This window comes from Diadema antillarum, unplaced genomic scaffold (assembly GCF_040938485.1).
Source record: "Diadema antillarum isolate AM-2024a unplaced genomic scaffold, OU_Dant_1.0 seq00000766_RagTag, whole genome shotgun sequence".
NCBI lineage: Eukaryota > Metazoa > Echinodermata > Echinoidea > Diadematoida > Diadematidae > Diadema > Diadema antillarum.
In genome coordinates, this window is record NW_027271656.1 from 706,132 (window position 1) to 961,675 (window position 255,544).

At 37.8% G+C, this 255,544-nt stretch overlaps 6 protein-coding genes across 9 annotated transcripts; 2 read left to right on the forward strand and 4 right to left on the reverse strand.

Annotated features, from left to right (window-relative positions):
• Positions 1–368: 368 nt before the first annotated feature.
• Positions 369–20,297, forward strand: LOC139738728 (uncharacterized). Its single transcript, XM_071649365.1, has 4 exons — positions 369–791; positions 11,935–12,241; positions 12,293–12,421; positions 17,769–20,297. Exons 1-4 carry the CDS (start codon positions 759–761, stop codon positions 19,157–19,159), a joined length of 1,860 nt encoding a protein of 619 aa, XP_071505466.1. The 5' UTR covers positions 369–758; the 3' UTR covers positions 19,160–20,297.
• Positions 20,298–61,497: 41,200 nt separating this feature from the next.
• On the forward strand, positions 61,498–87,877 carry LOC139738729 (MSL complex subunit 3-like). The gene is made up of 12 exons (XM_071649366.1): positions 61,498–61,617; positions 68,640–68,722; positions 70,563–70,658; positions 72,895–72,971; positions 74,790–74,839; positions 75,581–75,694; positions 76,281–76,477; positions 78,179–78,340; positions 79,901–80,092; positions 80,585–81,153; positions 85,140–85,224; positions 86,589–87,877. The coding sequence occupies exons 1-12, from the start codon at positions 61,513–61,515 to the stop codon at positions 86,707–86,709; spliced, it is 1,851 nt and encodes a 616-aa protein (XP_071505467.1). The 5' UTR covers positions 61,498–61,512; the 3' UTR covers positions 86,710–87,877.
• An 8,890-nt stretch (positions 87,878–96,767) lies between these two features.
• LOC139738730 (peroxisome proliferator-activated receptor alpha-like) lies at positions 96,768–152,247 on the reverse strand. 4 transcript variants are annotated; one of them, XM_071649369.1, is made up of 9 exons: positions 152,072–152,247; positions 141,324–141,901; positions 137,093–137,152; positions 118,573–118,679; positions 116,266–116,416; positions 110,818–111,029; positions 109,570–109,722; positions 100,496–100,730; positions 96,768–98,845 (listed from the first exon to the last, which is right to left on the reverse strand). In XM_071649369.1, exons 3-9 carry the CDS (start codon positions 137,097–137,099, stop codon positions 98,595–98,597), a joined length of 1,116 nt encoding a protein of 371 aa, XP_071505470.1. In that variant the 5' UTR covers positions 137,100–137,152; positions 141,324–141,901; positions 152,072–152,247; the 3' UTR covers positions 96,768–98,594. The 4 variants fall into 4 exon arrangements, with proteins under 4 accessions (XP_071505470.1, XP_071505471.1, XP_071505472.1 ...); XM_071649370.1 differs by lacking the exon at positions 152,072–152,247 and adding an exon at positions 144,214–144,239; XM_071649371.1 differs by lacking the exon at positions 118,573–118,679.
• Positions 152,248–156,540: 4,293 nt separating this feature from the next.
• On the reverse strand, positions 156,541–163,469 carry LOC139738740 (general transcription factor IIF subunit 2-like). Its single transcript, XM_071649379.1, has 7 exons — positions 163,374–163,469; positions 162,320–162,393; positions 161,389–161,543; positions 160,725–160,806; positions 159,057–159,156; positions 158,081–158,224; positions 156,541–157,151 (listed from the first exon to the last, which is right to left on the reverse strand). The coding sequence occupies exons 1-7, from the start codon at positions 163,431–163,433 to the stop codon at positions 157,023–157,025; spliced, it is 744 nt and encodes a 247-aa protein (XP_071505480.1). The 5' UTR covers positions 163,434–163,469; the 3' UTR covers positions 156,541–157,022.
• Positions 163,470–174,807: 11,338 nt separating this feature from the next.
• LOC139738721 (tRNA (34-2'-O)-methyltransferase regulator WDR6-like) lies at positions 174,808–201,993 on the reverse strand. The gene is made up of 25 exons (XM_071649358.1): positions 201,918–201,993; positions 200,049–200,150; positions 199,613–199,688; positions 198,997–199,269; positions 198,065–198,212; positions 196,981–197,187; positions 196,124–196,186; positions 195,440–195,487; positions 194,745–194,811; positions 193,910–194,069; positions 191,969–192,120; positions 191,349–191,464; positions 190,703–190,860; positions 190,034–190,217; positions 189,324–189,401; positions 187,596–187,784; positions 186,493–186,553; positions 185,885–185,950; positions 184,233–184,444; positions 181,764–182,017; positions 178,672–179,660; positions 177,980–178,045; positions 177,243–177,349; positions 176,126–176,193; positions 174,808–174,934 (listed from the first exon to the last, which is right to left on the reverse strand). The coding sequence occupies exons 1-25, from the start codon at positions 201,991–201,993 to the stop codon at positions 174,808–174,810; spliced, it is 4,047 nt and encodes a 1,348-aa protein (XP_071505459.1).
• Positions 201,994–240,656: 38,663 nt separating this feature from the next.
• Positions 240,657–248,791, reverse strand: LOC139738732 (CCA tRNA nucleotidyltransferase 1, mitochondrial-like). The gene is made up of 6 exons (XM_071649373.1): positions 248,600–248,791; positions 247,925–248,192; positions 245,314–245,440; positions 244,777–244,970; positions 243,905–244,146; positions 240,657–241,031 (listed from the first exon to the last, which is right to left on the reverse strand). The coding sequence occupies exons 1-6, from the start codon at positions 248,756–248,758 to the stop codon at positions 240,756–240,758; spliced, it is 1,266 nt and encodes a 421-aa protein (XP_071505474.1). The 5' UTR covers positions 248,759–248,791; the 3' UTR covers positions 240,657–240,755.
• Between the last annotated feature and the right edge of the window lie 6,753 nt (positions 248,792–255,544).

The window sequence follows — 255,544 nt, forward strand, 5'->3', positions numbered from 1 at the left end:
AAAAAAAAAAAGATCACGGGTGCGTTTTTGTATTATTTCTGCATTCACCATAATCAAATGGATATATATAGACGTGTGTTTTTGGTTAAATCGAATGACATCATGATAAGAGAATAAACAAAGTAAAAGTATCTATAGCAAACAGTAACATCAAATGAAGACAACCTATATTTCGGGCCAGTTAGATTTGTCATAACGAATATTCAATAATGATACCAGAAAGTGTTATAGGGTCCTCTGCCTAAAGAATCAAAAAAAAGAGAGAAAACTTTCGAAACTAGTGATGTTTGGTGACACTATGTTCTGCGATATGTGTTCTTTCCAATGAAAAACATCACGTACGAGCTAGCATATGCGCGGTGTGAAACTTTTGATCAGTCATACGATACGATACGTGTTTTAGTTTTCATGTCAAAAACGCACCATAACTGATTTTGCGGAACTTCTCCATTTATACTGTCAGGCCCCACCCCACCTGAGATAAGCGAGGACATACACACACAGAGCAAATCGGCGGTGATGGGTCGCTGCGGTTTGTTTGGTAACTGTACAAAGTGGCTGCAAGCTGGATTTTAACACCGTGCAGTGACTGTCGATGTCTCGCGCCGTTGCCGACGGTGGGAACACCATATGCGATCACGCGTGCATGCAGTGTGGTAGGAGTGTGATTATCGGAGTTTCCTCTTCCTCGTTCTAGTTGGATATAGCACGTTTATGAACTTAAAGTAAGCCTAGCTGGGCTAGGCTTCACAAAAATCATGCACAGCGGGACGCTTTGGAGACATCAGAAGGTAAGCTACTGCAGGTTCTGATTTGTCGTAGTTTGTTTTTGTTTTGTTTATAAAGAAAACTTCTTTCTGTTCACCAAATGCTTCCACTTTTCGGGCACTGTTTCGTCAAGTGGTGTCTGCCCTTACACAGAGACACACGCACATCGGTAATCGTTTCCGGGTTGGCCATGTTGCCAACCAGCTAGCCAGGTAGCGTGTGACTGCAGGTAGGCTGCGATCACTTTTGATCTTCTAAACTTTGACTTTATTTTTCAGAATTTGGGAGAAAAAAAAAACACAGAAGAAAAAAACAGCTGTCAGTTCATGTCATAAACCGGTCTCTGTATGATTTGCGTGTCTGTGAGATTAATTACTGCACACTGATAATGTATTGTTGTCAAGTAAATGATAATACTGGCCATGTCATCAAATGAATTAAATTATTTACTGTTAGGGAAACTGAGGGAAAACAGCTGTGTAAGTTTGTGTTCATGTTATCACCTGGCTTAAAAAAGGTTAGTAATTTGTCTCTTGTTCAAGTAAACTGGTGCAAAGTAACAAAACTTCACTGTTTATGTGTAAAATTTTATATCATGTGGCTTTCGGATAGTAACGTGCAACAGGTGTTCCAGGCAGGTGTTGAACAATTATATTCAGGTACATGTTTGACACCTGTTGCTGCATAATAGTATACATACTATATGAAATGTACAGCCTTGACACAATTTTTGTGTACATGTGCAAGTAAAATGTATGCGTAAAAACTTATCAAGATTATAGAGAGGGCTGCTTTGATGATAATTAAGTCAAATCAAGAATTTTGTAGGCCTACTCATAGCAGATATATAATGTATATGACCAAATATATTGTATGTGATGAGTGTTGACTTGTTAACCCATTGAGGACGAGTCCCGAGTATACTCGGGCAGCTGTCTATGGGAAATGCTTGTTGTAGCAAAATCAAACTGTCCTCAACGGGTTAAAAGTCCCAAAATATTACCAGATCTTGATAGTTTAATAAATGATACTATGCACAAAAGCATTACAAAATGATGAAAAAACAGTGAAAAGGCCTACATAATATTTCTTTTAAATTTATATGTGGCTTCATTTTGCTATCTCAAGTGAGCCTCACTGGATGTGCTGTACATCTAGGTTTATTAGCATGCCCGTGAAGTGTCTGTACAATTTTGTACATCGCATGTAAGTTTGACTTTCCAGTATTATGATTTTTAATCCAAAAGTATATTGTAGAGCGCATTTCTGTTTGTCAAGTACATTTAAATTTTTTTGTGTGTGAAAAATGTGAATGGTTGAATCTATTTTTTTCCTTTTGTACATTTTTGATGATCTTGTCTTGTGATTCTGTATCATCTACCATTGTTTGTTATTATGTGTTTCTTTTTTTTTCCGGGGGGGGGGGGGGGGGGGGTGGGTGTTGATGTACTGGCCTTACATGATCACTGCATGTGAAAACACCATCTGTTTCAAATGACTATTTTCCTTCTCTTTTTTTTGTGGCTAAGTTAGCTTGTCAAAATGGCCACTGCATCTGAAAAGTAGAATTTACTACATATTTCAGTATTCCTGGCAAGCCATCTCTCATTTTATTTTTAATATGATTATAAATCTTTCCTCTAAGTTTGGAGACTAAAGGTAGTAATTGTAAAAGTTGAAAAGTGCCAGTAAAATTTCAATAATCGCAAAAAATTAATTTACTCCAGGAGAAGTAATAGTTATGTTGTCAGATTTATTGTTTCTATATAAATGCCTTCATTATACATCTAAATAATATCTTTGTGATTGCTCCCAATGAAATGGTGAGAATTCCCAGTAATAGTGCCACAGATATTGTATTTTACAGCTGCAGGGTGTACAGTAGTTTGCATCCATATATTTAACGGGGAAATCCATTCCATTGGTAAGTTAGTCTGATCAGAAGTACAATAGTAAAATATTACGAGTTCAACGGTATAATTTTGATCGAAATCGGATGAAAAATATGGAAGTTGTGACATTTTGAAGTTTCTCTATTTTTGGGGGAAACAGTTCTTGAACAGTCAATATGAATATGCAAATGGCAAAGTGAGCATGTCATCCCCTCACAACTTACCTTACCATATATATAGTTAAGTACATAAAATTTTGAAATTTTCACTTTTTCATTCAAACGCAATTATGCCCGGGCTCATATCCTGATATATCTAACTGATCACTATTCTCAAGTTATTCAACCAGAAATAACATCATGCTTCAGACTTTGATGACAGAAATATTGAATTTTCCTCATTTTTTTTTTTTAACGTACAATCAATGGACAATTGTGAGGGTATGACATGTTAGCTCACTCATTTGCATATTCATATCCAGTGTATACAAGAACTGTTTTGCAAAAAGTAGCAAAACTTCAAAATGTCATAACTTCCCTATTTTTTCATCCGATTTCAGTCAAATTTTTACCATTGAAATTGTAAGATTTTACTCTTTTTTTTTTACTCTTTAACTTATATTTGGACTGGATTTCCCCTTTAAAAGAAAAAAAATCTGATCATCAGAATAATTTTGCAAGAGTACTTGCACGTATAATGTAAAAGAATAATGTATACAAATGGGCGCATATTTGACTAACGTAAAGGAATGGTGTTTTTTCTTAACACCTTTTGTATAATTTTACCAACTGTGTGCATTGTTACTCATCGGAAGAACTCAGAAAATCTGTAGGCCTATGTCAAAGGGACTGTATAGTAGTAGGATTTAGCTTTGAATGTTGTGCGAGATATTTAGAAACCACTCTATGAAATAATATTAGTAATGATAATAATAATAATGATAATAATAATAATTTTTAATAATGATGATAATGATAATAAATAACACTTATATAGCGCTAAATGCAGATGTTTCTTAGTGCATTAATACAGAAAAAATATTAAATCAAAATACATCATTATGTACATATAATATAACAGCAGCAACATAGATTATGACTGAGTAAATAGTATTCAGCATTGATTTAAACTCATCAACATTTTCAGCATTTCGGATATAAATAGTGAGTTTGTTCCAAAGAGATGGAGGAATAACAGAAAAAGCCCTATCACCATAACGGGTACAGCTAATTATGTTGAAATGATAAAGGGCATGCAATTCTAAGGGGAAATGAAATTTTATTTGATGAAAATCGGTTTTGAAATGACTTGGATATATCCAAAAATAAGATAAAACAAAGAGATCCTAATAAAAGTTGTGGCGTGTCGCATTTTATTAGGATGGTTTGGGTTTGTTTTTTTTTTGAATATCTCATCTGAATCCATTTCAAGACCAATTTTCATCAAATATCTGTAAACTGTGAATTCCTATCAATTGCATGTTCTTTCATATTTCATGAGAGGTTTCTCATTATCTTACAAAAGCATGCATGTACACACAAAAAAGTTGGAAACCTGCATCCCTACATCTAAACCAAAACCAACCATCCCTTTAAAACAAGGTTGAATAGAACACAAGAGTCCTTACAAAGTTAAATGTCCGATACTTGCAGTCCTGAGAGAGAGGCAAGATGCAAAAATCTTTTAAACTCTGTCAGTGTTTTCAGTACCTGGCCAAACTCTGTGAGAAGATATGAAATATTCATGTAGACCTGCTTGTCAATATGGTACTTTTCAAAATTTAAAGGGGATAGCTAGTAACCGATCAGTGGGAATCAGTGGGAATGCTACGGGGATGATTGTTCCAATCCTTGTGGGATTCATTTAAGAGTACATTATGTATCTATTGTTGTGTGAAAATTATTTGCTTGAGAACGGTCTCATATTCAAGTAATGTGCAGATTATTGCCCCGTCAGTGACCAAGCACGCTAACCTGGAAACATTAAACTGCACATTACTTGAATATGAGACCATTCTGAAGCAAATAATTTTCACACAACAATATAATGTATTCTTAAATGAATCCCACAAGGATTGGAACAATCATCCTCCAGCATTCCCACTGATCAGTTACTAGCCATACCCTTTAACATAATTGTTCGGGTGAGTCAGGTGCAAGTTTCTGCTCTGTAGAATTTGTGAATAGCACAAAGCTCACAGGACAAAGTCATGTTTGTTTTGGATCATAGCTAATCAGTTATGTTATAGAGAATGGGTAATTATCAGTAAAATCGGGCTGTGTACTTGTTTGTGTACCAGACACATGGTACTTTACACGAGATCGTAATGTTTTTATATCCTTAATATCATACTCTGCTCATAAACTTCATGGACAGGTAAGCATGACCACCCAGTCAACCATTTTGTCTAGCTTCATGTATACTTAGAGAAGAAATCCACCCAAAAAGTAAATAAACTTCAAAAGAAAGAGAAAAATATTCCCGATACAAAAATGACAAAAATCAGAAAGAAATAAGGAAGATGTGACATTTAGAAATTTCACATTTTTTCGGCAAACATTTCTTGACCAGTCCTGATGAATATTCAATGAGCAAGTTGACAATGTCATGCTCTCAAAATTTCTTATTTATTTCATGTACACAAATGACAAAACTCTCATATTTCAGCTCTGTCAGTATAAAACTTGCCTTAAAACCACCCAAAATAAAAAAGAGCGAATGTTAACTCTGATGTATCTTGGTATGAGAACATGCTTTTGCAGCGTATTTGTATTTGATTAGCTAAATTTTTTTTCTTCCAGATTTCATATGTATGAAAAATTGTGAGGGTGTGACATAAATCTGCTCATTTGAATATTCATAAGGACTGGTCAAGAAATGTTTTCTGAAAAAAAAATGTGAAAATTCAAAATGTCATTATCTCTTCCTTATCATCCGATTTTTGTCATTTTTGTATCGTTTTGCAGGAAATATTTTTCCCTTTCTTTTGAAGTTTATTAATTTTTGGGGGTATGAGATTCTGAATCTCCACACTTTCCACAGGGCCTATCAGCTCCCAATTATAGGACATGATAATGACAATAATATCAAAAATGATAACACAAACTATAGATTGCGCATACATAATGTTCAAAGCTTAAAGGTCCAGTTTACTTTTGGGAACTGTGATTTAAAATTTTTTTCAAGATATGACATTAAATGCATATGGTCTTGTTTCAGATCAATGGTGTAACTTTGAAAATGACTACTTTATGAACTCTAAAAAATAAGTACAAAGTCGTGTTCCCTTTTCCTTTGGTGTTTTGAAAGGGCACTAAAAGTGCTACCTCCCGTAGCATAACAAACTTATGTGGTCAATTCATCTCCTTGCCAGGGAGGCATACGTGGTCCAAAAAGTGCCATTCTTCAGGGACAAATTTTACAAGGTTTTAGGGTAATCAATATTATGTTATGAAGCTTTCCAAAATTAAAATCTTATTATTGCTGTTGTAGAAGAAGAGGAGTCATACTAAATACCTATCACCATTGGAACACTACAACATCTCATATGTGTATGTGACACTACCTTTAAAGGGGTGTTTCGGACGTGACATTTTCCGTTAACAAATTAGGGTCTAGTAGAATTAGTGCTTGGAATAAGTAAATTAAAAAAGAGAGCATCAAATCATTATTTAAGGCATGGCCAATGATGTGTAGATTTACATGTGTAGCAGTATGAAGGCATCACCCATGCTTGAATAGAAAACATTCAAAAATACATTTTTGTTAACAATTTTCCGTTAACTTTTTGTCACGTCCGAAACAAATTTCAAATTGAGATAATCAATACAAAAAAATATAACTAAACAGTTTTCACCATTTCTAAATCACCACTGCTACTCTCATAAGAGTCTGTGAATATTAGAAAAGTATTCGTTTTTTAATAAAAATTTTCTGGGAATTTTACGTTTTCCGTTAACACATGTCACGTCCGAAACACCATGTCACATCCGAACATACACATGATAACTTTCAAGTCAGGTTCTCCACTAACAGACTTACCAGGTAAATAGTTGCTTGTCTGACTTTCATAACAACACACTGGTTAAATGTATGCATGAATTATGTCAGCTCAGGTTCATTTGTACATTTTGGAGTAATAAATGTAAACAAAGGGTGTTTCGGATGTGACGTGTGAACAACCTATTTAGACAAATGGACCAGACACAGCAATATACATTTGTTCACTCATTCTTCTTGTATCATTATCATTTACAGGGTACAAGATGTAGAATGAACTACAACTAACATTATTTAATGGCACCTACTTGCCCAGAGACACAAGTATGCCTAATTTTAACCTAGGATTGGGATAACTGAGTGTCTTTCATTTCCTCATCCACAGAGGGAAAATGGGGAGTAGGGTTTCAAAATATGTGTAATATCTTCAGTATGTAACTCATATTTGATATCTCTTACATAGTCTCTCTGCAGTTTATTTAAATTCTTGGTAGTTTGAAAAGCAACAGATGTTTGCATTATAGTAAACACTGTTTCGGACGTGACACATTAAGTGTTAACATTACTTTTTACTTGAATTCTATACAATTTTGCTCACATCCATTTGTGTTTTAAGTTAGTTTCATTGAAATACCAATGCAAGACAAACTATTTGGAAAAAAATTAACTTACCATTACTTATTTTTCTTTCTTTGTCACCTTTATTTGTCAAGATTATTTGATTCATGTACAATTGTATGGACATGGATATTGCATAATGCTCTCATTGGACATTCACACGTTATATTTCTGTACAATGCATTGCACAGCGACTCATAAAGCGTGCTGCAGCAGTACATGTATGTTATTAAATTAGTGTCATGCTAAAGTGCTGTGAATATTGAATCAGTTTCATTAATAATTCATTGATATTTCGTTACATCAACTCCTGTAAACACACAAACTGTAGTACTGAGAATACTGTGAAAATCAAAATGTCAGATTTCTCTCCCTACTTGTACAGTGTATGAGTAGGGTCAATCCTGATTTCAGATAAACTGCACCCCATTAATAAACATTTTTGTTAGGAATTATCACTTGATCTGGAAATGTAACTATCTAGACAAGTTACCCTAAGTAGTCAACTATCCCCCCCCCCCCCCCCCTCCCCATGAAGTTCCACCTTAGTGCACTGCGCAGTTGAACTGGGATATTATTAAAGATGTATGAAACTAGAGTGTAAATACGAATAACTGGGAGAAGGCTATGAGCAGTAAGATACTGTTACAACTCCCCTTCTAAATTCTACAAGGGTCATTCTTTTGTGCATCTCAGTCTGCTCTACCAAAATATGACAAGTCAAGTTTTACAGGTTGTGCATATGGACATATAATATATGGAGAACAATCAAACTCCAAATTGAATTGAAGAGATGTAAACTTGAAATCACATCATATACCATCCACTCCCAACCCGAAGCAGATTTAGCGTTAGAATAGCCGATAAAAATGAATTTTTAAAGGACATGTGTTTTATACACATTGTAAGAACTGTACTTGTGGGTACATCCCCAAGTGAGCTAGATACATGTACATAAGATGTCCCAACACATACAGTAAAGGACATTGTATCATAGACAGACAGGGTAGTGCAATATATTTGAACAAGCAATGCACTTGTAAATAGATAAATTTAAGTAAATGAAAATATAAAATGAGACTTGAATTAATGATTACATAGACACATACAAAAAACAAACAAACAAACTGGCAACTAAAAGTGGTATAAGGGGATGATCTTGCCTGCTAAAGTACCCTTTGAATATATCTAATCTTGATGGCATATATATATGTGTATGCATAATGTTATCTAACTTGTGTTCCTACAGTCACAAATACCATGGTAGTCAGGATATTTAGCATTTTATTACAAATAACATTTTTTTTTACTTGTTTCTGATGGTACAGTGCAGGACCAATTGATTCCAGCACAGTTCTACACAATTTCGAGGCCATGATTTGATCTTTGTCACAGGTATCAAAAATACAAATAACAGCATTCCTCACTTTGAATATGCATAAATTCACAGGTTAATTGAGCATGTTTGCATGTGCAGGAGTTAACTGGACAGATGTTCTATAAAGGTAACTACTGTAGTAATCTATCTAGCTAGTAACCAATTTCAGCAGACAAGTGAGCTCTACTTCAATCGAAGGATGTGTTTGAATTCACCAGGAGAATGTTGTTGCAATTTATCAAATGCATATATCATTATATGCACTGATTCTTGAATACACCTTGTATTTGTGTAAGAAATCATAAATAGGAGATTACAAATCCTAGTGATGCCATGACTTGGTTGTTATGTACAAAGCACAGGTCACTCACTAGGACATAGTAAAACCACCTGAACATCCTGTATTCTTCATGACTCTTGAAAACTTGTACTAAACAATCTGGGTTGATTGAGTTTTTGGCAGCATAGAATGCACATGAATCTACAAGCTCTTTATTTCACTCTGTGTCATGTAAACTTTTAAGAGTCAAGTCCGAAACAACATTATGGATTTTACTGATCTATAAAGCTTTATAGTGGTCTTCAATCATTATTCCTGACTTGTAAAACTAACCTTTTTCAAATGTGTGTAGGTGACATGAATCACTAAATCTTTCTGTGTCTCAATATTGCCTGTATCCAACTTGTGTAATGGCAGGCTTCTTGATAACTAAATACTTTGCATAAATTGGCTATTACAGCTTTTTCCAAGAAGTTAATAGGACATTTGGTAATAAATTTGCTTTTCCTCACCACTTTAATGTGGCAGGCAAGCTTAAGGGATACAGTGCGTTTCTTTGCCAGGACAATAGTTAAGGCTTCGTGAAAGGCTTTGTATCAAACATTAGATACACAAATTTGTGTAAACATTGTGTGTCACGTCCGAAACGAATGTCCTGCATGTATACTATTAATATGTTGAATGCATTTTAACAGAGTAATTATGCATAAACTGTGGTTTGGCCACCATTAAGATTTGAATTCTAATGAAATTGATTTTGTTATTCACCTTAAAATGAGTTAAATTGTATGTTAACTACTGTGTCACGTCCGAAACAATAGCCTTTTGTTAACAGTCACGTCCGAAACACCTGAGTCAGAAAAATATCACCACAAGTTAAAATGACCGAAATCTGGTGATACCTATATCATTGTGTTACTTCCTAATTATGTTTTGTATACACCATCAGTGATTCATTTTCTCTCATTTTTAATAAAGAAATTCAAAAAAGAAATGGTCATTTTGTAAAAAATGACATATTTTGAGTTTTCCTCCTCAAATATGAAAAAATTACATCTCCTTATCAAAAAATATTGCCTAAAATTTGGAGTGTATATTGGAAGCATGAAATATTGATAATGATGGAAAGAGAAGTTGAATATTTTTATGCTTCTATGTCAAAAAATGGAAAAATGAATTTTTCATAAAATTAGCCCCATGCTTCAGTTTGCCTCCCCGTAATTTCCTTTTCATTGATATGGGAGCTCTGAAACATTTTTTCCCATTAAATACCAACCCTAAGTGAAATGTCCAGCAACATTTCAAAGCATGAAAAGCATTTCTAAATTTTAGCCATTTTGTCAATCAGTTACACCATTGATCTGAAACAAGACCATATATGTGTACAAAGTTGTAGGTCTGTTGTGCCACAAAACATTCTATCATATAACATTTTTGCGATAAAGCCTGAATTATAAGGAAATATCTGTATTTTCCTCAATAAACCATAACTGTAGACGGACTAGTCTGGAAACATTTTTATTATAACTATTTTTCATATTTTGTACATTTAACAATACTTCACATCGATTAAAATACTGGTTCAAATTTTTACACTGGTTGTTTCTATCCCTAACTCACATTTTAGAACTATTTTGAAGCGCTAATGCTGGGTTTTCGTTTACTCTGCAAATGGTAAATTATGCCTTTAAGTTTCTATGCTGATTGAAAAGAGTGCAGATACAGAAAGAAAGGAAAAATAGACATAAGGGGCAAGAAGAGACAAAGTGAGATTGAAAGTGGCAAAACATCATTTTTAAGTCTAATCCATTGATTAAGGAAATACATTTTCAAAAGATTTTTAAGAATCATGATACAGTGCCTGTCAACCTGTTTGAGATTCTTCAGTGATTTGCAATGTATTCCATAACTATGCAGCTGGAAAGATCTTGCACCGTAAAAAGATTTTGATAATGTGGGGGTGGCTAAAAAAAACAAGAAAACGAAAGAATTGACCAAGAATGAAGGTTTCTTGCTATACAATATTTTGTTAGTAGCTGTTATAAACAAGCAGGATGTACTTCTTGTGAGCACATGAACACCAGAGGGTTAAAGTCTTGGTGTAGATTGGCTGCTCAATCACAAACCAGTCTAATTGCTGCAAGACTGAATTTTATTTGCTTATAAAGTCCAGCGCGAGTAACCATCCTAGCCACAGAGTTCAGTGTTCGTTCTTAAGTGTCATCATTAGAAAAACCATACATGATGCTGAACTTCAAAGTCATGTTGAGACACTATGCGAGCATGTCTTCTTTTGTGGACTCTTTAAAAAGGGATGAGTTTATTGCAGGGTGCTACCTAACTTTTTTTTTTTACCACCTGCCTAGTCAGGTGAGCAGATTTTCAAACTGATGCAGAACACTTCTGCTTGCCACAACATGAATTTTACTACCCCGAAAGAAAGTCCAAAAATATTAGAAAATGATATAAAAAATCACTTGTAAGTCAAGGGCTTGACAAAACACTTGAAATCAATCGGACAAACAGCTCACATTGGTTCACAAGCGTAAACAGATTGGAATAACAAACTTTATTTCCTTGAGTGTTGGTGTTGCATTGCATCGGGGCTTCACATTAAGTGTTGGAAAGTTGCTGAAATGAAATTAAAGTGTGTTGCATCACTAAACAGTCGTTATCTTTGAGCTTCTGTTTGGTTAACTTCATTTCATGGTTATGAAGGGGGAAAAGTGAAAAAAAAAAGGTGGCTTCAAAACTGTTTTGCTTGCCCAATTCGGGCAAGCATTTTTTTCCTCATTCCAAAATACTTGCCCAAAGATTTTCACTTGCCCCTCGCAATCAGACAAGTGTTTACTGTATGTGGCACCTTGGAATTGTCCTAACTGCATGCAGAGCAGGTGGGTTGATGACAAACCAATTAATTATCCATCCATTATGTCCATGAAGTCTGTTATCACAAGTTACATTTTGTATTGTTATGTGTGCTTTATGATCAAATGCAGCAAGCCATGGGCATGAAGAAATGGGTGAAGAACAGTGCCTCCCTGTCCATGGCCACTCAGTTCCAACCTGCCACCCTCACCCTGATTGATAAAGACAAGAAGGCCCAGTGCATCAAGGTCAGCAACACCTGCCGCATCGAGGCCATGCAGGCCCAGTACAAGAACCGCGACCACGCCTTTGAAATCGTGTGCGTCGAGGAGAAGCAGCACTTCCTTGCCGCGGAGACGTCAGAGGATTTGAACAAGTGGCTGATCAGGCTCCATGACGCTGCCGGACTGAGGAAGGACCACTTGTTTGGAGACTCTGGTGCCGGATGCGGAGGGGGAGGAGGAGTTTGTGTCAGTGGAAGTGGTGGAGGAGGAGGAGGAGGGGGAGGAGGAGGTGGAGGAGGAGGAGGAGGTCCGCCAAGCTTTGAGAATTTTGGACATCCATCTATGGATGGAGAGAATGAATTGCAGGACAACCTTCTGTATGATTCGTATGATAGTGAGTATGATATCAGATGATGTTTTTTCTTTTCAGTTTTGATATCTTAAAAAAGATAATATCACTTCATACTCTTTCAATGCCTCAGCCCTGAACAGTTTCTGAAGGCGTTACTTTCAGGTTATCCGTCTGTCTCCACATTCTTCTGTCTAAATATATTCAGGTTACATTATCTTTTATGAAAAAAAAAAAGACTCACTTAGATCCTGTTTACAGTGCAGTGCTGGGCCGAGCCCAGCCTCAATTGCGGTACTCGGCCCCGCAATTTTGTCCGTTTACAGTGCCGGGCTCGTCCCGGACTTTTAATTTAAACCTTTTAATTATTTTGTCGTAGTGGCGTTCTGCTTGTAAACAAACACTATTATTGGGAGGTCGGCGGTTGCAATGTGGTATAGTCTGGTTTCCAGACCCTTTGCCAGCTGGACTCCACGGCAACAAAGGCAAAGACCTCTGCAGGACAAAACCGCCTTAAACTATACTAGTTTTTGACGTTGAGGGCATTAATATCCTGAATAGCGAAATAATAGGGGCAGAGGGTCTGGAAGCCAGACTAAATTTGGTACCACATTTGGCCCAGTTTGCATTTACAGTGAGAAAAGGCCAGGTTCGGCCGCGGCTGGGCCTACCTCCAGAGCCTGGCCAAATGTGCGGCCGATTTTGGTACTGCATTTGGCCTTTTGTGCCTTTGCAGTGAAATGAAGGCCAGGCTCCGCCGCAGCCGAGCCCAGCCTTTTCACTCACTGTAAATGGGGTCATAGACACTTTTAATTCCACTGTCTTTGCGTACTGTTCACCAGATATTGCCGAGCTCTAGCTGAAATAGCTGCAACACATTGTGATGATAATGTAGATGTTACTAATCAAATTAATGATTCTTGTGTCAAATTTTTTTTATTGCAACTGATTGACTATCTGCCCTTCATCCATGTACAGTAAAATAAACACAAATTATTAAGGGGCAAGTCCAAGCTATTTTGCACCAGTAACGCGTGGGACATCACAAGAAGATTTAGCCCTAAACTTCATATGTTAGGCTGCTTTTGATAGCTAGTAGGTATCTTCGTTCAAAACTATAGAAATAATAAGAATCACGTGTTCAGTATTTCGTTTTTATGCAAATTTATTCTCCAGTAACGCGTGGGACCAGAAAGATTGTCCTTTTTTTCTTCTTTTACTTTTTATTTCAATTATTGTGAAAATACTTGGTTTAATATAAAATCATTACAAACATCTTGTTCTACAACAATAACTGTACCTGATACAAAATATTTCAGAAAAAATCGTGAAACTGTTTTCTCTCAAGGTCAATTATAGAAAGATAGGTATAGTAACGCGTGGGACAAGTAACGTGTGGGACATTTTTGTCACTATGAATATTGTGATGTGAATTGCACATTTACTCCAAGAAACTTTAATATGTGGTACCAATTATCTAAATAGATACTTAGATATCTAATAAATTCTTGCAAATTTCAATGATTTAGACCCACCAGAACAATAGATAAAATAAGAAATATGAAATACCTGTGTTATCCTTTTTTTGACATTTGACTTTGAATGTGACCTTGGAAATAGCATGTAATGATATTTTGTGAATTATTTATCCAAAGTGGAACTTTTCACCAAATTTCAAGTCAGAATTCAGAAAATTACAAAAAATCCCTCAATAATGTACACATTTCCCATAGAAGACTGAGATTTAGTACACTTCCGCTGACTTGTACACAAATCGTCCCACACGTTACTAAATTTAATTAAAAATTGCAAGTATGAGATTTCTGACTTTTTATCTCTTAGATATGATTTTTAGGTCCATTGTGAATTTGGTCTTTTGAAAGTTTCAAGTCAAGTAAATCATTAACTTTTATGCAAATGAGAAATAGTGACCTAAAAAAGTAACACGTGGGACATGCTGATTTTGGCCCATCCCTCATTTGCATATTTAATCCGTTGAGAAACTGAAAATCACAGTCATGATAACTTGTTATTTAGACTTAAGGTCACCATACTTATTTTCATAAAAACTTGTAAAAATTAAAAGATATATTTCAAAATGCAGAATTTTTTAGTGTCCCACGTGTTACTCTAAATGCTGGTTATGTGCAAGGATTTTTACTTTTTCTTTTTGAAATTAATGTATTTTAACCTCATATCTTTAAAATGATACCAAGTTTATGTAGATTGACCCATTTTGAATTTTCAGTCTTGTGTGATCAAATAGCTTGCCCTAAGTGTTCTAGTGATATCCGTAACAATCATGCACATTATACTTAATACTCAAGTTGGACTCAAACCAATGGACCTCCTTAGCAGTGGAAAGGTTCAAATGTATCCACTAGACTACTAAGCTTTCGTGCAGCGGGTACTGCATATTCATTCAAATTCATATTTCTTGCAAGCATCGAGTTGTTTTTCTTTGCAACTGATTGGCAAATTGTCTTTTTTTTGACACATTATGTCAACACTGATTATTCTGTGTTGTATAGTTGTATCCATGATAATGAGCATACATACTTGGATTGGATATTAAAATGTAAATTATGATGAACTAATGATTGTGTTAGTAAAATTCTTGGAATTTTGTTCTCATGACAATCTGCCTTATAAGTATACAGGCCTATATCTGAGTAATTGCAACTGATTTTACTTTGGGAATTAGACCAAATAACCATAAATAGGGTTCTTCACACACAAAACGAATACAGGACAAAATGTCCTGTATGTAGCTGTCCCTTATCTAACGTATCGTATCTTTCTTTAATTAGAGCCTGTAATTACAGCTTTTCCCCTTATGACATGAAACTTTGATAAACTTAAGTGTGTTATGACTTTTTTCACATTAAGTTACAAGTAGTTTCATATTGTAAGATACTTTCAGAGGATTTTCATGTTGAAAAAATATGTTCCTCTTTTTTTTCTGGTCCCAGACATAACAGCACATATTTTCTCTTTTAAAATATTGTGGTCAAGGTCATTTTCACCATTTTTTACATGATTATTCTTCTCCTAGATATATCAATCACTGTGATGATGGTCAATGTAATCACTTACACTATTATTCAAGTCATGAAATCCTCTAAAATGTCCAATACATAACACATACATCATCTTGGACTTGGCCCCTGTATGTCCCATATCTTGTTACAAGATAGAGATTAAATCAAAGAAAACTGCAGTGGATTTTCTGTTTAAAAATATGGGCCACGTATGCTAATGGTGGCACTTTAGAATAAGAAGCTGATTAGCTTTTAGGCAAAGTCCTTCACAGCCAACAGTCAGAAGTACTCTTGTACAACTACTTGAGATACAATGTAAGGTGAGAATTATTCAGTGGTAGTGTAATGTAATAGGAAGGGGAGAAATGAATGAGCGTGGTAATTATTCACAGGAAATGACAGAGAGTCACTGCACTCTTACCTTTGCCATTAAGTACTGTAATGCAAGATATATTTTGGGCATGAAATTTTTGCAAATTTAAGCCGACGGCTTTTTATTGGCGTGAAATTTTTGCAAATAATACAGATCGTCCAATTAAAAAAAAGAAATGGGTTGGTGTGCAGCCGTGTCTAAAGACTAGCTGATGTTGTCTCTAAAAATGCACAGGTCTTCACGCTAAGAGGAATAATATATCCAACAAGAGGAATTGTAGAAGGTTGACTGAAGTGCAGAATGCGTTTTCACTGTTGTGCAGAATGCTGACTTCCTGATTTCAATATCATTTTCCAGTTACTGTGTATGACTCATTTATTTTGAATTAGTTGTGACTTTGTTATTTTGTTGCAGGGCCCCCAAGAATAACAGTGTATAAACCACTTTATGGGGCTGCCCTGTGTAAAGAATACTGATTAAGTTTACAAATAAATTAATAGATACAAGTACAGTGCACTCCCGTTACAATGAACACGGTTATAACGAAATTTCGTTATAACGAAGTAAAACTTCTGGTCCCAAAATTATCGCCATTAAAGTCTATGGTACAAAATTCGCTTATAACGAACACGATTATAGCGAAATTTTCGTTATAACGAAGTCTTTTTCGAGCACCACTGACAAAGAAAAACAAAAGAAATGTGCTCCGTTATAAAGAAATGCTGATCGCTTTCGAAAATACGTAGCAGAACAAGGCATTTACAACGTCTCTGCATGGGCGAAAGCGTCACATCACTGTGTGTTCGCTTGGTGTGTCACATAGAGTTTCCGAGGGGAACTTGCGTTATTGTAATACAATAATCTGAAATTGATATAACTATTTGTTTCAATGTTCACATAGCTTTCCAGTGTATGACGAGTATTCAACAGACAGAATATCATATATGCGTGGCTTCCTTGTTTTCGTTATGATATTGTATTTGTTCGGTTATAACGAAATTTCGTTATAACGAAAGAAAACTGCCGGTCCCGAGCATTTCGTTATAAAGGGAGTGCACTGTATATTATTAATTTCCTGTGTACAAATAGATAAGTTTCCACTTTTTTTCCTTTTTTTTTTTTGAAGCATGGTTACATACACACGTGTGTGGTTTTGACCAACATCATTCTTATGTGAAATGACATGTAAAACTTTGCAATTCCATGCCTTTTATAGTTTTTCTATATAACTTCTCGCCTGTTTGAGGAATTTTACTCCATCTTAATAGTTAGGTCAACATAATTGTAGACTGGTATTTCCCGTTAAAGATACATGTGCATTAAATCTTGATGAGATCCCATTGTTGCTTTGATTTATTGTGATTCCATGTCATCTTATTTATAATGCAACATACAGTTGAAAGTGACCAGAAGTGTTGATAGCTTGTATTTTACAATGCATGAGCTGTCCAATTATATTTTTTTCACATTCATGACTTCTCACTGTTGTCTATTGGGATTTATTTTTTACCAAAGAGATTTAATATCACTTTAAGGAATGAAATAAATTAGTGAAAATTCAAGTACATGATGACCATTTTTAATGAAGCCTATTCAATGTCAGTTCAATTTGGCATGCCCCCATCAAACCACAGTCTTCAATATGACTGTGCCCCTCATTGTATTGTTGTTATAATTGTGTAAGTGTAGCTTATATTTCTTTTTTCTGTAGGATTCAATCAAGGAAGTAGGGACATTTGGTTGGCTATCATCTTGAGAGCCTTATTCAGAAAATATCTTTAAAGAGATTTTCTAAGTGTCCTTTCCTTGATAGCCAAAAAAAAATATTTAAAAAAAAAAAACTCTTTTCTGTTTGTATGGATATGGATATACCATTAAGGATGGGTTAATCACAAATAGAAACTTATTAGTATTAATTTACACTAAGAATATAGTAGACTAACCTCTTTTTATCATTTTCATATGTCTCATCCCATAGATAAGACATTTCCGGTGAGCATTCGATCAAACGCCTTCACAGAATCCCTCAACCTTCACGGAACCTACACGCTGCAGCTGGACTCCATGAAAATCTCTTTGATTGACATCAACACGGCAAAGATTCTTTTCTCCTGGCCCTACAGATACCTCAGGAGGTATGGGCGGGAAAAGAACTCCTTCTCGATGGAGGTTGGCAGGCGTTGCCTATCCGGTGAGGGTCTGATTCGGTTCATCGTTGAGGATGGGAACCAGGTATTTAGTGCCATCCAGTCGTATGTTTCAGCTATGACGGGGAGGACTGGTGGGGTTACCCCAACGTCAGCTCCACAAGCACCCCCAACATTCAATGCCAACTTGAGTCCAGTGAGCGAGACCAGTCAAAAACCTGTTCCATCCAAGCCGTCTAGACCAAGTGCAGGTGTAAAGGTCTTACCCGCCCCCTTACCCCGAGGTAGGACAAATTCTGCAGGAGCCCGAAACAATCCCCCCAAGCCTGCTAACCTTCCTCAGTTGAGTTCTCGGGGGGCGCAGTCCGTAGATGACATTACCAGCGGTGTTTCCGCCAGGCACAATCCTCCAGACCAATTTTACTCTGCGGTGTCTGATGAGGCTCTTGATAGATCAAAGCTACCCTCACCGAAAGCTCAGAGAGCGCAGAAAACCGATTTTGAGCCTGAGATGCACTATGATATTGCCAGTGATCCACCCCCAAAACAGTGGCCACAGGTGTCAAGAAAAGACAAAAGTGCCAATAGCAAGAATGTGGCACCAAAGCCAAAGCCCAATCCACGTACACTGAGTGCAACCTACACCAATGTTGATAAATCAGGACGCAAAGGTGAGAATGTACTAAACGATGCTGCCCCCTCATCAACAGACAAAAGTGGTGTCGGTGATGACCCTGGTGTCTATTCCTGTCTCGAGCAGCCACCAGGATCTATTATTGGGGCGTCGGGTGGAGATGGGTTTCAAGTCCATGCCGAAACTGATGACAGTGATCACATATATGATCATTTAGCCCGCGGGAAGGTTAATGATGTGGTGCCCACTCCTCGCCTTCCCCCATCCAGTACCAAGCAGGGCGTGTCCGGTGGAGGGAAGGGGCACCCCATGGAGGGAAGTGACATGATCTATGATCACCTCGACAGGGGCCAGGCATCAACTTCTGCACCAAGTAACAACGGAGCTGCTGGTGTGGCGCTGGAAGATGCGTATGACACCCTCAGCCTCGATTCTGCGCAACCAAGTCCTCTACCCGCAGATGCTACATCCTATCTGGTCAGCTCCTATCCCTCGTCAACAGTACCGGAGGAATCGGAATATGCTGAGGCAAATGCTAATAAATATTACTATGATGAAAATCCTTATGAGGTGCCCGAGGATCAGTGAGGTCCTAGGAGATTCGTTCTTCCTGTTCCTTTTATGACTTCTATACATTCAATCGGTATTATATATTTGTATCATACCAGAAAAGTTGTACATTGAAACAGATGTGATCATGATATGCATCAGAGAATGAGCCTGTCATATTTCATGGCAGTAACCACAATATTTACTCAGTTAGCCGCTAGTATCGGCCTACTGCCTTTGTCATTGCTTTGCCATGAGAAGTGGAATAATTATCACAAGCGTCATACTAACTGCTAAAGCTTCTGCTTTCTTGTAAGAAGGAAAAGATGAGGTAATGTGTAATAATGGCACAAGGTAATTAATGCTTTGCTATTTTCCACCATTACCACATTATGTCTGCAGGTACAGACTAACACTGTACAGCATTCTTTTACTTCCCGTCTTGTCATGAAGATATAATGTATACATAAAAAACAACAGTAACTCATGTAGTCGTACTTATTTATCCGTGTTAAGCTGCGCAGTAATGTTTGGTCTTACATTTGTTTAATAACCCTCTTCATTTTGTCACTTGTTTTGAAGTGGTGATCATATACAGTATTGTACTAACAGTGGCAGCTCATATCTTTTGTAGGATATGCAAGTCATTTGACATGATCTTCATCTTCTGGCGAAAGTAAGTTGTATTTTTATTGCTATAGGAATGATATTTAAAGTTTACAGGTTTATTCCATGACCATAATCTTGTTTTATCTAAGGGATTAAGCCTCATGTATGTGAATATAATCAATAGATTCCACAGAAAGGTGAGAGACGAGATTGGTGTTATGGCTGCCCTATTAATGCTCTCAAGTGAAAATAAGACCTCCATACATTTGTACCATAATGGGACATCGCTTATTTCCGTGTTTACCGCATATTTTTAAGTACCATTTTGCTGCCAAGGAGGAACCAAAAATATCATTCTAAATGTGTGTATTTTTATTTTTATTCTTTTTTTATTTGATATTCAGGTTGGTGCAATCACATCTCGCATCCCTTCTCAATCAATATATGAGTGAACTCTGGAGAAGTGGTATGTCTGATTGTAAACAAGTATGTCAGTATGTCAGTCTGCATGTTAATGCATGGATGCCGAGTATGTCCCTGTAAATCTGAAACTACAATGTGGCATGGAATGTGGTCTTGCTGTGTGAGAAGCTTGCTTTCACAACACAAAAAAAAAAAAAAGAGGTCAGACTTTTGCCTGTTAGAGCTTCAAAAAGCTTGCTTTCGTGTACTGGTTAGCATCCAATGACAAACTTCTACCAGATCGAAATGCAACTCTTTATTTTGTTTCATGTCTGTTCTATCATGCTTCTTATGTTTTTCCTTGTGCATAAAGGGATAAAAGAAAGACAAACTTGGTTGTTAATGCAACATCAAGAATGGTTTGTGAGATGGCTGCCATATGTATGTTTATTTTTGGCTGGTAGAATCATGCTGATTTTGTGTGATCCATGCAGTGTCTATACATAAGCCTCGGCAAGATTTACTTGTTTTACTGTGCTCATCTTTATGTCAAACTTACAAAAGATCTTCAAAATTGGCAAAAGATTGGTGGATGGCAAAATGACACACAACCATTTTCTTGTAGAAATCTGACGACAGTCAAGCAGAAGTTAGGGGTCAAGATGTAATTCTGACATTTGATTAGTTCCAAAATAACCCAGTGAATATGCCCATGGAATAATGCACTGATTGGTCAAAAGTGTGCAATATGCAGATTAGGTTTTTGTATGGTGTATATAAGAAGGGCCTATAGTACGTTGATCTAATTAAAGAATTCACTATTAACCCATTGAGGACGAGTCCCGAGTATACTCTGGCAGGTGTCTATGGGAAATGCGTGTTGTAGCAAAATCAAACCGTCCTAAACGAGTTAAGCTTGTGACGTGAGTTTATCAAGCTTGATTTGGGAGCAGAGGAGGGCAGAGCAACTGACAAATGTAATTTTTAGAGATTATAGTCCATGTCCATGGTGAATGGTCAAGTTCAAGTTTGGAATTTCATAATATATTCATCTGTAATATCTTTTAGGGCGTATTTTCAACCAATGTACTTTGATATATAGCTTGGCAAAGCAGTTGCGGGATATGCGTGTTGGAGAACTTCTCTAGTGTCTGGTTACCATGGTGACATTATCTAATCTTTTAGCCTTTATGGCTCCAGTAGTGTGTGACATCATATCATATTATGTGGTATGGATATTTGATGCAGATGATAATCCATCAAGTACATTAAATCGATGCAAAGGTCTAGGTGCATAGTGTGAAGTCAACTCTTTATATTCCATTGGTATTGCAGCAACTCATTACCTAATATCATTTCTTCTAACTCTGTATACATTAAATACAGCATTGTAGAGATTAATGTAGCCCTGCAGTAGTGTGTAGAGAATAAGAGATATATGCTCTGCCATTTAGATCACCTAAAGTGGTAGCTTGCAGCAATGCATGGTTCAAAAATACAGCTTGGTTTGCAAGGAAATACTACTTGATGTCTTATGGTAGAGTTTGAATTTGTCATTCGTTAAGGCCGGACAATGTAAACATCATTCTTATATTTATGATTATCATGGCTGCCTGGGTGCAGAATAGATGTACACTTCCCCACCTATCATAATTATGTGAAGTGCCGCTGGTACTGTACTCGCTGATTTGAAATACAGAGAAAGAGCTATGCATTGTGGCACATGGCAGTATTCTTCTAGAAAAGCTAGATGATGACAAAATAATAGCAATAGTGAAAAAGCTTAATTTTCCTAAACTGAAAAATGTTTGGGCAAAATTTTGAGATGGCATAACAATGCCAAATTCAGATGATGCTTACATATAGCAAGCAAAGCTCAACTCAGAAAAAAAAATGCAGTTTTTAAGAGCATGCATTGTTGCTTGTGGTGCAATTACAGTACACATGTTTGTTGCATTTTGTATCACATAGCAACTCAACCACACAGATGAGACTGGATTTTTTGTACATAAGAATTCTCCTCCTAAGGGAAGCAAGATACAAGTGGAAATCTATTTCCCCATCCCTACTACACCCTGAAATTCCCAGATACTCGGCACTGGACCCCACAGTTTTCCATAGTTTTCCCATGATTTATAAAATGAAGGATTAAAGGCATTTTTTACCATTTGCAGATGAAACAAAAACCCAGCATTAGTGCTTCAAAATAGTTAAAAAATGTGAGTCAGGGATAGAAACAACCAATGTATAAGTGTTGATCAGTATAAACAATGTTAATATTGTTAAATATATAGAATGTGAACAATAGTTATGATAAAATTGTGTCTAGACTAAACCGTCAACAGTTACGGTTCACTGAGAATAAAGGGGTATCTCCTTATATTTTAGTGTTGTTGGGTTTTTTTTGTGCAAATTTTGTATATGTTCGGATGTTTTGTAATCCAACTGACATACACATACAAACACCTCAAATGTGATAACTCTTTTAATAAAATCACTGCTCCCAATGGTAAATAATACCTTTTATGAGACGGACATGCTTTGGTGATGAGAGAATTTCAGAGGTTCTAGACACAGATTGTTTACACACGTGGAGCATGTCTCATACTGAAGGCAACTCCTTATATAATGAAGTCCTAGTGACCGGCAGTTTTCTTTCATTATATTGAAATTTCATTATAGCCAAACAAATTAAATAGATGAAGATGTGTAAAAGATTATTTTGGGACCTGAACTTTTACTTTGTTGCATTCAAAATTTCATTGTAACCCTGATTGTTATAACAGGAGTGCATTGTACATTCTACACCGTAGTTTTGTAGACATCAATGCGGCAAACGTACATTGTAGTTGATGATGACTTTGCGCATACTGAGTACATGTACTGGATGCATGTTTCCCAGACTTTGCAATTTGCATATCTTGAATGAATATATGCATTCAGTGTTACTATTTCATGAATTATGCAGTGTTGTCATAAATCTTTTGCATGGATGCCGAGTACACCCATTTATGGCAGTATGCAGTGGAAGAGGTCTCTGCTTTTTGATGGGGGCTTGTATTCACTGTGAGATGATTGGCTATGAGGGGCTTGAACATTGATGTAAAGCGGGTGTCATTGCCGCATTCTTTTTGCTTTGCATCTGTGGATTTACAGACATCACATGTTGATGATAATTATGATATTGCGATACACTGTACATGTACCTGCTACATGACCTAAAGGGATGGTACAGTATTGGTGGAGATGAGAATTGGGCTTTTAACTTTTTGTGAGATACCAAGAAACCACTTATGAAATAGTACTTATGAAATAGTACAGAGCATACCATTCTAACAGGAATTCAAAGTTTATTAGGTGAAAATCGGTTTTGGAATTGCTGAGACATCCAAAAACAGAGTAAAACAAAGCAATCCTAACAAAAGGTGGGTCCCACTTTTTATTACGAATACTCTTTTTTTAAATATCTCAGCCATTTTAAAACCGATTTTCATCAAATAAACATTGAATCCCTCTTTGAATTGCATGCTCTTTCATATTTCATGAGAGGTTTTTCATTATCTCACCAAAAGTATTAGAAACCTTAAGTTAGGTCTCAACAAAAACTATGATGATCCCTTTATAGGGTCAACATGTTTTACTACTAATCTACTGCCCTCCACACAGACAAGAAGTATATTGTAGTTATTGTCCCATCATGCTTGTTGTGAGATGCCTTCCCCCTGCACAAAAACTTGCATGGTGAGCACTGCATGTAAATGTTTCGTTGCAAAGGGGATTTGTATTTTGCACTAAATTGTGCTAAGAAAAGAAAAAAAAAGTATGTATCATGCTTTGCTTGCCCTGCCTCCCCATTTGTAATCTGTAGTGATCATACTTGTCCATTTCATTCAATTAAGTGGGTGGCAAAGCAAAGGAAATGTGGAATATTATTTGCAATTTCTGCCAATGCATTAATGGGCGCTTTCTTCAGGTTTAGATTCATTCTTAACCATTAACATGCAATGTGTACTTATCTGCTTAATCATTAAGCAGGATTTTTATCTCTTTTTTTTTTTTTTTTTTTTTGGGGGGGGGGGGGTGAAAATGACTTACATTACACATTTGTTACATTGTTTTGTAAAATTCGTCATCGAGGTATTACACTTAAAATGAATGCTGTTATGCTGTTCATTTATCCGTTTTGATTGATTGGTGTATTTTAATGTTTGGCTGTTGATAAAGCTGTATTGGAGATGGTTAATCCAGTACAGTATATGTTGTGGAAAAGGAGATTTCAAATAATCATGTTGTAATTAAAATATTTTTATAATCATAAATTGTCCTGATGTTGTTTGTCATTACAAGAATGCCTTATTCTTATCCAGCATTCACAAACATTGCCCCCAAAAAATGTAAATGTGAACATACTTCTTTTTTTTACTGGCTGAAGAGCTCCCAAAGTCACTCGGAATAGTTTTTGAATTTGCAGGCAAACTTATCAACCTATACAGTTAGATTCAAGAAGCATTTATGATTACCACTAATCGTTATGTTGAATGACAGTTAAGAGTCTCTCTCTTCCTTCTCTCTCTGTTTACACACACACACACACACACACACACACATATACACACACACACACACATATATAATATATATATATATATATATATATATATATATTATATATATATATATATATATATATATATATATATATATATATGAGTGCAAATCAAATTGCTTTAGATGTGCATGAATATGTAGATATATGTTTATCTGCATATATACATATGCATACATATAGCTACAGTTGTATATATCTCTCCTCTCCCTGTCTCTCCCTCTCTATAGATATAATAGTAGAGAGAGAGAGAGAGAGAGAGAGAGAGGGAGAGATAAATATTACATGCATAATTTTATACTTGTGAGAGGCCTTTCTTCTTTGGTCTATGAAATACATGTACACCCGAAGCCCTATGTGATATATGCTTTTGACAAATTCCAAGAATAACAATTCCTTTTTGCATTTGTGTACCCCAAATTTAAGAGTCGCAAACAAGAAGAGTATATATGACCTGTAGCAAACTGTTATTATTGTTCAAGTGAGTTGTTTGTTTGTTTGCTTGTCTTTTGCAAACCTTACCATGAACCTACTGTTTTCACTGTACCGTCTTGAAATGTACCCTTTATACTAAAGTGAAAATGAACACTGATTCAATTCTGAAACCAGAACCTTAGAAATAAAGCTATCTTGAAATGGTCAACTGCGCCAATTGTGCACATAAATGATAAATCCATACACAAAATATTCTCTACATAACGGACAGAATCATCACAATATTATATGGACCCATATGTACAAGTTATGTCTGTGATGCCCAGTTCATACATGAAAAACGCAATCCATCGACACAACTGCCAAAGATTCTCTTTATTTGTTTATTTATTTATTTATCTAATTGTTTATTTATTCATTTATTTAATTAATTGTTTATTTATTTATTTATTTATTTATCTATTTATTTATTTATTCCTTTTTGTCTCATGCTCATCAAAGGTCAAAGGTGTATTTTTCAGGGGAGGAAAATGTCAATGATTCGCTAATCATATCAGATAAGTATTTAAAATCATTTGGAATGCAGACTTATAATTGACATGCATCTTCATTCTAAACACAAATGAGGATTCTGTACATAATGATTTGAAAATACTAATTAAAAACACATCTGAAATGCCATATTAACAGCAATGAAACGGACATTACGAAAACTAAAAATGTAAGTGTATGGAAAGCAGTCAATTATTAAAACTACCAGAAGGGGAAAAAAAAAAAGATTTGTACTACGTGCATGGACTCAAACAGGACATATAATCTCCCTCTCTGAAAAGGAATATTCAAACAAGGAAATAAACCTACTAAATTGAAATCATTCTAGTTTTCATGGATTATATTTCTTTGCGTTTATTTCTGTACGCGATGCCTGGAGAGGGATGGCATAAAAAATGTACCCGCTTCCTTGTGTCTATTATATTAACCATACGTTAATTAGTCTATTCATGCCATACGCAGGTACCTTTTCCATATGGTTCCAATTTGAAACAACAACAACAGAAACAACCAGAACACGAACACACACACACACACACACACACACACACACACACACACACACACACACACATACACATACACATACACAACCTACTTTCGGTTTCTCAATTTAGAAACATTTTTACAGTACATGTATACTACTGTATTGGTACACTATGATATACTTAGAGCATGTATTAGTTTACGTATTATATTGCTAACACAACAACAGGAGAACCTCTGGTTATAGATCTCGTAATTTGTTTAAATTCTCTGGCACTGATCGTTGTTTGTTTTTATTTGTTTGTTTTTTCTATTTTGTTTGAAATTCCTTTAGATTTGGAAAGAGTAAAGAAAACAGCGAAAGGAAGCGATTTCATGCATGAGGCTATGATGACAAGAGATCATTACATCGCAACAGACGATTGCTGACAGAAATATTAAAAAAAAAATATGTTGAGGGCTTATTATAACCTCTTTGTCAGTAAACAAGGATATTAACGTGCTTGCTTGGAAAACAGTCATATTTTGGTCGTGGATATACACGAAGAAAGTGAGTTCGTTGTGATCAACAGTACGTAAATCTGCGCCACTGAAGCCTTAAGACGAGTAAAAAGAGTGGGAAAAGAGCCTGAAAATGAACCATGAATGTATACATTGGAGATTGAAAATGTAGTTTTTGGACTTCAGGTGCGTGTAGCGTATGTGTGCATATAACTTGTCAAAAATAGCGCGTACATACTATAAGGTCCACTTTCTCCAACGCAGATTTAAAATTTTGCCAAATTGTTCATTTTCTATTTCATTCCGCATTCTAAAGAATTGAGAAAAATTAGTTTCGGATACTGTAACTACAGTGCAATCACACGAGCTATCCTGATGTATGTGGATGAGAACTATGTTCCTCTGTAAACGACAATATTTTTTAAAGAGAAATATAGTGGGGTTATGGGAATGTTTGGGAATGCATTTTTTTTTTACTTTTGTCATTTTCCTCCAGTGCTGATGGTTAATGCAGATTACCATTAATTTTTTTCCTATGCGGTACACTGTATACCTTGCACTAGTTACCCCAGTAAACTGTAGTGGAGCGTAGCATATCCCGAAGGTGAATTTCAGCTGTCTTTGAATACCTTTTGAAGTAATTACAATACATGAATGTGTGATTGAATTCATCAAAAATTCATGTAATTATTTTTACCTTTTCAGATAAGTGTGGTGGCTAAATTACCAATGCAATAACATTGCGATTTCTCTTGTTAATTGTATCAATTCCGTTGACAAAACAGTGATTGCGGAGTCACACAATGTTTATAGTGTTATGTGAGCAGTGTCTGCACACCTATACCTCATGTTTAAGATAGTCACTTATCTCTCACCTGTTAATTAATATGCAAATTCCACTAAAACAACATTGCTAATGTTAAAATTACATTAAAATCATTGGGTTTTTTAAGAGGAATCTCCTTTCTTTTCTTGTTTCACAGCATACTATAATTATGTTGTATTAACGATCAATTACCTATAGTTTTGTTTATTGGATTTCGCCATCGTTGATGTTGAAACATGGTACTTTCGTTCACGATCATTATATTTATGATTATGCGAGCAGGTATAATAGGCTAATGATAAGCCCACACCTGGTGATTAAATGCACGACATAGCGTTTATCATTACAAGAAACAAATTGAGTCTGTTAGTCTCACTATAGATGTATCTGTTCGTTGTCTTGAGCGGTCATCGTGTCATTAGTTGCGCTATCATATTTGTAGTCTATAAGATAATATCAGGGGGAATATAGCACAATTGTCCCAAACAATTTGGAACTAATCTATGCAAGTCTCCTTGGAGTATCATCGTTGTCGCAGAGCTATACTCCGGCGTTAGATTGCGGGGGAGGTGCATGTTTGCTGCCCATATCAAACAGGGAAGTGCGATTCTCCATGTGACAACCATATAACCCAACTGTGTGCCATGCTTCTCTGATTACAAGTGCATGCGCAGTGTAAGTACATCCTCATTCTTTAAAACGTTTTTTAGATTCTCCGAAGTTTATAGAAGGAAATGATATGTTGTGCACGCTCCAATTATCTCTAGTTTGTGCTGACGTATATTATGTGTGGCTTGGAGATTTGAAATATTGATTCTAGCCAGAGGATGTCTTATGCTTTATTGTTTTAAGAATTGAGAGGTTTTGTATTGGCACATGATGTCAGCAGTACAGCAAACTGAACTGCAAGACGCATTTCAAAGAAATCATACTTTAGCATGCACGAAGAAATGGAGAGACATTGAATCGTAAAATATTTTGTGATGTCGAAATTTTGTTAACTTTATACTAGACTGAATTACTGCGGAAGTTATAACACGTAAATATTATTGGAGACATCGCATTTCTTTCTCTCTCTCTCTCTCGCGAAATGATTTTATTCGTAAGATCATAAAAATGAGCATTTTACTAAAACACACAAAATTCAATGTCCATTAGGTGCACTTTGCAGGAGGAAGTATACAACAATCATTTAATTTTTCATCGACAACAGTAAAATCACCAGTTTTATTGTTATTGAATGACAATCAGGCCTTGTCATGCAACAGATGCCTACTTCCAACAATTAAGATGACAAATGTTAACTATATATATACATAAACGTATATATATATATATATATATATATATATGTATATATATATATATATATATATATATATATATATATATATGTATATATATACATGTTTTATGTTTATGTTTTTATTTTCTTGTATTACAGTGCACTCCCGTTATAACACACACGGCTATAACGAAATTCCGGCTACAACGAAATAAAGATCCAGGTCGCAAAATTATCGGCTCTATGTTTGTTTTGTTTTTTTTTATTGTTTATTTGTTCGGTTATAACGCAATTTCGATATAACGAAAGAAAGCTGCCGGTCCTGATCGAGGACTTCGTTATATAGCGGGAGTCCACTGTATGTGCAGGAGAGTGCAACGTGTGATTACACATAGTATAGATCTTAACCCGAAGTCACGTATAATAATATGTCTCTCAAATTTATCAAATTCCAAACTTAAGCTCATTACCTGCAGTTACCAGCAGAAGCTGCGCAACGCATTCAAAGCTGTTTGAAAACGTCTCCAAGAACCACCTTTCTAAATAGTGAAGTTGTTGTTTTGATATGTTTGTGTTGGTTTGAGTTCTTTTCATGATACTGTCTATTGAAATCGAGTGCCTGTACAGGCATCTAGCATAAAATGATGTTTGCATGGATTCATTTTGTTATCTTTTTTCGAAAAAAAAAATCATGATGCGTTGCTGTGATTGAGGACTATAAAATTGCAGATTAATACCTTATAAATTAAAACAGATATAACAATCGATGTGTTCATTTTTTCATCACGTATGCTACTTTGTGTAAGCACACACCCCGTGCACATTTAAAAAAAAGCGCCACACATCATATTATTACATTAGTTCCTAAAATGTGAACTACTGTGTCATAATGTTTCAACTCTGTCGAGGCTTGTCCCCAAGAGCAAAATTCTGAGCCCCTTCAGATTTTCTAGCAGAAGTACTTCAACGCTGAAGTTCCACAGATAAGGAGCGTTTGTTTCACTTACACAACATTTCATTTATTCTTTATGCACTTACGCTTTTTAAAGCACTGGGTATGTGTGCATGCGTACGCATGATTAATATCACCCAATTGTATGGAAGGTTTGATCAAACTACTTTGATGTATTTGGTCTTTCTGAGAGGCATACGATGCACGATGGAATGCATACATTCAGATGATAATTATGATCTCTGTCAAGTTTATATATTATGTTATCGAAAAGCATAATCATGTTGTCATCCCTTTATATTCAGGGATGGCCTCGTTTTCTGGATGAACTGGAGTACCTGTTGGTGGCGTCGGGAAATGAAATGAAAGGATCATGAGAGGTTTGTAGGTTATTGATGCTGTCTTTTCTCCTGCTGGAATAGACTTTTTTCTATCCTCTCTGCTTCGGGGTCAGTGTTTAGAGATCCCCTCATGGCGGCCGCCTCCACGACAGCGTAACCGGTGACGATTTGCTCTCCTATTTCTGATCTTGGCACGGACACTACAGCTCACTTGACTTTCCATGCCAATGTATACATAGGTGTTGGTATCGTGGTTGCCATGGTGTGGTTTCTGTTTCCCGAGACATGAAGAGCGTTCGCCAGCTGCCAGAATTAGCTCATCAAAGAGAGGTCTCCAACGAAAGATCCTTCGACAATCAGCGCCCGGCGGACCTCAACATTGGACGTTTTTGAGCACGTCAATTCACAAATTTTTCTTACATTGCGTACAAAATGAGGTGCCCATGGTGCTGCAAGACGGGGTTAAGTGGTTTATTGCTGGTCTGTTGACGAGGAGAGAAGGAACCATACGTTATAATAAAATGTATCTCCGCCTGATCGCACTAACATGTGGTTCCTAGCTACGATCTATAGGTATTGAGATTAGATGGATACCTTTGATTTGATACATGCAGTTTTGAAAATGTTCTTCTTATATTGTAGGATATAGTATCCCGCAGGTAATTGACATTACGACTGTGCTGCATTTTCTCTCTTGTTTGCTAACTTGGGAAAAAACAAGATGTACGTTTTTATAGTTTTGGGCGCATTATTTTGTCAAAATCTGAAACGGAGAAGGATATTTTTGATTCGTGCATGATGGTATTGTACATGTGGTAAGGGTCTGTTTTTTGTTTTGTTTTGTTTTGTTTTTTAGTGTTGCCTGATTGTTCAAAATTCAGGCATGTGGACAGCTGAAAATTATACGAGTAACAATGATATACAATGTTATTAGGTTTCTTCCTATCAAGAAATCATATCTTCAGTAAATTGTATCTATTTCGTGTATCAAAGCCTTGTCATTTTCGAACATCAAAGTATGAGCTTCAATGAAATAATTCCTTTAACTTTTGCATTGCCAAAGTTCATCTGAGCATGAGATGATTTGAAAAATAATGATTTTCCCGTTATAGAGCGTATCCATTGCACAGTGACCGTTTAGCATGGACATAAGCGGCAGAAACACATTTGAGTGAGCGGAAACAAATATTGTTATCGTTATTTAGTTCGTAGATATCAATCTAATCGGAAATTATACATCATTGTCATATGATTACATAATTATTACAATATTACCATCTTCACTACTGTTAACGGTGTCATTTTTCTTGGTTGTATCACCACAACTGCATGACCGTTGTTGAATGTGAAGAATCAAGTGGCAATATTCAAATCAATGATTCTTACGGCTACTTGTTTTTATTGCAAATGATCGACAAATTGCCCTTCATCGGCGTAATACATATCTGTTTTTGAGTGTTTTGAGTAATAGTCACGATACATTGAGTGTCTTGAGTAATAGCGCCATGATGAATATCATGGACGTACATTGGGTATTACATGCCATTATGATTTTGTTATGGCTATCAACTACTCAAACCACTAAATTGTGTGTATTTGACGTGTGGATAAGTTACAACCAAGTATCAATATAGTCTTTACGAACCTGTTTAGTCGCTGTTGCTGTTACTGTGTGTGCAAAATTTAAAGCTCAAGAAATAATCATGATTTCATAATTTCCATGCCCTTGATGGCATTGCGATATAGCATATAGAACGCGTGTAGAATGGAGTAGATTTATAGGAAGGGTGTTCTAGTGTGCGTAGAGTCAACAGCTGCGAAGTAGCACTTTTCTTTTTATTCGTAGGTATAATTCCCGCATATAAAAGACATGGATGGTGATGATTTGCCTTGAGAATTTGAGCCGCTGTATATGTGCCACTTATCAATATACCTTTGAATGAGATATTCGCTTTCCGATATGTCAATGTTCTCTGCTCATAGACACCAACAGACATTTTTTCTTCCGATTGCATGCGTACAATAATGTGGTATAATAGAGACCAGGGCGGTAATTTGGTTCAGTCGGTAGCGCGTCTGCCTCCAGATCCGAAGGACCCGGGTTCGATTCCCGAGTCTAACAAAGCAATGTTGTGTGTAATCATACTGTCCCCTCAGAATTAGCAAGAGGAAAAACACTTTGTCCCTCGGATAGGGCATAAAATGGAACTTTCGTGTGCAACAGAGTCACAACTCATGCAGGTAAAGGATCCCGTTTCATTCATTCATGGTAGAAAGCAGGGTGCAAAACCCGGTGAAGTGGTCCCGCCTGTCCCGCCTCACAGCCAACTGGACCGCATGGAAGACCAGATAGTGCAGTGAATATGGGCTATCCGGCCATCTTCTCAGATAAAAAAGAAAAATGAAACAAACAGCAAACAAACCCCTTCTCCAAAGATAAACCAAAATCAAAATGTTCAAATACTTCTTGCATATTCAAAAATAGTCCAGCTGTGTCTCAACGTCTGCACTTTCATTACGTATGATAACTACACAGGTGTTATTCGTACATGTCATGTCATCTCCATTATTATCTTTGCCGAGGTTTCACACACTCGAGAGTATACAGTTTATGGCTCTATACAATTATCATGACAAGAATAGATCTTTGATTCTTGTGAATTAGAGGACAATGCGCATCCATACGTAATATTTATGATCAGTGGTATTAGATTACGAGGGTCATTAATCATCTAGTTATTGTTTTTTTTTTCTTTAAGTTCCCAAAAGATCCGAGGAAAAAACCTTTACGTTCAGGGTATCTTGACTTTCCATCCGTTCTGCGTGCGATGACGTACGCACATTGTCTGCAGTTTTTAGAAAGAAAAGCAAGTAGAAATGATCCGGACCCAAATTAGTGCACAGTCATAACGGTGAAATAACAAAATTCGAAGGTTTCTTTGCATTATGTATCATATTTACGTAAAAACTTGCAATCTGAGACAGAACGCAAGATGACAGCCACAGTATTATGTGTTGATAGTTCTATTATAGGGGATGAACATAGCTATTCATTGTCATGAACACTAATTTGTAACAATGAAAATAAAGAAAGGAGAGGGGAAATTGTATTCCGATAAATCTGTTATATTTGATGCAGCAAGCAGCGTTTAGAAAAAAAAAGAAATACAGCAACCTATCACCAGTGATGATATAATGCTCCCATTACATAATCACTGCATCCGTACCTGTATTTGCATTTTGAACTCGTTATGAATTAGATTCTAGATATGTGCTCGTATACTTGTGTATCTATATGCTATTTTTTCACTCAGTTCTTATTCTTTGGGTTCTTGTTTTTTTCCTTTTTCTTTTTCTTCTCTTCTATTTCTTCTTCCCTTTGTTTCTTGATATTTTAGCTTTCATATAGTTTCGTCATTATTACTTTGTGTCCTATCTCCATTGATTGCATAAAAAATTTACATTGGTATTTTTTCCTGGAACCTGCGTTTATAAGCTTTGCTTTTGCGGTTCCATCATACTTCAAAAGTTATAGGGAATTGTCTTATGTACGTTATGTATGTTGACACACTTTCTGTTCATGACCCGATTTATATCATATTTTGTATCTTGCTTGGTTTGCATTCTTTTTTTTCTTTTTTTGATGTATCTCGATGTCAAGTGAAATATGAAAATAAACGTGCTGGAACTGTTCACTGTGTCTCGAGTGTAAGACCAGTGCAGTTCCAGTTATTCAATTCAATTCAATCAGGCCACAAATTTTAGGAAGAAATAACATGCCAACCTTCTTGATAAGTGCAACAATTTCATCTGTGCTATACCGTAGATCACTTGCCAACATTAAGTAGGAGTGTTATAATGGAAATGGGAATCCTGTTGTAAAGCGCTGAAATATATTATTGTTTAAGTGTTATTTTGGAAATCAAGTATTAACGTTCATGCATTTATATATGAGTGGTACTGACGGAATAGCAGCACCATGCATGAAGGAGGGTGACAATTTAAAACCTTGTTCTATATGGAGATGTATATAGGCCTTGCCTCACTGACCTTCATAGTGTCTATTATATATACCAAAAACCTTGTCGCTATTAGCACCTTTAAAGTGAAACACATTAATGATAAAGAGGAAGACATTAATGTAAGAAGTATTCCTTGTATAATGATAACGAAGAATCAATGATTGCATCGTTCGTGTTAAGAACATGAGCTGTGGAAAAAACAACAACCTTGTTTTACTCTGTGTTTTGTATCGAATCAGGGATATCAAAACGTGAAGTAGGAATATAAGTGCACTCTTTCTGATGAAGACGTTGACACATTCTTGTTTTATCTAGCTGAGCATGAGTAGAAAGGGGAGTGTTATGGGCTGGATGTGTGAAAACGTTTTAAACAATCGTGACACTCGTTGCTTGAAAGGCTCGTCGTCTTGTGCATTGTTGATGCTACTGTGCAATATAGCGTTATTCTCAGCCATAAGTGACATTAGAAGCCCTGTTACTCATCTAGGGTTTCTCCTATACGTCACAGATAAGAAATGAACAGTGCTGTGTCTGTTAGACTTTAAACAGCATCTATCTGAGTACCATTAGAGCAGCGAGAGATTGCATTCGCCTATTTGCCTCGTTAAAAGAGACAAAATGAATATTAAGCGCAACTTTTGATTGAATACCTTAGATATCAAAGGTAATTGAATACCTTAGATAATGCAATGCATTTATAGTTCCCCTTTTCTACTCTTAGCCCTTTATGTTACCACGGCAATCTTATTAAATACAAATAATAATCGTATTTGATAATTATATGGTATTGTATGGTGCATCTAAAGTCTATCAACACATCTTTGCCTTGCTATTTCTTGCTATATGTTTTGTGTTGTTTAAGATAAAATTTACTATACCTTGTAATGATAATAAAAATATCAGAAATGTAGCAGTGTTAACGGTTAAAAATGTTCTCGATATTGCAACTTCCATTTTTATAAATCATTAACTCTCAAAAGCATTTAATTTAATTCCTAGTGCTTCACAACATTTGAAGGATAAAAGAAATACAGTAAAAAATGAGGGATGCTTAAATTCAGTCGAACATTAAAAGACACAATCATCTCTATGCAATAATTGAAACAAGATTTTTGTGATGTTAAATGGCAGTAGATTTTTTTTAATAATTTATAATGCGTTACATTTCCAATCTGAATCTATGTAAGGTAAATCCTACATGTACTATTTATGAAATATATTCTGATTATACTGTTGAAATATGATATCTAGAAGGCTGAAAAAAAATGTTATTTGTGTTCTAATTTTCATGACATCTCTAATCTCCCATCTTGGTCCAGTGATTTACACCCCAAGTATATAGGTCAACCTGTTAAAGGGATCCTGAATTCTTTACTGGAGAGATAATAGTTATGTGCTATCAATAGTCGATTAAAAAACAACAACATAGAAACAAACATCGGAGCGAATAGCTTGGGCGACCCTATCTTTGGATTCATATGACTTGTAATGAGAGAAATGAATTTCGTGAGATAAACCTATAAATCGGTACACAGCGTAATAGTACTGATTCATGAGGTGATGAGGTGTGGTTTCATGATAAATCATAATTAGTGGTTATCTTCTAATTTTAAGTTAGGCTAAATAAGGATTACTATGTCATGATCTGCGTCACTAGAGAATGTTAGCGATTGGGATATCTCAATATTTTTGAGAGAGTCTTCTGTTCGAAAAAGTTCTCGCCCATGATTATCCTCGACAACACACAGAAGAAAAATGAAGTCGTGTAGTTGCTCATAATTATCTCCTTGACAAAATGGGAATCATAGAAGGCGAAATGGGATTATTCAAACGTAGGCGGACGAAGGCTGCGTGTGAAGAAAAAAAAATCCGCACAGTTTTAGGAAATTAGCTCGTAATTATTCTTTGGTTTTGTTTTCCTTGTGCACAATATGACTCATTTGATACGCAGTGTACGGTGTTTTGCATGTTTTGCTTCCACGTTTATAATATTGGATGTGTACCTTCATCTTTGTTGACAAAAGGGATATAATAGAAGGAAATCACAACACACGTACACACACACGCACACACACACACACACACACACACACACACACACACATATGTTTTCATATGTCACAAGAGACGATGAAACATAAACCGTGGAGAAATATTATATTCTGAATGTTTGCCCCTCCCCCCCCCCCCCGAAAAAAAAAAAAATGTCTGTAGCGTACCCGAAATCTGAAGCATTTCTCCACGATTTATATTTCATACTCCCTGAATTGTGATTTCTGTCCACAAAAAAACTTAGGCGCAGAACACACACACACACACACACATGCACACACACACACACACACACGCACACACACACACACACACACACACACATATATACATATATATATATATATATATATATATATATATATATACATATTTCTATAATACAATATATATCGCTACAATTGAATCATTAGCATTTAGCAAAGTAGACAGGCAGAATAGTCCCCACAAGACAGGCATCTGCAAACAATACACGTATGATACGATGAGGGGCTGGAAACAAAAACAAAACAAACTGTGTCACAATCATTTTTTTAATCTTTCTCATGAAATTGATAAAATTTTGGAGTGGATATCCCTTTTAAAACACTATTCCTCTGTTCCCATGCCACATGTACTTTAGGGAGCATCGTGTTCATTACCTATTTTCTTTGTTTGTAAAGTAAATTATCGTATGCTGTCGTTATTGGAAAGATGGTCAATGTCGGTTTAGTGACACTGTTCACTGCTGTATGCCTAACTTTTTCGATACGTGATTGTTAAGATGTATATGCACTCTATGAAGGTGATGGATTCGTGTAAAAAAAAAAGGTACGGAAATCGCTGCAACATGTCACACCACCGAAGCAGACAAAAGCATGCAAAGTAGAGCTTTTAATGTTCTCATTATATATAATTACAGCCAACAGTTACGCAATCTGTTCTGCAGCTCAATAAATCTCATGAATCTCAATAAAACGTGATGATGAAATGTACATTTTTGTCAATGTCATATTTATGGTATATGACAAGAAGGACCGAAGGGGACAAAAATTAATGAGAGAGATGAAGAAAGAGAGAGAGAGAGAGAGAGAGAGAGAGAGGGCCATTGTAAATGAGTATAGCCGGCGCGAGTAAATTAGCAGAAGAAAGGTTCTTTTTTATATTAATGCATCTAGAAATAATGTGTATATAGCAACCACACACATACTTTTCCTACAATGATACTGATATATATATATTCATTTATTTGTTTATACACTCAGCAAAAAAAGAAAGTAAACTTTTTCGAGGTCATATTTTTCATAGATTTTTATGAAAATCAATGTATTATATACCATATTAAAGGTAATTTAATTGCCTATTAAGCTAATAGGTTAATTAGAAAGAAAACTTTACGCATGAGTAAGCACATTCGATTTTGTCCTCCAAGGCACAAAATTAAATATTGCAAAAATTGACAAGTTCTCTTTTATTTGCAAATGCCTTTCACGATAACATTGACAACAAAAGACCAGTTTAACACAATGAGAGACATGAATGAAATAGGAAAAATAAGTTTTTGTTCTCTTTATCTCTGTATAACCTCTAAGAAAACAAAGTGGGAAACTAAGGGGGAAAAACAAAAATTTTCTGTTAAGTCAAACTTCAAATGACAAAGGGAATAATAAGCATAAAGATGGTTAAATGAGCAGAATTTCTTTATTTATTTATTTCAATCTAGTGATTTAAGAATCCATGTGACAATTTCAAGAACCGAACATTATTTACAATTTCCAAATTAGAAAAAAAGCCCTCAAATTTCTACCATTTTTGTTAATTATTACTTCTTCTCTCATTTCATTTGAATTTAGATTTGACATAATATGCTTTATTTTCCCCCTTTATTTTTAGTCTTCATTCATCTTTTGGTCTTTAAAGAGATCATAGAGATCAAAGGTTTATTTTTGCAACTTAATTCATGTTTCTTTTTGTGTGAAACTTGTTGTTTGTTCTTATTGTTCTATGGAAGAGCACATACGCATGAATGGCAAATTGTTCAGTTTTGCAATTTTTACTTTTGTGCCCGGAAAGAGAAAAACAATGGTGTTCACTCATGCGTAAAATTTCCCTTTTTGATGATCTACCAGGTTGATAGCCAATTAAATTACCTTCAATATGGTTTATAATACACTAGCTTTCAGCCAAATGTTCTATGAGAAATCTAAACTTGAAAAAGCGTTTACTTTTTTTTTTTGCTGAGTGTACATGATCTTGTCTTTCCAAAATGGATAAAAGTCGAATTGGAACATGTACCGCTTCGTATTTTCTTCATGAAAATAGCTAAACTATTGAAATGAGATATATATATATATATATATATATATATATATATATATATAATATTTCATTATGTACTTATAAAACCAACCCATGATCTGATAACTCTATCCAGCCAAATTCGGCCTCGATCAACTAAAGCAACTAAGTAGGCCTTGGATTACAGGCATGCGTTCAGGAAAAAAACGATTCTGAAGTCCACTGAGTGAATACTGTAAGTAAGAAGACTTTATACGTAGTAAACACAGTCTTGCAATAATACACTTCGAGATGTGCAGGCAAAGATTCATGAAATTTATCACTCATGTAATACTATGTTTGCGAAATGTCAGAATTAATAAATTGGTGGATACGGATTTAGTGAATAAATGAGGTCTTTATTCTTGAATTTGACTTTCTTACGCCATGTCATAATTCATGACCATAATATATCTGATAAGTATATGATTCAAGAGAAGTCAAGTATGACGCAACCCAATGCTAGTATGTGCATGTCATTTTTTTAACGATTTGTCAAACGCAATACTTTAATAGTGCATATATATATATATATATATATATTTAGCCAAAATTAAAACAAAAAATACTTAGCGTTCAAATTTGTTATGGCGTGGTATTAACGTCGACATTGATATTTGAATTGTTCCATTTCCACATCTAGATGAGAACAAATCAAGGGGGAGAGACTTCATCAGCCATACTCAAAAGTACCCTCGGATTTAATTTCTAAATATTTTGAGAAAGACTCTACGGACCTATCAACACATTTGAACCTTCTAAATTTCATGAATGTATTCAGATGATGTGTTATCATTTCAAACAGGTTAAAGATGGTTTCGTCTCAGAAACTATATCTGCAAACCACAACAGAAGGATACGCACGTGTATATAATCGTCACCACCAGTTGAATTTATTTGTTAAGATAAAATTATGTTAAGAATAAGACACAATCCTAGTCGATAACAAAGAGCCGAAAACATGTAGAACAGTTACGACATGATGGAACCATAATCATATCGACAATCCTTCGTAACCATGATTTCATCAGGATTTACCAAGGTTATGAAACACAGTTGTCTTCGAAAGTATGGACATCGACATAGAATGGAACAAAATTATGTATAGATATCAAATCTCATTTACAGCTGTGATTCAGAGTTGTCGATATACAGAGCACATTCAAATGTACTAATAAAAGATGCGGACAAAACCACACAGGCAAAACATAGATATGACATTGCACTGTGCATATCTCAAATGCCTATAAACCATAATATATATCACTGTAACGTACGATAACTTAGTTCACTATTTTGTGAGCTAAAGTAGAGCCTACACACCTTCAAACAATCACTTACAGCAAAAGTCGGCATTGCTTACGATGTGCAAAGCATGAGAGATAGAGATGCCATTCATTTGCCTGCAGATTTAGTAGAATTCATATAAGGACAGCGATCTACAGATTCAACATTATCGTTTTGCACGTAGACATGTCATTCATCGCGAGGTTCCCAGATTTGTAATTGTTTGTCTATGTCCAATGTGTACGACAGAAATGCTTTATTAATAGAAACAGATACATCAACTTCCACTATGATTACCAACCGAAAGGTATCATCAAACAATGGTATGATGAACTCAATGTTCTGCATGCCAGACAAAGCCGGAACCCATGCATGCTTAAGTTTCACTTTCCGACAGAGTACTTCACCAAATATCGCATAAAGAGCTATAGCGAGACAGGCAGTTAGCCCATTGCCAAAGGTGTCAATCTTTTGTTTGTTTTCTATGTTGTTGCTACTTTTATTCGTGTGACAACTTTCTACCGAATAATCAAATCTAAGTATAAATGTGACATGCTTTAACTATAGTCCAACATTAATTGTATTTGGCGAACAATGTTTGGGGGGAAAATCGTTTCTCAATAGTTGTCGAAATAGCATGCGCTTCATTTATAACTATCCTTAAAAAGAATAAATGGGTTTGTGCAAATGAATAATAATCAACAACATACTGTTAATGCCACCTATTTTCACCGTACAAGATTGCCAACAAAGAACACACGCTCACATGGTATACCTGCTAAATCAAAAAATGTATGCAAATGAACTGTGCGAATTAAGTCATATCACAGCCTTCTTTTTGTTGCTCTTTTTTAACTTGAAATTAAATTGAATTACTGAAACTGCACCGGTCTTATACTCGAGACTCATTGGACAGTTCCAGAACGTGTATTCCATATTTCACTTCACGTTGATGTAATACATATACTAAACAAAAAAGGCAAACAAACAAGATACAAAATGTATATACAGTGGATTATAACTAGAAAGTGTGTCAGCGTACGATATATACATAAAAGACTATTCCCAATAAGATGTGAATTTAGAAATATGAAGGAACAGCAAAAGCATAGCTTCTAACGGCAGGTTCCAGGAAACATACACCAATATGAATACGTCTCGCAATGGAGATAGGACACAAAGTATGTACTGATGACATAATTACATAAATGCTAATATAGCAAGAGAGGGCAAAAGAAGTATAGAAGAAAAAAAAGACAACGAAAAATATCAAACTAAAACCTTGCCATCATTTAAGCTTTAGTTCAGTTCAGTTCAGTTTATGCTTTAAGGTGGAGGATGATCTTCTATCAAGTTATCATATTTTGCCTTCATAAGGAATCATAGGATGGATGTATCACTACTGAAAAAAAGAAACACAAACAAACGTACATACATACATACATATCCTTCAACTGAAATGCTGTACAGACCGGATATTTCATAACAATTAGCTATGCGTACACAGTTGAGCGGGAATGTAGATGAAGAATCTATAGTGGTTACAGGGCATAACGATATAGGGTAACGATGAAGTGACCACTTATAAAGCCTTTAGAAATGGATTGATTTTGTTTTTATATTTACATAAGGGACTCACACATTACAGGCGCTGCTTTGTGGTAGGTGCCTCCATTTTTCGTTTAACATGTCTGAAACCTAATTTAATTGTCATGACAAGCATTTGTTTTTAAAAGAATGATAACTGCCATTTGATTACACTGTGTCGTTGTCTCATTGTACCTTGTTGATTAAGTTTGTCTTCTGTTGAAACACGAAATGGAATTTAAATTGAATTTCACCGAAATAAGGAACACAACGACTTTATATACTTAAGAGCATTATGATTTGATGCAGTGTGAATGTTATGCGAGAAGTATGAAGTCAATCGTCTGAAAAAGAAAGAGGAAAAAAATCTCAACATTAACCACCTGGTTCGAACTTCATGTTTTGTTTTGTTTTATCCCTTGTTGTGAGTGAGTATTGGTGCTTCTTAAGGTATATTTACATTTGGTTTTAAACGGGTGCATCATCGGGAGATTATGAAGAAATCTCATATACGCCGGTGATGACAAAAGAAGCATCTTGCATTTTAATTTGTCTCTTTAATAATGAATGTCTTGCAGTGACGAAAGAAATAGAACCCCCCCCCCCCCCTCCTTCCCACCATCTCCCCTCTCGGCACCGCCCATTAAGACCAACTTTTGTTTACAGTACTGTATATTGCTTTGCTGAGATTATTGTTACCTGATTTAGACTTGGGAAAACGCCATGGTCTGTACTAGCTGAAGTAGCACACAAGGTTGAATGTATGCCTGATCTAGATTATCAGTGACTCACGTGTATCTTGAACTGAGTCTGTTGAACATCTCTTCATTGGCATATGACAAAATATTCTATCAATGCATACACACACCTATGGAAATGAAAATAAATTTGAACTTGAACTTGAACTTGGACACTCTGAAAAGATGTTGATGTTTTGAAGACATTAATGTTCCATTTTAATTTCATCACCGATGAGAGAACTCCGTTGTGTCTATATTTAAATAGAATTTTTGTTCTATCATATACTTACATGATGGGATCTATGAGCACAACGTTGGTCTGGTTTTAGTGTAACTGAGGAATGTGGTGTATCTTTTGAAGCAATTTTGAAGTGTTTGCATAGTTGTAAATGTGGGGTTAATGTATTACAATGTATGTCGTTATGGTGCATATGTTATCGTATGTTAATATGAATCAGTTTCATTCTCATTTTGTCTGTGGTGTACCTGTGATGTATTTAATGTTTATTTTGTTGTGATATCCAATGTACAAAGAATTTCCAGAATGGACAATAAAGTAATCAATCAATCAATTAATCAATCAATCTGCTAGCACCGAAGCCATACTAAATGGCAGTGAGGCAAAATGAGTCAGACGATTACCCGGCATCCATTCATAGTTTCAGGGGCTGGACTCCGATGGATGGCTGTTCCTCTTCCGCAGCCTCGGGGAGCAGTCGTAGAATTTGCCCTGTAGCCTCGGTGAGTGCGAACTCTTCTGCAGGCCTCGCCGAGCCTCTGCTGTCGTGTCGAGGCGCCGTGAGACCAAGAGCCGGTAAGGATCGCTGGTGGCTATAGTCTTCCTCCGTAAAGTACTGTCTGGAATGGCATCATTGCTCCGCTCGCTGTATTGATTTTTTTAGGGGGTAAAGAAGGGTAATCTTCCATTCATGCAATTCCTACGTATTCGTATGAATTACGTCTAATTTTTAAGTTTCCATGAATAAAATCGTGGGTGAGGGAAAAACCCATTACACGTTTATTCCTGTTGCTCAGGGTAAGCGTGGGAAGTGCAAAATCTACATCCGTAACATTGAAATAAAAAATGACAGTGGGGTATATTGCAGACACACTTGCCTCATTGCCTTATTTTACCGCCCTTTTCTTCTCCATTTCAAACCATAGGTAACAGGAATCTGTAATTAAAATCTTGATCACTTAGTCTCGTATTCAGTATCACCATATCTGCCCACACAGGAGGACTTGCTTACGGATAAAAGGATTTTACCAAAGAATTCCCTTACTTGATAGAAGAACAAAAACAAAATGACAAGGTGCGGTAACATGGAGGCATTGTACATACTTGATTCTAGTTTCGACCATTGGGCAGCTCTCAAACCGTGGGCGGTAAGAAAAAAATGGTTTTCCTTCAGCTTCCGGTGGGCAGCCGCCAATGGGCATTGTCTCCGCGGAGGACTGGGCGGTTAACTCCTTCGGCTCAACGCCGTTTGATTCGACATGGTTATAGTCCAGTGGCCAAGACGGGTAGAGACTGAATTTCAGGGCGGGCTGTCTTTCCGGTAGTCGTGGCGATTGGTAGATGGCAGATTCACTGTTGATAAGCCGAACTCGAGGCTTTCGTAAGGGTCTAGAATAGCAGAGAACGAGCTAGGAAGTGAGCCAGAGATCAATGTATCATTCAAGGCGAATGACAGCTTTTACAATTTTGACGCAAAATATTTCAAATTTTGCTGCGTGACAACCGAACATGTCGAAGGCATCGAGAGTCAGATTATTCGAAATGAAAGTAACAACAATGTATTCGCAAACACATCTCCTTCCTTTTCCGCTTGACATTTTCATTTTCACATTTCTGTATTTCCTCTTTCATAACTGCAAAATTACTGCATATTACCTGCAATTGATACTGATATATATGTACTTACCTGAAATAATTTTGTATTGTATACTTATGTATATTTTGATTGATTGTCATTTTGTGTGTTTGAAACTGAATTTGTGGAAATAAATTTGAATTGAATTGATACTACTCTTATACACGAGTTCAGAAGCGATTTTTTTTAATGGTGAAAGTGTGTATGTGTGTGTGTGTGTGTGTGTGTGTGTGCGTGTGTGTGTTCGTGTTGGCGTGTGTGTGAGTGAGTTTTTTTTTCCTTTACTATTATTTTCTATCCCTCCCGGACCTGATTGTATTTGTTTTCTGGGTTTTTTTTTTTTTGTTTTTTTCATTGGCTTGTGTACCACCCGCTCTCCTGTACGCTCTAATGGACTTATATGATCGTGTGTTTTATGTTTCCCTTTTGTTACCGTGTTTGTAACTTTGTGTGTGTGTTTTTTTTTACTCAAATTGTATTTTGTACGTGATGCAGGGCCCCTTGGCCCGAGTGAGCTGAAAGGGCTACCCTGCTAAAAGAAAACCGAATACATAAACGAATGAATAAATGAATAACTAATAAATGAATAAATAAATAAATGAATAAATAAATAAATGCATAGATGAATGAATGAATAAATAGATAAATTTAAAGTAAATGAATGAATGAATAAATAAATTAATTAATTAATTAATTAATAAATTAATTAACTAATTGATAAGTGTACACGAAATATTTAAGGCTGAAATGGGTTCCATTGTATATTTACCCAAAATAGCTTCTTTCCATACTCCTAGCCGCGATACTGACGTCACTGGTGGCTCTTTGCGCTACCCTCAGTATGGGCATGAACTGGTAGCTGCCATGCTGGTCATCCCGCTCCTTGGCGTCTGCGATGTTCGAAACCGACGACGCACTCCATTTCATATTATTTCTTTCCGGGTCTCCGCGGCAACCGAAGTGGATATTTGCCAGCGAGGCCGAGATGGAGCCAGACCCGTAGTGGGATGGTTCGTTGGAAGAACACTTGACGGGTAGCCCACAGTGACGTTTCTCCGTCATATGACCAGCGACAGAGTAGGCGGACGAGAGTGCTAGAAAAGGGAGGTTACCAACACGTTCGTTATTTGAAGATGCTTTTTAGCATGTCTCCTCCATTTCCTGCAACTTTAGTTTTGATTCAATATTCTCTTGCTTTTTTTTTCATGCGTATCATTGTTAACTTCACGTATTTTTCTTTGTTACGACATTGTATTGATGTTGTGTTATTTTGTGTATGAAAACGTTGTTGGAAATGAAATAAATGAAAGATGGTTTTACCAAAATTGAATAAAAATGAACTGTCGTACTGGTATAGTACACACAGGATGATGTGAGATATTATGCATACTGAGTACGTGATTTATATGGCTACTTAGACCTAGAAAATTCTATACAGATCGATTCCCGGGCTGGGTGTATGTAGGCCTATTGTTTCTCATTTTCTCATAACACTTATCTCACTCAAATATGTCTAGTTCCATAATTAAATAAACGTGATCTGATTACATTTGTTTTGCTTTGTTTGTTTGTTTGTTTGTTTGGTTGGTTGGTTGGTTTGTTTTTGTTTTTTTCGCACCTCACGTTCAGCGAGGCTGAACCGGAAAATTATCATGTTTTGTAAACAAGCTCCGTCTTTTCAGTGGGTCCCTCCGTTTTTCGCCTTGTGTACGTTGTATATTCCACTCTATTTCAATTTACTTCAGGCATTGCAATGTATCTTTACTGTAAGTATAATAAGGACTGCTTTACTTTGTTAAACTCACTTTGTTTGTTCTTTTATATGATTCCTATCACTGAAGAAAGAGTGATGTATGTCCTGTTATTTTTTATTGTCGAAAAACGGAATAAATTTGAATTGAATTGAATTGAATTGAATTCGTTTTCAGAGTTTGGAATATTTCTTGTGCACCGTCTCGCGGAGATGCCTGAAAGCACGTATCAAAGCGTCGTGTTTACTGAGGTAATCGTAAATTTGATTCAGTTTCTTTCCATCTCTGTTCTTATTTCGTGATTCATTAAATACTTAATCAAATACATGTACGTTGAAGACTTTCGGTTCTAAATACGACAATAACATAACTATCAAAATGACCTTTTTACCTTCTTGCTCAGCAAGTCCGTGCTCATATGTGTCGTGTGAGTCGTCACGATTCATGTACACGCCCTGAAGAATTCTGTGTTTGGACAAGGAAAACAATGGTATTGTTAAGGAAGCAGTGGTAACTAAGTTCATCTATGATTACTTTTTACTAGTGTTCTGTACAAATAACAATAATAGCAACAACAACCATACACCAACACACATACACACACGTTGAAATGTCCAGTTCACCAAAGCCCATAGCTTTGATTAATTGTCATAAGCGCAGGACATCGCATAATATGTGGCTTCGTGGGTAAAACGCACATGAAAAATAATATACCGGTCAAGGAGTATCTCTTTGATACCGGTACACCATATCGATAGGTTTCATTAATCAAATTTCAGACAACCGTCACACTTCTTCTACTGATGTAGTTTTATTAACGAGACCCACAACCTACAGTATACACAACTATATCATATCCCATTCAATCGCATGCTTTACTGCTGACATTGCTTATTATGTACACGATGTCTCTCTAAAGCTGGATCCAGAGCTATAACATATTATATCATATTTAATGTTTACGGGAATAGACATCAGTGGTATGGCCACTAGAATTTGATGTCCGCGGTCGGGTCATCAAATTTTCAAAAAAAGGCTTTCTTCTTTTGGTCCGATCGAGCAACTCAGATTCGAAATGGATAGATAATGTTTTCTTCTTCATATACTTCCTTTCTTCTGTTCTTGTGCCAATACATTTAGTTATACGGCTATCAAAATTTAAAACTTGATTTTAATATCTCGAACGGGCCACTACGAAAAAAAAAAAGGAGGCTAGTATCGAGCTCTGCTGAATCATATAGATATTTTTGCTGTTAACGCCCCACATTCAGTAAGTCATGTAGGATATACAGTTAAAGCGCCTTAGCGGCCACCTGTCTAGAGCGGCTACTGAAAAATTCCCCCGTGAGAAAAGCCCTGTTAAAGACCCTGTGTATAGCGGCCACCTGTCTAACGCGGCCGCTATTATAGACAGGTTTGACTGTATACTAACGCTGCTACGTCAGCATCTCTGAAGGCCTTTGCGAAAGGGTTGTTCTGAATCTTTAGCTGGGTGATCTTGTCGTTCTGATATGCAGTTACAGCAATGAAGGACGTCTCCGGAAACGAGATGTAATACGTCTCGCTATTTCTGCGCAGGTCGTCGCGGCACTCTCGCTCTTCCGTCGTCGGGGGCGTCGTTTCCTTTCCTGCTCGGATGCCAAATCGCATCGCTCCATTATCATTTCCTGCCGCTGATGCTGCTGCGTCCGAAGAAGCCACGGTGGTGGTCGCCTCTATCTCCCTCTGAGGTGGTAGGACTGAGTTACGGCAGGCCATCGGAGAACTGAATGGCTTCATGGCGTGGGAGGCTGGATCGTGATGACCTTCCCCTACGATCGGCTGTGACGGGGATGACGCGGAGAGCCGCTCGATGATGAGCTTCGGCGTGTACTTGTGCATGGAGTGAAGAACAATTTGCTGCAGAGAGAAAAAGTCGTTATCTCATATCATGTCACCGATTATAAAAAGTGAATGAAAAGAAACAACAACCCAAAGACCAAAACGGAGCAACACACATTTTTTTTTTCAAGTTCAATTTCAATCTATTTTCATACTTCTTAATGAATTGCATGACATATAAGAAAATGAAATGTAACATGCAAGTAGGACATACAAGAAGGCATTAGAAGATAGCAATGAATATAATTAACGTTGAAATGTAAGTAGAATATGCTAGAGAGATATGATAAAACCTACTTGCAAGCAGCTAGTTAAGAATAGGTCCCAAAAGAACCTTATTTGACAATGACTTGATCTAAGTCCCTGTCTCCACAACTGTGTAAAAGTAATCTCCTTTTAGCTACAACATTTGGCAAAACGCTGCCCCTTGATGTAAAAAAAAAAAAATCAGAATCTATTAATTGATTGCTATTTTCGGATAATATATACTAAATAATATATTCTAACGAAGAAACCGTGACGTGTTTATTAGATATTGAATTGTTGTACGAGATTAATCAAAGTATAATCCAAGACCCCTACATTTTTGGCTTTGGTGTCCTTGTTGTTGGTGATCTTAAGCTTTGAGAAGCTGATGATATTCCGCTGCCAGAAGGAGCCAACGTTTGGTGAGTCCGGATGCTCAGATGGCTCGTTAGCAAGTTCGGGATCAGCCTTTCCCACGGGTAACCACGTGGAATTGATGAACTTGTACCGATTTCTGTAACCAGTTGACAGCAGAGAGAGAAAGAAAGGAATGATTCAAAAGACAGCAACAAGGAAAAATTTGAGCTACATGATTCTACTTAATTACTATCATTGATATTGCTTCCGTGTCTATTGCAAGCAAATGAAGAAGATAATGAAACGGGGTGTATACCAGCCGAAGTCTGCATCACCCGTTCCTTTTCATGTGTGCTTGTCAGATTAGTCAGCTAAACTCGCTTTGCCTCCGTGGTTCAAACCTCTATGAAAGCAGGGCACAAAACTCGACCTCCTTTCTATATGTTAATTTGTATTATTCAACATGATATTGAGAATGGAAATTGATAAATTGAAAAGTACATGTACTTGTATCAGACTATTCGACTAGTTTGTCACCAGTCAGAGGCGGTTATGATATATATCTTTTTCACCCAATCCAATGCATATGGCAAAACAACAACAATAACATGCTAGGAGCTGAATGTCTGTATTTTGCTTTTCTGAGAATGAAAGCAAAAGTGTTTTGATGGTGATTATAGATAATTTGTTTGTACAATTTAATGATGTTTTATACACCTCAGCGGTTTACAGGGGCGGATCCAGGAATTCTGTAACGGAGGGGGAGGGGCGCAACTAATATTTCTGGTGCCACTTCCGGGTTTCGTTTCATTTTTTTCTTTTTATTTCTTTTGCTTTTAACGAAAAATAAAGGGGGCTTGCGACGGTTGCGCCCCCCTCTGGATCCGCCACTGGTTTATCAAAAAGATGGTTGGTCCTATGATTTCTTTTTCCATTTTAATGACGATTTACAGTCTGACAAAGGAACGGAAACAAGGATCAATTTCCTGCTAGCTATCAAAACGATTCCTTTCGGTACTTCTGAGTTGCCTTATAGGAATCGGCATGACACTGACATGGACGTTCCTATATCTTTTATATCAAAGTGGGAGTATATAGAATACACTATATCCTATAACTCTGCTCACATCGTTACAAAATGTACAATCAATTCACTGGTGGGTATTTTTATACTCCCCTGTAGGAAAGTGGCAGTGCTGAGTGAGAAGGAACGTGGGGAAGATAAAAACAGATAGACAGATAGAAACATGATGACAAGACAGATTGATAAATTACAGAAGGAATTAGGTATAGATGGTAACTTTACCGGTCATCCGATGTAATCGTTACGGAAATTCTGTAGAATGCCTCTGGATCAAGTCCGTTCACAGTTACTGCGAAGCATGGAAACATCCTCCTGAAAAAAAAAAAAACAACAGACAAACATACCATTGATAAATCATTCACAGAGAAATGCGAATAAAGGGAATGAACTTCAAGATTTGTCATTACTCAAACATTACACCTGTATGGTCTGACTTACACTTTATACATTGTATGCATACATATGAAATATGATTAGCCCGAGGAGGATTGGTATCCGGAATAGTAATTCATTGCTTGAGGTCTACACGAAACGACCATGTACGACAGCTATTATACAAGACTAAGTTTTATTGAGTAAACTTATGCCGTACTAGTATTCATGGCATTGATTTCAATTGATTTGCAAATATCTGTTGATTATCATAATATAGCATGATCGTATATGATTTTAAGCAATTCTGGTGACGTCGTACCCGTTCAAAAGACCACAAATCACTTTATGGATACTTGATACAACAGTATACACTTCCAATGATTTCAGTGCAGACCTAAATCAAATTTACATGAGTTTTCCCGTTGAATACTGTCAGAAATGTAAAACTCACTTTAACATGTGCAATACACACACACACACACACACACACACACACACACACACTCACACACACACACGCCCACACACACACACATACACATACACATACACATACACATATACATACACATACACTCAAATCGTGTTAACTTGCTGTTGCTAGCTATCTTGCTAATTATCATTGTTACCTAGAGTCACTCATTGACTCGTCGTCATCTCAGAAATTACTTTGAAATAATCACTAAAAGCGTCGCAACCGAGGAACTAAAAGCTATAGAGTACTGTGACCTTGTGAATGTAAGTAAACATTTGTTATATCTGACTGTCAGATTTGACATTGGAGGAAATAATCTATACGTAATTCCAAATGTAAAGTATATAATTTCAGTTCAGTTCAGTTCAGTTCAGTTTTTATTTCTGCATTTCAAAATCAATACAAATCAACAAATCAACAAAATACTTACATAGTCATTTACACAGCTAATATTCGTAACGTTTGGATCTTACATACATTTTCTTTTTTTTTTTCAAGAACGAATATCATATATGAAAGGAAGCAATAGGAAATGATAAAAATGAAATGCAGGGGACCATCATCATAAGCTAAGCTTGACGAGGATGATGGCCCCAGTGCGGTGTGCATTGTGTTGGGATGAATCTTGGTTTGTACGTTGAGTGTCATTTTGTGTATCAGTGTGATGAGGTGAATGTTACTTCAGTTATGGCCGTGAACTCATTGTTTAGGGTGTTTGTTGACCAGGTGGTATGAATATTTATGTGTCAGAAGTATACTGGATTATGAGGGTGTTTTTTAGTTCTCGTTTGAAAATGTTCACCGCCGATAATACACCGCCGGCGCCACGTTTCAAAAGTGTGTGTGTGTGGGGGGGGGGGGGGGTAATTCTGGGTTTCATGAGCTAACAAGAAAAAAAAATCCACTCCTGGGTTTCTTCAGCTGGCAAGCAAAAAAAAAAAAAAAAAAAAAAAGGCGCAAAAAAAAGCCTTACCGCCTCAACGTTTCTATTTCTTTCTATATAGGCCCTAGTGCCACTTACGCAATTCCGGGGTGAAAAAAGTGGGGCCCACGGTCATGACACCTTATGTATGCCTTTGTATGGTGCAAAAAAAAAAATGGTGCTCGCCCCCTCCCCCTCCACCCCCACCCCCACCCCCTACCCCCCACCCCCGGTTCCGCCGGTCCTATTTAATATATACACCTTACGCAGTTTTTTGCAACTGATTGACAAAACATCTCGACGGAAGAATTTCATGAATTTGAATACTTACGCAGTTTGTTCCTAAACATTCTCCAAAATGCGTGCACGTACAAACAAATATATATGTCTTCCTATATGAACATGAATGATAGATTGTGTGAACTTTGCCAGAGCGCGGGAAATGTTATCTCTTTTTTAAAGATATACTTAGAAACCACTGTATGAAATGTTAAAGAGCATACAGTTCTAAGAGGAATTCAAAACTTATTTGATGAAAATCGGTTTTGAAATGGCTGACATATCAAAAAAAAAGGTAAAACAAAGCAATCGTAATAAAAGGCGGGTCCCGCCTTTTATTGGGATCGCTTTGTTTTGGGTATCTCAGCCATTTCTCTACGTGAAACGAGACACCTGACCTCAGAGTACTGGGTAAAAGTAAAGGCTGCGGGTGGTAAGCAAAGGACAGTGACAACACGATTACAGTTCGTTATTCCGAATCTTCGTTATCCCAGAGGTTCGTTATTCCGAAAACAAAATAATGTTCGTTATTCCAAAATTGGAACATGAATGTTACATTCCGAAGGTTCTTTGATGTAAATAATGAAATAAGGTTCATTATTTCGAAAGTTCGTTCATCCAAAAACGAAATATAGTTAGTAATTGCGAAGGCTTCGATAAAATACGTTTATTTTTAAAACATATATTTATACACATGTTCGAATAAACGAAGCTTCATTTTCGGTTTAACGAATCCTCGGAATAATGAGCCCTATGTCATTTAAATTTTCAAAGACAACGAAAGACTACAATTAGGTTCTTATAAGAACGCGCTGGAATGAGTTAGCAGCTATTGTCAAAGAGTTTCCAATACTCATATTCTAGCCTAAATATGAAATGTTTTGCATCCAAAGCGCAACTGATTTGATTTTGATTTGATTTGATTTATTCTCTATATGCCATATTTTCAAGTATATCAATTTTCTGTAATTTCATCAAAATCATACAAAATAACGGTAATATGACTATTTTCACAATTGTCATCAATTATACAATACGTCTGTAATATAATTACATGAGTAACATCTTATTTTGAACGATTGCCAAGAATAATCACACAGCTTGACTGTTTGGCAACCGGTAGCTAATATCATTACGACGAAAACAAAAAACAAAACAAAGCAAAACAAGGGAATTCAACAACTCGTGCATGGAATAAGGGTTAGGGAATTGAATAATCGTAGTAATTTGCCCAATGTTTTGTAGTGTTGTCCATTTTCATTTGCTGCTTAGTGTGTATTTCTTAACCTGTACAGTTTCCCTCGGTAAATGTATTTTCGTTTTGCTGGCAACTTACGCCCTATATATTCATTCGTAAGGGAATCGACCTCGATAGGCCTCATATGGCCTTTTCTGATTCCCTTATATTCTTTGTATGTTTCTTCTGTTTTCCTTGTAAACGGGATGTATTGTGTAGGTGAACTTGCGTATACTTCTTAACATGTGAAATAAACGAATTGAATTGAAAAAAAATCACGTAAACGAACCTTAGGAATTAAGAACGTTGTTTCATTTTAGGAATTGCGAACCTGCGGAATAAGGAACTTTATTTCATTGCAGGAGTCATTATACAATGTACAATCATTGAAGGAACGAATCTTCGAAAAAAAATATTCCTCTTTTTCTTTAAACAATAATCTTCGCTTACCTCCCAGATCTGTTAATGATCATTTCTGTTTCGTATTCGCTGAATTTTCTCCACATGGCCGAGTTCGCTAACGATACTGATATTCCGTGAACGTTTACCGTGACCGGAGGTTCGTTGTCCATATCTCTTTCTCCAAAGAGTACGGACAGGTCGCTGCTCGTTCGATAAAAATTCAGGTTGCTATCACTCGACGTCGGTGTGCCGCCATAGATGTGGTCATTGCCTATGTCGAAATCGCTGGTTACCCTTCTCATGCCGGAGCCGTCAAAGTTGACGTCGCTCATCGAATTCGCAGAAAACGTCGACGAAGACGAATAGATTGACGATGTCGATGATTTAAGCCCGTCACGTCGCCATGACAACCTTGGCGAATTCAAATGGTTGAAGGTATCATCGATATTGCAACTCGGAGGTCCCGCACAAGGAGAGCACAGCATGTTTAAACCTTCGTTGTTCTTTTCTTCGTCAGTCTGATCACATTTCTTGAACAGAGAGCTTGCAAAGAGCGTTTGGTTATCCGAAAGTACATGTCTTGCAGATTTCTGCTGACATATTCTTTCATGGATATCTTGAGTTCGCTGGCCACTTGCCATCGCCCGAAGAGTGTCTTTGTTCCCAAAGCCATTTTGAAAACGGGATAGATATTGGGAGCCGATATCTGGCGGATCAATGTGATAAATGAACGCCCTGAAATCTTCGCTATCACCAGAAATTGCATTGCCTGACAGCAAGGATTCTATGGAAAACGCCTTCGATCGACTTGACATAGACATTTTGGTAGTTTTTGTTCTTTATTTTTTATTCTGTTGTTGTTGTAAAGAAAGTAGATTGTATTCCAGAACAGTCTTGATCTCACACCAGTAGCCCAGATGAATGAGGAGCTAGTTAGGTAGCAGTGGTGTATCCCTGTAGCCGAGTGGAAGACAAACAAGCGATTCAGATTCCAGCTCTGAAGACTTCTGCGCATGTACGTGAGAGTGAATCCCAAGAAACAAATTAGAATAAAGCTGACCTATGCTCGAGGAAGACTTACAAAATCGTTTTTTGTGTTGTTGTTGTTGTTGTTGTTGTTGCTGTTGTTGTTTTGATTCAAGAGCAACAGTATTGCTCATCAGTGGTGTATTGTTGAATCGCAACATTTCACCTCCTCCCTGCTTGCTAATTGCTTATTTTCATTTCAAGTAATTCAAATTGATTTCTTCATTTCATTTAATTTGTTGTGTTTTGCAACTTTTTTCATGAACACAAATTTTATAACGAAAAACATATTCAAGATATGAAAATAAGGGTACATTTTGATATTGTGGTATATTATGACATACATTGGCACAAGCTTGTCAAAATCAAGCAGTAATATACAGTGTGTTTTCCAATGCGCTGCACTATTGTATCTTTTCCCTTCTGTTCACGTGTTTAGGTTCTTATTTCTATCTCTATAACCGTCCTTACTTGTGTCTAAGCCCATAATACAGGACACAGTTAGATGCTCTTACTGATAACACTGAAAAAACAAAACTCTTGATACAACGTCCCATTGACTTGGATTGTGTTGATTGTTGAAATTTACCAAGTAACCTACTGCACTAAAATATCTGACTGCCAACTGTATACTCCAATCCCATTATGATGTATGTACAGGAAGCTATGTAAAGCTCAGCTGCAGCTCCAATTGTACGAAGTACATTTGATTATCAAATGTATTTTGATGATAGTTCAGCTGGTTTGAAGTTCATATCACGAAAGGTTAGAGAGTTGTTGATTGTTTAGGAGCGAAGCATAGCATGAGCAGAAAACCTAGTGATTTACAAAAACACGCGGTGCACACACACGTATACCCGTCTACACACACACACACACGCACACACATATATATATATATATATATATATATATATATATATATATATATGTATGTACTAGGTGTTACAAAAAATATTTCCCACTTTTGATCCTTAATAGTTCAAAAACTATATATCAGATAACACTGACATTGATATGAGCAATAGCTGAATAGTGTACAATTTTGTTTTAGGCAATTTTAAAATGGCAGCATAACTCAGTTTCATTAAATTAAACATTATTTTTTTCAGTAAGATTTCATATTTTGCTCTATTTTCAACCCTCTGTACAAAACTTTTACTTTTCACAGAAGTCAATTGGTGTGTATGGGAGTGTGTAGTTGACACCCAGACAATGATCCTGGACAATGACCAGGATTGGAATGCTCCATTTTTATTCATGAGGAATTCCACTATCACAACTAGTCTTTATTCATTCTGAAATGTGGTGTATGCAAGCACAAGGAAACATGTGCTTACTTTTTTTAATGTGCATGCATTTCACCCTTTGCTAGGAATTTAGACTAGCGGTGCCCCAGGGCAATCCATCATGAACAATTAATAAAGCATTAATGTGACTTGGAGCAGAGCTCTGAACAGGTGATATCAAGAGGTCCATTGTTCATGGTCATTGTAAGTACACACTCACATACACATCATTAGTTCCTGTGTAAAGTTCAGGTTTTGTACAGAGGGTTAAAATTTGACCCAAATCGGGTCTTACTTTGAAATTAATCATGAATTTCATGAAACTGATATAGGTTTTCATATTCAAATCACCTCCAACTAAATTGTACACTATTCAGCTATTACTCACATCAATGACAGTTTTATCTGATATACAGTTTTTGAGCTATTAAGCATCAAAAGTGGAAAATGTTTTTTGTAACACCTAGTATGTATGTATATATATCGATAGATAGATAAATAGATGAATATGTCTATAAATAGATAGATAGATATACTATTACTCTGGATCCAACTTTAGGGAGACAGTGTGTGGAAAACGTGTGCAACGCGATGTCAGCAATAAAGCATGGATTGAATCGACTACCAGTACTTAAGGTAAAATGTCTCCCTAATGTGGTGATTAGATATATATCGATATCCAAAGTTGTAAGTGACACCCAAAGATCTATAATACATATAATTATATACGCACACGTTCTGATTTTTTTTTGTAATAATTTGTAGACCTATTCACATCAGAAGGCAATAATTATCGATATCAGGAACCTTTGAGATCATTGGACTTAGCTGCGAACGAAGTAAAGCAAAATAAGGCATCATTTGTCGGCCGCACAACCCAAAGAAAATTAACTTTTTTTTTAGAGGAAATCGAAATCGAAACACATGCATGTTATATCAAGTCAAAACAGACTTGGCGTATCCAAGTTAAGTATTGGAAGTCGTATCAGTTTCATTTTGTTCTTTTTTTAGCTCTCTAAAATTTATATGAATTTATCCCCGAAGAAGTAAGAGTAAAAGTAGAAACTTCTAATCTTATAAAAGTGAAGGAAAGGGAAAAGGCAGAGGAACTGGAATCGATTTACTTTAATTAAATTTGAATTTGAATTTGAATTTGAATTTGAATTTGAGGATGCACAGAACCGACGGTCTGAATTCAAGCTCCCCTCCGAAGGACGAGGTAATGAGTATGATGTGCCTGCTTAGGGGCACAACCACTGTATAGCCATGGGGCTCGAACCAGTAGAGATCTTGTGATGACAGTGTCTGGTCTTATATTCACTCAGCCACCACAGTTGTTATTCTTCAAGATCATTTCTTTGTTTTGTATTGTTTCGACAGTTCCTTTTTTCGCTCCACAAAGTCTGATGAGATGATATAACTGATCGAAGTCAAGGGAGAGTAAATGCTAAGTTTGAGCATGTAGGGTTTAACCTTTAGGAATATATCAATCCCCCTCCTCCTCCTCCTCCCCCATCTACACAACACCTAATCACACGCTATTGTCCGTTGTGTCAATTTGCGGGGAAAGAGCGTTGAGAAAGACGGCTTCTTTTCACACGTTCCAGCCATACGTGCGTGTGATGACGAACGGCGCTGCGTCAAATCAACACAATCCAGAAGCCATCTCGGCGCCGGGTGTCGGTCGGTGAGCGTGGATGCACCTCTGATTAACGTGTACCCCGCCTCCAGGTTCGTCGCGATTGGAGCATTCTGACTTCACATCGTTTTTTTTTTTTGATTGATTACGAAATGTAAGCAAGGTATATGGGAAGATTATCACAGTTGTTATCTTTTTTTCGCCACACTCGAGGATAGGCAACAACAAATCACTATCAAATTTTACCCACGGCAAAACTCTCTCTGACGGATCAACTTCTGCAAACTGGTTTCTACTTGCTTGCTACTTTTCCACTGCGGAGACAGCAGTGACAATTAGGATAAGAAGAAATAACAATTTCCTCCAGACCTGCCCCTGCTCTCTCACTTCCATCTCTACATCCCCTCATCTCCTCCAAAAACCACCAAGGGGATACCTATCGGAACGATGAAATCATAATATCTAAAAGCTAATTTGATATAATGTCATCGTCTTTGGAATTTAAACGAATTTATTTTCTATGTTTTCAAATTACTAACATTCACAGAATAAATGTGGTGCAAAGATGTGTAACTTCACGCCAGGGGTCAAGAAATGTGAATGAGCAGCCTTTCAACGTACTTTACCAAAATTTACCTTGGTTGTGCCATTGGAATGGGGTTTACGAGATGCATGGGAGTGGGGGTAGCAGATTATATTAGTTTTGACATGTTTGAGACATTTTTTAATCAATAAAATTGCCTTATTACCATCTTATGATTATGTATTTAAGGTTATCTCACAAGGAATGTATTTGTTTTTATGTTGTGATCAATATGGGGCTTTCGGGCATTGTTTCGCCGCCCATTTATCCAGTGTGAAGATGGAAATTCTGGCCCCCTATGACCGGCATCCCAGTAAGTGGTTCATCTTTGAATCTGTAGTAGTTCATACGTGGCAATGTTAGCACCAGTTCTGTAACTCAAATTCTTAACGAGTTGTTTTAAGCACAAAATTCTCATTAAGGAATCTCTTTTTTTTTCCAGATCGCAACAGCAAGCATCACACTTTATTACCTTAAAACATCTGACAGTGGTTCTATTCCCGACTGAAAGCATCCGCACAAAATGTAACATGAAATAATAATAAGAAGAAGAACGAATAAAAAAAGGAAATGTAATAAACGCAAAGCGTTACACAAGTTAGAGTATGGTAAAGAACATATTATAGTATATTGGAACTAATTGTGCCTTCACTTATGAATTACACCCGTGTTGTGTAGCAGCTTTTCGGGATAGGCTACTCGAGTAATCGCTTTGGTGTTTGAGCTCCACTGTGAAAAGTCACACCTTGATATAGAAATACTTAGCTTTTTTCAGTTCCTCCGCTTAAAACTCATCAACACTGCTCAGGAAGTGGTTAGACGCGGCTTGGCCATCAGAACTGATTACGGCCGCCATTTCACACGCGAGAGAGAGAAAGAGAAAGAGAGGGAGAGGGGGGGGGGGATGATGATGATGAAGATGAGAGATGTAATGTCACGCTCCTTGTTCTTGTATATCCGTGAAGCTCCATGGTTTATCCTCTGCTCTTCACTCATATAACGCATATAGTATACGGTGGATCTTCAGATCACAACGAAGCCATTCAATTCGCAGCCAGAGAACGTCGACAAGTTTCTCATGCGATCGCGCTGCAGTAATAGTTTTAATTCATTTCTTTTCGGATTGCAATGCGACATTGTTTTATACAGCCCATGTATGTTTCCCTGCACTGCTTTTTGTTATTAAACATATTAGTAATATGGAAACCATTGAGTTATGCACAGTCTAAGGAAAAGCGCATTGTGGTGTATCATAACAGAACTTTGGTAAAGATTGACAGATGATGCCACCGGCAGAGTCTTGATTAGAATTTCATTGTTGCCTTTTTAGTGGGCATATCCAAATAATCTGTATAAAATTGTATAAAATGTATAAATTTAGTAATAATTTATTATCTCCCATTTTTACTGGGACGTCCCTAAAAAAAAACTCCTTCCACAGATACCCATCCACTCGTCATTCTAATGAATTTCATTTACCTTTAATGAATTTCATTTACCTTCATTAGGACTATATCTACTCAATCTAAATTTTCTTTTGTTGGACCAAAATTTTGGAATAGCTTTAGTGATATTTTAGAGAGTTGAATTAATAATCCCTGATGATGCATTGGAGAAGATTTATTGAAAAAGTATAGGAAGAGAATCTCACAAAAAATGTCATTTTATGACGAGTGTATGCATTCCCGTGACTCATTAATGACATACTTTGTTAAGTTTAACATTATTCATTTTCCCCTGTCAGATATCAGTGCATGCAATCTCATCCGCTTCAGTATATATTTTGCAAAAGGGCTATAATACAAAAAGGGAATGGCGACAGTCAAAGAACGGAACCATGTATAGAAGGACTCGAGGGAGAATGATTCATTATGCCTTCTCGAGCTCTCGCTATTGGTGACAACTGCTCCTGTCTTGTCTCAAAGGACTTATAGGATTAGGTTGGTCTTTATAGGGTTGGTTGGATGTGAGGATTAGGATTAGGGTTAGGTTATGCTTGTAGGTAGAATTTTTGTTTGGTCTAGCGTGTAGAATGATATATCATGGGAGCAATATTGTCGCAAGAGTTAAATGTCATGGAAACCTCGATCGCTATTATCTCGCCATTGTCACATTTTCTTGCACATTTTCCTGTTGTTTGCCCATTTCCTGGCAAGACGTTTGCACAGCGGTTGTTCCACACGGTCTCTTGTTCATAATGAGAGCGATACACCTCTACCAATTTCTCATATACGCGGCGTGAATCTGAAAATTGAATTTGAACCGGAGCGAATGTACGGATAAGAGTACAAAAAGTTTAGAAACAATGTAAATAGCACTATGACACACCGTAAAAGTAGGTATTATAAAACAGATGTTAAGAAATATTCCAAGAAACCAAATCAAATATGGAAATATTTGCGTCATCTGTTAATCAAGTAAATCAGTTTCATCACCTGTTATCACGACTAATCGCGATCAGTTATGCTCTCAGTGATGATTATGAATATGTCATAGCAGGAGCTTATAATAATTACACTATTGAATCTATTCTTACAACCTATATTGATCCAAAAGTATGTTATTTGGTTAGGAACGCAATTGTTTAGTAAATCATCATTTCATTTGTGAAGTGGAGATTATGTCTGTAAATTATTGATTTGTGAACTTAATAGATGCTTCAAAAGCCGCAGGAACAGATGGTATCAGTGCACGTCTTTTTAAAGAATTTGTACACAGGTGTATACAGGTTATAAAGCGTCTGATTGTTTGCCGATCGTTCAGCACCGGAATTTACACTGATGATTGAGAGCATGCTAAGATCTTTCCTTGGTTAAAAAAAAGACTGTATCGCTTCTTCTTATTGTAAGTAAACTTATTGAAAAGGCTATACACATATTTGCATAGGGTTCAGTTTAGGTTTGGACCCGGTCATTCGACTGCAGACACACTTGGTGCTCTTGCATCAACAAGTGTTGTCTGGTATTGTCTTCATCTTCAGGAGACTTAGAGTACATTTGACGCTGTTGACCCGAATGTAGGTTCCCTTTATTAGCAAAACTAAAATGGGTAAATTGGAATCAGAGGGCTTCCATATTAGGCCTATAATGGTTTAAGCCATGTCTTAAAGATAGAAAGCTATACAAAATGTGTAGGACCTATGTCATAGTGAGAGAAACCGAATCTTCTATGAGGTCAACCTCAATTAAAGTGCCTCGTATAAACAGGGCTCCATATTGGAGTCACTTTTGTTCTTGTTATAATCATGTTATCATTTTACTAGTTTTAACAGTAAAGTATGGAAGTACAAGTATAGGCCCTTATGTACGCTGACGATAAACACACAAAAAAAAAAGTCGCACAATGACGGGACATTAAGATCGAAGGCGAAATACAGTGTCCTGCGTCTAAATTACAACAGTGTTTGCTGGAACTGACTTTGATGAAACTCTTACGGTAAAAATTGAAGAAAAAAAAAACACATTACATATATTATTACATATATTATTACATATATTACATATATCATTAGCTGTATGTTACGATTGTTTGGTCGTACGGTTCATACGATTAGTTAACCTTGCTTGCCAATTTGTATATCACTGTATATATGTTTAGTAGGTATAGACTATTTTGGATATATAGGCCTACATCATTGTAATATATCACAAACATGTATTCTTTGATATTGTTATAACCATATCTTGTATTTATGTGTTGTACTCTCATACCCCGGAATGGGGTCGGAAGAGTCGAATAAAATCTTTGAAATCTTTGAAATATAGGCCTACTTCACACATGGAGGCTTTCGATTCTGGGACCCCCCTGCTTGTGGCATGCTGGGCGAAATTCTTTCGGACGAGTTCTTGGCCGACAGGAATAACCATGCTCAGCATTGCACTCTTGCATGCTTTGACCTTTGTATTATTGTTTGGATAACACGGCGTCGGGGCGCGTGTGTGTAATAAGCACACGCTACTTTTATACAGAAAACATGATCGCGACGAGAGGACTGAAACCTGCCGTTTTTGGTGTGGGAGAAAGAGTTCTTTGTTTCGAACCCGATCCGACGAAGGTCAGGGTTTTATATGACTCGAAAGTAAGTATACAGAGAAAGTAAAACAATGTTCGGGAAGGAAGGGAAACTTCTGAAATTCCATGAGATATCCTTGTGCATTATTCAATGGTTGAGGCGCGTGAGAAGTTTACGTTGTCCCACATCTTGATATTTGTGTGTGGTTGTCAGTTTCCGCAGTGTAGGTGGTATAGGTCTAATATTTAAAAAGTAAGGCAGAGTAAATACTAACATCTAACAGTCTCAATTTGGAGTTCCGTAAGGAGTTTCCCATTTTTCTTGGTAATTTTATTAAATTTACACACTCCTAGTCCTATGGTAACTGCTCTTTAAGCTTTTCAATCTCAGCTCACCTGAGTGACGCCACTATTCATGCTATTAACTCGCCATCAATCGCCTCATTCAAAAAGGCCATTGATAGAACTTTCTAATCACCCCTGCGCCCTCTCTCATCCGATGCGTTATGCCCAGTAGGGCCCTGCATCGTAAACATCCAGATCCAGATCCAGCCCTATCATATACTATATAGAGACAGTAACTGCGTCAGTAAGCGACCGTGCAGCTGTTCGCGGCAGGTACAACATACACGGTAATATACAGCTAAACACAGCATTGCACTGTTACATGCACACTACACATATACTAACACACTAACAATCAACAAAAACCAACCGATAAAATGGGCACGATCTCTGACGAAAGTGAAATTTTCTCACCTAAATGACAACATATCGCATCCAAAATAAAATTTTCGGTACTTCTTAACATACCAATTAAGAAATAATGGTCAAAAAAACTTGATTTTTTGTCGTTTTCCCGATGCTCATGGATTTTGAAAACATATCCTCACATAAAATAGAACTTTCGCGAGCCGATGTGGGCCGCCATTTTTGTTCGGAAAGTGGATGTTACCATCGAAAAAATTCAGAAAAACACGAGAAAGACATCAACAACACCGCCAGAATTGCGATCTTGTTTGCGGCCAATGCATGTGCGCCCGCTATTTTCATGTGCTTTCGCAATGGGAATTGGCGCTTACGCAATGTTCGCGAGACATGTGAAGGCGTTCAGCTAAAGATCGCGGAGCACGCGCGTATTGCATAGGGATTGTACATCGTGCCGCAAGCAGAAATACTACGTCGCATATCGCCCTTATCAGCGAAAATTGTGCCGGGTTTTGCCCTGGTAAATCATGAAAACTGCGTTGGTCAATGATAAATTTCTTTCATGAAAACAATTTTGTTAATGAATAATCTTGTCTATGATATATGAAATGGTTGAATTTATGAAAATAATTTGCCTGATTTGTTTACAAGTTGGAAAAACCCTTAACAATGCTTAAACTGCCGCAAACGGGATATTTTACTCTAGATTTAATTTGATACAATTCTACAAACCTGAATTTGCTGAAAGGCCGGCCATAGATTCAAACACAAGCCTTAACCACATGAGTTTATAAATACATCATCGGCCAATGCATGTAAGTTTATGTCACATTTGATCTTCCATCTCTGATATGGTTTAACATATATGCAAACAGAAGGAAACTAACCAGAAATGAATGTGATTTATTAATCGAAAAATGAGCAAAGAAAATGGGATTCCAGCATTAGTAGCTAGTAATAGTACAATTGACAGCATTCGAACCCGAGACCTCCTGGATAAGGCCAAGTAAAAAAAAGAAAGTAGTTTCTCGTCCGGGTTTTTTGAGATCAGTGATGAGGGAGGTCCTTACTATTTACTATTTTACTATCTTTTAAAAAATGAAATATATTTTCTCGTCCGGGTTGGTTGACGCAAGTGATGAGGGAGGTCCTTACTATTTACTATTTTTTCAAACGAAGTAGTTTCTTGTCCAGATGGCAAAGCATTTAACATTTTACACACAGCAAACATCCTTCACAATCATCGCTACGTTTAATCACATGGCACTTTCGATTGAAAAATACTGGTCGACTTGGAAAAAAGGCTATCGTATATGCATGACACTTACCATACCACGGTGAGCTGAGGTGCCGCCGAGACGTACTGGTAACTATGTACGTAGACCTACGTAATTTTCAGTGTAAACCATCGCAGTCGGTACGGAGGATTTTCTGAGTTCGCAGCGGGACAACCGCCGGATAAAAAATAGTAAATAACAAAAAATTGATGCGGCAATCAAAAAGGGGTGCGGGCGGGGATGAGAAACAACAGTTTTTGATATTCTTAAAGCCAATTTAAAAAAAAAATCCGATACCAAAAAAAAGCATGCGGCGGCCAAAATAGACGCGCGCGAGGACGAGCAACTACTATCTTTTTTTACTTGGCCTAATACACGCACAAAACATGGGAATGAATTATGCATGGCTGCCCAGCCTCCCAGCCCACAGCCCAGCCTAGCCAGGCAAGGTATTAATTTGCAAGTTTACTACATGGCAGTGTATACAGCCACACACTTGTATGGTTGTAAAGCAAGCCACCCATGATTCGACCATACAGTACATTCAACTGTTTGTATGTATACAACGGCTGTCCAAAATTTGGCTGCAGGCTACATAAATTCAATATGCTCTGTGTTTGGTCAAATAGTGGCACCGCAGGTCGAACCTGCCTTGGACGGGTTGTGTTTTTGTTGTTGTTGTTGCTAGTTTGTTGTTGTTGTCATTGTTGTTGTTTTTTGTAATACACTGTACAGAACTCCCAACCTTTCTGACTGAAAATATGGATAATTTGGCTCAAAAGTCGTAAAGAAAGTAGAATGACATTTTTGTTTTCTTTAACAAGTACATTTACAGTTTGGCAGGGCTCCACCACACTACTAGACCTAACCCATTTTTTTTTTCTATTGGACAAACCTGTCCTTGCCGGATGAGTAGATACCCAGTTTGTTTGTTTTTTCATTTTCTACTTAGAATGATTGTGAACATGGCACTTCTTATAAATCCATGAATAGAAGATTCCTGAAATGAAGAATTTAACAAACTGTGTATTGTTGTTATTCTGCCACTTGTTTGTCACATATAGCACATGATCAAACTTAGTAAAAATGCATAATTTATTTCATTTCAAAGATAACAAAAAATTAACAAGGGTATGAATAGTTTTGAGGACAACTGTAATTTTGTTGTTGTTGTTGGATCATACATTTGTATAATACAAAATTGTACAGTGCATGTGACATTTTCAAAAGGCATTTTGGTGTGACTTAGGTTGGGTTACTTTTGATTGTATCATCAACTGCACCACTGCAAGCATTGATAGTGCAGCTTCTCTTGAAGAGTTTGAATACTGTAGAGGAAGTTGAGACTTTCATGTACACTTGTAAGCTGGTTCAATTGAATGAGACTTATCAACAGAACATCCCACAAATGAATTATCTGACGCTTTCGTATAAACCCATCCCACAGAGGAACCTGGCGGCCTGCGTATTAAGTGAATGGGCATTTCAGAATTCAGTATGGAACAGGTTAACTAGCAGGATCCCATCCTGGATACCAAACACAAATATGAGATGAAATGATTTCATACGGTGTACTCTTCTTAATTTGGCATCAACACTTCAGCTTTTCCATGTCTTTTCGAGCATTCTGACTTGTTTTCAGTTGTACTTAAAATATGGTTTGGCCTTAAATGATGACCCTTCACTCTCGCCACCGCCTTGCACATTGTGTACTTTTTCACAAAATCCAACATCACCTGGTTGTCCTGTCCTTTCCACCTGATATCATCCCGGTTAACTACAACATAGGTAGGCAAGATCACCAACTCAAATACACAGTTTATAGGTCCACCATTGACTCCCACAAGTATTCATTCTACCCGAGACCATGAAATCGCCTGCTGGGACCGGTAGTAACCACTGCCGACCCAACATTATTCCAAGGAGCTGCTTTACCCATCTTCAGAACAATGCAGCTTCCTGCTGGATCTGCCACCATGTTGGAGGATCCACGCTGTTTTTACTTGCACTGAGCACTCATACATGTACTCACATTTTATTGTATGATAGTAAGACTTTAAAGATAGTAAGATTTTAAGGTGAGAACAGTAATATCCTCTATGGTACCCTAGCATGATGTCACGTTTAATACAAATGATGAGCGCTTACAATGCTTACCAGATTATATACTGGTACTACAGTTTCATTCCCACTGGATTTTATGGCTGTTTAGTCAGAGGTTGATCAGCAAGTCTTTTTCAAACCAAAAGTATTTTCTTTCTGCAACAGTTTGAATTTCCCAATCTTTAAGGGGCATAATCATTTCCTGTCTAGACACAAAACTTTATACACCGTACATTGTTTATTTACAAGGTTTTTATTGTGTGAATTTTGCAAATCGCATGGTAATCACAAATTTAACAACAACATGCTTTTTTTATGTCTGAACCAGATGTGAAGGGCATATGCACACATACATGTCTGCATCAATTACTGTGTTCCTTGATGATGAATTTAATACTCATGAAATTGTTGGGCAGTCCTGATTTGCGAAAAAATTCAACTCACTTTGAATGTATTGCATACATGTACAATTGTACAGTACTTGATGATATCACAGTGACCATTACACTTGTTCTAGTGTATTTGTACTGTACGTGTACAAAAGAGTTTGCTCCTTGGTACAACTGTGATCAAGTCTGGAGTTTGGGCTGTAAAAATTGGAATAGATGTGACATTGAGTGATGCTATGCATACATGTAGTGTTAACAAAATACAATTATTTGAGGATATCAGTACAAGATTTTTTGTCCCCGCCGAACGAGTTCGAGCAGGGGACTATGAAACGGGCTCCGTACGTGTGTGTGTCCGTGTGTCCGTGTGTGCGTCCGTGTGTGATCAAAATCTTCAATTTGCTACTTCTCTGTCATTTATGAGCCAATTTTGATTCTGTTTGCTTTATATGATAGCACTACATGAGAGCTTTGAAACTTCTATACAGAATTTCAGTTGTGACCTTTGACCTTGACCTTTGACCTATATTGTACATTTTGCTACAAAATGCTACTCCTTCGCCATTTCTATCCCGATTTAGATTCCGTTTGCTTTAGGTGATGGCACTAGTTGAGGGCTTCAAAACTTTTACACAGAATTTTGACCTTTGACTTCTTTGACCTTTGACCTTGATTTTTTGACCTGTATTGTACATTTTGCTACAAAATGCTACTCCTTCGCCATTTCTAACCGGATTTCGATTCCGTTTGCTTTATGTGATGGCACTAGTTGAGGGCTTCAAAACTTCTACACAGAATTTTGACCTTTGACTTCTTTGACCTTTGACCTTGATTTTTTACCTATATTGTACATTTTGCTACAAAATGCTACTGCTTCGCCATTTCTAACCCGATTTCGATTCCATTTGCATTATGTGATGGCACTAGGTGAGGGCTTCAAAATTTGTACACAGAATTTCGACCTTTGACTTCTTTGACCTTTGACCTTGATTTTTGACCTATATTGTACATTTTGCTACAAAATGCGACTCCTTCGCCATTTCTAACCCGATTTCGATTCCGTTTGCTTTATGTGATGGCACTAGGTGAGGGCTTCAAAACTTCTACACAGAATTTTGACCTTTGACTTCTTTGACCTTTGACCTTGATTTTTGACCTATATTGTACAATGGCTACAAAATGCTACTCCTTCGCCATTTCTAACCCGATTTCGATTCTGTTTGCTTTATGTGATGGCACTAGGTAAGGGCTTCAAAACTTGTACACAGAATTTTGACCTTTGACTTCTTTGACCTTTGACTTTGATTTTTGACCTGTATTGTACATTTTGCTACAAAATGCTACTTCCGGCGGGGACATATATTACACATCGCGTAATTTCTACTTTTCCTTGTTGAAAAATGAGAACATTTTTTTTTCATTTATTTTGGTCCAGAGATATTCTGATTGGACCATCAAACTTTCAGTGCTAATGATTTCACTTGTCAAATCAAGCCATTAAAAAAAGAAAAGGTTAGTGTGCAGTTGTGTGTATACACCTGTAGTTGACCATACCTGGCTACAGATATTAGAAGCAAGGGTGTATTTAACAACAGATGGACTGTCATTTTGTACATGAGAAGTCTCCATCTGCAATATGCTTATCGTCAAATCAGCATGCAAGATCCCTGCTTTGATGCGAATGAGGACCACTTAACCCGTTGTAGATGAGTCCTGAGAATACTCAGGCAGGTGTCTATGGGAAAATGTGTTTATAGTAAAATCAGTCCATCCTCAACGGGTTTTAAAAACCATTTAGAAAGATGCATTGTGCTCGCAAGGTTATTTGGGTGGTAACAGAGATAATGCTATGTTAGACGCACAGTTATAAGCTTTTTTGTGGCTAAGGAGTAAAAATAACAACATAAATGAAAAGTTGTCACACCTAGAGTTACTGTCAATGGTGTTCATTATAGGTTCTCCCATTAGATATTGGGGGGGGGGGGGGGAAGGGGAGTGCCAGAGAAGTCACAAGTGGTTAAATTTGTTTTCATGAAGTACAGCAGTGGACAGAGAAATATGTGCATGCGCATCACATTCATGTCAGGATCAAAATTGATATTTTTATGTGTTTTCAAATTCATGAATAGCACCCCACTAATGAAATTTGCAAAAATAAAACCCATTAATTTGAAATACGCATTTGGTGTTTACTGTACTCTATAGTGTTTTGGTTGGTTTTGCTTATAATGTGTCAAGTCCCTCCTGCACTGTATGTGGTATGCTGTTTGAATATCAAAACTTTACAGGCAGATAAAAAGATTCATTTAACTGCATTTTTCTACTTGCCCGTGTCCCTATATCATCAAGCCCCCTCTTCTGAAGAAGTTACCGTTTCTTCCACTTGCTTTTGTTGTGCATTTCAGTCGGGGGGGGGGGGGGGGGGGGGGGGGCAATGAATTGATGCTTATGAGTCTAATTGGTAGAATCACATTGGGTATCCTCACTAGATATTCTAAGTGTGAATTAAGTTTTTACTACATGCACTGTGTAATTTAAAAGTTAGTAACCTGTGGAATCATAAATTGTAAGCATACACAGTAAGAGTTGCACCATCATATTTCTCCCCACAGATCCTGAAGGTGGATTGGACTCGTGATGAAGGGGGAAAAAGAGTTCCGGAGTACTTGGTCCATTTTAATGGCTGGAATCATAGGTGAGATACATCATAATTTCAGTAAATATGACATTTGGTATATTTAGTATGCATCGTGCTTTGAAACCAAAAGGCCAAATCTGTATTGTACCCTTTGACTTGGTGTACACAGTAAAGTAGCCTTTCCATAGGAAAAGCACAGTGCATATACAGGCTGATGTCATGGCCAACATAACAGAACAAGCCCACAAATAAAATCAATCTATTTATCAAAGAAACCTTTGATGAAGGAAAATACATTTTTTATTAATAATATAGAATGCTTGAAATTTATCACAAGCTACTACCTGGTATTTAAAGAACCAGTACCCAACCCTGCTTCTCCACACTATGAAAGCAAATGAAGCAAGATATCAATCTTTAGGAGCAGAGGATACAAAGTTGTTCAAATTGCACAGGTGGCTCTGGGCCACGAGTTTGTGCATTTGAGTTTAGTAGTGTGTGTTAAAAGCCATGAGAGGTAAAGAATTTATAGGCATCTGAATCGTTTGTTAAAGGCCACTGAAGAGGTATTTTATTTCAGCTCAATTTTGCTATGTGCTATGGAGAGGCACCAGGGGAAGTCACATTCTTTTTGTAAAATGAGACTTTATGACAAGTTTATGGGCTCAAATGTACAAGAATACCACCCAATGTTCATGGGGGATAATAGATTGAGTGCAATCAAGCAGAAAGGTACATTTCGTCCTAATTTTTTTTTTTTTAATCAAATTTGGATGTAAGATAAGGAAGTACGGGTATGGAATACAAATGCATGCATGTACATGTTTCACAAGATGGTGCTGTTGGTAGCAAGCATAATATCACCACTGACATAGGCCAATAGTGTTACTGAATCTCAAGTCTACTGGTGGTTTGGATACAAGATAGTGTACTGTATGATTATGTTTCGCATTGATGATTTAGTAACTACAACATCATTTCCCTCGATGCTGTGCAATAATTGTTCATGTACAGTTGTATGATCTACAGGTTTGATTACATTTTAACATTTTCAGTGTGAATTGAAAGTGATATAAGGTTGTTTCCAGTTCTGGAGGGTACTGAAAAGCGAAAGTGTATACCATCCATCCATAATACAGTATACAAATACATGTACATACCATGCATATTATATACAGATACAGATCAGGGATTCCAGTGGATAATAATTGATGGATTATAATTACAGTGTACGTACTGTATGTGCTTATATATATGTACACTGTATGGTATGTCTATCAATGTTTAGAATACAAAATGTATGTGCAGTTGGTGGTCAAGGGAAGGTTTTAACATTTATAAATGCATGGTACTATGACATTGAATGCCAAGAATGGATAGTGGACTTGGGGCCAGTAGTAAGCCGACCAGGAGGGCATTTCTGTTTGTGCAAGAAAGTTGTTAGTATTATCCTTATGAATGCAACCAGCCTCCTTTTCTTTCAGATTATCCAAGTATTCTGCCTGTAAACAATTCTGGCCCTTTTATCATGAGTTTGATACACTGTGTACAATTTACTTTTGATACATTGCGCAGGGCTGCACGCTAACCCATTTTTCTACTGGTCCGACCTGTCTGTCGGACTAGTAGGTACCCAATTTTTATGTGTTTTACTGGTCCATTCCTGAAAAAGTTACTGGTCTGACAGTGATTTTTACTGGTCAAGGACTGTCGAACCTGTGCCAGTGTGCAGCATTGCATTACCCTCATTCCACCCATCTTCCCCCCACCCCCCCAAAAAAACAAAAACAAAAAGACACAACAATTTGATTGGAATGTTTCCATGTGAGTGCTCGTGGACACATGCATAAAATGCTTGTAAACACACGTATGTAAATCTTGTCTGTCCTATCTGCAGCTGGGACCGATGGGCTCCAGAAAACTTCATCCTCAAATACACAGATGATAACCTGGAGCTGCAGGAGAAGTTGCAGAAGGAGGCAGAGGAGAAGATGTGAGTAATAGTGACAGAACGCCTTTTGTTGCATATTTTGGTCACATGTTGGTCGCGCCAGTGTCACAGTGAAAGTGCATTTCTGTTAATTGTGCAGAGAAATGTCCCTTTTTGATTTCATTGCAGGTCTTTTTGTATTTAGAACACCTTCTTTGTTACCTCCGCCAAGGAGGTTTATACATGTATGTTTTTACCGAAGTTGGTTTGTTTTGTTTTGTTTGTTTGTTTGTCAGTGTGCAAAATAACTCATAAAGTTCTGAACAGAGTGGGATTTAAAAAAAAAAAGAAACACTTACAGGAAAAGGTGATAATGACACAAGGAACAGATCACTAAATTTTGATTGTGATCCAGGAATTTTTATGAAGTTTTGATGGATTTTGTCCAAATGGCGGCCCAAATTGATTGTTAATTTTCATCTTCTTCTTGAAAACCACATGACCACTATTCACCAAACTTGGCAGGTAGCATCCCCAGGGGGATAGAATCTCAGTTTGTCCAAATGGGCACCATGCCCCACCTGGGAGGCACCCAGGGGGCCTATTTGAATCCCCCCAAAAATTCAGGAATCTTTAAAATCTCTAGAATCAGAAGTGATAGAGCTAATAGTACGTTGATGATGGCTGTGGTTTCAAGTTTGTTCATGGTGGAATCAGGGGAGCCCTCTACCACCCCCTCCACTTGAGAAAACTTTGGCAGGGTTTCACATCCTGTGAAGGCATAAGAAACAGAATCTCTGATGATTCTTGACGGCCAAGTGTTGCACTTACGTCAGAAGTAGAGATGCAATTTAGAGTTTCCACATTTCTGAGCTGCCGCTCAACAGCTTCACTCTGCTAAAACGCAGCTCAATCTGAATCTACCGCTTGACCCACGACCTTGCAGAAGCCCTAGAAGACAGCATTAGCTGTGTGCAATGTGATCGTGGAACATGCTTCCTCGCGATGACAGGGAGCAAATTGATGGCCGTGTCCCACGCAAGTACACAGAGAACAACAAATGTACATGTCACTATCAAGAGGCTACAAGAGGCTACATGGCTGATCTCAGTATTCCAAGGGTTGTTTACTTGATCATCAACAGCATGAAATTGAAACAACCAATTCCGTTGACGAAGCAGCAGTATGGCAGGAAGTGTCATCAAAATCGTTGAAGAGTTTGCTCTTGTTTGAGTGACGAGCGTTTGTGAAACAACCTACACTATTACAAATTCTCTAGTATTTGTGTAGTTTAAATGACTCCCTTCTATACTCAGTCATGTATGTTGATTGAGTAACATGTGCTAGGCATACTAAATTTGAAATGTCTAATCTTCATGTGCAGTTTACAGTATCAGTGAAATTAGGAAATAGTGTGAACAAATTTGCAAAGTTGGGCTGGTAGTATTATAGAGTCGCAAGTTCATACAGTACATGTAGATTTAATATGATTTTGCTTTTAAAAACTTATTCGAAACAGTTTAGGAAGAATATGATGAATTTCTTTGATAAGATTAAGAGTTAATATTTTTGCATGTTGTCAAATTTTTGAATAGCACCTAACTCGTGAAATTTGCAAAATCAAAAAACAGAAATATAAAACCCAGCAAAATACATGGCATACATGTACAATGTACATTATGTGTAAACATGTTCCTCAAATGTGTGTACTGCACAGCTTTGCCCACTTCTGCATGTACTTCTGTGCATCAAACATGCCATGTTTAGCATACTGTATGTGTCAAATTACATTCTATTGCATTTACGGCATATTTGGGCCTTTAGCATGGAAGAGTTACTCTTCTTGTTTGACATGCTGGGCGAGGATTTCTGCGGGATCAAAAGCTCAAATGTCGGAATTTTTTTTTTTTTTTTAAAGAAAGTGAAAGTAAGCAAAGCATCAGAAATGAGAAAGGAAGTGTCATTTGAAGCATTTTTGTTTTTGTTTTGTTTTTTCCTGGCTGCTTTCCCAATCTGAAATGGCTATCAGGGAAGAGTAATTGATTTTATGAAATTGGGGTCTGTTTCATGAAAGTCTCATAAGAGACTTTTTGCTCATAAGACACACTTGTGACTTGTTGTGAGAGACTTCATGAAATGGATTTTACTTCTCTCCATGCAGTGTAGCTACATACACGTATGAGCGATTTTGGCTATTCTGAGATTTATGTAAAGACTTTGATGCGATGACTTTGTGAAATGGACCCCTGGTACCATTATATGTTTGCGCTCCTTTGTTTATTTACTTGTGTATCAACAGGAGAAAGAAAAGGAGAAAAAGAACGTGGTCAGAGATCTTGGAGGAAGCCAAGCTAAAGAGGGAGAAACTAGCCAAAGGTATTCACCGAAATGTTTCTTTACTTTACCCTTTATGTTGAGAGGGATGGAAACTACAACAGCTCAGAGATTTTCTTTTGTTTCTTTACATCCTACCTGTCGCCATGTTAAACATGTTGGATACAGATATGTGATGAATTTTTAACTGACATCAAGATAGCATCAAAAGAACAGGGTGTGACCGGGTATTTAAGCTCGTTAACGCTGCGAAGATGATCAAGCGTGTGACTTGTCATATGCATTCAACTACAGAATACTAGCCACTTGACGGAGTAGCCATATGATGTAAATTTGATTTCGTATGTGAACAATTTTCTGACACAATCAGTTGCCGACATATCATGTTCGTGCATTAGCACTAAAATTGCGTAAGAGTGCAGGATCATTAAAAGCCATTGAGTAGATAATTGGTGTAGGTAAAACAGGTGGAATTAGTTGTATAATTACAGGCAATCTGACGTGTATTACATTCTTCAGGCTTAATAGGGAAGCCTAAAGGCATGTGTTTGTATCATCTGTTCAAACAAATCTATTTTATCAGTGATGATATCACCATTATTATCAAGCCGCCACATCAAAGGCAACCATAGGTGTTGTGTTTTCATTAATTCTGCATCCCTTTTCGGCATGTATGGAAAACAAAACACTCCATGGAGATTTTTTTTTTTTTTTGTATCTGGCCAAGGTATACCAGTATGAGATGTTCATGCAGTGGCGGGTCCAGAGGGGGGCGCACGGGGCACGTGCCTCCTCTTTATTTGTTGATGAAACAAAAGAAATAAAAAGAAAAAAAAATGGATAAAACCCGGAAGTACCACCAGAAATATTTACAGAATTCCTGGATCCGCCCCTGTTATGTGCTGATCGTGAAATCATGGGCAAAATCCCTCCGGTCCATTGGTGAAGGTCATGGCTCAAACTGGCCTTTTCAGTTGAAACTGTCATTTTATCACATAATTTCCATTGCTGAAATATTTTGGAAGGGTTGCAATGAAGTAGACTACTACATACATTAAATTTTAGTGGTGAAATTTCAATTTTAAAGGTCACTGTACTTTAGAAAAAAGAGGTTTTTCCAAAAACTCGGCAAGACTGTCCAGTGAAGATGTAAAATGATTGACAGGGTTGTAGTACTGTGAAAGTGAATGTGAGTTATTTTTTCGCGCTTTGCCAGGTAAGATTAATTTCGCATGTTTTTAATGCCGCGGAATTAGGATATTAATGACGAACACATGGCGTGTAAGAATATTCCGGTCCTTTTATTTTCGCGCTAGCTTCTGGATTCACAAAATCGCAAAAGTTTTACACTTTTTACAGTAAGTTGCAATTATTTGCATGATCATAATAGTGCAGATGGGTCTTAGGTCACTGTGCTTTGATCAAAAAAATAACATTCTCCCCCATAACTTTCGGGATGTCCAGTAGCAATATTTGACAAAAAGGATTGGAAATGAATATACAATTAGTTGGCTGAACTATCAGAGGAAAAGTGCAAAGGTCACGAGATTAGCCACTTGAGATTTTTTTTTTTCTCTCTATGGCCTTACTGTGGCATAAGTCCCTGGGTAATATCTTTTTGTGTAATGGATAAAAACACTTTTGGAACACCACATTTTCTTGTTGCAGAGATGAGTAAAGGTCAATACATAGTCATTGGGCAAGTTCAGTGAAATTCATCACCAGAAAGGCCTTTATATTCATTTACTTCTGGAAAATATAGTGATTTCATGAGAAGTATAGATGTCCCAGTGGACTACTGTATGCGCATTAGAAGAATTGTCTTACCTAGTTTAAATATGATGCTTTGTCTCTATTCAGAAAACAATGCAAGCTCTACAGAAGGAAGCTATGATGATAATTCAGTAAGTGTTACTATCCTTATCAACCCTTAGAAACCTAATTCTATATTATTTTTCTACAAAGTGCAGTATAAAGAGACCATCCAATGGATTTACCTTATGTGCCTTTCAATTTTTCTTCAAAATTTTCATGTACTTGTGGAAAAAAATCTGGACTCATTCATCATCTTCAGTGATTTCAACAACTAGATGATTATGACAATAAGTTTAAGAACATTTTGGCAATGGTTCCCAAGCCCCATGTATGTGTGAACTTTCCCCATTATCCGTACACCTGTCAAGTTCTGGCAGCCTTCGCTTTCATAAGTATTCTGTAATCTGTGGATTTGATTTCTTGATCTTTCAGATTCTTTCAGATGAAATCTAACGTTTGGTATTTATTGAGGTAAGACGGGCAAAATAATGAGAAAAAGGAATTTGAAGGTTAGTCGTCAAAGTAGAAGGTCAAGATTTATCAACTTCATCTTCTAAGCCCAGGTTAATTGTGACAGTAAATAATGGTAGAAGCTGGGGGCATTCTATTTCTTCTGGTCATCCTCAAGAGGGTTTTAAGATTGTTGCAAAATTATGATCAGATTGAGGCAGAATTTGTTACTTTCTACACTCATACTTCAAAAATGTTTCAAGGTTTTCATTGTATGTACCAGCAATGATATTGGGAAAAGAATGGCGAGATTAATACTTTGTTGTTGTATGATTATATCGCTAAATTTACTGTGCTTGTTCATGCTTGATAAATCATCTTGTCAGAGTGATAGTGATGACGAGAGCGATGAGGAAGCCGTGGAGGTACCCATCACCTTTCCTGAGGCCTTGTACGCCAAGCTGGAGGATGACTGCTACTTCATCACTACCAAGCAGATGGTAAGCGTGATGATTGTTGGGGCCCTGTGTCATGGTGGACGAAACTCCCGACTCCAAATGGGAGGACCCGAGTTCGTTTCCTCGCCCAGTGCTTATTAAATCCCTGGACAAGATATTTTTTACTCACAATGTCTCTCTTGACTCAAGTGTATAAATAGGTACCTTGCAATGCTAGGGTAATGATAATGGCAGGGCCCTCTGGTAGGGTAGTGGTAACACTACCTTGGATATAGAAGACCTTCTTATTATCATTATCATCATGAGAAGTTTATTACTGCATAATGAATGCACTTATGTCTGAGTCTGGTCCCTCTTCTCCTATGTTCCTGTGTTTGTATTCGTTGAATTGTATTTTCTGCACTTTGTATTCTCAAATCGTTGTCCATTTCATAGTATCTTTCCTTAATATAGGAGAATCAAGTTTCCTTTTCATTTTTCATTCTGTCACTTTCTTCTTCTTTTTTTTTCATCATCAGCCAAACTGGGTTTTCTTCTCGTTTCCCCGCCTACTTTGTTTACCAGTGTACAGTCGCCAATAGCAGCTCTTACATCTTTTACTCTTTTTTTTCTGCCTCCCGTTGTGTAGCTGGTTCAGCTGCCCCCTGAAAATACTGCCCTTGCTGTTATGGAGACCTACCTGCGTGACTTTGCGTACCGCTGCCAGGCACACAACGTGCGGGTCCACGTCAGGCAGCAAGGCACAGCCGGCATGCCGGGGAGCCTGGCCTCGGCGAACACGAACAACGGGGACAGCATCACTCCTCCTCCCCTCCCTCAGTACAAGTAGGCTATCATCCAGCAATAGGGAGCTTTAGATTTTCACGATGGGGATGTTCAGAGGAAAAAAAACATGTTCTGAGCATGCACAAAAACGTGCGTCAAGTCGATCTACAGTAAAACATGATATATTCGCGGCATGAATTTTTCGCGAATTGGAACCGACAGCCTTTTTCGTGGCATGAAATTTTCGCGAAGTGCCACTGGCGTTCAATGCATATAGTGTAAACAAGGACTTTCGCGTGCATTTTAATTTCGCGAATCTTGGCGCTCGCGAAATTTGCGAAATTAAAGTGCACGCGAAAATTCCTCGTTTTACAGTATTTATAGCTTGCGTTGTCTGAGTTTTTCACTACGCGTTTTGTGCTATTTTTACGTCTGCTCAATTCACAATGTAGAGAGCTACTTCATGCACCGATCATATGGGGGCGCCATTTTATTTTTTATATGTTGCGTCCCAGCATAATCTAAAGCTACTTTTCAGCACGACGCAAGGGGAGAGGAAAACGTCCAACGCACTCGTCTCAAACATCTGTGCCGCAAATCTAAAGCTCCCTAATATGCTGCTCTTATGGCCATAGCTAAATGTCTCCTTGGTTTTTATCGTACAACACAAGCAGCTTAAAAATCAGAGTCACTCAAAAATGAGTGATAGAGAAAGAGGTGGTAGTCTTCATTCAAGCCAGCTTGGTGCTTGAAAGGCATAATTTATCAGTTGCAGATGAAACAAAAACCCAGCATCAATGCTTTGAAATAGTTCTAAAATGTGAGTTAGGGATAGAAACTACCAATGTAAAAATTTGAACCGGTATAATCGATGTTAAGTATTCTCATATATACAAAATGTGAACAATAGTTATAATAAAAATGTTTCCAGACTAAACTGTCTACAGTTATGGTTTAATGAGAAAAATTGTGATATCTCCTCATATTTTAGGCTTTATTGCAAAAATTTTATATGGTAGGATGTTTTGTGATACAACTGACCTACACGTATGCATCAAATGTGGTATCTTGATCATTTTTATATCACTGCTCCCAAAGGTCAACTGGACCTTTAATGGAGGTTACTCATTTGCAGCTTTGTGGGTTTAATTTGTTTCACCACACTCACATTGTGGTAATCATGGAATGTTTGATTAATGGGACTTGTGTTGCAAAGGATGACTTGAATTTGCTTACCTAAGTGCATTTGTAGAGTTACACAAACAAAACAAAGGAGATCTGAGAAACCTGCTGAGAGAGCATGAACTCAAATATTGCCCTTTACAGTATGCCAGCACACGATCAAGACATGTTTTGTTTGCTTGTTCTTATTCGATGGTTAAGAGATTGCTACAAGACTTGTGATTTTTCTCCTTAAATGTTGTAGTTCAAGTGTTCATACAAACGTTAAGCAGATGTTGCATGTAAAAGTGCTACATGCATGTACTTAGAAATTTTCATTACAATGCCACATTATTCTATAGCAGTTATCTTAATATCATCTAGTCATTTTTTTTGAGTTATCAGGGCCCTGTTTTATGAAGAGTTAAAATTGATTATATAGTTGATTTCAACTGTAAGTCTGTGGCAGCCTGTGTGGTAAGGAAATTTAAAATCGAGTTTATCTTTTGATAAAACGGGGCCCTGGTGTCTTACAGTTGCAGTCTTGATTTCACAACGTTCATCTTTGCTTTTTCCCCCCATCTTTTTTCCAACTGCCAGTGTTGACTTGTGTCGAGAAGTGATGGATGGCATCAGGATCTTGTTTGATTTCCTGCTACCAACCAACCTCCTGTACGACTGTGAGAGAGCACAGCACAGGCAGCTCTACGCACAGCGACAAATCTCCAGCAACAGCCCCAAGGAGGGACCCAAGACAAAACTGTATGCTATTCTGGCATGTGCAATTGTCTACAAAATTATTCATATGTACCTCTCAATTTCAAATAATATATTTGTGGTGGCAGTCATGCATCGCTTTGATACCTTATATTGTCATACTAAAAATGGTTACATTTCCAATTCCATTTCATTAGATTAGATCTCATTAGGTTAATGATCTATGACTACTGAGAAGATGGCTGGATAGCCCATATTCAGCTGCAATAGCTGGTCTTCCATGGGGTCCAGTTGAATGTAAGGCGGGACAGCCTCACCGGGTTAAACACCCTAACCTGCTCTTTGCGATGAATAAATGAAGCAGGATCTTTTACGTGCATGAGTTGTGACTCTCTTACATACGGGACCTCTATTTTTGTCAAGCCCACCGGAGGTAAGGGGAGACTAAGGGATCGCCTGCGGCGTCTGTCCGTCCGTCGTCCGTCCGTCCGTCCGTCCGTCCGTCCGTCCGTAGTCTGTCCGTAACGCTATAAAAACTTAAATCACTCTGTACTCTGGGCTTCAATTTGAATCAAACTTGGAGGGAAGAGTGGTCATACAAAGTTTTACCTTTTACCAAGTATGAAGGTCACCTCAAGGTTAAAGGTCACAGGCAGGGGTCAATGAACTTTTAGGGCCCAATGTTAAGTTTTTAGGGCACATTTCGATTATGGGCCATAACTTTTGATCTGTAAGTGTATTTGTGACCAAACTTGAATGGTAGATGTACCTTGGGGAGTTTATGGTCACCACAAGGTCAAAGGTCACAGGCAGGGGTCAATGAACTTTTAGGGCCCAATGTCAAGTTTTTAGGGCGCGTTTCAATTATGGGTCATAACTTTTGATCCGTAAGTCTATTTGTAACCAAACTTGGATGGTTGATGTACCTTGGGGAGTTGATGGTCACCACAAGGTCAAAGGTCACAGACAGGGGTCAATGAACTTTTAGGGCCCAATGTTAAGTTTTTAGGGCGCGTTTCGATTATGGACCCTAACTTTTGATCCATAAGTCTATTTGTGACCAAACTTGGATGGTAGATGGTACCTTGGAGAGTTGATGGTCACCACAAGGTCAAAGGTCACAGGCAGGGGTCAATGAACTTTTAGGGCCCAATGTACTGTGCATTTAATTATGACTCCTAACTTTTGATCCATAGGTCCATTTGTGAACAAAATTAAAAAAAAGGTGTTGTACGTTTGTGGGCGAGACACATTACGGCACTTGCTTTGTATGTCCTATCTGAGGGACAGAGTGTTTTGCCTCTTGCTAGAGGGGGACGGTGTGATTACACACATCATTGCTCAGTGGGACTTAGGGATCGAAGCGGGGTCCTTTGCATTGTGAGGCAGACGTGCTACCAACTGAACTAATTCACCGCCCTGATTATGATAGCTCTTAATTTTTTTTTTCCCCCTGGTACCTTGTGCTTCATGATCACCAAAGTTTTGTTATTTGTATGAACCTACTTTTTGCATGCTAATAAAAAAAGAAGAAGAAAGACTTGAGATGCAGGTGATGTTCTTCCAAACTCTATAATAACAACAGATTTCACTTCTGTCCCCCAGAACTGTCAATGGCAGTGTGAAGACCACGAGAAGGCGGAGTCTGTCGCCTAGCAAAGAGACTCCGCCCATCCTGGAGCCCCAGACACCGGGTCCTAACGACCCCCCTCCCATTCTGAAACCAGAGCCTTTGATGGAGGAGAAAGAAGAAAAGGAGGAGAGAGAGCCAGCCCCCGCCAAGAGAGTCACCAGGAGGTAAGAGTGCTCACCTGTCAGACAGGAGCCCCAGTTAAAGATGCAGCAAAAGTCAATAAGAGGAAGTTATCCCGTATCACTTTCACTGCATAATCAGAACTACCACATGCCTCGTCTTATTTTAGCTGAAACACTTCCATAGCCCCCTTTTCTTGTTTAAATGTGGTAACTATTAAGACAGGGTAGAGGAAAAATAAAAAGCCATGAAGGGATAGAATTGACGAGAACCTTTAGATAACAAGATTGTTAGCAGAGCAATCCTGAATTTTCCTGTGATGTTGGAAAAATATATTTTGTATATTTCAGTCATTGTAGAGGGTTTCAAAACAAAAAGAATTTAGAAGTTTGAACAGAAGCACTAAAAGCTTTGACATTCAAACACACCACCATGAAGTGAATTTCATTAATTTAAAGTGTGGTTAGAGACAGTCTCTGCATTATTACATTTACACCTTGATATCTACCCGGTATGTCTTTGTGATGATACCATAGATCATCAACAAGTAACTACAATCAGCCCACACCGACCCCAGCTACGAGAGAGTTGCGCTCATCTGATAACAGTCGACGGAGGAGCACCGACGCCAAGCCTGTCTCCGCACACAAGCGTGAAGACACCGACGCCAAAGAAACAGTCAACCATCAGCTCCCGATCAGGAATGTCCGGCATTCAGCCCGCCTCGCGTCCCATTCCTCGTCCTCCTCCGCATCCTCCCCACCCATCATCCCAAACATGGACAGCATCCCGTCGCTGGAGGCTTCCACCGTGGCGTCGGAGCCCACCCTGCCCGTGGCGGGGTCGTCGCCGACGAGGGCCGCCCTTAGCAACGGGGACGCCGACCGTGCGGTGAAGCCCAGGGACAAGGCTTCGTCCGCCGCGGACGTGGGCAAGATTCCGCAGATGTCGGACGTGAGCATCAAGCAGGAGGAGGGAACGACAGATGACAGGGTCTTCAGCATTGAGAAGAATTGTTGGAAGTTGCTCCCAGATAATGCTAACTACAACGGAGCCGAGCCTCCCTGTAGAGTCTATGGGGCTCAACACCTGCTCCGACTGTTTGGTGAGTTATGATAATTACTAATCATGATAATTTATGGGACTTAAAGACCCGGTATTGTGGGGATACCGTGGAGTGGGAAGGCTCCCCCAACTTGGATATTTTCGGGAATCCCCGTAACAAATTGTGTATGGCTTTATAACTGATCTCTGTGTAAGTTTACGCACAGTCGAGATTCTTCAGAGTCAACTGTTACTGATGAATACATGCTTCCATGGCCATATCCGCTGACAAGTGGCTGATGGACACTATTCCTGGTTTTCATCTGTGCACCGGTGGACAGCATATGAAGATTCATTCAGTTGAACCACCCATGAATGCGCAGGCTACAGGGTCTGTAAAATGTGCCAAATCCACTCTGCACAATGCTCAAATGGTAGTAAACAAAGAACAAATTAAGGTCCATACAAAATTGACACAATCGCTTAAAAAGTATAGCATACATTTTGAGGTGGTTCTTAAAGGAATCAGGTAATTCACATTTCTTTATATCTTCAGGAAGGTTGTTCATAAGGAAGGCCTGGCACACAGGCTCCTTGCAAAGGCTCAAGAATTGGATGAGTCTAATTTCTTAGCAGGTACACAAAAACTTGCCACAGAAATTTTTTGAGAAGCTAAAGCTTGAATGCATTGAAAACAAGCAACAAAATATAAAAAACGTATGATTTTTTAATTATCAGTGAGCAAGGTTCGAGGTCATAACAGGACAGGACAGATCTGTGAGGGATTTTATGACACCACCACGAAGTGTTGTCAAAGGCATTATGTTTTCAAGTTTCCTAATCAAACCTGGACTAGATTGACTGTCATTGTGCCTTGGAGGTCTATGAGTTATTTGCATCATGTGATAGACCATGGCATGAAGGCTGTATTATGCAGCATTTGCCCTTGCATATTTCACAACCCTGTTGAGCATACGTTTAAGATTGTTTAAAGGGATGATATAGTATTGGTTGAGGTGAGGATTCAGCCTTTAACTTTTTGCAAGATGCTTTGAAACCACTGTATGAAATGCTGGAGAGCATACAATTCTGAATGGAATTCAAAGTTCATTTGATGAAAATCAGTTTTGAAATGGCTGAGATATCCTGGACAAAGTAAAACAAAGCGATCCTTATAAAAGGTGGGTCCCACCTTTTATTAGGATCGCTTTGCTTTGGATATCTCAGGTTTTTCGTTATCTCACAAAATCATCATCATAAAAAGGTTGAAAACCTGTAGCCCCATCTCAGCCAAAACTGCACCATCCCTTGAGCAATGTATATGAAAGTTTTTATCATCTATCATTCACAACAAGACTTGCAAGTTTGATTTAACAAAGGTAGTTTAAGGCTAGTTTTGATGTGGATTGTGCAAATTTTGAATGTGTAAATGCATAGCAATAATGAAAGCACACATGTTGCATTATCCATGGGCTAAACTTACAATTAATGTTCAAAAAACTAATTATATCGCTGGTGGGGCGACAAGACCTCGTATCTACAAAATGTCAAATGTTCAGGAGAGCCAAAAAACATGGCGGCCATAGCACTATAGCCAATGGGATAGCCTTTCCTTACATGTAGACATGCCGTGGTGGCTTCATTTTTGGAGCCAGACAGTTGATATTTGGACAGGACATCACTGAACCCATTATTTGACTATTGATCCAAAAAAGTCATTTTCACCAAAATTGCAGATACAAGGTCTTGTCACCCCAGCGACGATATGTTATTTACCAAGAGAAAATGTTATACTGAAAAATTTTCTGTCAATATCTGTACCTCTCAGGTAAAATGTGTGTCGGCTTTGAAGTTTTTAGGATTCGTACTTGATGAGTATGTTACCTGGAATGCTCATGTAGATAACCTTTGTAATGTGTTGGCACAGAATATTGGTGTTATGTGTAGATTAAAGTCAATGCCTAAAGCATTTTTGAAAATGACTTGTAATTCAATTGTTTTACCACATTTGTCGTACGGGATTATAATTTGGGGCAATGCATCAAAAACCCAGTTGAATAGAGTTTGTGTCTTACAAAAACGTGCAATACGTATTGTACACCATGCTTCATATCTTGCCCATTCAAAACCAATCTTTCATTTGTTTAAGATGCTACAATTTTATGATATTTATCTTTTACAGTTGATTATTTGTATGTACTTATGTTACAAAAAGTTACTTCCAGAATCCCTTTTAGATTATTTTTCGCTGAACAGCACTATATAATTAGGCAAAAAAAAAAAAATGTTGTATTGGCGTAACATGAGATTTTCAAATAGGGTCGGGCGGGCGGATTTTTTTTTTTTTTTTGCTGCCTGTATTTTACGTGTAAAACTCATATTTAACAAAACACCATTTGATAGAGAGGGTCTGTTGCATCCAAAGTTTGTTATATCACCGGTTTAAAAGCCATCACGACATACCGGTCAGAATACGAAGGAACAAATTCCTGGGTTAAATCACCCGGCGCCGCTGACAAATCGATTCTCCGAATAATATTAAATAAAATCTTTGAACCGGACTTGCCGGTCGCCGACACGCTGTACTGCGCGGCCATTTTCCGACACCAGCTGTTGTTGTTGTTGTTGTTGTTGTTGTTTTTGATAATTTGCAAACCCGTATCGCGCCCTCTCTCGGTAAAAACGATGTATTTCCTTTTTTTTTTCTTTTTTTGAAAAGTTCAGGGTCGGGTTTTTTTTTAGGGTCGGGCGGGTGACGCCAATACAACAATTTTTTTTTTTGGCCTTACGGAACAAGAAATTCTGCGAACTATCATCTATATCACGTGCGCACCTCATTTTTTTAACATTCAGTTCTATATCAGGGCCCTCATACATGGTATTCTATTCCTAGAAAAATTAAAGCATCAAAATTTATAAATAATTTCAAAATTAAATATAAACAATTTTTATTGGAAGATTACAAACATAGCTAATTCAAGGCGTATTTTTACTTTTGTTGTTGCTGTTTTCTGTGTTGTTATCGTCCATACCTCCGTCGTTTTGTTTTGTAATGATTGCATTGTTTTGACTTGTTCTGTTTTGTCAACTTAGCTGACATTTTTTTTTTAGATCTGTCAAAGGTATGTATGTTACAGTACAATGGGTCAGTTACTCATAAGAGCTTTTTCCTTTCTTGCTGCTTCCCCCACCAATGGCATTGTCTTTGTATGTAGTCATACCGCCACATTATTTCTAATTGTATGTTGTATGTCCTATGAATTTTTCTTTTTTTGTATCTCATTTTGTACTTTCATGTTTTATTGTATGCTCTGTATATTTTTAATGCTTGGTGCAAAATAAATTAAACTGAAACTGAAACTAAATTTGAACTATGGGCTTGATAAATTTTACCTTCATGAATGCGCACCACAGAGTCTGTCTGCAACCAGCACTACATACATGCTGAAAATTTATGTGGAATTCTGCTTTGCGGTTATTGTTGATTATAAGAGAGAGAACTTTTAAGCCAAATTATTATCATTTTTTTTTAAAAGATTCAATTAAAGAAATAGGTGCAAAAAGGTTTCATTCATATTCTCTTAATAAAGATAAGAATTGTACAGTTGAAGAATGATATTAAGTAGAAGAGGTGATTATATTGTGCCCTTCCAATTCTCCCATTGGTTTATGTGTGAATACATGTATTATGACAATTGAATCGCATTGCCATCAAATGAGCAGGTAGCAGTAATTTTTCAGTTTGTGCTTGAAATCTTCACTAGTGCTGTATATTTAGTGCCCAAGAATGACATGATGTGGCAGGCATTTCTTCATTTTTTTGAGTCGTCTTTAAAACAGGAAATGGCAGATTTGTATTTTTAGCAAGTTAATGTTAACAGATACATGTCTGTTACACATTTTACAGCAGTGTAGGCGTTTCATATTTCAGCTTGTTACAAAACGTGCTGGAATCTCAAAACGTGTTTCATTTTTTTTTTTTAAGTGAAGAGGTGGAGAATTCTCGTTAATTTGTATTTTTTCTATCTCCCGTCTTCCCAACCACAGTGAAGCTGCCGGAAATGCTTGGTCGCATGGAGCTCCCTCCCAAGAAGCTGAAGCCCCTCGTCAAGCATATCGAGATGTTTCTCAGGTAAAGAGATGGAAAGGTCAACATCTCTCACCTAGGTCACTAATACTGTACGCATTGCAAGAAAAGCGAAAAACAAAAACACAGTTGAGAAGAACTGCGTCATAGGAGTTAGTATAGTGATTCACTTTGGTTTTTCTATTCTAACCTGAACTTACTCATTGCACTGTCCCGTAGCATGGCTTCAGCACCTCAAGGACCCAAACAGACTGAGAAAAATTAGTCTGAAAAATACTGTGGGGCAGTTGACTCAATAACTTAAAGGCAAAGTGTGAAGAAGAACAATTTGGGTGTGTGCCCTTTAACTCTTTATGTGCCACGTTCGCACGCCCGACTCGGTCGACGGCGTGCCAACTTCGCATATTCTGCTCAAATGCACAAACCCGCCCAAACCAATCGATAAATCACCAAATGTCATACTACAATGAAAGTGTTTCTCGCGATTCTGTTCCTCTCACACATAGCTTGCATTTTATGTGGTGATTGACTAGCAAGCGGTGTTCCCCATTGGATTTGCATATAAATTCTAAGTTTCTGTCACTGTTTTGTGTGCAAAAGTCATGTCTTTACAGAAATGTAGCTACTGGGCATTTGAAAGAAAAAGAATCATAGATTTGTCATACAATTTAGATCAAAGCAAAGCTTGGCATTTCCTCTCCGACTTTGCTCACTGCATATCCAATTCAACTGAAATTTATAAAAGTTTTACATATTTAAAAAACAGAATGTTTTCTCAAAGCATGACTATGTTGGTGTCTCAGAATAATGTGGCACACAGGGTTTTTCCACCATGGTACATAAAGAGTTAATAGCTTGGTTGACTCTTTTTGTTGTTGTTATTATTGGGTTGTTTTTTTTTTGCAGCTGTATTGAAGATAAAAACATTCTTGGGTCAGTAACATCTGCATTTATCCACATGTAAAATAATTCTTTTTAGATCAGTCAAATATTCATTTACCCACATGTATGAATGTACAGTGTGCCTGGCATACAGTTAAACCTCCCAACCACTTGTCTATTAGTGGCCACCTGCTGTGTGCAGCCATTAAAAAATCCCCCCCCCCCCCCCCCCCCTCGAGAAAAGCCATTCTAAAGACCCTTTGCATAGTAGTTACCTGTCAAACAGGGTCAGCGGCTGGTTAGGTTTAGGTTTTAGGTCAGATTTAGTTAGGTTCAGGATTTAGGATTAGGGTTAGGGTCAGGGAAAGGGTCTGGGGTAATTGCTCAAGGGGTAATTGCCCTAGACCCTTTTTTTTTCCCCAGTCAGGGAACATTGTTTGCTTGCAATATGTCACAGTCTGGTAGAATGTGTGGGTGATTGTAAAGTTACATGTACCATGTCGTCATCACCTCTCATCTATCTACAGGTGGTTGTCTGCTACTGATCAGCTGCTGGAGTACTTCCCCGACAAGGCCTACATCAACGCCGCCGACATCAAGACGGACATCGAGACAAGCAGAGGGAGGCGCTCCCTCGTCCCCAAGTGAACAGCGGAGAGAGACATAAACACCGGCGGTGTTTGACCATCAACTAACTGACCGATGGACTGGCCTTTGCGTTATCTGAATGGATCCCTGGGAGTGTCTACTTCACATTGGTCTCTTTTTCAAATGAATCGGTCAATAGGTTGCAGGGAAATGTAAGAGTCCGTAGAGGATTGTGTATACCTTGCGTCAATGCAAGAGTGATTTGACACCGAGCGTTTCTTGTTGATTCGTCTTAGCCGGTAGTGTGAGATGATACAAGTTTAGGTTTGGACCGTGGCATTGCATTTTGATCCATTCCTTTCCCTACTGCTAAAAAATGAATGAATAACAAAAAATTCAAAAGAATAAAAGATGAAACAAACAGGGGATTGAACAAGATTAGGAATGATAAATCATTGTATTCCAGGGTAATCATGGAGTGGCATAATGTACCTGATGCATGGACAAATTAGTTTGTAAAGACTGCATATAGAATTGAAATGCATGTCACATATAAAGTGTTGCAGTTTTCCTAGTGCAAATTCAATGTTGCTCATTTCTTTGGTACACTTTGACTGTGTATGAGCATGGAAAGGTAGGAGGGGTTTGCTTTATGGTGAACCATCATTCGTTGATGGTGCGGTCGAGGAAGTGGGGGCGCGATTTGCTGCATAACTTCATCTGCACCATACAGATTGGCATGCTTGCATACGCACCCGTGAGAACCCCACCCAAGTCATGGTTGTGTTCTCAAAGCTATCGCCCACATGGCAGGCAAGAGCCTTCATACAGTGGAACCTCGTTACAAAGAGTTTGAATGTAACAAAATCCTTGTATCACATTTGATTTTGCAGGTCTCAACTGTTTTTTGTGTTTCCCTTTTTTTTTTAACACTGTACATGGATATAATGAGAAACTTAACACAACGAGGCAGTTGTCATGGTTTCATGTTTTCGTAAAGGGATGGTATAGTACTGTATACGCCATGTATTTAGCGAGTCTAAATTGTCGCGAATCAGGACTTCTGACGATTTCATGAGTGGTTAAATTCGCGATCGCGGAGTAATGTACTGAATGGAAAAATGTATGCATGTATATCACATTCATATTGGGGATCAGAGTCATTATTTTCGCACGTCTTTAATTTCGCAAATAGCATCTGACTCGCGAAAATGAAAGCCTCATGAAATATTCGGCATGTACAGTAATATTGGTTGAGGTGAGGATTCAGCTTTCAACTTTTTGTGAGAGAATTAAAAACCACTTCATGAACTGTTAAAGAGCATACATTTTTAAGAGTAATTCAAAGTTTATTTGATGAAAATCTGGTTTGAAAGGGCTGAGATACCAACCCCCCCCCCCCAAAACCCAAGTGATCCTAAGAAAAGATGAGTCCCACCTTTTGTTAGGATTGCTTTGTTTTAGATATCTTAGCCATTTCAAAGCCAATTTTCATCAAATAAACTTTGAATTCCTCTTAGAATTTTATATTCTTTCATGTTTCATGAGAGGTTTCTCATTATCTCAACAACAAAAAAAAAATAACATGAAATGAAAAAAAAACTGGAAGCCTGAAGCCCCATCTCGGCGGAAACTGCACCATCCCTTTAATATTAGGCTCCCCCCTGAAGGGTAATGCTGAACACAATACTGAACTGGGTTTTGTGCATGGTTTGTAAATTGTGTTGGTGGCAATTAGTCTCGAATTTACGAACTCATTAGAAAAATTTGTGCTGTCGTGGGTGCATTTTTGTAGGTCTTCTGCAAACAACTATTTTCCAAGTATTTTCCATAGTGTCGAGCAGTCAATATGATAACGTTCAGATTTAGCTTGAAGGTTTAGCCTTAAGTTTATTAATGATGATGGTAGAATTTCACTCTGAATTCCCACTTTCTTTTGAAAATGGTCTTCCAATCTCTGTAATGGCTAAATTTGCATTTTCAGCTTATTCAAAGAGTGTAGTACACTGAACCACTCATTATTGAGGAAAAAAAGTTCTGCATGCTTTGAGTTATGTTGTCAATATAGGAGAGTAATATCCAGACCCCAAGGTAATTAGCTTTGCACGCGTAAAATTATACAGCACAATTGTTGTAGGATAGTTCGTTCGCTACAAGGACTGTGCTTGTATCAGAATTGCAAAACTGCACTGTCAAAGTGGGAGTTCTACAAAATTAATCCCTTTCATGCCATTTGATCTTTCTTTCAATTTCCTTTAAAGTTTGTTGTGGCGTATTTTTTATTTTATTTTATTATCATAATTTTTTTTTTTTTTTTTTGCTGGGCGTTATTATTATTATTTTTTTTTTTCCACGGGGGGGGGGGGGGGGAGGTTGTGGCATGGATTTTTTTCCTCTTATTTTGAAACGTAATATCCGTTTTGTATGTTGCAGGTGCTTTTTTTTTATATAAATTAGCGATACGGAAGGGAATTAGGTAATCTGACGTCCTTACTCAAACAAACTTCAGTTGCTTTTTTTTGGGTAAAATACCATGTTTCTGATGATTGCTCAATACTGGATGAATACAGTGTGTGGCCCCTATGTGTATGTGTATTGAATAAATCACTACCCAATTATAAAAAGTATTGGTAGTTGACAGAACCATCACTGCTTGTACATGACATTTTGAACATTTCACAATTATCTCTTTTTTCAGGTTCAAAGTGCAACCTTATGTCCTGAAAAAAAAAGAACCCACCCTTCTTTTTTTTTCTTATAATCAATATCATCATTTCTGTTTTTTGTTATGTTTTTTGTGCTTCTCGATGTGAAAGATGAAATTACTTGTTGTTTTATTACGACATCACGTCGCTGATGTGCACTGCAATGTTCATCATGTTCGATTAGCTACATTTACAAGGAATTAATTTCCAGGTTTATATCGGGTTTGCATTATTAAAGAAGGCAAATCAAGAAAAAACAAAAACAAGACAATTAAGAATTGGAACAGTACACTCATCTTGTGTACATGTGTGTGTTTTATTTTTCTTGGGTATGGGGAGTGAGAGAATGAAAACAAAAAAGAACACACACTGTAGCTGTGGACAGCTTGTCACAGCTCTGGACAGTGCAAATTTTGGTGGGATTTCATGAATCCGAATTAGTCATGGTATTTTTGGAGTAATTTCCACGACTCATCCCATGTTAGGGATTGTGGCTTGTTTATGTCTGTTTTATCCGGGAGTTTGTCGGTGGTGCTAAGCTGGGTCTGCGAGGGTTGTAGATCAAGATATTGCACCACGTAGTCACAAGTACATTCCTTCTATTTGTACTTGCCGTTTGTAATGTTCTGTGAATAAAGTCGAAGAGTTTGTTTTTTGTACAATTGGTGACTTTTTTCCTGTATTTTGTTTGTCAAGTAGTTTCTCAAGTCATGCCTCCATACAAAAAAAAACAACAACAACAAACAACAACAAAACACAGCCCAAAGTAGGTATATTATATAAAGAATTATTTTCTGTCTTCAAAATGCTGTCACAACAACAGTTTGATCGTGAACATACTGTTTGTGAAACCCTTGGTGATGTTACAGGCGATTCCCGTTATAACAAAGTACTTGGGACACGGACTGGAAGTTTCCTTCTGTTTTATTGAAATTTTGTTATAATGAAGTCCTTGGGACCCGCCGTTTTCTTTTGTTATCTGAACATTTCGTTAGAGCCGAACAAATCAAATGTATAAAGACGTATATTTGATAATTTTGGGACCTGAATTTTCACTTTGTTGTCGAAAAATTCATTTTGACTGTGATCATTTTAACAGGAATGCACCGTATTCATCTCTATCCCGAGCTTGGTTCTGTGTTTTCTTTGAAACCAAAGGAACAATGTGTCGCCCATGTATGCCTTATTGAATGAGGTGCTGTTAGACTCTCAGATGGGCAGTGATCAGTAAGGTTCCACACGTAGCATGGTTCAGTGTCATAATATATTGGTGATATCTGCTGTGTGTTACAGCATTCACTGCAAAGAATGTAAAGTGGTATCAATTACTGTACAATGATGTGTGGTAGCCACCGTTTTCCAGTTATTGGGTACCTTTGAGCATGTGGGTTTCCTTCGTTTTCACCATCAATCATAGCACAGCAAGCGGCTCACACATGAAATCTGATAGCAAGAAAGGACAAAGCTTGCACTTTTACGACTTTATCACACATGTACTTTATATACGAAATTAGAACTTTACCTCAGCGTTGGTTCCGAGTATATATATACACAATTCATTTTCCCCTGTAGCTTCTAAACGGGGTTAATCATGGAAGTCATTTGGCATTTTATTTGATTTCTTTCCAAAGAATCAGCAATCTCAATGCAATTATGAGGCACCAGTACAACCACTGAGCTTGAAAATACTGATTTCACACTCTCCACACATACACAATGTAGGATGCACACATACATTTGTACCAGAAACACAGTACACAAAATCACACAGACACGTCTAATAATAGTACGTCTTTGTACGCACTTCTTTGGTTCTAATTCACGTGTACCCTCATCATCACAATGAGGGCATTAATACATATTCACCACATACATCAATGCCATAATGTACATCATTACAAATATCCAATTCCCTTCAAGTTTTTCCACAATATCGCGAGAACATATTCAAAAAATAAAAAAAGGGAAAAAATATATCGTCGCTGGGGTGACAAAACCTCGTATCTCAAAAATGTCAAATGTTCAGGAGAGCCAAAAAACATGGCGACCAAACCACTATAGTGAATGGGAAAGCCTTTCCTTTGACATGTCATGGTGGCTTCATTTTTGGAGTAAGACAGTTGGGATTTGGCCAAGACATCACTTGACCCATTATTTGACCATTAAGCTAAAAAAAAAAAAAAATTGACATTTTTGAGATACGAGGTCTTGTCACCCCAGCAACGATATATTATTAGATACATGTACATGTATATCAGTAACAGACTTTGCCACAAGCCCTTAAGAGGAAAAAAAAATGTATATATATCTATATATACATTTTTTCCTTCTATTCTCCTGTATATTAAGGGGATCCTTTTGTTCATCAGCCTAGGGGTGATTAAAGGAAATGCGCTAACAGGTAGCAGAAGTACAGACGTATGCTGCCGGTATTGGTAACTTGCAAATGAGTTTGGGAGGCACAACTGTGCCAGCACTCCAAATTGTATCTGTTTCTTCTTGTATATGATAGAAGACTAAAACAAAACAAAACAAAAACAAAAACAATAAAACAATTAATATTTAGGATTCTTTCTAGCCATTAATACTCCATGTCCTGGTTTTGCATTGTGTTCAATGTACATGATGGAAGGTTCACATGAGAGTCATTTCATTAGCACATGTGAAACGTGATTAGAAACAAAAGTATAATGAACTTCATGGATCCAACAGAATATTCTAACAGACTTTTGAGTAAAAACTGTATAGATAAAGTGATATCCTCGCAATATTCACACACTCGACATCCAACGCAATGGTAGCCAATTTTTATTCTGTAATCTTCCCTGATTTTTGATGGTTGCTTAATTATATTATCATCATCATCATCATCATCATCATCATCATCATCATCATCATCATCATCAGGGCTATTGATAAGGCAATTTCACATTTTCCTTGTTTCTGCCAATCTAATTTTAATATGTAAAAATTTGACTGTGACCTTTCATCCATGATGGATCTTCAAAAAAGGTAGAAAAGGCCTGGTCAGTTCAGATTGCACAAAGCATCACGAAATATCATCAAAAGTTGTCACTTTTCAGAAATTTAAAGGGCTAAATGTGTAAGCCTGAATCAGTTGCACTTTTTCACAAAAGGCTTGAGGTTTAGCACCAAAATACTTTCACTTTATTAATATTCTTAGAATTTATTTTAAATATAATTTTGTTTTTTTATTTGTTTGTTTTGACGACCAGTCAGGTTTGCTTAATTAATCTATGCCACTTTGTGAGAGTCAAATCTTTTGAGACAAGTAAAAGTTCCCATGGAGGCAATATTTCACTTGCATGATGCAAAATACACTTCTGTTTTTTTTTTAAGATAATAGATGCAGGACTCCACAAAGGGTTCTGAGTGTTCAATTCAATTATCTTTTCCCACTCAATTTTTTAATCAACAAGCATACTAAGAAATGTATTTATTGAACAATTGACTGTCAAACAACTTGAAACAAAGAAGATATGAAATGCCACACCCCCCCCCCCCCCCCCCCCCCCCCCCCAGCAGAGGCATAGTTTGCACTATTACTCACATCAAGTACCAAGCACACAGCAACACATCAAGTTTGTGAGCAACAAGCACGGCTAACCTTTGAACTGCGTAAACAGACCAAATACTGTGTGGCTTTCGGCTGTGTCAACTACTGTGCGGAGTACATAAAGTGAAAAGTGGAAGAGATGTTTAACTATGGCTTTACGTCAGCAGAACACCTGCACACACCACTGATATCTATAGGAAACATTTCCAATAGAGATCACTGGCACGGAGCGAATATCCTGGCGCAATGTATGACTTGCATGGACATTCTACACTGTTGATCTCTACAGCTTGAAGCGGTCATATCACAACCCTAATCATAAAGCTCACTTCTGATTACAATTATTATTTACTCCCTTGCACACATTGTTGGCATGACTGGCAAATATGAAGATCAATCAAACAAAAGGCATGAGTGAAGCCTTTGGGCGAAGGCAGTCTCGACTGCATCTCGTTCTCAGCCAACGAGTGCTCTTAGGGCACGTTGGAGATTAGGATATCAGAAGAACACAGCACTTGAGAGATATAACTGGAGAGTAGACTTGGCTTTGATGATTATTTATTTACTTTTCAGTCAATTTTGTTGTTTTTGATTTATCTGAGCATGATCACTGATTGCCCTGGTTCCAGTCTGTCTGCTGAACTTTGAATCTAAATCTCTGTGCCCTCCTGTGTGCTACGCTCACACTTTTCTGTGCCAGACATACATGTAGGTCAATGTAACTTCCACCAAATTATTCTACCATTTACTACCATGCAAACACATTATTAGCCATCATAAGCAGATTTCTTCTTCTTCTTTTTTTTCTTTTTTTTGGACAGCAGGAAGCAATGAAGGCTGTAGGAAATTGAGTTGTGCAAGGGATGTGTGGAAAGAAGAAATTATACACGTTTTATCTGGTCCATTTCAACAGTTCTTATTTCACCATGCCCTAAGAATACCACTATTGAAGGTGCATTGTGTCATTCACCCCTGCAGTGTTACACTTTGATATCTCTGATCATCAGTCCAGCACATGTAGCTTAAGACTGGTATCATGAACATCACAGATGACCAGTAAATGTTATGACTATACCTTACCCTCTTTTAAAAAACCAAGGGCTTTCTCGCATGATTCTTTTAACTCTTGGTAAAAGTGATTTGTCATTGCTCAGTGGTACAAGAATCACAGAGCTCTTTGAACAGGACTCTCATATTGACAGTAGCCATCGCAGGCCACAAGCTGTTCTAGCCCGAGATAATGACAGGTGTCCTATACTACAGAGAGTACACAAATGTGGATTAGAAGATATCAATCAATCAATTATTCATATCAATTGTTAACCGTCCACAAAATTTGAATCATACTATACGAAATTCATCTGACCCGGTCGACACAAAAAAATTACTCATGCAAAATATATCTGCTTTTACAGTATATTCACTGTATTCAACATGACATAATTATTGTAATCCATGAGATGATTTAACATGTCATTAATTTGGGAAAAGAGAATCAACTTGGGACACTCAACTTGCAACAAAGTCCACTGGAAACATATGGTACATACAGTACATTGACATAACAAAATTTACAGAAATTGATGGATCACAATTTGAATTAATCACCTAAGGACATCCAAGTACAACTCTTAAAGACAGTCACTAGTCAGAGAGAGGCGCAAATTTTGTGATTTTTTTTTTCCTCTCAGTCATTTGAAATGGGGAAAAAAAAATCCTTGCAAAAAATATGCAAGTAATTGGAATTTATGCACAATAGCAGCAACATTTTGAAAATGAACCCCTTTGGCACATAAAGTGATAATACTGTGATCTTTCCTTATTAAAAATAAACCAAAAAAAAAAGTAAAAAACTACAGAAAACCTCACAAGCAGATAAGTTCAAGACCTTTTCAACAAGCTTGGCAAGTTTCTTATCATTTTGTCTGGTGTCTTAACCATCAAGGATCAAGAAATCATATGTGACCTGCCACAACAAAAGGATCTGAAAATCGGGGGAGGACGATTTTCTGAAAATGACATGATATTATTCCCTTACTCTTCTTCTTTAATTTCATATATAACACGACTCATAAAAGTACTCGACTGTGGAGATATAGATGATTTTATTAGTGCACGTCGAATGGTTTAGGAAATTAGAGTTTCGAGAAAACTGCCTTCAAAGTTTTCCATTCAACGCTTTCATGATCAAGGGGAGGCAAGACAGTTTTCACCTCTTGACAATAAAAGGTATGCTCCTAGCAACCTCCGCGATGTTCATTCAAGCGCTCCTAGCAACCTCCGCGATGTTCATTCAAGCTTAGCGCTAGCGGTCTACGCCCGAGCAATCAGTAACCAGGATGCCACACACTGACCAATATGATCACTCCCTCGTTGCTAGGGGCAGAGTCTATCTGCAGCGCTAAATCCAAATCCTCGGACACATTTCTGTTCCGTTGAAAGTCGGAGAAGACATTAATTTCTTGCCTTTTCTTTGATCATTTAGCATCGAAATTTCGGCAGATGACAGACAATACATTAGACTACAAAATTATGCCAAAAACAGAAATCTGATTGTTTTGACCGGTTTTGATGATATGACTTCAAACTCGATTTTCACAGCTCAGCCGTCAGCGACTTTAGGATCCTTTTGTTGTGGCGGGTCACACATATATATAGTAACTAATTGGAAATAATATGTGTAGCTGGTTTGTTTCGGAATATTTACTCAATTTATCATTTGTGTTTGTATGTGCGTGTGTATGTGTGAAGGTGTAATAGTGTAGCTATAACATCTCGTTGTCTGAGAATGTGAAAACACGAGACTAGTAAATACAGTGATATCTCGCCATTTGGTACATGCACACTGTAGCTTCCATAATAAGTTTGATAAGAAAATGATGTGATACGAGACAATAAATTACTGCTGAATTTATTGCTTTATAAAGTACGAACTTTTCTCATGACGAAAAATATAAAAACAATCAAATCATGGAGAATTGTAATGAAAATGATATTTAACAAATCATTCTGTAGTAAATAGCAAACATGATTTGAAAGTATATTTTGGCAAAAAAACATAAAATTACACCAAATATTAATCTAGGCAACATAAAAAGTACTTTCTTTAGCTATGATACATATATACACAGATACTGAAATTAGTATGAACATAAATAAAAACATATGCAGCCTCTACAAAATGTACAAGTTCTCAGAAAATCTGCCAAGACCTCCTGAGTTGTAAAAGCACAAAAGAAACAACAACAAAAATGTTTTATCTTGAGCTGAACAAAATAGAGATTTCCTTAGTAATAAACTCATACTGGTAAGCCCTTGTCTCACCATCTTAATTATCAAATAATTTCCACATCTGTTAATAACATTCTGCCCCTTAACTTAACCTCTTCAGGACTGGGCCAGACCACTTGTACAAAGCACAACCCAAAGCATTTACAGTGGTGGTTTGGAAAATGAAACAGAAAGCGCAGTGGGTTAGCAACATTTTAACCTATATCCATAAGTACGATAGTACTGAGTAGTCCAGTGCTGTAGGAAAGTTGTATGTTACCCCCATCTGACAAATGGCAATGGGCATTTGACTGCTTAATAATCAATGTGACTGGCAGTCAAAACTACACACTAATCATCACATTTCATACATGCATATTCAAAGAAGCACTTAAGACGTCAAGTGCCATAAGTAGGTCTGCAGCCCCTCCCCCCCCCCCACCCACCCCCCCAAAAAAAAAACCAGAAAGAAAAAATCAGTGACTTCATATCATGTTACAAAATATACAGTAAAAAAAAATAATAAGGCAGAGAGTAGATGCAGTGCACTGTGGGTGGTATTCTGAAGAAAAATAAACAGGGCTGAAAAACTTTGGAATCTTGGGCCAAAGTTCTCTATTCAAAGTAAGAATACAGACAATGGAAATCGAACCTAAGGCTACAAATGGCCTACTTTTTTTTTATAAAGTGCACTTTCAAGGCGAATATCTCTATAAATACTTGTTCCAAAAATACTCAACAGCAGTGTGCAAACCATGATTGTTGTCAAAAATAGGGCTGCTTCATCGATAGTTGACTGAAAAGAAAAAAGAAGCCTATGCAGTCGTTAATACTTAACTCTTTATGTGCCACTGTGTAAACTTCCTGTGTGCCACATTATTCTGAGACTGCAAAGTCGGCATGAGGTGGGAAAAGATTCAATTTTTCATCCCCAGGTAATATTTATATATCTTCGCTTTGCTGGACATGCAATGAGCAAAGTTGTACAGAAAATTTCAAGTGTTGCTCAGGGGGGCAGTTCATGAAGCGTTTGGTCGGATATTTTTTCTGACAAACTGTTACAAGCTACTGAAATCCTTGCATCAGTTTGGCTGAGAGCAAATTTGTCTGACAACTTTGTCGGACAGAATGCTTCATGAAATGCCCCCCTGATGTAAATTTTATGACAAATCTATGATTATATTTCTTTCAAATGACTAGAAGCTACATTATTGTCCAGCTATGACTTTTACACACAAAACAGTGACAGAAACTTAAATTTACTTGAAAAATTCAACAGGGAACACCGCTTGATATTCAGTCACAACACAATGCAAGATATACCTGACAGGAATGGGATCGAAAGTGAAACTTTATTTGTACTGTGGCATTTGGCGATTTATTGATCGGTTTGGGCGGGTTTGTGCGGTTGAGCAAAATATGTGAGTCTGGCATGCCATGGACTGAGTCGGGTGTGTGAACGTGGCACATAAAGAGTTAAAGGCCTTTAGATAAAGTGTATGTGTGTGAGCGTGAGTGTGTGCATGTGCATGCAAGCATGTGCATGCAAGCATGTGTGTGCACATGTATGTGTGTGTGTGTGTGTATTAAAATAATTATAATCTGCCATGAACACACAATAAAAACACATATGATCAGCGCAGACACAGAGTACAAGATCTCTTGATATGCTTCTCTATACTGTAAAAGTGGACATTTTCGCGTGACTAATTTTTCGCGCTCGGCCGGATAAGAAGAGTTTCGCGTGTTTTTAATTCCGCGGTATCAAGACATCAACTACAGGAACATATGGCAAGCAGAAATATTCGCGTGCTTTTATTTTCGTGCTAGTTTCTGATTGCGCGAAATGCGCGAAAATTTCAACACCGCGAAAATTTCCACTTTTACAGTAACTCAAAGTGATACTCACTAAACTTTACTGGCTAAATGAGTTCAGAACAAGAGGCCATATTTTCTTTTTACAACTAACTGTTGGAAGGTAATTGTGCGGTCATATTTAGGATTAAAAAATGAAAAAGATTTCACATGAAAGAGGAAGAACTTGACTCTGGTAGAGGGTGTGTGATAGGCTAGTCCCAGTCTTAGTAGCTGAACAAGACTTGCTTCACAGAAACAGCACGGCCGGCCAGTGCTAGCACTTTGTCTGAATAAGAAGAGGAAGATTCGGGAGGAGTGTGAATGCACGGATCTTCAGAATACCACCCCCTGGCACTGACATAGGGTCTAGACAAAAACAAGGTTACACAAGAGGTATCAGCCCAGTGGACATCTGTACATCACAGTCCTATGAAGAGTGTAATCCTTTAAAAACACTTCAGCTCCAGAACACAGGTGTCATGATGACATCGAGTACCCTTGGACAGAGGGGGGCAGCTCTGCCCCCCATGCCCTGTTCAGTAGAGTCCAAATATCTCCTTGATGAGGGGAGGAGGTCCAGAGTAGGAGGGGTCATCCATTAACATGAGCTGCTGGACCTGCTTGATGTGGTCCAGGACCAGTTGCCGTAGGTCCACGAGGAGGGAGAGGAGGCGGGGAAGCAGGAGGCGGTGGTTGCTATGGTTGGTCCTCAGCTCCATCTGGATCGCCTCCAGGATCTGTTCCTGGAACCTCTCCACCTGGTCCCTTTCAATCAGCTCGTCTCGGTCTGAAGGGCGAAAAAAAAAGTGAAGTCACAAGATTGACGAGTGTTACGGATCACCATCACTTTGTGGGGTCTACGAGTCTACTCTCGGTTTAACAAAGAAATAGACAAAACCAATCCTGCTAAGTTACGCCATTTACGACTGAAACGATGCCACACTCTGAACAAAACATCTAGTTCTTGAAATCCTCTCTTTCACAGTACAATCATCTTTTAATACCTGCTTTAGGATTTCCCTTTCACAGATCACTAGATTTGTCTTCATGAATGCACCAGGTATGTAACTGGTCTGCAATAATAAATCATTGTCTCCTAGATGATTGCTAATAATTATCTTCAGGTAGGATTCACATGAGTGTCCATGTGACAAGCATTCCACTAAGAAGAGTATCCTTCATGAAAGGGCATGGATGACCTTTAACACTTATTCCTGGTGTAATTTAGAATGAAGTGGCAGTATTAAAGTACAGTGTATATATATATATATATATATATATATATATATATATATATATATATATATATATATATACACAGTACTAATCCCCCTCAACTTAGGGCCCTTAACATCTAACCATGGCACAGCTGTGTTGTTCAATGAAATGCTGTGATTAAAAGAAAACAACATTTCTGGCATAATCTAGAATAAAGAGGGGCAAAGTATTTCACATACATGACATCGACCGACTCAACATAAAGTCATTCATACCCCAAACATTACTCATCTATGACGTCACTGACATGCCATGGCAATTATCTATATCAACAAAATTTGGAATATGTTTGGGCATTGCACAAGCATTACCTCATACGGCTTGAATTTGTGCCCTTTGTAACCTGAACATATAATATGTACTAGTTCATGATGTAAATGAAATGCCATACAGATGGCAACTATCTTCACTGACATAATTTGGGGTGTTAGAAATAGATTTAAGTATTTAACAAACATTTTTTCAACCTGCTTCACTTAGGGTCCATCATATCTTGGACATTACTCATTCATGATGTCAATGAAATGCCATGGCAACTAACTACACTGACCAAAAAAAAAATAGGTCTTGGTATCTCAAAAGCATGAAATTAACCTGCTTGACCCACAGTCCTTCATAACATAAACATTACTTGCAATATTACGTCCATTGACATTTCAGAAGAATCAATGTCATAAAAGAAATTGATTTACCTCCATCGTAGATATTCAACCACTGAAAGTTTACTAAATGACACTTTTAACTCACTTTTCTCCCAAAACAACAAATAGGTATAATGATGACAAACTTTTAAGATGCTTGAGATTGAGTACCAGAGAGTCTTTTGCTTTCTAATTTAATACATTTTTGTGTGTCTCTGGCTATATGCAGACACACGCAATGATGTACATGTACATGCATCTGCAAATGTTATCCAATATAGATTACTACTGGGATGAACAAATCATGGATAGGTATTAAACATATGAACATCTTCATCTCATAGGGCATGGTAAGCATTCAAATGTACACTTGAAATAGGCCCAATCTATCAGATGGGAAGGCTGGTCACTGGTATCTATGCCAAAGATATATTGTGAATCAATTATGTGTCCATCGCAGCAAAGTATTAAAAATGAAACAGAATGCAGGGACTACAATAGGTAGCCTCGGGACTTACCGGGTGATGAGAGGGCTAACACACAGAACAGAGCCAGCTCCTTGTCCGTTAGGTTCAGCTTCTTCATCTTCTCAAAGAATTTGAATTTGCCGTCGAAGAAGGTGATGTCCAGCTGCTCCAGCATCTTTTTGGTGAAGAAGACGCCGTCCGTCGGGAACCAGAGTCCGTCGGACGCAAACCGGGACGACGTGGCTATCATGGCGACCTCGAATGCTGCGTGTTTTAGGAGGCACACCTGGGACAAGGATGAGGGAGAGGAGCCATTAGAAATAATAATAATGTTGTTTAGCAATGAAAATATGGCCTTTAATGCCACTTGGTAGGACTTGAGCTTGGGACCTCCACTTCAAAATCAAGGGCCTTGTCCACTGCACCATAGTGCCCAATATCTGTATTATACAGACATGATGTCATGTAGCAGTAGACTTTCATTACTCAAGCTCTTACCCTGTTTCCCAACCCTCCCCCTCCACCCCCCCCCCAAAAAAAGAAGAACAAAAACTAACAAACATGAAATGCAAAATTAGTAACTAGTAACAGAGAATTCATCATTCATTAATCACTGAATCCTCTAGAGGGTATTAGGAAGTAATATCTTATTAGATGAAGATAACATACTAACATCTAATATGTTGATGCAAGTCACTCTGCATCTGACCTGTATACTGTGGTTGCATACACGAATGCCAAAAATCTAAAAAGGTAACTTGCATTTCATCACTGGAATTCCAAACACTATAGACCAATTCTGTGAGGCGGCTTGTGTATTATCAGCATGGGCAGCGCCATTACTGCGGTGTCCCGGCCGACCCCCCCTCCCACTCCCCCACCCCTCTCCCTACATTAGCACGCGCACGGAATGAAAAACTGATGCATGTTTGCTTTAGCCAATAGGCGTCTCGTACTGAGTGCCTGAACGCTTGCTTAGTGCGCGAACCTTTGTAACAAGTGTGCGTACTCCTGCTACAAGTGCGCAATAAACATGTTGCCCGGGGGGTGGGGGAGGGGGGGGGGGGGATAGGCTGGGACACCACAATTTGAGCTAATGGCTGCCCCCAGTGCCACAAATTGTCTGCTGCCCTCAACAAACCCAAATCAGTCTATAGGACAAGAAAGAGCTAAAGACATATCAAGCATGCACACACACACACACAAACATTAAAAGAAACCTGAGATCTTTGCTGTTCAAGTGAAATACATCTTATAGGCTAATGACACCATCATTGTAAGTCAAATTTATCCACAGGCCTTTGGCTCAGAAGCTCTTGATATCATGTTTTGCTCCCGGGGGAAAAAATTGGATGGCTCAATTACAGTAAAATGGAATGTGCACCTTCAAGTTTCGATAGAATACAAAACACCAAAAGCAAAGTAACGTAATTTAGATTCAATACGGGGTGCGTTTATCAACTCTTTCTTGGCTGAAACAGGTTTTCCAAACGGCTTCCAGGGAATTTTTACGAGATGATAAACGCAAAGCTGTTTTGACTATGGGGTTCAGAAAGCCTTTTTGAAAGCCGCAAATTTGTGCTTTCAGAAACAGGTTTCCAGAAACCTGTTTCTAGAAGCCTTTTGAAGCAAGATAAACGCAAAGCTGTTTTGAAACGGCTTTGTACTGCAGTTACAGTATATGACCCCTTCACCTCGGGTTAAATTATTGCGCAATGCAGCTGCGAAGTGACAAGGCCAGTTTTCGTGTTCGCGATGAGTTGGTAAATGCAACTATTTCGGAAGCCATTTCTAAAGGGCTTTGGAAACGGCTTTTGAAAGCTGTTTCAAACAGGGGAAAGATGATAAACGCAGCCCTAGACAATGTACCCAAGACCCTTGCAAGAAAAAGATTATAAGGAGGCAGATCTGACATCCATTTGGAAAGAAGTGAAACCTACTGTAGAAGCGCAATGCCTCTAGCAGTCTCAATGGGGAGGAACACACAATGGCAAGCATGAGACAGTTTAATTGTAAAGAACTTGCAAAAACTTGTTCTGCCCAGCAATGATTAAAGGGATCGTATAGTTTTGGTTGAGACCTAATTTCAGGTTTCTAACATTTTTTGGTGAGATAATGAGAAACCTCCTATGAAATATGAAAGAGCATGTAATTCTACGTTCAACGTCTATTTGATGAAAATTGGTTTTGAAATGGCTGAGATATCCAAAAAAAACGATTCTAATAAAGTGTGGGACCCACACTTTATTACAATCGCTTTGTTTTACTTTGTTTTTGGACGTTTCAGTCATTCCAAACCCGATTTTCTTCAAATAAACTTTGAATTCTTCTTAAACTGGTACAGTTCTGTACTATATCATAAGTGTTTTCTTGGTATCTCGCAAAAAATTAAAAGTCCAATTCTCATCTCAACCAATACTGTACCATCCCTTTAACCCACTGAAGGCTAGTCCAGAGTATACTCGGGCAGGTGTCAACGTAAAACGTGTGTTTTAGCAATATCAGCTCGTCCTCAAAGGGTTACTCGGCCAGACTAGCTTTAATAGGAAGAAGTTGTTCTGTAAACTGAGAAACTGTGGTGTCATGTGCGTGTGCAGAAACAAAGGGGGATGAAAAAAAAGAATGATGTGTAATGAAGCAGAGTTGGAAACTGAAACCACCAATCAAAAATAAGTTTCATAAAGACATTCTGATTTTTAACATGGTCTATATCAACTGTGATGAATCAAAAGGCTTTTAGCCTACACATATATTAATGTGAACATTAGTCTCTTTGGAACAATCACGGTACTCCATTGTGAACTTAACTGTGAAATACCAAAAACTGTGAAATAAAAAAAATATGTATAGTCAAATCTGCCTCAGCAGCCACCTGTCTATAGCGGCTACCTGCCGTATGTAGCCACTAAAAACAAATCCCCCCCCCCCCCCCCCGATAAGCAATGTTAAAAGCCTTGTCTATAAACGGCCACCTACTGTCTGTAACAGCCACATATTTCATCTCCTTTGGGTGGCAGTTATAGACAGGTTTGACTGTATACATATATGTTACACTTCAGCACATTGGCCTGATAAGATCCCATCATATGTGATCTCTCATACACAACGTATATATCAGAATCCCACTCACCTTGATACACACATTCAAAATGCAAATGTCTCTGAATTTTCTTTCTTTTTTTTCAGTGGAATGAGGAGGACAAGACTTCAAAAAATGTCTCAATCATTCCATATGTTGCACAAATAATTCAAGTATATGTCCAAAGCATCCTGCAGGATGAATACTTTACCTCCAATACTTTTAATACATGTTTTGGTGCCTGCATTACAGTATCAAATAATCTTATGTTTGTACAACATTTGAAAATTTGCAAATGAAATATCTTCTCTCTCCTATCCCCAGATATTTAGAGTGGGGGGGGGGGGGGGAGGGAGGGGGAAGAGAAATAAGGAAACATCTATCTTGCCTCTTTCATAGAAAAACAGTCAGAGTGGATAGATATCTCGAACGATTTCCTGAAACCAAGATATGCGTATAATATCATGTTTGTTTTCTCAATCCTTTCCAACGCTTTGCCCAAGCGACAACAGCAGTTGTAAACAGGAAGCAGATCTGGAGCACTCGTTTCCCTTGACAAAAGGCACATATCATATCCTGCCGGCAGCCATTTTACTGGGCATTAGTGTGGGCGGTACACATAGCCCTAGAGTTCTACAGCCATGCAAAAAGGAAGCGGGAAACAGACTGGTAATGACATCAGTGATGAGAGACCCTGCCCTCCATCCTCTATCCATCTTCATTTCTTCTTTCATCTTGTTTACTTTTATATTTGTTTATCAACTCTTTATGTGCCATGTTCGCACGTCCCACTCAGTCGACAGCGTGCCAACTTCCCATATTCCGCTCAAAAGCACTAATCCGCTTAAACCGATTGATAATCGCCTAATCCCGCGGTACGATGAAAGCTTTTCTCGCGCTTTTGTTCCTTTTACATACAGCTTGCATTCTATGTGGTGATTGACTATAAAGCGGTGTTCCCAACTAAATTTGCGTGTAAATTCTAAGTTTCTCTCACAGTTTCATGTGCAAAAGTCATGCCTTTACAGTAATGTAGCAACTGACCATTTAAAAAAAAATTGAATAGAAATAGATTTGTCATACAATTTATATCAAAGCAAAGCTTGGCATTCCTCTTCCACTTTGCTCACTAATATGTCCAGCTTAACAGAAATTTGTAGAAGTTACAGTATATAGATTGGAAAAACAGAATTCTTTCTCAAAGTATGGCTACCTTCGTGTCTCAGAATAACGTGGAACACAGGGGGTTTCCACCATGGCAAACAAAGAGTTAAACATTTTTATGTAAGGAGGAAGACTGGAGAGCTAACGTAAATGATTTCTTGCACATATATTATACAAATGACGCACAGGTCTGAGTGCATCAGTTGGAATTGTGTGCATAAGGTATCTATGGAATGCTTAACCCACAAGGCGAAGCCCAGTGGGTTTTGGCTAAATTCTATAGTTACTGCATCCACACTTTATTCCGACTGACGCACGAAAAGACATGTGTGTCATCTGTTTTATAGAATGGGTGATTTTCTTGCCAAAAACCCATTTTTCTATCGTGTTAACCGATGACAAAGTTACTGGATGCATTTCCTTTTGGCTTGCCATAAACGAGAGCCCGAAAACCATGCATCAGTTTTTACTGGACGCATGGTTTTTCTTCAGAACCATGCATCCAGTAAAAACTGATGCATGATTGTTTTAGCCAATAGGCGTCTCGTACTGAGTGCGCGAACGCTTGCTTAGTGCGCGAACCTTTGTTACAAGTGCGCGTACTCTTGCTACAAGTGCGCGATAACATATTTACCACTGTGACTCAGCGTGCAGCCAGTACAAAATCAACACATAACTCTCGACCAATGAGATGGCAGGATTCTCGCTACCCATTCTATAAAACCCGAGCTGTATACTTTGAGTGCCTATTAGCACAGAAAACATAATAGCGTTGTACGTATATATTGTCCAAAGTCCCTATCACAGAAAAGATCAAACCACACTCATACTTCACTCTGCACATGGGAGGATGAAAGTACTGTAAAACACAATATTTTCGCTGCATGAAATTTTCACGAATGGGAGCTGACGGCCTTATTCGCAGCATGAAATTTTTGCGAGTTGCCTCGTAACATTCAATGCATAACATAGACTGGCCCTGTTGCATAAAACCCTTACCGCTGGACTTACCGCACCTTTCTAGCGGTAAGTCTTCAAATTAGCGGTAAATCTTATAATCCTTGATGCTGATTGGCTGTGATGCCTAATTTTGATGGTAGTTACCATGAAATTCAACGGTAAGTTTTATGCAAGGGGCCCCAAGATCTGTAGTGTGCATTTTAATTTCATGAAACTCAGCTCTCACGAAATTCACAAAATTAAAATGCATGCGAACATTCCTCATTTTACAGTATATAGGCAACAGCCAGAAGTCATGGGAGACTGAAGGTGTAACTGAAGTTGTAGAAGTCACTTTTCTTTATAATCCCCAAAACTAATGTTACAAAGATGCAAATATGGATGATTCTTTTCTATTCAAACTGACACCAAATTGCTGAGCTAGTTTTTAGTAGACATTTTATCAGCAGACATCCCAGCAGTCAAATACTTGCTTGTGTTTTCACATCACTTCTCCTGATATGTAACCAAAAAAAAAACAAACAAACAAACAAACACATAGATCGTGTCATCCACTTTGTTTTAAACACCATAAATCTTTGTCAAGAAATATGAAATGCACTTCCTATGACTATTTTATCCTTTCATGCCCTTTATGCTACATGTTTGATCATTGATTTCAAAGAATGTTTGAATTTTACAATATGACAAAGTCTGACCCAAAGAAAAGACAAGCAAAGCATATAAACCATGTAAACGGGCGGGGGGGGGGGGGGGGGGGGGCCGTAAGAGTAGTCATCACATATTTTCTATGTGCATATATGTAGTCACAGTTACAATGTACATAAGAATGAAATAGTTTGGCCCACAGACCACACAGTTTTTCTGTCTCTTAAAGGGGTTCTTTGTTCCCAGCTAATGATTTGTGTTACACCACATCTCACTGTTGTGACATGACACACAATGCAAGCCACTGTTCTCACTCTAACGTCTGCCAATGCCACTCTTAACCTCTGAAGGTTTTGGAAATCTTGAACAGATGCCTTCAAACTATTTGGGAGTTTCACCGTTAGAAATGTTGCCATCATCAGGTGGTGAAGCAGTAGAGACACCAACTGCAAAGATCTTTTTCTTGAGTCCTGGCCTCGGCCAAGAGCAAAGCCTGGATTTTATATACCTTCCAGGCACAATTCAGACGAAGTACTGTATACGCCATATATTTAGCAAGTCTAACTTTTCATGAATTGGGACTTCCTGGCAATTTCGCAAGTGGTTTAAATTCATGATTATGGAATTCATTGCTGAATGGAGAAATGTATGCATGCGTGTCACATTCAGGTTGGGATCAGAGTTAAATTTTTTTGCGTGCTTTTAAATTTGCGAAAAGCACTGGACTCGCGATATTCACGAAAACAAAAACCTCGCAAAATATCCGGCGTATACAGTACAGAGAGTATTCAAATTGTCTACAGGTATAAATTTAAGACTACTTTTGGTCTCTAGAAATCTAGTCTATTTAAAAATCTATCACAATTGTTTGTGTAGAGGAAAGGCAATCTGAAGTCAAAACCATCCCCTTCCCAAGATCTGAAAGATAAGAGTCGCAAAGTTTACTTAAACTTTTCAACTACAACAGCTGAACATGCTAAGTCCCTATAATAGCACCATACTTTGTAGTAGGGAAAGAGAGGTCCCTTGTTGTTGACAAGGAAACAATCGATTCGAAGAAGATAAGATTCTATCGCCTCATACTCCCCATAAATTATCCAACACGGAAGTATCACTGTAACGAAACCTCCTTGGAAGGCCTCCGCCAATCAGGAAGGAAAGAAATGGTTCTGTGCACGGCGGAAGGCTGGAGATACTCTTAAACAAACACAGGAAAATAATTGTGGGCAAAAACCCGCACTATGGGTGATTATTTCAGGGACAATGTACTGGGGCACCAATAAATCTCAGAAATGAATAACAGTCGTCTCACACGCATACACTGTACATACACACATAGATATAAACATACATACACACATAGATATAATCGTGTGGTAATCATACAACCGGAATATCATCCACAGCACATTTCAACAGCAGATGTGCGGACTGTTATTAAAGACAATACCCAGACAGCTACGGGTCAAAAGGTCACATCTGACTTGGTTAAAAACTTAGGAACAAAATCTGTCGGCCATTTCTTGTAATGAAATTCTGAACACACAAGCTCCTGGACGAACTTGTTCAAACATTCTAAGGTGATGTCAAAACCCACAAGAAAATCTATGAATTTTCAATTTGTATGGACATTTTTCAAAAGCAACAATGGACCAGGGAGGTGCCAAAATGGAAAAGATTTTCAGCTACGATGCCTCAAATGTGAGTGAGGATACTTGACATGATGACATGAACATTTCAGTGAAAGTTCCATTACTGAATGCAATTTAGTTTTTACTCTGACTATCACTTTTACACATCAAGGACAACTTCAGGAACACTTGATTTCAGACAAAGAAACAATGAATTTGTCAAACCCAAAATTTATTCAAAGCTTGCAGCCAATCATCAAATATAGTTTCTGAAGTACTGAAGAAGGGGAAATTTGTACATTATGTGAGCGTCCATGATCGTTTTGGGAGGTTATCAACATAAATATAAGGCAGTACCAGTTTATACCGAGATGAATAGAATTAAACCATGATACATGTATATAACACTCAACAATATTCACATACTGTAGATGTTATCTCTCCCTTCAATTTGCTTTCAGATTTGTGCCTCATTGGTGCAAGAAGATGACTCTGACGATGTTTGACACTTGTGCTATCCTATTGCATCATGGGGTAAATGACACATCAACTTCAAGGCCAAACCGATACAAAAAAATACACCAAAATACTGCTCAAAGTACTTAAAAATTCGACTTCATAATCAGGTCAAGCATCATGTTGACAGTCAAACATCATCTATACTACAGCAAAAGTGGAAATTTTCGCAGTGTTGAAATTTTTGCGCATTTCGCACAACCAGAGACTAGCGCAAAAATAAAAGCATGCAAATATTTTTGCTAGCCATATGTTACAGTACTTGATATCTTGATTCCCACAATTAAAAACATGCAAAACTCATCTTACGCGGCCGAGCACGAAAAATTACTTAAAATTACCTGAAAGTATATGTTAGAAAAAAACCTCTATTGAAACTGATGCAGTATATGTATTCCAAACTTAGTTGTTTATTCTATCCGCGATTATGAAGATTTAGTTCAAAACACAATTTTACAAAATGGTGCCTGAAATGATAACATGATCAAAAAAACTCATTGAGAAAGGGACATTGACAATTTCTGACCTGTTCATTGTTCAGTAATTGTAGTGCGGTCACTACATACAGCTTTGGATGCTAGTTGCATTGTCACAAAATAGATTATATAACACCTAAAAAAATGATTCTCGCTACCGTTGCAAACTTTTAATGGTGAGAGCGCACGATTTAGCTACTGCACACTGATGCCATCAACCATGAACATTTACTCCCATGATGGGCTCCCGATCCATCTCTCAGTTTTGCACTGAAGCCACAACTTGCACGCTTTTGCAGCATGCCCCCTCAATCACTTGAAAACGCACACTCCATCAGTCATTCTATCGATTATTTCAATCGATCGCTTCCTCGCACAACTAGCTCATTTGCCTTTCCTGAGAAATAGTTGACATCTCCATACCAGCTATTATTCAGGCCTTTGCTTGGACCACACTTGTAACCTTCGAGATGATGTATAAGACAAATAGCGAGTACTCTTTATTCATGCAGTGGAATGACATTTTGCGCTGGAGGGGATAATGGGGATTGTGCTGCTGGGGATACCATGTCACATACAAGTTTACCAATCAAAAAAAAAAAAATGTCTCTGACTGCTCAAAGGTTAAATCAAGAAAGAGACTGAACCCACCTGATCATTCAAATCTAGATCCTTGAATTGTGCGATTTTCTTGGCAAACTTTGCTAGACTTTCGATGATTGCTAGTAGAGCCCCGCGGCAAAACTTTGAGATGGCTTCTCTCTCCGTTAACTCCTTCATTGGCTTGACGTCCTCTGTTTTACCCTGCATGAGATAAAAATATTGCTGTTAGAGGAAAGTACTGCAAAAAGCATATCACAAGATATATTTTCTACCATTCATAGATAAGAGCACGACAAATTGACAATAAGCATTTAAATTAAAAAAAAACAACAACAGCAGAAAAATCTACAGCCACATTTAATCTGTTTGGCATTCAAGAAATTTTCAATTCTGGCCATCATTCACTTCAGAACTTTTTATACAGAAAACACATCCACTATAATGACAATAAAGGTTTACTGCAAGATTTAACATCATGAACTCCTAAATCACCCAAAGCCATCCTATTTTTTTTTTTTAATTGAATTCAAATCGCCTGAGTGTATGCATTTAAACATTACTGCATTAAACTTGGACACTTGCGTAATGTGTGTGCATGACCCCTGTGGGTTCTTCCGGCTTGATAACCATACATACTGCACAAAAGTAGGTGATTTCAGTGGCACAAAACATTCTGGTACATCTAGACACCTAGTATTGAACTTCACACAGCACACTACCAGGTGAAAGAAATGCAGTGATGGACTGCCATTTTGGATAATGCATGCCGTCAGATGAAAATGCCTCAGCTCATTGTCTCTGTTATGATTGACACCAACAAGCACCAGATGTTATTTCAGATGTTGGATTTTACTGGATTTCAACAATTCTTCTAGTGAGTAGTTGACACACATGGAGTCTTCATATTATAAATGGATGTCTCAAAAAGCCTATCTTTAATACAGACCTAAAAAGACTACTGTATATGCCATATATTCAGCAATAACAAAAATGAATGGAGAAAAGTCTGCATGTATGTCATATTCATGTCAGGATCAGAATGAGTATTTTTGTGCATTGTTAGATTTTGCAAACAGCACCTGACTCATAAAATTCACAAATATCCCCCCCCCCCCCCCCCGCAAAATATATGGTGTACATACAGTATAATGTTTGTACATAGTATGTATGTGTGTATACTGTCTCAGTCACAAACTTAACATGAAAGAGGCAAAATATGAAAAACAAAACAAAAACAAAACAAAACACACACATACATAAACACAGACAAAAAAAAATGGCTTGACTGTTTCTTACATTGGTTTCTTTGCTCCTTGTTGACCTAGCACCCGTTGGCATGGAGATGAACTGCCCCATCCACATGTTGGTGTATGCGTTGTAGACTCTGTCGGTCAGCTCCCTGATCTCCGCCCTGTGCTTCTCCTCCTCCGACGCCTCCGTCTCTTCCTCCTTCAGCTCCTCCAGGAGTCTGAGCCGCTCCTCCCGCGGCATTCGCCCAAACCTGGAGGCTGCGTGAGATGGAACGCGGGGTACCGGTGTTACTAGAAACATCATTCACGGATGCCAGTATTTGGGCTATTTTAAGTACTGTGAGAGTTTATAATACTTATTAAAGTGAGAGGTCAAAGTAAAACAAAGTGGCATTAATAAAAAGTGGGTTCCACCATTTATCAGGATTTCTTTTTTTTTTGTTGTTGATATATCAGCCATTTCAAACCCGATTTTCTTCATATAATCTTTCAATTCCTCTTAGAATTGTATGCTCTTCTCTTTCATATTGCAAAAGAGGTTTTCTCATTATCTCACATAAAAGTTGGAAACCTGAAGCCACATGTCAACCGAAATTACACCCATCCCTTTAACTGACAAACTGTAGGACTGCTCATTTTCTTTTCTCCTTTTTCTATGTATATCTTTGAAGTAAAACCCAGTATGTATAGTAGAGCACTCTGTATCAGCACATGCAATTTTCATGACTTGAGCAATGTTACATGCATACTTTGGATGTTCAGTATTAAGTGTACCATGCTTTCTCTGGTTACTTTGTGAATACCAATAGCTCAAAGTTTACATTACTGCACCTATAGAATTGTATGAAATATCTAGGGGTAAAGCAATTCACAAATGAATGTGTTCATTTAATGCAAGTGTCAATGACAAGATATGTACTGGTAGGCAACATTTTGAGAGATACAACAAAATAATTCCCTTGCTAGGACTATGTTTTCAACCATCACTTGCGCAATATGGCCCCAGCTTGGGCAATACATGTCGGTGTTCACCTCACGGCCAGTAAATACTGCCAAAACAGTGGCGATTTGCAAAAGTGTCATGCCATAAATGTTTCTGGGTTTACTGTAGGTTATATGAATGACAAAAAGCTGGCTCAAACTCATTGTAAGTACAATTTTCTGTCTCTTAAATGCCCAAGCAAGGAGGTTCTAGACCCTGTTTACAGTGCGAGGCTCGGCCGCGGCCGAGCCGCGCCCGTGCCCAGCCCCGCTTCAGTGTAAACGCGCAAAAGGCCAAATGCGAGGCCAAAATTGGCCTCGCATTTGGCCTCGCTCTGGAGGTGGTCTCGGCCGCGGCTCGGCCGCGGCCGAGCCCGGCCTTTTCTTGGTGTAAACGCAAACTGGGCCAAATGCGCGGCCAATTGCGTGGCCAATTTTAGTCTGGCTTCCAAACCCTCTGCCTGTATCTTTCGCTATTCAGGATATTAACCCCCTCAACGTCGAAAACTAGTATAGTTTAAGGTGGTTTTGTCCTGCAAAGGATTCTTTCCTTCGGCAAAGGCCTTTGCCCGAACGGCGACTTCGTCGCCACGGAATTCATTTGGCAAAGGGTCTGAAAACCAGGCAATACCAAATTGCATTTGCTTACAAGCAGAGCGCCACTACGACAAAATATTGAAAGGTTTGAATCAAAAGCGCGGCCGAGCCCAGCAGCATAAACGGATAAAATTGTGGGGCTCGGCCGCGCAATTGAGCCCGGCCCCGCACTGTAAACGGGGTCCTAGAGAATGGAGTCACAACCATCTTATTCCCTTTGCTAGATGTTCGAAGCCGCCGCTCAAAAATATTTGAAGTATGTGCCAAACAGGGTCTGCCGCGCAGATACGAAGACAATTGACTCATGTCTCATTGCATAATCACCAGCCACTTTCAAAGGAAGATATGTCTTTGTGGTGGTAATTCTTTTCGCTATCCCTTCTCATAAAATGTAGGTGGTACAGACACGAGGATGCACGAATAGAAATCAAGCAAAAGATGCTGAAATAAAGATGAAAATTACTCGACTGGGCATACCCGGGCAGTAATCTGATATATCTATCGATAAAGAATTATACTTTTATTCCATATTATTTTTACTTGTGGAAATTAAGCAGAAAAATGATAAAACCAGCTTTCTAGGATGGTACAGTTTCAAACATTTTCACATGATAGAGCTCTGATTTACTCTTTTGCGCAAATTTCTGGACGGAAATGACTTTTGTTTTACATGCTTTATCATTAATTGAAATTTCATTTCATTTAATAAATGAATAAGCAAAATATGGCCAACATTATGATAACGTTCCAAAATGAATCTTCAGATTGCTCAGCAAGACGGCGGCTTGGAACATCGATCTTCAAAGGCACAAGTGCACCTGTGGAATTCTTTTGTACATCAATAGAAATCTGACAACTGTTTGAATAATTACAGCCAGTTGAAACTCCATTTATAAAACCTCCTTGGCCCAAGTATACTTCTTCACAGGCTTAGTGACAACTACAGTCTCAACCACAATCTCTTTAACCTCATGTTTGACGTTGCCATCCAAAAATATTTGAAGTACCATGTGCCAAAATGGATCGCTACAGCAGATAGGGAGACAATTGAATTGTGTCATTGCATAATAACCAGCTAATCTGTAAGGAATTTATGTCTTTATTATGGTATGACATACATGGCCATCTCTACATACAAGGTGAGCAGAACATAGTCGTAAAGACATGGGGATGGACGAATAGAGAATTTGTTCAAAGAATGAAGAAATAAGATTCAAAAGTACTCGACTGGACATGTCTGGATTTGACATTAGTGATTCATATCTAAAAGAATAACACTATACAGCAAGAAAACTTTCACAAATTGGAGCCAACAGCCTTTTTCACGGCATGACACTTTCACAAATTGCCACTGGCATTCAATGCATATAGTGTAGGGAAGAACTTTCATGTGCATTTTAATTTCATGAATCTTTGCTCTTGCAAAATTTGTAAAATTGATATGCACACAAACATTCCTAGTTTTACTGTATTTGAAGATTGTACTATATCAGTTTTACTTCTCTGAATTAATTGGAAAAGTGATAAAATTCACATTTCAGTCGGGTTTTCAAACCCTTTCACAACATACAGGTCTGATTTACATTTCTCCACTATTTCTGGTGGAATTTCATTTCATTTAATGAATAAACATGAAAAATAAACCTAACATCACGTTAGCAATTGAAATAAATCTTCAGATTGCTCAGAGTGATGGCGGCTTCAAACTTAGATTATCAAAGCACAAGTGCACCTGCGAAATTCTTCCGTGCATCCATAAAAACACTGACAGCAGTTTGAATAATTATAGGCAGCTGGAACACCAGCTCTTGAACCTCCTTGGTGTGATATCACTGAACAACCTGTCAAAATTTGCCTATCAATCCGAAGATTTAAAGCAACGTACAGGTGTCTTAATAAACAGATGTACAACTGTATAGTTGATCATTTTCATGACTACTTGTATTTCAAAACTATCTGAATGCAGGCATATGAGAAGAATTTTCTACTCTAGCCTCTAGAAAAAAAAAGAGAGCAAATTCTAATTATCTAATTTGTATTTCTCTCTTTTGTTTTTGTGGGTAATCAAAGCACAATTAAGACACATTGCGCCATTGGTATTATTATAAGACAGGCGATGTTGACATGAATTTTATCTACCACATTGCACTGTGGCTGATAGGACAGGACAGGTCTGCTACTGCAATGGGGTAAACATTCTTTTTGCTCCCCCCCCCCCCCCTCCCCCCATCCCACCCCCTTTTTGTGACACGTTGTGAGATAGCGCAGAGACAGGTTTAAGATAAAGGTTTTATTGTGAATTCAGATTTGGGACGTGAGAAGTAAACAGCTTTGAGGCCACATTGGATTATACTCTCTTCAGGTGATAAACTTGCCACCTTATAACAGTTACCTCTTCCAGAGAATTTACAACACAGTCTTTCTGCTTTTAGCAACAGATTTCAATGTCAATCCAGGGAGGGAACTCGGTATCTATTTTTAAACACTGGTTTCTATGGCTTCTCAATTAAACTGAGGTGTTGTTGAAAATAAAAGCACAAAAATTTATACACAAACCTTGGCAAAAATAATGTAGGGTGATATCATACAACAGGAAATGTTATAAACAATCATCATCATCAGTCATCAACAACATCATCGTCATCATCATCATCTGTTTCATCATCATCATCATCATCATCATCATCATCACCATCACCATCATCGTCACCACCATCACCACCATCACCATCACCACCATCACCATCACCACCATCACCATCACCACCATCACCACCATCATCAGTCATCAACATCAACATCATCATTATCACCATCATCACCATCATCATCATCACCATCACCATCACCACCATCACCACCATCACCATCACCACCATCACCACCACCACCATCACCACCATCATCAGTCATCAACATCAACATCATCATCATCACCATCATCACCATCACCACCATCACCATCATCATCTTGTGAAGGTACAACGTATAGTTATCACAATACAATGGATGGAAATACTTTTCAGGTGTGATTGCCAGTGTCGACATTGCATTTCTGATCTGAGAAAGGGATTTGACAAGCGAAGAATGTTCACAAAGAAACACATTCCATGAGCAACCTTTGACCTGGATGTACCTCTGATGTACTCTCATACACTTGTTTCTACACTGTAAAGCAAGATATTTTCGTGGCATGAAAGTTCCACCCAACTGAAGCCAAATGCCTTTTTTTCGCGGCACGAAATTTTCATGATTGCCACTGGCATCCAATGCATATATGATAGTGTAGACAAGAACTTTTGTGAGCATTTTAATTTTGCTAATTCTGGCTCTCTCATGAAATTCACAAAATTTAAAGTCTGGTTTTACAGTAACTGACATCTCAGAAAACATTCAGTTGTGATTCAGTAATACCATAACATACTTATACTCCCTTTTTATTTTCTTTCATGATTTCTTGGCAGAGATTCAGATATACAGGTACATTGTAAAGTCAGCTGCCACTTCATGAATAACTTAAAGTTGCAAAATCAAAGCCTAAATCTTGTTTGAATCAGTGGTCTCTTTTTTCATCAAAAAATAAAATTAATCCCTATCATTCATATTACAGTGTGCACATGGATATGGGAATCTACATTTACTTCTCACAGAATCTGTAGGCAAATATTTGTATTTTATTGTTTTGGTTAGAAAATCTATCATAATAATCAAAATATCGAGAGTTTGTCCATTGAAAACTCAAACCCTTGTTTTTACTAAAATACTCTGGGATTCATGAAAAACATGTTTTTAAAGTTACACACACAGAAAGCAGCTTGGGTGGAAATGCACTATTGATGTAACATGTTTACCCAAAGAGTCATCTTGGTTTGTTTTAGTTTTGTTTTTGTTTTTGTTTTGTTTGTTTTGTTTTTACCATCATGTGACATGCCCACTTGCATGCATTTCTGGAATCTACAGTACTGGCATTTGTTTCTCGTTGCAATGTTGATCTTGCAGGGCTCCGACTTGACAAAGGGACACGGCTTGTATACCAGCTTCATTCGATGCGTTCTCCTGAAGAAACCCTGCAGTCATATCAGATCAAAATAAAATCACGACGAAATCACATGACAGCGTATCACTAAATTTCAGCCATATTTACACATCTTCAATGGTCTTTTCTCGTTGTATGAGAACCCATGAACGTACTTGCACTGATTTTCAAGCACAATGCACACCAACGCAAGCCATATGTATTTTAATAGACACATGAAATTGCTAGCCATACCAGCAGTCCTTGCCTTTTCCTGTTCAGCAGTTTTTGTTTTTTTTTTCTATTCAGCAAACTAATATGAATTTTTATGAACAATGGAAAGTAGATGATCTTTGAAAGAAGAAGTTTGCATGGTGGTGTGCATAACATATGCTGGGTTTGTGGTACACCATGTGTGAGTCCTGAAAAGGACTTAGTCCTTTTCAGGACTCACACATGGTGAACCGCAAACCCAGCATATGTTAATGGAAAGTAATTATATAAATTTTCTATACAACCAGCATGTCTATCTGTTCATACGTTGTATCATCTGTCATCACAATTACATATGACAACTCTAAAACTGAGCAATCAAAGCATTTATCACATATACACATTTTCCCCACAAATGGCCTTAAACCAGAAATACTGGTTGCAACTGCATGACCAAATTCAATTTGGTGATGATGTCATTGATTAACAAGTGTCCCACTGAACTACGCACAAGTCTCTGCTAGATTTTCTTTTGTTTAAAGGTACTGTTTACCATTGGGAGCAGTGATTTAAAAATGTTCAAGATATCACATTTGATGCACACGTGTAGGCCAGTTGTATCACAAACATCCTACCATGTAATAATTTTGCAGTATATCTATAGCCTAAGATATAAATTAAGGAGATACGGGTATCATTATATTTCTCAGTAAACCATAACTGTAGACACTTTAGTCTAGAATCAATTTTCTTATAACTATTGTTCACCTTTTGTATTTAGCAATATCTAACACTAATTATACAGATTCAAACTTTTACATTGGTTGTTTCTGATCCCTAACTCACATTTTAGAACTATTTTAAAGCACTAAAGTTGGGGTTTTGTTTCATCTGCAAATGGGAAACAATGTGTTGCTTGAAGGTTTGCATGGTAAAGTAAAGGAGGGAGAAAGATTTGCGGTGACACCATGTGTATGTAGTCCTTAACCGGATTGTTGTTTGGCAGAAGAAGAGCCTAGAAAGAGGAGAATCGAAGAGGGAAGCGACATATGGCGGTTGTAAGGAGGGCAAAATGTGAAGAGTGGTAAACACTGCCTTTAAAATTAAATTGAAAAAAAAAAGAAAACTTGTATCGTTTGCTTCAAGACTATTAATAGTGTAATGAATAGCGTCTTAGGGATGACTTTTGACAGGTGAGGGTCATAATTATTGTCCAAAAATTATCATTTTATCATGTTTTTCCTTAAAGTACAATGAAGAAGTACTGAAGAGATGATATCACAGCCCCTTCTAAATTTTCATAAGCAGTGATGATTTCATATCATTGTTTAAAAAAAAAAAGCATTAAAAACTCAATTCCACAAATTTCCTCACTTCAATGCAACTACAGTACTGTAAATCTAATGAAACTTGGAATATATATTTTGGTGCAAGTTTTCTCTCATCATGAAAATTGACTGAGGCCTGGAGTGAGATTGTACATTCAAGCACACTTGTGTAAGTAAATCTCACTGTTAATATGGCAAGGGAGATGATGATGATCAATGTGTATTTAGTCAGAGCTGGTAAACTGATCTCCGACACAAATTACATCTTTGCTGCCATGCTATCCATATCATGAAAAAATATTTTTCATTCTGTAATTTATCATGTTGTTGTTAAATGGCCCACAGCTACATGGGCTTTGAACCCTGTAATAAAGGAAGACCATGATAGATTATATTTTCATATCTTAAATATCTCATGAAATAGTTTGTAATAGGACACACGATTTTCACTTTATCTTTGTAATGTGTGTTGATCAAATCAGTCCATATGAGACTTTACATTTTGATGCAAGTCTTACATTGTATATTACATAAAAGTCTACACTGGATTTTGAGAGATTAAAAAAAAGATAATTGTTTTAATCCTAAAGTGTTGCTGACTTTAACAAAGAAAAAAATAATAAATGAGAAACCTCTTGTCAATAAAAGCAGAGTTCACACAGCTTACCTTACACCCTTCACATGAGTGTACACCATAGTGGAAGCCAGAGGCCTTGTCCCCACACACTCTACACTTCATACTCAGCTCCACATAGTCCATATATTTGTCGGCACCTGGAGCACAAAGAATACATGATAGGAACCATAAAATTATTAGTTTGGCATCTCTACACACATACATTGTACATTTCATACGTACATGTGTGTATGAAACAATACATCATATATAGTCACATGAAAACAAAGGATACAAAACCACAAACATGAGTAAACATGAGTACATGTACTCATTTCACAAAGTAAAAATTTACTCCTTGATAGTCGATACAATTTGCAGAATATGCTGTCTGAAACAGAAATTGCTTGCACTGCTTGCCATATCAATAAACAAAAGTGAATGATCATGATCTGCTATACAAACACTAATGGTCATGATATATCCACCTACGTACAAACCTGTATACCTATTTCCAAGATATCTATCACACTCCAAGATCGCGTCTTCACAATCGAACAACACACCATACATACACTGCTTCTTCCTCAACTTTGTCACTCTTATGAACAATGAGCGTGCAACTGTGAACTGATTCTATTAGACAGGCCGACGATATCGATTAGAAGAATCACATCATTTTACCATCTAGAGCGATTGGCATGTTTTCTTGATCTCTATCTGAATCCAAGAGTTCAGAGCTCAGTCGGGAGACGTTAAACTAAAGACTTGGTGTGAGCTGTCTGACTTAAAATGATGCGCGAACCTGGCAGTAGCGTGAAGCAAAATCCCTGATGCAAGACCGCCGCATGTACTCTGAAGTTTGAACCACCCCCTGGTACAACGACTGATGTCCAGTGCCAAGCAAACACACACCCTATTCAAAGCAGATTATTACCACCTTCAACAGCACCCTAATAAAGCAGCATGCTGTTTGTTTTGCATTTTGCTTCACAGCTCTATCTGGTTTATTATCAGCACTCAGATTTGCACTACCAATGTACACTAAAATGCAAAACAAGATCTAACAACCAATAAATACCAGTAAACAACATCAGTATTCTCCAGTGTTTAGAAGTGAAGTCAGTAAACATAGAGAGAAATGGCAGGCATTGATCAGCAAACTTTCTACTGATGGGATATTTGACTGACATTCTTTTTCCTTTTTTTTAAAAATCAGATTTTGCTCATAAGTACAAATAAAACAGAGTAACCCGCATAATGATTGTTCAGTGATCAACTAAAGAGGTTGTCATGTCATGCAAATAATGCTTTGGGCATCAATATAATATTCCTCAAGTAAATACAACTGGTAAGACTGATCAACTATGATATCTTATAACAAGTGTTATCATAAACCCTCTGTTTACATTATAATGCTGAATGCCTAGCGTGTTTGTTTTTGTTTTGTTTACACATTTGATGTTGCTTGAGATGAAAAGGGAATGGTAGACGTATATGAACCATGGCGACAAAAGTGTCTACACTTTTCATGCGTTGGCGAAATAGCATGATCACAAATCTGAAGTACAATAATGGCTTCTGTGAGGAAATCCTTCTTTTATTTTACTGCTTCTGTTACCACTGTCCAGGATATCTCCTATGGCCAGACAACACAGGAAGTTTGTTTTTTGCGCAGTCAGTTAAATACTGCACAATTACAGAGAGATAAATTTGAGTTGACTGCAGTTCAAGTTCTGAGAGAACTGCACAGTTCCTTACAATTTAACTCAGAAAAAACAAATATTTTGACAATGGTAATAATCATAATTATTCATTGATCCTTTACCACTGCATTTAGTAGTATAAGTGTGTAAAATGGGAGCTTCATATTTGTGAGATAATCCCAAGATTTGTTACAATCTGTCATTTGCATCCTTTTGGTCTTTTGTGTGTTCACTGTAGAGCTGCTGTTGCGCCGCATGCCTGTAATCACGTAAATGTCTGCAATATCTACTTTATTATCAGTCCAACAATGCTGACTCAAGCCTGTGATTTACAGGTGTTGTTTGCTTCTGGCAAATGCAGCCTAAAGTCTGACTTTGAGTTCCAATGAGGGTACATTACATCACACTGTTTGTGCCTCAACACAATTACTTCCTTAATAAGGCTGACTTTGCAGGGCATGAGAATGCATGGTGATAGGAATTCTTTTTTTTTAAGGGAAAAAGTCTAATCTGTGCACTGCATAAAGCAATGACTGGAGGTGTATTCATCATCAACATCATAAAGCAACATAATAGCAGCACACAACTTTTGCAAAAGCATTCAGTGCATAATGTGTAGACAAGGACTTTTGCGTGCATTTCAATTTCTTGAATCTTGGCTGCCGCGAAATTTGCGAAATTCAATTGCACGCGAACATCCCCCCCCCCCCCCCCCCTGGTTTTTTCAGTAACTGTGGTGCATTGCTTTAATAACAAAACTTTTTAAAGAAATTTGTCAGTTGGGCAAATCAATTTCCACAAATTCACACAATTTTCTGCCCATTAGCCTGACTAAATTTGATATCAAAACAAAAAGTGAAATCCCTCATGGGAGCTGTGTGGGTGTGCTACTCAAGGGATTGTTTCTGTGCAAGCATGTTTATCTTATGAAAACTCTATCAAGTGAGATTTTATTGTGTATGCATTTCATGACAGAACACAAACTATAGAGTCCAAAGATGTCTTAATGCCATGAAGTCAGGAAAGTGCAAGATTAATGACTGCGCCTCTGCGCAGCAAAAACCTGCCTGATTTATCAAAAATCCAGACTTTCACTTGAAACTGCCAAGCAACTACTCCTTTATTCTTTGAAAACCCCAAACTGAAACTAATCTGTAAGTGTGTTTTTTCCAAAATTCTGCTGGTGTTACGACATTGTTTTTGTTTTTGTCTTGTTGTTTTTGTTATTAGTAAAAAATCTGGTAATTAGCCATTTGACTCTCCTTATGGCATAAAAAAGAGAATTGAAAGTATGGTGTTCAGTATCTGTCTTGATGAACTCATTTCAAAAGCAAGTAAAATTTGTATGTCTTCCAGCAGTTTCATATCCATGTGCAGCCATCATTACATTCTCTGATCTATACTATGTATACGAGTTGGCCTTCCAATGACCATTAGCAGTTCTAGAAAAAAAATCCCAAAATAACAATTTAATGAACTGCAGAATAATGCCAACTGGTTTCATCACATGTTAGTCACAAAGACAGGGGTTGAATTAATCAATGCTAATGATCAGAATTCCCCTACTTAATCACTGGTAATTCAACAGACACCTACAGTTTTTGTTTTGTTTGTTTGTTTGTTTTTTGAACAATCTTGTGAGCACCATTTTTTATGATTATCCTATATCCATGTGTTGTTGTTTTTTCATTTGAAATCTCTCATATCCCTACATTATATACAGTAAGTAGGTGGGGCTTATTCACAATGCGTGTTTAGAGCTCAACATGTACTACAGATGAGTCCAGCACTAAGCATCCACATGAAGCACAAAACCTGCACAGAGTTTGTATTGATGTAGTAAGCACTGCGCAATGGAGAGACTCATACATATTCATGAGCTTCCCATGAAGGTCCAACTGAACATGAGGTCTGAAATGCTCCAATACGATCAAATCGGATAACAGGGCATTGCATCTGAATAGACTCACATCAAAACAGCATATAAATATACCATGATGTCACTGGGGCGACAAGACTTCATCTAAAAAAATGGTAAATGTTTATGAGAGAAACCCCCCCCCCCCAACAACAACAACAAAAACATGGCAGCCAAAGCACTATCTTATATCAAATTGGATAGCCTGTCCTTTGACATGCAGTAGTGGCTTCATTTTGGGGATAAGACAGCTAGGATTTGGACAGGACAGTGTCTGAACATTTAATAAAAAAAAAAGAAGGAATTTTCACAAAAATTTGAGGTACATGGTCTTGTCAACTCAGCGAGGAAAGGTGGTATACATGTAGGTCTGACAGCACTCTTATACACACATGAGAGAAAAAAGTGTTAATGGTAGCACCTGGTGAGCCTGCTGATAAGTGCCAGGCCTGAAAAGGGACATCAGCCCTCTCTGTAGTCTTTCATATTCAATATTTATCACCCATTTTCCCTTAATCCCATGGTCTCTAATCCCAATAGCCCCAAAACAAAAACAAACATTAACAAAAGAAAAAAGAAAAAACAGTGCATGGTCACTGTCTCTGACAGTAGAAATTCTTCCCAAAACAAGGTGATCTAGAAAAGATTTATGAACCACGACTGCCGGGTCAGAACAAGAAAGGTCAGATGAAATAGTGTTTGCCATCCTGGATCTGAGATTGTTATGTCTTAAAGAATTCCTGACTCAATGCTATTATGTACAAATAGACCTTGGAATTGTTCTAAACGAAGCTAACATGTTATACAGTCCTTGTGCATGAAGTGTCAGAAATTTTCACAGGTATCTGTGAAAAAAAGATTACACTTTGACCAACGAGTAAGACGAGCATTTACTTGTTTCAACTGTTGTTGTTGTTTTTTTTTTAACTAAATGTATTATGTGATTTGGATCACAAATGCAGAAAATTCATGCCAAGGCTGATTGTAGTTAGTATAAAGTATTTTGCAACTAACTTAGATTGCATTTTTCTTTGTGTTTTCTTCATTCCTGGACATAATCACCTAAGGCCAGGTGCTCAGGTAAGCTTTGAAGACTGATGTGCAATGAGGTGAATATATGCCTTTATCATTCATTACCTCTGCCAAGGAGGTTATTGAATGTTTTTGTTGGTGTTAGTGTGTTTGTTTATGTGTCTGTCTGTTTGTCTGTTTGCAGAATAATTCAGAAAGTTATGAACATATTTGGATGCCATTTCAAAGAAAAGTTGATGATGAAACAAGGCAAAGATGATTAGATTTCGGTAATACTGTACACGGATATTTTTTTCTTTTTCAATGTTATGGATTATACATTGTATATGAACATGTTAGGTAATGAGCCTTTCAATTTATATAGTTCTGTGATCGATTACAAATTGTATATCATGCAGAAATATTTTCAATGTCTGAGTCTACCAAATTATCTGCTTTTAGACATCTCTGCAATTCACAATTTTCTTGTTCATGGATTAGCCAAGGACAGCTCATATGTGAAAACTAGAAATGTCACTATGGCGACTGGTATGCCTCCACCATAATGTGTAATTCTCCTTTAAGAGGTCTATAGTATGTCTTGACAATGTGTGATGACAGTTTAACATAATTAGCAAAATATGAAAATGACATGATTGTCACAAATGTGTTAAATGTTCACTTTCCTTGAAATAAGTTTAATAAGCCAGTTCGTAATTAGCTCGTGTACACCTTGGTGCAAATGACCTTTCTTTTTTCTCAGTTGGTTAGGCACTTCACTCATTTTAAAGCGGTATAATGCATAAGCTTGCCCGACATACCAATTTATGGAATTCGTGTTCAAACAAAGCATGAACTTGTGTTTAGAACAGGTGACTAGAATAGTCCGTCATACCAGTTGACACTTTAGCAGGCATCTAATTCATTATTTCGTATGGAATGCAATAACAACCATTTTCTTTTGACATTGCCAAATACCAGGCTTGCTATCAGGTGGATGTGCTGGCAAGCACTATTTAGACAAGGATCACATGAATAATCATCACATCACAGATACTTATGTCAGTGAATTAATAAACCAAAATGCCTGTTGGTACAAATGACCTTTTTCTGCTCATGCGCAAAGTGGAATTACGAACTGGTCTATTGGATGAATGGCTATATTTTCTAGGAGAGTATGTATTTGGGAATTTGAGGATTTTTACTTGACTTTTGACTCTTTATGATTTTTATATGCATCGAGTAATTTTCAAGGGATGGAGAAAAAGTATAATTTCAGTATTAACATAGTAAATTGTTAGCATTTCAACATCTGGCCTTTGATCCTTGCCCTTTGACCCTATGACCATAATATTCCCAAGAGAATCACTGTCAGGCAGAACATGCATAAATATGTACTAAGTTTCATGATGATACATTGAAGCCACTTCCTAGATATGGAAGAAGTGAAATTTACCACTTTCACATGACCTTTGACATTTTGACCTTTGACCTTTTTGGCAAGAGACTTTAAAGAGAATCTCTATTGTGTAATACATTACATACACTAATTTTCAAGAAAAATCCTGCAGGCACTGCATAAATATGAGGGGAAAAAGTGCAATTTTGAGGAGTTAATCTTGACCTTTGACCCCATGACCCCCAATTCCCCATGATAATCAATTCCAGTCAGTACATGCATATGTACTAAGTTCCATGAAGATACCTTGAACCACTTCCAAGATATGGACAAAAAAAAAATATGGACAAAAATTTTTCACTTGACCTTTGACCTTTGACCTCATGACCCAAAACTCTGTCTAGAGAATCTTCATTTGGTAATACATGTATACACTATGTTTCAAGAAAATACATTCAGGTATTGCATAGATATGGGAGAAATAGAAAAATTTTGAGACCTTAACCTTGACCTTTTGACCTTTGACCTCGAGCATGTGCACCCAAAAGTTTAAAGGCACAACTTCGCCCACTCATACATACACATGCCAAGTTTCATTAGGATACTTCAAACGGTTTTTCAGTTATATGCTGTCCACAAAATCGATTACGGACGGACGGAAGGCCGGACAACACGAAAACATAATGCCTTGGGCGACATTTCGTGGCGGAGGCTTAAAAACAGGGATATTTTCATCGTCAACTCAAAGTGGGCTTGAATAACATCAGTATCGGTGATGCTTACTTATTAATGGATAATACTGATGTCACCATCATCAGGTAAGAAGCATTTCCATGTAACATGTTCACGTTGGCCAATTGAATAATAAAATCAAAATAATAGAAATGTCATCACTTTCATATCTAAAATAAAGCTGTGGAATTTCACAGATTTGAATGTTTACATGAGTAAGTGATAACAGACAAAATCACCTCTTCACGTTGCCAAAAAGGTCAAAATTTCATCACCTTGTAAGTCTCCCTTTGAACTGCACACACATCTTTACAACAATTTCCTTCTTTTTTCCATGAAATCAAGAGAATATGATGTTGTATTCATATCAACTCGTGGTCTTGTAACAACCTAGCAACAATTCATTTATTCATTCATTTATTCTATTTTTTATTTTTATTACTTTTTTTTTGCTGGGGGGGGGGGGGTGGGGGAGGGGATATGACGAGAAGTTGATAATGATATTTTTGGAGTCAAATCAATGGGAGAGACATAATCCCCTTTTCTAATACAAGTATGTGGTTGTGAATGATTTACTGTTTGGCAAAAATGTGGCATTTTTAAGATACCAAAACTTTATCATTTTATGTCCAATCTTGACAAGACTGCAATATTTTGTTCTTGTAAAGTCAATTTGAACATAGTGTGGAATTGCATTTTAATCTAAAAAACATATATATATATATATATATGTTTAGGGCAGCCAGTATAAAACCTTATTGATTAAAGATATAAATCACATATATAATTGTTTGATGGTCACTTTAACATAATCTGGATTCCCTGACTGGACTGTAAGCCCAATAAGAAGAATTGATTTAGGGGGTAGGACTCATGGAATAAATCATTTAGTCCACTAATCTATAATACCAGCTGAAGCATATCATACAAAGGCTGCATGAAATTGCATAATCACAGTCACATTCATGGTAGACATAGTCAGCAGGATTATGCATTAGACTAATTTAACTGTATAATCTGGTATCATTAACTATGCCAAGAACAACAGCATCCTCACCCTAAAGCCATTATTGCTAAAAAATACAAGATTTTATTGGTGTGGGGATGAGAAATCCCATTCTGAACAGACACAGAGATAAATATGTAACTGCATGAGCAATCCTTTTTTTCACACGGACCTAGCTGGAGCAACTACATATCAAAAACATAGAATTGGTATCAAATCAGCTACCGAGCGCACTGCCCCCAGAGCAAACTACAGTCCCACGTAGACAAACCAATACAATTTACCATCAGTAAGAGACATGCAGCCAAACAGGAGGCATGTCGATGAGTTTCCTCACATTGTTGTGGGTTTCTTGTTGTATCTTCTTTATTTTTTATCTTTAGTGTACTTTTTTTTTCCCAGTGTCTCACAGGTGCTCGGTTGCTAGCCGAGTCAACTTGTTTCTCATTGGGCAGCTTGGGAACATGTAGGCTGCAGAAATTTCCACTTATACTACACTGCATACATTTAACCGGATCTTAAGAAGTAATTAATGTCACAGCTGAGAGGCCCGATCTATTCCTGAATTCAAAGTGCGTTTTTTGCAGAACTTTCCATGTATTTGCTGATGCAGGCTTTGACAGAATGATGCATCGCCATGGTTTCAAGGTAAACACAGTCGGCATACATTCAGGACTGAGAGATACTCGGCTTCTAAGATCGTGTCTCAACTCAGAAGTGGGGAGGATGGCAAGTCCACATTAGATGATTTTTTTTTCTTCAGATAATTTATTTGGAGAATCAGATGACTTTAACCCATTGAAGACGGGCTGATTTTGCTACAACACACATTTCCCACACACGCCTGCCCGAGTATACTCTGGACTCATCTTCAACAGGTTAAATGCACATGTTGCAGTAAATACTAATTTGAGGAATGAATATATCCTTTATCCCATGCCTATGCAGAAACAAGATTCAAATCAAATACATTTCATTCAATTCTTCTTAATTCTTTATGTGCCACGTTCGCACGTCCGACTCAGTCGACGGCGTGCCAACTTCGCATATTCTGCTCAACAAACAGAGCCGCCAAAACCGATCGATAAATTGCTAATCCCGCGGTACAATCAAAGCGTTTCTCGCGCTTTTGTTCCTCTCACATGCGGCTTGCATTCTATGTGGTGATGGACTATCAGGCGGTGTTCCCAACTAAATTGCGTGTACACGTTTCTGTCACTATTTTATGTGCAAAAGTCATGCCTTTACAGAAATGTAGCAACTGGTAATTCAAAAGAAAAATTGATAATAGAATTGTCATACATTGTATATGGAAGCAAAGTTTGGCATTCCTCTTTAACTTTGCTCACTATTATGTCCAGCTTAACAGAAATTTGTAGAAGTGATACAAATTTGAAAACTAGAAATGTCGCTATGGCGACTGATGCCTCCGCCATAATGCATGATTCTCCCAATAGAAGTATAGTACAATGTCTTCACATGTGTGATCCATGACAGTTTCACATAACTGGCAAAATATTGATATGACAGGTTTGTCAGAAATGACTTGAATATTCACTTTCCTCGAACTGGGTTTGCTATAATTGTCGAAGAGTGCAGGTGCACATATTTGGGGAATTGAGAATTTTTACTTGAATTCTGACAGACCCTTTTATAAGTTTATGCATTGAGTAATTTCCAAGGTATGAAGAAAGAGTTAATTACAGTACAAAATAGATTTTTTTTTTTTTTTTTTTTTGGGGGGGGGGGGACGCATGGAAACCTGGCCTTTGACCCTTAACCTCTGACCTTTGACATTCTGGCTGGAAATTTCCTGGAGAATCTCCATTAGGTAATGCATGTATATATTAAGTTTGAAAACTAATAATGCAAGCATTTCATATATTAGTGTATGAGGGAAACAGTAAAATATTGAGGAGTTGACCTTGACCTTTGACCCCATGACTATTGACCTACGACCCCTAAATTCCCTAGATAATCTCTGCCAGTCAGTACATGTGTATGTACCAAGTTCTATGAAGATACATTGAACCATTTGTGAGAAAAGTGATATTACAACATTTTCACCTAACCTTTGACCTTCTGACCTTTGACCTTATGACATGAAACTCTCTCTGGAGAATCTAAATGCAGTAGTACATGTCTGCACCAAGTTTCAAGAAAATACCTTAGGGCATTGCATAGATATTGGGGAAATAGCAACATTTTTAGCATTTGACCTTGACCTTTTGACCTTTGACCTCTTGCCAATGTCACTAAAATCTACTCAACTAATTGTCCTATCATACATCATCCTTGGACCAAGTTTGGTGAAAGCTGCTTCATCCAGTTTTGAGTTATCACGTAAACAGATAAATTTCAGGATTTGACCTTGATCTTTGACCTTTGACCTCAGTCCGATTTCACTAAAAAACTAATCAAGTAATTGTCCCATCATACATCATCCTCTGACAAAGTTTGGTGAAATTTGCTCGATCCAGTCTTGAGTTATCGCGTAAACAGATACAATTTCATGATTTGACCTTGACCTTTGACCTTTGACCTTTGGCGGATTTCACCCAAAATCTAATCAACTAATTGCCCCATCATACTTTATACTTGGACCAAGTTTGGTAGAATTCAAGTCAATATTACTCAAGTTATCGCGTAAACGAAAGCGGACGGACCTACGGACGTACAGACGTACGGACGGACGGACAACCCGAAAACATAATGCCTCCGGCACCACTTCGTGGCGGAGGTATAAAAAACAGAATTCTTTCTCAAAGCATGACTACCTTCGTGTCTCAGAATAACGTGGCACACAGGGGGTTTCTACCATGGCACATAAAGAGTTAAAGTATAACTACAAACAATCTATCAGTGAAATACAAGACAAGCTTGCTCAGTACAAAATGCTGCAGGATCTAGAAAACTTCTTCGAAACTGGAAGTGAACTTCCATGTTTTCTCATTATTGTATCGTGTCATTTGCTTATGTGTTGCTGTTCATGAAGATTCCATGAGAAAACAAAATACTGGCACATGAGCTATCTTCCTTACTGTGCATGAGAAGGCTAATGAATGCAGCTATTTTGGCAAACCATCATAATAAAATCATTATAGACCATAGGTCACAGCAATCAAAGCCAGTTATCATGCTGCTATGTGGTTTACATTTGATATTACGATAAATGAGTTGCACTATCTTCAGCTTGCTTACTCTAGACATAATCTTATCGATTGCCTGGAAAGATCCATGCAAACAGTCCAGATATTTTAAGAATAAGACTGTCTGATATCACCCTTGTTTCCATCATGAAATGTCTGGTTAAACAACAACAGCAACATTTACACTAATTTCCTTCTTTGAAGTTAACACACAGAGAGAATTCACAAAAGGGTTGTTAACCACCTTGCTAATTGAAAACCTTTGAGATGGTCCCCTTGCCAGCTTTGTTGCACGTGCTGGATTTAAACAGACTCACACTGTGATATGTAAAAACATTACATAACAAGTGGGGGCCTTAATCTTCTTCTATCATCAGGATTCAGTCATTTTAGTCCAATTTCTTTCTTTGAAGTTAACACACAAAGGGAATTCACAAAAGGGTTGTCAAACAACTTACTTTATAGTGTATACATTTGAGATGCCCCCCCCCCCCCCTTGCTAGCTTAGCTGCATAGTCTGGATTTACTTTATGGGTGAAGTATTAAACACATTAAATTACAATCTGGGGCCAAAATGTCTTTCCTATCATCAAGACTGTAACATTTACCATTTTAATCTTTTTTGAATAATGAGGATATGATAATGATTAAAATGAATTATTAGAACAGTATAAATCAATGGTAAATAGAATATCAATGAATTCTATAAAGTTTATCTTGCTATCATCACTATGAATGCAGATGTTATTGTCATTTCCATACCGCTACTGCTATCAATTGAAGTAATGCATTACAATGTTTTCCTCCTTCAAATGTCATTATCATTGGCATAATCAAACTATTGCTAATGCCAGCAGCAGTAGATGTAGAAATAGCACAAGAAATATGAAGCACAATATAAAGCATTATTACAATCTTGCAGGCCTGTAACACACACTATTCCTTTAAAGGAGATGGCGAATGACTGATCAGTGGGAATCAGTGGGAATGCTGGGGGATGATTGTTCCAATTCTTGTGGGATTCATTTAAGAGTATATTATTTGTCTATTGTTGTGTGAAAATCATTTGCTTCTGAATGGTCTCATATTCAAGTAATGTGCAGTTTAATGGTTCCAGGCTAGCATGCCTGTACAGTGATGGGGCATTAAACTGCACATTACTTGAATATAAGACCATTCTGAAGCAAATAATTTTCACACAACAATATGTACTCTCAAATGAATCCCACAAGAATTGGAACAATAATCCCCCAGCATTCCCACTGATTCCCATTGACCAGTTACTAGCCATCCCCTTTAAACATGTACATTTATAGTGAACTATAGATTTTGAACAATCCCATTATACTGTAATGCTTAGTTTCAATGCTAATGTTTGTACTTGCAGTGACTATGGCCAAAATATAAACCTTCAACCTTTGCAGAAAATATGCAATACTGACTGCCTTACAGGAACAGTTGATCTTGTGAATCAGGCAATGTTGTTAACACAACAGATGATTTTGCTTTAATGTGAAATTATTATCACTTTTGGTGATAGTAAACAGTGAATAGTTCTGGAATATTCTCTTTCCAACCTGCAATTATATAATGTTGTAAAACTTTAAAGTAAAACTTCAAAGTCTGGTTGGCCTTTTCTCCTCTATTCAGCCCCCTCCAATTGGGTGAGACTTTTGGATCCCACTTTCACAAGTTTCTCGTAGAGATCAATTTGACATGGTTGTCAGGTGGTCAAGAACAACCTCTGTTATAAAGGTATGCCTACAATCTCAATCTGTTATTAAACTTCTTGATCAGCTCATTAATGAAAATTATTATCTTCATAGAATGTGATGTTGATTATGCATTTTCCTTTCTTTCCCACCAGTACACACATTCTCGCAGGCAACTGCTATGCATCTTCATCTATTCAGAGCAAAACTTTGCTGATTATATTGAGGGAAAAGTATTTCAGTTCAAAAAACATGCACTTTGGACTTCGAGTGAATGTGACCGTCTTTTTCACTAGAGAGCTGGAAATCTTGGATGCTATGCAAAATGCAGGTCCTTACTCCTAATGGAAGTGTTCATCCGATGCGTAATGCCAAACTGTAACATCATCCTCATACTGGAGTATCATGAATCAGCTCATCTTCTGTCGACTGGGGTTGTAAACTATGCATTTTTGGCTGACAACGTGGTGACAGTCAAAGACAAATAAACAGAAAGGGCTGGAATGTCTGCCGGCTACGGTCACATTCAGCACGTCCTCGGGGCCCCGGGACAACTCGACTCTGGAGAAGGAAAACACATGCCACACGTACACTGGGAGTGATTGATTGTTCTTCCCCCGTAGAACTTTCACGCTCTTTCCACTCTGTGCACACCACCACGACCTATACGCTGGAGGATATCAACGATACTGTAGATTGTAGGAAGCACTGAAATATGTCGGTTTTTGAAAATTCCTGCATTCTACTCTGATATCTGAGGTTGAAAAATGAATGTTCTTAGGGCAATAAAAACTCTCACTACATCATAGCAAAGGTTTGATGCACAGCAACAACAAAATCTACAAGAGGGTACTACAAGACAGATACATACATTTTTCAACTCTGCCTGTATGACTATTTTGGCAATTGTCAAACACATTTAAGAGGCACAGACCATTATACTTCAATCTAAATTATACTTTGCCCAATTTGAGTTTTGGCTCCTTGCGGCAATTCAGCATGTGATTATGAACGATCTGTACAAGTATGCAAAAACAAAAATGGTATCTACAGGGTTTCATTTAAAGGAGATTCTAAATTTCATTCAATGTAAATTGCACATTCTAAATTTCATTACTATAATGTAAATCATTTAATTTCTAAAATCATAGTTATTTTGTAAGAATCAGACTTAGCACAAAACTTGCATCATGGAAGCTGACAATATCCACTTCCAAAAAGACAATCAACCTCACAAAATTCTTCAATATAAAAGCAGTGAAATCGAAACACCTAACTTCTAAAAACTAGAATAAAGTTTGGCAAATAACTTTCACCATTAAAACTTTTCAATCTTTGTATCCTATGGACTCCATCAAAATGGCTGACTTGGTCACGTGACTGTCACTTCTTCTGCACACATCCTTCGACTTCTATGCCCAAAAAAAATAAATGAATAAATAAAATGAGAAAAAAACCTATGTACACAATCTTAATGGATACAGACTTCTTCTATCTTGATGTTTCATAGGAATATATTTCTACATACTGTAAAAGTGGAAATTTTCGCGGTGTTGAAATCTTTGCGCATTTCGCGCAACCAGAAACTAGCGCGAAAATAAAAGCATGCGAATATTTTTGCTTGCCATATCTTCCTGTGCGTGATGTCTTGATTCCGCGGAATTAAAAACACGCGAAACTCTTCTTACCCGGCCAAGCGCGAAAAATTACTCGCGCGAAAATATCAACTTTTACAGTAGTAACCAATCAAGTGTTTCTTTTAAATCAATGTATACCATCCATGAATAACATACACTCTAATCAATTGGTCATGTGATTCCAATAGCTACATTAAGACAGATTATCACACCATACTGTGCTTTGTCTGGTTGCAGTCATTTTAAATAGTGGACGTGTCAATACTGCGGCCTATATACTCACTGCATATCATGCCATTACTAGTGCAAACAAAGACATGGGGAGAATCTGCAGACAGTCCTTAATGTAGACACACATCAATGCACCATGGCAACTAATTGGAGCACCCCAACTTGCACATAGGACAGCCGAGATGTGGTTTTACAACAGGCATTAATGTCCATCCACAAGGATGCCCTGCGCTGACGAGCAAATGAATTGGCTCTATCTAATAGCATTGAGATCCTAGTAACAGAAAAACATACTACATCTCATTCAATCTTACCTTTAAATATTCATTAATCAGAAAATCCTCCAATGAAATAATTCTCTCATTTGTACTTTGCAGATTCATCTAGGAATTTAAAGCATGACAGATTCACAAAACTTGTGAAATTAGAATCATCTCTCCAAGGAGATATCTACACTTGTATTGTAGTTGTGCATAATTTACACTTGAACTTTGAAGTTTGAACTTTAAACTGTAACATCTCTCCAAGCAGATATCTCACGTTGTGCATTTACACTTGAACTTTCAACTTTGACCTTTCTTAGAACAATTTCTTTGGACCCCTTTCATGAAACAGAATCTCATGATATTTGATTGATAGTTTTCAGTAAATGGTCCTCAGCTGTGTCAGCTGTTTTGTCTCCTCACAACTGGCTCATGAAAATAATCAACATAAGTATGACTACAATAGAGCCCTACAAGACCTACCACTCACAAGGCACTTCAAGTTTTGTTTTTCCTATTTCTCTTGATGAATTTTGATTGCCTGAATTATAAGCTGCTTCAACGTTGGTACAAGATATTTGACCCATTAGACAAATCAAGATTGTTTTTTGACTCTTGCTCTACATATTATTACACACCCATCAGTACTATAATAGGAAAAACTGAAATAGTGACGGTAAATAGAAAACTACTCATCCTTGTTTATTGACATGAAAGCACCAGCAACGACACAAACATGCTGACCAAGGGGATGTGCTTGGATAATCGTAAAAGTATTGACTTTCAATTTACCTCATTATGTCAATGGTTTGATTAATATATTTCCTTGAAACACTGACTTTCTTCAAAACAACATTCAGTTGGGCAAGATTCACTTTGTTACCTCCTCCAAGGGAGGGGGTTATGTTTTCATTACCGTTTGTTTGTTTGTTTGTTTGTTTGTTTGTTTGTTTGTTTGTTTGTCTGTGTGCAAAATAACTCAAAAAGTTGTGAACGGATTTGGATGAAACTTGCAGGAAAGGTTGAGAATGACACAAGAAACAAAAATGATTTAATTTTGGTAGTGATCTGGAATTTTTATGGATTTTATGACAAATTTTCGATATTTTGGCAGGTAAGGTCAATGAACTGCACATTTGTAAAGGTTTATGTACATGCACTAAAGTGCGTGCTCTAGTTTCTGCTAGGGCAAGCCGCGCCGCGCAGCTGAGGGTTGATGACGTAACAAAAGGCCTCTATATTGGGAAATCGGGTGATTTTCAGCATGCATACGTACGGGTGGAAATCACTGATCTCTATGGAAGAACTAGATCATTGGTGAAAAGTAGCTGCTTGGGGGAGGTCTGCACTCTCAGAGTGCTTCTCTAGTTTGAAATGTGACAATATCTTTCTGATCTTCAATCAGCTTGCACATAACACGTGAAAAGAATCAATTCAGAAGATGGTGCAAAGGACTATGTTACCAACCCACAAACCCTCTTACGATTCATTTTGTACACGTGACAAAGTCATACCATGCCACTCATCAAGCATCAAGTTTCTTATCAAATTAGCACAATGGACAAAGAACTGCAGTTCATTACTTGAAGGAGTGGTTCACTCTCTGTTTCACACTATTGAATGCTCTAACATGTTTTTCATGTGAGCTAGAGTCCATTTACATTGATGATATCACAAGCAAGGTACAATGAACTATACAATCTGAAACTTGGAAATAGATCCTAGAGATGATGCAAAACTAGATCTCAGTTTTGATTGTTCCAGGCTATGGCTTTAGATGAGTTGCCCTCCTAACATTTGGATCTACACAAGTGGAGCAGGTACTGTAAAAGTGCGTGAGTAATTTTTCGCGCTCGGGTGAGATGAGTGTCGCATGTTTTTAATTCCATGGAATCAAGACATCAACTACAGAAACATTTGGCCAACAAAAGCATTTGCAGAGCTCTCTCATTTTCGTGCTAGTTTCTGGTCACGCAGAATGCGCAAAAAAAAAATCAACAGTATCCATTTACGGTAATTGCTTGTGATCAGACAGAACATATCCCGTGCAAAAGAACTATCATGAATCACATTGGCCACAGGATTAATGTCATTTTAATATGAAAGTCATACAAAATGTAACAGTCACACACACACACACACACACACAACAATCATACAGTGCACTGGATGTACAAAGCATGTAAAAGGTTCAACTGTACACTTCTAAGCACAGCACACTTATAGCAGCCCCCAGCTGATAAGACATATGGTAGAATTTTTATTTATCTATTTTTTTTTTAAGGTAAGGGTGAGTTTGAATCCTGGCAATGACCTTCTTTCCAGCATAATCTACAAGGCTGATATCGGGGAAAGCAAATGTGCATGACCATGGACTGAACAACCAAGCTTAGTTGGCTAACGAATGCTTTTGGATACATTTTGTGGGTTTGAGTAGTGGCAGCATCCCATGAAGTGCATTGCACAAAATGGCATTGAGTGTTGACATAGCATTACCATCTGCATCTAATCTCTAGTAATATTGACTACGTCAAGGTTAAGCTACACAAATTTTCTGAATAATTCAAAAACACTTTCTGTATTTCTGAAAGAGGGGATAAATACAAATGGATGTATCAGATTATGCTCTAAAAAAAAAGCAATACAGAGTGTGTGAAGCTAATACGATGGTATGTACATTTATTGTACATCTGAACCTCTGTTCTTCAACCTCTTGTGTCAATATGGCAGAGAGCCAGTATGGCAATGCATGGTGGAAAACAATGCCAAAGAAAGATCTGGCTACAGCATGCATGTAATTCACACCCTGTAGCAAGCAGACTCCATATCACTCACTATGTCTGAGTCTTTCAAACCCTGACAGGAAACTATATATTCTAGAGTTGTTCTAATCCTTTCTTTTTTAATTGTAATATTGTAAAACCCAAAATTGTATTTTGCAAGGAGCCAAAATTTGTAAAAGTAAAATGCACATGACAGTTTTTGTCTAGGCCTACACATGTTCAGTTTACTCGTAATTTTTTCACAGTCAACAATTCTCAAAAGACCCATGCCGTGAAACAGGCCTTCTGCCCCAATTCAGAAAAGTTCCAAAGTTTGTAATTTTATAGGTAAAATGCACATGAAATGTTTTTGTCTATACATTCAGTTCACTAGTAACCTTTTTTCAAGGTCAACAATTCTCAAAAGTCTCATACCACAAAAGTGGCCTCGGCTCCAATTCACAAAAGTTTCACACCATGAATGCTTCTGGTTTGACAGTATTACCTTAACCCGTTGAGGATGAGTCCCGAGTATACTCCGGCAAGTGTCTATGGGAAATGTGTGCTGTAGCAAAATCAGCGCGTCCTCAATGGGTTAATGACATATATGCTTGCATAGTATGCACAGAAAATCCAATGGGAATATCACAGGAGCTGAACTCCAAAAACTCTACCCTCCAGATGTCATGGTAAAGGGTCATCCAAAATGCATCTGCTCATATTTCAGCACATGTAGGCCTATGTATGTGTAGTGCTATAGGTTGATATCTCCCACCCTCCACATATTTGTACCCCCTTGAAAGTTACTGGATGCTCAGAATCCTGAAGATTCACAAGTGGATGATTTGTGGAAACACAGCTGTGCATAGAGTATGAAATATTACTCCATCACTCTCCCTTTCTCTATCTCTTGCTTCTTTTTTCTCACTCTCTTTCTGTCGATCCATCTATTTATAAAATCTATCTCACATCTCATATTCAGAATATCCTTCTTTCTAACACGCTTTTTTCCTAGAAAAAAAAATCAAAGGAGCTACAAACTCACCTGACATCTTCAGTGGTTTGGCCCTGGGTACCCTGACTTGAGCCTTTGGTTTGTGCAAGCCTGATAGCAGAGAACAGATTTAAAAAAACAACAACAAACAAACAGAAATTAAATACCTTGTTATTCTTCATCACAAGAACAAGTGACTGAAACATGAATTAATGTATAAAGATTGAAATATCTGACACTATCATACTGAAGCACAACACAGTCAGAAAAATTAGTAGATAATGGTATATCCTCTATATTATAAAAAGAACATGATTTGCAAGAAATTTAGATATGTTGTCAAGTTTGATGATTCAAACCCAAAATGTGTTGAGTGGTTACACATTTTTATCCATATTCCTTGAACTAAATTTGGTTTGACCTTTGATCCTTGACCTCTGACCCCATGGCAAATGATTTTCTTCAAATAATCACTATCTGGTAATACACATTCATCCATTTTCATGACAATAATTTGAGTCGTTTTTCAAAATATGGGAAAAAATAGTGACATTTTAGCAGCAAGGACGATTTGAACTCTAATTTGACACACAATAAACAAGAAATGTAAAAGTTACAAAAAGTGAAGAAGACAGCATTTTCATTTGATCTTTGACCCCATGGTCCAAATTTTCCTTACAGAATCACTGTGCAGTAATGATACAAGTTAATAAAATTGCATATAAATTCATTGAGTTATTCCAAGGCATTGAGCAAACAGTTTAATTTCAGTGCTCATTTAACAGTGTAAATTTAGCATTTGAACCTGACCTTTGACTCTAAACTTCCCAAGAGGATAATTGTTAGGCACCATAGCATACATATTACCAAGTGTCATTAAGCTAGCTGTAGACCCATTTCAGCGACAATAGGGAAAAAGTGGAATTTTAGCATTTTGTGGGACCTTTGACTTCATGGCCCCAAACTTCCTGTAGTGACCCTTTATATGGTGATTAAGTAATGTAAATGTCAGTCAATACACCAAGTTTCATGAAAATACCTTCAGGCATTGCAGATACACAGTACATATGAGGGAAATGGTGAAATTTTACTATCTGACCTTGACCTATGACCTTTGACCTTGAGCACATGCACCCACCAGATGATAAGCCCAGCTTCGTCTACTTGTACATCATACATAATGCCAAGTATTACTTGGCTACCTCAAAAATGGTTAAGTTTCATATTTTGTCCACAAAATCCATTTAATATGGACAGACAGACAGAAAAATGGACAGATGGATGGACAGACAAATGGACAGACAACCTGAAAAATTAATGCCTCAGGAGACTCCTTTTGAGGTGGAGGCATAAAAATATTCAGCAATTCTGAATAAATCCTTGACTGGACAGGAAATTCCAAGTTAAATATAAGCTTGAAAGCTGTCTTAAGAGTCTCATTTCACCTTCTTCACCTTTCTTAATTATCTTCTAAGTCTCTCTCTATTGCACTTTCTAAAGTATCAAATTCTCATCAAGACGCACCCAAGTAGGGACAGACAAGATCTTACAAGCTTAGAAAAAGCAATGTCCATTTTGTAAACAATATATGTGACATTATGCAGCAAATGGGTGCATATAAGACATTATGCAGCAAATGGGTGCATATAAGCTGTTTGCAAAAAAAAAAAAAAATGAAATCTCTTTCTATGAATGAGTGATAGTCGTTTGAACAACTACCTGTAAGATTAAGACACATGCCATTATTAATGTCTCACAAATTAATTTCCCATACAATCCTCATTATGAATCATTTGAATGTTTATTTTTATATTTCCTCTGAAACAATGACACAAACATGCAGATAACCCTTCTATCAATGATGTACACATCACATTTAATACTGTAAAATCTAAACAAATTTACATTGACAGTATTGAATCACTACAATTGCAATTAATGTCTATTCTTAAATTTCCAGTGTCGTGGACAAATTGGTTGTTAAAAACTAGCTATGAATTATCTAATTTTGTGTCATTCTGTACCCCATAATGTGGAGTTTCTCCAATCCTTCCTGCATATTTCAATAATTAATTACTAAAATAGAAGCATAATTAGTATTTCAAAATGCTTCATAGGATCGTCACATCATGAGAGTGATAGCTATATGTAATCACAGCCATTCAAAAGAATCACTGTACTTTTAGACAGACAGTCTCTTTAAAACAGGGGTGAATATTTAAGTTATCTTGACACCAATATTTTAGTCATGAACATGATTTGCTCCCTACATCTGAACAATATGGATGGTTGTCGAGATTCCACACCTCAGCAAATATACCAAGCTTTGTCTCACATGATATCAAGGCTCTATTGGTAACTCTTTTTTTTTTTTAATTCATGCCTAGCCTGAACATTCACTTTAACTTATAATATAAAGAATATAGAATAAACTTACAAAGCAAACTTTCAATTGTATGCCACCCCATATCTTGCACCTGATTAGAAAAAACTGAAACATATTGCCATGTATCATGCTCACCAGTCGCCATTACTGGGCAACAAGGCAGTCAGGATAGATTCAGTCAGGGACAGAGCGCACTAGATTATATTCCAAACAGAGCTCAGCGTCTCCATACGCCACAGCCACCGTGTTCTCAGACAGAATGAAAGTGTGATTCAGCACTATCAAGGAGTTTTATGGCCGTCATATATCAGCGGTGGTTCCGCCTTGCTGCACAAGGCAAATGCCAGGCAGGAAGTGTCAGTTCTTAGCAGCAGCGTTACTATGCACGAGAATCGGGCCTCAATTTGCCAAGACAATCCCATTTCCTAGCACTCGCATTTTATAAAAAAATGCTATCATGAAATGTGGTCAATGAAGCACAAGTTGTTCAACAAAAAAGCCCCCCAAAACAACATATCATATCCACTACTCTGTTACATTTGTACTTCAACACATGTAATACAACCCAATCAGATGAACCTCATATGTTCATCAAATATATGAGCACAACGAGGGCATATAATCTACAATTTTTTTACATATTGCATATTTCCTTACACAAAGTGTATGTTACAACGGAAAAAAACACCGACACATGTCAGTTATAAAGTGACCCTGCTCCTATGTTCTAGTTGATTTTGCTATTATACATTGTACTCTGCAATATACCCACTGGCACACTAGTATCACAAAAACTGTCCACAAATCAAGAAAGTTGCATCTGCCTCCGGAAGAAAGTGATACCGTAAAACTAGAAATGTTCATGTGGATTTTAATTTTGCAAATTTCGCCACAGCCAAGATTCGCAAAATCAAAATCCATGCAAAAGTTCTTGTCTACACTATAATGCGTATAGTGGGTGCCAGCACTTGGCAATTCACAAAAATTTCATGCTGGGAATATTGCTGTCGGCTCCAATTTCTGAAAATTTTATGCCATGAGTATTTCTTGCTTTACAGAACAGGTCAGATCATCTGCACACTGGATGAGGTGATATTACAAAGCTGTACATCTCTTAATGGCAGGCCGCCAAACCTTCACTAAATTCCATCTTTCGATAGTGAATTAAAGAATACATGAAGCAAAGCCCTTAACAATAAATTATTTAAGAGCTGTAATGACATAGGGACAAGCAGACCTTTTTCATGTGTTATGTTGTTTAACAAGGGAATGAAAATCATTAATACATTTTCTTTTTACTTTTTTTGCCTACTGACCAAATGGAAAGTTGAAAAAAAGTTCAGCATCCAGTAGTAACCCTTGAACTCTTAAAACTTTGTACAAATCTACTCAGCTCATCTATACAGCATTTAGCATACCTGGGTCACATATGAACAAAGTCCACAAAATAATTTTTTTTTGTTCTGAAATCATTTGGGGTATACAGCCAGACATAGAGACAGGATGGATGCCAATCTCAAGAGTGCCAGACAAAAATAATCATCCAGTTACACATTTTAGAATGAATAAGTACAAAGCACTTAATCATCAAAAACTGAAACTATATCTACTTTAAACCTGTAATTTTGTCCATTACCTCTCAACGTTTATGTATAGTTTCTTGTCTTTATCGGCATACATTCTTCATTCTGCCTACACATAATATCTTCTTTCAAGGAATTATGGATAAAAACCAAAGTTTGTCTAATTAGGTTTATATGGTAGTTTGCAATTACCAGTGCCATTCTGTTCATTAAATTTCCCCAATAAAGTAATCATAACCCTTTTCTGGGAAAACAACTCCCAGCACAAACTCATGAATGCATATTTCAATCACTTTAGAAACTTTGTACTCACTGTATGTAACCCTCTCAGCTCAGCCCAGGAGCAGATGATTAAACCAGTCTCAAGAAGTCAGTCTGAGCTGAAAACACAGCCAGCCCTTCTCCGGCCTTTACCACCGGCAGGGGAAAATTTACAGGGTCAGGTCAGCTCTGCTCTTTCAGCTTAATACAAGTCCCATCTCATGGCTGGGAGACACATGCTATGATGGTCGAGAACTTGGGCTTTCTGCATCAAAACAACCATGATGTTCTTCATATCCTGGTAGGAACAAGGCCAGGTCAGCTGTGGAAGAGATGCACTGCTCTGATTGGTGTAAGGACAAGACAGTGGGGAAAACGGTTGTGAAGTTCGCCGCCCGTTGCATCAAGAGTTTGGCTCGCTACTCCCTGCTTGAGGCCTCAAGAGCTGCCAGGGGAAAGACTAGTTCACAGTGAGAAGACTGGCGTGGTGTGTCTCTACAGCTTCACTCCACATACTATCATGTCTATGCCAGGGGGAAGAGCAACTTCACAGGACAGAATCTCCACTGCTATCAGAGCTGCTCGTTGCAAGGGGTAGTATAGGGGCCACTCACGTGCTTTGGTTCACATCTGTGATTATATGATGATAATGATAACAATAATACTATATGAATATCAATCTACTACTTGATAACAATTTGATATTATTAGTAGTACTACTGTTGCTATCAAATATATTATTATTAGTGTCAGCATCAAAATCATAGTGATAATGATGATTAATATGCTAATAGCAATGATAGCAATTATGATGGTAAGGATATAGTGGTTACAATACAACACCAATGATAAAAATGATAATGATAAAATAATAGGGCCTAATGTTTTATATTGTCATTATTTGTGTGAGCATGCAAACTGTACCGCAATGATGATAATGATAAAAATAGTAATGTCAGTCTGTATAACAGTAATGGTAGTAACAAAATACTTGTAGAATAATCTCCCTTCTCATTCATCTACAGAAGCCTCTTTCATGTATAAAGTACAGTGTACTATTTAACAAAAGGCCCTACCGTTATTATTATACCCCAGCATTCCAGATACCCATAATTTTAATACTAAGGCCAAAAGAGAGACAAAGTGAGCAAATCATTCTGTCCGGGAATGCTTATGTAAAACTAGAAATGTCGCTATGGCGACTGGTATGCCTCCGCCATAATGCACGATTCTCCTAATAGGTCTATAGTACATGTGGACAATGTGTGATTACATTTTCACAAAATTGGCAAAATATTAAAATGACATGTTTGTCACAAATGCATCGAATGTTTACCTTCCTTGACCTATGTTTAATTGGATGAATAGGAGAGCATGTACTTTAACTTCGACTTTGACCCTTTCATAAGTTTACGCACTTGAGTAATTTTCAAGGTATGGAGAAAAAGTGCAATTTCTGTATTGAACAGTAAATTGTTATCATTTTCATCTGGCCTTTGATTCATAAGAGAATCACTGTCAGGCCGAACATACATAAATATGTACTAAGTTTAAAGATTACTTGAGCCGCTTCCGAGATATGGAAAAAGTAGTAAGTTCAGCACTTTCACTTGATCTTTGACCTTCTTGGCAAAAAAAAAAAATCCCAGAGAATCTCTAGTGGGTAATATACATGCATACATTAAGTTTTAAAAAAATAATCCTGCTGGCATTGCATAAATATAAGGAAAATAGTAAAATTTCGAAGTATTGCCCTTGACCTTTGACCCCTGACCTTTGACCCCATAAACCCCAAATTCCCTAGCTAACTACTGACAGTCAGTACATGCATGTATACTTTGTTCCATAAAGATACTTTGAACAATTTCCAAGATACAGAGAAAAAAGTGAAATTTTAACATTTTACTTGACCTTTTGACCTTTGACCTTTTGACCTCATGACCCCAAACTTTCACCAAAGAATCTTAATTGGGTAATACATGTATACACTAATTTTCAAGAAAATATCTTCAGGCATTGCATAGATATGGGGGAAATAGTGCAATTTTAAGCATTTGAACTTGACCTTTTGACCTTTGACCTTGAGCATGTGCACCCAAAAGTTGATAGGCACAACTTCACCCCCTAATACACATACATGCCAAGTTTCATTAGTCTACCTCAAAAGGTTTTGATAGTTACCCTGTCCACAAAATTCATTACGGATGGACGGAAGGACGGACGGACGGAAGGACGGACGGACGGACGGACGGACGGACGGACAACCCGAAAACATAATGCCTCCGGCACCACTTCGTGGCGGAGGCATAAAAAAGGATTTGAACTAGCAAGCACAGGTTGTTTATGAGTCTGCAGTCATATACCACTGAAAACCAGAGAAAACAAAGTACAATGAAGAAAAAAAAAATATGCCAGTATGGAGTACAGAATTAGTATGATGAAATTCAACTGAATTCAGCATTGCAATCTTATGTTTTATTTCATATTTTACTTTAAATGTTAATCATAAGAGTTAACAACCTAAAAATGAATGATGATTATAAGCTCAGAGGCTTTATTGGTTGAGGCTTGAACAATCGGCATTGCTATCATCGCCATGCAGGTAAAAGTTCTTCATAGCTATGATTGGTGGTTATGGAGTAGATCCTATGATTGCTCAGTTGGAGAACAGAGGCATACGTTTCGATACATTTTTGTGTATAATGTACACAATGTGAAGCAGGTTTTTTTTTCAGTTCAATTCAAATTTACTTTTTATTTCCAAATTAAAAACATACTAACATACGCTTCACTCTTTTTTATAACAAAGAATAATGCTACCAATCTACTATGAAATGACCATAATATACAACAATAGAGAAACAATATTGATCATAATTTAACACTGATAATAAGTCATCAAAGTGAACAATATATAATATAGAGAAAATGGAAAGACTCACTGAAAAGACAATGCTTGTAATATATGGGCCCCTCAGAAATCAACACAGAAATACAGAAATTGGTTTGGAAGCACACTGTACATATGAGGAACAGAGTATACCATGTACAAAGACAGGACTAACATAACAACTAGAGAAGAGAACAGACAAGAATATAATACGGAGACAGCAACCTGCAAAATCATATATCGAAAAATAACACTTGAGGTTCTTTAAAAATAGCATGATATAGATATCTGTATTTTATCATAAAAGATTCCATGTTGCATTTTAAAGAATGAAAATGCATTAACTGGCCAATGCTACAGTATTTACTCACTAAGTAAATATCATTGTGTGTATATAAGATACATAACATATCAATCATATAGTTACTGTACATTTGTAACATACAAATTTGTACATTTCAGGTAAAGCAAACTCTTAAATTATAATTGGACATCAGCTAACCTTATCTCTATTCCCTCATTCTTGTGATGAACAACAACATAAAGTCATACAAATTATTAGAACAATACAGACAATTAACCTGTTGAAGACTAGTCCCGAGTATACTCAGGCAGATGTGTATGGGAATTGCGTATTATAGCAATATCAGCCCATCTTCAAAGGGTAAAAGATTAACCTATTCAACTAACAAGAATAAAAAAAGGAAGCATAAACGATTTAAATTCCTTCCTGTTTGTCGTCACTTCCACAAGCTGTTTCTATTACTTTTATATGTACTCAATCTATTTGATACATTACCGTAATAACTTTCACAACAAAGGATGCAGGTATGCAGACGTACCGGCAGGCAGATAGCGCACTCACAACAATTCTTGGACACTTCCACATTAACTGCGCATCTTTACTGTTTAAGAATTCATAGACTCTCTGAAAACTCCACTTCATCACTCACACTCTTGTGACAAAATAAAAAGAACTCACTCACAAACACACAGTTATATCAGCACACATAAAGATTGCCACACAACGGCTCTGAGAGGAAGGCTATTGTGCGGCACTGCCCCCTTCCCTCCTTTGATTTCATTGTCTGCGCGAGTAAACCAACTCTTGGCGAGGACTTGTGAGTTTACTGAGCCAGCAAGTCGTCATCGGGAGAGCAAACAGCCACATAATTAGGCCATGGTGTGTATGCAAATGACTTGTGACATCAGTCTGATGGACAAACATAACAAAGTGAAAAGGAAAGTAGGGCAACTCACACATAAAACATGGAAAGGGATGCTTTTCAATTTCGTAATGTGGACTTCTTCCATTTTGTACAGACTGTCACAGGGCATCTCACTCTAATTTTTTCCAGAACGCATACCAGTGATCTGTATTTTAGTACATGCCAATTGGCATGTACTAACATACATCATACATTTTGATCCCCACACACTATAAATATTGCGTGGCCTCTGCTGTATATTACTTTTATAAAGATAGCTCATACGCTTGAATTACGCTTAAAGTATCAAATCAGGACACTGCCACACCTTTTGTACTTAAAGTTGTCACAAGATTCCAGATTTTAAATTTAAGATATTTTCATGATTAAGTTCATACTGAGCCATGTAGATGTGTGGTGTTAAGTTATCTCTCTCCCCACCCCCTTTTTTTTGGGGGGGGGGGGGGAGGGGGGAGGTCTCAGTTTTGATACACGTGAACAAAGCCAGACATTTAAAAGGAGCATTACTACTCATGATTAGAATTCATGGATTGTGAGTCAGATTGTTAAAATAAAAAAGACTTGGTTTTGAGAAGTGCTGATTATTTTCCTTACCACAATATCTAAATTCTCTATGGGTCTATCCTGCTATCACTTTCATTCTTCCTGGAATTTTTCTTTTTTTTTCATGAGAAAAGCAAAAAAGAGTAACTTGGAGCTTATACACTTTAAAACATGATACCCTTTAAAAAGACATTTGAAGATTTTATACTACAGTACCATGGAATATTTCAGATGTTACAGAATACCTGTGATGTCATAAAAGACATTACAAGTCCAAATACGAAACATCAAGTTGAATGCCTCTGTAGTCTGTGTGTATTTCTAGTTCATTTTGTCCTCAATTTTCCTTGGACTGCACTTAATCACCACTTTTTATGAATACAGAGAAGGTGATCAGAATCTATGTAATAGATACAGGTCACTGCATGTAAATTCTCACTTCAAATGGCATCCTTTTCAAACTTACTTCTGACATATCCCAGCAAACACACAGTCAATGTCTACACTACCAAATATATTCCCATTGATGTAGGGATTAATGAACAGATGATGTATCTCAATGGCTCATACGAATTGGATAAAAACACCTTGCATGTAAATGGTTACGCCAAAGCATTTTTTTTTTTTTATCTGGCTACATATATTTGCACTTCCTGGTAAAACTGGCAGACCTCTTAAGAACAAAGGAGTCACTATGAACTCCAGAGACTGTGCAGTTTGATGTACAGTGTAAGCTATTTAGATGGTACTTGCTCCAATACACAGAGGATACAATGTAGATACTGAAACATGGACCAGAGTAGCTCTCAGGAAATAGGAGACCTATTCGACTCAAATTTCTTGGTGAAAATTATATTCACAACACCACAATCCTGAGCATGCTTGGAGGTGGGGGATTAAAAACCATGCTATGATCGTATCCAACAACCACGTTTGACCATTATTTCATTCAGTACACAAAACCTGATGAATGCTAAATGGTACAACTTTATCACCAGGTTACAAATGGAAATACAAGTGCAGGTTCATGTGGTTTGAACTGGTATCCAAGGGACAAAAGCAGGACCAAGAAAGCTGACAAATAATCACTCCATACCAGGACAAAACATTCCATTATAGTGAAAAAAAAACATGAGAGAATAATATGTGATCGTAGCATTCAGATGAGCATAATGTAGCAGGTTTTTGAAACTTCACTAAATAAAGCTACCCAGCTGCAGCACTTGTACACTGGAGAAGGAGTTTAAAGCACATTTGTGCGAGTTCATGCAATCTATGATTTGCACGTATTTAAACAAAATGCACAAAACTGTTCACTCAGTTGTTTTATTTTGTTTTGTTTTGTTTTGTTTTTATCAGTAATGCCATCTCTGTTGCCTGTGCCAATGAACTGAGAATTATTGTTTCCGTCTCGAGGCTTTATAGCTGTTTGCATCGCTATCATGAGAGGGTTCTTCCTGTCTCTTCGTTTCCTGGGACCTTACTACCAGCTTGCCATCACAGATTGTTTCTTTTTTTCTTTTCCTTTGTACAATTCCACATTCTTTTTAAGAATGTGATTTTTGACCCATTTAAAATCTATTGCTTGCAGAAAATTGGACCATGCAGTGCCCCATAACAAGAAATAGAGATTAACAAATTATGTTAAAGGCAGCAGGCTGAATCAGGTTTGAATATTAACTATATAATAACTATCACTGATGATTCAAAGATCCAGCTATTCCCATAGTATCAAGTCCTAACAAGATGGTACATTAAAACGACAAAGACATATCATGCTTCAAAAATGTTAGGTATAATGGTCCCCAGTATGGGAAAGAATTTTAAATCTATTAGAGTTACTGATAATTCATATTTAACCATAGTTTCAGGAGGTTAAGGTGCCACTTAGTCTCACATTAGGACAGCGTACATGTACACTAGTAACTGCTCAGCTGATGAAACAATAAGTGGTATTAGAATTTTTTCTACCAACGATGCAGTATTCTTTAAAGGAATGTCTTTAAACAATGACTCAAACCCATTTTACTGGTACAGTTTTATTGACTTAATCAGATATTTGACATAGTTTTTGAGTCTCAAAAGAAAACATTCAGGCATCAACAGAAGTTTATGCAAGTAGATCTTGTAGTCTTTGTACGTAGCAAGCATACCATTTATGTAATGTTGAGTGCAATCACTTTGATCACTTGCTTAACCCAGTTGATGTTTCTTAAATTTGAACAGATTTTGGTGTGGTTATTAATACATTGAACGCAGACCTTATAGTTTCTTTGTTATTTTGAATAAAGTGACCGAGACTGAAATAGGAGAAGACTGGAAATAAGAAGAGATTTTGGCTCAGATCAGCATTTGGAGGGATGAAGACATTTTCCCAGCCGTGGAAAGAACTACACTGAACCGATTCTAGTAGCTCAAAATTTGAAAGCACGGGCTCAGGTGGCGAATAGTTGACCTCAAGTCAAATTTTGATGCATGCACAGGTACATGTTAAGTTTTTGCCAATGACGGCCACCCAAATTTTGAAATATTTGACAGTGACAACAATGAATCAAAGAGACGCGACTCTGATCGCCACTCAAATCATTATTTCTTTTCTTTTTTAATATGATAATAACATGTACACCTAATTTTGGTACCTTCTATTCTCAGCAGTTCAATCTAAGTACAGATTTCACTGCATCAGCCGACCAAGTTTACTTTAAATGTACATTGACGGTGACATTGAAGAATATGCCAGATTCAATTACAAAGAAATTAATTATAATTAATTATGCTCTACAGATCATCAAAATTACAACATGAGTAAGTTAATTTGAATATTGCTGAAGCAGTGACGATAAAAATACTGGGCACCATATGCTATTCCTGTCTACTTTGCATTGATGACCATCACATCATAGCTGAGACAAGTGACGCAGCAGCCATCCTTGCTAGAAAAGCTGTGCACAATGGGAGAATTATTGAACTTAGGGTTACTTACAGTAACCCTGCATCGATGTATGTTCCCAGTACTGGTGACTGCAAATCTTTGAAAAACTTTGGATTACAGTTGACTTATGCTCATAGTCATCTAAATCTTAGGGAGTGTCTTGACATGGGTATAGCTCCTTCCTCGTAGCAAACTGGACCATGATTACATAGGGTCGTCCACGAGGGGTTTCAGCATGTCGCTGCAATATGCTCAAATTCATGTGTGACAACATCCTCAAATCTTGTGCAACATCCTCAAAATCCAGCAACATGTTGTCCAACATCCTCAAGAATTTGCAACAAGCTCAAAATAAAATGCATTCAAACATCTGAAAAACATGTGCAAAACATAAGAAACATAAAACTACCTGACCCAGTACTTAGATATTTGTGTGCAAAACATGACAGACAACAATGAATGTAAGCAGCACAAAGAGAGATAAGCTGTGAAATATTGCTTACTACGTGCTCGTGATGTGAGCTCTGCGCACACACAATTTCTGCAATATTCTCAGATTCTGAGCTTGCAACAAGCTCAAATTTCAAGTTGTGGACCACCCTGATTACATAAAAGAAAGATATGAAAATCACTATTTTTATTACATGACAGAAGAAAAATAATTGGCACAGATCATTGCAATGTTCAAAATTCAGGCATTTTATCAATTCTATCCTCGGAGGAATCAGGAGTGGAGGAGGCTACTGGCAGAAGGAAAATTTATGATGTCTTTCAAAATGCCAGATTGATATATTAAAGATCATCAAAAACTATTGTAAGGAGATACAACACATTTCAAATGCAAAACAAGAACAAAACAAAACAAGGCAATCGCCAAATTGTGTCTCGCCCATTCGCGTACAAAGAATTATTATTTTTTACAACTCCCAGAAGTTAATTGACCTGCTTATGACCTTTGACCTTGTGGTAACCTTTAACACCCTAAGGGACATTTACCATCCAAGTTTGGTCACAAACGGACAAAGGGATCAAAAGTAATGAGCCATAATCGAAACGCGCCATAAAAACTTAACATTGGGCCCTAAAAACTTGTTGACCCCTTTCTGTGACCTTTGACCTTGTGATGACCTTTAACTCCCCAAGGGACATCTACCGTCCAAGTTTGGTCACAAACGGACATAGGGATCAAAAGTTATGAGCCACAATCGAAACGCGCCCTAAAAGTTTGTTGACCCCTGTCTGTGACCTTTGACCTTGTGACGACCTTCACCTCCCCAAGGGACATCTTCCATCCAAGTTTGGTCACAAACGGACAAAGGGATCAAAAGTTATGAGCCATAAACAAAATGCGCCCTAAAAACTTAACATTGGGCCCTAAAAGTTCGTTGAACCCTGTCTGTAACCTTTGACCTTGTGGTTACCTTCAATTTCCCAAGAGACATCTACCATCACCCAAGTTTGATTGCCATTGTAGCAACATGTGCTGAGTTACGTGTGATAAGAGAGTCTTGCAAGTAAACTTTAACATATGACCTCAAATGACCTTTGACCTTATCAGGTGACCTCTTACGGCACTATAACATGAAGATACCCCCAGTGCATCCATCACCCAAGTTTGATTGCCATTGTAGCAACATGTGTCGAGTTACATGTGATAAGAGAGTCTTGCAAGTAAACTTTAACGTATGACCTCAAATGACCTTTGACCTTATCCTGTGACCTCCAACGGCACCATAACATGAAGGTACCCCCAGTGCATCTATGACCCAAGTTAGGTTGTAATCCAAGCAACTTATGTGAAGTTATTTGTCAAAAGAGAGTCCTGCAGGTAAACTTTAACATAGAAAAGAGAGTCTTGCACATACTCTTTAATATATGACCTCAAATGACCTTTGACATCATCACATGACCTCTGACAACACCATAACATGAAGATACCCCAGTGCTTCTATCACCCAAGTGTGGCTGCCATTGCTGTAACAGTTGCCAAGTTATGCATCATAAGAGAGTCTTGCAGGTAAACTTTAACATTTGTGACGGATGACGGACGACAGACGACGGACGGACGACGGACGGACGACGGACGGACGCCATTTGGATCCCTTAGTCTCGCCTTCACCTCCAGTGGGCGAGACAAAAACTGCCTTTGAGGCACAGTAATTGACTGAAATTTAGACTTCTGTTAATTCCTGGCATAAATGAAAATGGCCTTTAACTTGATCATGAAATGTGCTGTGCGGAAAAAAATCACTTCACTGAAGAAATTTTTGTGCTTGTATACAAGAATCCATCATGAGGACCTACAACTGACTTAAAAAAAAAAATATGCCAGATCAAGACACTACTATATGCAGTTCTAGCTACTCCTAAACACAATAAACAGCTCAAACCTAGATACAAATCATCTCTGATGGATAAAACTATTACTGGTAGGCCCTATATCTTAAAAGTCAAGTTTGTTCAATACTTACTTTTAATATAGTCATGAATGTGTCACAGATACTTCAATATACTCTGATTTGAGAGTTTCTGGTTAAAACTATGGGTTGAGGTGACTAAAAATCAGCACTATTCATTGAGGGGCACATGCACAGCCCCAAAGTGAATTGTACTTTTGGAGGCACCGCCAAACGGCGTTCATGCACGATTGGCACAGCAGGGGCAGCAGGACCGATTTCCACATCATATCCTCTTTCATCCTTCCTTCTTTCCTTTTTTTTTTTCCTTTGTTCTTTCTTTTCTTTCTCCCTTTTATTCTTGGAAAGACTAGCTCCTTAATGTCCCTCAACTAATTTAATCATAAATACAACCCTAACCCTAACCATAAACCTAACCTAACCTTGCTTGCTAACGCACAGATGCACGCGCACTGCCATGACTGCGGAGGAAAAAGTTCTAACATTTTAGCAAGAGTGAGGAAATCATTCATACAGTGTATATGAACACCTAATTACATTTTACCAAGGCAAGATATTAAACAATTTGCCTTTCCTGTAGGCCAAATCTGTATTCATCAACCACTACAGTCCAGACTAGAAACCCTGTCTGTGTCACTTTTCGAGGCACGTACGTGACGTAGTCGTACCCCTACCCGCACGACACATTGCAGTTAACTACTGCACAGCCACAGGCATGGCGACAGAATGGTATGATATCCCACAAACATATTATACAATGCATGGGACTGACACAAATGGTAATCTTACCAATTCCATTCGCAAACTGATTCCTCGCCTTTCTCAAGTTGATAACTAAATTTAACCGTTTCAAGGCACTGAGCTGCGTTGATGTCCTGTATATCAAGCTGTCATCACGGATGTCACGTCAAATTTCTATCGCTCATCGTCAGCAAACCCGGTGGTCACAGCATGGTGGGCACACGATACAACGCTGAGTCAGTAAAATAAACACATTTCGGGACGGTCCGCACACACATACGCAAAAAGGGTCTGAAAACAGAAGACTAAGCTTGGTACAGCCGCTGAGCTATTGACAATCGTCAACTTGAACTTTATTGAACTTTATTGAAAATAACACCTTTTTGCCCCGTGGGGGCATATAAAGGCTTAAACGCTGAGATGAGAGAAGTGAAAAAACTTTTCTTGTAGGCCTATTGTGAAATTCTCTGAAAAAAGCAAACACACAATCAAACCAGTCCTTGTTTAATGTATGGTATATTACAGTCCTCGAAAGACAAGGTTATAGGCTGAGTGATATTCCAGATTTTGATATCTTTTATTTTTGCATTACCGGTACCATAAAACCACAATAATATTATCATGCTGATGAATTTCAAGAAATGTAGTTGCATGTGTATTATGGAATGTTTAAACACATCACGCTCCGTGTGGAATGTTGTAAATGAAGAACTTTATCATTTCACAGAATTTCATATACCATTCCTAAACTTGAAACCTACATATTTACATCAATTACTGTTGGTTATAAACAAAAGAAACAATCAATGGAGTATTCCCTTTGCCAAATTTCCTCAAATCACACATTTTGATGACCCATTCCAGTAGGATAGATTCTTAAATTCATCAGCAGGATTAAAATGTATATTTTCTGAATTATCTATTTCTTTTCTTTCTTTCTTTCTTTTTTTTTTTTTTTTTTGGGGGGGGGGGGGGGGGGGCAATCTTCGCTTCTTTGCTTGACATCCCCTCCTCCCCCTCCCTTAGGATCCTCCCAGGTCCACGTTCTCAATTGCTTACCAACTCGTTTTCTCTCGCTTCACTTCACTATTCATCGTTCGAAATTTCACATGTCTTTCACTTCTCATTCTCTCTCATTGCCATGATTTTCCAATAGACAGATATTTTGTAAAAATGACAATGCACTACTTAAGTCTACAATCAATCCACTCTTTTATTCATGAAGGTCTCTGAAGCATTTAACATTCAAATGCATCAAATCAATGGACACAACATATAAAAACCACAGTCAATGACATGACAAAGCACTTATTTATTATTCAGTTACAGCAAATGCCTTGATTTAATTTTTTTCCCTTTTTTACTATATTGGTTTGGAAGTGAGGACATATTGGTGGACATTCTTGATGATTTCGTTTTTCCACATCATTTCCCCCCTTTTTTTTGGGGGGGGGGGGGTGGAAGGGGTAGGGGTAGGGTGTGTCTTTAATCAATTTGTAGAAACTGGCCTGTTTGAGGTTTCAGACAATAATTACATCAACACTTTGTGCATGTTACTTAAATCTACCACAAGTAGATGAATAAAGACAAAATCATAATCAGTCAACAAATTATTCAGAAGCATTCTGTGTAATTTCCTGAATAAATTATCTGAAAAATTCAAATTGACCTTTGAAATAAAAAACAGAATAATCCTGTTAAAATGTACTGTAGATCCCACTTGGCTCGATAACATAAAACAGAAAATAAAAGGAAATTGTTTAATGATTGAAGATCTTTTTTAATTTCAAATAAAATTGCGTATATTAGCCTGATATGTCAAATTCAATATGCTGAGTAGAAATATTGAATCCTCCACCTAGCACCATTTTAACGAGCACAAATGAAAATGACATGAAGCAAGAAGCGTGTTGAATTATACAACACCTGAAAAGAATGTAGCTATCAAATTGGTCGATTGCCCATCACGTGACATTTAGTTAAAAGTTCCTTTGCACGCTGTGGCTGTCAGCCGTGCAATTTTGTTTGAGCAAAAATGGATAGCGCATGGCTGACGTCACCCATTTTCATTGAGTACCATGTTAAACTCACGATTGACTTTAAGTTTTTGATCCATCGCACAGCTCTGATGTCACAATAAACAAACATTTGCTGCACGCACTCAACAATTACAAGCGCGCTTTTGCAATGCAAGTGTGTACTTTTGTCACTCATTCAGAGACTCCAACTCAAAGCACCTTCTGATCTGGAGATTCTCCCGCCTGAAACCCCTAGCAAACGGGAGACTCCAATTTAATGTGCGCGCGAAGTGCACATCACGAGCGCAAAGGGCGAAGTTCCTTGCGGCTGGGGTCCAGGGCCCTGGCATGCCTGGAAGCTCGGTTCTATATGCTCTCTCGTGCTATCTAAGGCTTATTTTTCAACATACAATGATAATAAAGTAAGAAATCATTTTAAGCGGGAGACACAGAGCCAGGGCGGGAGAAATTAAATCTCAAGCGGGAGAACGGGAGATTTTGCAAAAATGGGCTTTCAGCGGGAGATCTCCCGTCGAAAACGAGAGAGTTGGAGTCTCTGCTCATTTTTGTAAACAACTTCAACCGATCGGCTTCGCGTACGTACACGTTGACTGTGACTGTGCCGCTACTCATTCGTTTTTCATGGAAAATGGTTGCCATTTCTGTGCTAAATTCAAGAATATGTGTGGACCACATCTTTTGATGTTCGAGGTGTTGTATAAAACTAATACCGGTAGTGTATGGTCTTTACTCGTGCAATGGAGCAAGATTTCGCACTCAGCGAAAGATGAGGTGCACTATTCAACTTGGCTTCACCTTGTTGAATACAGGGCCTCTATCTTTCACCTCATGCGAAATCTTGTACCATCGCACTCGTGACCATTCACTATTTGTATAATATGGGACAGATGCCAAATGCTACTCCATGGCATATTCAACCTCGTGCAATTTGCACACGATGAGCTAAAAATGCCTTACAGGAGGAACTTCCCAACATACATCAACACATGGATTCAGTAATGAAAAAAGATTAGTGAAACACATTTGTTGACATCCTTAGAAATCAGAAAATTTTACCAGAAGTTATCATTATTTCATGGTTTTAAATAGTGAATTCTGTGTGCTGCATTCTCTGGATGGGACTCTACTACAAATTGCAATGCCGCAGAAGTAGAACGAAAGAAAGAAAATATAAAGAAATTTCACTGGAATTAATTTTTCTAGGATATTGATACTGTAAAAGTGGTTTCTTTCGCGGTGGTTTTATTTTTTCGCGCTTTTAGCACTTTGAGGTTGAACCACGAATTTAATCACGCGAAAATGTTTTGATCTCACCGCTTGTTACAATGCTATTGCGCACATGCACACACGAAGATTCCACCTATTGAGTGTATTGATGGTTAGCACACACAGCGATACTGTAGGTACAAGCATGTTAAAAAGTACCCGAGAGACGGGATTTCAGGTAAGCCTGCATTGAATTTTAATTTCTATTTAATAAATAAAGGAATGATTGGATGAAAGTTTGGGTTTTCATGTGCAAAATAAAACAGTTTTTGCCGACTGTGAATTCACATATTTTCCTGACCGCGAATTTAAACACACGCGAAAAAGTCGGCACCGATGGAAACCGCGAAAGTATCTGTATGCGAAAGAAACCACTTGTACAGTAGTGCATTTGACCAAACTACTTTTCTAGAAGGCACAGACAATAATATTTACCTAAACATGTCTCAGGAAAAGGTCACAGAAATATGTATAGTTTTCAACTACAAAACCCAAAGATTTGTGAAATTCCTTATATCTCCAACTATTCCATTATTGGGACACCAAGCATTATTGTATAGTTCCTATGTACAGAGAGCAACACAGAGACTTACAATAAACCAAATCTCCAAATGAAATGGATCGTCTTGATTCTTCTGAAATTTCCACTCAATGTCTCATTTGTCTTTCTGAATCTGCTGACTCGACAATTATACTTGGGGGAAATGCCCCCTTGAATGGATAATCTTACTCATTGGAATGGATACTTATTTGTATTGGAAAGCAAATGTGATACTGTACATCAGGATGAATTGCAGCTCTGCCTTGTGAAATGTAGCTGCTTTACATACCACAGGTGCACTTTCAATGCAACCTATAGGTGAGAGAAATGTAGGAACCACTGTATTTCATACAGCATGTAAGAAAACTCTCTCTCTGAACTGGTCAATGGCAGACCAGTTTACACAGAAGCCACAGTCACACTGGCAAAAGATCGAGTCATTTAAAATCACGAAGTCTTCATGATCTTTTGTCGTTCGTTCACACTGGCAGCCATACTTCTCGATCTTTGGATCAAGAAGTTTGGGCAACGAGTGCGCGTGTGCCAAGAGAGAAGAAAGAGCATGCTGTCTGACAGCTGGCGATCGTGACGTAACAATATACTCATGTTCATCACAATGACTGCGCACTTCGGAGGCACACCCTTCAAACAGACAGTTTACTGGTCACGTAACAAACTTCATGAAGTTTCATTTTCTACTGTTCATACTGGCAAAAGATAGAGAAGATTATTTGGGTGGTGGGATGGGGGAAATATCCCAAGTTTGAGTGGGTAGTTTCGCAAGAAGTTTCGCGGGAAGTTTGTAGTCACACTGGCGAAACTTCGAGATCTTAAAGGTTGCGATCTTTTGCCAGTGTGACTGCAGCTGTTATCATATTTAGTGATCCACACAGAACTGGATCATAGTTGCCTGTCCTTTCAGCTGAAAGGGAAACAGTCACACTATCTGTCGCTTCCCCTGTACGAAAACACGGATACCTTCTGTTTTCAGAGGTATATTCCCCGGAGCAGAAAATCTCTTGTCTGATGTGATAAACTTGCTTTTCCTCAAAGGTTCTTAAAGTCTGACTGAAGGTGAGGTTGCAATTCCATCACATCCAAACTCTTGGCAATACATTCAGCTATGGCTGTGCACCAAGAAAAGCTCCCTTCATCAGGACATGTCCATCTCTTCATCCTGAGTCTTGTAGTGCCGATACTCTGGCTTCAGCTCCCACATGTACTTGTGTGGTGCCCTCTGGTGGTAGGTGCCTATTTCAGACAGGATTTCTTTCAGGTAAGGCTGTCAAGATGATAAGAAGGAAGACAATACACAATGGTAGAAGTAATCAAGAGTCAAATATAACATGATCATCTTCTCAAGAAATTTACACTTCTGAAATTCACCTCATGTCTTATGCTTGAGAAAGATTAGACGAAACTGGTTAGGGTCTTTTGATCTACACAAAATTAGCACACACATACATTAAAAAAAAAAAATTATTTGCCACTTTGAGAAGTAACACAAACCTTCATCTTTAAAAATATGTTGCCAATATACCAACCAGTTATAAATTTAGCAATGTAAAGGCTTTTGATAATTCTGTGAGTGAATAATGGTATACGAGTAAAACATAAATTTATATTCTAATTTATGAAACTTTTACAATGAAATGTAAACATCATGATGAGATACAGCACCAAATACAAGTAGGAGTTAATAAGTATCTCTAGTTTGTCCCAGTGAAACACAATGCTTTTCAAGGTCTGTGAGCGACATAGGCTTGTGTGGACCTTCAGTATACTTTCTTCACCATATAAAGCGAAAGGGTGTACGTCACATAGTGTGAGAGCTGGCTAGGGCTTGATTCATGTGCACCTGGTCTTGATCACAATTGACGAAAGTGTGGCATTCATAGGAGACACTTTATCCCCCAATCTTTCACACCCTAACAGTGTGCAGCCCAACTTCATTCTCTGAAGAAATGATTCCATCATGCTCCAACTCTGCACTGGTGAAATTCATGATTACCAGATATCGAAATTACTCCTGGGCACCGTTTCATGAAAGTTGTCAGCCCTGACAAGTTGTCAGTCTCTTGACAATTTTAGTAAAATCCTCGGCTTTGATTGGCTGAGAAGCTCTAGTCACCGACAGTTACCACGGTAACTGTCAGAGCATGGTAACTTGTTAGGGCTGCTGACTTTCATGAAACAGTCCCATGTACTCACCACTGGTTGCTCGGTGATCTTAGAGAGGTCCTTAAGCTGGTAGTATTGATGCTTCTCGAATGCAGAGAAGAGGATATCCATCACCTTCTCCTTCTCCATCCGAGGCTTCTTACCCATTTCTTTCTTCTTCTTCTCGTATTCCACCTAGCACAGACAAAAAATTGATTCACAATATGCCACCTGCAAGGTCACTGTCAAAGGGATGGTATAATCTCGGTTGAGAGTTGCTTCAGGGTTTCCAACTTTTTTGGTAGATAATGAGAAACGCCTTATAAAATATTAAAGAACATACAATTATAAGAGGAATTCAAAGTTTATTGGACGAAAACTGGTTTTGAAATGGCTGAGATATCTCGCAAGAGGGAGGTCTTAATAAAAGGTGGGACCCACCTTTTATTAGGACCAATTTGTTTTACTTTGTTTTTAGATACTTCATTTATTTCATTCATATTATTTCAACTGATATCATTTTCTTATGAAGCAGTTGCATTCATGGTATTCTTTTCTCTTAATGTTTGATACCTATCTGTATCGTCAGTCCTGTCTGATAAACACTGGTCTTCTGCCTACTGGTACATATGTAAATCTGAGTAGTTAATAATCCCGACTATTTTACCAGTGTGTCTGATCAAAATATCACAGCATTCCAGTGGTTCCTTAATATGAAGTCACTGCCTTGAGGTATACGTCGTATGAAGTTTTCTGACGGTCGATCCATTATACAACACCTTTTGCAAGATTCAAACTTGCTTTGGTGAAAATATTGCAACATTATGATCTGACAAAGATGTAATCTGTAGGAGAGATCAAACTTGGATTAGGCAAAGTCCAATGTGTCTGTTCCTCTCCCAGATGGAACATTAATCTTTCATAAGAATGATGCAAAATTCGTAAGGGGAAACATTTTTTATGAATATGAGAATGGACTGATAGATTCTGAATTGAAAACAATGGTTTTTAATCATTTGTCACTCACAATTTCTTTGTGTCTTGCGATTGGCTTATAAGCAACCACCGGTCTCTTGTCCAAGTGTTTGGTGACTTTGCTTGGTTTGTGTGCCAGTTCAATCTGCTTCCTGTAGTAGGCATGACAAATTGAAATACATTATTGACATAACAACAATAACCAGCCTAATTAGTTGCCACGTTTAACTGGGTCAGCCTGGTTGAATAGAGCAAAACTTCCTTCTGTAGAAAGTTGACAACTACTTCAAACACATCAAGCAAGATCAATTCTTCATGTCATATGATATCGCACTTGGGCAAAAGTATCTCCAAGACACTGAATTATGCACCTGTGTCCAAGGACACATACAGTGTATGGCTCAACCAACACAGCCCCCTCATATACTGTATACGCCATATATTTCGCGAGTCTAAATTTTCGCGAATTAGGAATTCCCGACGATTTCGCGAGTGGTTAAATTCGCAATCGTGGAGTCCTGTACTGAACGGAGAAGTGTACACGCGTACGTCACATTCACATCAGGATCAGAGTCAATATTTTCGCGTGTCTTTAATTTCGCGAATAGCACCTGACTCGCGAAATTCGCGAAAATAAAAACCTCGCGAAATATTTAGCGTATACAGTATATGATCTGCAAGACAGATTGGACACACCAATGAATAAAAAATTAGATAAAGGCTTATTTTACAGTGTACTTCATATTTCATTCACAAAGATATATTTTTCATGTAAGTTAGATGTGCAATGATCACATGTCACATGGCTTAAATCTTATGAGCAGTCAAGCTCTGAAGCTAATGGTTGCTCTTCCATTTACTTTTTGCACATAACCAGAAATTGGTAGGTTTCTCAACCCTTTAACCCATTGAGGACAGGCTAATTTTGCTACAACACGCATTTCCCACAAACATTTGCCCGAGTATACTCAGGGCTTGTCCTCAATGGGTTAATATACCCAGGCAATCAGCTTAATTTACCAAACTTTTACATAATTATGCATTCAGTAATCTATCTGAACTTGGACCTAGTGGTAAAGTTTGCCAGCTCACTCAGGTGTAGCAATGTGCCTCAGTCCAACAGGAAGGCCATGATGACACAATGGGGATTAGGGGGATTAGGTAATCTCTATTCAAATCATTGACAATACTTTTCAGACATCTGTGCATATCAGAAAAGAAAGCACTCTAGCTGGCATGCCAGTTGGTAAAAAAGCATGTAGTGAAAAATATTCTACACTTTGAAACAAAGATCTCAACGCTCATCAGCACAAGTAACGCTACGACATAGTCACTCTGTGAAAGTGGATATTTTTGTGTGAATTATTTCTCGCGCTCCGCCAGATAAGATTAGTTTGGCATGTTTTTAATTCTGCCGAATCGAGACATTAAGTACCGGAACATATAGCAAGCCAAAATATATGTGTGCTTTTATTTTAGCGCTAATTTCTGGTTGTGTGAAATACATGGACATTTCAACACCATAAAAATGTCCACTTTTACAGTATTAGTGAAAACTATGGTTCGTAGAAAATAGGACATTGGCTACTACGTACTGCAACACTTCTTAATATTGGACATCTTATTGGCATCAAATAAACATTGGAAAAAAAACACAAAAAGAGAGAAGACAAAAATGCTTCATACAATAGACCATACAGAGAAAAAAAAAACACCTCACCTCTTCATTTCCATGTAGGTTTCATTTCTGACTGGTCTGCACTCAAGTCTCTCCACTACCTTTCCTTCGATGGCAAGCTTGTCTGCAGAAGATCAAAGACATGTTGCAGGAGAGGTTCAGTGGCAAGGGTTGCCTTTCAGTTGGCCTAGACTACATTTTGTACATGCACTCGAATGCCCCTAGGAATGAATGAACTGAAGATAATACCATCACATGCAGCATCACAACTGATTAACCCCTTCAGTGTCAACTCATATGACACAGCAGCTTCTATGAATGAATAATGCCAGTATCTTGGATCACTACTTGATATCCTGTTAAACATTCTAATAGGCCTTCTTTCACCATTATGCAAATATTGTTTACACTGACATATATCTTTATGTGAAAGGGAAGATTTTCACAACCTTTCAGTTTCACATTAAACACATCCCAAAATCTGTTGAAATTTCAGCTGCATATATTCAGAGCACACAAACACCGAAAAGATTTGCAGTGGTTTGCACGGAATTTCAAGAGAAGTGTTCGATCACACTGGCAAAACTTCAAGAACTTAAAACTTTGAGAAGTTTTGCCAGTGTGACTGCCACTAGTTACTGTTTACCAATAAGATATTCACAAGAATCATATCTATACATAGCATAGAGAGGGGTGATCAACTTACCACCTGAGCCTTGGGAATAGACCATCATGGTTCCTGGTGCTGCACTCATTACTTGGAATTTATGCTCCTCTGGTATTTCGGGATCCTCAGGTTTCAGCTTGACTTTGGCCAGTGAGCTGTCCATCATCAAGGAGATATCTGGTTTCCCAAATTTCCTGATAAAGGACGAGGAAGCATTAACATTTCAGATTCAAACAATCAGTTTGTATTAGAAAGACAGGAAACAAAATACAGAACATGTTTTTCAGTGGTTTTTCGACTATATTTCTTCACAATTTATGTGACCCTGGATCTCAAAAACACACCAAAAACAGTCAACAGGAACCTTTTTTTTCTCTCTCTCTTGGTAGAATAAGTTGTGAAAGGAGAGCTTTTCAGCTTTCAGCTGTTTGATATATTGGTACAGAACTCATCAACATGGACTGTTCACAACCCACTGGCCACCAAAATAAATGATGACAAATCAAATACTGGCTTTTGAAATTGGGGCTTTGATGTTAATAAAGGTCAATTGAAGTGCCTGAGGCATGCAAGGCACACTTTATTGTGCAGAATAAAACGGGTAGTCAAAACTCCAGTTGGAAACCACTAAGAAGGTATTTCGAGATTAACCAAAATCTTTGTACACTCATTAACAATATTCTTCAAGGTTCAAAACATTCTTTGCTATCTCTTACTGGGTAGAAATGGACATAACCAACTAAAAGACAGGAAAGATAAGTTACACTTTGTACTTTATTGATCAATGGAGTGCAATTTATCATTACATGAATTGATTTAAAGTAACAACAATCATAGTATGACACTGAAAGCTTGAAATGTGCATAATAATGTCTATATTCTCTGCATGATTTATGAAACGTTTTAAGATTTCAAATACTATACAATCAATGATACGTAGACATTCAGGCATGCCTGCAAGCAGACTTACTTTCCAATGCGAATTTTTCCAATATGTCCACCTTTCTCTGACTTTTCCCATCGCTGTGCTACATACTTCGGAACCTTGAAGAAGGGAAAGCAAAAATTAAATTTCATGCTTCAAGAATTAATTCAAAACCATTAACGAATAAATAGCATTCAATCAAAATAAGTTTGAGGATAAGTAAAGACAATTCATTTATCAGTTGAATTTCAGGCCAAATATTATGTACATACAAAAGTTCCTTATTTCATTTATCAAACCTTCTAGACAACTCTATTTCCCCACAAACACAATGCTCTTTTTTTCCCCCTCACTCCATTCTCATCTTTGTTTTATAAGATGGATTTGATAAAGTTACATGTACCATAGATTGGGCCATGGGTGACTTCCGATTGATTAGGATCAGCCGCAATGCTCAGTCTTGGTATATCAAGGCTTCAGCTGATAGCCAAGTGTCAGCACCGCCAGCGCCACTCTCCACATCAACGCAAAACAAATAAATGTGAACATGAGCATGTCGCATGAGCTTGTGCCGTAGACTTGTGAATCTATAACAGTCAATCAGATTCGGAAGTCCTCAAAATAATCAATGCCAAATAGGTTGATTACAATAGGTTGATTACAATAGGTTGATTATCGATATCAATATTCATGGTCACCTAGGAGTAAGACATGGATAATGTCACACGTCCTAAGGTGGCTTTATGTCACACAGCACAGCGCAGCGGGTTCCCCACCAGGCCATCATACACATGACAATATCCAACTCTTCCATGTGTATGGATATTATGCATGCCTGGTAATAGCGACACAATAGTGGCTGTATCCAGTCACTTCGTATATGGCTAAATTACAACCAAACGCATGTGGCTGGATCAAGCTGGATGGGGGAATAAAGACACACACACACACACACACGAGCGTGGTTGTAAATTTGTATACACTGCTTAAGTTTTAACAGTCCCATGTGTTCAATTCGACGTTTCTATTCTCTACGCATTTGTTCCAAGACGCAAGATGAAACCCAATATACTTATGACTTATGCTACAGATTCGTTACCTTCACCAGCCATATTGGCCTTGATGATGCCTTAAGATCGAGGTCCAATTTTGAAGCCATTTCGTGGGCAAACGAAGTCACTAAAATGACTAAACATGAAAGGATCTAACGTCTCCACCAGATCGCGCTGAATTGTACCGTTACGGTGGTAGTTGTTCAATGTTGCATGCATGCTCTATCACTCATGTTGTTGTTGTTGTTGTTGTTATTTTGATTTTTTGGCGTGTATCATTCATTTAAGAATATTTACGCCTAATGCCTGTTAAAATTTATACAAATATCTTTATGATTATTATTATTCATCATTAATTCAAAATTTTCCGCTGCATTATTGCTGCAATTGTGGAGATTTTATAAACAGACTGCAGAGACTCCAACTCTCCCGTTTTCGACGGGAGATCTCCCGCCGAAAGCCTATTTTTGCACAATCTCCCGTTCTCCCGTTTGAGATTTGATTTCTCCCGCCCTGGCTCTGTGTCTCCCGGTGGAAAGGATTTCTAACTTATTTCTATCGTATGTTGAAAAAATAAACCTTAGATAGCAACAGAGAACATCTAGAATCCTAGGAACTCCGCGCTCCGCACACATCAACTTGGAGTCTCCCGTTTGCTAGGGGTTTCCGGCGGGAGAATCTCCAGATCAGAAGGTGCTTGGGGTTGGAGTCTCTGAGACTGTCATTCACCCACCATGATCATCAGTACGGTTAGTCTGGTTTCCAGACCCTTTGTCAAATGTAGCGTCCCCCTCCCCCCTCCCCTCCCCCCTCCCCTCCCCCCCCCCCTTGCGTTTGGGGTTGTTTAAGGAGATCGGTATCGCGGTAGATGACTGAATGGTCACACAAACCTAACATGAAAGTCCAATACAGGGGTGGATCCAGGAATTCCGTAAAGGGGGGGGGGGCACAAACAATTTGATATATACTTCAGGGTTTCATCTCATTTTTTTCTTTTTATTTCGTTTGTTTTAACAACAAATAAGGAAGAGGCGCCCACCCGGTGCACCCCCCTCTGGATCCGCCACTGCAATTCTTCTTGTATCCAAACAATCGACAGATAATATAAATGTAGGCCTACGTTATATCCTATATCCATTAGGCCTACTCATATTTGTGGATGTACAAAATGTGTTATATATTTAAGATAATGCCTCATGACTTTTGTTTGTACCATACAAAATACAATGAATGATTTTGATCCTCCTCTACGGCATTAGAAGCTCCTTCAAACACACAAAATAACCCAAAGAAAGTCAGCGAGACCATAACAAAAAGGCAAATACTGTATACGCCGAATATTTCGCAAGGTTTTTATTTTCGCGAATTTCGCGAGTCAGGTGCTCCCTTACAAAAAAGAACCATGGTTTTACCATGGTAATACCATGGTATGGTAATGAACCATGGAAACCTGGTAATTTTGCCCTGGTAAAACCATGGTACATTACCATGGTATTACCATGGCAAAATACCATGGTATTACTGCTCTTACCATGTACCATGGTATATTACCATGGTATTACTGTGCTTACCAAATACCATGGTACCGGTACCATGGTACAATACCATGGTATTTCTGAGGTGATTTTACCATGGTATTACCATGGTATTACCATGGTATTTACAATTTGAAAAGAAAAATAACATTAATGGTCGTGTATTTACAGCATGCAGTACTAGTATGTTACCTACATAACCTGGCCTCGAATCACATACACCTGTTTCTACACTATTGTACAAGACCTACATCCTAATCTATACAGGTCTACCTATCTGTATACCTAGAGTATACATCCTATTTCTAGATACATTGCTAGTGTATCAGTTCTTTATATATGGGCTGATATCTGAAAAGGTTTAAGGCATGGTTACTAACTACATGTCATGCATAATATTAGTCCTATCAAAATATGAATATGCATTGTTATAACACAAGTTAAAATAGTTGGTAACAAAAGAGAAATTTCCCAACATACTTCAAAGTTTAAACCCAGAATATATACTTTGGGTTTTTATGTCTTTTATCTATTTTCTCACTTTTGCATGTTAGATGCTCTCTCATGAATATTCATGAGCGATACAGAAACCAAGTCAAAACATGGTTCGTGCAACTTGAATCAACTTGTGTTACATTTTCCAGTTGGGTTAATGAGGTTTAAACTGCATGGGAAGAAGTCAGTTCTTGGTACCATGGATATATTAGTACTAACCGGGTGTTTGCACTCACCCACACCCCCCCCACACACACACACAAGCACATACATACACACATACACACACTACACACATTCACACATATACTAAATACAGGCTGTAGTACATTTATTACATGAACATACCGGTATAATATTTTGGGTCGTACTTGGAATTTGTATGAGATAACGCACAATGTGAATTAGTTCCAAAACTTTGCTTATCTTTAACGGGCCAGGCTTATTTGGCTATAAATGCTAAAAATTGCAATTTGGGAGGGAATTTCGCCTCCCCCCCCCCTCCACAAGATCTCGACCATTAGTATTACGATCGTAGCGAAATTTGGCCCAAGTTACAACCACATTGTAATCTACAAAATTATGTGTTATATATCTTATAATATTTTTTTTTATTGTCAATTTCTAATTTTAATTCATCAATTAATTATTTGTGCAAATTAGGCCCATCATCTTATTTTAGCCTAATTAAAAGCATTAAGAGTCTATTTCTTAATCATTTGTAAGTCTGTTTTTACATGTTTAAAGACCATGCATCAGACATTAAAGGACTTCCAAAAGCCAATTTATTATGTACTAGTATATGATTTTTTTTTTAGTTTCAAATGTATTTCTTTGTTTTTTTATTGTTTCCTTTGTTTTCTTATGAGATTCTCATTGACCACTTTTATACCATAATTAGCATAAGATCAATCAATCGCAGTGATTAATGTTACAGCAGTGATAGCTCCAGGGGGCCCCTTCTTTAATTTTTGATAAGATAAAAATAAATAAATAAAAAGAAAACAAAATGAAAATGGGCGTGTCTCCCCCCTTTGATTGCGGAAGTGGCACCATGACAGATCCCTCCCCCATCCCCACCCCCACCCCATTTACGGAATTCCTGGATCTGCTCCGATAAAAAATAGTCAGATTTTTAAAGAGTTTCTTTGTTGCTGTTTTCAATCAATCTTTGCGTCGATTTTTTTTTTTCAATCGGAGAAGGGACCGTACTTCACAAGCTTTGTCTTTTTAGTGGGTCCCTGCTTTTTTCACACAATGCATATTTCATTTATTTCACTTTTGTTACCTCAGCAACCACTGCATTGTACCCCTACTTTAGGTTTTCAATTATTGCTTTCTCTGTACAAATTACATGCATTCTACTTTCATTGAAGAAAGCGAGATTTATGTTCACCAAATAGATTATTTTGCTGTGGAAAAAACAACAATGAATTTGAAGTTGAACTTGAAAAAAAGTCAGGAAAATGTCTCATGACAGGGTCTCTTCCATCGCAGACTCGAAACATCGAGGGTGGATTCCGCCCTTCCCTCTCCTGCCACGTCCCTTAGAGTTTAAGGGGTTTACCTTTAGAATCGGTTGATATATATTTTGATTTTTCCCATTCGTTGCAAGTATACTCATAATGGTCCGATAGTTTTGACTGTAATGTATTGGTACGTTTATAATCGTTTAAAAAGTGGAATCAATTGGTAAAACTGCCAGATTTGATGAACTGGTATGAACTTCCCCAGTCATGCCAGTTTGATACATTATCCGGCTGGGTTCTACTAACTGTTACAGCCTAAACTTTATCAAAGTGCATGTAGGTTAAATCTGCATTGCTTTGAAGTTGAATAAATCTATCAGTTGTGTCAAGTCATTTGCAACAGGTATACAAGAGCCTGGTTCAAAAAAGTTGAATCTGCTGGAATCATGGAGTTGATGTTTTAGTATGCCAGTTCTTACTGGTAAATCTGCCAGTTGTGTCCAGTCGATTCAACCTGCACCAAATTGGTCCAACTTTTTCGGGGTCATCCCACAAGTCATACGGCCCACAAGCTCGACATTGCATCATGGGGCTTATTGTAAAAGTGTCGTGGGCCTTATTTACCTAGTGTCGCAGTCATGTGGGCCTTGTTCGCTAGGTGTCAAATTCATGGGTTGTTTGATTTGTTGGCTGTATGATTTGTGGGTGTCGAACTCGAATGTGCACTCATTGTTTCTACTGTAATCAACTGGTTGTTGTATGCCATTTCACACAATTTCTTTCAAGTGGATCATCAACTGAAAAATCTGCTTGTTGTGTCCAGTTGATCCCACTTTGTCTAAGGGCATACTTTGGTCTATTTCTTCCTACTGGAATCAACCAATAGGCTTTAATGTTCCAGTTTACACAATAGATCTAATTTTTTTTAATCTGTCATTTTCATTAGAACAGTTCAACTGTTAGTGGTATGGCAGGGCCCTGTGGTATAGAGCAGCGACAACACTGGAGAGGCTCTCCTGGATAAGACCTTATTATTATTATTATTATTATTATTATTATTATTATTATTATTATTATTATCATTATTATTATTATTATTATTATCATCATCATTATTATCACCAGTACCACTATGCTACTACTATTAGGTATGTTGTTATTACGCACATGTAACTCACTCATCACAGTTTGATCCATTTGTTCAAACTGGAGTCATCTATGTTTTCTCAGTGTACCAGTCCATTCCATCGCTTTCAAGTGGAATCAACTGGTAAATCTGCCAGTTGTGTCTAGTCAAGTTCAATACAATTATTGTATCTATACAGGAATCGGGTAGTTGATATTTCAGTATGACACTTTATTCCGTTTCTTGCAATTGGAATCCAGTGGTGAATCTGTAGGTTATGTCAATGAATTCTAATTGGTAGACAATTGCCTAGTTTATTTCATTTGTTTCAGTCTGTCAGTTGGAATGAAATGTTAGTTTGGAGTCAACTTGTCTAAGTGGAGTCAACTAGTGAGTCTGCCAGTTGAACGACATGTTTTCCAGTTGGTACAAATAAAACTTCATAATCAATGATTTAGAGCCAGGCCATAATATTCAGCTGGAATTGATTGGGGGTTTTTTTTCAGAGTGTGCCAGCTCATTCAATTTAGTGTCAGCTGGAATGGCGTGAGTTGGTATTAATTTTCATCTTTAATTGTATGGTAATTCACACCATGGTAATGTGAACGAGTATCGGCCTACTTCCAGTTTGCAACTATTTGAACAAGTTGGGTCAAACGGATAGCTATAATGGGACCATTTTTTCCTTGTGATACCAGTAGAGAATGTACCTTTTTTCGTCATTATTTGACATTTAAAAGGAGTATACAGTACTGGATGAGATGAGGATTCAGCTTGTAACATTTTGCGAGATATTTAGAAACCACTCTTTGAAATGATAAAGAGCAGAAGAGGACTCAAACGTTTATTTAATGAAAACAGGCTGAGAAATGACTGAGATATCTAAAAACAAATTAAAACAAAGAGCTCCTAATAAAAGATGGGGCCTGTCAATTTCATTTTTTTGGGGGGGGGGTTGGTAATCTCAGCCATTTCAAGACGAATTTTCTTCAAAACGTTGAATCCTTCTTGAAATTACAGCTGTATATGCTCTTTCATACACTTTATTTCATGAGAGGTTTATCATCTAACAGAAAAAAATAAGTTGTAAATCTGAATCCTCATCTCAACCAGTACCTACTGTACAGTCCCTTTCAGCTATAAGAATATCATAATTGATATGTTGTTGTTGAACCATGGTATCACCATGGCTATTTTTGTGTACCCTTAGAAATACAGAAGATGACAAAAAGACTATGGTTATATATGCTGCGGTACGATTAAAGACCCTGTGGTTGTAGTACATGGTATGATGGTTATCATATGGTATCTCCGTGGTTATTCTATGGTACAAGTAGGCCTAGTAGTGCCAGAACCGTGCCATGGTATGATGGTTATTACATGGTATATCCATGGTTAATTAGTGCAGCGATACTGGGGAAATTCCTTATATACCATGGTTATTTTATGGTACAAGTGGTAATACCGTGGTGATGCCATGGTATGATGGCCATAACCCGGCATCACCATAGTTATTTTATTGTACCTGTATAGTTATACCAGGCAAATACAGTAGATGGCATGGTTTTTCCATGGTACTGGTAGTAATACCATGGTAGTGCTATGGTATAAAAATTATAACATACTATTACCATGGTTATTTTGTGTCGCTTATGGTAAAACCATGGAAATACCATAGACTTCACAGTTATTCTATAGTATACGTATCAGTACCATGGTCGTGTCATGGTATTGATAGTTTACCATGGTTTTTCTGTGGTATCACCGTGCATCACCATGGTTTTTCTGTGGTACTCGTAGCAATACCATTGATACCATGGTTTTACTATGGCAATTGAGGTTTTACCATGGTTTTTCTGTGGTATCACCATGCATCACCATGGTTTTTCTGTGGTACTCGTAGTAATATCATCGATACCATGGTTTTACTATGGCAATTGAGGTTTTACCATGGTAATACCGTAAATTTCATGGTTATTTTTTGTAAGGGCTATTCGCGAAATTAAAGACACGCGAAAATATTGATTCTGATCCAAATGTGCATGTGATGTACGGGTGTTCATTTCTTTGTTCAGGTACATCACTCCATGATCGCGAATTTAACTACTCACGAAATCGTCGGGAATTCCCAATTTGCAAAAATTTAGCCTCGCGAAATATATGGCGTATACAGTATGCTCAGTAGACAAATCAAGTCTGTAGTGGCTTGAAGCGGAAGAGATATCGTAAGTCTGGTCGGTGTTTGTATCCAACTTGTCATTCAAGATAATTATTTTTCGGTCGGTATCAAAACAGTGTTTATTTCATTGTTTAAATTTGCTTCATCATCATAGTTTTATATTATCTGTGATTCACATTGCTATACGTGTATAATTAATACACTAACACACACATGTTGGGCCTATGTATGTATGAACTGTATATATTACATATATATGTGTGTCTATATATATATATATATATATATATATATATATATATATATATATATATATATATATAGTATGTATTATGTATACACACACACACACACACATATTTATTATATAAATTAGGAACAGTAAGAGAAATAATGACATCAAAGCAACGCACCGTTTTCTCCTTCCTTTCTCATATCACACACACACACTACATATATACACACATATATATATATATATATATATATATATATATATATATATATATACACACCCTCTGAATACCCTATGAATGCAAAAGAACTAACTTCTCTTTTGAGTAGGGAGAAATCCCTGTGAAGTGGTCAAACATATAAAACTAGTATATGATATAATCAGGCAGTATGACCTACAGGTCATAGTCTCCAAGTTGACCTTTTGCTGTGCTGGCAGACTACAAGAATGACAAGGAATAAACAATAACCCATAGATTTATTGTATGAGTTTTTATTATTGGATGCATAGCTGGTCAGGAATAACATTGATTCATTTATCAGCAATGAACATGAAAAAAAAAATGAAATGGTTTTCCACTTACAAAACAAGTTCTACACAATTTATATAAAAAGGGGGAAATTCTGTGCACACAGAATCTCTGTGGGTATTACACAAATCAGACTGTTTCACTTATTTGGTTTTGTTTTTAGCTCTCTTAAGTTTTAAATTATGGTTCAGGTGTAGCTGTAGGATGTAAATCGGAATGAACATCTCGTTATGTTGACCAAATTGATTGAGCACTCAAGCAATATCAGAGAACTCCAGACTACTATAAAATCAGAAACATTCACGGAACGAAATGTTTGAGAATTGGAGCCGACGGCCTTTTTGGCAGCATGAAACTTGTGCAAATTGACACAGGCAGTCATGTACACTGTGGAGACAAAACATGCATTAATTTACTTTTGTTAAGCCTGGCTCCTCGCCAAATTTGCAAAAGTTTCATGTACACACCAAAAATGGGGTTTACAGTATATCAACCTGCAGTATAAGTAATTCTGTGATCACAGTATTTATGTCCATAACTAAATCATACAATTTGAATCAAGACTCACATTCCAAAAATTGTCTTGACTCGCATGTCCCCTGCTAAAGGTCAACACACTGGAATATTCACTAGATATCAACCATCAAATTACCATACCTTTTGCTGAAAACTTTGCATACAACACGACCAGACTGTAGCACACAGTTGTTGTTTTTTGTATATCTCAAATAAAAGTCTGTATCTAGTATGTTAGATCTTGTAATTGGCAACACATTCTTTTTTTTCCACATGTGTGAGCAAAATGTGAGTGGTTGGGTCATTGCAAATCAATGTGAAATAGATTTTATTACACAATGATTCATATCTTATTGGTACAATCTGCAACCTTTACTGAATCATAACAAAGACACACATTCAATAGTTCCCTTGTTTTCCAAAGATCAAGTGAATATTTCAGAAATGCACTACCTCACCAAGTAGTGTTTCATAAAGATACTGTACGAGCTGAAATTTTCGCGGTTGTTTTATTTTCGTGAATTTCGTGAATCGCCTTTGAACCGCGAAAATAAAAACGTGTGAATAACTAAGTTCAGTTAGACCATCCCAACCACGAAATTAACAACATGTGAAAATGTCCTCCAAGTAGCAATTTGCGAAAATATCTGTACGCGAAGATTTCAGCTCGTACAGTAATACACTGTAGTAGTTGTATTTCCTCTACTTTAAAAATCACGGAAACACATTGGAACTTCTTCTTTGAGTTAAGAAGAATGCATCCTGTTACCAGCTGTTTCTTTGGATGTTCCCTATTCTACTGACAGTCACTGTATCCATCACTGAGAAAAATGTAATATCTCATACTTCAGAAGTTCAATACCTAATCCAAGGAATGCATGGTAGCCGCTGAGATAGCCAAGATATAAGTATACAAATAGTTCACTTGTATCACAAAACATGCTACCATATGAAAAATTAGCAATAAAGTCACAAATGTAAGGAGATGTCAGTAATTTCTCAACAAAACCCTAACTGTAGACAGTTTTTTCTAGAAAAAATATCTTAATTAAACTATTGTTCACATTTTGTATATTAAACAATATCTGACATTGATTATACTGATTTTAAGTTGGTTGTTTCTAGCCCTAACTCACATTTAAAATGTATTTTGAAGCATTTAAGCTGTTGTTGTTGTTTTTTTGTCATCTGCAAATGATGAATAGTGGCTTTAAAACTGATTAAAAAAATCACAGTCAATCTAAGAATGATTGACTTCAGATATGAGGAGAGACCTCTTAGATTACTACTTTACTTCAATCTCTCTAATGGCTGCTGGTAATGTAATGCATCCCTTTTCTTTTAAAACTTTGATCTCTCTTTACTACCACACGTAATTGAATACATTTCTAACTACATTTAAGCCATGATATTATTCCGATACTCTTCTATAGCTCTTGCATAACACACACACTTTCCAATAGCCTGAGCTCATCTTATACGAGGAAAGATTTTTACATATTGATTTTTCAATACATCATGAAACAGTCTCTACTTATCTATTTTTCAAGCCCCTTCCCCTGACTCATTAATGTTTGTCCTAAAAAAAACTAGAAATGTCGCTACGGCGACTGATGCCTCCGCCATAATGCATGATTCTCCCAATAGGAGTATAGTACAATGTCTGCACAATATGTGATGACAGTTTCACATAACTGGCAAAATATCGAAATAACAGGTTTGTCAGAAATATCTTGAATGTTCACTTTCCACGGACTGGGTTTGCTATAATTGTCTATTAAAGAGTGCAGGTACACATATTTGGAGAATTGAAAATTTTTACTTGACTTCTGACCGACCTTATTATAAGTTTATGCATTGAGTATAATTTTCAAGGTATGAAGAAAGAGTGTAATTACAGTACAAAATATATCTCTTTTTTTTTCATTTAAACCTGACCTTTGACCCTTGACCTTTGACCTGCTGGCTGGAAATTTCCAAGAGAATCTCCATTAAGTAATACATGTACATATATTAAATTTTAAAACTAATAATGCAATCATTGCATATACTAGTATATGAGGGAAATAGTAACATTTTGAGGAGTTGACCTTGACCTTTGACCCCCTAACTACTGACCCATGACCCCTATATTCCCTAGATAGTCCCTGCCAGTCAGTACATGCATATGTACCAAGTTCCATGAAGATACATTGAACCATTTGCGAGAAAAGTGATATTGCAACATTTTCACCTAACCTTTGACCTTTTGACCTTTGACCTTATGACATGAAACTCTCTCTGGAGAATCTTTACGCAGTAGTACATGTCTGCACCAAGTTTCAAGAAAATAACTGCGGGCATTGCATAGATATGGGGGAAATAACATTTTTAGCATTTGACCTTCACCTTTGACCTTTGACCTCTTGTCAATGTCACTAGAATTTACTCAACTAATTGTCCCATCATACATCATCCTTGGACCAAGTTTGGTGAAAGCTGCTTCATCCAGTTTTGAGTTATCACGTAAACGGATAAATTTTAGGATTTGACCTTGATCTTTGACCTTTGACCTCTGTCCGATTTCACTGAAAAACTAATCAAGTAATTGTCCCATCATACATCATCCTCCAACAAAGTTTGGTGAAATTTGCTCCATACAGTCTTAAGTTATCGCGTAAACGGATACAATTTCATGATTTGACCTTGACCTTTGACCTTTGACCTTTAGCCGATTTCACCTAAAATCTAATCAAATCATTGCCCCATCATACTTCATACTTGGACCAAGTTTGGTAAAATTTCAGTAAATATTACTCGAGTTATCGCGTAAACGAAAGCGGACGGACGTACGTACGGACGTACGGACGCACGTACGGACGCACGGACGTACGGACGGACGTACGGACGGACGGACGGACAACCCGAAAACATAATGCCTCCGGCACCACTTCGTGGCGGAGGCATAAAAATCTTTTGCCCTGCTATTCAATAACTTCAATATTTCAATATACCTTCTTCTGTCTTTTGTTATATTGGGCATATCCTCATTTTTGGGGGTTTTTTTTCATGCTGGAAGCATTACGTAGAACACTGCCTCCTTTATGTAGGCAGTGGTGACAATATGTAGCATCATCTCCATCAGAACTACCATACTTATACATGTATTATGGTCTACTTATGCAGTGTGTCCAGCAGCTGCTACCATATTGCCTATGTATCTGTATCTCTGGGAAAATAATTTTTGAAGTCTAGGATATTTTCAGTTGATTTAAATCATTATCATATCATACGAGAACACCAGTTTCATTGAAGTTATGTTTCTAATGCTTTGCTCATGAATCTCAGACATGAGCACTTCAATCTTGTCTTCATGAACCCTGAGATGAGAGAAACCCTGCTGGTTTCCTCTTCATGGTCATCTGTTCTGGAATGTAGGTTGAAAGTCCTGCAGAACCTCCCTGCCATGCCTGGATGTTTCCTTGCTTGGACTGGTCATCAGCTGGAGGCCTTGACCGCATACTACTGTGTGCACATTGCTTGACCTGTCAATATGATGTCGTGAAATTTATATATGGTTAGATAGATAAAAAGATTGAGAGATAGATAGATAGATAGATAGATAGATAGAAAGAAAGATAGATGAGTAGATGGGTAGATGGGTCATAGATAGAAAGGTAGATAGAAAGATACATAGATAGATAGATGGACAGATAGATGGATAGATAGATAGATGGAAAGATAGATAGATAGAAAGGTAGATAGAAAGAAAGAAAAGTAGATAGACAGATAGACAGACAGACAGACAGACATACAGATAGACTGTCAGAAAGAAAGAAAGAAAGATAGATAGATACTTAGATGGGTAGATGGAGAGATAGATAGATAGATAGGTAGATAGAAAGGTAGATAGACAGATAGATAGAGAGACATATAGATTGACAGACATATAGATAGACAGCCAGAAAGAAAGATAGAGAGAGAGATAGATGCACACACACATACAAAAAGGTGTACATGTCATAGAACCAATGAAAAGAATAATGCTTATTGTCCGATCTAAACTTTTCAAAAATTTCATTGAATACTTGGGATTATGATGGGAATGGATGCCATTCTATGCACTTGGAGCAAAAACTTGATTCTGGGTTGTGTATCTTTGTTTCATGTTGTCTCATACAGCAGTCAAGCCTGTGTCCTTCTTATTTCCACCCTCTTCAGTTGTGCCATCCAATGTAAATCGGATCTGTGTGGAGTACATGCCCTATTACTGATCTAAAATATGCTGAGGATAATCATGATAAACAACCTCTGCATTTCTCAAAATAGATCGGAAGCGAGGGTACTGAAAACAGAAAATGGCTTTGTCTCTTCAACACCAGCACATCCTCACAATTAACTAGGGCTCCTCTCGAGGACTGTCCAATTGGTCTAATTGTCTTGACAATTAGCTTCACAGCTTCACGCGCCCCCGTTATTTTTGTTTAAGAAAAACAGAAATAAAAATAAAAAATGGAGGGGGCACGGGTACCCCTTTTGATATTGTAAAGGCTCCCCTCCCCCTTTTACAGAATTCCTGGATCTGCCCCTAAAGGAGATGGCAATATTTTTTTTTTCTACGCATCATGAAGCGATACTGACATTTTCAGGAGGCCTCCTGCAGAATCAAGTGGAGTTCTTAGCTCTACATTGACTGATCAGGGAAAATGCTTTGTTGACATTTAACATAGACTCACGTGTCTTGCCATGCATCCATACCAGCCACATCAGGAACATGAATGAACTGACATGACTTCAGAGTGACCTACAGCAAGCAAAGACAATAAGGGAAAGTCATTGCATGTACTAATTGTGATCCATCATCATTATAAATTCTTGATTTTACTACTTCCAAATGCTATACTGGCAAATTCTCTTCACACCACACTTTGCAATGATGTATAATTCATGCTACCTTATTTCCAAAAACAATCTACATAAATGGGTAAGGTAGCTAGCCATTTGTATTAACAAAACAAAAACAAAACAAAACAAAAAACTCTAAAATTGTGTTAATCTTGGCTTCGAAGTTTGATGCATTTAAGTGTGCAGGAGATCACGTTTTCATAGTTATTTTCAAAACACCATGTTAACATGCTTCAGTGAAAAGAATAACATTTAAATTTCAAACCATTCATAGACAATGAAATTCAGGCGGAGACTGTTAGGATATAATAATTCTCAATTGTAAACTGATGTCAGAATCTGAATTTTCAGCAATATTTAGCAAAGTTTCTTGGCTTCCTACCAGAGGATTCTTGCAGAGAGAACATACAGAACTAGAGAAGCACTCTGAGAGCGCAGACCTCCGCCAAGCATGCAGCTCATTTCCACCACTGATCTTGTTCTTCCACACAGATCAATGATTTCCACCCATACGTACTTATAGCATTGTGTGCTGAAAGCCGCCCGATTTCCCAATATACAAGCCTTTGTTACATCATAAACCCTCAGCTGCACGGCACACCTCGCCCTTGCAGAAACTAAAGCACACACTTTAGTGCGCGCATGCAAACCTCAAATACGTGCAGCCTGAACTCCCAAGTTCATTGACCCTACCTGCCAAAATATCAAAAATCCTTCATAAATTCCCCAAAAATTCTCGGATCACTACCAAAAGTTAATCGTTTGTTAATTGTGTCATTCTCAACCTTTCCTGCGAGTTTCATCCAAATCCGTTCACTACTTTTTGAGTTATTTTGCACACAGACAAAGTAACTAATACACAAACACACAAACCAACGGTAACGAAAACATAATCTCCTCCCTTGGTGGAGGTAAAAATAGAGAACAGAATTAAAGATAAAGACTCACCCTCTGGATGGTCTGTAAACCTTGTCCAAGTTGTACTTCCCACCCATTCAGTCTCTGGTCCACAGACACCGACAAGAAGGCCAACTCCTGAGGCATGAACAAAAGACCTGGGCAACAAAAGAAAGGCATCATCCCCAAAGGATCAACGAATATTCAGCCTACCGGGGAGAAAAGGGGTTAGGGTGGGGCAAAGCTATGAATCCCTGGGAGAAACAGGATCTGAGAATGGAAGGGATTGTGCCATAGAGACTTTGAAGTGTTAACAGAAAAGCTTGGAGAACTGTCAATGGAAAAGCAAAACCAGAATGGCAAAAAACAAGAAACTCTTGAGAAATGAATGGTAGACAAAGGTGTCTAAGGATATATGGGTATTAAAACAAAAACAACAACAACAAAAGGCTATGAGAATGAAATATCAACCCAAGAAGAGATGGTAAAATATTCATCAAGGAATCTGCTACATCTTAACTGGTAGACTAAAGAAACACTCTTCAAATTGAATGTTTGACATAAGAAAAGACTTTGAGAATAAAAGGATGACAATAAAAAAAAATATGACAACTGAAAATTGAGCGATAGACAGAAAGGCTTATAAAATTGCTGAGTTATAACGAAAAGAGCTTAAAAAATTGAACGGTTGAAATATTTTGGAAACACACCAGTGACTTGGGCAGCATGTGCACTGTGTAGATGATGTACATCAAGCACAGAGCTCTGAAGTGAATGACCATCTATACCAAGTCTGAGTAAGCTCACTGTCAATGCATTGTCATCACCACCACTCACCACCAGCCACAAGTCAGCTGTTGAAATACAAACATTATTATACATGTACATTGCACTGTAAGGCTCTGTATACTTCAAGAGAAACTTGTTACGACAAAGATGCTGGGATTTGGGACCAACCTCTGGGCAAGAGACGTGTTGGTCTAACGCTCTCCCGAGCACTTACCCTTCACGGCACTTGCCTTGGGCAGACCATTTCAAATATCTTGAGATGTGGGAATTGCTGCAAGCTCAATAGTTAACACTTTGCTCATTTTGGGCACTTGGGCCTATCCTTGGGGTTCTGTAGGGACATCATCACAAAAGTATGAACCCCTTCCCCCACTGATAATTCCGGCCAAGTTTGGTCAAATTCCTGCCACTAGATTTCAAGAAGATGATACAAGGGTAAAACAGAATGGAAGCTAGTTATACATGTACAGGTTATTTGGGTCATGCCCTATATATAGGAACCCCCTACAGGGTACCACCACCAACACTTGTACAAACTACATTGTATAATTTCCTTCCCCCACTTGGTCAAATTACAGCCACCTGTTTTCAAGATTGCAAAAGTCACTCAATTTTGCATATTTGGCGTGTATGACTGATAGCTTGGGAGCTAAAATAAAGTCAGACTTGCTTCACACAAAAGAAATCTCACCTCCAACTTGTCTTACAGCCACGGCATTGACACCAGATTGGTGTGCCTTCCAGGACACAACAATGCTACCCGGGTGTCTGCTAGTCATGGGATGCTTGGGAGCAGCACTGCCCCTTTCAGGTGATGTCTCACTCAAAGGGAAAGTTCTCTGGCGGTCCACATCATCACTTTCTCTGGATTCTGGTTCATCATTTGGAGAACTTGATGGCAGAACATCTTTCAGGGAACTGCTTTGTAGAGTTGCAGGTATGTGTCCACATCCTGTTTGATCGACAGAGTTCGTTGAATCACTACTACAGGTATCGCTTGATGGATAGGATGTGGTTGTCATAGTAACAACATCACTCCCAGGTGGCCTGTCCAGAGCATCCTGCATCCATGCACATGGTGCATAAAGGGTTGAATCCTGCTTCATGTCATGAAGTGACATAGATCCTGTGACATCATTATCTAAAAGAGATTCTCTTGTCCTGTGGTCTAGTACTTTACTGTCATCTGAAAGACTTCTTACACTCTTAGTGCTCGTGGGCTGTTCACTAGTGGTGCTGAGGGGTTCCCCAGTAGTACTTATTTTCTTTTTGTGTTCTAGTGCATCTGAACCACAAGTCCTTGCAGCTGCATACATTTCAGCAGCTTCATCACTGTCTGCGAGCACGGCATCTTGCTCAATCTCATCAGATATATGTTCATCTCCATCTCCCTCTGCCTCCTCATCCTCTTCCTCCTTCTCCTCTTCCTCTTCTTCACTGCTTCCAGTCGGTCCCATGTGTTCCTTCACTAGAGTGTGGACGCCTCTCATATCCCATAATGCAATTCTCCCATCAGTACCTCCACTTAGCAGGGTTCTTCTATTACCGATGACACGTCTGGATTTATCCGATTCGTCAGAGGTCACCTCAACTGAGGTCACGCTGAGTAGACAGCAGTCGTGTAAGTTACTGCTGCAGAGAGGTACAATCTTGTTTGCACCTTCCTTGAATGCAAAAATCCTATCGCAATGAAAAAAAAAAGAGAGATAAATAAAAAAAGACAAAGTTCATGTTGATCCCTTCATGGAGAAAACAATGAGGATCTTTTGGCATTGAATTGACACATACATTGACATGATAGAAGAGAGTCCAGTTATTGTTCTTCACATTATTACTTCGATCATGTTAACCTATGTAATACATGGCCTAAAAATCTGTGGAAATTGCAGAATTTCGCTGAAGGATCCACAATAATGTGGCTTAAATGGCAACAGAAGATCAAGGTGACAATGTTTGAGAAAATAACGTTCAATAAAGACTTTATCTATCAAAAAAAAAAAATACATAAGCATCACATCCATAATAGTTCACAGCCATGCACAGAATTTTGTGACAAAGTGTATATTTGTGAACTTGCAGATCTGACACAGACTTTCTACTTGCTAACAAGGTGTGTGCATGTCTTTACAGCAATTGCACCTCTTGTAATCCTTTCAAAATGGCTCAAGACCCATTACTATAAACGATCCCCATTGTCATTCTGATATGTTTGTTTTTCATTGCAAAACTGGTGTACGTGAAGATAATAGGACATGCTATCAACAAATTCCAAAACTTTGTTTGTTTTAACCCCTTCAGCAATGCAGATTTATATAACTTTTTGCTCATGCCTCTAATGCTGCGGACTATCAAATGTTTTCCATTCAGCATTTAGTTTGAAATCCTCCTACTCTTTTGTGAAACATCACATCATTTTCATCAATTAACTGATACTGTGCAAAAACTTCCCAAGCAGAACTGTTCTCTGTGTAAAATTAAATCACCAATGCGCAAACACACATTCCCTGCATTCTACTGTGCAATTTACACAGAAGAGGTAACAGATATTTGCCTACATCTACCATGGCATCACTAAGACTAGTGTTTCTGTATTTTGGACAGAAGGTCAAGAGACATGGTTTCGGTCAAAGACCTTTCTCAAGCATCTAACTCTTCACAAAAATAAAAACAAAAACAAAAACAAAAACATATAATCAGAAAAAACAAATACTGTATACACTACATATTTCACAAGTTTCCAAAGTTACCAAACATATCAAAGTATAGAGTAAAAACTACCTCTCTATATATTTTGATATGTTTGGTAACTTGCATTTGTTGGTTGACTCACACTTTCATTTCGTTGCCCCGTCTTGGTACACCAGGTTAGAGCTTGCTGCTTGATCACCCCCCCCCCCTTCTCATGCTGTTTCTATTTCACTCTTTTCCTTTCTTTATCCCTCTGTTGCTCCTTATCTTGTTTGACTTTGCCTCCCTATTCATCCTTATCCTTCACAAGTTGCCCCCATGGTCCCCGGGATCATCACTGACCCTCCTCTGCCTTTTGTCTGTCCACCCTCCTGCTTTAATCCCCCTCCCTTTTACACTTGTTGGGCTCCTTGCCCATGACCTCCAACCCTTCCCATTTGTTTTCTTTGTTCTGTGTCCCTAGCTCTCCCTTGACTGAACTTGTTGTGCGTAGTCCTTTAATGAGATTGCTTTCCCAGCCTGTTTTCCTTTTTGTTTTCTTTGTTCTGTGTCCCTAGCCCTCCCATGGCTGTTCTTGTTTTGTGTAGTCCTTATATATGATTGCTTTCCCTGCCTGTTTGTCATTTTGTCTCCAACAACGATTCTGCTGGGATCGAAAGCTCAGGTCCCTTTTGACTCCATTGCTTAATATATAGCGTAAACAGTATCTGAGTGATAGATATCCAATAAAATACAAACATAGTCAATCAACTGCTACAAATATGACACCATAATGTACATCAAGGCTAAATTATGAATTTGATGAAGCAATTGTGTATGTATTATCTTATATGTTCATTGTACCACTACGTATTTTTCTGTATCATACAGACTTGCTGAAAAACAGCCCAATGGCTGAGTGCAAGTATTTTAACCCATGTTTAAATAAAACAAACAAACAAACAAACAAATTTGCAACTTGTACAAGAAAGTTAATGATTCTACATTGAGACTCGACAGCTGTGTGGAGGGATGATGCACACTGTGCACAGAATGGAAGTTGGAAGCAGATAGTTTGGGCTGAGAGGAAAGTGACTACATCTACAATCCTCTCACCGGAGCAATGCATCTGAGCTGGCGACTGCAACCATGACGACGCTCTCCTCTCCATCATCATCTCCTCCTCCTCCTCTTCCTCCTCTCGGATAACCGAAGACGTCCTCCCTCCAGACAGTCACCGCCATGAACCTTGTCTCTGGATCGAGCGCTGCATCCTTGCGCTGCGCCCTCTTTCGGGATCTGGCCGAGATCAGCGAAGAATGTGAGGTGAGGTGATGGAGCGAGCAGACTTGCCTCAATGTCCTCGGCTCCTGCAAAGAATACATGCATTCTTTCAGTCACTATAACTGTGTCCAAAGCTCGCAATAGTATACAAATAATGAATGTTTATGAGTGCAATGGACAGAATATTTCATGAGGTGATAGATGAAATGATCCATTCAACGAGGCGCAGCCGAGTTGAATGGATCAAACATTTCATCTTTCACCGAATGAAATATTCTGTCCATTGCACAAATGAAAAACATTATTTCTTTTATATAACGCCTAAAATAGATCCACGTAATTTGATGTTTATTAATTTAGACACAAGAGAGAATCTGAGATCGCGAGAGTGCTCACTGAGCACTTTACATTAGCGCGCTGTCGCATACACACACTGCAAATGCAAGCGTTTTACACGTGTACAGTAGTGTGCCCGGCTCTCAGCGAGCGTGCAATGGAGAAAATCATATGGATCCAAAATTGCATGGTAAATAGAGTCACAGTTGCACGGATGATGATGTCATAGTGAAATGGGCCAAATTATCATTGCCAAACAACAACATCAAATGACAAGGATCTCTTCAGGTGTTATACCGGGTGTCCCAAAAAAAGCGAAACGGTGGATTTTTAGTACCTTGCGTTCTAAAAGTGATACATTTTTTGACATCATCAGAAAGAGCATCTTCCGCAGAAGACCATGATACCAAAATCATTAAATTTGGTTCAGTGCTTTTTATTCTACGCCAATTTCTGTAAATGCAGTAATTTTCAAATTTTTGCGACTTATGAGATAATAATTTGGGTGCGACACGCGTTCCATACGGTGATTTGTGTAAGCTCGTTGATCCATGTCAACAAAAGATAACGCTTTCGGTCAATTCCATTGTGACTTATGGGACAAAGTGACATTTTTCGGCAATTTCAAACCAGTATTTTGAGAAAATAGTTGCATCAAATGCATTTTTCTCAGTTCATGGTTAGATCCATCATATCACAGTTTATGAAAACACCATACTTAGTTAGAAAAGTATCATTGCATTACGTACAGCAACGAAAAATTGCTGTCGTGACTTATGGGACATTTGAGGACCACCGTTTTTCACATGGGAAAGTAAGTTCTGAAATATTCTTACACACAGAGTCTCTGGAAAGATATTTTCTTTCCTGAATGTAGCAAAGGGTTGGTGCTTACCCTGAGCCAAGTGGTATGAATATCTACTCATTGGTACAGTAGCAGGATAGGGAAAACCAGTGTGACTGATGGGACACAAAAACGTGACTTACGGGACGCTATCAACTACCACATTTTGAGATTGAGAGAATAATATTTACTGATGCCGGAACAAGTTCTAGAACATCATAAAACCAATCTATGACCAAAGAACATTCAGAAAATAAGCCATCTGAGAATTACACAAGCTGTATTATGGTCATAATAGTGTATCAGAAATGATACATAAATTCTGCAAAAATTGGCAATTTTCATGAAAAATGATGGTTTTTCGGACATAACTCCACTCCACGTTCACCGATGTTCACAAATGAGGGATCAAAATATCCGTTGTGAAAGGCTACTTGGAGTAAACAATACCAGATCATCTAATTAAGCTTCATTAATCATCTATACTGAATAGTTTGATTTTTATAAAATGCAACCTTTCCGTGGAATTGACCTTTCATATTGGGCGCGCACACACACACACACACACATTTTTTTTCCTGGCCCGTGCCCAATGTGAAAGCTGTATCTTTTGTTGACGTGGATCACCGAGCTTACACAATATTCCCCATATGGATCGCGTATGGCACTCAAATTATTTTCTCACAAGTCGCAAAAATCCGGTGAAATTTGGCAATGACTGCATTTTCAGAAATTGGCGTAGAATAAAAAATACTGAACCAAATTTAATGATTTTTGTATCATTGTCTTCTGCAGAAGATGTTCTTTCTAATGATGTCAAAAGATATATAACTTTTAGACCGCAAGGTACTAAAAATTCACCGTTCCACTTTTTTTGGGACACCCAGTATAAAGGGCTTTCGTTAATCCTTCAAATCACAAGAACTCAATGCAGCTTGTCCATTTAGGTCTTCCTCACTTTCTGCAAATAACTGAGAGATCCGGTTTGTGACACGGCAAAGTCCACAAAGAAATGTCAATACCAGATAGTGCTGTATTTTTGTAAAATATTACTGATGAATTTAAATGGTATCAAGGGCAGAATGTCCCTTTCTGATCTATAAAGATTTACTTTTTTATACTCTCACCTGCTGACTGAATTTGACTTGCCAACAGTTGATGGTGAATCTTCCGCCAACCGAGAAGAGTAGGAGGCTGTCACCCTTGGACCAACGTGACTGACAGGTGGCTAGCGCCCTCACACTAGACACGTGTGCATGCAAACAATGGAGGACTTGTGACTCGCCCAGTGTCGCAGGGACTTGTGGGTCACTGTTGGGAACTTGATGTGGCGCTGAATTACAAGTCAAGGATATCAAAAATTCTTTCCTGAGAAAAATGGCATATACTTTTTCAAGTTTTCATTTTGTTAACCTTATACTGTGCTTCATTTACCAATTTGCAGCACACTGGACTGAGCTTTGTTTACCATTTGGCAGAGATATCTGGGAACTAACCGTCAATGAATACAGTATCAGAAAATCCTTATCAAACAAAGTTGCAGCCTCTGTTATTCATTCGTATGTTTTGTCTCGTATTGATTATGGAAATGCATTATTGTTCAAGGCTTCATCTTACCAACTGGCCAAACTACAGCGTGCTCAGAACTCTGCTGCTTGGGTCCTCAGTGGAACATCTCGCTTCTCCAGCATTACCCCAGTTCTAAAAAATCTTCACTGGCTACCAGTATCCAAGAGGATAGAGTTTAAAATTCTTATTCATACATGGAAAGCAGTACATTCTTCAGCTCCAAAATATTTGCAAAACCTTGTTTCAGAATACGTCCCTGGCAGAAATCTCCGTTCATGTAATAGTAAACAATTAACAGTTAAAAGAACAATCTCGACTCTCGGAGAAAAAGCCTTTGTTTCTGCAGCCCCATCTCTCTGGAACGCTCTTCCACTGAGGATCCGATCAGCAGAGACCATTGAAACATTTAAAAAGCTTTTGAAATCACATATGTTCGCATCTTGTTTCGATTGAATTTTCAACGAATTGTTCATTGGTGTGTATATCTCTACCTATCTCTTTCTTCTTTTTCAACCTTCTTATGTACAATTATGACTATGATGTATGCTATTCTTTTCATAATTACGTCCCTCTGCGCCTCAGAATAGGATACTAGATCGAAGGCGCATTACAAATGCTGTACTTATACAGATTATCTAATTTGCCTGTTGATCACTATTGTGTCACCTTGGCCTTCCTGTTGGACTGAGGCACGCTGCTACACCAGAGTGGGCTTGCTAACTTTACAACTAGGCTAAGTTTGGAGGGATTATTGATTGCTGATGAAAAATGTAAGTACCTGGGCACATGAAGGGTTAATTTCAGGGAGAAGTTTTCCTTGGTCATTCACTACCCAAGTGTTCATTGACACCTTTTGAGCAACGACAGATAATTACATCTAAGTAAGAGAATTTTGTACTGTAAGCACTGTTTCCTTTTTATTGTTCAAGTTAGAAACTGAAATCAAGTACCAGTTATGTGCACAAACCATACATAAGTGGGCATGATTGTTTGTTCGGTAGGTAATCATTAATAGATATAGCACACTTGAGATTCAAATGCAGGTTTAAGGTTTGATCTGGTAAAATGTGTGTATACCTAAGTGAGCAGATGAAATTATTATTTAAAAAAAAAAATCAATGAGAGAAACACTGGAGGGGCATTCCTCATGTTGACAGTCAAGGGCTAGATGTTTAAACAATGCCGCTGTTCATTGAAAGGATACTTGTGAAAGCTATGATGTTGACTTTAGTATCTTCACTCCCAGTAGCACAGATGTGATAGCTCTCACCTGTATACACACATACACACAAGGCAGACAGAAAAAGTTACTGGTTATAGGTATGAAAAGAAATCAATTAGGTGAAACACACAGATATATGCATCAACAAAATAACACTTTCACCGATCAAAATGAACAAGACAGAACTGCCAGAATTTTACAAGGAATGAAGGCATAACCTGACAGCTGCAATTAAGGCAAAAAAAAAAAACGCATATGAAAGACAACAATCCATAAACTTCATTTCACATACCACAGTACTGCTCTAGCAGTGCATCTACAAGTATACATTGAATGATATAAAAAGTAGTTGTATTATGTGTGCATGTATATGTCTCTGTATATGAACATGTTTACCTGATACATGCAAAAACTCTGAGGAGAGGTCCATAAAAGACTTCTTCCTTTACTGTCTTTGAAACACAAAATGTTTTCCAAAAGCGTTTAGGCGTTACAGTCTCAGAATAATGTGGTACACAGGGGCTTTAAACAGCGGCATACAAAGATTAAATCACAGAGCATACAACATCACTGGTGACTCAGTTGCTTACCTGCAAAACAGACTGTTTTCAAGAATTTAATACAAGTTATTTCTCTCCCATGGACGTCATTCTGCAAAATGATAAAGAATAGAAATGATTCTATTCTTCGATACTTTTATCATTTGACTACCGGTATATAAGTTCTCACACAGGCATTTGTAAAGTGTTATACATAAACCAGGGCTCGACACTAACGGTGGCCCGGTGGCCCGGGGCCACCAAAAATGAAAGTCGGGCCACCAAATTTCAGAAAAGGGCAAATTTGGTGGCCCACCTCGGGCCACCAAATTTTTTTGAAAAGTGTGTCAATAAATTCGTAACTTTTTGCGCCGGAAATGCATAAATGCATGCAGTGAGTGTGCGGCTTATTAAAAAAAAATTGACTTTTATCAATGTTTTTTTTTTTTTCGGGCCACCAAATTTTTCTCTCGGGCCACCAAAAATTTGAAATTGAGGATTATGGTGGCCCCATCGGGCCATCGAAAAATAAAGTTAGTGTCGAGCCCTGCATAAACTGTACACCATCATCAAAGTACACAATGCCAGACAATGTAGCTCAAGTCTATTCACTTTCTCCATTTCAATCAAAACAATATCTGGAACGAAACAATCTACGATGAATGACGAAATGATAGCCTAAGCATAGAACGAGAGTAAATGTACATTAACAATGTATGCCAACTCTAGTCAATCAGGTTTAGAATTTGTAGCCCTCTCTTGAAACCCTCTTGATATCTGCACGTGTGATTTATTTACTACAGATGTCTCCATAAAAATAAACAGATAATACTGACACTATCGTCTCAAGTCTGTAAGACTTATTATGACTAAAATCATTTTTGCTCTTTAATATGGGATGTGGCTCAATGTGACTACAAATCACATGCTACAATCTATCACTATAAGAAATATCTCACATCAAGTGGGCTAAATTGAGCTCACTGTATTTCAGCTCGAGACTTCTTAACCCGTTAAGGACTAGTCCCGAGTATACTCGGGCACGTGCTATGGGAAATGCCTGTTGTAGCAAAATCAAACTGTAGTCAACAGGTTAAGTGATAAAAATTCCCCATCCATTCAACCGCAATGTTCCTAACTGGGAAGACACAAACCTTAAGAAGTTTCTGCTTCTGCCAGGCTGAGGAAGGCACGCGGCTGAGGAGGAGCTGCTTCATTTTGATGCAGGCAAACGTCGCAGTCTGGTCGTCAAGGAGACCAAAGTCCCAAGCTCTGTGCCCTCCTCCGCAGTCCACACGGAGGAGGGCCTCATTGCTGCTGGTGCTCCATATCACAAAGTTCACCTCAAGAAGAGGAAGACAGACATTACCAAGACATGTTAAAGGGATCGCATAGTTTTAATTGAGATCTAATTTCAGGTTTCTAACACTTTATGGTGAGACAATGAGATACCTCCCATGAAATATGAAAGAGCATGTAATTCCAAGAGAGATTCAACATTCATTTGATGAAAATTGATTTTGAAAAGGCTGAGATTTCCAAAACAACGCAATCCTAAGAAAAGGTGGGACCCATTTTTTATTACAACCACTTTGTTTTACTTTGCTTTTTGATGTCTCAGCCATTCAAAAAGTGATTTTCATCAAATAAAGTTTGAATTCCTCTTAAAATGGTATTCTCTGTATCATTTTATGAGTGGTTTCTTGGTATCTTGTAAAAGGTTAAAAGTCCAATCCTCATCGCCATCACTACTACACCATCCCTTTAACCTTAAACATTTTAAATATTTATTACCCTTTCATCAAATAACCATGAAAGAGTTAAATATTATAAACCAGAATGATTCCTGAAGCACAAACACAACATGTCTCACTGATTACTTACGTAGTCATTCAATTGTTTATACCAACACCAGATGAGACAAGAAACTCAAGTTGCATTGAGTTCATTAACGGTGGCTTAACAGAGAACTCATTTCTAAAGAGAAGGCTGTCAAAAACAAAACAAAATTTGTATCACAGAACAAGGTCTGTGTCAGAGGTCATAAGAACTGCTCTGTAGGTTTGTGATGAATCAAATAAGAGTAGCAAAGGTTATCATAAATCTGATGTAGTGAATCACTTCTCATGGCATTCAATAGCCCAGTGAATATCAGAACTTCTTCTGATATAACTACTACTGTACAGTGTTTCAAACATGCTTAGGGCATTTATATGATGTTTACATACATTGCAGGAGTGCACTGCTGTTGCATTGGAAGATGAAGCAGTGTAATATATTCATGCCTGTTAATTGATGGAAATTGTGACAGCTGTGGTAAATTAACAAAAAAAAAAAGAACAAAAGGAAATTGAACAAGCAACACTGCATAAAATCGCCAAATGAAACGTAGATATTTTGTCGTGTGCATGGCAGATTGTCGCTAGGCTGTGGGAGTGAGCATAAGGTTAACAACATTCTTTCACAGCGGCGGATCCTAGCATTTTTTGTTAAAACAAAAGAAATAAAAAGAAAAATGAGGGTGCATGCACTCCCCCCCCCCCCCCCCCCTCTTAATTTTGTAAAGGCACCCCCTCTTTACGAATTCCTGGATCGGCCCCTGTTCCACATGCAGGGAAGCATGTTAACAACATTCTGCCATGCACAGAACAATTTAGTGTCACAAATTGATGTTTTCTCCGGTATATATGTTTAGCTCTCCCCTGACGGAAAAGGTGTGGAAGGTGAAAATAAGGCCAGATCTGCACAGGACAGATGACAAAAACATCAGTCACACACCCTGTAAAATTCTGCCATCAAAACACAATATGGAACATGAAGATGAGAATGAATAGAAGAAATAACCTTCAAGGTTGTTCGTGGCCTGCACATACAGTACTTACAGAATGAAAGCCAAGTACTAGAATATCTCCTTCATCTGTGAAGATTAGTTTCTCAAGCCAGTCAAATCCTTTGTACACCTTGAGAAATCAACAGAAAAGATGACTGATAATTTGTTTGCTTGCAAGGATCAACCATTATATTACAACAGTCCACTGGCTTAATACAAAGCAGTTTCTTAACAAAATTTGATAAAATGCATTTGGCCAATAGCCATTGATTGAGGATATGCATATAAGCAGAGCTTCATTTTGATTTTTGATCCCCAACCTCTGAGACAGCAAACCCTAAAATTGAATCGGACAAATCATATTTCAAGATTGATTACCTTAAATCACTGGGATACACAGAAATTTGTGGCATTCTCCTAGAGTTATTTCATGTTCAAATAAAATTTTGCAATTCCACAGTGACCTTTGACTTTAATTGCAATGATCTTGATCTCAAAATGCTTCACTTTATCTGGAAGAATGGATATGTGCGTGGTGGAAGTTCTATGTTTAGACATTCACATAAACCTGGATGATCTCCTCCCCCCCCCCCCCAAAAAAAAAGAAAAAAGAAATAATAATAAAGAATAAAATAGATAAGCAATTTGAAAAAAAAAATGATGCCTTTGGTACCATTTTGGGAATGATAGTTTAGCGGTTGAGAACGAGAAGGAAAGAAAACAAGCTGATTAAATAGCGTAATCCATGACACAGTAGTCAACCTTATATGTATTCTGCAGTCTGAGCTCCCCGCTGTCGGCAATGCTGATCTGGCAGTAAGTTCCGTCTCTTCCCGTGCTGTACAGTAACCCTTCATGGAGACAGATGGATGACGTCCCAGACTTTCCATGGAGCCCTGGCAGGGAACTCACTGGTCCTACTACCTGCAAATAGCAATTATTGCATCTATCACTTCAAAAGTGTTCTGACTACAATATTGCATACAATTCGGTGTGAAACCCCTTTTAGAATGATACCCATGGGGTACATATTTGTGCAGAAAACAACAACAACAATGACACTACAACAAATGAAAAAAAAGAATAATAATGATAAATAAATGAATTACAAAGAAAAATGTGCTGGTTGAGATTTCAAAACTTATTCAAAAAATTGTTGAAAAAAAAGGAGAAATAATATCTGCATTACTGTATATGTTAAATGTCTGTGGTTGAAACCATTTGAAGAATTATGATATAAAATCTAACTTATGGTGACAAAATATGGGGAAAAATTCAATTCTTGTGGTAAGTAACAGTATGGACAGATATGACTTGACAAGGAACACACAGCACATGTCATGGGCTTACAACTCACTTAAACAACCCATTCGGCACAAAACCGTAGCTGCTTCTTAAATAATAATCTCAACTACCTCACTGGGGTTGCACTTGTAAAGATGCACTGAGCCTCTCCTGTCGCCGCAGACCACTCTGTCGTCATCCAGCACAACAGCACAGGTTGCCCAGCGCTGACGACAAGGAGGCAAGGTGAACTGTGCATGGGGAATCATGGCAAGAGAAGCCAATGCGGAAACCTTCCACCAAGTCTGCAGTGGAAAAAGAAAAATACAGATGGTCAGATTATAGTGTGCAGCCAGATACAAATGTAATACTTCTCTTCATATCTAATCATTACATTGCCGTCTTTGCTTCATTCTTGTGAGAGATGATAATAGGAAAGGATTGACATGCGAGTTTATTACTAAATGGCTTGCATAACTTAATGTTAATGCTGTAAGTCAGAAAACTTTTTTGCATCAAATATCTTCAAACAAGCACTTTGTCTCATGTGTGTTTGGAAGGATTGGACAATCTGTCTCTCCAATGACTTTTCAGCCAGCCAACTAAAAACAAATGGTTCGACTGCAGTTGAGGATCAATTTCACCTTCAACTTTCTGCCTCCTTCTCCATATGATAGATTCTGCTTGTGTTGTCAATGAGCAGGCCAGCATCTTTAAATTGTAAGATCACATCACGGGTTGCATTATGGTAATAATTCACAGCCACTCTCTAGTGGAAATGACATTAATTTACCAGGCATCCATCCATGCCGGAGGACATCAGATCTTTATCTGTTGCCCAGGTAACACTCATGACTTTCATCCCATTGGTGCTGGTCTCAATCTCAGTTGTTGGTGTATCCTGAGAACCTGGAAGGAGTAGGTACAAAGCTTTGTTTAAGTGATTCAAAGAAGTTTTTGGCCTTGCAGAAAGTCGTGGCACAAATCACAAATTTACATAAAGGTAACAAAGAGATAAACAAGACCTGAGCTATTAAAAAGTTTGTTCTTTATTTCATGAAAGGGAAGGGGTAGCATTGAGAAAGCTCATCCTCCACTTATGTGAAATTCCCAAAGGCAGTAATTGTGGCTCCCTACCTATATCTTTCACAAAAATTTTTATATTTGTTGCATAACATTATTCAAGGCTTGGATTCCTCACCAGGGCAAAACCTTTTGTAATGTTTTGCCATAGCTATAGTTGTTGGTTGTGCAGCAGAATGCAAATTATCCAATAAAACGAGCTTTAAAGGGGCAAAACATTGCAATATTTAAAACATCAGCATATTTCATTACAGTGTGAACGGACAGCATGAGTATGACAATGTTTGATGTCACAATATTGTGCAATGAGAGTGGGTCTAGGGTACCTACCAAACCGAATGACCTTGATGGATCCTTGGATGTTACCGATGGCAACCAGTGGAGTAGAGGGTGCAGCAGCCATGACGTTGTATCCTTGGTATTCTTCATCATGCATTACCAACCTCCAAGCAGTAGTGGAGTTTGACCAGCTACAGATGTAACTACAAAACATAACAATACAATCTTACCTTCATACTTTCTGGAATTATTATCATTTTCTATAAGAAAGTTTCATGTCACAACCTTGTATATGTATGGAAAGAATATTAAAGCACATAATGTCACAATGTAAACACTCTCAATAGATGTGGTCAGACAGGAAAAAGATCAAGAAGTTTGACAGGGCTGGGGATATATCCCTAGTTGGAGAGGGAAGTTTCACAAGAGGTTTCGCAGGAAGTTTGCGGTCACACTGGCAAAACTTCAAGATCTTAAAGACTACGATCTTAACCCGATGAGGACGGTTTGATTTTGCTACAACACGCATTTCCAATAGACCTTGGCCCAAGTATGCTCGGGACTCGTCCTCAACGGGTTAAACTTCTCAATCCTTTGCCAGTCTGACTGCACCTATTGTGTCATTACATCACATTTTTTCTAACTCCTTACTCTGCTTTGTGAGCTGATTGGCACACATGCTGGAGAGCTTTCGGCACCAATTGGCACAGATGTCTGGAGACCAATTGTCAATGAAAAGAGATTACTGTATACGCTATAATTTTCGCGTACATAAATTTTCGCGAATTGCCGCTGTCACACATTTTCGCGAGTGGTTAAATTCGCGATTGGGGGACCCGAGAAAATATGAAGTGGCAAAGAAAGTGTGAATTTTCAACTTACTAGCATATAAGAATGATACTAGTTATACACTGCATGAAAAAGACTTGCCAAACTCTGCGAACTAGTAAGTTAGAATTCAACATTTTTGAAGTGGTTAAGTCCATCGCACTAGATTTCTGATGAGTGGTCCCCTTGCGATAATGGATTGGCTCTCTACAGTATTCGTATAAGTAGACGTGGACGTGCGTAAACAAGCTTAGCCAGTATGGTCTGTTCGGTAAACCGTGACATGGTATTCTAGTACTGAAATGTTCGTATCATCAAGGCAAGGGATTCATATTGGAAGGTAATATTTTCGCATGTTGTTAATTTCGCGAATAGCTCCCGACTCACGAAATTCGCGAAAATGAAACCCCCGCGAAATATATAGCGTATACAGTACCTAATCCCTCTAATCCCTATTGTGTCACCATGGCCTTCCTGTTGGACTGAGGCACATATTGGCTTCACCTGAGTGGGCTTGCTTTAATATCTACAACTACTGGTAGGTCAGGTTTGGATAGATTACAGAATGCTGATGAAAATGCTTGACAAGTTTGGAGATGAGTGCTTGGGGACATGAAGGTTCTGAAGGCGTGACGAAGTCAGTGTGTACTAATCCGCATCAAACAAATTATGCACTATTATTCAATAAATGGGTTAGTATGGCGACATGCTTCTGGTTTATATTTTGCTGTATCCATGCTTACAATTGTATATGATTATGTCTTCTGTAAAGTTTCAAGTATGCTTATCTGACACTAGCGAAAAAAAAACAACAACCCCAAAACAAAACAAAACATGATGAAGGTAATGATGATACACATATGGAAAAAGGTATAAAAAATTATACTCATATAAATGAAAGTCACTTCTAAGAGTCAGTCTCTAATTCAGGACAAAACATTCACACAGACAAGAATGAAAATATTTGAATTTGCATCCTTTTTTATTGTTTTGTAAGAAAATGTTAAATTCCATTTTGAAATACACAACCATCATAAAAATATACAGTCACCGAAAGAAGCTTGTGGGTGTAAGTCTCTATATGTGAGATTTAAAGTGGTACGTCTGATACCACCATGGAGAAACATATATTCCAATGATGTCCTCAATGACCACGATGCTTACCCTCCCTGTGTCATCACTAGGAGCTGTTTGTCTGACGTGATGACAACCTTCCTCGGGATGAGCTCCGATTCGGAGGGACGGCCATTGCCATGGTAACCAGGATTTTCTGCAAGATGCTTTCCTTGCGTTTGAATCTCGATTGTCTCAATAGCACAGTTAGCTGGAAATATTCAGAAAAAGAGGAATAATTACCCTCATGTCGACATGATATATACAGTCCATCTAAAAGGTAATGAAATAACACAAGTACACAGGTTTTAATCTTCACTAGTACCGTACACCTAGAAACATTCGCAGCGTGAAACTTTGCAAATTGGTGACTGGCATTCAGTGCAGCATGTAGACAAAATCTTTCATGTGCATTTTACGTTTGCAAATCTTGGCTCCTCGCAAAAGTTTTATGCACATGAAAATTTCTGGGTTTACAGTAAAGATCTATATGAATGAGAGACTATGACTGCTTCATATGATTGGCACAATGGCAAATTGACAGATACAATATGTTTGAAATATGTTTATTCAGAAGAGCCCAAATTGAGTTCAGAATATGACAAAAAATTCTACATTATCAATCCCATCCATCTTGCAAACAAGTTTTTTGTGATCATGAAACAGAGAACAGCATTTATATTGTTATGGTTTATGACTTTCATTTCACAACCATTATATTTCTGATTTTGTGATGACTCATAAATAGCAAATGATGAATGTTTTGCGACAAGGGCATTAGTACTGGTGCACACTATCTGTAAAAATGTAGTACGCTGTTATTACCAGTAGCTGTGGTGTGGTGACAAAAAAATAAATAAAAACAAATGAAAAGAGAGGAACTCACCAGAAGGCTGAGATTGTTTTGTCTTCAAAGGCCATAGTCTGATGCTTCTATCCCCACCACCTGTGGCCTGGGTGAACAAATGTAATATCTTGTGGCATCCTTTATACAAGTATGTAATAATCTGTCTTTTATTTATTCATAGTTTGTTCTAGTCGATCTACCGTAAATTGATATGTCTCATGAATAAACCAAAGAACTTTACTATGACCACTAACTCTTTAAAAAGCATGATATGATACAATGTACCAATAAATTGCATCACAACAGTACAACCTGCAATCACACAAAATTTTAGAAATAAACTTTGACCCTCTCAATTTCATCAAATCCACTGTAAAATTGAACAAATGTTTTATCACAGTTTAACTATAACTGTTCATAAAAGGAGTCAGAATTTTATCAAATTGCCAACACCATCACATGAATGGCCGTTTGTAAGCTTTTCACCACGCTGTGACCTATCCCAACATAATTGTTAATAAAAGTATCTAGAATTTTGTTGGGTTTCCTACATGATCATATGAATGACAATGTGTAAACCTTTTCCCCTCAGCTGTGACCTTTTACCACATGCCCTTTCAGATTTTCAGCAGGCATTCAGCGAGTCAAACAAGGAAACTTAAATCACACATATGGCTTCAACCATTACCAGAGTGACAAAAAGTGACTAAAAATGAAAGCATTAATATACTTACAACATATGATCCATCATCACTAACAGCGAGACTCCAAATACTCTTCCCCTAATGTTAGAAAGAACGATTATGCAGAACATTGATATCAAGAATGATTTCAAGCAATGTTTGATATGTAATAGCTACAAAATACATGTATGTCTCTTGGTTTTGAACATGAATATGAAAGAAATTGTTTACGTAGACTGTCAAACTACTCACATTCCATTCTCCTGCACTCTACACAAACAATTCAGATGCCCCATTTCAGTTATCTGGCAATCATCACGTAACCTACAAGAAAAACACTGTACACATGAATGAGCCTAATGTGGAATACACATATATACCTCTTTCATGAAAAAAATCATGTTGATGACTTGAAAGTTGCATATTATTTGCAAATAATTAGAATGCACAAAGAAACATGTAACAACGATGATGATGATTATAATCATCATCATCATAATCATCATTGACTCATCATATCATTATCATGAAGACCAACAATAGTAACTAATCTTCATAGAGTTCATAAAAGTCCACTGAACACATATTCAAACTTACTAATTAAAACTAAAGATCTGCTTAAGAGTGAACACCTCAGTTGTTACTCAATCATTCTATCCAACAACACAAAAGAACATTTAATATATTCTTTGCAAGTTTAGGAGCAAATAAGTGTTCTTGGGCTTTCATACAAACCTTATGACTCTTTATTTTCTTGATGATTCTTCCATTCATGTCCCAGATACAGCACATGGCGTCCTACAAGAATATGATTTTTAAAAAAATAATCACAGCCTTCATTAACACCTTTACTATGTCAAAACTGTAAGCAAGACTTAATATCAATATTAAAGGTAGTTCCATACATATAAGAGTACACTTTTTTTTTTCTGAAACGGACACTCCTATTGTTATCAATATCGACTTATCATTTAAGCCGTGTAGCTATGATGATGTGTGATCACTATGTAGATATTTTCCAACACAGACAGACTGCTAACCTCAAATGGCATCGTCACGTTTTGTTGCCACTGATCTGCATATGTCAAAGAAGTCTTCACCACAATAAACAAACAGATACAGAAAGAAGTTGATACAGTGTTTACCTCTCCTATAATTTCAGACATGGTCATTATAACAAAAATCTTTGAATACACTGGAATACAGTAAAATACCATAGCTCAAATCAAAAGCAATTACCCAGGAACATGCCAAGTACAATGTAAATGAGATATTTCAAAAGACATTTCCTTTGAATTCACAGATTTATTTTACAAATATCTTCACTGTGTTATGATTGGCTGCAGCATAGTTAAGATTTAAAGGATAATCCAGTGAAAGTATTGAATAGCGAGGAAGGAAACAACGTATTGAAATAGAAAAGCACAATTTCTATCAGTCAACATATTGATGCTTTGCTAACCATACAGTTGCCAACAGCATCACATAAAAAGTTGATCTTTTTCTGTTAAACCCCCATCCCCTGTTCTATTAAATAATTCTAGATCAGTTCAGCCTAGCTCTTTGTGAGGACACTAGTCGAGAAAACTCACCTCTCCAATGCTAACTATCCTATCTGCCAGTGTCTTTGCTCGCCAAACCCTGGCACTGTGTCCATACAGTTCAAGTTGGGCCTTGCATGGCTGGTCATCCAATGGTGTGGTTGGACACCTGTAAGGCCAAAGTCGTATGCTGCGGTCATCTGATACTGTGGTCAAAATTTGCAGCTCATGATTGTATGTGATGTCAAATATCACGCCCTGTAGAATCCAACAGAAGTTACAGTTAGGCATGGTTAAGGGATATTAGCTGACAAAAATTGTAACATAGAATTAATTTTGCACAGTCGAGCTTGTAGTTCATCACTCTCTGTTACTCATGTATTTCAATGTACACAGTGAAACACAGTGTTACCGTAAAACATATTTTGGCAGCATGAAATTTTTGCAAATTGGAGCCGACGGCCTTTTTCATGGCATGAAATTTCCACCAAGTGCCTCTGGCATTCAATGCATATAATGTAGAGAAGAGCCTTTGCGTGCACTCTAATATTGCCAATCTTGGCTCTCACAAAATTCGCAAAATTAATATACACGCGAGATTCCTTGTTTTACAGTAATCCGTGCAATTACAACTGAGGGCATAATTACTAGTATGTAATTGAGTAAATTTCAGTGTAGTAGGGCATATTTTGTTGTTGTTGTTGTTGTTGTTGTTGTTGTTGTTGCTGCTGCTGCAATGAAGGTATTACACAGAAAGGGAATGGATGACATAGCAAACCAACAGATCAATATAATTACGGTCATGGTACAACAAATCAAAATTAGGCAGTCAATGAGTATCCAAACACAAAAGTTACTCTTGGTGACAAGGCATTTTTGTATGCTGCACCAAAACTATGGAATAATCTCCCTTTGTTTGTAAGGCAAGCAGCTACAATTAATGAGTTTAAGGTCAGGTTAAAAAGTCATCTCTTGAAGTAATGTACACTGTATGTTATGTTTGAATTATAATGTACACTGTATGTTATTTTGTAATGCGCAGTAGAGTATATTATTATAGTAGCTGCGCAATATAAATGTCCTTTATTATCATTATTATTATAACTTTCCCCTTCTCCCTTAAGGTAATTTTTACCTGATGGCCTTCCAGACGATGGTCAACAATGACTCGGCCAGAGTCGTCTACTGGGCCACAGGGTCGCCAAAGGACCACCTGGTTGAAGACTGTGCCTGCAGCCAAGACCAGGCTAGACCACGTCTGACCGATAAATCTTGCACTGTATCTGGATTCACAAATTCAGGAAAAGTTGGTTTCTGATTTACGCAAAGTTGAGGAAACAAAAGAAAAGGGGCATGATTTCTACTGGAGTGGATCACAGATAACCTCATGTTATGCATCCTCTAACAACACTATGTGAAGTATGCATAAGTAAGTAGCACTGCATCATTCCACATCAAAGCTGACCTCCTTGTAAGCTTATAGATACCATGCCATGTATTACTCAAGTCAAGCACTTTACAAGAGTTGGTAAATACTACACTGTCCTTCACATGACATTGTCACAAATGCAAGCACTCAAATTCTCTTTGATACTTGATCAAAACACCATCCCCAATGAATATTCAGAATTTGACGCAGACAATTTGATAACCTGGACCTTCCACAGATTTGCTCAATCTAGAATCAGTCAACTGCAAATTAGATATAAGTAGAAAGGGTAATGGCTTCACATCAATCTGACATTTCTTTGATTAGTGCAAAAGTACTCAAACATTACCACACAAACAATTGACCCTAATCTTTAGTACTGGTATGTTCGAATCTAATCGGTATATCATATTATTTGAAAAAATATATATATATTCCATAAAGTGTTACTATCACATTCTTAGCGGTTGACCTTCAAATTTTGACTACTGACCTTGCCTTACTACTCAGTAGTTGAAATTAATGTTGATGATGCATCAGGGGTTAATTTTAGGCAGCTGGAAGTATAATGTCACATGTTAAGTGAATCTTTGTGAAATGGTGAAAAAAATTCTTGCACATCTTTTTGGAAAGGATACAAAATGCAGTTTTCCTGGCAGTGAACTATCTTGCTGACATGCCTACCATCCACATGCCATAGGAGCACTGCATTGTGGGCAGTTGCTACGGCAACAGCAGAGCCTTTGATAAGGGTCTCTGATGATGATCTCCTCCTCTCCTTCTGAGAGCATTCTGGGGATAGAAGAGGGTCAGGACCAGTGGTTCCCAGCTGAGCATCCTCATCAAAACAAAGCCAGCAAACATCCCATATCCAGTCTGACACTTCATAAACTTCAGACACAATGGATACACTGCACAGGGCAAAGCAAAAGAAAATAATTAAACAAAATACAATAAAAACATAAACAGAAGAAGAGAAAAACATGCTAAATGTAAATTTGAATTTGTCTTACCTGAGAAGACTATGAGATCTGTTACAGGTACTTGATTCATGTTAGTGTGGGGTAGATAATGCTGTGCCCTCATGTATGTAGTTTTATCCCAAAGCAACTTACTGACAGTGACTGACAAAGGTCTGTAAATACCAATAGGAATGTAAAATCAATTTGTGAAGATTCCAGATCCATGATTATCAAAGTTTGATAATCATGGATCTGGAATCTTTACAAATTAGAAAGGTCTCCTTCCTCTCACCTGTTCTTGTTCTGGAAATCTATTTCAACAATACCTAGTGCCTTGTGTCCAAATATGGCAAATATGTTTTCCTTGCCTGCAGTGAGAAGACAAACAAAGACAAAAATAGTTTAGGGAAAAAAACAAAAGATGGACAACTTTTTGCATTCATTACCGGTATTTTGTCTTTTGAATTTTCAGATCATTCATAAAAGAGCAGACATGCGTGTAAAGTCGCACATTCATGACATGACAAAATCATGTTAACTGACAGCCTGTCTGAAGAGACCATCTGTCTACAGAGACCACTGTTGTGTTTCCCTGATTAGGCTGACACTATGAGAAAGGCATTCTGTTTGAATCACCTCCAGTGCCTGTTTCATGGCTCAATGTCTTATCATGTAGGTCATTTCAAGATTTCAAGTGTCTACCGAAGAAAATTTCTTGATCAGCTTACATCTCCTGATGCCATGGATGACTTGGTGGGAGAGTACTTTCAGGCTACTGCGGGAGGACTGTAGTGATGATATGTCATAAACATGGAGGTAAGGCCCTTCACCTGTTCGCAAATAAGAACGATAGGAAAGAAATACTATGAAGAAGAGACAGTTGTCAGGTAGCATTTCTATCAATACAACGAAATATTGTGCATCTGGACATATGTGCTGTGGTGTAAATGCACAATTCTTATCTCTCAATATTCACTTTTTCGGACATCGATCACAAAGGAGGCATATACATCATCGCATAATCTGACCTGATGCCACAGAGCAAGGAGTTGACTCACTCACTGGTGCATGTACATGAATGGTGCGTTTACGTATGACAACTTTATGTACATTCTTCATGCAAGAATGCTATGTAAATGTGAATATAGAAAGTCAACATAGACAATCTGCATGATCATGTTTGGCATGTAAAGCTCTGTTCTGCAACATGTAGGGAATTGATATCCTCCTGTGCAAAAATAACAATGTTACATTTTTCGAATTGGTTTTTGGGTTTTTTGTGGGGGTGTGTATGTTAATCTTAATTTAAAATAAAATGACAACTCTCTAATTAAAAAAAATTCCAATTCATAGTCTAGGTTCTTCTTCTTCTCCTCAGATACTGTCCAGCATCCCTATGCGAGGGCCAACCAGACAGGGGGTACACTGATGTTGATAGCGTGGAGACAGAAGTTCTAAGAAGCTAGCTGCTTTACTCTTGGATGTAGTGAAGGGCTGCTGTTTTAAAAGTATCCTTGCTACTAGTAGTGTTGGTGACTGCCGATGGCAGTGCGTTCTACTCCGTGATATCTATACACAGCCCTGTCACTGTACACAAGTGTTGCTGTGCTGGCGCACAGAGACGCTGTGCAAAGCACAGCGTCTGGTCAGGCTAACTATATGATGGTCCTTGGTATGAATGAGTTCTTGTAGCAGAACAGGTTTTTTATTTGTGGCAATTGGGATGTAGCGTGTAGAAGGCGACTTTTGGAGAACCCTTTGGACTGGAAGCAGGGCTTTCTGTACTAGGATGGATGGGCAACCCGCAAATGACAGAGGAACTCTACCTTCGCAGTCACAAAATTCAAAAGGGTGTACATAATTTTCACATACTTTGAGCAATATAATGCCTCCAAGACTGTTTGTCAACTGTCAAGCCCTTAGACTAGCTCACCAAAATAGGGCAGGAATATTAGGATAGCATCATATCCTGGCATATTCCTGGCTGGGGCTCATATTCCTGGGGTTCAGCTCCTCTGACCATTCTATGAATGATGTCCATAATGGATGAGCTCCTGGCCTCTTTGCTTTAGATTTTGAAACACCAAAAAACAGGTAAATTTAAAGAAACACATGCTAGAGTATAGAGCAGGTGTTGACGGTCGATAATTCATATGCCATACCATCAAATGCACAATTCCTGACTGCCGACCTGGGGGGCGTTCCATCAACGAGTTCGTCGGAGGTTTTCACCGACAAATTTGCTATCAGCCAATCAGACGCAAGGATTTCAGTAGCTTTTGACAGTTGTCAGTGTAAATCACTGACAAAAAGTTTCATGAAACGGTCCCCAGATCTAGATCTAGATCTAGATCTAGACTCTATTAATAGTATTATAGCCATGATAATAGAATCTTACAGTAAATTTACAGTGTACTCTAACTGCGACCAGCCCGAACGCAAAGCATAACTGTGTACAAGGAGCGCCCCGGAGGAGTTAAGTGTACTCATGCCATCATACTTGCACATCGTATGGTATAAGCGGAGGCCTGGTTGTACCACACGAATAATAACATTTCGGACTAAGAGAATCACATATTTCCATTGATTCATCTCACCGGCAATGACAGATTCTCCTGCTATTTCTAAGGCAGTAATTGTTAAGCTGATGGCACTCGTGAATGAGCCCTCCATGTGATCATCACAGAATTTACAATAACGATGAAAACGGTGATTTGGTAGCCACACTTGTGCACTTCACTTCATACTACTTCATGATCACCTCCATGCCAGTGCTCTTGCTTGCGGGTAGAATACCGAGGGCGGAATAAGCGCATGCATAGCTGTTTTTGCAGTACATTATAGTATTTTGGAGCCTGTCAACTCAACGCTTGCCCCGGGAGTTTGTAGCAGACAGACCACGCAGACAGAGCAGAGCTCTGGAGGTGGGAGAGAGATTCACTCCTACCTCCTGAGCTAGACAGACACAGATAGATAGATACATGATCAGGATAGATAGATAGATAGATAGATAGATAGATAGATAGATAGATAGATAGATAGATAGATAGATAGATAGATGGTAGATAGATAGATAGATAGATAGATAGATAGATAGATAGATAGATAGATGGATAGATAGATAGATACTGATAGATAGATAGGTATAGACAGACATACATAATTATAGATATTAGATAGATAGATAGATAGATAGATAGATAGATAGATAGACAGATAGATACATACATACATACATACATACATAGGTATAGACAGACAGACAGACAGATAGATAGATATAGATAGGTATAGACAGACAGATAGATAGATAGATAGATAGATAGATAGATAGATACATTTGTACTTGTTACTTACTACAAAACCCCTTCATACTGTAGCAAGATAGATGGATAGACAGAAAAAAAATAGATAAATATGCGAGATTAATGAATATATGATTAGACAGATGGACAGTCAGACAGATGGGTGGGCAGATAGATAGATAGATAGACAGGCAGACAGATAGATAGATGGATAAATAGACAGGCAGATTATTGATAGATAGATAGATAGATAGATGGATAGATAGATAGATACTTAGATAGATAGGTATAGACAGACATACATGATTATAGATAGATAGATAGATAGCCATAGATAGATAGATAGATAGATAGATAGATAGATAGATAGATAGGTATAGACATACATGATTATAGATAGATAGATAGATAGATAGATAGATAGATAGATAGATAGATAGATAGGTATAGACAGACAGACAGACAGATAGATAGATATAGATAGGTATAGACAGACAGATAGATAGATAGATAGATACTTGTTACTTACTACAAACCCCTTCATACTGTAGCAAGATAGATGGATAGACAGAAAGAAAAATAGATAGATAGAATAATATGCGAGATTAATGAATATATGATTAGACAGATGGACAGTCAGACAGATGGGTGGGCAGATAGATAGATAGATAGATAGACAGGCAAACAGATAGATAGATGGATGAATAGACAGACAGATAGATAGATAGATAGATAGACGGATAGATAAATGGATAGATAGACAGATAGGTAGATAGATATACAGACAGATAGATAGATAGATAGATAGATAGATAGACAGATAGATAGATAGACAGATAGATAGATAGATAGATAGACAGACAGATATATAGATAGATAGATAGATTGACAGATAGATAGATAGATAGATAGACAGATAGATAGATAGACAGATAGATAGATAGATAGATAGATAGATAGATAGATAGATAGATAGATAGATATAGATAGATAGATAGATAGATAGATAGATAGATAGATAGATAGATAGATAGATAGATAGATAGATAGATAGATAGAAGACATAGTTAGATGATGGACCTATACTGTAGGTCCATGGTTAGATGGATTATAGCTATAGATGAATGAATATAACAATACACGTGTAATAATAGTTTGCATCTGATGCACTTTACGATTAATCTCCCTGAACGTCAGAAACAGATCAGATTTTAAAGATTTTGCCAGGAGCTTACCCGTACGTAGCTTTCTACGAGATTTCCTGTAGCTACACAGCATGTCATGTAAGGAGTAATGATGTTTAGTGTATATTTCAGTAGAAATTGGACTCCTTAACACAAGTCTGTGACTTTGAAGAATAATTTACTAATTCTCTTATATATATTCTGATTAAGTGACAACCACTTAGTACAGTGCAGGCGATTCAACATAATTATACAGGCGAAACATTGATTCAACTTTTTTTGTTTGTACGCCGATACTTAGAAAACATGCAAAGTAAATTGTCTGATGTCTATGTATGAAGAAATACTGTAATTCCATATGAGCTGAAGTTATAGTCTGATGATAAACACAAATGTATAAAGTTAAATCTTATAGGCACACATCAGTGAAAATATGATCCAAATTGGGAAAAAAAAGAAAAGAATTAGCTATTAAATTGTGAATTTTCGCTAATTTTCACTCAACAGTTCTTGACAGTCAATATGAATATGCAAACAAGCGTGAGTGATGATGTTATCACCTCATACTTGCCATATTGCGCGGGAAAATGGGCGAGATTACTACAGGGGTTTTTGCAGGATGGAGGCTGAGCGGGAATTATACCCCCAAATAGACAGATTTTTCGCAAAAGGAAGAGACTTAGTTATAATAAGATGCAAATGCATTCAGGCAATTCACCATTACGATGAGAGAGGTACAACATGGAGTTCAAGTAGAAGAGCGTAATTTATTTACGGGCGAGCTGCTAGTTTGGCAGATGTCTACTTTCCGTTGACATACACAATCATGATCCACATGAGTTGCTACAATGACTGTTAACCACTGAACTTGTCTAACTGCACGACAAGAAGACTTTGGCTCAAAGTAGTATCTTTCCACAGAAAGTCCCCTTCCAAAGTCTCTGCTCCAAAAGTCTCTTGATTCGTCAGAGCAATAGATATTTTTAAGTTATTAATATATGTATTTCTTTGAACTCTTTAGATAAAGCATTCAGGTAATTCAAATTATGTGAAAGCTATAACAAGAAACATAGAATATTAGATTGTGTGCATACCTTGATATAGGGTAAAACATAGAATTCTTTCGCAGACTATATACACAAAATAGAGTTCCAAAAGATGCTGTGATTCGAGGAATGGTCAGAATTTATAGAATGTGTATAAAGGAATGCGTACTTTATCAGAGATCCAGGCTGGAACTGAAACTCGCTTGTTTTGGAATGTACCTTGCTCGGTCCTTTATGAGATAGAGTTATGCCGAAAATCCTATGTTTTGGGACGGAGGCGGGAGAGAGTAGAAATCCTTGAAAGTGTCAACATGGAGGAGTGTGCTTAAAATATGGCGCGTGTGGAATGTGAACATGGTCCCCACGAGAATGCGTTGCGGAGGGCAAGTGGTTTTCACAGACAACCCAGTGGTTTTCTGCTTATCAGCATTAGCCCGTTACTGTTTGAACCAAAAATCTTAAAATTTTCATTTCTTTTTTTTCAAACGCAGTATAATCATGTCCCAGTCTCAAATCTTTATATCTGACTGATCAGGGAAAAATAACATTATGTTTGGAACTTTTAAAGCAGAAACATTTAAACTGTCGTCAGTCTTCTTTTGTACCCAACTAATGAATAGAAAATTGTAAGGTGATTACAATCACCTGATCATCAGCTCACAATTGCAAAACATAGTCAAAACCTTCACAACTTCAGTAAATGTTAATTATCCGATTTAGATCCAATTTTCACTTTTGCGCTTAAACAAAAATGATCTTTCTATTCGGACTAAGTTTTAACTGACAGGTCCGAAATTCCCCTGATGATATGAGGCATAATTCTCACACAAAGCTCAAACATCTTTATCGGAAATCAAGGGGGTGGACTGGCCGAGAAATGTGGATGGAATACAAGAGGCATATAATATAATATCTGGATTTAAGAATATGAGATAAAGCACGTCAGTATTCTGCCGTGTCGAGATCATTACATAGAGATAGATCAGCTAATGGTCGACATGTCACACGCACATACAAAATAATCATGATAATTAATAGAGCGGCTGGAACCATGATCCCTATGAAATAGACGAAAGCTTTCTTTCTCCTTGGGTTTTATTACACCTCAGTTTATTATCATCAGGGACATAGTCCTAGACTTTAATAAATGTTAAAGCAGTCTACCTTGCAGACCCAAACAGGGCAGTGGCTAAATTGATACTTAGGCCTATTTATCATTAATCCACTCTATAGATGTTTGTATAGTGTACAATGTTACCTGATATACTTGAATATTGTATTTTGTATTTTCATGTTGATGTCTGTAATATAAACTGCAGGGTGCGTTTTGAAAGCAGTTTTACAAAAGTGGACAGGCCAACCGCGCAATACATAATGAATAAAACAAAATAAGTAAACAACAGACAAATAAATAAATAGGCCTAGATAATATTGTTTTTGAAAGGCTAAAAGGGGAGATCCTGCCTGTGACTAAACGTGTATTGCAAGACAGCTATATCTATATTATTGCAAGACAGCTATAGGCTGGGACCAATTCGGTAGAGGGAAAAAAGTTGTAAGCTGAAGATCAGGGCCGGCAGAAGGAAGGGGGGGGGGGGGGCACTTTTTGCACAATACAGGAATGATAAGGTATATAACCACTTTGGCCCTGTGTACCCGTGCCCCCCCCCCCCCCCCCACTTTTTTTTTTCACCACGGAAGTGGCACCAGGAAATAGAATGTAAGCTTGACATGCGGGCTGGAAGCGCGGAAACGGCCTTTCTTTAAGATCTTTCTTTTTTCTCTCTCTTGTTAGCTGATGAAATCCGGAAGTGACCTTTTGTCTTGTTTTATTTAGTTTTTTTTCTTTTTGCTTGTTTTTTGCTTGAGGTATAGTGACCATGTACGGCAGGAAGCAGGAACCAATGAGGTTCATCGACTGTACCTGTAAGCATGCCCTATGATTCTGCACTGACTTTCTTTGGTGACAATTTATATCAAAATTTCAATATGGTAATACAATTGATAATGGTGATGATAAGAGTAACGATAGGGCCTAATAATAAAAGGCTCATCATTATCTTCGTCATTATAAGGTGCAATAAGGGTTATAAACCATTCAACTTATTTAGCTCACACTTCACCAATTTTTAATTCCCAAAAGATTTTAAAGTTGTAATGACAGATATAAGTATATATTAGGTAATCTTATGTTTTTATGGCATAGAAAGCTTTTACCCGATTCTCTGATGCATTATTTCACCTTAAATTGCAATATTCATTCATATCATATCAGAAACGCTGATGATTTTCATATCCCAAAAGTAAGAACATCTTTATTTCAGAAATCTGTGTTTTATCAAGGTCCGCTTATATGGAATTCAATACCAGATGATATTCGTAAATTTACCTCTTTCAATGTATTCAAACGTAAACTTAAGGAGAATTTTATACAAAATTATAATTCCTAAGTTTTTGATTATGCTTGGCTGGCAATACATGTATTCTATCTAATGATTATAACTCACTTTGCTCGTATTGTCTTTGTAATGTAAATGTAGTGTATTGTGTATCATGCTGTATTGCTTTATGTTTTGTCTTGCAACGGTATATCTGTTCATCTCATTTTTTTTTATAAATATGAAAAATTTTCCACCAATGCATTTTTAAAATGGATTTTCTGGGTCAGCCAGATTAATTAACTTAATTCCTCGTTGGCTGCTTCCCTTTCAGCTTTATGTATTCCAAAGTTATGTTTGTTTTTTCTCTGTGTCTGTCATGATTGTTCATCAATGTCTTTCTCTGTTGTTTTTATGCTGAATAAATAAATTCAATTCAATTCAATTCAATTATCATTCAATCATCATCATTACTGTAGTCGTCATTTTCGTGTCATTGTAGTGATGAAGATAATTGAATAATAATGATGATAATGATGATGATGATGATAATGATAATAATAATGATAATAATAATGATAACAATAATGATAATAATAATAATAATAATAATAATAATAATAATAATAATAATAATAATAATAACAATAATCATAATAATAATCGTATTCTTATATTCCTATCACTACTATTATCATCACTTTTACCATTGGCATTAATTCAATCTCTATGACATATAAATCCATTCAAATCCGGTGATAAAACAAACTAAAGAAACAATGAACATTTCCGTTTGGAATTCATAAAAACTAGAAGGGGAGATGGAGGAATTGTTGCAATTGTTAATTTTGAAAATTTGCTCTCTATGTGTTGAAGTATATATTGTGTTCAAAAAGAAGGTAATTAAAGCACGGGGGTAGATCTGTATTGTTGAAATTAGCTGCCCAGGGGCGTGATTGGAAACAACTCAAACGAAGGACTTCTTAATTTCGCGACAGATGATGATACTGCTGATGACTGCGAGCAAGAATCCCACAATGGAGAGTTTTCATGTCCAATGCTCTGAGATGATACATATGTACTAGTGGCACACCGCCGCGCGCACAGTATCCCACGTCCCTGGTGCATACGATGTACAAACACATAACTGTACAGGGCGCTGCTGCATGCTCCCGATCCCAAATTGAGCTTGTGTAGCTCGCTGCCTGCATGCACCTGTGTTTGGCCATCCTCTGTACTTGATTGTACACCCCCGATAGCACAGTAGCACCTCCCTGGTACAGTGTAGGGCCTACCCGTATTACTAGCTAGAGGTACGCGCTACAGCATGCAGCTCTGGATGCATGCTAAGCAAGCAGTAGGATCGTACGCTTCCTGTGTACACTTGTACGCAGAATACGTGATGCAGAACTGCTCGATGATGCTTTGTTGTTGTGGCGAAATATCCTTTATGGTACGACTGGTACTGGATGGATGATGCGGGCTGGTGTACCACATCTTGTCGTCATTTGCGTTGGTGATCTTGCAAAGTAAGGCTTGTCGTTGTGAAATTTGTTTTCATTATTTTGTCAATTTTACTTTCTATGATTTTTTATTAGTCATCTCAAGGTAAGGAGGTCAACATGCAATTTGCATAGGTTTTATGCCGCTACCCTGGACACTCAAGTCATATAAAGACTATTCTATTATTAAACGCCTAATCAATCAGTTAGTTACTAATGTTACTGGATTACTGACAGCACTAGATTAAGTCTGTTTGGGTATTGCTGTTTTGATGTTGATTGTTAAAAAAAACCCAAAACAAGCAAACAAATGAACCCAAACACAATTCAATTTGTTTCTGAGCTGCTACTAGCTACCACTGCCACTGGTACAACTTATTCATTGGATACCGTACCGCCTTCCAAGGGCAGGCTTCTAAATTCTATTAATTATTACTATTAGCTCACAAGAAATTTACTAAGGATATTTCCACCCTAATTTCCACTTTTCCTTGTCTATTTTGTATCCTCATGGGAAAGAGTTCCTTATGTCCCCCCCCCCCCCCCATCAACTTGCACAAAATAAACAAACCACTATTCCCCCTTACCAATATAAACTAAATAAAGGTTATGGGAAGTCTTCCCATAAATGGCATACCGATAACCTTTATTTAGTCCATTATTAGTAAAGAAAAATAGCAGTCTATCCATTTTTTGCAAACTAGTGGGGGGGGGGGGACATAAGGAACTCTTTCCGTATCATGTTGAATTTAACATCTATTTATTTACTTTTATTCATTTATTTATTTTGTCCAGTAGATTTTGATTGCGTGGGAAAAGCCAGTAGTGGCTAGGATAGGGCCCCATTAAAAGTAGCTGGCTGTTGCTTCCCTCCAACAGCACCCCCAAATAACAAATGAACAGAGCAGAGAAAGACTTCTCCTCATGCCCCCTCTCAGATTCCTCCCCCCCCCCCCCCACTAATTTTTCCATACCACTCTAGGGACACTACCCCACCAACCCTACCCTTGCCTTGTTAGTTTATCAATGCATGCATGGATGCATGCACTCACAGTCCCACACACATCATTACTTGGTACATGTCAGTGGTGGGGTATGACTTCTGAGTGTGTGTGTGTGTGGGGGGGGGGGGGGGGGGGACATAAGGAAGTCTTGAGTCTTGCCCAAACGGATCTGGAAATAGAGTGTACAGACAGTGTGAATTGATTAAAATATTTGCTTTGTTATGATCGTATGGGATGTCGGATGTATGACGGGGTGAATACCCCGGTACTTGATTGTGTCTGAATGCTGGTTGAACCACAGATTGCCTTCAAATGAGGATGATAAATGAAGACAGATTTACTGTATGTCTGTGTATAAGTGCCTAAAATGAGAAGTTGCTTTTTGTTTTGAAAACTCCCTCCTTGCAATCCTCAATGACTAGCTGAAAGTACTGTATGTGAGAAAGCTTTCATGTACTAGTAGTGCATTCTAGCATGCCATTACCAGTGTCTCTCATATTCATCTTTTCTTCCTCTGCTGAAAAGTAGTTTTCATGGTGTTTTAACCATTCCACAAAGAATAATTGTCAAGGTGGTACACAGGGAAGATTGCACCCCAAAACAGATTTGATTAGACTGTACAAATTTTAGATCTATTATCCAAATTCAAGTGTCCATGTGCCACAATTTTGCATTAATTGTTATTGAATTATATCAAAAGCTTGTTTAAAATCTTAAATCAAAGTTGGTTAGGTTAAACTTTTACCAAAGAACATGAGGCTGAACACATTCAACATATTTTATAAACCAAATTATCAGTTTTTAATATGGTTTATGAGATATTTAAATGTGTTTACTCTGTTAGCCTTGTTGAAAAAAAGATCTTAAAGAATGTTACAATCCTGCTCTTTATCTCATTATTTTTTGTGAGCCTTGTTGAAGCAAAGATCCTAATATGAAAGTTAATACAATGCTGCTCTGTATCATTATTTTTCATTTTATCTTGTCATATTTTGTCACTTTTACTTCCCTGTTAAATGTTATTCTTTGTTTTCTTTCATATCCTCATCCATTTTTCCTCTCCTCTCTCTGTCATTCATTGTTTTTCTTTATAGTATTAGACTATCATTTTCTCTTCCAATTCTGCTAAGTTATGTGCTATTGTCTCTTTCATTGCTCCTTGTATCTTTCGATCCGTTTTCATCCTGTGATATCCTCCGGACTCTTTTTCGATGTGCCCCCTTGAAGACACCATACTCCTTTTTTGGGCAAATTTCAACCCAGTGAGCCACCCTACACTGTGACCTTACTGTTCATAGCATTAGCCCACTGCAGTGTGTGTTCAGTATGTGTACTTACAGAAAAAGTATGCAATTACAGGTTGTAAGTTGTTTCACCTTCTATAACTGTACAACATGGGTTTAAAAGGTTGCAAGGTCATCTAAATGAACCAGAGTTACTCTTCTACATAGACATGACTTCTGACTTCATAACTTTCTCCTGGCCAGTAAAAAGGAGCACTGTTTTTTAGTACCATGCAAGGGATGCCAGGGGGAAAAAAAATTCTTTGAAAGAAGACCTCCGGATGATTTTCAGACTTTTACATTTGAACAAATACAAACCATGTACTGAGTACAGAGTTTCAGAATTTATAGTGATTGGGATGAGGAATAAGATTGTTTCAAAAATTTATAACAAATTGCAGTGAACAAGGATGATGGCACAGCAACCTCACCATAGGAATTCATGAGTTGGGGCTCAAGGATGAAGAACAAAAGAGGAAGGCATACATAGATTCTACACCTGTATTTAAATTGAATTACACTGCTACATTTCTGAAATATGTGAGGCTCAGTAAATTAATGTCATCAACATTGTTCAGTGTCATTTGTTTCAAGAGTTTTCAGGGTATTGGTTTCTCTGCTCGAGGACCACAATAACTTCCACGAGTGAAATTTTGACAATCATGCCCCTTCAATACCAAACACAAAGGGGTAGTCTTGAAATTCAGACATCAGAACTATACATGTATGGTGATGTCGTAAAATGCTTCTGTTGATGCATTACATGGCATTTTTGGCCTTTTTGTTAGGTGATCCGAGTATCCTCTCGGATCACCTTCTGTATCTGTACTGATTCTTTATGGAATTTTGCAATGAAATTTACGTCACATATAAATCAAGTTATGCGCATTCTACTCATGTTCTCAAAATTCATATTTTCTCTTAAAACGTGCGCGTACGCGCGCGTTGAAATATTTGTATTCTCAAATCGAGCTCAAATTTTTTTTGCACACGTTTCAGACCATTTGGAACATTTTTTGAAAAATTGAAAAAATTGGACGGACGCGTACGCGCGCGCACATATTCGCACACACAGCTCATATGCAATGGAAATTTCCCGTTTTTTTACATTTATCGGATGCCTGAAATGTCAAGGAATATTTCTACCAAGTTTCAAGTCAATCCGACTCAATATGACGTCATACGGGCCCGTCAAAGTTGAAATTCCGCGCGCGCGTCAATGGCGATATACAGTGCAACGATGCCAAAAAAACGCCAATTTTAAATCCGATTTTACTCGTTAGGATGGACGGTAACCCCCCATTTTCTTTACATATTCTGAAAGCTGATGAGTTGGATATGTTATTTCATGGGTTGGCGATGCTGGCAAAATGATTAAAAGATATCAAATTTCTTAATAAAGTAAAAAAAGTAAATTTTCAAAATGACGTCATCAAATTTCAAGTTCACTCGAGCGTATCTCACTTATCCTTTGCCAATTTACACCCAGATTTCAGTATGTTGTAGCTTATTAAATGATTTTTCATTAATATAATAACAACATTTTGATTGGAGGACGGCATCACCTCGTAAAAATAGATTGAAAGTAATATTGTCAAATTTGACCAGTTTACGTGTTATCTCTATGGGAGAGCAGTTTTTCTGGCAGTGAAAATTGACATGACTCTCTTTTTCGAGCACTAGCTCACTTATGCTTCGGTGAATTTCTCCCAGATTTTAGTATATTGTAGCTGAGACTTTGGGCTATCGTAAGTGTGCCCTCCATTTTTTCATACGATGTCGGCATCACGTCGAAAAACTTGGTTGAAAATGGCACGAGGCTTCGATGCAGCGTCATTTTGCTTAATACACAGGGCCTATGGAGAATGAAATAGGTCATTGCGTAGCGCATCCGACTCGTAATCCTAAGGTCCCTGGTTCGAGGCTCACTCCTGCCAATATTTTTTTTTTAATTTTTTAAACACTTTTTTCTTCTTTTTCTTTAGTTAATCTTAATCTCCCTTTCCTTACTTTATCTTTTTCTGATTTTTTTATGCTTCTCCTTCAAATTTCTATAAAATAACATAATTTTTTCTTTATTTTTCTTTCTTTCTACTACTTTCTGTGCAATAGATGAACAACAACAATAGCTATCAATCCCATATTTGGCACATGTTTAGTACATGTCACGTACATTATTTCATAAAATAACAACTACTTGATCGGACACCATCTTGGGTATGTAAATTAGGGTCAAAGGTCATAAATGTTTCATCCTGTATCTTGGTGAATACATGTCCTATCTTTCCCATATTTTGCACACGCAAAGACCATGTTACAAGAATCATTTCATAAAATAGTTCTTCTTTTTCTTCTTCTTTCTCCGCAAAAGTTGTGTAGAGGTAATCTCAGAAAGTCCTCTTCCTATCAATGTCAAAATTATACCATACATGTATCATGTCCCAAAGACGATCCTTCTAATAAAATCATAGTGATTAGTCGACCGTGACGTCACTATGACGTCATTATATGAAAACACATTCTCAATCATATCTCTTTAATGGAATGAAAATTTTCAATGAAATTTACGTCACATATATTTCAAGTCAAGCGCATTCTACTCATATAATCAAAATTTATATTTTCTCTTCAAACGTGCGCGTATGCGCGCGTTGAAATATTTGTATGCTCAAATCGAGCTCAATTTTTTTTTTGCACACGTTTCAGACCGATTGGAGCATTTTTTGAAAAATTGAAAAAATCGGACGGGCGCGTACGCGCGCGCACATATACGCACGCACAGCTCATACGCAATAGAAATTTCCTGTTTTTTCACACTTATCGGATGCCTGAAATGTCAAGGAATATTTCTACCAAGTTTCAAGTCAATCCGACTCAATATGACGTCACACGGGCCCGTCAAAGTTGAAATTCCGCGCGCGCATCAATGGCGATATACAGTGCAACAATGCAAAAAAACCGCCAATTTTAAATCCGATTTTACTCGTCAGGATGGACAATGACCCCCCATTTTCTTTACATATTCTGAAAGCTGATGAGTTGTACATGTCATTTCATGGGTTGGCGATACTGGAAAAATGATGAAAAGATATCAAATTTCTTAATAAAGTAAAAAAAGTAAATTTTCAAAATGACGTCATCAAATTTTAAGTTCACTCAAGCGTATCTCACTTATTCTTTTGTTGATTTTCGTCCAAATTTCAATATGTTGTAGCTTATTAAATGGTCTTTCAGTCATAACAACATTTTGATTGGATGACGGCATCACCTCGTAAAAATGGATTAAAAGTAACATTGTCAAATTTGACCAGTTTACGTGTTATCTCTATGGGAGTGCAGTTTTTCTGGAAACGAAAACTGACATGACTATCTTTATCGAGCACTAGCTCACTTATGCTTCGGTGAATTTCTCCCATATTTTAGTATGTTGTAGCTGAGACTTTGGGCTATCGTAAGTGTGCCCTTCGTTTTTTCATACGGAGTCGGCATCACGTCCAAAAACTTGGTTGAAATTAAAGCTTATCTTCGATGTATTGAAATATTTCTTCCTTTCTGCAACTTTCTTTGCAATAACTCAAGAAAAAGATATCCTATCACCACCATAGTTTGCACACGTTTAGTTCATGTCACGTACATTATTTCACAAAATAACAACTACTTGATCAGACAGCATCTTGGGTATGTAAATTAGGGTCAAAGGTCATAAATGTTTTATCCTGTATCTTGGTGAACACATCTCCTATCTTTCCCATATTTTGCACACGTAAAGACCATGTTAATAGGATCATTTCTCAAAATAATCATTTTCGGCTTAGAGGCCATCTTGTCTGTGCAAAGTGGGGTCAAAGGTCATATGTACTTCTTCCTGTATCTTCGTTATGACGTGTTATCTCTATGGGAGGGAATTTTTCTGGAAATGAAAATTGACATGACGGTCTTTATCGAGCACTAGCTCACTTACTCTTCGGTGAATTTCTCCCAGATTTTAATATGTTGTAGCTGAAACTTTGGGCTATCGTCATTATTGCTCCATCTTTTCATACGACGCCGAGATTACGTCAAAAAACTTGGTTGAAATCAAACTTATCTTCGATGTATTGAGATATTTCTTTCTTTCTGCAACTTTCTTTGCAATAACTCAAGAAAAACAGCCCCTATTATCCCCATATTTTGCACATGTTTAGTTCATGTCACGTACATTATTTCATAAAATAACAACTACTTAATCAGACACCATCTTTGGTATGTAAATTAGGGTCAAAGGTCATAAATGTTTCAACCTGTATCTTGGTGAATACATGTCCTATCTTTCCCATATTTTGCACACGCAAAGACCATGTTACAAGAATCATTTCACAAAATAACCACTTTTTGCTCAGATGCTATCTTGGCTGTGCAAAGTTGGGCCAATGGTCAAATATACATTATTCTGTATCTTCGTTATAGTGTATACCGAATTTGGTACCAAAGATGGCAGACATGACTCTCTTTAAAATGAGAACCCAAATATCACACGGCCAATGTCTCTAAACACAGATGAAACCTATATGGTCATGCCTATTGCGATCAGGACTCGAATCATTGATTAAAAAAAAAAATCGGATCACCTAATTTGTCAGTCTTGACAAATTCCGAGTCTAGTTAATTTAGTTTCTGCAATTAACAATAAAGAGAAAATCATGAATTGTGCAAACACATGACATATGATTATTGATGTCTACGCATGCTGCATGTGAATTTCGTGACTGTGTACCCTGATTGTGCTCTAAACCCTTGGAAAAAAAAAAATAGAATGACATGTTTAAAATTGATAGCAATTTTATGGCACAACCCCAAATGTGTTACAAATACAATACATTCCTTAATTTAAACTGGATTTCATTTGGACAGACTAACCTGTTTCAGAGAGCAGGTATTCATGAATTTCAGCATTTTCACTTGACCTTTGACCCTAGCCCTTTGACCCCATGGCCCATATGGCCCATATCTTTCTTGATATAATCACTAACTGGTAATATCCAATTTTCATGACAATACATGTGTGTATTTTACAGCTGTAGGTTATAAAATTTACAAAATATTGGGAAAAATAAGGAAATTTTAAATAATCATTAAAACCTTTGACTCTGTGACCCAGATCTTTCCTTACAGGATCATTGTGCAGTACTATTGTTCATTACAATGTGTGTGCACTGAAAATATTTTATGGTTTGGAGAAAGTAAATGTAGTTTCAGAAGTAAATACAGCTGTAGCAGATCTTTTTTTATTTTATTTTTGCCTGACATACATCTGACCCTTGACCTTTTCACCCTGCAACCTCAAAACTCCCAAGAGAATCATCGACATGCATACAAGCCAAGGGGTTTCACAGCATAACTTGAGCCATTTCAAAGATATGGAGGAAAAAGTGAAATTTCTGCATTTTCACTTGACCTTTTGACCTTGGAACTTTCACCGGCTGGCCCCAAAAAAGTATGGATGGTACTCTTAATTCCTTCCCAGGAAGATTTTTCTTCCTAAGTCAGAATTTTTCCTTTAGTTTAGAAGTGGTATTCTGAAAATCTTCATAAGTGTCTTCCTTTAAAAGGACAAGTCCACCTTCATATACATAAGGATTGAGAGAATGCAGCAATATTAGTAGAACACATCAGTGAAAGTTTGAGGAAAATTGGACAATCTATTCAAAAGTTACGAATATTTTAAGTATCTGTGCAGTCACTGCTGGAAGAGAAGACTACTACAGTGTATGATGTCACATGCATACAACTATAAGGAAAATAAACAGAGAATTTCACAAAACTTTACTTTTTGAATAAAGTGCACATTTCTTCGACTTGCTACTGACGTATGTTAAGGGTAATATTATTCCCCCTGCCTTCTGAAAGAGAGAAGTCGAGTGTTCTTTTGTTATGCTAGAAAAATGGAAATATGTTGAATTTTCTTTATTCTTTCTTTATATTGTTGTACTCATGTGACATCACAAGCTATAGTAGTCTTTTCATCCAGCCATGACTGAGCAGAAACTTCAAAAATTCATAACTTTTTAACGGATTGTCCGATTTTGCTCAAACTCTCACCGATGTGTTCTACTAGTATTGCTGCATTCACTCAACCCACATGTCTGTGAAGGTGAACTTGTCCTTTAAGTTTCCTTCAAACCTTTTTCCTATACTTACATGTAGCCGATTGTAGGAAGAAACTTCTGAAGGAAAATATGCAAATGAGGATGAATCCTAGGAAGATGCATCTCTCTGACTATGTAACAAAAAGTTCGTACCTGGAAGGCACTTAGGAAAAAATCTACGGAAGATTATAAGGAAAGCCGCAATCCTGTCCTAAGTACATCATTAAGATAACAAGATGCAAAATGTTGTGACACCTCTGCTTCTTGCACATGCTTTGAATGAGGTTGCAAAGACTTTCTTAGACAGGAAAGACTGCAAGTTGAAGGAAACCCAAACCCAAATATATGTGGATTGAGTAAAAGCAGCAATTTAGTTGAACTCATCAGTGAAAGTTTGAGGAAAATTGGACATTCCGTTCAGAAGTTATGAATTTTTGAAGTTTCGGTGCCATTGCTGGACAAGGAGACTACTACAGTTCATGATGTCATTATGGACAACAATATATTTATAGAAAATAATTATAAAGAAAGCTCAACATATTTTCACTTTTCTAGCATTATGAAAGAGCACTTTGCTTACCTCTTTCAGATAGCAGAGGGAATAATATTACCCTTAACATGTGTCAGTTGCATGTCAATGGAATGCATACTTTCCATGAAAAAAGTTAGATTTTGAGGAATTCTCCATATATTTTCCTTTTAGTTGTTATCCACAATGACGTCATGAACTGTAGTAGTCTCCTTTTCCAGCAGTGACTGCACTGAAACTCTAGAAATTCATAACTTTTTAATCGACTGTCTGATTTTCCTCAAACTTCCAATGATATATTCTCATAATAATGCTACTTTCACTCAATCCAAATTTATACTTGGGTTTTGGTTTCCTTTAAGAATTTAACATTAGTTAGACCTACAGATGTACTTCCTCTGCTCAGAGACTGTATGGCTCTGAAGCTGTGAGATAGGAAAAGAAAATGAAGCTCTTGTGTGATTCAAGAACGATACCTTCCTCGCTGGTGAAATTCTCCTCCCATTTTGTGGTTGATGGCATTTTGTACAAACGATTGGAATAAGAAGACGGTGATCGGCATTCTTATTAAGTACTATAATCAGTACACTAGTAGCTTTCTTTACTTATGTACAATGATGGGTGCTTGTCATTAGGGATTGGACACGCAAAGTTTGAGCATGCACAATATGTGTATTTACCCCATGTCATAATTCATACAATTGTCATTGGTTGGCTCCTTATTGTACAACTGCCTTAAAGAACAGTTGGCAGGGATAAGGATGATTTAATTTGCATTAAGACGTTCCTAGGAAGAAATTTCAGAATACCAATTCTGTCTTTCCTGGCACTTCGTAATTGTATGACTTAAAGATATCATCTCTTTTGCATGCAAATTTTTTGAAAAGTTGGTGAGAACACTTCGGTATTGAAGAAAACACTATTTGAAAACCTGTAAATTTTGAACTCAAGAGGGTCTTTAATTGATGAGTTAAATTGACTGTTAAGATTCGAATCATTTTTTCGTACTACGAAAAAATTACAAAATTTTTATCTAAACTACTAGTCTAGTTTTACAGACCTGTGTGATGCACTGACGTAGTTCATGTAAGTGGTGTGTTGTTATTTGCCATAGATAACAAAGTAAAAGAAGCTACAAATGTAGTGAATTCTTCCTTTCTGACAGCTTTCACATGCATATCTTTTGTTGGAAGTATAAGTATCATATTACATTTACAACCACAGGATTATTAGTATTTATATGCAGGGCTGTGCCTCGTACACAGAATACATTACGGTGAGCATGTGGTGCATTATTTGAATTTTAACAGCTAACAACCTTCAAATATCACAAAAATGTGATAGCTTTAAATTGTCTTGTCATTCTGGTGGAATATATCATGTTCTGTGCTATTTTTGGAAGGAATGCAAAAGGGATGGCTGATCCTTAAGAAGAAACTTAGGTAGAAACTTGGTAAGACTTTCAGAATACCACCCCTAGAGAATCTGTACCTGGTAATACATACTGTATGTAAGTTGCATGGAAAAGACCTTCCTGTATTGCGGTGATATGGGGGGGGGGGGGGGGGGAGTGAATTTTGTAAAAGGATTTGACCTTGACCTTTGACCTTGATTGTGTGTGCCCAAAATTTAATACAATGTAGGCACAACTTGGTCTACTCATAAAAACATAATGCCATGTTTCAATTTGATACCTTAAACAGTTGTGCTGTCCACAAAATCAATTGTGGACGGATGGACAGAAAACAACCTCAAAACAATGCCTTTGTTGACAATTTATGGCGGAGGCATGGAAATGTGTTCAATGCACATAAAGTCATGTTATCTCGTACATAGAAATTTGGTTGTAAGATTTGAATTTTTAGAAAACAAGAACACTGCATCTATCTTTTGTATTGTTTCATGGTATGATACACCATTTTTAAGTAACTGACAAATATTAAGTACATTTCAAAGTTCTACATTACCCTTTTATCATATTTTGCATAAATTGCTAAATTTATATGAGTTTAAAAATTACATTTTTAAATGCCAAACAGACAAGTACCAGGTATCCATATTTACCAGCAACATTAAATGAAGAATGCCTGCTATTGTGTGTAAGGTATTAGCAAACTCAGGTGATGTTAATGTACTATGTTGTTCTTTCAGGCAAATTTTACGGAAAGAGGGGTGAGCAACCAGTTACAGAGATGGAGGCTTTACAAGCTGTGGTACAAGAGCTGGAGGACATACTAAAATCATGCAGTGATCAGGTCCCTCTTACAATATCAGATTACAGTGGCTGTCTGCTGCACACAGACTCAGTTGGTGATGACTTTCTAGACCAAAAAATCATCCTGGAAGGTGGATCAGAAGGAACATCATGTCTGAATGGTGCTCCCTCTAATGATGCGTTTGCCAAAGGAGAAGCATGTGAGGTACCCTTTATAGGAACACAGTTGCCTATTGGTTATGATGCAGTCAGTTTGCCTGAGCCTGCATGTCTTGTGGAGGTTTCATGTGATGTGATAAATACCATGCAAAGTGATGGTCAGATTGAACTCAACAGGGTCTCTGCGATTGAAGGAACTCATTCTCACAGTTTACAAGAAGAGAGCACCATAAGAGCATGTGCCAACAAGGAACTTCCCAACCAGGACCGGCGTGGAAATTCAGACATGATCAATAACCCACTAAGCTGCGTAGAAAATAACCTCCATGAGCAAAATTATCCTTGTACTGAAGCAACCACTAACAGTCCAGATTCAAAGTCCCTGAGTGCTACTGATGAGTGTAGGCATCCTGACAAATGGACTGTAGAACATGACGATGGCTGTGCAGCACCAGATGTGCAATTATTGGAGCACTATCATGGGCCTGGTAAGCCAAACAAAGCTTGTTCCGTCCAACCAAACAACTCTGTTTCAGCTGTGAATAATAATGATGTGAAGATCCAGATGGATGTTCCAGTGCTTCTTCAGAGATATCTTCCAGTCAACAAAGGTGCAGCCCAAAAAGAAAATTGCGAATCTTTTGCAACAAGGCAATTCAGTGAGAAGAAGAACAACGTTGTGCAACTCCTCCAGTTGAGTAACAGTGATGATGCTCTTGAAATAAGTGAACATTCTGCCTACAGTGTCCATGATGTTGCAGTTGAGCATGTGAATGATGTAACAAGTAGGAGTACTTCAAATGGCAGTCAACAAAATGCTGAGGACCCAGGTTCCAAAGTGCAAATTGCTTTGATAGAGCATGTCATTGACAGGAAAGAATACAAAGGGAGTGAAAATGTATATACCACATATGATACATGTACCTCTGTGGAAAATGGTAGAGATTGCAGCTCAAGTGATGCATACATTGATGTACAAAATGTTGCAGGGACTGACAAACAAAGCTGCAGTTCCTGGCATCAGAATACAGGTCAGGAATCTGTGTTAGTTGTACCAGCAACACCACATGGTAGTGAATCACCTCTTATAGAAGAAAAGAGTCATGATCAACCTGTTAAGCGACCTGTAGGGAGACCCAGAAAAAATAAAACTCCACCATGTGTTGGTGCTCATGCCAAGAGGCCAGTAGGAAGGCCTAGAAAAAACAAGCACGCTGATTGTGTTGATAGAAAACTTGTATTTGCAACAAATGTGTCAAAGAAGAACATTAGTGATCCTATGTTCAGTGCTGTTGATACCACAGAGGAGTGTGTGGAAAGATGTCGTGCTTTACAGGGGAAGAAGGGTAGAGGAAGACCGAGGAAGAAGTCTGTACATTATTATCCCAGAAGGAAAGACATTGACACTGCAGAGAATGATGCTAAGAGAGCAATGCATGAACAGTCATTAGAAGAGAATCCGGAATGTCAACAGTATGCAAGGAGCACAGCCTGCTTTCATGATGTGCAACTCAAGTCGAGTGAGAGAGATTCTGCAAGAATACTTGAATCTGGTAAAGAGTATGCTTCTTCCACAGACATAGAGATGAAAAGACAAGCAGATGGACAGACCCACAGAGAAACTCTCCCATATGAAAGAACTGATTTGCCAGGATGTCCATTTTTTTCGCATTGTTCAAACAGTGACATTAAGACAACGAGTGCTAATACTAAGATGCTTCTTGTGAAAAGACCAAGAGGAAGGCCAAGAAAAGTGCCAAAGGCCCAGCCATTTCAACAGGAGATGGGTTCATCACTCAAAATTGCAAATGTAGAGACTTATGCTCTTGTACAGCACATCAATTTGAGTCAGCAAACAAGCAGAAGTAGTTTGGCTGATGAGATGCTGCCTGTGAAAAGAAAAAGAGGCCGACCAAGAAAGAAGAGAAGGGTTGCTTCTGATCCCCAAGCCGAGGTCCATCCTACAGACTATGCAGAGGAGTGTCAGGCTGAGGAGGGTAATGTTGATGTGCTTGCAGAGTCTTTGTGTTCATCTCTCAGTGAGAATTCTCAAGGAAATGGAGGGGAAATGATCACGTGGAAACTACATGGACAAGTGCCAGACGTGCAAACTGAAAATCTACATCAAGAGAGTGATGAATCTTTGACAGACTTGTCATTACTCATGAGGGAAGGGGAGAGTAAACTTGCAAACAGTCAGCAACTAAAAAATCTGTGTAGTGTGACAGGAGGCTCTGAGCAGCATGAGACAGATGGATGTGCACCAGTCATATTACAAACACACACATGTAATGGAGTACCTCAACTCATAGCTGATGGATCTCAACAACCTACCATGATGTGTGATGAACTGATCGATCGGGAGCCTCCTGTTTTACAGAACATGTCCGATGAAGTTGATACCAGGGAGCAAGTACCTGACCAAAGCACAATCACTGGAAGGAAACAAGTGAGATTTTCAGCTCACAGTAGTGATGTGCTGGTTGGACATGCTGGACCAACCAATATGGATCTTTGTGTAGACAAACCAATGATTGACATTGCTGCTTCAATGCATGATGGAAAAGAGGCCATTTCCTCTGGCCAGTCACGTGGTGAATCACATACAAATGCCAGCAAACATGCTCAGAATGTCCTCCCTAGAAAAACCATCGTGAAGTCTGGAAAGAGACCAATTGGTAGGCCGAGAAAGCATGCAAGGAAGCATCCAATTTTACAGCCTACCAAACAAATAGAAAATGATATGACAGATAATGAGCTCCTAGATGCGAAGCAAGGGTTAGCTGCATTACCAAATAAAGTCCAGAACGTCCTCCCTAAAGAAATCATCACAAAGCCTGGAAAGAGACCAGTTGGTAGGCCAAGAAAGCATCCATTACAACATCCAATTGTACAGCCTACCAAACAAATAGAGAATGAGATGGCAGAAAACAAGCTCTCAGATGCGAAACAAGGGGGCCCTGGATTACCAAAGGATGTTCAGAATGTCCTCCCTAGAAAGAACATCATGAAGCCAGGAAAGAGGCCAGTTGGTAGGCCAAGAAAGCATCAATTAAAACTTCCAATTGTACAGCCTAACAAACAAATAGAGAATGAGATGGCAGATAACAAGCTCACAGATGCAAAACAAGGGAGCCTGGGATTACCAAATGATGATCAGAATGCCCTCCCTAGAAAAAACATGATGAAGCCTGGAAAGAGGCCAGTTGGTAGACCAAGAAATCATCCATTAAAATATCCAATTTCACAGCCTGTCAAACAAATAGAGAATGAGATGGCAGATAACAAGCTCTTCGATGCAAACCAAGGGGGTCCTGGATTACCAAATAATGTTCAGAATGTCCTCCCTAGAAAAGATGTCATGAAGCCTGGAAAGAGGCCAGTTGGTAGGCCGAGAAAGCATGCATTGAAACATCCAACTTTACAGCCTACCAAACGAATAAAGAATCAATTGACAGTTTATGAGCTCTTAGATGCAAAACAAGGGGGCCCTGGATTGCCAACTAAGCACAAAAATGCACAGGGTGCAAACTTCAAGGCCATGCAAGAAAGTGAACAAAGTGCTCAAGAACAAGTTTTCGGGCATAACACATCCAGTACAGCAGCTAATAATGGGACTCAAATTGAAGCTGCATCATTGGACCCAGACAAGTGTGGTGAGCATGAAGACTTGAAGGCAAGTTGGATATTGGAAGATGGCATATCTAACACTGATACCTCAACTATGGCAGCAGCAGAAGTCGCGAGTAATCCTCTCTCTTTCCCAGCTATTCGCCGCAGGGGTAGACCAAGGAAACATTTCCGCAATGTAATGTGTCTCTATGGCAGGAAAGTGAAAACACCCTTCAGTCCCTTGATACGACCAAAAAGGAACGTCAAGTCTAGGTATGCCAGGCCACATTCAGATCAGACAGAATGTAGAGATGCGAAAGTGTACAAAGGAAGAAAAAGAGGGAGACCGAGGAAGAGCATAGTGCACCAAGACACAGAATGTCCTGGAGATAAAGAGCATGGGATGAACAACAAAGTCAAAACATCTCCTTCTGCTTCTTATAAAAATTTTGATCTGACAAAACATCTATCATACCCATCTGAAAATGGTTCTCCTTCACTTTCTACAGCAGTTCAGAGACAAAATGATTTTCCGAAAGGGAGCCAAAGTCCACACCCTTCGCCTTCAAGGGTTGCCCAAGCACAGCCCTCTTGCCAGGTGTACGCGGGATACAATCACTGCTCACTCTCTGCACAGAGAGTTATCCCAGCAGTGTGCTACAGTGAAAGGAATCCACAGTTCACTGGGAATGGAGTGATTATTCCCAGTTTTCAGCAGCAACCAAACAATGCTCATCAAGACACATGTAATGAACCTTTCCCTCTACATCTTCAGGGGACAGATAAGTGCAGCGAAGACTGTCTAGATCATACTACCCACGATGAAGGAAGTAGAAGGGTTCCAACGATATGCTTACAAAAAATACCAGAGGACATGATGACGGGAACGCTGACTTTGGATGCAAATGACAAACCAACAGGTTACTCAGTTGACATCGGAACATCTTCAGGAAAACATGAGCAATTGCAGAAATTTTACAATGAAGAGCATAAATCTCAAGCCTTGCCTACAAGCATGGTACAAAGCCACAGGTCATCTGGTGGCAGCATTGTGAGACTTAATACTAGCAAGCCTTGTCAGTACCTGAGTGGTATTTCAACGCTGAGCACAAATGACATGATCGATGACAACTCCAAATACCAACCTCAAAAGCGAGTGATATGTTTGAACATTGGGCAGTCAAATGAATGCCATGCATTTGAACATGCAAGTGCTATATCACAAAATATCACAGAGACAGGAACTGACAAAATTTCATCGAAGAAAAAGAGAGGAAGACCTAGGAAAAACTTGACAGTAAGCAGCAATACTTCTGGACCAAAGTTGGTTGGAACCAGCCAACAAAATTTGCACCGTAAAGGTTGTGAGCTACTAGGACCAACCATCGCCAAAGTTAAGAAGCGGGGAAGGCCAAGAAAATCAACTGGATTTTCCAACATGAGTGGAATGAATGCTACAAATGTCATCAGCGGGGCACTAGTTTTGCCTAATTCCCCACAATCAAGCATGAAGAGAAGTACAAAAGTGCCAAAGTCCAGCATCAAAATGGCAAAATCAACAGCTGAAGTGGATGTTCAATCAAAACATTTGCTATTTCATGCTGGAAAAAGGAAAGTAGGGAGGCCAAGAAAATACCCGGAAGTGGTCAAGCTCGTAGTAATGCCCTTCAAAAGAAGAAGAGGTAGACCATGTAAACATGAGGCATCTTCCTTTCATGCGGTAAGGAACAATACAGGAACTGAGCCAAAGACCAGTCATGCCACAGAAAGTGAGATCCAAGGAGCTAGTGTAGGAAAACCTTGTAAAATTTCAGAATTCTCTAGGTACACAGCAGTTCCTAAGAGGAAAGTTGGCAGACCTCGCATTCACCCTGAAGTGAAAGCTGTCAAGAAAAGAGGGAGACCGAGAAAGGATAGAGAGCCTGATAAGATGTGTACTCCCAAGAAGAGAGGTAGGCCGCGTCTTAAGCCAGAGTCAGATGTATGCAAGAAAAGGGGTAGGCCACGTCTGCATGTAGAACCCAAAGTAGCAAAGAAACGAGGTAGACCATGTCTAAATCCCAACTCACAAATACCCAAGAAGAGAGGGCGACCTAGAAAGCATCCAGTTCCAATGGAAGTTCCCCCCAAATATCCGTTAGTACCATTGCCAATCACCGACAAGTTGATATTTGGACCATTTGCATTTCAGGCACAGGAGATGTTGCATTGCAGCTTTGCAAGTTCCCAGGCTAGCACTCTGTTTCACTCTTCCTCAAATGCTGTCTCTGCTCCAGAGACTGGTGCAAATGAGGCACCCACTGAGGACTTGTCTCATGGGGAAAATGCTGTTGATGTAACATCCAGCTGCATCGTGGAAAGCATTTGTGTTGAAGGTGAAGTTTGCCCACAGGACCAGCCTGGTCAGAAAAGTCGGCCTGCTTCAAATGCTGAGATGAGTTGGACGTGTGGGACACCTTCTATCCATGAGACTGATGTGGTAAGTGATGCCATTCCTTCACCAGCGAAATCAGATGACCCTGCGACCTCACATCAGTTTGTCTATAGTGTTCACCTGGAATGCTCTTCTCCAGAACCGCCAAACCACATGCAAGAACCACATGGGGTGGAAGGCTGTACTACACCACAACTTCAGGCCACACATGTCTGTGATCTGCCAGAAACAGCTACGACATTAGAATCTGTGGCAACCATGGATTCTGCAATGTTTCTGACCTGCCTCAGACTAAATGACAAGTCATCATCCATCACATAAAAGAAAAAAGCTGGAAATATACAGTGGAGGAAAGTTTTGAAGTGTCCATTTTTATATCTTACAGAATGATTTCCATGAATTGTAAATCATGTGCTATGTGATCTAATCTACAAGACTGTGTTTCATGAAACCAGGGGTTACAACTTGTGTTGGTCTCTTAGTATAGCTTTGGTTTGTGACATTTAAGGGTTGCCCAGTCTTTTATGTGTGATGCATGATCACATAAAAAAAAGAAAGAAAGAGATTGGAAATGTGCATACTTCAGCATTTGGCAGCATTTAGAGTGATCTATCCCCTGCAGACTTTGCTGTACTTGACCCAAATTCATTTTGTGTTGTTTTGACCAAGCAAGGATCAACCTGTTTTAAACTATTTTGTACTCGCCCCATCTGGAGCATATTCCACAATGACATTTCGGAATAACTGTAAGCTTACTGTGACAGCGATGAGAAGGCAACTGATCAGATGTAACAATTTCAGTTGTTGCCCTGAAAATGGCAATTATGGCATCTTTATGTGATTTCAAATACATAGTATGGACAAAATGAAGCCTCGAGTGTAAAAATTAAACCAAATTTTGCCTTATTGACCATGATCTCATAAATCATCAACTCTGCACAAGCCGTGTGTAGCTTGAGTCAAAGTTTTGCTGAAATTGAAGTACATTCTCAAGACGGAAAATGTGACGAATTGATTACAGCAAGTGAAACCTAAAGTTGCCAAATACTGCCGAATTATAATCTTATTCCCAACAGATTTAAAATCTATGGAGATATGACCATAACTGCATGTGGTCTTGTACACAAGTACAATGTATTATATCCAATACTAAGTACATGTATATATGACAAGTTTTTGTCTTGTCAGAACAGTAATGGAGTGCATACATGTATACAGTACATTTGTACGTGTAGTGTGCATGTTAGAGCAGGGGATTTACTGAAGAATACAGTGGGTAATTTCATGTTCAATGCTAGGTGCTGGTGTTGGTGCTATGTCAACACGAGCACCAGTGAGAATCCTGAACTTGAAATCAGTTGCTGTTAGCAGGTTCACCTCAAAAGTATTACAACACAGTTCCGGCAGCTAGTATTGGGCCTGGTGTTTAATGCTGTGCGAGACCCACATTCACTTCCATGGATCCATGTGGCATGTCCATAGTCTATGCTACCTCCATGGTTGCCCGCAGAACGTATGTTAACACTAGGGACATGGGCACATAAATATGAGTCTAGGAGCAATATTGAGATCAATGTTGTATTTTGGGCTAGGGAAAAAAAATTGTGGCATCATAGAATATCGTCCTCATCATGTGGCATTACTGTATTTGTTCAAATTTGACTTGACCCAAGCAGCCTCAATTCGATTTGTTGTACAAAGTATGATGCAGTGATGTGAAAATAACACTAGTGTTGGAGATCAGTAATTGTGATCAGTATCACTTGCTCTACCAGTAATCTGATTATTGGTGTTGTAGCTTGATTTCAGGTAGTTTTTTGAGAGATTACATTAGCACCAGCACTAGCACCGAACTTGAAATTACCCAATGCCCCACTCATCACACAGTGACAAGAAGTATATTTTCGTTATGTCTACAGAAATTGACAAGTATTAGTTAAGACAAGTTGATTTGGACGTGATATATTGTACATAATTACAGTCTCAGGCAAAAACACCCATTTCTTGCCGACCACGATAGCCCGTAGTTAGAGGTACGTAATGTCATCTCTGTGTCGTCCAGTATTATTGTTGTGCAACTAATATGATTCTGCCATTTATACCGTCTTCATTTCTTTTCTTTTTTTTGTCTTTTTTTTTCCAGTTAGAGTGTTGGTCACTGCGAGGAAGTCATGAATACTGTAAAATGACTAATGTTAGCATGCATTTTAATGCAACGAATTTTGCGAGAGCCAAGATTCGCAAAATTAAAATGCACATGAAGGCTCTTGTCTTCACTATATGCATTGAATGCCAGAGGCACTTCGCGAAAATTTCATACCATGAAAAAGGCCTTTGGCTCCAATTTGCAAAAATTTCATGTCGCTAAAATATCATGTTTTACAGTATGGTTGCACAACCATCAATGTCATAGTACATAATGTAGTATCAATATCATATCACTGAACATAATTTTGTCAGTATGATAGTGCACATAGGAATGTTCTATAATTAAGAAAACTCATCTTTACAGCTATCATCTGTGTCAATCAATGGTATATCTCCTTGCTGCTTTGTAATTATCTCTCTCATCGGTGTGCTGGAGTATTCTGTTAATGGTTAAACCATTGTCATACTGTGGTGTTTTGAATGACAAACATTAAAACAAGCATCTAGTAAACATGTCTAAACAACTCTTATGCCATTAATTTTGTGAGTGGTCATTGGTGTCTTACAAATTTCTTTAAATTGATTTGTGAAAAGGCCTATTTTTTTTTTTTGTTGGTAGTACATGTATATCTTTTGACTGATTTTTGGAGGTATGTTTCCTGTGAAAATTTAGAAAATATCACAGTGTGCACAAATTTACATTACTATAATGCCTTGCATTTCCCTTTTTAACTTTGTTTGTTCTCTGATTGGACTAATATCACAAAAGTAATAACTTTGAAATACATGTATTTCCTTCCATAACAGAATTTCACTGTAAAAGTGATCTTTCTTGAAAAAAGTAATTAGTACTTATTCCATCACCGAGGTAATTGAGTGCAAATTCATTCACTCATGAAATTGTCCAATTATGTGTGAAATACAGGGCATTATGCAGTAGTTATTGTTTATCAGATCTTTGCATGTGAGTCATGTGATTGATACAAAACAAAGTCTGCAGAACAGCATGTTGCATTTATAGTCGGGAGACATGCAAATGGTCACAACTTTGTTTGTTCCGTTTGGTAGTGTTTTATCATAATATATATGTCTTGTTTTACTGGTTTCATTTGCAAATCAGTTTGGAAAACGGAAATATATACACACTCCCACCCTACAACTCCTTGTACACATTAAAGTATGTTGCTGTTTCTTCAAAACTTGCCAAGCTGTTTTTGACATACATACCGTATTTGCTGGTGATAAGGCCGCAACGCTGGATAAGCCGCATCCAGACTTTGGTGATGAAAAATAGAAAAAAAAAATTGGAGAGATTTTGTTCTGATCAAAATTTCATTGCTTTTCTACAATATTTTTTTTTAATAAGAAACTCTTGTTATTTCTAAGTATTTTCACTTGATTGCAGAATATAGCATTGTCTGTGAGATTGATTGATTCAGTGGTTGATATCGCGTTGTTCATTGGCACTTTGCATAGTCTTGTAAATGATTATATGTGTTGGTTAGGCAGGTGATTCTCTGAGTTGGAAAGACAATAATTTGCTTGTGCTGGCGTATAGGCATCACCCTGACTTTACTGCTTTATTTTTGTTGAAAATAATGCGGCCTCTTCGCCGGCAAATACGGTATTATTTATTTGCATCTACAGTAGGGATACATGCTTGTCACAAGGTACTTACGTTTTAAAGGATGATACAATTGGGTGTCCATTTGTCACTTATTATGTATCCATCAACAGTCATGCTTTGGAAAGATGGGCTGTGTAGGATGATTACATGTGTTTGTATTATCTCGTGTGGCAAAAATGATATACAAATACACTGTAGTGAATGGTCACGAGTGCAATGGTACAAGATTTCGCACAGGGTGAAAGGTAGAGGTGCTCTATTCAATAGGCGAAGCTGAGTTGAATAGTGTGCCTCATCTTTCACTGAGTGCAAAATCTTGTTCCATTGCACGAGTAAAGACCAAACACTCTTTGTTTTGTGCAACACCTCGAACGTCAACAGATGTTGTCCACACAGATTCTTGAATTTAGCACAGAAATGGCAACCATTTTCCGTGACGCACACACACCGTGTACGTAAGTGAAATTGATTGGTTGAAGTTGTTTATGAAAACAAGTGACAAAAGTAAGCGCTTGAATTCGTGTGGCAAAAAGTTTGTTGTGACATCAGAGCCGTGCAATGGGACAAAACTATGAGTCAATCATAAGTGTATCACAAGAGTCAATGGAAATTAGTGACAATGCTCTATCCATTTTTGTTCAAACAAAATTGCATGGCTGACAGCCACAGCGTGCAATGGAACTTTTAACTGAATGTCATGTGATGGGCAATCAACCAATTGGATAGAGCTACATTCTTTTTAGATGTATAAAACTCAATGTGTATTTTTCTCTGAAGCATAACAGAGTTTTCTTTTTCTCAATTGTATTCAAGTATGCATACTCTATTATACTTCTAGTTGGATCCGTAAAAACAGCAAAGTTGATATTGTACTGCATGTTTTACAGTGGAATTACTTTGCTTTTGTTTGCATTTGCATGAACTGGACGAAGAAGCCGCGTGTGATCACACATTAGCATTGCAACAAATTCAAAGCTTATTTCCACTTGTTACTTATCATTCAATTCTGTAACCAAGTGAATAACAGGTGAAATTTTGATCAAATACATGTATTGGCAACAACATTTTGTTGAACATATTCATTTGCATGATGTACACATAGCATTGTGAGCAGACTAGCAAAGTTTACACCCATGCTCATTCAATAGGTTGATGAAGAGTAATTTCACAATGTTTTTCTACTTCCAACACTGGGTTAGGATTTTCAATATACCATGTCTTTTCGATATTCCAACTTCTATTTGTATGTGAATTAGGTTTTTTTTTTTTTTTCCAAATTGGTAGCGTCTGATTTGTTTCTTTCCTATTATGCAAGCCTAGTGACAGTGTATTGCATTTTTTAGTCACTGCATGTAGTTAGTGCAGATTTTTGTAGCGGGAATCCCTACATATATAACGAAGTGTTTCTTGTACATGATGTGTATGTAGTATGTAGTGATTAATGTATCGTACTGTGAAATTTCATTAAGTACATATTTTTTTTTTTTTGATATGTTGACTCCCCACCACTTTGTGAAAACCCAGATATCATTATTAAAGGACAAGTTCACCTTCATAAACATAAGGATTGAGAGAATGCAGCAATATTAGTAGAACGCATCAGTGAAAGTTTGAGGAAAATTGGACAATCGATGCAAAAGTTATGAATTTTTAAAATTTTTGTGTTGGAATCGCTGGATGAGGAGACTACTACACCTTGTGAGTAATTATGCGTTAAGTACACAGCAGTTCTGAATGCAGGTACATGTATGTCACTGGTGCTTTAACATGTATTTATTGTCTAGATGCTATTTCTTCATCTCCAGATTATATGCTTTCTAGTACAAGTAGCCTGACTGTGTTATTGTCACTGCCGACCTTTCACTGTCTATTGTATGTAACAGTTGTATAACGCTGCCAATAATTATTCATACAGATGCCCTGTTGCAACTTCTAAAACAAGCAAGCCAAGGTTGTCTGAAAAATTTTATCAGACCTCAAACTTCTTTGCTTTTACAGTGAGATTTCTCTGCCATCATTATTATGTTGATTTCATATCTAAAAATATGTCCAGATTACAAGCAAGCAAAATAAATTTTATGGTAATTTACACCAAACAGTATTGTACATGCAACTTACAAGTTTGTGTGTTCAGTTTTTTAAACTCCAATGTAGTATTCACTTGTCCTACAATAATTTTTATCCTGTACCCTTTAGTAATGCTTCCAACATTTAATGGTACTTTGTGACCACATATTCCAAGTCTGAATCAGCTATTGCATAGATAGTGTATGTATTCTGTATCATTTTTTTTTTCTGCCATTTGATAGATCATGTGTACTAGCCATTTTAACATCAGGGGCCCATTTTATAAAACTTGTTATCAGTGACATCTGCCACATTTCTATGACAAATTTGCTCTCAGCCAATCAGATGCAAGGATTTCAGTAGCTTATCACAACTATGACAACTTGTCACTGATGACAAGTTTATGAAACGGGGCCCTGGTGTTTGTGAATCTTTTGAACACTGTTAATGGCACTGTAATCTGACTACACATCTACGTACTGCTCTGGCATATAATTAGTGGTTTCAAGTAATTTTGAAGCAAATCATAATATGGGACAATACCACGCAGGTTTAATAAATGTGGTTACATGATTTACAAACATGTCAGCCAGTTCTGAGTTTCTACTGCCCCAAAACTGCATGTACATGTATAGCCATCCTACTGGTTTTCAAAACTTATTCTGCTTCGTATTGTAGCTGCAATTTGTACAGTTCATGCTTCATTTCTCTGAACAGAGATCTTCTGCCTTAAAGTACAGTGTAGATCATCAACATGATTCAAATGGTAGAAAATGTGTGAAAGAGTTTTTGAAAATCTATTTGTTATTGTGAGAAGTAGTCATATTTGCTTTGTTGTTTGAAATAGTTTGTGATGCATTTCTCTGATGTATGAGTCACACTCTGCTTCGACTTGATGAAACACAACATGTTATTATGAAGCCTGAACTTGTGTCATGACCATATGTCAAGTAAACTTCCAGTTGGCAGAACCAAGAGGGATATGTTGTAATGGTGTAGCATTAATGTATGGAACATGTCTTGTCTTTATTTGCATCATCATTAATTCTGGCAGTGTAATGCAAGTTCTACTCAATAAATATGCACAGTGGTAACAAGTTCTAATTTTTCCTTTCCTCCTTTTGGTCAAAAAAGACACTGAGTCTTCATTTTTGTTTTGAACATAAGATATGTTATTTTGTTGTGGAGATCTGCTACGTACGTGTAGTATAAAAATCATGTCACTCTCTATAAAAATGTCCTTATATGTACAGTGGAATGTTGTTATACCGGGTGTCCCCCCCCCAAAAAAAAAAAAAGCGAAACGGTGGATTTTCAGTACCTTGCATTCTAAAAGTGATATATTTTTTGACATCATTAGAAAGAGCATCTTCCGGAGAAGACATTGATGTCAAAATCATTAAATTTGGTTCAAAACTTTTTATTCTACGCCCAATTCTGTAAATGCAGTCATTTCAAAATTTTGCTGGATTTTTGTTACGTATGAGCAAAAAATTTGGGTGCAACACGCGTTCCATACGGTGTATTGTGTAAGCCCGTTGATCCATAACAACAAAAGATACAGCGTTCACATTGGGCACGCGCACACACACACACAGACACACACAGACACTGATTTTTCTTGGCCCGTGCCCAGTGAAAGCTTAGCTGTATGTTTTGTTGTGTTTTGTTGACATAGATCAACGGGCTTACACAATACACCGTATGGAATGCCGTGTTTCACCCAAATTCTTCGCTCATACGTCGCAAAAATCCAGCGAAATTTAAAAATGACTGCATTTACACAATTGGGCGTAGAATAAATAGTTCTGCACCAAATTTAATAATTTTGGTATCATTGTCTTTTGCGGAAGATGCTCTTTCTAATGATATCAAAAAATATGTCACTTTTGGAATGCAAGGTACTGAAAAGCCACTGTTCCAGTTTTTTGGGGACACCCGATATAGAGGTCGTGGTTATGATTAAAGCAAAACCCTCTTTAGAACAAGGTGATTTAATAGTGGTCTCAGCTCTGTATATTTCTTTGTTTTTGTACCAAGATAAAGTGAAACCACATAAAACAAGGCAATTAGGTTTTTAGATCCTCATTAAAGGTTCCCCTACACATATGTACGGGGGTAATTCCATGAAGTTGGGGCAGTGTCCATGTAGCATCGTGATATTTAAAAAGTACATTTCAGCATAACTCAATATCAATTATGCTATACATTTGTTGTTTGTAGACTTTCCATTTTCATTGAGGCCACACATTTTCCTGGAAATTTTGTGCCATTCAAACTCAATTTTGATGAAGTTATTAAACAATATGTAACAGTGTCCTGTAGCATCGTGACGTGTCCATGTAGCATCATGATATTTTAAAATTTGATGCTAATTAAGAGACAAATTATGGCAATTAGCTTGACCAAAATTTGATGCAATATGCATATTTACAAGATATGAATGAGATAGCTAGATATCTCAAATTTCCTGTATCACGATGCTATGCTGTGCTCTTTTTTGTGACATTTGGTGGACACCGCGTAGCATAGTGACACATTGTGTAATTTTCTTGTAAAAGTAAAACTGTGGAAAGGAGAGTTACGATATTTAGCTATCTGACTAATCTAGTAATTATGCATATTATATCAAATTTGGGTCAAGCTAATTGCATTAATTTGTCTTTTAGGACCAGATTCTAGCTGTCATGATGCTACAGGACACCGTTACATATCGTTTTAATAACTTCATCAAAATTGAGTCTGAATGGCACAAAATTTCCAGGAAAATGTATGGTCTCAATACAAATGTAAAGCCTATAAACAATATATGTATAGCATAATTAGTATTGAGTTATGATAAAATGTCACACTTTGTGTCCCAACTTCACGGAATTGCCCACATGCACATACTTACATGTATATATACATGTACACAGTTGGTGAGAGTTCTTTGGAAATACATTGTACAGATGAAGTTAGAAAGACACATAGTACAATGTAGTGCAAACCCGTAAGTCTAAATATGGTTTAACTATGTTTTATCCTTGCATCTTTAGCATTGTATACACGATACATCCACATGGGCTTTTTTTATGCCTCCTCCACAAATTGTCTCTGGAGACATTACCGGTATGTTTTTTGGTTGTCCATCCGTCTGTCTGTCTGTTCTTCCATCCTCTGTCCTGTCCTTCGTCCGTCCATCCTTAATCAATTTTGTGGACAGCATAACTTTAAAACCGTTTGAGGTATCCTAATGAAACTACAATTGTATTTAAAGCTGAAATTACATGATACCTAAGTGGGGATTATTCAGTGTACAAAACAGTGTTACTGCACAATGATTCTGGAAGGAAAGATTTTGGTGGGGGGGGGGGGGTGGTCAAAGATCAAGTGAAAATGTTAAAATGTCACTTTTTTTTCCATGTTTTTAAAATAGTCAAGTATTGTCATGAAAATGGATGTTAACAGTTAATGATTATTTGAAGAATTGTGGGCCATGGGGTCAGAGGGTAAGGGTTAAAGATCAAGTTGAAATGTTCATACATGTATTCCTAAAGCTATCCATCGAAATGAAACATGGTTCAAGGAAAGTAGACACTAGATACATTTGTGACAAACATGCCATTACAGAGACTCCAACTCTCCCACTGAAAACCCATTTTTGCAAAATCTTCTGTTCTCCCGCTTGAGCTTTAATTTCTCCCTGCCCTGGCTCTGTGTCTCCCGCTTATTAAGATGTATACATACTACTTGTATGGTTTTACAGATGCCAATCAATTTCATATGCAGGCATGAAAATATCATCTGCATACATGTATATGTGAAATGAAGTTTTATTAAGCCAAAATATATGATTTGAATTATTGAATTATTACTTAATAATGTCATTGTATATTGAAAAATAAGCCCGATATAGTACGAGAGAGCATCTAGAACCCTAGAGCTTCCAGGGCCTGCTTAAGGGCCCTGGACTCTGGCTGCAAGGGACTTCGTGCTCGTGATTTGCGCACATCAAGTTGGAGTCTCCAGTTTGCTAGGGGTTTCAGGTTGGAGAATTTCCAGATCAGAAGGTTCTTGGGGTTGGAGTCTCTGCCATTACGATTTGTTTGTTTTTTTATGCCAATTATGTGAAACTGTGATCTCACATTGTCAAGACGTACTGTAGACCTATTGGAAGAACCATGTGATATGGTGGAGGCATACCAGCCTGGTCGCCATAGGGACATTTCTAGTTTGTGTGTGTGTTTGGGTGTATTTATGATACATTTTAAGAAACATTTCCAGTGTGTTTTCATTATGTTTTTCATTTTGTGAACACAGCTGAACACCAGTTTGTGGCATTAAGAATGGAATTGAACTTAGCTGCACAGGTTTCCTGGAAACACTTCATAAAAAAAAAAAAAAAAACACAGAACAACAGAAGAAAATGTAGGCTTTAGTTTTGATCACAGACAGCTGCCCGTTTATTCAAGGCAATCAAACCTGTTTTGATTATTTTTCCATCGGCACGTGTGCAATTTAGAAAACAGTGGACCTTTACTTTTTATCTCAGTGTCATAAATCAGCTTGAGCTGAATATGTATAATGTGCACGAGTGTGAAAAAGAGCAAGTGTCCTTTTGTAGAATCCTCTTTAGTAGGACCATGATCCCATGATGCCACAGACATGATAAACCAGCAAATTTTTGTTGCTCGAGGGTGATTATTTTTAATGAGGAACATTGACTTTATGAACCTTGCTAGGGTGTTTGTGTGTGTGTTTGTGTGTATGTCTGTCTCCTGCTACATTGGTGAGACCTTCATCCTTGACTTGAAAGAGCAAGTTGTATGTATGTGCACATGAGTTTATTAATCAATCAACTGCTTCTTATTTCCTGCTTGGCCTGATCAACAACCTGCTGGTTTGATATTATTTTGTGTAGCTCTGCTCTTGTACATATATTTGCATAGACCGGCATTATCAGTCACATACAACATACATTATACTTTGTGGTAGACAATGAAATTCCTCGCCTTAAGGCCAGAATATATGAATTTCACAGTGATCATTGCATTACTTGGCCTGTCTTTTTATGGAGGTAGTTATCAGTTCAGGAGATGAAAAAAATGAAGCTGGCATAAATGTGCAAGCGTATACGCATGTACATGTAGGTCTAGATGGTAGCCCAGTGAAATTTGGAAATGGGGATGCAAGAGGCATTTTTAAACTAAGTTGGGAACCAAACTTTTTTGTACAATTCAAGTAAATGCTTGAATCTCATACATTTTTTCAATATAAAGCATACAAAAATATTGTGGATTGAGCTAACTCCCTATTAGGTTTTAAGCAATTGGCTTGAAATTTGGCACATGTGGCCGGAATAGTACATTAATGTGCAAATGTATCACTTTTCAGTGTTAAACAATGCATTGCCATGGTAACCACATTTTTTTTACAACCATACAAAAATGTGGATTGAGCAAACTCCCTCAGTTTTTCAGCATTAGATTTGAAATTTGATACACACGTGACTGCTTTGCTATGTAGATGTGCAAACTTCATCTTTTGTCAGTGCAAAACAATGTGTTGCCACAGTAACAACATTTTTAAAAGAAAAATATGTAATTACCAGTGGATTTGGCTCACTCCATCCAGGTACATTCTTTGATACACTTCGATAAAACTGAAGAATCGTCATGAAACATACTGCTACTGTACCAGGGATTCATATATTTGTACAGTGTAACATGTTTTATTCATACATCATAGCATGGATCATTTTTGCATGATATTACAAACTGATAAGCACATATGCATGCATATTTCTTGTTCAAATGTAGTTGAGACATACTGCACCTGTATGCAACTTTATACATGTACAATTATACGTCCCACTTTCTCAAAGCCAGTGAGAACAGAATCTGGGTCAGGTTTTACTCTCGAAATTTAGTGGAGATAAAGGGGGGGGGGGAGATAGGGTATCATACACTTGTAACCCTATCACCTGCTGGGAAGGGTTAAGGGCAAATACTATCAGTGAAAAAACAAACAAACAGAAGAATATATAGCATGCTGACATGGTCAGCAGGCATAGAATGGGGTGAAGATGAAAAAGACAGGAACATGTGATGTCGTGTGGTGAAGCCCAATCTGGGAAGGCCTCGACCTAAGTAGTCTGGTCCAGTAAAAGGCCATTAAACATACGTAGTAAATACTGTATTGACATGCACTGTAGGCAAATACACCACAACACAAATATTAATCGGTCTGTACATGTATACACCATTTCATGTCGAGGATATTATTTCAGCCAAGTGTGCAAGAATTTTTTTAAAGATTTGGAGTGCTGGTGGTTGTGATTATAATGAATTTTTTAGATAAGTAATAAATCACTCAGCAAATTACAAATATGTTGTACATGTACCAGGAGTAAACTGAAATTTGAACAGACTGATGTTCTGTTCATAGACTTGGCACTGTGCCAATGTCTGTCAACAGAAAGCATATTAAAGGACAAGTTCACCTTCATAAACATAAGGATTGAGAAAATGCAACAATATTAGTAGAACACATCAGTGAAAGTTTGAGGAAAATTGCACAATCGATGCAAAAGTTATGAATTTTTTAAATTTTTGTGTTGGAACCGCTGGATGAGGAGACTACTACAGCTTGTGAGTCATATGCGTACAACAGTATAAAGAAAATGTAAAAGAAAATTCAACATATTTTCACTTTTTTGGCATAATAAAAGTGCACTTGACTTGCCTCTTTCTAAAGGCAGGGGGAATAATATTACCCATAACATTTGTCGGTAACGAGTCAGGGGAATGTGTACTTTTTTCAAAAGATGGAATTTTGTGAAATTCTCTTTATATTTTCCTTATATTGTTGTACGCATGTGACATCTAAGTTATTCATACACTGCAGTAGTCTTCTCATCCAGCGGATACTGCACAAAAACTTCAAAAATTCATAACTTTTGAACGGATTGTCTGATTTTCCTCAAACTTTCAATGATGTGTTCTACTAATATTGCTACATTCTCTCAATCCTTATGTTTATGAAGGTGAACTTGTCCTTTAAGAGTATACATTCAGATACATACAGATACAGATACGTATACATACAGATTCCAAATCTATTGTCTCAACAGAAAAAAAAAAGTGGAGATGTATCTCCTTCAATTAACAAATCTTGCTCACATTACAAAACCTTGGTATACACGAATGAGCCTGCATGTGACTATCCCATAAGTTCACAGATACGTAGAATACCAGCTAGAGGAGTATAAGACAAGAGTTCTTCCATCAACCTCCATTCAGCAAATTAGCACAGCTCAAGATGCCTTGAACACTTAACTTATTTACTAAATCCCAATTAAAGACACAGGAGAGATGGGGTGATAAGGGTATTCAACAGTGAGCTGCTTCACATGAACAAGCATTTTCCTTTGGGATTGTTGATTTCTTTTTATGTGAGTATTGTATTACATTTTTGCATAAATTTGCAAAACTTACCAATTATTGTATTGGCTGAAATATGACTTCATGATTCTGCATAAAGCCTGTCTACCTCACTGACAAGATAAGACCAACAGAACAAAAGGCAATCTTGAATGTTAGAAAGAAGCAATTTTTGGGTCCTTCTTTTGTTAATAAACATGCATAGGCCTAATCTTTATTATCATGATGAATGAATTATTGAGGAAATAATCACAATATCAATAAGATGTCTTTGTTCTTCATAGAGCATCAACCAAGTGGCATAAAGCATCAACTTTAGATACATAGTCAAGAAGCAGGTACTTCCCGATCAAGTCGTATCATTCCCCCCCCCCCCCCCCCCCCCCCCCCCCCCGAACACAAACATCAAAACAGGTGGCATAATACCTACCAGTCAGTCCCACTGGATGTGTGCACAGAAAATGTACAAAGGACATTGAATGAACATTGATTTAATAAGGACTGACAACAAAGTGATAAAATTCAGTGGAGCTCAAGAGGGTGGATGAAGGTGGATTAAAGGGATAGTACAGTATTGGTGGAGATGAGAATTGGGCTCTAAATTTTTTGCAAGATACCAAGAAGACACTTATGATATAGTACAGAGCATACCATTTTAAGAGGAATTCAAAGGTTATTTGATGAAAATCGGGTTTGGAATATCTGAAACATCCAAAAACAAAGCAAAACAAAGCGATCGTAATAAAGTGTGGGTCCCACACTTTATTAGAATCACTCTTTTTTGGATATCTCAGCCATTTCAAAACCAAGTTTCATCAAATAAATGTTGAATTCCTCATAGAATTACATGCCCTTCCATATTTCATAGGAAGTTTCTCATGATCTCAACAAAAAATGTTAGAAACCTGAAATTAGGTCTCAACTAGAACTGTACGATCCCTTCAAGGGCACTGCTTGTTATATGATACAAAATCATGCCTGGCTGGCCGACTTTGACTTATATCACCCCCCCCCCCCTTTTTTTTTCTGTGCACAAGTCATAAGATATAAGAAGAAAGATGATGCAAAATAAAATCTTGAATTACATGCCTTGCAGCAACTACAGCTGCATCTCTCATCTCTCTCTAGCACAAACCTCAGTTGCCACCATGAGTGTGAGATACTCTAATTGCACATGGTTGCAAAATTAAACAAAAAACAACAAACAAACAAACATTCACTGGCTATGCCAAGAATCAGTAATATTTAAAGTGTCTCTACAAGAAGAATATTATACTACAGTACAGTCCTAGCAGTGTTAACCCGTTGCGAACGAGCTGATTTTGCTATAACACGCAGTTCCCATGGACACCTGCCCGCGTACACTCGGGACTAGTCTTCAGCGGGTTAAACGTCATGAGTTCCCCTTCCCACTTTCTTGCCGGGTCTCCTGTAACCTCTCCAGGAGCTCTTCCCTGGTTGCCTTGAAGTCACTGTCCAACCACCACTGCCTCACTTCGTCCAGCACTGCACCAAATCCCTTTCCCTTGGGCACCCCTACGCCGAGCAGGTCCTTGCCGGTGACGGGAAACTTGGCGGTGTCCCAGGCCCTCAGGTCGGTGAGCAGCTGGCTCTCCCCTTGGTACTTCAGAACCTCCTCCACATACTTCACAATGTTCTTCTCCTTACTCTGACCATTCAGAAAGTAGGTAAAAAGTAGACAGAAAAAAGTGAGTAATTTTCATTTTCAAAACAACTTGAAAGAAGAGAGCTTATTTGGGGGGAAATAAAAGAAAGAGGCAGCTCCTGCTGTAAACTTATAGCCATACTAAGTATAAAGTTTTGAATTGCAATATCATAAAGTTATGACAGGTACAAGTTGCGGTACAACACTTTTTTTAAAATCATACTTACATTGTGACTGGTAAAAGTAAAATGTCACTTAATTTCTATCCAAGAATGTAGTTTTTTTAACCAAAACATCATCAGGAATTTCAAATGGTAACACCATGTGGTAGAAACGACAGGAAAAGATGATACCCAGTACTATGGTGAAAAAAAGCGCCCAAAGAATAAATGGTAAGGTCACTGAGCTTTGGCAAAGAATTTTAGTGGTCTTTTTCATATATCAACTAGAATTGTCAGGTCATGGTATACTATGCACGCAAGGACAGAAATATTCATCTTTTTCATACATCAACTAGAATTGTCAGGTCATGGTATATTACGCAAGCAAGGAAAGAAATATTCATGCATATCTTGATGAAATGATGAGGGTAAAAGGTCAAAAGTCAAGGTCTCATGTCAATGAATCTTTGCTAAGAATATCATTCTCCATCCTTGACTTATTTGTAGGAACCCAATGAAAATGCTATTGTGTAGGGATGGAAATAAATTTCAAAATATTTCTGTCACACAAAGGGCTGAAGGAGAAGTTCACCATAACATACAAGTGGATTGATAGAATGCAGCAATATTAGTAGAACACATCAAGGGAAGTTTGAGGAAAATCAGACAATCCGACAAAAAGTTATGAATCGTTGTAATTCTAGTGCTGCCATCACTGGATGAGAAGGCTACTACAGCTTGTGATGTCACACACGTAGAATATAAAGACAATATAAAGAAACTCCAACTAATATATTTTCACTTTTCTTGCACATTACAAGAGCACTTCACTTGCCTCTTTCAGAAGGCAGGGGAAATAATATATTACCCTTAAAATACATCATTAACGAGTTGAGGGCATGAGTACTTTTTCAAAAAATAAAATTTCGTGGATTTCTCTTTACATTTACCAAATTATCATTCTACGCATGTGATATCTTAACTGGAGTAGTCTTCTAATCTAGCACTTGAGTGACTGTGCAGAAAATTGAAAAATTCTTAACTTTTCAACGGACTGTCAGATATTCCTCAAACTTTCACTGACAAGTTCTACTAATATTGCTGCATTCACTCAATTCACACGTAAAATGCATATGTGACCCGCGACAACGGTTTCAGGCAAAAGTCGAAAGAGCAAATTCCCTCCTAGGCGGGGTACAAAGATTTAGACCATTATTTTTGTCGATTTCGGTTTTTTGCAGAAATCGAATCTTTGATATGTTTTCTACATCTACACTAAATTTCATAGCATAAGACTAAGTTTTTCCTATCGAAAATTGAATTTTAAGCACCCTATGTTGGATCGCACTCCTCAGTTTCGTGCTTCTTTCGAACGCCGCGCCAATATCCCCAGTGTTGCTACGGCGCAGGGTCTCGCATGCGATTGGCTGGTGCGTCGCATACATTTACATAATTCGGCTTTCGGAGACACCAGCTGCAGCGTTTGGGGAATGCTTTGTCCACGCGTGCACGATTACATGCTCCATTGTTCTTGCTATAGTGGTTTATATACGCTTGCTCTCTTGTGCGTGCTCTTCGTTTGGCTTTCTATCCAAACTATTCTACCTCAATGTTCGACAACGCGGAAGTGAAACAAAAATCATGTAGCATAACATAATCGTGTGAAAAGAAAACTAGATATTCTCAAATTTGTCTACTTGTACATGTAGTAAAATTATGACAGCAGACTGACTCAATGGAAGGTAGATGAGAGGAAAGGAGCGGTCACATGTGACTAATTATATTCAAATACTACACGTCAAGATCGCACCAAACTAACGAGTCGTGTTTGTTTGTTTGTTTGTTTTAATCTAATTAGCACCACCGAACAAAACAACATATGCATGTCTTGTAAAAGCAAAACAAACAGGAAGCGTGACCCTTGCTAGCACTAGCAATTTTCTGCCTTCAAAAGGTTGGCCAATGATAAAGACAAATCAACCACTATGAAAACGCGATTTGTAAATGTGTGGATTCGCCCCCGCTCCTGTTACATGCACACGGTCATGGCGTGTGGATGCCATTGCGTAATGCGTGCACCCATACACATGTACAATGTACATGTACACCATACGTGCAATTATCGTATTCGCCATCTTGAAAGACGTACTGTAAACAAACCCGAGAGAAACGCAATGTTTTTCGCCTCCATACGCTGAGCTCTGAGGAAGGTGCCCGGGAAATTTGACTCTCCCAGTGAGCCAATCAGAAGGCGATGTGGTTGCTAGAGGCGGAGCTTAACATCGATTGGCACCATCGTACGGATGGGTGATTCTCCCCTCGCATCGCCGCTCGGACATTGTCTTTGAGAAAGAGGTGAATCTTCAAAGCCTGTTTTCTCGCAGTTTTGTCTGGCTAACAACTTAAAAAGTGCATCTTATTTCTCTGTCTATGCCCACTTATGGTGCCGAAAAATACAAGTGTTTATATCAATGCAAAGCTTAGGAAATGGGCAATGTGAATCAGTAAAAAAATGAATTTTCAAAATTCCCGACTTTTGCCTGAAACCGTTGTCGCCGGTCACATATTAAGGTGAACTTGTCCTTATAAGAGTCGAGAGTCATGGTCAGAGTCACATCGATAAACTTCTCTAAGTAATGCCACGGCTTGTTTTCAGGAAGCTCTGAATTGCCACAGTCAGTCTTAAAGGATTTGCGTTGAATACTCAATACTCACACAGACAATGATGTCTTGATACGGCTTGAGAGGTTTGTTATGCGGCTTCCTGCCTCTCTCCTGCACAACAAAGAGGGCAGTCTTCCGCTCTTCAGTAGAAACTTTCATCCTCTGCTCCATGGCCAGGACATCATTCTCGTCCTTGAAGAGGGAAGAGAGGAGAGTCACAGGGTGCGGATGCAACGGCTGGCTCCTTCTGCTGACTTCATGCAGCTCTCGTAGATCGCTGCCGGGTGGTAAACCTACAGCAAAAAGGTGATACCCCATCATCAACTTGCTGTGAGTTGGTAGACTGATGCATAAAACTCAACAAAGCTCTATCCCAATAAATTAAGTTCTTATTGTAACTGCTACGATATCTTACGTATCATGCTCTGTCGAACACACTTGCTGTTTACCATTAATGGAAAGAGTAATACACATCATTTGATACCTCTGCTATTTCTGTTCTTGGCAGTTTGCAACTATGTGTGCTTGCAAGAACTGGATCATGAGAAGAGATGCACATCCTAACAAGAGATCATCCTGTTCTTTTTAACACACATACCTCTGTTCTATTGGAAGTATTTCACGAGTGAATATGGCTATTAGTATTGGATTTCATCTTGCATATGCCAAAGAAGATCACAACCATGGCAGACTGATGTTATAAACAACAAATTTACAACGCATGCTGAGGGGATCAAAAGAAAGATAACTCCTGAAAACAATTACTTTCTTCCAAGTACAGAATTCTCTCCAGAAAGAAATCTTGATTGGAAATACTCAAAGGGCTACCGCAAACATTGTACTTGTAGTTATCTTTTAATCTCTTTCTTCATGCAACCAGAAACAAAAAAGCAAAACAAAGTTGAATTCTATGCATACTCTACCAATGTATTGTGGAAGGTCCAGGTCATAGATGCAATGGATGAGCTCTGCAGCAAAGTTCCCCGCAAGAATCTTTTTAAGCTCCATCCAAATGCGCTCACCAGAGATCTTCCCCAAGCCTGGGCCGTTCTCCTTGATGGCTTTCAGGGTGTCTGCATCATGGGCATTGCTCTCCCTGGCAATACGCCCATAGAATCTGAATAAACCAGATGGGTGGAGTACAGTTACAGTTCTACCCACTGAGCATGTAATTCTCTTTTTCACAAACAGACAGATCTGGCATATTGATGCATGGCTGATGGACGACTGTATGTTAATATGACATAAAAAATGCAGAATGAGACTTCACAATAATTGAGGCTTCTTTGCTTCAATATGCTTATTTCTATAATCTGGGCTACGCTCAACCACAAGAGTGTCTTGTGGTGACCTACCCAGTATTAAATCAAATATCTGCTCAATGGAGAGCTCTCTGAGTACTCTCTTGATGGTAGAATGAACTGCAGTCTGAAATGTAGTTACTAGGGGATAGTAATTACCTGAAATAGCGGAGAATTCTCAAATAGTCTTCCCTGATCCTCGTAGCCGCGTCACCAACAAAGGTGATGTGACACCTTTCCAAGTCGGATCTACCACTGAAGAAGTCATATAAGGTACCATCAAGACCTGACCAGGATTGGAAGAGATTTAATCTTAATGCTCAAAGATTGCTACACATCATTGCAGTCAGTCCCTTTCAAAGACTTATTACATGTGATGGAAGATATGAGAGATGAGTTCAAGTCACATAGCTAACTGCTTCAAGGTTCAAAATCTGTGTGGTGTACTGAGCATACTGCATGTATGTATGGTCATTTAACTCTTTATGTGCCATGTTGGAAACCCCCTGTGTGCCACGTTATTCTGAGACAGGAAGGTAGTCATGCTCTGAGAAAGAATTCTGTTTTTGCAATTTGTATACCAGGTAACTCCTACAAATTTCTGTTAAGACGGGCATACTAGTAGGCAAAGTTAAAGAGGAATGCCAAGCTTTGTTTCGATATAAATTGTATGACGAATCTATTTTCAATTTTTCTTTTGAATGACCAGTTGCTACATTTATGTAAAGGCATGACTTTTGCTCGTAAAACCGTGACAAAAACTTAGAATGTACGAGCAAATCTAGTTGGGAACGCCGCTTGATAGTCAATCATCACATAGAATGCAAGCCGTATATGAGAGGAACAAAAGCATGAGAGACGCTTTCATTGTGCCGCAGGATTAGCGGTGATTAGTCATTTATCGATCGGTTTTGGCGGCTTTGTTTGTTGAGCAGAATATGTGAAGTTGGCACGCCTTCGACTGAGTCGGACGTGCGAACGTGGCACATAAAGAGTTAAAGGCAGCCGATCATCATCCCTAATGGTACGTAATCTCCAAACGACCAAAGTTTGTGCATGCAATTGCGCAATGCCAGACTCGGTGCTATACCCATAAACGTGTGGGACAATGCTGCCACTGAGACACGTGTGTGTGTGTGCGTGTGTGTGTGTACGCATCATACACAAACATTGTCACCGCAAGCTGCGGTGATTGGAGGAGAGAGGCCAGAAGATGCGTGTGTGTGTGTGTGTGTGCGTGTGCGCGTACGCACCATACACAAATATTGTCACCGCGAGCTGCGGTGATTGGAGGAGAGAAGCCAGAAGATACGTGGCTCTTTTGGCCTCTCTTCATGTGCATGTGCACTGAGAGTGTGCGTCCATTCGGAAGCTCTCGTGGTTCACTCGGACAGCCATTTTGGGGTAGGAGATTAGCACAGAGAGCTCTCTTGTATCCTAGTGTTTTGTTCGCTGACCCATTGAGCCAGCGCTATTCTCATTTGGGGTCACTACATTTGATCCAGAATGGGGGAGGCAGCGTGTTGCGTTCGTCTCCATGCTGCACAAACCACTCGCCACGATTGAGTGCCTTTAAATATGGATTTCTGATGCTGTCATGTGACTATACAAATGTAGATCTATGTAAACTAGTATGGGATTTATGCTCTTCAGGGCACTGGACTTCTCAAATGCAAGTATTTTTTAGTGTGCAGAGAACAGGGCATGCAAAAAAAAAAAATAAGTAAAAACTCTTCTTTGACTTCTTTTACTGCAAAATATGATTAAAGCACAAGCAAGTACGCATTAGCCAATTACTTAACCGGAAGGATTATCATTCAAGTGCTACATCCAACAAAGTAAAATTATGCACAAATGTGCACAAGACAAGGCTTTATCAGATACTACTATTCTTTTTTCTTTTTCAGTCCTGGGGCACTGTAAAAGTGGAAATTTTCACGTTGTTGAAATTTTCAGGCATTTCGCGTAACCAGAAACTAGCGCGAAAATAAAAGCATGCCATATGTTCCTGTGCGTGACGTCTTGATTCCGCGGCATTAAAAACATGCAAAACTCTTCTTACCCAGCCAAGCGCGAAAAATTGGTTGCGCGAAAATATCCACTTTTACAATATCAATATCAATAAAGATGAACAAAAACTGAAAGAATCTGTTCTGTTCCATATTACCACCAAGTTCAACACAAGATTTTAACATTTCTCCTGAAATACAGCTTGAAATTGTTTAAATCAAGAACCTCTATGTTAGCTCCCATATCCAAACTCTATGGAAGAGTGGCTTGGAGCATGGAACATCAAAGCCAGTGAAATGCTACGCGATTATTGTTGTGCTATAGAATGTACACGTAAATAAATCTGCTCAAATTGCAGAGATTCCACTCCTTCTCAAACACCACCCTTATCTACTCGCACTCTTGTGTGCATCCATGAGTCCACAATGTTCATTTCTATCCACTTGATTCATGACCATTTGATGCAGACTGCAACTGACCTCCCGACAAACTCTATACAAAACCTCAGGCTTATTTTCAAGACTTTACTGATCTGTCTGATAGGCCATGATATGCATACCAGTCATACATTTCATGCACTGATTCACTCATTAGCATCCAAACTTCAGGCTTATTCAGCTGGTTTATCTAGAGATTTAAGCTAATGAACACAGGGAAATGAAATTTCCCCTTGTTCTCTCCTTGTTTGTGAGAAATGCAAGCCCTTGCTAACTTGTCTAGCATACCTGGTACAAATATTTAAAAGAGGAGCTTAGCATACCAAGGAACATGGAGTTGATGGTGAGGTCTCGCCTTTCAGCGTCCGTCCTCCAGTCGGTGGTGAACTCGACTTCTGCATGTCTGCCATCAGTCGTTCTGTCTATCCTTAGTGTGGTGATCTCAAAGTTCTCCTTGTCGTGCATCCTGGCAGTGATCGTACCATGCTTCTCTCCCTTGCTATTTATCATGCGGATGTTCTCCCTCGTAAACATGTCCTTCATCTGCTCTGGTGTGGCAGTGGTAGCAAAGTCCACATCTTGAGGTTGTTTCTAGAGACAAACACAGCACAAAAGATTTACAACTGGGGCTACCTACGACGAGCACAGAAAAACATTTCATTTCCTCTAAAACCCTTAAAAAGATAGAGAGTGTCTTCTACCAGAAATCTTTGAAGACTTCCATGGCTGAAGAACATTGGGTTCCCTGGGATTGGCTAGGCCCTTTTCAGGGCCACACAGTTACCCTAGAAAGAATATGTGGTGCACAGTGAAGCCTTCTACCACCCAATGTTTTTGACCTCCCATTCCCATGGATTCTTTCATAACTTTACACATTGTACTTTTCAGGACTACAGAATGTATCTTTACATCTGCACTTCTTCTGATCTTTTTTTTCCAGGAGGTGAGATTCATGTTAGATATTCACAATTCGTATCAAAATATGTGCATTGAATTACCTTCATGAGAAGGTCTCTCACTGCTCCCCCTGCTATTCGTAGTTCATATCCATTGTGCTCGAACAGGTGTGCCAGCTCACGCAGCTGCGGAGTGAAGATCTGGTGGAACTCCGGAGAGTCAATCCTCATGGCTATTTCATGTGATGAGTAGGATTTCATGTTCGGACAGGAAAAAGAAAGTTGGGAGCTGCACGTCTTATTCATAGCTGCAGAAGACGCATGATGCATCCTCAGGAAGACTGGAGAGTCAAGATTTGGTGGCACTTTCACGAGGCATCTGAGAAGTCTAGCCCCTGTAGCTGACATCTGTTCTTCGGGATGCAGTCACTGCAACATTGAACCTGTGAATGCCTGGAGAATGAGCCTGGAAGTTCTGCAATAAATTACATAATACAGGAGAACAAAAAATTATGCCTCTTTGTATCTACTGCAATGTATCTATGTACATTATTCTTCATGTTTATCCCTACAGTATGTCACCGCTGTTGCCCATTCCCCACAAAAAACAAAAAACAACAAACAACAAAAAACAGTACGTTTCAAATTATTGTAGAATTGTGAAAGTGTCAATTCTGAGATTACATCCATTGCATTTGTTCTATGCATAATTACATGCATGAAGTGAGTTTGTTAAAATTTAGAGTATCGACTTTATAAACGTATCCATGCAATTAAAAGCAATTTCAGAAAAAGGTCAATCAGCTTTTCATGCAGTCAGGAATTGACAGTGAATACGCTGTATCAATATCGGCAAAATGCTGATCGACTGTCTAAAATTTAACCTCCTATGTATTATCGGAGCATTTAATAATTTGCTATAGAAGTTAAATGCTTGTCATTATTAAAACAAATGCACTGAATTTTCTGACAGTTTACAACAAAAGCATACATGAAGCGAGGTTTCAGCAATCAATCTTTAACACACTGTACATTTTGTAGCATTGAAAGAAGAAGAGTAGGGTAGAGGAAAGAAAGTAGACATAGTGACAGGTCGAAGGATATAGATCTAGAATGAGAGAACGAGTGAAGTGACAGAGTAGACACTGCTGCCGAGACTGAAGAAATAGATTGCAAGAAAAGAGAACGATAGAGCCAACTGTATCCAGGTGGGTTTGTTACAATATTTTATGGACTAACGTTACTTAGACTTTAAGCCAATTGTTTAATACTTGAATAATAGCATCGTCATTCGCTATACTGATTATTAGCTATGTTATCAGATCTAGCCTATAAAAGCAAGTTACCCTTGATTCGACCGTTTCCATGAATAGACCACTCTTGCGAATATAAATTCCCTGAAATTTGTTAATAAAAAATGGCCCAAATCAAGTGTGAAATTCACACTATGCAACTACCTCCACACATGTTCTGAAGAGCACAACAGTGGGCCACGTCACCGGACCCTCAAAATCATTGTCACGACCCTCCCTGGTCAGCTCGCATAAGCAGTTCAACGGGTAAGTAATGGGTAAGTTAAGTTGCATAGCAACACATATAGACTTCTTTCGTTCCAAGTTTCGAACAGTGAAGTTACAAGTCTCTAGTCCGTTCATCTGCATTGAATCTGTGCAGCGTGTACACCTACAGCCACAATGGCAGCAGTTTCTGAGATAACTTGAGCGTTTACGAGATATTGATATTTTGCATGCCACCCGTGCCAGAATGGTTCGATCGCAACGTGTTATGATGCGTTGAGTCTCTCGCACAGCACAGCGTGGTACATGGAGTACCGCACTCTCATAGTGTGATGTATACAGTTTCGCCCACGCGTGCTATTCCATTCATAGGCAGGGCGAGTCGCGAATGTCGATGCAGACATATGCGGTCGAACAATGAGCGCAGGCGTTCGAGACGCACTATTTTGCTTCTGCAATTTATAAGCTTAAATAAGGATGATTTGACGAGATGAACGTCTTTCCTTTATCAGAAAATTACTTCAGAAAATGGAATGGCGAGTTTCCAATGAACGTTGTCATCAGATTGCCAAATGCAATGCGTTATTGCGACATTCATTTGAAATCATTGCATCACACGACACGATTGCGCAATCCGGGGGGCGGGGGGGGGGGGGGGGGGGAGTAGGGGCTTGTGGTGGTGGACGTGGTGACTCGGAGCAGAAATCTTGGATGTAGTGGTGACTCGCTTGACGTTCGTCTGACACGTGTTAAACTAAGGAATTCATGTGTCTTATTCTCAACTTTTCTCTTCTGTGTCTAGCATATTCGAGCCTTAGTTAAACTAGGCTTTGCACAGAGCATGCAGAATTAGAAGATCGTAGGTGGGATGAATGTCGCATACACTGTAATGAGTATATGGGACTATAACCGCAGCAGCGACCCCATACGGACAAATACGTACTGTGTTACAGCGCCCCGCGACGGGGTTAATGGGACTATTGTTTTATTCCTTCTTTCCTCCGCTCCGTCTCCGAAAGAGTGACAGTGATTTGACTGTCAGTGTATCATCCCAAAAAGCCAATTCCTCATCAATAAGTTACATACTCGTGATATAAGCCCACCATGGTACTAAATATTACGGGGACTTATTTCTCTCCACCTACCTTGAGTTTTTAACGGGACGGTGAGCTCTTTCGACATCACATCGTCAAATTTCAACAAGTGCACTACCACTAACGTTAGTTACTCGTAATATCCTCTCAAGAGATGGCGCTATTGCAAATACTAGTATGGACATAGCTAGTGTCCTTAGCTCTCTGAAATACAAGTACATGTACTAGTACATTCATCTTTTTTACTGAGAGACGGATATATGATTTATCGTTTGTATTATTACTTAGCAATCACACAACAAAAGTAACAAATTTATGCGCATCATTGACAGATTTTAGAAAAGAGCTCATTTGACATTTTTTGTTAAAAAGGGTTATTTGACTTCACGAAAAGACAACTTTATGAATTAAATGATTATAAAAAATTATTATGTGATTAACTGTGGAAGTAGAAATTAATATGTTGAGGTGAAATAAAGTGGTAATGTCACACTCATGAACGTTTTTAAGGTATTTAGAAAAAAAATTGGAAGTACACTTTCACTAAGAGAGGGGTTGGAATTCATGAGACGATATTATTTTGACAAATAATTGTTCACACACTTATTTCTTATGTTGTTACATGTTACATGTATCATTATGAAATGAAATAAAGTCCCTCGAACGAGGATAAAGGAAATAATAGTGAGAGACGGAGTTTCGTGAAATTGAGCCTTCGCAATCCCCCCCCCCCGCCTCTCAGAAAACAGACAAACAAACAAACAAACAGACAAGGAGATCGATGCTGCTAATGTGCATTACTGGTTACAGTGGCCCAATAAGATGATGACTTTAAAAAAAGAAAACTTTTCAGAAAGAAAGAAAGGAAAGCTGAAAAGAATGAAAGATACTGACTCTAAAGAAGGAAGAACTACTTTTGAATGATACGTATTATTTAAACTGTAATGTACCATGCAAAACTGTTATCATTCTCCATTTTACTTCTCTGTGTGATATGATTGTATTTCCATTTGTTCGATTTTTTCACTCTTGTGCGATTAAGTTGGTGATAGATAACTTTTGCGCTTTAGAACAGAATAAAGAAAATGTCTTCACTCATGAGTAATGTTTCAATTTGCGCGGTCTGCTACCATGTTTGAAGACAGTTGAATTCTCTTTACATAAAGGAAACCCAAACCCAAAGAGAAATATGGATTTAGCGTAATCAGCAACATTAGTAGAACACATCAGTGAAAGTTTGAGGAAAATAGGACAATCGATGCAAAAGTTATGACTTTTTAAAGCTTTGGTGTTGGAACCACTAGATGAGTAGACTACTAGAGGTTTATGTGTGGACAACAATATAAAGAAAGTATAAAGGGAATGCCACAAAAAATCACTTTTCTAGCATAATGGAAGAGCATTATATTTTGACTAACCACTTTCAGTAAGCAGCGGGAATAATTGCTACCCTTAATATATGTCAGTATCATGTTGATGGAATGTGTAATTTTCATTAAAAAATGAACTTTTGTGTCAGTGTTTCACGGTTTAATTTATATCAGTTGTCCTCTATTGTTCTTTCTTCACTTTTCATGGTCAACGACCCTTGAACTCTTCTTCCTTTGCTCCTTCCTTTGTCCTCTTCCTGTCCCTTTTCTGGCCATTGACCTCCTGTTTATTCTTTCCACGCGTATGTTTCTGTCTGTGTGCATACTTGTTTTATGTTCTGCTTCCCGAGGAATATGTCTAATTGTCTCGTTTTATTATTACTACAATTTGTACTACTCATGGGGACTGTATTCTACAAGTTGGCTTTTTAGCAGTCCCCTCCATTTCCGACTTTTTCTTTGTTATGATTCAGTCTCAGGTATTTCTTCATCTAAATTATGTTTGTTGTTTCAACAAATGACGTGCATTTAAATCTCATTTGGATATGCAAAAGTTGCATCGTACTTTATTTTGTTTATATGCAATGGTATTGTCATATTGTATACTTTGGCCAGAAATGAAATAAAATGAAATGAATGAAAAATGAAAGGTGTGTATTAGGCCCTATATGGGCATACTTCATATCATTACGACGATACATGCATCATTTTTGTTTTCATGTTTTCTTGTATGGTCATTTAACACATCACACTCAAACATACATGTGAGGCCTATACGCACAGACAAGATAGGCCTATCTACACAATAATAATGACATTACACTTTGCAGAGTGCTACATCGACATTATAGACTCATCCACTCTTGTGTCATAGGCCCTTACTTCAAATTCACTTCATTGCACGTGCTGGGCCATCTCTGTGGAATTCACTGCCACCTCATAATAAGACTGCGTCATCAACCGAGTCTGATACTTAAGACTACTTTAACATGACGACATAATTATTCAAAGGGGCATTCCAGACGATTATTTTTCATAATTTCACAAAATGTAGTACATAAATCGACAGCTCCATGTACAGATTCGTGGAATTCATTGTTGTCCTTGAGCAGAGAAACCAATAAACTGAAAATCTTAAACAAATTCACTGAACAGTGTTGATGACATCAGAGCCTCACATACAACCCAGAAATGTAGCAGTGTAATTCCATCACAATACCGCTTGCTTAAACAAGTTCACCAGTGAAGAATCTATGCATGCCTTTATCATTCTTTTGTTCTGCTTCCTTGAGCCCCAACTCATGCATTCTTATGGCAAGGCTGTCATGTCATCATCCTTGTTCATTGCAATTTGTTATAAATTTTGAAAATTTTCTCCTTCCTCATCCCAATCACTATAAATTCTGAAACTCCGTACTCAGTTTAACTAATTTATAGTTGTCATCCAGATGTCCCATTTAATTGTTTTATGGCAACTTTCTCATTTCCTAACATCTCATTTTCATGCCTTCATCTCCTTGAGCATTTCACTCATATATATTGTAATTGTTCATCGTTATTGTGAATGTATGAACTGCATACTGTCCATAATTCACTGAATGCTTTGCATTGATTTCTTTTCTCTTTTTTGTGCTTTGTTTTGCTTGTTTTGCTTTTCGGAAGTGTTGATGGTGATCGATTTAATTCGGGCCCATGACGTCTTTTGAGTCAATATGACGTCGTGATAACCCTTAACAAAGAGCAGCCGTGGCAGTCAACTACTGTAGCAGGTGATCCACAACCCTCCCTCCCCCCCCCCCCAACTATCATGCAAAATAGCGTGTGCACACCCAAGGCCACGGATCCGACACCATCACCAGGGGCGGATCCAGGAATTCCGTAAGGGGGGGGGGCAGGGATGCCAAGTTTAAAAAAAAAAAATTATGAGTGAGATTTTCATTTACTCGGCATCTCGGCGCGCGAATGTGCGCACGAGGGAGGGTGTGGGAGGGGTTCCCCCCCCCCCCCGTGGCCTCCCACGGTAGGGAGCCCTTTCAATTTTTAGCTCTTAATGGTGCGATCAGGTGGATATTAAAAAGTGACTATTTTTGTACTTATTTTGAAAGACAAAAGGGAAATATACCTTCCATTGCAACTATTACTTCAATTTTTTGAGCTATGCTCATTATCATAAACCCAAGTTGCAGACTTTGCCCGATGCGTGAGAAAAATGGGTGCCATGCGTGAGATCGTGAGATGGCCCCTAAATGATTGAGTCTCACGCAGAATGCGTGAGACTTGGTAGCTCTGTCCCCGGGGGGGGGGGGGGGGGGCGCAAACAATATTTCTGGTGCTACTTCCTGGTTTCATCTCATTTTTGTCTTTTTACTTGTATTATTTTTTTCGTTTGTTTTAACAACAACATTTAAAGAGGGCGCGCCCGGTGCGCCCGGTGCGCCCCCTCTGGATCCGCCGCTGATCACGCCCCCCTCCCCGCACCATGCAAATTCTAATAGTCCATGGGCCAGGCCAGATATTGGTACCATCTGAGGTGGCAATACCTTTTTGGTGTCATTTTGTTTGTCGGGCATAGATATGCTTATCAAGCTATGATAGCATTTCCAAATGAGTAGCTTATATAGTTATAGTAAATGAATTTTAAATCAATTTGGTCTCGTTGTTATATCCCTGTACTTCTGAATCAAGACCAACCGCTATACAAAGAAGAGCACTGTCTTCTTTATGTTCACAGGTGTTCTCTTGTAAACGCGGTGCGCTTAGTCTTTATTCAAGGCAGCAAAGGGAATATCCAAGGGTTATGATGTCCACAGCGCTTAGTCTAATATTCAAGACTGCGAAGGGAATATCCAAAGCTTATAATACAGTGTATATCCCTTTATCTAAAAACAACAACAACAAAAAAGCAATTTCTAGTGAATTCTAGCGTATTTTTCAATTATTTATCATTTTCCGGTGAAAACGCTATGGTGAAAACGCTAATACCACGCCAATGTCGCTTTATTTCCATCCAACAATGAAAGATTATGCAAAAACAATGTACCGGTACACTACAATACATTATGATTA

Bases quoted from the DNA above. Each gene is read 5' to 3' on its own strand.
- LOC139738740 (XM_071649379.1), bottom strand. From the start codon at position 163,433: ATGGCTTCAAAATTGGACCTCGATCTTAAGGCATCATCAAGGCCAATA. The intron at 162,394-163,373 runs GTAACGAATCTG...CCCTTCTTCAAG, and splicing joins GGCCAATATGGCTGGTGAAG to GTTCCGAAGTATGTAGCACA. The intron at 161,544-162,319 runs GTAAGTCTGCTT...GTCCTTTATCAG, and splicing joins GGAAAAATTCGCATTGGAAA to GAAATTTGGGAAACCAGATA.
- LOC139738732 (XM_071649373.1), bottom strand. From the start codon at position 248,758: ATGAAATCCTACTCATCACATGAAATAGCCATGAGGATTGACTCTCCG. The intron at 248,193-248,599 runs GTAATTCAATGC...GTTTGTCTCTAG, and splicing joins TGAGAGACCTTCTCATGAAG to AAACAACCTCAAGATGTGGA. The intron at 241,032-243,904 runs GTGAGTATTGAG...CTGAATGGTCAG, and splicing joins ATCAAGACATCATTGTCTGT to AGTAAGGAGAAGAACATTGT.
- LOC139738729 (XM_071649366.1), top strand. From the start codon at position 61,513: ATGATCGCGACGAGAGGACTGAAACCTGCCGTTTTTGGTGTGGGAGAA. The intron at 78,341-79,900 runs GTATGCTATTCT...TCTGTCCCCCAG, and splicing joins GAGGGACCCAAGACAAAACT to AACTGTCAATGGCAGTGTGA. The intron at 85,225-86,588 runs GTAAAGAGATGG...ATCTATCTACAG, and splicing joins CATATCGAGATGTTTCTCAG to GTGGTTGTCTGCTACTGATC.
- LOC139738730 (XM_071649368.1), bottom strand. The intron at 111,030-116,265 runs GTAAAAACAAAA...CATCTCACGCAG, and splicing joins AGTGGGCATGTCACATGATG to CCTCCAGGTTTGGGCGAATG. The intron at 109,723-110,817 runs GTAAGAAACAGT...TATCTCATGCAG, and splicing joins CAAGGAGCAAAGAAACCAAT to GGTAAAACAGAGGACGTCAA.
- LOC139738728 (XM_071649365.1), top strand. From the start codon at position 759: ATGCACAGCGGGACGCTTTGGAGACATCAGAAG. The intron at 792-11,934 runs GTAAGCTACTGC...GATCAAATGCAG, and splicing joins CGCTTTGGAGACATCAGAAG to CAAGCCATGGGCATGAAGAA. The intron at 12,242-12,292 runs GTGCCGGATGCG...GAAGTGGTGGAG, and splicing joins CCACTTGTTTGGAGACTCTG to GAGGAGGAGGAGGGGGAGGA.
- LOC139738721 (XM_071649358.1), bottom strand. From the start codon at position 201,993: ATGGAGGGCTCATTCACGAGTGCCATCAGCTTAACAATTACTGCCTTA. The intron at 200,151-201,917 runs GTGAGATGAATC...ATTTGCGAACAG, and splicing joins AGGAGAATCTGTCATTGCCG to GTGAAGGGCCTTACCTCCAT. The intron at 184,445-185,884 runs GTATCCTTTCAA...CTTGTAATTCAG, and splicing joins CAACATCATAGCTTTCACAA to CGCCACATCAAGTTCCCAAC.